At 40.5% G+C, this 288,358-nt stretch overlaps 2 protein-coding genes across 13 annotated transcripts in view; both read left to right on the top strand.

Moving 5' to 3' along the window:
• Nucleotides 1-44,086, top strand: part of ATP9B (ATPase phospholipid transporting 9B (putative)) — a 290,806-nt gene extending 246,720 nt beyond the window's left edge. For 5 of the 8 annotated variants that reach the window (XM_038389752.2, XM_043508236.1, XM_043508237.1 and 2 more), the window contains 15 exons: nt 363-611; nt 12,659-12,820; nt 16,052-16,144; nt 23,886-23,969; nt 24,596-24,766; nt 26,587-26,685; nt 29,423-29,512; nt 30,024-30,168; nt 30,491-30,555; nt 31,393-31,548; nt 31,742-31,806; nt 33,437-33,545; nt 36,326-36,383; nt 37,051-37,254; nt 42,260-44,086. In XM_038389752.2, the coding sequence (XP_038245680.1) occupies nt 363-611; nt 12,659-12,820; nt 16,052-16,144; nt 23,886-23,969; nt 24,596-24,766; nt 26,587-26,685; nt 29,423-29,512; nt 30,024-30,168; nt 30,491-30,555; nt 31,393-31,548; nt 31,742-31,806; nt 33,437-33,545; nt 36,326-36,383; nt 37,051-37,254; nt 42,260-42,396 (1,887 nt within the window). In that variant the 3' untranslated portion in view covers nt 42,397-44,086. Of the gene's footprint in view, nt 1-362; nt 612-12,658; nt 12,821-16,051; nt 16,145-23,885; nt 23,970-24,595; nt 24,767-26,586; nt 26,686-29,422; nt 29,513-30,023; nt 30,169-30,490; nt 30,556-31,392; nt 31,549-31,741; nt 31,807-33,436; nt 33,546-36,325; nt 36,384-37,050; nt 37,255-41,066; nt 42,227-42,259 lie in introns of those variants that run through there. The other 3 variants (XM_043508239.1, XM_043508240.1, XM_043508242.1) reach the window with 2 other exon arrangements.
• A 39,404-nt stretch (nt 44,087-83,490) lies between these two features.
• Nucleotides 83,491-232,130, top strand: NFATC1 (nuclear factor of activated T cells 1). 5 transcript variants are annotated; one of them, XM_038393335.2, is made up of 10 exons: nt 83,491-84,070; nt 98,087-99,188; nt 112,197-112,356; nt 143,344-143,546; nt 146,925-147,097; nt 149,554-149,694; nt 167,881-167,936; nt 169,633-169,765; nt 193,871-194,250; nt 229,667-232,130. In XM_038393335.2, the coding sequence occupies exons 1-10, from the start codon at nt 83,929-83,931 to the stop codon at nt 229,667-229,669; spliced, it is 2,493 nt and encodes an 830-aa protein (XP_038249263.1). In that variant the 5' UTR covers nt 83,491-83,928; the 3' UTR covers nt 229,670-232,130. The 5 variants fall into 5 exon arrangements, with proteins under 5 accessions (XP_038249263.1, XP_038249261.1, XP_038249262.1 ...); XM_038393333.2 differs by having other exon boundaries at nt 83,540-84,070; nt 193,871-194,557; XM_038393334.2 differs by lacking the exon at nt 83,491-84,070 and adding an exon at nt 89,484-90,213 and having other exon boundaries at nt 193,871-194,557.
• The last annotated feature ends 56,228 nt before the right edge of the window (nt 232,131-288,358 follow it).

A 288,358-nucleotide genomic window follows, 5' to 3' on the forward strand; every position in this document is an offset into this window, starting at 1 on the left:
CTAATGCATGTAGACTCAAACTAAAATGCATAAAAAGTAAGAGATTGATAGGTCTGGAAAGAGACAGGCATAGTAGGTTGATGTGTCTGCATATGCACATTGCTCTGCCAGTATAGATCAGCATTGAGGTGCAACACCACTTGCATATTCCTGGGTTTCTTCAAAGCCAAAAGCTGCCAACTATTGGAATGGTGGTTTGATCACAAGCATAGAACTCACAAGTAGATTGAAACCAGTTTCTTCACACAGTTGTTTTCAAGAGGTGACTTTTCAGGTGTATATTGATATTCATCTAGTTTCTTTCTTTTGTTGGATTTATTCATTATTCATTGCCTTGGATGTTTGTTTTTTATGTTTTAAAGATGCATTCCCAATCTAGTGGAAATAGTACCAGCTCGACACCTTCCAGAAAAGTGCAGTCTTCAGCACCCAAGGTCCGCAAGACTGTCAGCAGTCGGATACATGAAGCAGTGAAAGCTATTGCTTTGTGTCATAATGTGACTCCAGTGTATGAATCCCATGCTGGAGTGACTGGAGAAACAGAATATGCAGAAGTGGATCAGAACTTCAGTGATGAAAATCGAACTTACCAGGCTTCTAGTCCTGATGAGGTTAGTATGCCATGTTTAAAATGTTTTAGTTTGTAAGTAACATTGAGTTTCTAAAAAAAAGTTATATAACAAAAGAACAGAACTTCGAGTGAATTCATATTGGGGGGAGGAGTTCTTCACGAAAAAAGTTGATTATTACAAACACATGGAGGAAAGAAATTAATATGCTGATTTGATGGAGGAAAGGTCTGATATTTTGTATTTCGAGGTGGTCTGAACTATTTGACTGAATCAAGTTGTGGAATCAATTTTGTGGGTTTGATATGAAAGTACTGCACTTGTAAAATCAATAGTTGGGTATGTAAATTGGTTTTCAGGACCTTGCTCCAGAATATATTCATGCAACAGACATTCTAAAGCAGTTCTCAAACTTTTGTACTGGTGACCCCTTTCACATACTAAGCCTTTGAGTGCGTCCCCCCCTTATAAATAAAATACTTTTTTATATATTTAATATCATTATAAATGCTGGAGGCAAAGAGGGGTTTAGGGTGAAGGCTGACAGCTCGCAACTCCCCATGTAATAATCTCACGACCACCTGAGGGGTCCCAACCCCCAGTTTGAGAACCCCTGTTCTAAGGGATACAAATCTAGACTCTCAGTGACAAAAACACAGATTCCCCCTTACAAACATGGGTGGAGCAGTGGGTGACACTACTCATTTGGTGCACAAATGGCTTTAAAAAAAACATCTATGCATAGAGGCCATTTAGTTCAAGCAACAGTAGAGAACTTGAAAGCCTTGGATTTAGCCAAAGTTTTACAATGTTCAGCACAAATTAAAGCTCAAATTCAGGAAGGGACATAAGCACATGCTTAACTTCAAGCATGTGATAAAGTTCCATTTAAATCAATTAAGTCTTAAGCACAAGTCCCATTGATGTCAATGATACTCTGCATTTGATCAAAGTTAAATACATGCTTAAGTGCTGCGCTGAATAGGGATGTGTTTTTGAATCGGGCCTAAACATATTATCCATGTTAGCTGATAAAATTCTTCAAGGGAGTATATATTCATGGGCTCGGTGACACAAGGCTCAGAATTCAAAATTCCATAGAAATAAAGTGACCTATAGAATGACAGTTAGAAATATATTAGTTGTACCCTTTCTGAGGAAGAAAAATACAAAGTAACATATTTCTGATCCTAATTTGGATCTCCATAAGCAAATGTGAGGAATCAAATATGATTTGTATGTTTATAGAAGTGTTAATAGTGCCTAGAGGCTGGGATAGATATTTTACTGTGCTTGCTTTAAGTGTTACATATAAAATGTTCATCATATAAAATACCATCAAGTGTTCATCATATAAAATACCAGCACTATCCTAGTTGCTCAAGCCACATTTTTTCAGTGTAAAAACAAACTTCAAATAGTATTTCTAGGAAACTTGGTCCCCGTTATATTTGCTGTCAAGTGTTTCATATAGAGCCAACTAGCAAGGCTTATGGGTATTTCATATGCTATAATCACTGTCCATAGGTTCAGTAAACTGAACCCATATGGATAACTGGCTAAGGCATTCATCCCTTTCCTTAAGATTAAAATCAAGGTAGGATTTCAGACATCATGCTTTGGGTATATAATCAATATTCCCAATATCAATGATCCACAATCAGTTGTAGGCATTTCTATGGGTTTACGTAATGTATGTGATCTCGATAAATAGAGATAAGCAGAAATGTGTTTATGCATACCAGTCATGTTTGGAATTTATTATAAACATATAATCTGTGTTACCATATTTGAACATTGATTGCTGGATCAGATCCTGGGCTACAAAATACCTCAATACACTGAGGCAGAAAGATACTGTAAAACATAATAAAAATGGATTTTTTTAGATAAGAAAATAACTAAATATAAAGAGCAGATGACTAAGGATGTAATGTTCCTTTGACCCTGGAAACAAAGAATGACCTAAATCAGAGGAACAGAAACCTAGGTAGTAACCCTTTGCAAATTGTGCCCATGTGGAAGTTGTGGTGTGGAGCCTGAAAAACCTGCTGTAGAAGAGCACAGCTCCACTTTCGTCTAGTGGATGGGGGCAAGTGTAAGAATTTGAGGATAACATGAAAGTGCTTGACTTCTGAAGACAGGTAAAAATTTGACCTAGCAGAGAGGAAGAGCAGTTTGGTGGGTGCTGAAAAGACAAATGGTAGATGGAGGATCAAAAGGAAATCAGGAGCTTATCAGCTTGATGCTGGGCTCGGAGGGTAGAAGAAGCAGGCCCTGTGTTATTGATATGGTGCAGAGGAGCAGCAGGGAATGTAATCACAGGAAAGTGTTGATGCTGGGCCAGGTGGCTTAGGAACAGGACTGGAAGCTGATGGAGGAGCAGGAAGAGAGATTTTCCAGTTGAGAGAGAACTGGATCAAAATAACTGGCTGGTTGAGTGTGAGCGAGTTGCTTCACATGGGAATGAGACTTCACATTTTGAAGGGGATAGGAAGAAGGAAGTAGTGGAAGGCAATGTGAGGCTGGAAGGGGGCATGGTGTAGGCTGGTTTTAAGGGAGAGGAGGCAGTTGTACATCTTAGGAGGGCCATGTAGTCAATCACCCAAACTTGAGAATTCAAACTACAAACTAATGAAGCAAAATCACTCACCGACCGTCTTTTGAAGATACAGCCCTAAGTGTTTTTTTAATCTTTTTAAATTAATTTGCCTGTCTTTGAAACTAGTAAAATTAGTACATCAAACACATATCTTTTAATTTAATAGGATATTGCTATTGGGTAAAATATCAATATGAAGTCACAAAAACATTTAAATAATGTAAACATTGCAACATGACCAAAAAGAATAAAATGCTGAAAGTGAAAGACTGGGAGGTCTTTATCATAATTTTTTAAAGAGCTCTATTGATGCAATGTTTGCAAATCACTGGAGCCTAAGGAAAATAATGTGAATGGTTCATTATTTAGCTTATTGAACTTTCCTGCAGTTAGGTTGACAGATGATGCCAGTGTTTCCCAATCACCAAAGTACCATTTTAAAAGCATTTTTTATTGAATAAAGTGCTCTGAATATTGCACCCTGGAGCTTTATTTAGGGAAATGGTTCGATTGATGTTTTCTGTTTAACCTCAACATTGACCTATCACAACATATTTTGTTAATAAACAACATTATCATTTAATAGACTTAACCAGCTTTATACGTTGTACTTCCTCATTATTACAAGTCTGCTCTCTTAGATTTTGCTTATGGATCTGGAGTGATTGTATTCTGTTGAAGAGATTTGTTATTTTATTGGTGGCCTTCTGTCTTATATAATCTAGTGTTTGTCATTTTTGTAAGAGACATTACATGAAAAATTATAGACAGTTTAACTGTAAACTTTTCTTCCACGTGGGAAAACACAGGAAACATTTAAATAGTCTAATGAAAACAAATTACAGCGTTAATGAGTTGACATGACGAATTCATTTGAAATTCTTCATAATCCCATTTATATATGGTATCATGACAGAAATGAACATTTAGGAGTAGATACATTCACCATAAAATATGTAATCATTGTGTTAGAGTAGCCTGAGATAAGTAACTGATTTTGTATTCTTAATGTGAACCCTACTTATATGAGGCTCATTGTTTCTTACGATAAGTGATCAATATTTCATTTTCCCTGAAAGTGGAAAGTTTCATTTGTCTGTCACTTCTGTCCTCTATAGCTACAGCATAACAAACAATGTGTACACACCGGGAAAGCCATTGACAAAATCTAAAACAACTCTTGCTCAACTGTCATAAGTGTATGTCCACATCACTTGTGGAAAGCCAGTGCTAATCTAATGTAATGAACAATCATAAAAGGATATAAACTAAGTAGGTAGAGCAATAAAGTACAAAGGTCACGGACCCAAGTAATTCAGAGGCATGCTACGAACAGGAGCCTTTCAAGACCTTTGGCCTCCTTTGGTCAAGAAAGATTGATATGTCCTGATTTTTAAGGACTGCTTACCCTCATCTACTAGCTATTTATTGGTTATGCTTTTTCCTGCATTGTTATACTCCCAAACATTTAATTCCAACATTTGGAATATTTAAATGTTACATTAAGGTATGGTCAGTCATCTCATTCAAATGTTAATGTGCAAGAGACCACAGAGTTGTTAATATTATTTACAAGGATACAAAGCTGATTATTTGAAAAGGAAAATGATATGCCCATAGTGAAGCAGCTTTTGTGTTTACAAAAGTAAAGCTGTAAAATATGACATGTTGTATTGTTTAATTCATTTTAGAGTGTGTGCTTATTGAAGCAAAACTAATTGTGTTGTTTTGTCAATGTATTTGTGAAGAGCAAATTATTCAGTAGCATAAAACCATCACTTCTCTGACCTTCGAGACCCACAAAGAATAACTACTCCATGCCCTATCTTGAATATTGACTGGCATTTTCCCAGATGATCGGATTGTCGTTTTAAGTTAATAATTTGATTATATTTAACCATGAATGTTCCTAATTAAAAATCATAAAATACAAATGTCAATCACTAAATCATCATGTGTAAAACAAAGGAATGTGGTCACTGAGTATTTTTCACTGCTAATTGGAATCATTTGAACTGTTGCTGAACAGGTGGGGAGAATTCCCCCAAATCTTTACAGAAAATAACTTGAACGCTTGGAAACACTCAGTAGGAGAGCAACAGTGGAAAAAATTCTCCCCCCATCTCCATATATTCTCAAAGAATAGTCTTAATTTTAAAATGGCATGTACATACCCTGTGTATCTTTTGTATATCAGGTTGATTTTGTGTAGATTGAAAGTAACTCTATTGGCTGCAGTGAAGTTATTCGCAATTTATACTGATTAAACTGAAAGTGGAGTTTGGTTCATGGGCTATAAAGTACACTGAGCAAATATTTTCTGAAAGATTTAAAGTAGTTACATGCCTCTGTCCGAAGAGGTATTTGAACGTGGTTTCATAAAAAACATAGTATTGTTTTCTCTTTGCCAAGATGAGGCAACAGTTTAAATCTGGGATATATTGTACACTTTATACAATATTGGATATGTTTGATTCAGATCACCATCCAAAAGTTTACATGCATAGGTCAACTTTATCTCAGTTTACCCAAGCTATCTAACTATGTTATAGAAAGCCATCTAGATATAATCCGTTGCAAAACCCAAAGCAGTGGGCTGTATCCTTGTATCCAACCATATGTTTCACTGTGCAGAGCCAAAAGGGAGTGGGGAGAAGAAGGGAGGCAACCAAGAGGGGAGATAGCTACATGCCATCTTTATGCCCTCAGTCCTGGGATTGCTTCATCTGATTCAGTGCTTAAAGCAAGTAATAGCAACCTTAGGGTATCTCTTTGAGTACGTATACACTTAGAGCTGGGGGTATGATTCCCAGCTCAAGGCAACATACCTGTGCTAGCGCTAAAAATAAAGTATAGCTTCTGTGATTGGAGCTGTGAGAGGGTCTAGCTGCCCTGAATACATCCTAGGGTCTCCGATGGATGTGTACTCGGGACAGCTAGTCCCTCATGCTGCTGTGGCTATGCTTACTTTTAGCACAGTAGCTAGATTACAGCTAATGTGAGTATGTCTCCTCAAACTGGAAATTACATCCCTAGTTCAAAATGTAGATATACCCTACCTTGCACCAAGCTGTAACAGCCTCTGTGGGCCATTCTAGCAATTGGAGAACTCCAAAACACAGCAGTGCTCCAGATATTCCCCTTCCTTGGTTATGTCCCCTATGCCAAGTGTGGGGGTGGGAGGGTTGTCTAGAACTGGATACATCAGGGGGGATCTCCAGGTAACCAGAAATGAGAACTGGCTGAAAAAAAGTCAGTATAACAATTTTCTGTTGGATAATGCTATTTTCTCAAAATCAAAACATTTCACAGGAATGTGTCAATTTGAATAAAATTTCCAGCAGAAAATTTTTGAAATTTGAATCAAAATGGAATATTTCATTTAGACTTTCTTTTTTGTTCTGACTTTTGATTTATTTCTTTAACTTTTAATTTATTTTAGTATTTTATTGTATATGTATTTTATAGTTTAATGTTTTGACATTATCAAAACCAAAAATTTGGATAGTTATTTTGATATTTCCAAAATGAAATATTTAGCCATTTCCATTCTGCAGTAAATTTCAAAATACTGACTTTTTCTCCCAGTTCAGGACTAAAGGAAAATTCAAAATGTCAGATTTTCCCGCAAAATGGAAACTTGGATTTCTGACCGACTGTACCGAAATATTGCATTTCCAGCTACTCTACATTGCTGGAGTGGTACAAAGGATTCATAGGGGTTGGCAGTGTGACAGCTTCCTTTAAAAAAAAAAAACTGCATAAGCACAAGTTAAATATCGCATCATGAATAAAACCTAATGACTTAAAAATGTTGAGAGGAATAGTTAAGAACAAATCCTATGCAACCCCCAGAACTAATAAGCAAATGCATTATTCTTATCAGGTTATAAAGGAACGCCCTGTGTCCCCAGTCTCAGCAGGTATGGGATGTTTGGCTAGGCAGCTGAGGATCAGACAACTCCTGAGCTCGTGAGAGGGGAAGGGAAAGACAGGCTCAGTTACTCTGAAGCCTTCCTCCTACCTCTTCTTCCCAGAATTCATATGAAGATTGTGCCTCTGTGAAGATGAGACAGGAAAAGAGATGAGGCTTCTCTGACTCTTCCTCCCACCCAAATGGCTAGGCTTTGCACTTAAAAATCCATTGTTGGGTCTGTGTTTCATTCTCCTGCATATCTTGAACAATGCATATTTCATCAAAAACATCAACCTTAACTCTGACTAATAACATTATTGACTTGAAGCTTGGGAGTTTTTTTAAAGTATCTTTCTTAACTGGTTAAATACGAAATATTATCAGTTAATATCTGTATTAATTGACATGCATAATTTTGCAGTAAATAATTTGTTACTGCTGTTTCCTAAGAATAAAGTTACAGATGAAGTTTAGTGGGGAAAACAGAGAAAATTAGTGATTAATAATAAAATTATGTAGGTTGAGTTTTTCAGGCTGATCAGTGTGACAACTGTGTACACATATACACATTATTTCTTTTTCAAAAGGCTATTTATATTTTGAGATTGATGAAAGAATAGTATTTATTTTAGGATAGAGTTAAGATAGCTGTGTTATAAAATATGCATTTTATTACTTGATTAGAATAATGTTTGGTTGTATATGCAATGTAAGATTTATGATGTCCTTAACCATTCATTTTCTTATCTTTAAAAAATACTAGGGTTTTGTGACAGATGAGATAGGTAACTACATTGTTCTCATTTAGCAACCTTATCTATTTTTATGGAGTTTTTTAGAAACTTCCAGTTTAGTTTTACATCTTTCATTTTGTGCTTTTGTTAGGCAAATGATACAATATTTAAGTAGACAGGATGGCTAGGTTGCCAAATTATTAAATGAAAGGAGTGTGCAGTGTTGTGCAAGCTACTAATGGAGCTACTTGTGGAGCCCTGCCTCATTTTGTATGTACCTCACAAGATATACACATTCACTAAGTCAACCACACAGTTATACATAGTACAGTCTGCCTTGATTCCTCATGTTGGTAAAACTACTAAACGTCCTACTAAATTAAATGCCAACTTGAAGTGCAGGTTTCTTTGTAATGCAGTTAATGCCTAACCTGTTAGCCCATTGTGCTTGCTAACCAAGTCGTTGTACATTGCATTGCACACAGTGTAGTGCTTTTTTCTTACGAAAAAATCTCAAAGCAGTTAAAACACTACAAAAGGAGGTAAGCATAATTAGTCTGGTTTTGCTGTTCAAGCTAAGTACAACTGTTATAAGAGTAACAGTTATAAGGGTCACTATATCCTAGATATGGGTCTACCTCCTCAGAGATTAGGTTGCAGGCAACTTTTTTTGTAAGCTTTGGCATGCCTGTTCCTTAGTTATCCCATTTCAAAATGCCAAGGAAAGTATTTGGTTTTGCCTTAAAAGCACTTGGTAAAATCACTTTTATTGCTTGTCCTTAAGGCTGGGAAGCCACTTGATGCTGCTTTAGATACTATTTCGCTACTGATGGAGACGGACAGTATCCACAGCCAGAGAGACTATTTTAGATGGAACGGTAACCACGGGTAGCAAATTAACACATCTGAATTCACATGACTGTTATGACTACATAGATTAGTGGAACAGCTTAATTTTGAAATGAATACATAAAGAAAAAAGTAATACCTGTTTCTGATGCTCATTCCCAATTGTCATGAAGGGATAGGGAAAGAGACATTCTGCTACCTTGGTGGCAACAGCAGTCACCAGCAGCTCCTCTCAATCGTGTTCCATTGGTGAAGCTTCATTCACTTCGTGCTCTCAGGCTTTCCCTGGTATTTATACCCTAAAATGCATCATGCTTCAGAAACTACAGAGCAAGTGAATTTTATTGTTAGTGTTTCAGAAGAGTGATGCAGACCAAAGGGAATAGAATTACAGTAGTAAACTTCAGAAGAGTGGCAACTGAGTCCAACTGCCCCAAAGAAAGGGGATACTTTGGTAAGGCCTTTCCTCTTGCCCCTCCACTGGTATTCACCACATAAGTAGTATTTGCACAAATACCCAGTTTGGTTTTTCGTGCCAATTCTACTATTAATACTTCTTTATATATCTCCCCTTCCTCTCCCCCACATTGCAGCTGGTCATTATATTTTTAGCACTGAAATGTCTATTAACCAAAGGTATTCTGCATTCAAAAATATATATATTAAACTAATGTTCAGTTGAAAAAGTAAAACCAAGTATATCATTCAAATCTAATTTTCATAAAAGTCAAAGTGTATGAAATAAGGAATGTAACTTAAATATTGTTTGTTTTTATTTTTAGTCACTTTTAATGTGTTCTTATTACTATGACAGAAAATATGGGAACCCTGTGGTACCTAAAATAAGAACTCCAAATTCTCATAGTAGTTAGCCAAAATATAGTACGTATATTTGCTAAATACACTATGTATATACATCTGTAACATATGCTAACACCCGAATTTTTAAAAATAGGAGCCTAAAGTTAGGATACTAATTTAGTGGCCTGATTTTTAAAAGTTATGAAAACCAATCAGCTTCTATTGACATCAAAAGGAAATGCAAATGTTCAGCATGTTTGAAAATCAGACCACTTATTTAAGTGCAGAAACATTAATTTAGGAGTCCAAGATTAGACTCCTATTTTTAAAAATCTTAGCATAAGCGAATAAAGTGTCTGTTTTATATTTAAAAAGTAGAGAGTTTGTGTCCTTTTAAGGTTGAACTATTAACATTTATATGCATTTTTAACTTGAGAGAGTGTATATTTATTCTTACCACTTTTTCTAAAGAAACAAATTATCTGATCCAAAACATTTGATGTGCCAAACCGCAAATTGACACTAAATAGAAAAGAGCAGTTCAGCTGTATAATGATATAAGTATAAAATCAAGCATATTAAAGAAGTTAAAATCTTCAAATGGTAAAGTTAAACACAACACAACTAAGACTAACTCTAATTAAAATAATTTGTAGCCTGCGGTGTGTGGTTTTTGTTTTCGGTTTTTTTAGTGACTACGCTGCCCACACTGTCCTATTTAGTAAAATTTCTTTCCCTGTATAAGCATTCTTCTCTGCTTTGAATCCCTTTTTGCAGCTAATCCAGATTTTTGCTGGTCATTTTGTACAGCAATCCTTAACTCTTCAGAAAGAGCTTGACACTTTTTCCCCAAGGACCCCCAAGCTGCCTATGACTGAAACCCAAATACAGAGTTGGAGCAAACAGGAAGATAAGAAGAGTGAAGTTAAGCCATCCTTTGATGGAAATTGGTCCTTTAGTACCAAGTTCAGGCATGAAGAAATCTTGCAGAGGACTGTTTTCGCATGCACAGAACAATATTTGGGGAATCAATTTAGGAATGTTAAAGAACTCTGGGTATGTGAAGCTAGGACTTAACAATATCATTCTCGATACTGTCAGAGTCCTGTTGGTCAAACACATGTTTTAACTGCCTGGTACCAATGTAAAGTTAATATGATTGTGTTAAACTGAAGCCTTTCAACCACACAGTTGACTCTTGTGCCTTATTATCCAGCTAGATTACAGTACCACTAGTGATCAATTCTAAACAAACTTCATAGAGTTGTAGCCCAGGTATAATCTAAAATGACTGTGTTACCAACTGCTAACTCAAATGGTCTGTGAAGCCAAGCATGAACTAAATAATAAACAGATGTGAGTCACCAAATATAGAACACTTAAGTCCTAGCTGCAAAGGGACACAAATGAGATGATAGGGTATTAGCAGAAAGATGCAATTTACAGGTCAGAATGTAATAGTAACCTTTCACTGTGAAAATTGAAAATTAACCTAGGGAGTATTGGATCATTTGCAGCTTATGTGGTAGTTTTATTGTAGAAGAAAATCTTTAATAGACTTTCACTGTGATTTTGGAACTAAAAATGTTGTTTTTAAAATGTTCTTATTCTCCTCCAGTAACTATCTCTTTTCCTTATTTTCATTTATTGGTGCTACAGTGAATTTACAGGCACTGACAATATCCTGTATTAGTTTGTTAGACAGAGCACTCAGGCCACCTCCTTCTAATTTAACTTCCCATAAGGGGCTACATAAAGTGATCTACTCACCTTGGGGCAGATTCTCAGCTGACATCAATTGTCATGACTCCACTGAAGTCAATGGAGCCATGACAATTGACGCCAGCTGAAGATTTCAGAACTGCTTTATGCCAGTTTAGGTTTAACTTTTGGGAACGAAATTGACTCCAATGCAGAGGCCCTGTACAAAGACCCACTTATGTAGGCCCTCAGCACAATAGTCAGTTTCATTCTTAAAAACTTAGGGCTAGATTTTTAAAGGTAATTAGACACCTAATTCAGCCCTTGGTGAGGTTTGATAAATGTGGAGGGGGCAGAGGAGTAGAATTTTGGAGGATAAATCTTTTCGCATATATTACCCAATAAAAGACTATGGAATGATTTTGTATATCAAAGAGTGATAAAGCAGGTTTCCTAACTTAACCATTTTTTGCTAAATAATTCCAATGGTCAGTATAACGCTATTGAAAAATAGAATACCACAGTATTTAAAGAACATTGTGCACAAAACAGAAGATAAGTAGCATGCTACTAAGTTTAGCAACTTTTCAAAAATGCTGCTTCATTAGAGGAAAAATATGAAGTTCTCCATCATTATTTTGCAGTTCCCTAGGGTGTGTATTTAAGATGCAATGGAATTAATTTTAGTCAGTGTTTATTAAATTTGTACAATGCAGTAGTCCCCCCATCACCACCCTAAGGAAAATAGACTACTTCTCTAAGCACTTTTGGTTGATCTAGATTTGTAAAGGGTTGTTTCATATGTGGTTTACTAGGCAGAAACCCTGATATAGTACATTTTATAAGAAAAGTAATCAATTTGTACGTTTAAGTGACTACAGTATGCTGAAAAACATTAAGTAACACAAGCTTTTTGTTTGTTTAAAAATTGTAATAAGTAAACATCTATGAAACTACAAAGTTACAAAAAATGCTTAACACTGAATTACTCCCATTACTTTGTATTCATTGGGTTTTTATTAATGTTTTTATGAACATTGTAGAAAACAGATTTATTATTGTATTATGTTTTGCATACACCCTTTGATATGTCCTCTGTTAACTCTAAATGAACACATTCCTTTAGAAACAACAATCCATTTTAGTACTAGAACCGTTACAGGAAAATATTTCTGCACAGTACACTCTAATGATGATACAACCTCTCTTCAGTAAATAATTTTCTGTGCATGAGAAGTAAACTCAAATAAATCTGTTTATGTGCTTTATAGTGAATTTATAAAAATACATGTACCCATATTGTTATATTTTCATCTTATACAAAAATATTTCCATGCCTAAATTCTCTTCCACTGTACATGAGGTTTGTTTTTCTTAGTGGCTTAGGAAGAGTCTTGACCTTTAACCTGAAGTCAGTTGTTTGGCTTTAGTGTAGTTTACACAAGGGTATAATTGACCTTTAACACTTTGACGTGCTTTTCTTTAGGTAGCTCTGGTACAATGGACAGAGAGTGTTGGTCTTACTCTGGTTAACAGAGATCTCACTTCAATGCAACTGAAGACTCCAGGAGGACAGATTCTGACATATTATATTCTGCAAGTTTTCCCCTTCACATCTGAGAGCAAACGCATGGGAATCATAGTCCGGGTAAATGTTTTGAATATTCTTTAAATTGTTTGTTTTTACTAAGAGCTTTTTTTTTTTTACAGTGTACCTGTTTACTCAATATAACATTTCAAAGTATGGATAGTTTACATATTTTTCAAACGTTTCAAATATAAAACTTGGAAGGTTTGTAAATAGCACTCATTTATCAACAAAATATTCAACAAGATACTTTAGAAAATTAAGACAGTCTCTGCTGCAAGATGCTCCATTTAGGTGGAACTCTCCAACAATATGGGGCCACATTGACTTCAATACTTCATGTATAGAACAGCTTTCACAATCACAACCTAAAACTCCAGTTTTAATTTCCCCATTGTACCTATTATAGTTCTGTTAAAGTTCCAAGACTTAAGAGTAATATTCAAGTACCAAATGTACTTTAATATACAGGGGCAAGTTAGTGACTGACAGTGGCTGAGACACAAGGGCGCAGATCCACAAAGGATCTTAGGTGCCTAAGGGTATGTCTACAGTGCAATTAAAAACCCAGGGCTGGCCTATGCCAGCTGACTCAGTCTCCCAGGGTTCAGGCTGCGGGGTTCTTTAATTGCAATGTAGATTTACGGACTCAGGTGGAGCCCAAGCTCTGGGACCCTCCCATCTCACAGGGTCCCGGAGCCCGGGCTCTATTCCAAGTCCAGAAGTCTACACAGCAGTTAAACAGGCCCCTAAGCTTGAGCCCCACAAGCCCGAGTCAGCTGGCATAGGCCAGCCATGTGCCTAACTGCAGTTTAAACATTCCCTAAGTCCGAGGTTTATACATACATGTCCCAGTTTTAGTCTTCACTGTGATCCTCATAACTCCTAACTCTGTAGGTACCTAAGTTTCAGGGTAAAAAATCTCTAAGCACCTAAGGTTTTTACATCTGGGCATGCACACTGCTGCCCCACTCTAGACATTTATCTCTTTCCTACTCCCCAGAGTGGTCCACAAACCAGGGGAACATGGGCATTCACCCGCCTGTCTCATGTACAGGGTCCAATCAGGTAGGCTTGCTCAGAGGCCACCTACTAGAGTAGGTCTTACTCAAAATCTGGCTGGTGGTAGTGGTGGTGCCTACCTTATAACTTATAGCCCAGTGATTAGAGCAATTGCCTGGGATATGGAAGACTCAGTTTCAGTTCCTCCTCTGCCTGAGGGGGGAGAAGTGATGTGAATAGGGATTTCCTATTCTTCAGGAGAATGGTCTAACAAGTGAGCTATGGAATATTCTGATGTAGGACTCCTTCGGTCTCTCCTGTTGAAGCTGTTCCATTTTCAGGTGTTGTGGATTGTAGTATTGTTCCTGTGATTTTTATAGGCACCTAAAAGGTAGGCATTGCAGCACTCAGCATTGCAATACCTACGTCCCTTTGTGGATCCAGGCCAAAGTGCTAAAAATAGAGATTCCTAAGGGAAATGTTGAAACAACCTCAACCACAGCAACCAAAAATACTCCATAATAATACAAGGAAGAATAAATTGAATTAGGATTGTTTTTATAAGATGTAGATGGAAATACTTTGCTACAAAAGGACTGACCTCAAAAGCTGACAATTCTGTTGTCTATTTTTGATTTTTTAGAACCTGGTTGTAAAATAAAATATACTTTACAAAAAGTTTAGCAATATTTTGTGGTCATAAAGTTTAATTGGTAATTATATTACCAGTCACTTTTGGGGAAGTGCATCTGCGCAAAAATATCTTTAGACTTTATTAAGAAAGTGATTTGTAAATTGTGGAATAATGATTTGAGAGATATTATGTGACTTTGTATTACTGTATCATTGTATCAAATTTTTTTCATTAAAATACAATGCAACTTCTTTAAGAAGTGTACAATATCTCCAACCTTCCTCTTTCTATTGTCTAACTGGATTGTAAGCACTTCTGGGTGGGAATATTGTCCTCTTTCCATTTTCAAATCACCTAGCCTACATTTTATACTATACAAATAATAATGTATAATTAGGGCTTCTGGTTTTTCTTTTCTTTAGGGCTTCATTTATTTTTAGCTGTTTTGGAGTTTTATTTAGGTGTCCAAAATTCAGGGCTTTTTCATAGTATGAAAAAGTGATGAGAAATGTATGTTTCATACATTACTCGTTATGGTAGTATACTCTGAGTATCTCTTTATAATGTTCCCTGGTGCACTTTAACATAGTACTGTTTCAAACAGCACAACGTTTAAGCACACAAGGGAACCTTTAGTGCACACTAGCATGGGCCACATAGGCCAGTTAATGTGCAACATGTTTGTGTGTTTTATAAATCACACCCCTGTTACTGGGGTCCATGTTATTGCTCCATGCAGATAGGCCTTTAGATACAAATAACCATTTCCAGTGTTTTTCCAGTGTTTATTGGATAAACACCCATTTTATTTTTCATTTTATTTTTTAATTGGGAGTGTTTTGTCAGTGTTATCAGCTAAAACCTAAAATCACCAGCCCTACGTATGATCTTAATGTGAAGACTTATGTATCTGAAGGAAAGGTGTCAGCTTTAATACAGAAATGTATTTGTGCTGTATATCATAAAAGAGGCAGAACCTTCCAGTAGTTAGAACAGAGTCTAGGAGTTAAGAAATCCAGGCTTTATTTTCAACTCTGTAACTGATGCACTTTGTGATTTTGAGCAAATCATTTAGGCCCACTATTCAAAAGTGACCCCCTGTAATTTTGCCTCCATTTTTAGGGCAACCAAATTTTAGCTATTTAAGGACTAATTTCCAAAAATGCTGAGCACCTGTATCTTGTATTGACTTCATTTGGAACTGTAAGTGTTCAGCACCTCTGTAAATCAGACCTTAGATATGTAAAGTTGGGCTCTCAAAAACTGAGACCCCCAAAATTATAGATCATTTTTTGAAAATTTGGGACATTACCTCTCTTCCACAGTTTCTCTCAATGTATACAATGTGGTGCAGTCGGTTTACCCTATCAGTTTGTGGATTGTAGTTGTGAATATGCCCCAATAGGCTCAGATGTGCACATTTTTATGGATAAAGTTAATTAAATTGGGTAATAAACTTGCTGACCTTTTTGTAAAGTGCTTTGAGAACTTGTATGAAAGGTGCTATGTATATGTTTAAGGGGGATGGTCACTGCTATTGCTATTTCAAATTTATTTACCGTATCAGAGTATAAGAAGATAGTTTTGTCGTTATGGTCATTTTGATTAAACAATGTGGACAAAATATTTCTTCTGCTGTTTTTCTAAAATTGCAGGATGAATCTACTGGGGAAGTCACCTTTTATATGAAAGGGGCAGATGTCGCAATGTCCACCATTGTACAGTACAATGACTGGTTAGAAGAAGAGGTAAAAAATATCATGAAAATTGAGTAGAACGAAGCAGAAAATTAAGTAGAAGGGACTGAGTACTTTATTTTGTCATGGGAAAATATTTTGTAGTTGAAATTTGCAAAGAACAGAAGGAGAAACCACAATATTTACCACAGATGTTATTGGAATAGGTTCAGAAATGGAAATCTTGAATCAAAGCAGTAATGGATTGTGAAATGCAATTAATTGTATCATAAATAGGTTTTAAGGAATTGCAATTTTTTCCAAATTTTGTATAAACCAGAAAGGAAAGCAGAGGTAACAGTTTTACTGAACAAGGTAGCAACCTAAGACTAGGGATATATTTGTTATGTTGAATGTCCCTTCCAAAACAAATGTACACATAAAACCCAAATACTTTTGAGAAGTATTCTATATATAGCACCTATTAGTCACTTTACTGTTACAATTGTCTGGGAATCCTGAAATCCTGGGAATCCTGAAATATCTTGTATTGTATCTTGGATGTAGCCAAAATTAAATAAATTTGCTTAACCAAGTGTGTATAAACATAATTTTGTAGTAATATAAGCTCCATATATATATTTATTTGCACAGATTACGTTTCAAAACTGCTTAAATATTTTCCACTGTGTTGCTATACTAGGCACCAGTAATCATCCTAATCTGACCCTGCATACAGATGATATGGTAATACAATGATCACACCATGTATGTTCATAATGGTATTGGCAATATGAATCAATATCTGCTTCAGGGCGGTTTGATTTAATCAGGGACATGAATAAAGTAAACTCCCTCAAGACCTAGCAAAATGTCATAAAAATTACTTTTGGCGATAATGATACACAATTAATTGTAAAATACTTGTTTAATTTATTTAACATTATGAGGTCAAATCAATAAGTGTTTTGCACCAGACAGGCAGCATCAGGCTAGTTTTTCATTAAGATAGTTGTTTTATGCTTTTTTTTTTAAGACTACTTTTAGGGTGTAGTCTTTTGATCAGCAAGAAATGCATTTGCTACAAAGAAGTTATATTTCCTTGACAGTCATTGCTTGGCTCAATTGTATATGCTTTAACCATCTAAAAGATTAGTATAACCAATTCTAAAACTTCAATCAAAAGGAAGTCTCCTTATTTAAAAAATTACCGTAGGAATTCAAGTGACCTAACTAATAATAGCATACTGTGTTATCATATAGGAGACCCAAAGTGAAGGTTTTTTTCTGATTCAGTCTCTAGCTATTCCAGATAAATAACTACGGGAAGAAATTCATGACTATTAAAGATGGGGGGAAACTATAAGTCTATTTACTGTAGTACATCTTGCTAGAGCAAGATTGTGCTTTAGAATATATTCTTTAGTACTTTGTTCTATCCAACTTCACGTCTCTCTGCAGTCACAGGCACCGACTTTCCAAAGTGCCGGGAGGTGCTCGACCCCCAGCTCTGCTCCAGGCCCTGCCCCCACTCCACCCCTTCCCCCAAGACCTTACCCCCGCCCCACCTCTTCCTGCCCCTGCACCACTCCCACCCTCCCTCTTCCTGCCCAGTTCTGCCCCCTTTCCTGAGTGTGTCTCATCCTCGCTTCTCCCCCGCATCCTCCTGCACACCGTGAAACAGCTGATTGGGGAGGGTGGGGGAAGTGCTGATCCGCGGGGCCCACCAGTGGGCAGGAGGTGCTGTGGGGGAGAGCAGATGGGAGGCTGCCAGTGGGTGTTCAGCACCCACCATTTTTTCCCCATGGGTGTTCCAGCCCCAGAGCACCCAGGGAATAGGTGCCTATGTCTGCAGTACTCTTGAAGCATTCAGCTCTTCATATGGCTCAGTAGCAGCAGGTGATCCTTTTGCTAAGTAAGGATCATGCATTGATGGTTCTGATCAGCACCGGCCTTAGGGAAATGGCACCCTGGGCGAACTTGTATTTCTTCTTCCCTGCCCCCACCATCCCGGCTCCCTGAGCTTCCTTCCGCCCATCACCTCTGGGCCCCGCTACCTTCCCCAGTGTTTAATTTGTATTGAAAGAGATGCCAGAGCTCAGCCCTGGCACAAATTAAGCACTGACAGGGCAGCCTGATACTGGCAGGTGCTGGCCAAGCGCCCAGCTCTGAAGGCAACTCCCTCACCAGCAGCAGCGCAGAAGGAAGGGTGGCATGGTATATGGTGTACTGCCACCCTTACTTCTGCGCTGCTGCTATGGCTTGTGGTGCCCGGTGCTCGGTATGTGGCTCAAGGCGGCTTCGTGCTGTCACACGGGGCTGCATCTTGCCAGATCCCACAGCCCTCTGGCCACTCCTAGTTCACTAGGGCACTATTTCAGATTTTGCGGGGGTGGGAGGAAACTTTAACTGGGATTCCAGGGACTACTTAGACACTGAAAACTCTAGGGTTTTTTGCAGATGATAACAGGAATAAGCTGACAGGAGCGCTGTATCTAATGGTTATATAAAGAAAGAAAAAATATATATATTAATGCCAATTAAAGCCACGTTTAAATTTGATATGTAAATTTAGAACAATCAGGAAATAATACAGCAGGATATTCCCAATCCCAAACCTTGAGGTATCAGTTCTGGAGCTTTAACACAGATACCAGAAACACACATTTGATACTTTGTACACTAACTTCATTAGAGATAAATAAAATCTGCTTACTTTCTCTAACAGACACACTCTGTGTTACTGTCATTATCTACTGTGTTTTAATCAATTGTCTTTCACTCCACTAAAACATACTTAATTTTAACATACGTGATTAAGATTTTTTTCTCGTATTAGGAAAGGGAATTTATTTTGGCATTTATATTTACCAATCACAATCATGTACATAGAAAAGGAGTACTTGTGGCACCTTAGAGACTAACAAATTTATTAGAGCATAAGCTTTCGTGAGTAGCTCACGAAAGCTTATGCTCTAATAAATTTGTTAGTCTCTAAGGTGCCACAAGTACTCCTTTTCTTTTTGCGAATACAGACTAACACGGCTACTACTCTGAAACCAATCATGTACATGACTCACTAACATTTGACTCCATCATTGCTATTGGTATCTTAGTTGGAACTGCATTTATTTTCATGCAAATTTTAAGTTATTTTACAGATACAACCAAAAATACAATTTGAAAATAAGCGACCGTCATCTGCCCGGTGTCTAAAGTTATATGTTAGCTAATGTTTTTTAAACTGGCACTGCTAAGGTTAGTACATGGGAAAGTTACGTTCTAGAAGGATAGTATTATTCGATTGCACCGCTTTAAATAATGACGGACAAAGCACAATACGATAATAAAAGTAATGATGATAATTACTCCAGCCAGGACAGGTTAGGCATTTTAGAATTCACTACTCAAAGAATTAAATGTTAGCATAAGAGAGAAATAAAATTATGAAATGCACAGACCAGTCAAAAAACTAAAATAACAGCACTTTGAAAGAATAAAATTACAGAGAAATATGTGCATTGCAGGATTACCAAGAAGAAACAACAACAATAATAATAATAATAATTAATAATACAAATGTGTGTTGGGGGGTGAGTGTGTAAGAGACACTGTGCATGTGTGCGAGAGAGAGAGAGACTGTGTGCTTTCACCCCGTTCTCCTGGCCATATCAAAGGCCAGTCCTGGTTCCAATGAATCCCATCTAGTACTTTACACCTGCAATTTGGTGACTGACCCTAAACCCTCAGGAGTGGAATTAAGAGAAGATAGAAGAAAGTTGTTAGCTGGGCTGAGGGGAAAAAAGCATATACATTTTCAGCTCCTAGTTACATTTTGGGGTAAAGCTATAAATCAATGAAAATTCCATCTTAACCATAATTTTATCTTCCCCTAGATTCTCTCTGCATGTGTAATATGATCTTTTACCAATGCATGGAGTAAGGAAAATTCATTTAAGTTTCTATCACTTATAACTGTGGTAGGATTATTAGCTCCAGAGAAATCCAGATCTGTTCTTGTGTAAAGTAAGGGGAAACACCTCTGTGGTGCTGAGCAAAGTTTTGAGCTAATATTTTTTTAACTTGAATTTTGATTTTATCATTTGAAAATCTGTGCTGCAATCTCTGTCTAGCTGAGGAGCAATTTCATTTTTTTTTCTTTACCCTGCCCCAACCAGAGTCATCTGCAAGAGGGTAGTCCATCATCGAAGTATTTCCACCATGAGGACAGGCAGAGGGAATGCCCCATGAGCTTATGTTCTGTATTTTTGGCCTCCCATTTGTCTCTTAACAGCTAGATGGGTCAGACCCTTATCTAAGAAGATTTTCATACAGGCTCTCTTAACCCGGGAATTGCATATATATTGTGTTTGCAGTCATTGTTTTCTTTGCCTGAAAGATTAGAGGCACATGATAGCCCTACATCACAAAAGTGAGGCTACTGGAATTCTCCTAGTTGTGGGTCCATGTGACTTTGGACAACCAGATTCAGGACACTGTCCCCTATAGTCAGTCTCCTTGGAGCCATTGCAGGATTGTCCCAGGGAAATGGGCTTTAAGGTGGAAGTACATATTTTATTGCTTTGTCCAGTCTATAATAGAAATGCTAAATGATGCAGATTCCATCACATACCTTGAGAGATTATTCCATAGCCCAAGACTAGCCAGGGTGTGTGTGAACAGGTGTCTCGATGGTCCTCAAGCATCTCTAGCTGTTATGTTATGAAGAAAACCTTGTAAAAGTATCCCAAGTGTTATGGATGACAATTGGTAGTCTTAGTTTGCAGAGGATCTGAAACAAAAGCTCTGAGTTGTAAATTGCCCCATGCATTCCAATAGGTATTAACGCAAATGCAAATCATGATACTTTAAAATGTCAGCATTGTTAACTGTTTCATTGACCATCAAAGCATGTAAGAAAATAGGAAATATATTAAAGATCTACACAATCTACTCCATTTTAGGTAAGCCTTTAACAACACATGAGAGTTGAAGGAGGCATGATTTGTTTCAGTTTTCTGAAGGGGGACTTAACTATCAAAAGAATGGGAAAAACTAGCCTAAAATACCATGCTGCCAAATAGATTTTCCTTATATTCAGACTACATTTAAAAAAAATTAATCCTATTACTTCTAGTTATATCCCTTCATACTGCATAAAATAATCTCTCCCTACTTGGTATTCGCATGCTTCACAACTGTTATTGACACCCACCTCCTACCCTTTAATATTGATCTATCCAAGTATACATTTTTAGCCCTTTACATTAGCCTATTTTGCAGTCATGCAATTGCAAACCTATTTAATTTGCTGTCCATTTTTACTCCTTAGTCTCTTTCTGAATTACTATTTCCCATGTTACTCATTACCACTGAATATCTGCATTGTGGATGATTTTTCTCTATATGTCCATTAGCTTATATTTTTCACAGATTATCACATTTTATTAAGTTCTGCTGTTTCTAAGATTTCTGGGTATGTTTATATTATTTCAGAGTTTTTTCTGTTTTACAACTCCTCTGTTTATTATCTGTTTGCTGTTTATTCCTTAATAAATCATGAATATAAATGTGAAATAGTACTTATTCTAACACAGATTTATGCACAACTCACTAGGCACCTTCCTCCAATTCAGTACTTTACCACTTAGATCACAGCCTCCTAGCCAGTTTTCAGTGTATACTATAGCATTTTTATCAAAGCTGATTTGAATTATCTTTTCAACTAAGATTTCATGAGCCATAGTATCAGATGCTATTCTCAATGTGTGGTTCTCCACAAGGATCCAAATTACTTATTTATCTTAGCTTGGCTAAAGAAAAAGTATGTTTTGAGATAAAGGTTTTATCAGACTGGGTTAAAACCACTATGCTGTATGCACAAAAGAAACCAGTCTTTCTATGAAGCCTGGGCAGCTACAGAGCTTGTTGTGGTGCTACAGAGATTACCCTACCTGTAATTCTGTACTCAGCCTTGTGGCTTTCTGCATGGTGGCACAGAAGACAGTCTGAACTTTAGCTCTCTCTTAGCATGTAGATGGATGCCTTATGTGCAGTAAAGGGAAGATTAGTGATTTCTTTATCTTTATTTATGACACCAGATTCAGTCTTCTAAAGGCAGTAGCTTCATTCAAACCTTGGCTCTTCCACCTCCCAATAAATCTTAACTCTTGTCCTGAGTACCTTTCCTTGCTCATTGCACTTTCTGTGGTTAGTTCATTTTTTAGTTGATTTTAAAGTTTGTACTGCTTAAGAAGTTTCTCAGACTGGATTGCTTAGCCAAAACGTATTCTCTCACAGGATGTTGATATCACACATTTAATTGAATTTTCCTTTCTCCATATGCTAGTTGGACATCATTTTACTTAGTGTCCAGACTAATCTAGGAGGGACTAGAAAACCAAATTAGCTGTTTTGGAGATCATAGAAATGTAGGGCTGGAGGGGACCTCAAAAGGTCATCAATTCCAGCCTCTCACACTGAGTCAGGGTCAAGTATACCTGACAGTTTGTCTAGTCTTTTCTTGAAAACATCCAGTGACTGGGATTCCACAACTTCCATTGGTAATCTGTTCCAGTACTTATATATAGTGAGAATTGTTTTCCTATTATCTAATCTAAATCTTCTTTGCTTCATATTAAACCAATTGCTCCTTGTCCTACCATTGATGGACATGTAAAACAGTTGATCAACTTCCTCTTTATAATAGCCCTTAATATATTTGAAGATTATCATCAAGCTCCTCCTCCATCTTCTCTTCTCAAGATTAAACATACCCAATTTTTACCTTTCCTCATGGAGCAAATTTTCTAAACTTTTTATCATTTTTTTGCTTTCTCTGGACTTTCTCCAACTTGTCTACATCTTACTTACAGTGTGGTGCAAAAAAACTGAAAAATAGTACTCCAACTGAGGTCTCACCAATGGCAGATAGAGTGAAATAAGTACCTCCTGTTAATATACCCCAGAATTATATTAACTTTTTTTGCAACTGCGTCACATTGTTGATTCAGTTTGTGATCCACTACAATCCCCCGATCCTTTTCAGCAGTACTACTGCCTCACCAGTTATTCCCTAATTTTGTATTTGTGCTTTTGCTTTTTCCTTCCTAAGTATAGTATTTTGCGCTTGCCTTTATTGAATTTCATTTTGTTAATTTCAGATCACTTCTCCAATTAATCAAGGTGCTTTTTGAATTCTAATCCTGTCCTCCAAAGTTCTTGTAACCCCTTCCAGCTTGGTGTCATCCACAAATTTTATAACCATACTCTCCACTCCATTATCAAAGCCATTAATGAAAATTATGAATAGTATCTCACCATGACAAAATCCCTCTGTCTAACTCTTAGATATACCTTCCCAGTTTGACAGCGAATCACTGATAACTATTCTTTGAGTATGATTTTTCAAGCAGAAATTATAGTAAATTCATCTAGACCACGTTTCCCTAACTAATTAATGAGAGTGCCATGTTGGACTGTGTCAGAAGGCTTACTAAAATCAAGATATATTATGCCTTCTGTTTCCCCTGATCCCCTAGGCCAGTAACCTAACTAGGAGGTTAGTTTGGCATGATTTTTTTTTCTTGACAAATCTATGTTGGCTATTACTTATCATCTTGTTATCCTCTAGGAGTTTACAAACTGATTGTTTAATAATTTGTTCCAGTATATTTCCAAGTATTAAAGTGATGGTGGTTAGTCTGTAATTCCTGTCGGTAAAGATAGGTACCACATGCCCTATTGTTGATCTGTAATACAGAACAGCCTGCTATTTTACCTACATTATTCTTTTGTGCTTTTGTCTATCCAGTGTGGCAACATGGCACGAGAAGGATTGCGCACTCTGGTGGTTGCCAAGAAATCATTAACAGAAGAGCAGTACCAAGATTTTGAGGTATGAAAATAGAGAGGAATCCGTATTCCGGGCATAGCTCTTGTGATCAAATAATTCAAAGTACTTTATAAGGAATACTACTATTTGTATTCTATTAAGATGACGTGATCAAATTTTGATTTAAAATACCGGTAATAACTGATGTGTTTAAACAGAAGTATTGTGATATTCTATCAGTTTTTGACATTCCTTAGCAACTATTCCAAAATCTTTCACAGGATACTGTTTAGTTTTGTTTATTATACTATTGGATTATTGCTATACAGCATCAGAGGTCCTCATTTAAATTAATTTTAGACTTTCAGTATAGCACAAAAATCTGAAAAACAAGGACAATCACTACTTAGGTGTCATGAGGTCTGCTTTTTATAACATCTTCTCATGATTCACTCTAAGGATCATGCAAGGAAACTTGCACTGATATACTGACATAAAATGTGTTGATTAAACAGTGGATTTTACTTTTCATAATTGCTAGTTCTTGGATTTAAGATATTTAGATAAATTTAAATATGTTACATCATGAGTCATTGTCAACAAATACTGACAAACTGAAGATTTATTTTCTCTTTACGAGTCATAGCAAGCTCTCTCTAAAATACGGGGTTTTGTGTTTGTGCGCGCAGAATCGATATAACCAAGCAAAGTTAAGCATACATGATAGAGCCCTCAAGGTGGCTGCTGTTGTGGAGAGTTTGGAGAGAGAAATGGAATTGCTTTGCCTCACTGGAGTAGAGGATCAACTACAAGCTGATGTTAGACCAACTCTGGAGATGCTAAGAAATGCTGGAATAAAGGTATTAAATGCATACGACCAAAAGGCAGTTAACATGGTATTCTAATTGTGTATTTTTTCAAAACTGATTTATTTAGTTTTGTATTTATTTATTTAGATTTATACAGAATGAAAAAGGACACCTACCTAAGGCTCTAGGTTTCCCTGATTTAAATTACAAAAACAAATATCAATGAACAGCAAGCAGAACACACAAACTCCCTTTCCCTCCACAAATTTGATTCCCCTTAAGCATCCACCTCTTCAGCAGCCTGTGCAAAGAGAGGAATTTATCTAATATTATTTTGTCATTGATGCTTAACAATTTTTACCATGAAACTGTCCTGTGTGGAATGTGTACTAAAAGAGTTAGTGACGTTACTTAGGTGTTCACATCATAAAACCACTGAATTGGCACTAATTTGTATTCATATGAAGTCTCAGCAAAAAGGCAAAGGACAAATCTTCATACATAACTTCTTTAATTGTCATAATACATAACTTCATACATAACTTCTATAATTGCAATTATCCTATCTGGAATTCCATATGATTTTTGTGCTTTCCATAATGCTTCCCTCCAAACTAAATCAAATGCCTTTGTGAAGTCAATGACCACAGCAAACATCTTTAATCCACATTCTCATTTTTTTCCATCATATGTTGGAATGTGGTCTGAAGGAAGAGCAGCACCTCCTGGAGGCAGGCCAGACTTATAGACACCGTATGACCAGATAGCTTGGAGCAGTAGTAGGACAGGGCCTAAGGTGTGGGCAGGGCTCCTTGTCACCACACAAATCCAACATGTCCTAGTAGGGGGCATCTCTTCCTCTCTATCCCCATGAGGGGACCACAGGCCACAGTAGTCCCTCCTTCACACCAGAGACTTCTTTCCTTCCCTTAGGTGCCAGAAATAAAACAATGGACAGTCTTTACTCTCTGCTGATAGTTTGCTTCAGTCTCCTCCCTCCTTTCTGCATCACAGTCTCTCTGACTCACTCGCCATGCCAACTTTTCCTCTTTTGTGTCTCCCATCTCTCCTTTCCCCTCAATGATTAAGGGGATGGTTTATATTTTAAGAATAACTGACAGTGGCTAAGTAGAGGAGCAGTGGGGATAGGTTGTCTACATAAACAAAAGAAAACCAACAAAATATGTGCCAATCCTAAATCTGTCCATTTTACTTGTCCTTTCCCGAACTTTTTAACTTTGGCCTTTAAAATTGTAAGCTCTTTGGGTCAGGAACTGTGTCTTCCCATATAACTGTATAGTGCCCAGACCAAGAGGACCAGAACAGCTTACATCTGGAGGAGAGGGAGCAGTCTTCCTGCACAGGAATTGTGGATGACAGACATAAGGCTACCTTCCAAGCCCCCTTGCAAGCACCAATAGAAGGGGGAGGGCAGGAAGGGTGTGTTGAGGGCAGGGCCACAGTATGCTGTGTGCTAGAGATTCTGATTGATGCTCTAGCCCATAGGGCAGCCCCAAGACACTGCTGTAACTTAGGTCATAGGAGCCTCTCCAGTTCTTGGAACAGCCCAGGATTGGGAGGATGCAAAAATAGTTTAAATTCTCCATAACCCACCCACCTCCTTTTCCTCCTGAACTGCAAAATCTGTGCTATGCCTAAAAGGGACAGCATGTAATCTCACCCTTTGTGTGCAATTATAGTAAAAATAAGCCTATTCATTTCTTTGGTTTAAAGATATGTAGCCAATGCATCCTTCCTGGTTATCAACTTCAGCAGAGTAGTAAGAGAAGATTTGAAGAAGATACAAATATCATTCAGCTTTTGAGAACAGGTCTTAATGTTCAACTGAATTAACTCAAATTCTTTTGCAGATATGGATGTTAACAGGAGATAAACTGGAGACAGCTACTTGTATTGCAAAAAGTTCCCACTTAGTATCTAGAACTCAAGATATTCATGTTTTCAGACCTGTAAGTATAGTTCCAGATAATATTTTAAGATTGGCCTCATCAAATAAGAGTTAGAGTAAAATAAATATTGCTTAATAAGTGGGCAGCTGTTAATCATTAATTTGATATTCATGGTAATAGGATTAATTATAAGGAGTTGATGTGCTGTTATTGTGGATGTCATATTACAATTCCATATAAATTGTACTTCAAGTTGGTGACTCTTTAAAGACTAAAGATTATAAAGCATTACGTATGAACTTATTGATATTTCTTCCAGATATTTCATAAAGGACTTGTCCTAATGCACCAGTTTAACACTAGTATAACTCCTTTGACTTCCACTGAGTTACTCCTGAATTACACTGATATGAGTGAGAGTCCAAGTCCACATTACTTCTGCAGAACAAGGGTCCTGATCAAAAGCAGAAAACCAGAATTGTTAATCTCTTAGTCTTCAATTAAAATACTTGTATTTTCTCATTTCTCTCTTTAAGAAAATTAATAGAAATGCAAACTGAATATTTGTATTTGTATACATTTTGTTATATTTTAATAACATCAACTATATTGAATTCAAACAAAAATAAAGATTCCCTAGGCCTTGATTGATGATGTGTGATCAGACATAAAGTCTGTTTGTTCTAAATGAACCACTTGCACCTACAGAAATAATTATTTCAATATAATTTACATGTAAATTTAGTTTCTTCTGAAGCATCAGAATGGCAAATTAGGCCCTGCAGACTCCTATTTGCAATTCAATTATTAATGCTTCTGATAAAACTTCAGATCAATTTTTGTTGACCTTTCCATGTTATAACACTACAAATTAAGTCTTTCTGAACAAAATCTATTTAGTTTGAGTTAGATTTTTATTTTCATTACCTAGATTAGTAATAAGAGATCAATTTGGAACTGTTAATTTAGAATACACAAAGTTTTAAATTAGTTAGAAAATGAATTTATATAGAATTCTATCTTGTCTATGCCTGCATTTTGCAACCAATTTTTTAAAAAAAAATGTTTTAGCATGTTATAGTACTTAAATCTGACTGACAATTGAAATAAATATTAAATTGAACATGATCAATTTGGGGGAACCTGAAAAATCAGAAAAATATGGTATGTCCATGGCTTATTTTATAATATTATATGTGCAGTAAAGAAATAATTACTAGAAGTCACTGTACTAGATTGATAGTCATTGTTAAAATGTCTTCTCTGATATTCCAAATATTAATTAACAAAGAGTTTGCCACTTAGACTCTATTAAAAAATAGTTAGATTTCTTTAGGTTTGTGAATGCTCCTTTTAATTTATTCTTAAGGCTTTTTTAGATGTTATTTGTGTCTATGGTAAAACAAATGGATATGTCGCAGACATAAAAACTTTCTTTCTCTTTGTTAGCTGACCGGTGGCACTATAAAGAGAGTGTGTCATGCTGAGTAGTGAGTTCTGAGTGAAGATGCCTCTCAATTCCTGTGATGCTAGACACAGTAGTGGAGTCCAACCCCTGGTGGTAGACAGAATAGCAGCTTGTTTCTCCTCCCTCTTCAACGTCCCCCAACACACACTTAGTTTAGAAGGGAAGGAGAGAAAATTCCATATTTGTTATTTTTGGAGCATTTTGTTGTTCCCCACAGATCTTTGTGTGCACTTAATCCAGCATAAGGAGTTGTATGCTAACAGGAGCCAGACCTGGAGTTCCTACTGTTGGAGAGAGACAGGTTCAAGACATGCAGCAGCTTCTGATTCTGTCTGCAGTAGGCCAAGAACAATGTTATCCCAAATCAGTTTAATTTTGTTCAAGCTCCCCCATTTTAAATTTGATTTGGACAGCCAGTTTTGACAGGGCCCAAATCACATGTGAAAGCATTTTAGAAATTTTGTTCTAGACTAACAACTGTATCTTGTCTAGGATAGTTCAGAAAAGTCTACTTGAAAGTCAACATTTTGTATTTAAAATAATATTAGTACACTTTAACCTGGTTATATTGTAAATTTTGCAAGTTCTATGTTTTAATTTGGTCCTTACAAAATTATATTGTGTACACTTTGAACCTATATTGCATTTCACAAATTTGATTCCATCCTATGATACGTTATGTGAATAAAACTACTGTATAATGATATTCTCTGACCCCCAGCAGGTTCGTTATGATTTGTGTGTGTTATATGACTCCATGGTACTTATTCATACCCAAGCTAGTCTTCATATTTCCTGCTTAGGAAAACATTTTCAGCTGCAAGTTCCAAAAAGGATTAATACAAGTAGTTGTATTCCTGTGCCTCTTGAACTATTTAGGGTTTTGCTTTTCCTCATCTAAACGAATGGAACCACTAATGTGGCCACATCACATTGTTCCAGATACATCTTATTCATTATTAAGCAATGTCATTTTTCTGAGTTAGAGGGTTTATCTAGAGTTACCAAACTTGAATGACTCAATCCCACATAAAGTTCTTACGAGATTTTATATGCATGGTTTTGCAGCCTGATCCACTTTGATGAGGCACTGAATGCGCTGCCTGCACAGATTTGCCTCCTGTTTGAAGATTGCTTTCACATCTCAGTTCTTTCATGCAAGATGGGAAAGACACATGCAGAGCTACTTCCTGGGTGTTACACACGCTGGGGTACAACACTTTGAATAACTAGTGCTTTCTGGTTTTGGTTTCTCTGGTTTCTGGTATTTCAGTTCAAACTTGTTTAACAATTAAATCTTCTAATTTTGAGTGTGTATTTTTATTGAAGGTAAGCAGTCGAGGAGAAGCTCACTTAGAACTTAATGCTTTTAGAAGGAAGCACGACTGTGCCTTGGTGATATCTGGGGACTCTCTAGAGGTAAGACCTGGGCTTCTATCAAAAGTAATTTAGTTGCACTATTCTCTATGAAAAGGAAAGGGTTGTACATATCCTCATTTATTTAAAAAATGGTTTTGAAAATTCCCCCTGTACTTTAAAGCATCTCACGGTTGCCAGTGCAATTTTGCTTCAGCCATAAATCAAGAACAACTTTACTAGACAACCAAATAGTATTAGTTCTTTGACAGTTGCTTAAGACAGATTTAGATTAATGAAAGGTGTATGCAATATGATTTGGTACTGTGAATATTTGAAATTTTGTCTCTTCTATTAGGACCAATGAAACAGCTGTAAGTGTTAGTTTGCAGTAAAACAGTCCAGAAAATGCGGGTAAAATTGTTTTGTTGATGTCACTCAAGCAAAACTCTACGGCAGAAGGAGGGATTTCCTTTTCCATCAAGTGTTTTCTATTCGTGAAATGAGCCTGTACTATGCCTCTCATGATTAAGAAGAGAACGTCAAATAGGATAAAATATGTTCCTTTCCATAGGTTTGTCTGAAGTACTATGAACATGAATTTGTAGAGCTGGCATGCCAGTGCCCTGCTGTAGTTTGTTGCCGATGTTCACCCACCCAGAAAGCTCATATTGTGAAACTGTTACAACACCACACTGGAAAACGCACTTGTGCAATAGGTGAGTGCCAGAGCTAGTTTCATTCATAGTAACAAGAATTTGATAAATTTGGAGAGTAGGTGGCAACAGTGAACCAAAATGGTTACAGGTCAACATTTCAAGGCATTAAACTTCCAAATATTACAACTTCTCTACAGTAAAAGATCTATTGAGAGAAGGTTTTTTAAAATGTATAAGCAAAAATATCTTTATCATTGAAGTTATATTTGTTTTAACCAATACATGAATTCCAAGAATTTAATGATACATACTACATAACTAAAAAGTGACATAAAGAGAGGGGGAAAGTATGAATAACTGCATAGTGCAATGGTATTTCCAGGTGACGGAGGAAATGATGTCAGCATGATCCAAGCAGCAGACTGTGGAATTGGAATCGAAGGCAAGGTAACCTTATCTAATTTCATGTAAATTATCCTACATGTAATTTCAACAATATTGTACTAGAAGATTTCTTTTTAAATTGTAATTAATTATGCAGCAGCCCTATAATGAAGACATTGGTAAATTCACACTTTTCGATACAATGTAAATAGTGTTTAAGTTTTTTTTAAAAAAGTCATAAAATCTGTGTGTTAATATTTTCTCAGCTTTAGTCTATTTTCTTACCTTGTGTATAGAAACAATCAAGAAAAACACAATCCCTGTAGGTTATTTTGTATAAAATACATACGTTGCACTGAAAGAGACAGGCTTGGGTGATTGTACTTATTTGTAGCAGTCGTCACAGACTGTTCAATATATTCAATATACAGCAGTTTGCATTTTACATTAAATACAATGCTGATAAAACTCTGTTATTAAGGGTCTGATTCTGTCACAGATTCAGTGACTTTCTGGGACCTCCACAACTTCCGCAGTGGCAGAGCTGGCACAGCTGTCAGCACCAGAGCAGCAGCCCCAGGGCTGAAACAGCCGGAGGTGGGAGAGTTAGGTCAGCCCTTGCTGCAGGAGCAGCAGCCAGTCCCAGGTCCACCAGAGTAGCAGACAATGGCTAGCCCCATAACCTGTCCTTGACTTCTACTAAAAATACCCATTCAGATTCTTAATCTTATCTCTTATGAAGCAGGAGTGAATTTTGCAGTTACAAATTGGTTGCTTATTAAAATTTTGAAATCTGAAGATTTTGTTTATTATTAATCTCTTAAGACACTGTGCTTTCCAAGATCCTTTTCTGCATAAAATGTAACATTTTTTAAATGTTGTATTTTGTTTTTGCTTTAGGAGGGAAAACAAGCTTCCCTGGCAGCTGACTTTTCTATCACACAATTTAAACACATAGGCAGGCTGCTGATGGTTCATGGTCGAAATAGTTACAAAAGATCAGCAGCACTTGGTCAATTTGTCATGCACCGGGGCCTTATTATTTCAACTATGCAGGTATTTAAACTTTTATGTTTCTATAATGCCCACAAAATGTCATTACCCTTAAAAATATTTATTGTGAAAGTTTTAAAATTAATCATTTAATTTGATTTATTGTAGTGCACTGCACTGCATGCAGAGGGATAGTTTAAAAAAAAAAGGTAATTGGCTATTACATAGTTTTAAAATATGTGTTCTTTTTTTCAAGGCTGTATTTTCTTCAGTCTTCTATTTTGCTTCTATCCCTTTGTACCAGGGATTCCTAATGGTAGGGTAAGTTGAAATCAATAGTTACAATACCAGGTAACATTTATTTCCGAATAATATTTTTTGAAGAAAATATTGGTTTCTGACCCATTCCTCGTGTATTTGTGGTTGATGAACTAACAGGTGCTGGTATGAGCAAAACAGCATCCATGTAGCAGAGGATCACAAAGCAACCCAACCTCCTTTACCACTCCTCAGTGCTGAACCTCTCAAAAGCAGCTCAAGATACCAAACTCCCATTGGCATGGCCTTGTAGAAATAAAGCTAATCCTCTAAGGAAAAAAAATCCCAAATACTGAGGTGTATTGGTAAAAGGCAAAAAGTTAAGCTGATGTACATTTCAGCATCAAAGCCCGTGGTCCAAATGCCTGCATTATGGCAACTGCAAAAACAGTGAGCTGCACATAACAGAGCATATCCAGCTTAGTGAAGCAGTTCGATTTTAACTGAACATAACACATTTTATTCATGAGTATGGACCTTTATCCATTATCAGTTCCCAGTTCCACCACTTTTCCATCCTGAAATGTCTTTCCTTTCTGAGGCTGGAATGTATGTACTCTATTCTGCTTCACATGTTGGAAATAGCCATAGTTGCAAGTATAGGTGGGGTGAAAACACTGTGCCTTGTTAACAGCCCAGCATGATTGTCTTACAATATTTTTTACTTATGGAGCATCTGAAGACTTCAAAACTCTTCATGGGTATTAAGGAATTTTGGCCCTGGCTTTGAATCTGCATAACAATCAAGAAGAATGAGAATATAGTTTCGGATGGAAGAGATCATGTGCTCAAGTCACAGCTCAGAGTCAAGCATGACTGGATCCTGTGCAGTTGTAAGGCAGGACTCCTCAAAGTGTTCCTGAAACAAGTCCTTTTAAGTCACATATGACATTATGATGATGCCTGTATATTTAATTACTAATCTAGGTGTTTTTCAAACGGAGTGCTCTCATAAATTAGAAAACTCTTTCTCCATTTGTCTGTTGACATCAGTGGCACTTAGAGGCCCCAATCAAGTCAGGGTCCTAGGCACTGCATAGACATATAGTAAAAGTCCTCAAAATATTTACAAATAGTCTAGAAAACCATATTTTAAAAAAAAATCATTTGTGATCCTAAGGTCCACTCATCCTAAAACAGCATGTGTTTATCAAAAATCCAGCCTACTGGTTGGGCAGTTGAGATCCTCATGGACATGACAACACTTGTTTCCAAATTCTATATTTCCATATTTGTTCGTTGCATTACAAAGATGCTAAGAATAATAGATGCAACAGTGGATTTGTTGTCTTGTCTTTCTCCTTTTAAAGACCTGGTTTCAAAAGTAGATTATTGACTTTGGTGACAGGAAATAAGTTATTTGGTTGGTTTATCTAAATTTTTGTTAATGTAGCCATGTTCTACAATTTTGCACAATTGGCAGCTCTCCGAAGAAGCCCAGGACCATGTAAATTAGTATTGTTAAACTTACATGGGTAAGTTGCCCAGAGCTGACCACTACAATATTCACTCAACCAGATTTACTCAAACTTGAAAAATCACAGTAAAAGGATTATTTGATGTTAATAGATTGCTTATAAAGAGTACAACTGAATGATTTTTACATACAGACTATTTATATGCTTTTTCTAAGGTATGCAACCATATACACTATGTTTCCAGTCTTCTCTTTAGTGTTGGATCAGGATGTGAAGCCAGAAATGGCATTGCTATATCCAGAACTTTATAAGGACCTCACCAAGGTATGAATATACAAAGTGTTCAGATATACATTATATTCATTTTGACTCTAGTATGCCCAAAAATAATTTCAGGTTATTATACTCACTCTGTGGAGATGTTCCAGGTAAGACAAACTCATAACTAGGTCATATGATTTCCAGGTGTTCTTTTTTGTTGTTGTTATTAATTAGGTGAAATAACATAATAAATATAATTTATGGGTGGTTTTCTAAGTTTAAAATTGTTTTAATTTTAGAAATACAATTTTAAGGAGAAGTTAGGCTTTTTTTGATAATTTAAGGTAGAACTGGATAATCTCTTTTGCTACAGCAAACAGTATGACAGCCAGGTATTTTTAAAGATCTATAGTGATCTGTTCTTTCAGTATTATCTCCATTAACTTATTCTTTATTCATAACCCAACTTCTGTTTGTGTATAGTTTTCATACCCTGCTTCATTTAGTGTGCAGTTGTGCATCATAATTATTCGCAACTGTTCTGGTAAACAAGACCCATTCCAAATATCTCAGGCACAAAAGAGCTCTTAAAACTAAATGACTTTTAATAACACTTATCAAATGTACTGAACTAGCTATACTCTCAGTGGTTTCATCTGGTGAGAAGCCTTACTGCTTTGTTACACAAAACTTTAATATAATATTTAAAAAGGGTAAACCTGGTTGCTGAAATAAGATCCTGCTAAGCCTGCTATTTGAGCTGTTGTACAGGCCATCCGTGTTTAATAATAGTTTCAGGACTTCTCTTCCTTAGGCCAAAGGAGATCATCATGGCAACTCCCAAAGAATCATAATCTCCTTGCAGATTAAACACAACCCGGATCAATCTCTAGCTAGGTCCTTAAGATGTTGTGACTGGATAGTCAGTTTGTCCATCACTGGCAATCTTACTGTGCCTCCAAAGCTTTTGGCAACCACCAAAATTTATGGTGGTGATGGCTGGCCACCTAGTGGCATTCATTGGCACAAACATTTGGATGTGTATTTCGTGTTGGCTATGAAATCATTTGGATAATAGTGTTCAGTGCATTCTTGCACATACTCTGATTGTTTTGTCTGTTTGCCTCATTTGGTATGAGTATCCAAGGCAACTTACCAGGATAAGGAGTATACTTTTTACTATCTGTCCTAAGCTGTATCAGGCCAGAGTAACGTTTTTAGTCTCAGTCTAGATCAGGGGTCAGCAACCTGTGGCACGCGAGCCAGTTTTTACTTACACAAGGCCGCTGGCCCCACTCAGCCCACTGCCTGCCTGAGTGAACGGAACCCCAGGCCGGTAGTGGGCTGAGTGGGGCCGGCGGCCGGAACCCCAGACCGGCTGCAGGCTGAGCCGCTCAGCCAGCTGCTGGTCTGGGGTTCCGGCCGCCGGCCCCTTGCCAGCCGGGGTTCCAGCCGCCGGTCCTGCTCAGCCTGTTGCTGGCCTGGGATACCAGCCACCAGCCCCGCTCACCTTGCTGCTGGTCTGGGGTTCCAGGGTCCTGGCCACTGGCCCTGCTCAGCCCGCTGCCAGTCTGGGGTTCCGTTGAGGGGCCCCTGTAAATGTAAAATTTATTACTGGCATGTGAAACCTTAAATTAGTGAAGACTTGGCATGCCACTTCTCAAAGGTTGCTGACCCCTGGTCTAGATCAACAGAATGGGTTAATCCATCACTGTCTTTGGCCAGGCTGTTTTGAAATCCATTTCTTTGCTGAGTGCAGATTCACATCTGTGCTGGTTTGATCAGCTCTTTCATGGGCAGAAACAGATGTTTTCTTATGCCTGCTTATATTTTCATTGCTCGCACTTTCTTCAAAGCCCTAATGAATTTCATAAATCCATTCATAGGATGCATGAAACACATGCATATATACATGCAAACAAAATTATGTGTTCTTTGATTTATACATGTGTAAGCCAATTAATTTTGATTGGGACCATGATTTGTTTACTGCCACAGGAAGACAAAAATTATTGGGTAAGGAAATAATCTACAGAAACTTTTAAAGTAGTAAGCCCTCAGTGTTTTAATGAGTAAAAATGGGCACTGTATCTTAGCAAATGGCTATCTGACATTTAAAGGAATATACAATGTTGTAGCCCTGTCAGCGCCAGAATGTTAGAGACAAAGTGCGTGAGGTAATATCTTTAATTGATTGGACCAGCTTCTGTTGGTGGGAGAGACAAGCTCTCGAGCAACATAGAGCTCTACTTCAGGACTGGGAAAGGTTCTCAGACCTGAAGAAGAGAAGTCTGTGTTGCTGGAAAGCTTGTCTCTCCCACCAACAGAAGTTGGTCCATTAAAAGATATTACCTCACCCATATTGTCTGTTTAAAGGGAGGGTTAGCGTATACTAGACTAGATTAACTATGGTCTTGTTTGGTATCTCTGAGATTTAGGATTGCAGTTCCCCCATGTATATATCAGAATTGACAGATATAAATCCTCCCAAAAAATTTAAAAGCAAACCAAGTAACAATTTTAGTATAACTATAGCCTTTCTAAAAGAACCAATAACAGTTAAATGTAAAATGCAGGTTTGCTATTTATATTCTACAATAGTTTCCCCAGTTTTGGCCAAAATTATGAGTTTTCAACACAAATTTGAAACTAATCCTGGAAATACATATCCAACAAAAACTTTGCGGCCCATGTCACATGTAAAATTTTCTCTGCGTAGTTGTAAAATTAACATTTGCCTTTGAAAGAGTAACTCTGATGAACATCTAGCTACTCTGAAAATCTACAAATCAAGTAGATTTTTCTACTGTACTTAACTAACCTGTCTTACTTGTTTCCTCTAGGGAAGATCTTTGTCATTTAAAACCTTCCTCATCTGGGTTTTAATCAGTATTTACCAAGGTAGGAGAGATCCCTAATTTTATTAGACTAAAGATTTTTTTGTCTACTATTAACAATGTTTTTTCAGCTCCAGGTTAAATTCCCAAAGCTTAAAATTTCATCCACAGTTATATATATTGCTTTCTGTTTATCTCATAAATCGATATTCTAGCAGTGTGCCAGACCTATTCAGGATGCAGTGTGGATTGGTATTTTTATTGATGTATGTTGCCTAAAAACTGACCTGTTTTTAATTAAATGCTAATCCAAAAAAATTTTAACAAGTGCTTATCATATTGCATACACTCCACAGTAGTTTTCTTTCGTTGAATGACAGAAGTACTGTTTAAGAAATCTGAATTATGTAATCAGTTAAGAGTAATTAACCTCATTTGTCTACTGCTACAAATAAATGAGAGATTGTTGAAAATGTAATGAATGGTTGGTCAGATGCATTACACTGAAATGTGTTTAATGTTCTAATAGTCATATTTTAATTTTTGACCATATTTTTTTATTTTGTTTTACACACAGAATGTAAAATAAAAGTTAGTGTTGTTCTTATATAAGAAATTAACAGAGAAAGTTTTCACGATAACTGATACATTTTCAACATGCATTTGTAAAGATGAATGACCCAAAATACAGTTACAGATTGACTATGTAACATGTTGTGTTCCTTTTCTAGGTGGCATTCTGATGTATGGAGCCCTTCTCCTTTTTGAATCTGAGTTTGTACATGTTGTTGCAATTTCTTTTACTGCCCTAATCTTGACTGAACTCTTGATGGTTGCACTGACCATACGAACGTGGCACTGGTTAATGGTGGTGGCTGAATTCTTCAGTCTTGGCTGCTATGTGGCCTCTCTTGCATTTCTCAATGAATATTTTGGTGAGTAGCAGTAGAAAATCTTTGCCTGCAAAAGTATACTTTTTAACATGCAGTTCTTTGTAATCTTTTTCCCTTTTTAGCTGCATGTTACTCATGTAAGTATGAGTAATATTATACTTTGTGAAACAGCTTCAGGCAGTAGAATATGACTTTAACTTGTATGTAAAGACATTTTTCATGATGAACTCTAAAATGCTTTATCATTTGTTTCTCTTTAGGATTTGTAACAGATTTTCATATAGTTTATGTGAAAAATTTTTATTCAAGACGCATAAGCTTTTTTCACTGTGCTTCGTTTCAGTGACAAATTCAAACTGCTTTTCATCTTGAATCAGCTTTGAGTAGTTATTAGTCATACAGTGCTGAAATTAGGTGTAATATAATGAAAAAACATTCTAAAGAACCAGTTTTCAAAACGTTCAGGGTAGATCTACACTGCAACAAAAGACCCCTAGCTTGCTTAAGTCAGCTGACTCGGACTCATGGGGCTTAGGCTGCAGGGCTATAAAATTACAGAGTAGAGGTTTGGGTTTGGACTAGAGCCCAGACCCAAATGTCTACACTGCAATTTTATAGCCCCACAGCCTGAGCCAGCTGATCTAAGCTCTAAGGCTTGATCCCATGGGTTTTTTATTGCAGTATGGTCATACCCTAAGTGCAGGTCTACACTTAAAAAGCTGCAGTGGCGCAGCTGCACCACTGTAGCACTTTAGTGAAGATGCTACTACGCTGATGAGAGAGCTTCTCCCATTGGCATAGTTAATCGGTGAATACTATGTCAAGGGGAGAAGCCCTCCTGTTGACATAGTGCTGTTTATACTGGGGGTGAGGTCAGTATAACTACATCGCTTGGGGGTAGGTGGATTTTTCACTCCCCAGAGCGACATAGTTATACCGATGTATGTTTGTAGTGTAGACCAGGCCTCTTAATTTCAATCTGTTGTAATGGGCATTGCTGTTGCCTAGATTACAGCAACACTTAATATGCTAGGCACTTTCCAAACCTGAGAGTCCCTCCCCTAAAGCCTTTGTAATCAAATAGCCACTAATGACTAAGACAATATAAATTATATCATTTGAGACCTAAACCAGATATGAAGGTCAGACTAGTATAATAAGGAGGCATTTTGTCCATGTGTGTGGCAGGTTATCAGGTTCTAGGACTTTGCCTAGAGCTGAAGGTTTATTCTGTTGGTTCCTGGAAGAAGCCAGTCCAAATGAGTCTCATTAGATCCAATCCAAGAGCATAAAAGGGTTTGTGTATCACTAGATTAGAAGGAATTAGTGTGAAACAGGAGACTTTGTAGGAAAATCCTTAATTGCCCATTTCAGAGGAAACTCACACTAAGATTTATTTTTCTTAAATTCAATTAAAATATGCCATACCTTGTCTCATGGTCCTTTGTCCATCTAGTACTCCTCAGGGAATTTTGTGCCAAAAAACAATTTCTGCGCACAATATTTTAAAATTCTGCATATGGGCCAGTCCAGATGCATGGGGGTTTGGCAGATGGGGAGCAGCTCCCTGTACCCCAGTGCCCCATCCTCCATGGCTGAGGAGCGATGGGAGTTGGAAGCTTGGTGGATGCAGAGCTTCCGGCACCCGAAGAAGGTTTCTGAGGGTGTATCTTCCCCGGACCCAGCCACTCCTTGCAAGGGGAAGAGCAAGTCCCTTCCTGCCCAGCCCAGCCAGAACTAGCAGGTGAGCCTAGGGTAGGAGCCAGAAGCTGTGGCATCCCCAGCCCCTGCCACCTCCTCTCTGCAGTATTTACATCTCCCCCAGCTGCTCCAGGCACCCGAAATGACATGCCTGCACTGCCTGGAAGGGGCGCGTGACTATTCTAGCGGCTTCTCTTTGGTTTCTTGTCAGAAAGTCATTTTTCTGCGGGGAAGCAAAGAAATCTGCGAGGACAGGAATTCAAAGAGTAATCTAGGAAAATGCCCAGTAGAATCCTCCTGCTATATAAGGCATGCTTTGATGTGAAAATGCATACTCATTTTTGAAGTACCGTTTTCTAAAATACAACTGTGTGTCGGGTGTGCTCAGTTTACAGGACAAAGGGGGCTAAAGGGTGGGAAAAATTGAATTGCAAATCCTGCAGACCTCGCCTAGGATCTGAGAGTCAGTCTTTTCCTTCTTACTGTGATTTAAAACAAAAAAGATTTTGCAGGTCAAATTATTCACTCGGTTACACCTGTATAATTTGGTTAGCCTTCAGTGTGATTTCACAGGTGTAATCGACAGGAATTTTGAATAGAATCTGACTCCTCCTCTCTTAACTACATTGGCTCTGAAGTTCTAACAGAAGTAAATATCACTAAAAGCTTCCTTCCTCATGCAAGTCAGTCGATATCTGTCTATCCTAAGGTTTTCTGTAGCTAAAAGTGAGTACTCATAGGAAACAGATCTATTTAGTAAGAAGCTGCCAGTTTTTACACTTTCACTTTTCAAAGTAAAATCTTGCTTTAAATATTAACTAGTTGATTCTGGGTCTTATAGAACTATGTTCTTTCTTTCTGTCTCTCAAATCCCCACACATTATCCTCTAGATATTGTGCAAATATTGTAGCAATGATACTTTCTACCAATATCCTTTGAAAAAGCTCCACCTCCTGCTATTGGGTACTCCTGTTACTTCCTAGATGTCAGAAGAGGTGCATTTTAATTATGCCACCATGAACCTATTGAGTTTGACATGTCTACTATGCATCCTTCTGGATCTTGCTGGGCTTTCACTTTGTGGACAGAGACTTTAAATGAGAGGTAGGTGAGTTGGCAACTGAAGATCCACAGAAGGACTGCACGTGGCAAGGGGCCAGTGAGAATAGACACACATTTGGAACTTTTGGTCAAATGGCCATAACTTTATTCAGCACCAAGAAAGCATTTATTTCTGTCGCAGTTCAGGGAAACTGCACCTGTATTCCCCTTCTATGATCCCTTGAGGGCACCCACTCTAGCCTCTTGTCTCTTCAGCCATCACCTCTCTTGGCTATAGACCCATGTGTCTTTCTCTCCTGTCCAGGATTTTTCCAGACTGCGCAATTCCCTGCATATAGTCAGTCAGAAAATGAAGTTTTTGGATAACACATTCAGATAAGCCATGTCCCACTCTATTTTTATATGAATAAGAACTTTTAACTAAATTAATAAAGGGTTTTTTAATATATTTCTTTTGAATGAGCATGTTTAATTCCTAAAAGTAATAAAAATCACAAATTTGACGACATATGAACATTGGAAAGATAAAAGCTAAAAATATTTTACTCTATCCTGCTGTTCTAACTTAGGCAAGTTACTCATTGCTGATGAGAGTAGAATTGGGCTTATTATGCACATCTCTGCAACATACAGTATACAGACTTGTAGGGTATTTAGGCAGACTTGACACTAAATCCTGTATATTTTGCGAGGGGCATAGTTTGACTAATAATAGTTAGACTTATCAGAGCATTAACATTTCTCATGCTGCATCTTTCTGAAGTGAATTTGAACTCAGTTTTAAACTTGTAAACTTCATTTGACTGTTGATGTAATAACTTATACTTTTGAGTCTCTTCAAGTGATATAACTTGGAGGGAACTGTCTGGCTACTTGTGTTTTTAAATAATTTTAAAATACACTAAACTTTTCAAAATTCCGTATTGTTTCAGCTGTATCACATAGTGTGATATTATTCAAATTATTCTGATTAACACCACTTATATCTTCCCGATTTCTCTTACCTATTTAATTTTGTATAGCTCATCTTTTCTAATTTCCTTGTTTTTCGATAAATCTATCCCTTTCTTATTTCCTTTCTATGTAACAGGTATAGGCAGAGTGTCTTTTGGAGCTTTCTTAGGTAGGTAGAGTTACAATTTCCTCAAAGATAAAAAATACAATAGAGAAACAAAGCCAAACTCACTTTAAAAAGACATTGCTGTTTCTAGTGTTCATGGATAAATAAACTATGACTTATTTTATAAGCCCATTATAAATTATATGCAAGTTAACTATCTGTTTTCCAAGATACGTGGCTTTGTGGCCTTTGCATGTGATTAGAATATAATCTGAATTTTACAAATATGACTAGGATTTCTCTAGCAGTTTCAAAATGTCCCAGAAGACTAGAAGTGAGATGTCTAGCATTGCTGAATGAATAGGACTAAAGTAAACCCTATCTCTTCCAATAATTGAGGCACAAGGGTAGGGGACCAAAGTAATTTTATTCTCCTGACTTGATCTTCATTTCTACAACCATCATCTCTGCTGATGACACACAGAAAATATGCCTCAGCTTGCTGCTATTTATACAAATGCTGTGTTTTCTCCTGTGAATATTCTTTCTGTTTTTTTGGCTAATTTTCACGTCTTTAGTGTAAGGAATGTTGGGTCTAACTGTCTAGTTCATAGAACATGAATTGAAAAAATGGAGGGGGGGTTCAAAATATGTTTTAATATTAAAATTTCTGTGTGAATTTGGATTATATCTTGGGGAGGACATTGTAAGAAGAAGAGAAACCACACGAACATGAAAAAATTATCCTAACCCTTAAATGGATTAGTTTGATTTTTTTCCTAATGTGAATTTGTTCTAAACCCAAGCAAAACTGATGGAAATGTAAAGTAGGAATCAATAGCAAAACTTTTCTGTACCAGAGAAGCAGGACATGCAAGAGTCTACCACTTTGTACATTGCAGGTATTTTGATTCTTAGTTGAGAGCCTCACCCTCACTCCAGCCACTTTATTCTGAGTAAAAGTACTGGAGAGGCATAAAGGGGCTCTAAAACCCCTGTATATGGCCCAAATTGATTAGATAGCAATAACAAATAATAATGATAAAGGGGAACACTTAGAACTTACAATTGTATTCCTGATTTAGTCAGTGTTAATTATAGAACCGTCTTGGATAATAGCATATGAAAACAATTTATAACTATTTAATGTCTTTTTACCATGGAAGTCCAAGAATCTACAATACCACCTCTTATAACTTATTTTCTCTTTTTTATTTTTACAGATGTTGCCTTTATCATGACTGTGACCTTCCTGTGGAAAGTGTCAGCTATCACCGTTGTAAGCTGTCTTCCACTTTACATTCTCAAGTACTTGAAGCGTAAATTTTCTCCTCCAAGTTACTCCAAGCTTACCTCGTAAAAGCGACTGTATTCCTACAGTTTTTTCACCCGTGCCACTCTGAGAATTTATTTAAGGTCACAAACTGTGCTTCAAATGACAATATATTTGGGTTGGGCTAAAAAAAGAAAAACAAAAAAAAAGGAATAATCAGAGCACAAAAAGGAGCAGGGAACATGTGAGAGGTAACAGAGAGAACTACACTTTATTGATAATATCATCAAAAGTAAAATAAACTTGATTTTCTTCATATTGATTTTTTTTTACTTTTTTTCAATTGCTACAAGTAGAAAATAAACTGAATTTACCTTTGAATTGACAATGCTTCTGAATGATTTGATCGCTACTCTAAAGGATTTTTTTCCAACTGCACTGTTCTCCTGCAAGTTGAACTGAAAACTTATTTAATAGTAAATAATTTCCTAAAAGATTCAAATTATTTCCTTGTTGCTCCTCTATAGGAGTATTCATTCCCACTTACATACAGTATAAAAAACCTAGATAATGTAAATGCCATTGTCCGTATTTGCTGCTATATATTACTCATCCTCAAACATTGATAATATGCACTATTTGAATGATGTACGGATGTCTGCATAGCACAGTATTACTTTAGGAGCTGTGGTCCTCTTTTCTTGTATTCTCCATTCCTAGCATCAGTAAATATTAACAGATATGTGAATTCTGTTACATTGACAGCTGTTCTTTAAATGCACATGGAAGCTAAGTTGCACAAAATCTGTAAAAAATTTCTGTATATAATTCCATTGCACCTACTGATTTGTACAGAACATCAGACATTGCTGTTCAGTAAATATGTTTTAAAAGTTCCTATCCAGTTTGTATATATAAAATTCCAAATACATTGTGTCAAGGTACATTTCTATATATCAAAAGTCCAGTAAACATTGCATTAGCTAATATGTTTAAATTGCCTTGTACTCTGTTTACGTAAGTTACTCAGGTAAAAAGAAAGAAGATTAACAATTTAATGTTACAGTAGGAAAATCCATCATCTTCCAGCAGGCATCTTTTATTTTTTTTATGAACCAGATTGTTGGATACAAAGCTTGTAAAAAACAGAGACGCAGATCCTCAACTGCTGTAAATTAAAATAGTCCCATCAACTTCAGCAGAGCTGTGGCACTTTACATCAGCTGAGGGTCTGCCCCAGAAAGTGATATTCTCTAAGACGATACAGTCTGAGGGGTCTAAATTTTATGTACTGTATTGGGATACTGCATATGTTATTTTTATTTCCCGTTGTGCATAAGTTTGCCTTTTCAAGAAATATGTGTAACAGATTATTTGGCATAGTTTTTCATCCACTGAAGGAAAAATCATAGTTAATCCATGCTTCTCTGTTAATGAGATTTATTTGTACATTTTTTAAAATACCTTATATTGATCTCATTTTATCATAGATGTTTTATGTTTGACTATATGTCTTTCCAACATAAATCCTTTAGTGTCTGATAATATGCCCCTTAAGTCATAATTATTATATTGTATGAGTGAAACTTTTGAGATGATGAATAACCTAACCATTTCCAGAAAATGAGACTGTTGCAGAGCTATTTGGACTGCACTTCACTCTATTTGGTTTATTTTTTGAGAGTGGTGTTTTTTTTTTTCATAACAGCTATTTGCTTTTTATTTTTTAAATTTGCATTCTTTATTATAAAAGCAATAAAGCCTGATTTCTACCAAATATTATTGATATATGTATTAAACTTTGTAGCAGTGTTTCTTTTAAGTTCATAAGCATTAGAGTCATCAAAATAGTTTGCTGTGCCCTTATGAAAAATCATTTCTGTATATCTCCACAAGATGTCACTGTTTTTGTACTAGCAGAAACATTTTCTCATTTTATGTTGAGATTGCCAAACTATTCTGTTAGTTTAGTTTAAATGGTCATATTTAAGTTAGTTAAATATGGCCTTATTTTGTTGCTGATTTGCTTTAATTTCACCTTTCCTCCAGTAAAGCATCAGATTATTTTGGACCATTGGGTGCATATAAACAATTTGAATTAATCAACAAATTATTAGCAAAAAGTAGTCTGCCATATACAATCATTGTTAAACTATAATGATGACTTTTATTGTGAGCAGTCACATAAAGGAAAATTGAATAGATAAGCAAAAGCTTATACATGGTTGGTCATCTTGTTTCTCTCTGTTATATATAATATCTGCACGCACACCTTTGATGTGGGGTAGAAAACTAAATAAAATCCTAAATCTAACTGGTTACATGCAAGGAATAGTATTACCTTAATGTAACTATGTATGAGAGCTAAATTATATACATGTGCATTTAAATGTATTGTGTATATATTCAAAAACTTGAATGTTAAAACTGTGAGGTTAGTATGATAGTAGCTATAGAGAGAGATCATACATGCAGACAAAGCATTTCTTATAGATAAGTTTACTAGACCAAATGCAGACAAACTGAAATGCATTATATGGAAGGTGAAAGCTTTGATCATTTCACAGTGTTCTCTGAAAGGCTGTCCAACACAAGGAATTCATTAGGTACAAAATTGTTTCACTCCAGAGTAAGGGTTTACAAATGCTATTTATTTTTTAAATCATGCACTGGTTACAGGAGAAAACACTAACCATCAAACACTTAAGGCACAGCCTAATTTCCTTTCCAGTGTGGTGGATATTTTCATGCATATCAAATTGCCCTCTCTAAGTCAGAACTTCGTTACCCTAACTTAACCTCAGTTTCCTTGGGGCTGTTCTACTCTGAGGTCCACATCAAAAGAAGAAAAGGTATCTCTGGACTACACTATTTCTCAGGCATAGTCTGGATGGAGCAAAGGCTCAATAAATTCCTTGAATAAATAGTTTCAAAAGGCACTTGACCCTAATGGCTACCTGGAACTTTTCAAATTCAGGCCTGCTTTCCTCAAGGACCTGTTGGAGCAATAGAAGTAGAAGATAATTAAAGGGAATTTTTTGCTCATTTATGTTACTCAGGCACACTCTATTAACAGTGGTATACAGGTAGCAATATTGCACAAAGCTCAGAAAACACCATGTTACAATGCTTAAAATAAAGTGTTAGTATACTATGGAATTAGTATGTGATTGAATAAAATATTTCCTGAGAATCTGATTCAGCTCTCAGTTTACATCAATATACATTAGGAACAAATTAATTGACTACACCAGTGTATGTAAGAGCAGAGCTGGGCCCTGAATCTGTAAATTTATCCTTCTAGGCACATTAGAGGGACCATCAGTGTAAAGTAAATGCTTATTTTTCCTTCATTAGCTTCTACATCAAATATGATAAAGGTGTAAGTTTGAAAGTAATTAGTGATACACTGTTGAACATACATTTAAGAAATCAGGAGGTGGGGTAAGAGACACAGCTGGGCAAGACGTGACCAGGATGGAGCCAGTAACAAAAATCATGCTCTCCTATTTGCCCAGTAATTATGAGAAATCTTGTAAACCAAACCTGGCTGAGTCTGCTCCACATTTGGATGGGAGAGCTCAAAGAAAAGCATAGGTACTGCAGAAAGTGTTTCAAAATCATTTTCCTTCAAAATCATTGTTCTTTTTCAAGTGATTGTCTACATGGACTGCACTCCTGATGTGTGAAATCTGATTTTTTTTTTTTTTAGTTGTCATGTCCATGGGAGCCATGCCTCCGCCTCTGTGCACCCTCACCCAAAGCATAAAGCGTGGAGTGGGCCCAGTCATCCCTCAGTTTCTTCTTACCACCATTGGCAGCAAGACTGAGCCCCTGCAGTATCTGTTTACTCTGTGTACTATGCAATTGTCTTTAGCCTTGGATATTGAACAATTTTCTAGATCTTAAATAATTTTGACTTGAATTCCACAAGATCCATCCAGCAGCAGTGTCTGCACATCACCTCTCCATCCAGGACTGTACTGTATTCTCCCATCCTACAATGGTAAGATCCCTGAAGAGCCTCATGCATCTATTTCCCTCAATTTGGGAGCCCAGCCCTCTTGGGACCTCAATATAGTGCTAAGAAGGTTGCTGGGTACCCTGCTTGAGTCGGTAGAAACCTGTACTCTACACTACCTTTCAATGAAATCTCTCTTTCTGGTATCTTGTTACCACAGCTTGAAAGATAGGGGAGATTCAGCTCATAACAGGTCTGCCATATACATTGTATCATAAGGACAGGGTCACTCTTAGACCTTATGCCAAGTTTCTGCCCAAGATTGCCATATAAATCAATGCATTCACCTCCTTGGTTCTCTTCCCAAGTCTCACTAAACCCTGGGGAAATCTAGACTTCATACACTTGCTGTTGTAAGGGAGCCGTCTTTTGCTTCAAACCAAATCATTCTGGAACACACCCAGATTATTTGTGGCCTTTGCTAGTGGAGTTAATGGGGCAATCTATAGTCTCTCAGGTTACCTAAGAGTTTTTTTCCAGCTGAATAAGAATGTGGTGCAAGTTAGCCAGGTAAGATCAACCTAGCCATATTGGAGTTCATTCCAGCCTCTGCTGCCTCTTTGAGGAATGTCTCTGTATCCAAAATGTGTAGAGCAGCTCTGTGGAGTTCAATCCATGCATGTACAAAGCACTGTTCCTTCCTAAAAACATCCTTATTGGATGTCAGTTTTGGTAGGGCTGTTCTGTAGTCATTATTTAATAAGGACTCCTACTACTCACCTCCAAGCAATTAGACAACTGCTTGTTGGTCCCCAAGAGCAGGGTGAATAAAAATCAATGCTTTTTTTAAAAAAAATCCAAAAAAATCAGATTTTTATTTAAATTGGATTTTTTTGATAAAATGCTTTTGGAGGAAAAAACCTATCTAAAGATAGTTTTAATTAAGATTATTTAATTATAGCTCAAAGATATCTCATCATGGAATAGGGATTATAAATTCTAAATTTATAGTATGAGACAATATATTCATGTAATGTTTAAGAAAACTTTTGTAAATGAGTTCCAATAGCTCATGGATTAGGGACCCAAATTTATGAGGTTCCAGGGGCTTCTATATAAATTATTTAGGTTAATCTTTCTATCCACCCAATGGGACTCAGTGCTCAGTCTAGAAGATACCATCAGAGATACTTAGTTTTCCAGTTCTCAAACTGTGAATTTGTCTCTCCAGAGGTAACATGCTTGTTAACAGCAAAAATAGATAAATAAATAATATAGAGAGATGAGAAATAACAGACCTCAACCCTATTATCCCTCTGCAAATTTGTATACACAGAGTCAATATCTTACTTCTCTCTAAAACTGCAAAGTTTCAAAAAGTTCAATGAATAGAAGATTGTTGGGGGTGGAATGGATCTGGACAAGGAGAAGAAGTCTGGAGATAAATATGAGAGGGGAGGGACAGGCAGTAGAAACAAAAGTGAAACTGTTTGAGCAGCATATTCCAGAAGTCTTCATTGATTTGAGATCTGCCATACCATTCGCTCACTAGAAGGGAAAACTTATGATGGTGGCAGGCTGTAAAAGAGACCCATTTTGGGAATAAGAACCTGTCAGGGTTCCCTACACACTCTGAACTCTGGGTTGCAGATGTGGGGACCCATATGAAAGCCCCCCTATGCTTATTTCTACCAGTTTAGGTTAAAAACTTCCCCAAGGAACAAATCCTTTGTCCTTGGACGGTATGCTGCCACCACCAAGTGATTTAGACAAAGAATCAGGGAAAGAATCACTTGGAGTTCCTATTCCCCCAAAATATCCCCCCAAGCCCTTAAATCCCCTTTCCTGGGGAGGCTTGACAATCATTTCCTAACCAATTGGTTACAAAGTGAGCACAGATCAGCCCACGTGGGTCTTAGGACACTGAAAAATCAATCAGGTTCTTAGAAGAAGAATTTTATTAAAAAAAAAGGGTAAAAGAATCACCTCTGTAAAATCAGGATGGAAGATAACTTTACAGGGTAACAAAAGATTCAAAAACACAGCAGAACTCCCTCTAGGCTTAGTTTCAAAGTTACAAAATACAGGAATAAACCTCCCTCTAGCAAAGGGAAAATTCACAAGCTAAAACAAAAGATAATCTAAAATGCCTTGCCTTCCTTACTTACTCTTTTTGCAATATTGAGATTCATTTTAGGATGGTTTATAGGTGGAGGAGTTTTCTGACCTGATGCTTCTCTGCTTCCCAAGAGAACACACAAACAAAGTCTTTCCCCCCCCACCAGATTTGAAAGTATCTTCTTTCCCCATTGGTCCTTTTGCTCAGGTGCCCAACCAGGTTACTTGAGCTTCTTAACCCCTTACAGGTAAGGAGGAATTCAAGGCTACCCTTAGCTGTATGGTTATGACAGAACCATTCAAGAAATATATGTTTGCTGATGTTTTAAAGAAAGTCTTACCAGTGAACTGGGGGGACATCACTGAAGCACTTGGATTCAGAGACTGTTGAAGTGATAACCTCACTTTTAACAGCAGTAGTTTCTTCTGCCAGTGTAGAAAGAATATTTTCTTCCTTTGGACTAATTTATTTCAAATTGAGAAATTGTTTGGGACCTGAAAAAGCAGGAAAGCTTGTTTTTCTTTTCCAGATTATGAACAAACAGGAAAATGAAGGTGAAGACAACTGAGTTAGCTGCAGAAGCCAATATTTTAAGTTTCTCATGTTGACCTGGCTGACCCAGTCGATTTAATTTTTGATGTTTTTTTTAATATTTCATGTAACTATTTTAGTTAAAAACAATTTTAACAGAAACAAACCTGATTTTAAAAACCTTGAATGTTTAACTAAATTCAAAAATTCATATGCTTGTTTTGTTATAATATTATATGTTTGCTGTTGAAGAAAAAAATCCAGAATACATAACGTTGTTTTAGTTAAATAAAACAATTTAAATGTCTGTATGCTGATGTTCTCCTCCTAATACAGCAGGGCAAGAAAATCTTCCAAATATCAGTGATTAACCTGTTGAATTGGAGATAGTTCACCTCCCAGTGACTTCATAAATATCTGCTTCAATTACCTTTGGTAAATGAAATAACCAAACAATCATTTATTTTCTGATATAGCTGTGAAACTCATCAGAAAAGTTTTCAAAATTAATCACTTTAAAAATGTATTATGTGTACCTTCTAAAAATGAAACCTACATCTATTGCTGAGATGTGAAGAATATGTATTAAGATTATAACAATCAACAAGAATGCGCTTTTATGTAGAAATCCATGATTAAATTAAGTCATTCTGACTAGTGATTGAAATCATGATTTAAATCAAATTCACCCTGCCCAAGAGTGGAATCTGCAAGGACAACACATCTTGAAGAACCACAATTACTGTAGGACAAGTAACCCTTCTTTTTGTGTTGTTGATACAGAAGTCATCCCTGTACATAGAAGGCCTGATTCTCCTCCCATACACACCAATTTTAATAATAATGGTGTAACTTTAGTGGAGTTTCTCCTTATTTACACTGGTGCAAGGAGGAGGAGAATCAGGATCACAGGGTATATGAACAGGTTTCAGAGTAGCAGCCGTGTTAGTCTGTATTCGCAAAAAGAAAAGGAGTACTTGTGGCACCTTAGAGACTAACAAATTTATTAGAGCATAAGCTTTCGTGAGCTACAGCTCACTTCATCGGATGTGGAATGATGTTGTATCTAGGCTGGTAGTATAACTCACTTGAAAGTTAAAGATAATCCAAAAAGCCCTTCAATTTCCCCCCTTCCTCAAGAAAGAAAATCAGTACGAATGAACACAGACAGCCCATGTTGAACATTATATGTAAACAAACAGAAGGCACAGTATCTTTAACATGGTGTTAAATAGCATAGGAGTTTCTTTTGTAAACAGAACACTCAAAATGAAATACTTCCCAATAAATATTAACTACCCAACAGATGCTCTCAGCAGGGTCCACAGCTGTTATTGTGAGTGGGAATTAGCTCAGCCCATTGCTAATGAAATTTTCCTTAAATAGGGAATCACACTCAAATACCTATTTGCCACTCCATCGACCAAAAACATAGTTTCAATCAAAATATTCTACACAAGGCAAAATGAACTGATACCTTCAATGAATAAGGAAGGAAAGCTCTGCAATGATGCACAGTCTCCGCTTCTACATAGTCTTCCAATCTTGACAAAGCCGAAATAAAATTGCAGCTATGCATTCCCCTAATTCAGATTCCACTTCCTCCTTCTCCCTCCCTGCATCCCTCCTGCTGTGCCAGGACACAATCTGTGGCTCTAAACTGCTGCATTTTTCTAGGGGGGGCTGGTGCTTGGGAATATGAGTGCTTTAGGCACTACTCCAATACAACTAATGGAAATGTCACCACACCAAAAAGAGGTGGTGGTTCTTTTAAATTGCTGAGCATGACAAATATTTGTGCCCTTTTGTTCTTCCTGTATTAAGCAGCTACTGTATTTATTATCACTGTTGCACCTGAAAGAAACACTAGGGGAGGCTCTGGTCATGATGTTTCAGTCAATTTAAGCCAACAATTTAAGAGGCATTGTAAATTGTGTGCAGAACCATTTTCCATTGTTTCTCTGTAGCACACACTTGAGTTTCACCATTGTCTTATTGCATTGTGTTTCTAAGCATCGGCTTGCTCTTGCCTGGATGACAGGCAAATCACAGGCAATTGCATCACAAGTCTGTTGCAAATTATTAATTTTTTCCTATAATTTGGGTTGGGAATTTGTGATATTCCCTGACTGGGCTTTCCAACATGAGGCGGAAGGGGAATGCATGTGGGACATAGCAATGGTAGTCGCCTATTTCCTATTTGGAGGGAAAACCTGGAGGTTATTTGACCGCACTGTTACAGATGCCCATCCCTGAAAGATTGCGCTACCTATCTCAGGTCAGCAGGGAAAGCTGAGATACTGCCTTTACATACAGTCACCCACAGCAGTTGCTACTCTGTGTCCTTGTCAACTGCCTCCAGCCCATCTCATTCCCCACTTTGATAAGGTCTCCCAGGTGTGTGACACTATGAGGGATGCATATATGAGAGGTGGGAGATAGTGGGGGCACAGCATTAATATTTGGCGTTTTTCTTAAAGTTTCAGCTCCTAGAGTCGTGATTACAAGAGAACAACTTTCATTTTTTAAAAAGTAAGTTTCTAGCCCTTATGATGCAGAGAAAAGCTTAAAAAGGCTTATAGGGTCAAAACTTGAGATAAGCTGCAATTAGTCCCCACATTTATCTTTTAAAATCCTGTGATTTGGGGAGCCTGCCTCATGCTTTTTGAATGGCTAAGGATGGCAATGTGGGGGAGGTGCTGAAAGGCTTTGGGAGCTGGAAAGGGCCTGGCGAGCTGAATGGCAGAGCTAAATGACAGGAAGAGCTGGGGGCTTAAATGTCTGAGGGAATGGTTGATTCTGAGTAGTTTCGGGAGCTGAATGGTTTGGCTGAACTGAATAGCTGAGTTTCTGAATGTACTGTGGGGCAGATATGAGCTGGAGGCTATTAGGGGAGTTGGTGTGCTCTGGGAGTGCTGTTTCAGTATTGTTTTTCAAGAGAAAAGACTGTGAGAAGTGGGGGTGGGGGAGAGAGAGACTGACCCCAAGAAGCGGGAACAGAGCCAAAGACGAGGAGACTCACTGGTAAGGGAAAGAAGGGGGAGAAAGAGAGAGAGTTTGTAAGCTCTTTTTGGCAGGGACCATCTTTTTGTTCTGTGTTACATAGATACATAGATACTAAGGTCAGAAGGGACCATTCTGATCATCTAGTCTGACCTCCTGCACAATGCAAGCCAGAGAATCTCACCCACTCACTCCTGCAAAACACCTAGCATAATGGGGCCCTGGTCCATGACTGGGACTCCCTATTCACTATGATAATGCAAATAATCATAATACAGATACATGGCTGGGGGAAGGACGACACTGGGGTTTAAGGCGGGAAGAAAGATACAGCAGATATGAGTAAGGAAGAGAGAAAAAGAAGCCAAGGGATGAGGAATTGGCCCCAACAAAGGAGAAATGAGAGCATAACTAGAGAAAATAAAAAGAAAAGGAGTACTTGTGGCACCTTAGAGACTAACAAATTTATTTGAGCATAAGCTTTCGTGAGCTACAGCTTCAAGATGAAGTGAGCTGTAGCTCACGAAAGCTTATGCTCAAATAAATTTGTTAATCTCTAAGGTGCCACAAGTACTCCTTTTCTTTTTGCGAATACAGACTAACACGGCTGCTAGAGAAAATAAGACAGGGATGCCTAAGGAGAGAAGGAAGACCCCAGGATAGAGGTGCCATGAGAGAGAGGAGGATAGAAAGGCAAAGAATGAAGGGGATGGGGAGGGGAAAGAGCCCCAGGCAGAAGGGATGGTCAGTGATGGTTGGAAATGGATGAGAGAAATAAGAAAGATCAGGGACAGGATGGAGGGAGAACAGGAAATTTCATCAGAGGCAACAGACAAGCGGAGATAAATTGGGGTTCTCAAACTGGGGGTTGGGACCCCTCAGGGGGTCACGAGGTTATTACATGGGGGGACGTAAGCTGTCAACCTCCACCCCAAACCACGCTTTGCCTCCATCATTTATAATGGTGTTAAATATATAAAAAAGTGTTTTTAATCTATACGGGGGGTCACACTCAGAGGCATGCTATGTGAAAGGGGTCATCAGTACAAAAGTTTGAGAACCACTGAGATGAAAGGAAAGAAAGGTGGGTGAAAAGAGCAGACAAAAACCAAGATAAATAGTAAATAAGAGATTTGATTTATTGTTTCATAGAGAGTTGAGCACCCCAAACATTTACTAACATTGCACCCAGACATCATATGCTTCTGAATAACACCTAGAGCTTGTCTTCACTGCAGTGTTAGCTTGAGATATAACTCAACTCCCATCAATGCACAAATATCTCTAGCTCAAGTTAAGTGGTGCTGTAAGCTCAAACGAGCTGGCCTGTCCGTGCATGTCTACTCAGCAGCGGGGGAGGGTGGTAGAGCCTCTCACTTTAGGTAGACAGACAGATGCTAGCTCTGCTCAAGCTAACACACTAACAATAGCAGCGTGGACGTTGTGGCAAAGGCTGTGGCACAGGTTAGCCACCTGAGTACAAGGCCACTGGAAACTCTGGGTCCATACTGCTAATTTTAGTGCACTAGCGCCAAGGGAGCTAGCATGTGTCTACCCAGGCCAGGAGGCGTGTTCCAGCTGCAGTATAGATACTTCTCCAGGAGTGTGGGTTAAAGCTTATCAAGCTAGCAATGCAGCGGGGACTCAGCTACTCTGCGCTGCTGTTACAGACACTGCTTGTGCGGCTTGAGTGCTGTTTTGCAGTGTGGCCACTCTCACGTGAGCTACACTAACTCAAGAGGAGATAACTCCAGGTAACAGTGCAGTGAAACCCCAATTAGACGCCTACGGAGTTGTCTCCCCTGGATGCTGGGGATGGAGACAGACGGGAGGTGGACAGGGAGCCCAGGGTTCCCTGTGTGCTGATTTTGGCCTCTTGAATATTTTTCTCCATAGAGTTTCTATGTTCACTTGATGGGAGAGGCGCAAGGATATATCTGGGGTGGAGCTGAAAACTGCCATAGCTGCCAAATTTCGTGCAGCTCAATGTATGATATTGAGGCAAAGTAATTGATTTGCATATTTACATGTATTTTGAGCACTGCCATAAGCATAGGTTTTGAAAATGCTGTGTGGATTTAGTATTGAAGAAAGGCATTGGATGGAGACAACATTTCCCTGACAGGGCTTCTCCCAAGCAGTGAGAGCAAGTATGGGGAGAAGAGCTGGGGGCATGAGCTCATGGGAAGCCAGAGGAAGTGTTGGGGAAGTTAGCAGGGGACCTGAAGGGAGCCTACAGAGAGGCTTTAGCCCCTATTAGTTAATAAGACTTAGGTATTAAAGCCTGTTACCCCTGTTCTGTTCCCCCATTAATGCTAGGTTGGCCACTCACGCATTCCTGGGATACCTGACATTCCTGTACTTCCGGGAATGGCCTGGGCTGCCCCCAATGACATGACTCTGACCCTGCCGGCATGACTTTGCATGTGAGGTCACACAGCACACGACAGCACCGGTTTTAAGGGTGCCCCAACAGCATGACCTCTCACGCACTGCAAGATCATGCCAGCAGGGACAAGGCAGGGCGCTCTTAAAACCAGCATCCCCCATCTGACACCAGACAGAGCCATGGCTAGATTTGTCTCAGTACCAGGACAAAAACAGGACGGTCTGGTTCAAAACCAGACAAATGACCTTCCTAACTAGTGTCGGCTTCCCACAGCCGCTCCCCGCTCTTGTCCCCATCTGTCCCAGGAGTAGCCTCTCACCTTTTCCCCACAATTTCCTATTTTGCCCCTCCTCTCCCAGCAGTTGCTCAACAGATCCCTTTTCTTTTCTATAACTCCTGCTTCTCCCACTCCACTCCCCACAGCTGCTTGTTCCCTACCTCCCTGTCCTCCCACTAGTCCCTCACCTCACCTGCTGGGGCACTGACCCTGCCGCGGCAGCCACTCGTTCTCTCTGCTGGGTCCCACGTGGTTGGGAGGAGCAGGGAGTGGGGAGGTAGGGAGGCTACCCAGGTGCCTGCTCAGTATGTGTCACAGTGTCTGGTGGAGGAAGCCTGAATCCTCCTGCTTGCCTGGAGCCCAGCTGACTGCATGGGTTTAGCCGAAGCTGTGGCATATGAGTCCTGCATGAGTGAGTGTCATGCGAGATGCGTGACACTTTCAGGTCTGGAATAGTGCACCAGAACCTAAGCTACCACCTGCAGGTTCTCGTCCTCCTCCTCCAAAATTCCAGCTCAGGACTGGACCAGAAGAGGACTGACTTTTTTTTGGCATAAACCTTTTACTTTGAAATGTTTTAAAGACTTCTACAATACAGGGAATGGTTTTTAAAAATATGCTGACAGAAGACACACCACATCTTAATAGTAGATCCCCATGTGGGCATGGCTGGTTACAGCCCTGCTAGGCTCCTTTGTATAAGTTTTTTGTATGACGATTGGATGCAGGGCCTGACATGAATTGGGGATTTGTATGTGGATCAGAACTTCCCATTCATCTGTAAGGAAGGGAAGAGTATTGGGCATTATAGGAATGGGCTCCAAAGTGCAGGTATATGGATCCAAGGGTCCAGTTTGGGCCTGGCCCATCTATATTAAAGATCTGCCAGTCACCAAGTGAAATGGTTAAGCCTATCCCATGTAAAATAAATGCATCTGGAAATAATAATTGAAAATCATTTCGTCACTTACTGAGCTGCCAGGACTTTAGTTTAACGCCCTGTTCCTTCTGCTGCTAATACCTTATGTGTGTTTGTGATGCCACCAACTCTAACGAAAGGGACATAAAACCTAGAACTGAGATCTTGGCAAGGAAGAAGACATTTTTTAAAAATACACTCACTTAAAAAGTAGATTGAATTTGTAATTTTAAGGCTATACATATTCTCTTAAAGTTAGAGAAACTGAAATAATGAAAAAGCTCACCAACATTTAAAATAAGTGTTTCAAACACTTAGACACAAAAACAACTTTGAAGTGTGCATATGTAAATAGGCTTATTTTTTTCAGCCAGCTCTAGTAACAAGCCTTTCCCCCCTGAAGTGATGAGCCCTATGCAAGCAGAGACTACCTCTATTGTAATCCAAGATCACTGACAGGGTACACACTGACCTAACCATAAAGCATCAATGTCAAACAGAAACCCTGCAAATTCTCCCCTGTGGTAGAATGTTGTTCCATGTGTGTTTCCATGGTAGTAATTGTACAAATTTGTCCTAAATGCTTGTTATGTGCAGTGAACACCAGACATGGATGCAAGTAAGCCCTAGTTGAAGAACTTCTATTGCTAAACTAATAATGAAGTCCTATATAAACTAGGTTGGGATGCTGGAATGGAAGAAGGGCAGAGAAAAATAAGCTATCCATGTTTGGGCAGAAGCAGATTTCTTTTGTCAGAGAGTGGAAGAAGAGCCAAACAGCTACTCACACAACCACACCACTAGCTTACCATCTGTCCAAAAGCAATTACTTGAAAATGGCAGGTGAGTTGAACAGAAAGAGGTTATACCTCAGCTGTAATGCAGAGCCAGCCATAGTCACTGATTGGTACTCTGTGAGTCTCTTTTCTTGACACAGAAGTAACTCATTCTGACACTGAAGACAGATGAACAAAATGAGTAGTGGAGTTCACTGGCCGGGAATAGAAGGAAGGTTTCTTAAAGGAAAGTCTGTCATGCTGGCAGCTACCTCAGGATATGGGAGATGTGCTGTGAAATATTGCAGACGCAGTTCCAGGAAGACTCTGGCCGTCCAGAGGAAACATGTGAAGGATGAAAGAGTGGTGCACAAAACAAGTGCTGTTGAATCTATTTAGTTCTAAAAACAAAACTAACACAATATCAAAGTGCAGAGAAAAACACAAATCTTGTATCAGAGTAGCAGCCGTGTTAGTCTGTATTTGCAAAAAGAAAAGGAGTACTTGTGGCACCTTAGAGACTAACAAATGTATTTGAGCATAAGCTTTCTTGAGCTACAGCTCACTTCATTGGATGCATTCAGTGGAAAAATACAGTGGGGAGATTTATATACACACACAGAGAACATGAAACAATGGGTTTTATCATACACACTGTAAGGAGAGTGATCACTTAAGATGAGCCATCACCAGCAGGAGGGGCAGGGAAGGAGGAAAACCTTTCATGGTGACAAGCAAGGTAGGCTATTTCAAGCAGTTAACAAGAATGTCTGAGGAACAGTGGGGGGTGGGGTGGGGGGGAGAAATACCATGGGGAAATAGTTTTACTTTGTGTAATGACTCATCCACTCTATTCAAGCCTAAGTTAATTGTATCCAGTTTGCAAATTAATTCCAATTCAGCAGTCTCTTGCTGGAGTCTGTTTTTGAAGTTTTTTTGTTGAAGGATAGCCACCCTCAGGTCTGTAATCGTGTGACCGGAGAGATTGAAGTGTTCTCCAACTGGTTTTTGAATGTTATAATTCTTGATGTCTGATTTGTGTCCATTTATTCTTTTACGTAGAGACTGTCCAGTTTGACCAATGTACATGGCAGAGGGGCATTGCTGGCACATGATGGAATATATCACATTGGTAGATGCGCAGGTGAACAAGCCTCTGATAGTGTGGCTGATGTGATTAGGCTCAATGATGGTGTCCCCTGAATAGATATGTGGACAGAGTTGGCAACGGGCTTTGTTGCAAGGATAAGTTCCTGGGTTAGTGGTTCTGTTGTGTGGTGTGTGGTTGCTGGTGAGTATTTGCTTCAGGTTGGGGGGCTGTCTGTAAGCAAGGACTGGCTTGTCTCCCAAGATCTGTGAGAGTGATGGGTCGTCCTTCAGGATAGGTTGTAGATTCTTGATGATGCGTTGGAGAGGTTTTAGTTGGGGGCTGAAGGTGATAAGAATGAAGGTGTAAGAATTCTTAAAACTACAATACCCACCTGCTGAAGTGAAGAAACAGATTGACAGAGCCAGAAGAGTACCCAGAAGTCACCTACTACAGGACAGGCCCAACAAAGAAAATAACAGAACGCCACTAGCCATCACCTGGATTCTTCACCGAGGAGACCAACTGTCAGTGTGTTCCCTCTTAAGAAAGGAGGGTCACAGCCAGGCTGGTTGGAAAATGCTGCAAAGCCTTGGGGTGAGCTAAACTTCATTAGACAGGAACATATCACTAATTAAAATGATTTTATTTTACATGTAACTTTTATATATATATATATATATATATATATATATATATATATATATATATATATATATATATATATATATAATACCTGGTACTTCTTGAATCTCCCTGTTAAATTAACTTATACTTGTTTTCACTATAAACCTATCTAAGTGCTGCATGTTAAGTGGAGCTGTGATCTAAGATGTAACTGGTAAGCTGAGGGTACTCTTTCTTTGGGACACAGCGGTTCTGTGAGTGCTGAGATAGTCCAGTGGACTGGGGCTGGACATTCCAGGAGGGAGCTCGGAGGGTTTGGGGAGTTGGAACATAGCTATTGCTAAACTGGAAAGGGACAGCAGAGTTTGTGTAGGCTAAGAGGGGAGAGCTTGTGTTACCTGTGGCTGGTGGAGTCAGGGAGCTAACATCCTGCAGGCACAGACAAGGTTTCCTCACACTAAAGGCAGGTGGAAGTGAGGTGCTTATCAGCCCTGGGTTCCCCCAGGAAGTGTCACAGGCCCTGCCTTCTTCCTGGGTTACTTCCTACCCTGATGACCCATCAGCTACCCAGGCTACTTCCCTGTCATGCATATTTATCAGAAAGATCTGACCGACCCCTTCCCCCCAGCCCACAGATTTCTAGGAGAAGGAGAAAGACAGAGTCTACCTCTCGCACTCTCACCTGCTTAAAAAGGGTCCACACCACGTTCTTTGTCAGCAATAGCACTGTCCATAATTGGACATATGGGAGCTATTACTTTATGCAGAAGGTATTGTCCTCAAACAAGTGAATAGACATGTGGGATGATTATAGCAGACCCCTTGGGGGATTTCCACCAGTGTGGTGTCCATCATGCCCCAGGCCTTTGGGGAGATCTGCTGTAGACCCCCCCAGCTGCCACAGCCTCCCCCTTAGCATCTTCCAGTTGTTCCTGTGTCTGGGGCTATGTTCTGAGTAGCTCTGTCCTGTGAGTAATCTGGACGCCCGTTAGTGCTTTGAAATTATAGCATGCTGATCTCATAGCTGTTGACTCAAGCACCGTCACGTCTGCGGGTGGCTCAGGGTCGGTGACTATCACAACGCCATGGCTGGTTTTAAACAGAAGAAGGAACAGCAAGTAATTCCATAAGAGGTATAATCATCTGGCAAGTGTGTGATGAGGGTGACTGAGTAAAAGCTGGTGGCCTGAGCGGCTCTTGGCTCCTGTTTTTGCAAGCTGAACACAACACACACTCTGCTGCTTTAGTTTAGGCAGAAATTTTGGAGAGAAACGCTAGATCAGATGCACTCTCACAATTATGTGGATAAAGTAAACACAGGCAAGGCAAAGAACTTCCTGCAGCCCTCTCCTGTTATCCACCCTTGTCTTTTTGCATTTCGGACACCTCCTCTCACTGCTGCTTTGGCTACTTGAGAGCCCTTCCTCCTTTTCTACTTCAGCAGTTCTCCAAGTCCCAGGAGATGTGAGAGCTTTTCAGCATCCAAAATAGAGAACATTGGAGAGTCCCAGGCAGTTCAGAGAGAAAAAAGGCAACTTTTAAAGACTGAGCCAATACTCGAAAATGTTCGGCCTTTCTTGTGCGCAGGGCAATTAGAGTGGGGAGACAGTAATAGCTTTCATGATTGGTTATCTGCTCCAAACCTGTTAACTTGATTATTGGTTAAGTTTTTCAGAGGTGACCAGTGATTTTGGGTGCCGTCAGTTTTGGGTGCCCATCTTGGAGACATGGGGGCAGACTTTCAGAAAATGCTATGCCACCCACCCTCTAAACGATCAGGCTTTTCCAGGTGTCGCAAGTTGGGCATCCCAAACCTTGGCCATCATTATGTATGGACTGTGGTAGTATCAAGAGGTATCAAACAAGATTCGGGCCCCACTGTTCTGGATGCTCTACAAACACATAGTGACAGTTGCTGCTCTGAAGAGTTTCATGTAAATTGGGACAAGATGCAACAAGTGAGTGCAATGAACAGAAGGAGGCAAACAAAAGAGAGGACAAAAATAACAAAAACAATGTTTGTTGTAGGTGTCACAGTGGAGGCCTGGGCTTGAGAAGGGACATGAGGAAGAAGAGGGCATGTTGTAGCTTTACAAATTAATTCTGAAAGAGAGTAATTCAGAGTGTGGCCTTAGGCATTATCTGAGGAATTCAAAGGCACAGCAGGGAGACAATAATGGGAGAAGATGCTAAATAGAGGGACAAGGGAGAAGGAGGTAGCGTGGAGGGTCACATGGGAGGGGACAAATAAGGGTAAGGACATCCTCCCCTTGAAGGTGAAGACAAGAGGATTGAATATGATGGTGTTAAACTGGATTCACCAAAGGGAATGAGGTAGTCAGAACAACAGCCAAGGAAGATGATCCTAGAAACTGCATTTTGAATGAATTGGAGGAAGGAAATTGTGCCTACATTTGACTTACAAGGAAACAAACTGTTATCTTTAAAATTGTAAACCTGTTAATTTTAAACCTGAAGTCTCCTTTTGTGCTTTGTTTGACATTTATCTTCACAGTATTATTCAAAGGGTTTTGCTCATTTAATCAGTAATTTCTTTGCCTGGCTCTGTTTGTTAGGCTGGCTGGTTTCTCCGGGCTTTGGGCCCAGGGCTGCTTTAACTTTTTGACTGAATCTTATACAGTTTCTTGAAACTTAGTCAATAACATTAGCATAATACACAGAGTTGTCACCACTTTTTTTTCTTAACTAATTGACTACTGCCAGCCTCCTGCACACACGTGATTTCAGCAGAACCACAGTGTCAGTGGGAAGTACAGCCTTTGTGCATGGCGGAGATGGATTGGGAAGGGGAAACTAAAGCTTCCAGGTATACATCATAGGCATATACATTTTTGTGGTGAATGGTGTTTTTATTTTGAACTCAGGGGTAATCAATAAGGGGTAATCCTTCAAATTTAATTCGTACACTATAGGAAATATCATAGGTGCATTATAAAATGCAGGAGAGGAAATACCTTAACTGTATTATAAAATTGCATCTTAGTGTGGAGGGCCCTGCATGACACTTATTCCCTTTGTTATGTGGATGGATGCTCAACACCAGCTCCAAGCATCTGGCTCTGCAAAGGTCATGAGTGCAAGCCAGGGGAGTATTTGTATAGGGGCGTGTATTTAAGGGCCCTGCTAGAAAGTGGCTGCACTGAATCTACATGGCCTACCTGTGGTTTGGGGAGTCAGTTCCATTCCCCCAAGCCACACAGAGCCTGGTTACTCAAACTTTGTCCTGCCTTTTTTGCATTGCATGAGCTGTATGAAAATATGTTTTTAATCCTAGGCATGGAAAATATGGTTGTGCTGCTTGAGTTGATTAATATGGAATTTAATTGGTTCTAATTAGGCCAAGGTAGCGAAGACACCAAAGTTAATTAAATTAACTGGTTTCATGTTTTACAGTACGCAAAACAAATTTCACATCTCCTGCCAAAATGCTGCCGTAAGCTAGTACCAGACTCAAATCACACACTGTTGTTACTCCTGCAGCATCCAGTGTCATGCCTTTCTCTTCCGTAGGCTTACAGTGGCCAGTTTGCTTCTTTATGGTGTTTCCTGGCATTTGGGAATGGGAAGAAAGAGTAAATTCAAGACACAGACAGATACTGATTTGTACTTGAAGAATTTTGAATCATATGTGCTGCAGGCATTAGAAAGTACATTCTGGGGACATTCTGCTTTGAGAGAGGTTTTGATTTTTAGCAGACCATGCAAATGATACAGAGAGCACAGCTACAAAGAGAAAATGCCCTAGCATGACATGCTGAATGAAGAAGCTCACCAGTATAACACTGCTGGAGAGCGAAGGCCTTTAAAGATCCACAACGCAAACCTGTGTGTTGCAAACGGTACATTGGTCCCTTTGCTGTAATTACTTTTAATCTAATCCCAAGAAACTCTCTAAATGCAATGCACATACACTCTAATATAACATTGGAGATCTCCAGAAAAGGGTAGCAATTCCGTTTGAATTATAGGTACCTGTGGGAAGGTCTTCTTTTATTATTTTTATATTATTATATATTATTTGTGTACTTGGGTCTGAGTGAAGATCACTAAATATATTTTACTTTAGCCTTGGCCTGCTGTGTACCTTACTTATAGCTGTGTCTTCTTACTAATATTGTTTGAAGTGTTGTTATAGCCATGTTGGTCCCAGGATGTGAGAGAGACAAAGTGGGTGAGGTAATATAAGAAGCTGGTCCAATAAAAGATATTACCTCACCTACCTTATCTCTCTTCTTTAAAATGACACTTAATAACAATTCAAAGAGCAGTTTCCTTGCTAAGAATGCAATCCTAGTGTAGTCCAGAAGGGGACGATACAAACTAAGAAATGGACTAGAAATAACACCAACGGAAGTAATGCTAGCAAGCAACAGCTTGTGCCACACACTCTCAAAGAAAAATTTGTTAGTCTCTAAGGTGCCACAAGTACTCCTTTTCTTTTTGCGAATACAGACTAACACGGCTGCTACTCTGAAAAAAAAATCTTGTTTCAAGATACTAGAGAACTATTTTATGAAATCATATTTCAGTCACTTTGTAGATAACCGTTCTCTTGATAACTCTCTCTTCCATCTGTATTTTACTGGGGTTTGCTCAAACAGAAATCATTGTTCCAAAAAGGACAATTAAAAATGTAATTATCAAACAATATCTTCTTTGTACTGGAATAAAACTCAGACATAGTCTACACTTTGCAATCTATTTTAAAATATCCCAGGAGATAGGTAATGGGAGATAAAGGTTATTTTGTCAATGGTTTGGCACCAGCCCGGGTAGACAGTGACCCAAAGTCTTTGGCTGTTCAGAGCCTATGTATGAAATGAATTTGTGTCCTCAGTCTAGCTTTTAATGGAAGAATGTCCTCACCATGAAACCCTTGCTGCCAAGCCCATGGGCAGAGCAGCCAATGTTCCAGTGGGCTTGGAGTAGGGTGACCAGACAGCAAATGTGAAAAATCAGGACAAGGGGTAGAGGGTAATAGGAGCCTATATAAGAAAAAGACCCAAAAATCGGGACTGTCCCTATAAAATCAGGACATCTGGTCACCTTAGCTTGGAGACTGGTAGACCCCCAGGGTCAGGACTGAGGTGTATTGAGGGGGCAGTGTCAGCAGCTAGTTTTAACTTTCCCCCATTCACAAAACAGTAATAAGCAGTCAAGAAATATGCTACAATATGGGTTGAATCTTTGTGTGTGGTTTATATTGGCTGCAGTCTACGCTTCACAATCAAATGAAGACTTTCTAGTGGTGATGGAAGAGTAATCTGTCTCATTTCAACATGACTCTGCATCTCCTTTTGCCAGTTATTGATCATAAGAGTCAGTAACTAATTGTTTTGTCAGACTTAGCACCTTGGGTGGGCCTGTGTGTCAATTTTCTGCCAGGCCCACAACCATAAAGGATTTCCGGTCTTCAGATCAGCTCTCTAATGCATCCCAAAATCACCAGGAAGATTTTGGCAAGGGTGAGTCAGATGATCCTTTAGCACACATCCCAAACTTAATGGGAACTTCACAATTCTCTCTCTCCCTGCTTATCCTCTCTTCTTTCTTATCACTTCGCCTAAAATTAGGGATGCCAACCTTAATCCTATGCTTGGCTGCTTCACCAACATCTGTCTTTATCTGTCTGTCCTCATGACACTTGGAACTACCTCCCCAAACTGAACTGTGAAGCCACTACACTGTCCTCCCTCAAATCTCCCCTCAAAACTCATTTTGAATGATGCCAACATGAGATTAGCCAAGCCAACTTGTAACTGCTAAATCGAGGGCCAGTTGGGGGTAGCTGATATTGCTAGAAAATGTACGTTGATATGTATGCTTTGTCCCTCCTCGTGCACCCCCCTTTCATTTGTACTTTGTCTTGAGTTCTGAATTCAGGGCAGAGGCTGTGGCTGTGGCTTGCCATAGGTTTGGATGGTACCTAGTATACTGCACTCTACAAATGATAATGTGTATGTAGTATGTAAAGATGTGTGTGTGCATTTACTGGGTTTTGTCCACCTCCTCCTGCAGGAGAAGCGGAGCCCAGTGACTTGTGTTCTGCAGGAGTCTACACATAGCTGCCAGCATTTAGAAAAGATTTGCATGGGACAGGTGTCCACATGCTCTGGAGTTCTGGCTTGGTCCCCAGTCACTGAAGGTGCCTTCTGATGAATGTTAGGGTTTATACATAGCATTTTGCAATCATTAACTATGTAACTGTTGCAGCCTCTCTGTGGGTGGGAAAGTGTGGGTATCCCCAGTTTGCAGATGTGGGAACTTGAGGCACAGGAAGATTAAGGACAATATTTCCAAGCTTGGGTATATCAAGTTAGGCATGTTAATAAATGCAGACTGATTTTTCAGAGGTGCAGCCAATAGAAGGGGCAGGGGGTCAGCACCCCGATTTCAGTGCCTAACCCTATGTACCAACCTTAAAAATGTTTGACTTATGTGACATGACAAAGGCCACAGAGGGAGGTAGCATTAGAGGCAGAATTTGTCTCTTGGTCTCATTCCTTTGTCAATGTTGCCTTTCATATTCCTGAGCAGCCTTTCTGTTTGTGTGGCAGAGCTCACACCGGCTGGTAAAGGAAAAGAGCTGGTCAGTAGAGCATTTGCTGTGGCCCTCAGACCATAAACGATAGGCTGGATGGCACTGTCCGCCACTTAACTAGGATCATCCTAAAAATGTAGCTGTAGATTTCATAGACCCCAGAACCCAGCTCTGGTTGGCAGCCAGGAGTCTGAGAGTAACCTCTGATCTTCAGAGAAAATCTGGAACAAGCTTTCATTCCTAGTGATTGGTTTGTATTTACAAGGCTGCCTTCCCCCGGAAAGGGGCTATGCACTTTTTCCCCCCTATTTAAATAAAGGCTAAGATTCTCCTTTACACTTCTAGTTTCCTCGAAATCAGGGAGGCCTGTACCTTGGGCTTTGTGGGCCTATAAAGGCAACCGCTAGACACTGTGTGGGAGATTGCTCTGCCTTTGTTGTACCTGTTCTGTGGCTAACCAGAAGGTTTAATTGCCCAGGGCTGTGCTTTTATGTGTATGTTTGTTTTGCCTTTTTATCAATACACACCAATACTTGCAGAGAGCGTCTTGCCCATACAGTATATTTGGAAAGGCTTGTGCCTTTGTACAGAAGCTTACAACTCACATTAGTTTATCTTTGTTTTGAAAAAAAAAAAAAAAACACTAAATTGGCTGGGAGGGATGGGGAGAAGAACAACGCCTTTGGGCAGAGGAGAGGAACTTGCATATTTGTACATTCTAGGGGACAGCTCAGACACATGTTTCAGGGCTGTTTATTTGGCATTAGGTTAAAAAGAAAAATTATGTGTGAGAGAGAGAGTGCAAAGCAGCGGTCAGATGCTGGGGAAAACTGAGCATCATGCTGTCTCAATACGTGCTAGCCTGTCACTACAACGCAATTCATGATGGAAACATCACAACACAATATCCAGGAGTTCCCCACGGGTACCTTCTGATGCTCTGCAAAGTCATTTGATGAGGGAAATGGCTCTTTGGCTGTGCAAAACTGAGAAGTCTGTGTCCAGAACACTGGGGATCCTCACTCTAGGCTGGGTGAGCTGATCCTGCAAAACATCTGTGAGCATTGTGGAAAAACTTCTGCTTCACACACAACACTCAGCAAAACCCCACATTCAGCACCTGAGCTAGCTCTGTGTTAGTGCCTAATAACATTTAAGAATGTTCCCTGTTCTAACTGCGTGTGGATTCTGATTTTCAGACACAGTATCGCATGTGATCCAAGAGAGGACAGGTCATTGTGAGATCTTCCAGTTCTGCATGCTCCATTTGGAGATCATTTTAATTGCCTATGCTTCTACTTGGTATTCTCTTTACAGGCACCCATCAAAAATGGACTAAGCTAGATTTCAGCCATACAGGCTGCTAATGGAGAGACTTGACTCCCTGACATTTTTATTTTCTTTATTCTTGCTCCATAAAAATGCCACAAACCCTGAATTCTGTTAGTCAGTAATATAACAAACGCTTCTCGCCTCACTGTTCTTTCTATTGTATCGCAGACAAGCTATTGCAAACCAACACCACATTTAGGGCCTCAGCTCGCTCCCACTCCAGATGATGGCTGTTTTGCCATTAACTTTGAGGGCAGCAGGACTGAGAGCCTTCTCCCCCCCAACAAGTATTCCCTACAGAGAAACAGCCCTTTTCCCATTGACAATTTGAGTGAAAAGGAGGGGGAGATAATGGTTTAGATGTGTGGAAGTGAAATGGTAGATTATATGATGGGGTTGCCTGTGTTTGTGTTAGCAGAGGACTGGACTTGATGACCCAAGAGGTCCCTTCCAGTTCTGTGTTCCCATTAGGCTGAAAGTTACCAATGGATCCAACTCCCTAAGGAGTCCCCGTCCATAGAGGGAACCTTGTGCTGTAGTGGATCCTATGAAACAACAACTCATGGAGAGCATTTCTGTGAAAAGAGGAGATCCCCTTTGCCCCAGTTATCCCCCAGAACTGCCCTTAGGGGCCTTGGACAGTCAATATGAACTGCAGCAGCCCTGAGGCTGCTCTACTTTATACCAGAGACTGGATAAATAGCCAGCCAGACCCGGATCAAATGCCATAGGAGAGGCTGTAAAACACTTTGAGCTGTATCAAGTACAATTGGCACAGCGTAGGATCAGGGCACCTCAGTATAGTAATTTCTATCACTAGTAGATTAACACATTTTTGGGGATCCACTGAGTTAAGTCTGCCTGAGCATTTCCAAAAATCTCTGCTTTCAGTGTCTCATAACTTGCTGTAATTTTCATCCATAAGACTGAAATGTTCTGGGCCTGAGGCAATTTTTTTTGGGGGGAGGGACTGGATGTCTGAGCAGTTCAGTAATTTTTAAGAACAAGGAAAATGGGGAGAAAATATGCTTTTCCCCACTAGAGAATTATCAGTCATTTTTACCAAATTTGAAATGTAATTTATAATTGAAATTAAATGTTATCCATGTGCCTCGCCATATTTCAGTAGCTACCCACCTCCCCACCCCCTGCCCCCAAGTAGATCTCGTCGGATAAATCTGACTACATGTCAATTTTTTCCTCTATGCTTCATTTCTCCATCTCTAACATGGGAATAACAGTATTTCCTTCCTCGCCCATTCTCACCCACTTCCCTTGTCGGTCTTGTCTATTTATCCTGTCCTTTCTGCAGGGCAGCAGGAACTATCTCTTACTACATGTCTGTGCAGCTCCTAGCACAATGGGCCCTGAGCTCAGCTGAGGCTAGGTTCTACAGTCATCCAGCTAATTAATCAGCATAAGTTTCCCGACAGTGGCCAAAGGAAAGACAGGAAGTGTAAAATGGTGGCCTTGCATCAGTGTCAGTGCTAGGCCATTGTGGGCCCTAAGCAGGAATACCCCCCTCCAACACATAACAATTAACAGAGGGCCCCTTGAGCTGCTTGGGGCCCTAAGCAATTGCTTAATCTGCTTATGCCTAGCGCCGGCTCTGCCTTGCTTTTACTGGAGTTTAACAGAGTTTCTGATTATATATCACCAGCAAGGTTAATAAAGAGTATCCAAGTTAAGGTAGCAGCGTTGGGTATAAAAAAACATGAGCAGAGACGAGAGAGGTACAGTAAGTAGAACCATACACATGGAAAGAGCGAGCAAGTGGGATCTCTCAGGGCTCAATGCCGAGACTTGTTCTCTTTAAAACTTACATAAATGAGCCTGAGGTTGGATCGGGTTGCTGGGTGTCCAGACACAGATGACATCATGATAGGAAGGAGGCTGTTGATAAGTTTCAGGAATGCACCAGACTACAGGAGGATTTGGAGACACTGGGGAAATGGGCTAATACAATGGAATTCAATATTACACAATGGAAGGTTCTGCAGTTAGGGAGAACCGACAGCACATTTAAATACAAGCTTAACAAAACAGAGCTGACGTGAACTAATGAAGAAAGCGAGCTGGGGTAGTGGTGAGTGATGGTAGGAAGGTGCAGGGGGCAAGTGATAACAGCTGCAAGAAAAGCGAATAAAAATGTGTGAAAAGAGGAACAAATTCTGCAGCAATGGAGGTAATGGCTCCACTGCTTCTGGCCCTTCTCATATGGAATCCTGGTGCTCCCAGTACCAAACTCAGAGTTGAAAACAGGACGGTCACAGGTTGGAAAAATTGCACAGGCGGGTAATGAGTCCAGTTTAAGGACAACCGGGTCTGTCTCCTGAGAAGGGGCTTGGAGGTTGTAACATGCTCAGCACTGAAAGGAAGTAGCTAAACAGCAATCTGCCTAAAGGAGACGGAGAAGGCTATGTGGCTAACTGCTTCACTGTACAGGGTCAAAAAGCATAAGAGCACAGATTAAAGAAAGTAGGTGTCAGAAACAGGATTTTGCAAACAGAACGCTAGATTCAGCCAGTCTCATTGCATTGAATAGCACCTTTCTCCATCAATAGTCCTCAAATTCAATGGGACTACCTGTGCAGTAAGGAGGGCAGCAGGGCTGGCCCTACGTGCTTTGCAGACCAGGGCATAAAATGTTTGCAGGTGCCCGTGTTCCCCTTGTCTCCTCTGCCAATCACCCCAGCAGGCAAGCAAAAAAAACAAACTAGCCAATCACTGATACCAGACTGGACCTAAGGCCTTCCTGACCATAGCCCTGGCTGGGATGATTTAACTGGGACTTGGTCCTGCTTTGAGCAGGGGGTTGGACTAGATGACCTTCTGGGGTCCCTTCCAACCCTGATATTCTATGATTCTATGATTCTATGATTCCACCTTCCTGGTGGGGGCCCCAACCACTGGACTACAGAAACATAGTCTTTCTCTTTCTCTGGCCTAATGACTCTTTAATTATTTAACCACAGTGGAATGTCTTCATTAGGAGAGACTGAGGGAATCCCACATCAGACTCCCCCACAGCTCAGTGGTTAGCGCCTCCTCCTGACATGCAGGAGACCTCTCTTCAGATATTTTCTCCCCCTCAGGCAAAGAGGGGGGACTTGAAACTGGGTCTCCCACCTCCCAGGCAATTCCTCTGACCACTGAGCTAAAAGTAATCAATTGGGTGGTGCCACCTCCTCCTGCTGGATTTTGAATGGGACCCAATCCAACAGGAAAGTGAACTCCAGTCTTCCCCTGGTCGTGAATCAGTCTGGGGCTTAGACAGGAGTCAGGCATCTGGGTGCCTAGAATAAGACATTGCATTGTGTCTGTGTGCATTGCAGATTCAGAAACACAGACACTAGGGAAGTTTTACCCTGAAACCTTAGGCACCGAGTGAGTTTAGGCACCCATAGGGGTTAGGCAGGAGTTTTGTGGATTTTAGTGGAGCCTAAAATTGGGATTTAGGCCCTAAACCCCCCACTTAGGCCCCTAAGTACCTTTGTGGATCTGATCCAGAGTGACTAGCATGTAGAATGCCCTTGTCAAAAGAAATATCAGAGCAAAAGAAACTAGGGTTAGATGAGTTGAAATCAGAATTTAGAAGGCTAAAATCCACTATCGGGAATTCACAAAAGAAATTAAGAGTGAGAGATTCCATGAAGGAGATGTGGATCCTGTTTGCACCTGTGACTGACTTGATGTGTGACCTTGAACAAATAATTAACCTTCCTGTGCCTTGTTTTCTCCATTGTGAGGTAGAGATGGTAAAATGGAACCATCCTTGGAAAGAGCTTTGAGATCTCCAGATAAAAAAATTATGGAAGTACTAAGTATTGTTGTGTAGGGAATTATGGTATTTCCAGAGTTTGATTCTCAGCCCTTCTGAACATTCACAGCTCCCATAGTCTTAAGCTGGAGTTGTAGGACCCCAACACCTCTGAACAGTATCCTAATGCAAAAGCTAGTCCAGTGTGACTTCTGTTGTTCATTCTCTTAGAAATGTCTCAACAAATCAAATCCCTGTAGCTTGAAATTTCTCACGTTTTGACTCAGCCCAGAGGTGGGTTGTTCTGGAAAGTTGTGGCAAAATCAGATGAGACATTTTTGAATTTTGCCCCTGTAGAAAAATGTACATGTCTGGATTTTAAGAATTGTCACTTTTTTTCATAGCTTTAAAATGACATGCCTTAATAAGTGTGAACTTGCCATACAGTAAGTTCTTGATGAAGACAAATACCTGTGACCTGAGAATGTTTTGTTTAGAAAGGAGAAAGTTAGTATTTAAATACCTTGAATTCCTTAATTTATTAAGGTTCATCTGCTCTGATGGTTCCTGCAGATGGTTCTCCTTACTGTTAGAAGGGTGCTGCACATTTTGTACAATCCATATACAACTAATGATTAACTTTATGGATGTGAGTTGTTCCATTAAGCAATCAGAACCTTATCTATCTATTTTAGGAACTTGCATTGCCCTTGTTACCATATTATCTCAGTGCCTCACAACTGTCAATGTGTTATCCTCACAACACCCCTCTGAAGTAAGGAAATGCTATTATACCCATTTTGAAGATGGGAAACTGAGGCACAGAGAGACAGATTAGCCCAGGGTCACACAGGAAGTGAGCGATGAGGCAAGAATTGAACCCATGTCTCCCAAGCTGGCATCTTCACCACCACATCACCCTTCTCTCTCTAATGTGGCCTACAATAAGTAGGGGGCTTTGTTCAAACAAAGTCGTCTTTCATATAGTGTTATCTGCTGGTTATAATATCACATGATCAAATACTGTACTCCCTTGACCACTTACCCTTGAGCACAGATCAACATCCTTTTTTGTTCTGGCATATCTATAAGTGTATGCTGTGATACATAAATTACAGGAGACAGAGTAAGTTGCAACTGAAGGAGTTGCGAGTGGTTGCTTGAAAACAGATAGTCTGCCAGTCTGAATTACTGGTGCTTTCTTGACGGGGGAAGTGGGAGCAGCTAATGCAGCCAGCAGTGTCTGTGGCCCCTAAGGATTTGGTCATCTGGCATAGAAACATGACCAAGACTCCAGTCCCCCTAACCCTGCTGCCCGTTCATTGGCAGCATGGCCTGGAAGAACCCAGAGGGCTGCTTTTGGGACCAGCACTAAAAAACACTTCAGGGCAGAGTGTCCTCTCAATCCCAGTCATGAATCATCCTGCTGTACACATACAAAATGGCCCAAGGACCCTCCACTCAATTCATCTCCTTCTCCCACAGTCCAAAATGCTCCTCAAACTCATAAGGGCCCTCAGAAGATTGCACCTGGTGAGTACGGGGATGAATTTTCACTTGAAAATACCTGATGTGCTAGATTTCTTGCTTCTCAGTGATGACTGACCCTCATGATTTCCCCCTACTCTTGACATGTTTGTCATCTATCTTGCTGTCCCCTACACCTAGAACAGCTCCCACGCCCCATCTCGCGCTCTCTCATCCTCCATATACCACCTTAATATCCACATCTTATTCTAGAAATCCTTCCCACCTTCTCCCCCTCCCCTGTAATCCTACCACAGCTTGACTGTTCTGAAGTCTAGCTCAGTGTCTTGCCTTGTCTTGCCCATCTTAGACGGCTGGGATGGGGAAAATATCTTGCTACGTTTTTAAAGAATTGTGTAAATGTATAGATTCATAGATTCATAGATACTAAGGTCAGAAGGGACCATTCTGATCATCTAGTCTGACCTCCTGCACAGCGCAGGCCACAGAATCTCACCCACCCACTCCTATGAAAAACCTCACCCATGTCTGAGCTATTGAAGTCCTTAAATCATGGTTCAAATACTTCAAGGAGCAGAGAAGCCTCCCTCAAGTCAACCATGCCCCATACTACAGAGGAAGGCGAAAAACCTCCAGGGCCTCTCCAATCTGCCCTGGAGGAAAATTCCTTCCCGACCCCAAATATGGCAATCAGCTAAACCCTGAGCATATGGGCAAGATTCACCAGCCAGATACCCAGGAAAGAATTTTCTATAGTAACTCAGATCCCATCCATCTAATAGTATAGCACCAGGCAAATGATTTAATAATACTGCATATACATTTTGATAAGATTTTATTTCAAACAATGCATATAGTTGTTTTTTCCTGGTGGCCTAGTAGGAATGGTCTTTATTTGACAGTGCACAGGAGAAAGAGTATTAGGAAACGTGGGTTTCATTCCTTCTCCCATTATCTTGTGCTTCAGTGAATACACCTAATAAAACCACTCCCCTGCACTTATGCCATCATAGGCTATCAAAATGTCTGACTTCATAAACTGAGCAACAGTGGCCATGGATTGGACGTTATGTCTCTGGAAACCTTGCAAAGAGAATAAAGGTTGTGGAACATGTCTGTCTTGGCTTACCAAACTGCAGTGACAATTTCAACTCCTATGGAACCTTCTCCTGCAGTTTGTGTTGCAATTGCTTCCCCTCAACAACCACCTCCCCTGATCATTTTAAGGAGGGCCAGGTTTGATGTTTGTCTCTAGAGTTGGGAAGACAGGACTATCTGGGCAACTGGCAGGGTGATGGGTTGGATTTACTTGCCAATTTTCTCTATTTTTGTTTTTTCAAACCAAATTTACTTTGGTTTTAATTCACTTGAAATAAAAATGTTGTTAATCAGAGGACCGGAAGGGACTTCAAGAGGTCATCTAGTCCAGGCCCCTGCAATCATGGCAGGATTAAGGATTATCCGACACTATACCTGACAGGTGTTTGTCTAACCTGCTGTTAAAAATCTCCAATGATGAATATTCTACAACCTCCCTAGGCAATTTATTCCAGTGAGTAACCACCCAGACAGTTAGGAAGTTTTTCTTAATGTTCAACCTAAACCACCCTTGCTGCACTTTAAGCCCATTGTTTCTTTTCCTATCCTCAGATGTTAAGGAGAACAATTTTTCTCCCTCCACCTTGTAACAATCTTTTATGTATTTGAAAACTGTTCTCATGTTCTCCCTCAGTCTTCTCTTATCTTCTCCAGATTAAATAAACCCATTTTTCTTCAATCTACCCTCATGTTTTTTAGACCTATGATCGTTTTTGTTGCTCTTCTCTGAACTTTCTTCAATTTGTCTACATCTTTCCTGAAATGTGCCACCCAGAACTGGACACAATAGTCCAGTTGAGGCCTAATCAGCGCAGAGTAGAGCAGAATAATTACTTCTCATGTCTTGCTTACAACACTCCTGCTAATACATCCCAGAATGATGTTTGCTTTTTTTTCAACAGTGTTACACTGTCAAGTGATAATGTTGCACTCAAAATTCCCCCCCACCAATTTTTTGTAGGGCTGATGCAGTTAAGGCACATCATTTTCATTGCCAACAGTACACAAGAAAGTGATGCAGCCAGCATCACTTCCAATGACATTTGACTGCCCTGACCAGATGGATCAGGTACCCATTTAGCAGCTGGGTGAACTGGAAGTGGCCTTTCAGTATGAGATTAAGTGAAACTCGAACCCATTAGTTCAAAATTGCCAAGCGCCTTAAGCACTCAGCCTCTGCACCTCTGGAGGCTGGGAGTTTGTTAGAGCTGAGAAGTCTATCCTATCACATTTTGTCTTCCTTGCATTCAATGCTAGCAGAAAGTTCTGAATCATAGCCTGACTCATAAAACTGAATCATGGGACTCTGGAAAAACTGGCTTGCACAGAGTAAAAATGAAGGTGCAATTCACATGCCTCAGAGGTGAAGTAGGTGTAAGTCTCACAGTGGGTAAGAACGACCATGTACTATAGGTCTCAGCCTCTCATGGGCATCAGAAATCTCCTCTCCTCCTCCACAGGGATCTTTTCTGATGCCAGTTTGGAGCTCTACATTAAAATGTACCATGTCTTCACTTAATTAAACAACTTAAGCTACGGCAAAAATATTCATACCATTCACTTCACTAGAAAATGGAGAAATCAGTTACAAATGGAACTATCCTGGCACTAGTAGTACCTAGTGTTACAAACTCTTCTTATTTTTGCTTTGTCATATGAACTATTAAGAAAAAGTTACCGATGATAATAATAATAATTAATTATTAATAAAAATTAATACTTCCCTTTTATTTAGACTTTTTCAACCATAGATCTCCGAGCACTCTGCAAAGGAGGGTTAAGTATCAAGATTTTACATTGTACAATTGTTTTATTTTACAGATGCGGAAACTGAGTCACGGAGCAGTGGCGATCTCTTGAAATAAGCGAAGGCCCAAGGCACACAGCAGGTCAGTGGTGGAGCTAGAAATTTAACCTAGATTTCCTTACTTCCTGTCCAGTGCCCTATCCACCAGAACTAGACTGCCTCCCTAGTTGTAGTTAATCAAAATGTCATAAGAAAGAAAACTATGGCTTTTTTTTTTTTACTAATGATCTGCTGATTACATTAAGCTTGTTATGTCTGTAGCCCTGATCCCTGGAGTAAACAAAACAGAAAACCCTATTGCATGAGTTCTCAATCTGGGCGTTATGAACTGGTGTCAGGGATATGCAACCTCCCTGTTCTTCCTATATTGTTAATGAGAGGGGACCCTAGCTAAATCTTAGCTGGATGGGAGGCAGCTACTGGAGTGGGAGTCCAGGGTGAAAAAGGGAGTGCTAATATGGAAAAGTCTGAGAACCACTGCCTTACTCAGAACATGAGTGTGATCTGCAGTGGGAAAGATAGCACATTATATTGTCAGAACACTAGACCAAAGAGAAATTTCTTCTAGAAACAGAAATAAATACCCCCTTAGCATCCTCACATCTCTAGGATTCTGTAAAAAAGTGACCATATTATATGATTATGAAATTATTTCTGTGAACTACCATCGTTGTCTAATGCACTCTCCCTTTTCCTGGATATGGACTTGGTGTGGTTGTCTGATGTCTATCTTTATTTAAAAAGTCAGTGTCTGAATGAGTGACTATAACTCCAGAAGGGTTTAAGGTTTTTTGCCTGCAGTGCCTGGCTTTGTTCCTAAACAGTAATTTTGAAAAAGCCCACTAAATCAAAAGCCAGGTAAATCAACAGAGCACTCTGAGTCGTAATGAGACCAGTAATAAGGTAAATTACAACATTATTCAAGCACACAAAATTCCTCCTCTGGCACTTGTCCTGGTAAGTGTAATGCACCTTAAAAGTGGTCAGCTGTTTTCTGGCAGCCTCTGAAAGAGGCTGTGTCTGGGGGGATGGCAGGCTGCACTGGGCCTGTCGGTTTTCACAGTTTCCTTACTTTTGTGACATCGCAAGGCCAGTATGTAGTTAGCAGGTTGTTTGAAACATGCATTGATGTGTTTCTTAAATGATGTTGTATCCGCTACAAAAGTCAGCTGCAAACTCTCTCAATGTCCGGCAAATCCTGTTACAATTTTCAAAGCAGGGGATAAGAAAGACTTAATCAGGGGCTTGAGTAAGGAGTTTTGAGACTTGTACATTTTTGTTACAATGTATGAAATTCTGAACAGACGCTCATGACTCAGAAGCTGTCAAATTTCCAAAGGTGGAAGCAAAGACCCAAATAGGGTGGCCACCTAAAATGTAATAGGCCAAGAAACCTCAAGTAAAATGTAATAATTCATGTCTATAGCATAAGTAACATTTCCTGATCTGTACCTTTGGTTACATGGTTTAGCATATCCCAAGTAAATACATGTGAGACAGAATGAGGCAGATAAACTTGAATCTAATACTAAGAATGCTTAGCTCTTATATAGCATTTGAACCAATAGATTTTTAGAACATTTTACAAAGGAAGGTAAGTATCAATATTCCCATTTTACACATGGGGAAACTGAGGTGAAATGACTTGTCCCAGGTCACACAGTAGGCCAGTGACTGAGCCAGGAATAGAACACAATTCAGTTTATGAGCCAGTGGACTATGCTTCTAAAATAAGGTCTCTCATGAAGAGATGCAATTGAAAGAGTAAAACCTTCTAAGCTTGCCTGAGAAGTACTGTAATTATTTTGTACTTGAGGGACCAGACATCTCAACCTGCCAAGACCTCAATCAGGAACACAGTCTTGGCCGGGGGGAAGGAGGGAGATACCCATGCGTGCACACACACAAAAATAAGAGTAAAAAGGCTTAAAATAATGTGAGACAAATTTCTTTAGTATGAACACTATTTCTCTGTAACCTCAGTTTCATGATGTAGCTGTTCCTACATAAATACGTGGCAGTAATAAAAATGGGATATCTTTAAATTTGCACAAGGATTGAGAACAAAGGTCGAGTTTATTCCCTTACTTGCAAAGATGCCCAGAAAGGGGAAAGCCAGTCAAAAGCTCTGCAAATTTAAACTTGTGGAGTGTCTGACTCATTCTTCCTTCAGTGGGAGAATCATAGAATCACGGAAACATAGGACTGCAATGGACCTTGAGAGGTCATCTAGTCCAGTCCCCTGCACTCATGGTAGGTCTAAGTATTATCTAGACCAGCGGTTCTCAAACAATGGGTAAGGACCCCAAAGTGGGTCACGACCCCATTTAAATGGGGCTGGTGTTAAACTTGTTGGGGCCCAGGGACTTCCTGCGATGCCGGGACTCAGGCTCCGGCTTCAGCCCTGGGTGGTGGGGCTCAAGTTACAGGCTCCCTGCCCAAGGCTAAAGCCTTTGGGCTTTGGTTTTGGGCCCCCCATCCAAGCTCAGGCAGACTCAGGCTTCAGTCCCCCCACCTAGGGGGCCATGTAGTAATTTTTCTTGTCAGAAGAGGGTCACAGTGCAATGAAGTTTGAGAATAGCTGACCTAGATCATCTCTGACAGGTGTTTGTTTAACCTGCTTTTAAAAATCTCCAATGATGGAGATTCCGCAACCTCCCCAGGCAATTTATTCCAGTGCTTAACCACCCTGGCAGTTAGGAAATTTTTCCTAATGTCCAACCTAAACTGCCCTTTCTGCAATTTGCTTCTTGTCCTATCCTCAGAGGTTAAGAAGAACAATTTTTCTCCCTCCACCTTGTAACAACCTTTTCTTTACTTGAAAACTGTTATCATGCCCCCTTTCAGTCTTTTCTTCACTAAACAAACCCAGTTTTTTCAATCTTCCCTCATAGGTCATGTTTTCTAGACTTTAATCATTTTTGTTGCTCTTCTGTGGACTTTCTCCAATTTGTCCACATCTTTCCTGAAATGTAGCACCCAGAACTGGACACAGGACTCCAGTTGAGGCCTAATCAGTGTAGAGTAGAGCAAAAGAATTACTTCTTATGCCTGTGTCTTGCTTACAACACCCTTGCTGTTACTTCCCAGAATTATGCTTGCTTTTTTTGCAACAGTATTACACTATTGACTCAGATTTAGCTTATGATCAACTATGACCCCACAGATCCCTTTCTGCAATACTCCTTCCTAAGCAGTCATTTCCCATTTTGTACATGTGCAACTGATTGCTCTTTCTAAGTGAAGTACTTTGCATTTGTCCTTATTGAATTTCATCCTATTTTCTTCAGACCATTTCACTAGTTTGACCAGATCATTTTGAATTTTAATCCTATCCTCCAAAGCCCACTTGCAACCCCTCCCAGCTTGCCATTGTCCACAAACTTTATAAGTCTACTCGCTGTGTCATTATCTAAATCACTGTTGAAGATACTGAACAGAACTGGATCCAGAACTGATCCCTGTTGGACCCCACTTGATATGCCCTTCAACTTGACTGTGAACCGTGAATGCATCCGATGAAGTGAGCTGTAGCTCACGAAAGCTTATGCTCAAATAAATTTGTTAGTCTCTAAGGTGCCACAAGTACTCCTTTTCTTTTTGTGAATACAGACTAACATGGCTGCTACTCTGAAACATCTCTGGGAATGATTTTCCAACCAGTTATGCAGCCACTTTATAGTAGCTCCATCTAGATTGTATTTGCCTAGTTTGTTTATGAGACGGTCATACGAGACAGTATAAAAAACCTTACTAAAGTCAAGATATACCATATCTACTGGTTTCCCCCATCCACAAGGCTTGTTACCTTGTAAAAGATGCTATTAGATTGGTTTGACATGATTTGTTCTTGACCAATCCATACTGACTGTTATGTATAATCTTATTATCTTCTAGGTGTTTGCAAATTGATTGCTTAATTATTTGCTCCATTATCTTTCTGGGTACTGAAGTTAAGTTGACTGGTCTGTAATTTCCCTGGTTGTCCTTATTTCCCTTTTTTATAGATTGGCACTATACATGCTCCTTTCCAGGCCTCTGGAATCTCTCCCATCTTCCATGGTTTTTTCAAAGATAATCACTAATAGCTCAGATACCTCCTCAGTCAGCTCCTTGAGTATTCTAGGACAGTGGTTCTCAAACTTTTGTACTGGTGATTCCTTTCACATAGCAAGCCTCTGTGTGCAACCCCCCTTAAAAAAACCTTTTTTATATATTTAACACCATTATAAATCCTGGAGGCAAAGTGGGGTTTGGGGGGGGGGGGGGAGGCTGACAGTTCATGAACCCCCATTTAATAAACTTGTGACCCCCTGAGGGGTCCCAACCCCCAGTTTGAGAACCCCTGTTCTAGGATGTATTTCATCAGGCCCTGGTGACTTGAAGACATCTAACTTGTCTAAATAATTTTTAACTTATTCTTTCCTTATTTTAGCCCTTAATCCTACCTCATTTTCACTGTCATTCACTGGCATGTTAGACGTCCAATCACTATTAATCTTTTTGGTGAAAACTGAAGCAAAAAAGTGATTTAAAACTTCTGCCATTTCTATATTTTCTGTTATTGTTTTTGCCCCCTCGTTGAGTAATGGGCTTACCCTGTCCTTGGTTTTCTTCTTGCTTCTAATGTGTTTGTAGAGTGTTTTCTTGTTACCCTTTATGAGTCTAGCTAGTTTAATCTCGTTTTCTGTCTTGAGCTTTTTAATTTTGTCCCTACATACTTGTGTTATTTGCTTTTATCTAGCCTTTGTAATTTTACCTACTTTCTACTTTTTGTAGGACTCTCTTTTGAGTTTCAGATCATTGAAGATCTTCTGGTTAAGCCAAGGTGGTCTCTTGCCATACTTGCTATCTTTCCTATGCAGGGTTAGCGCTATTCTGAAGGGAATAAGATTGTGGCATCTAACCTGTGCAAAGCAAAAGGATCTGTAGGGAAAGCCAGCATCAGACCTATGGCTCTCAGAGCATCCATGCAAAGTGGAAACTCCTCTGTTAAACTCACTGCTATGCCTTTGCTCTGCAATCCTTCTAATGCGGCTTGCTGAGCAGAAATTAATGTTGATCCCACCAAACAGCACTAAATTCCATGACCTATACTGACAGAAAGTCTGAGGGGTTTGTAGAGGGCCATGCCACAGTGTGGTTGTTACAGTTCCGCCATCTTCTCTACCATGACATAGCCCCAAACCTGATCAGGCCCAATCGTGTTGTCTTCACAGAAAATGGCTTACGGGAGCTCAAGAGTTGGGGAATGGTGCCACTGTGGCTCTGTTCCCCCTTTCCACATGTATCAACCATCACCCTCAGGTTGACCACAGGCAGCTAACATGTTTTAAAACACTAGTATCTTTATCTAAGTGCTAAGCAGTGTTCTTTATCATAGGTTAATGAACAAACCTTGTGTTCCCAATGTAGACAGGGCCTTCGTTTGTTCCTCTCCCTGTTCCTCATTCCTGGGTCCTGTGGCTGGAATGGTGCTTAGTGACAGAGATCATACAAATACCTACATAGAGTGGGGCCCAAAGGCTAATCAGGGGAGTTTTCAGCCGATAAACAGAGAAAGGGCCACTTCCCAGACTCCAGGAAGCTCACTGCTCTGAAGGGAGAGAGGTAGAGAGGCAAAGACTGACTAAAAAGCACCAAACAAAGGAGCATTACTTGCTCTTGTGTGTGAGGAGTCCCCTGGTAGGCATTCATTTCTCTGCTTGGTCTTCAGTACCCACTAGAGCAGGGAGTGCTGGTGCCAGGTCTATAGTTTAACCACAAGTGATTAGGATTCAGGCAGGAATTACTAGGTAAGGTTCTCAGGCCTGTGTTATGCAGGAGTCAAACTAGGTGATTGAACTGGTCTCTTCCATTAAACTGGACTGAAGGGAAGGAAGGGGGAGATGAATAAAACTGAGAGTGAAGGGTAAGGACATCCAGCTCTCTACAGAACTCTGCAAGTCTTTCTCAAGTCTTTGGCTGCAACTTGAGGAAGCACAGAACTCTTGAGTCAAAGCTAAAATAGGAGACATCCCACACTGGAACTCACTCTCTCCATGAAAGTCCTACAGAAGATCTAAGCGTTGCAAGGCAAGAAAGAGCATCCCACTCCTCTGGATGACCCAAGTTCAACAGAATTGCTCTGAACATTCCCTAGCTGGCCCATTCTCTGTGGAAAGAGCTGTAGGGTTGGGTATTGGAAACACCAAATTAATTAAAACCAATTGTATCCATAGCAATTAGGTGTAGGATTGAGCTATTTGATTTGGGAAAATTAAAAGAAAACCAACAGCAACAAAAGCCCAACCCACCCAACCCAGGCGACTGGGCCAGCTGCAGGAGTTGGGCGGGCCGGTGTGTTTCAGAAACAGTGCAGAAGAGAGGATTTGGCATCTGGAAGTGGCTTTAGAAATAGGGCGGGTGCATTTGCTACGACAATCCACTGAAACAACAGCAGTCTAAAAATAGGGTTGTTTTCTGTACTAAGCTCTTTGTTAGTCATCACCCACTCCTAAAATAAAACCCGTGTAACAGTCGCTCCTGGTAGCGGCCGTAAACAAACTTCAGGAGGAGGGAGGAAAAGGGAAGACGAGCAGCGGCGGCGGCAGTAGGGGGTGGAGCAGGAGCGTTTCGTTCTTGGGGCAGCAGCCGCAGCGGCAGCCCGAGCTAGAGGCCGGCTGGGCCCGGGTCGCGGGCAGGAGCGTGCGGAGCTGGGGCCAGCTGAGAGCGGCGCTCCGGGCGCTCCGGGCGCTGGAGCAGGCGGCCACGGTTAGCGGGCTGCGGAGGTGGCTGCTGCTGCCGCCGCCTTCGAAAACTCCTTGGGGCTTGGAGCAAAGCCACGGTGGTCCAGGCAACGGCATTAAACAGGAGGAAACAGACTGGGGATTCCGTCATTTCAGTGGCGAAGGGAGGAAAGGAAAGCACTGAAAGCAGACGGGGAAAGAGAGGCAAAGAACGAGAGAGCCGCCTTCGCCCTCCACCCTTCACGGAGCTGCCCCCAAAGCACAGCGTTAGGGGCCGGGCACCAGCAGCCTAACCTTAGGGCTCTGTTGGGGGGGCGTGGGGAGGGGGGAGCCGCTGGAGGTTTGCTGGGACTCCCTCTGGATGTGTGCGCGTTACATGGCAGGGACTACTGCCGGGAGCAACGCGTGTGGGTGCGTGTGTGCGTGTGTGTGTGTGTGTGTTCAGCAGAGTGACTGCTCACTCGCTGGGCGTCTGGATTTTCTCTGCATTCCTGGGAAAGGGTCTCCCTGCTCCTCTCACCGCCCAGCAAGCAGCTCCCCAAAATCGATATGCCATTAAAATGTACCGCGGACACGTTAAGAGGTCAGAAAAGGAGCACTTTGGTTGACCTTAACGCCTCCCCAAGCCTCTTTCCAGAGCGCACAGGGCTGGCGCTTCCCATCTGGAAAGGTAGCTCCAAAAACTCCTTTGCCAAAGAGAGGGAGAGAGAGAGAGAGAGAGAGAGAGACTACAACAATAGCTGCGATTTCTCATCCGCACTCGTCTTGTTGCTCATCTGTCCCGCTGCTCCCCCCCCCCCCGAAGAAAACACCCCTTATGGGCCGAGCCCAAGTCCTGGTATCTGACACTGAAAAGCACAAAGTCCCACAGAAAGAAAACAAGCTCAAAATCAAAGGGTGTTCCGAAGTGAAGATGGCTGGAGTGAAAACACTGTGGCCCCGAGCAGATTATGTAGGATTACCCCTTCACTTGAAGGGTCAGTGTCCCCTGCTGTTGTAATTGTTGCATCAATAAGCACTGATGTGGTTTCGTAGTATTTTTTTTTCTGCAACTAATGAGAGGTGACCGACTAGGGAGAAAATCTGCCAAAACTCCCAACTTTCCAAAAAGAAATTGGCTACTATTCAGGACCGATTCCATCCCTCGCCCACGCATTAAGTTACCATAGTGAAAAAATATAAAAACCTAGATAGATTAGACAGGATTCTATTTGGACTCTTAAATAATTTTTTCACTTTTCTGAGGGCATCTGTAATATGTGGGAAAGTGATACTTGAGAATACAAGAAATAACTGTATTCCAACCCTCCCTGCCGACACGTATACATATAAGTATATCTAAATCGTATAACACACACTTCCTATCTGGAAGCCTCTTACGTAACAACAGATAACTAAAACAATTAGATCTTTGCTTTCTCATAATTAGTAATTTGGTTCTATTTCTTGTAGGAATAAGTTACTGAAGTTCGCTAGAGTAAGCAAACATTGAGTTCACTTGAATTTCATGTTTATAGAAGACAAAATCCCTTTTAGATTGTTGAAAAAAAGTTTTTGAAAAGTCTGCCTTGAAAGACATGTCTTCGTCTTTGTATCTGAATGGACAGTTTCTCATTTGGGCGGGGGGGGGACATTTTTCTCAGGGCTCATTGTTTGAGGTGGAACATTTTCAATAATGACTTAGTGCAACAATTTGTCTCAAAGAATCTTCTATGGCCTCCTGTTCCCCAGAAGCAGATAGGATTTCGTTTATATTGGGTTTATTTTAAACCACATCTGGGTGTCATGCACCAGATTTATGATTTTTTTTTCATACACCAGATATTTTAACCGCCCTAACTCTCCATTTGCTGCTGTCCAACTCCAACAAGAAAGTATGGCCCCTTTTGCCAGCTGGGAGGGCAGAGGGAGAGGGTAGGAGCTGAAAGGGAAAATGGATTGAATTAAGAGACGATTTAACTAATATTCCGCCCTCCCCCCCGCCGCCCCAGGCTCGCACTCTTTTAAAACCTGTCGCTCCCAGTTGCTGCAAGCTTCGACACTGTCCTGTTTGAACTGAGGACAGGTCCTGTGCGATGCTATTTGCGGGCTGCGGGTGGACCCCTGGGCCGGTCTCTGTCGCCCTGCTCCCTCAGCGATGTAACGAGGCTGCGTTGCTCTGATAGTTACAGAATAATAAATAAATAAACTAATAATAAATCTGTGTGGCTGAAATCAACTCCGTCGAGTCTGTAAGTAATTTAGCAGAATGGGATTTTCCTTTCTCTTGCCTGCCAGTGGATGCTCTTTTCCAAATTTCCACAGCCAGGGAAGCCTGCGATTTTTTACATAATGATTTCAGCATGCAGGGCTTTTTCTCCCCCCCCCCTTCCCTCCTTTTATTTCATGAACTAAATGTGCTGCTTACTCATTTGAAACAGACACTGACAAACTTTCAGAAATCGAATGAGTTGGGGGGAGGGGGGTGCCAGTTTCTCTCTCTCTCTCTCTCTGTATGCTCCCATTCAACTAGGTCTTTGTGCAGGAGCTGCATCTTCAGCAGAATCAGAGGCAGGAGGGCGAGGGGGCTCCGCTTGGACTTTTCTCCCTGGCACTGAAGCTTGAAGCCTCCTGCTGGCTCCCCGCTCGTGCAGCTGAGAGGAGCTGGCAGGCCCCGTGACATCACGGGACGCTGGGCGGGGAGAGGGGCTGGGACGGGAAGGCCGGGGGGGGGGGGCCGGCGGGGGGGGGTGTTTTCCAGCTTTAAAAAGGCAGCCGTCTCCTCGCAGCCCTGCGTCAGAGAGAGACTTACAGATTCTTCATGCTCACTGATCAAAATACACCCCCCCGCATAAGACCCCGGGAGGGAGGGAGAGAGACGAACTTCCCGGGGGGCTCCCTCGCAGGGCTGGCCGCAGCGCGAGTGCCTGGGCTCTGCCCGCTCGCTCGCCCTCTCCTCTCAGTGACAGTGCCCCGGGGGCAGCTGCTGCCATCTAACGTTTCCAGTTAGGCTTCCACTGGGCGGGAGGGGAGGCGGGGGGGGGGGCGACACACACCGCAGCCCGGTTCCCAAGCTAGCCAGAGAGCGCGGGAAGCGGGGCGAAAGAAGCGAGAGGCAGAGAGAGGGGTTCCCCCCCCGCTCCCCACCCCACCGTCAGCCCCTCCTGGCCGAGTGGATGCCAAGCCCTGGCCTTCCCACTTCCAAGCACTTTCTAGCCGGACCTCCGGATCCAGCTGGAGGGAGAGAAGCTTTGGTGGCTTTGCAGCGCTCTTCCTGCCCCTTCGGCAGCAGCGGCAGCATGAAATCAGCAGAGGAAGGTAAAGAGCCGGGGTTTTCAGAAGGGTTTGTGCATGCCCCGTTGTTTGCTCCTGCTTGGGATTTGCATTTTGGGGAGGAGGGTGGAAGAGGGTGGCCGGGCCCGGGCCCGGGGCAGCTCGTGTCGCGGAGGAAGAGGACCGGCCGCCGCTGGCGCTGGCTGCAGTGATTGGGAAGCGGTGTCCCCCTGGTGTTTCCCCAAGGCAGCCTTGAGGTTTGAATGCGACTTTTTGCCAATAGGTGTCTCCTTTTCCTCTTGCGCTGCATGAACTTGGCCTTGGCTTCTGGATCCTTGAGCGGCAGGCAGCACAATAAAATACAATGGAGTGCTTTGCTGGCGGACCTGTCAGACTCACATGCAGCGTCTGTTTAGATTTAAACCGAACAGAGCCGGTTTATTTATTTGTTCTGTAGTTTGATGAATGCAGGCTGGGGGGGGGGGGGGGACTAGTTCTCTCGTCAGCCCAAGGCATCCCAGGATCCTGTGGAGTTAAAGTATGGCTGAGTGTGTGCTGCGCGTTAATGCTTCACGGAGTCATAGTGCGCAGAGCGAAGTTAGCTTGTTGGATCATTTTTAACCACTAAATTCTGACATGCAAATAGCACATTTGAAAGGCGCGTTTTATGATGAGGTGCTCTATGGTTTTCTGCTAGAATACGCCCTATAACTAAAACCGTGTGTAAAAATTTCGAAAAATTAGAACCCCTGTAAAAACAAAAAGGCTCAGCGCTAGTCTGAAACCTAATAATGATGATCCCTCCTCCAGGGTATCAAAACAAATAAACAAAAGCTCCAAAGTTTCTACTACTTTATTCTTTCATGTGCACCAGGGGGAACATTTTCTCACACCTATTGGACCCTAATTCAAAACATGCGATTATATTATACATCATGCTATTTATGACAACTCGTTTCCTTTTTTTGAATGCTGTTTAGGTGCCCATAGTCCTAAAGTGTTCTAAATTGGAAAATACACTAGCCACGTTAACTGGAAAAGATCTTGGGTGCAGGTCTTTTGAAACATTTTACTGTTAGCCCATATTTAGGGTTGCAAATAAGGTAACCTCGGACCACTAGTTGTTGTTTTTTTAACCAAGGGCCTGATCCAGTGACTTAAATGGGAGTTCTAGTCCCAGGACATTTTCTCCCCTAAGGCATCGGGAACCCGTGGCACTCTCTACAATAATAAAACTATTGTTTTACAAAATAGTATTACAATCAAAGCCCTTTGGTGGAATCACCATTCTTTTTGTTATGAATGGCAGACTGTAGCACAGATAAGTCACTTTCATCTCTTGGCAGGTGTCATGTACTTTTCAGCTTTCTGTTTTGGAATCAGTATAGTCACCGTGTTCAGTATAGACTCAAGCTTCAAGCTTCAAAATGTGGGAGGGCGTTTGATATACCGCTCTTCAGTGTAATTAAAGCCAAACATCTTAAAAGGACAAGGCGATTAAAAAGTTGATAGTGAAAGTAATCAATAGTGTTTATTCCAGCAGCTCTGAAGTATGCTGCTTATTTTCTGAGTTTGCACAGACATGCTAGACTACTTTTCAGTGTCTACCTTTTCTGCACAGCTGGTTTCACTAGATTTCAATTGAAAGAATCCTTCCCGTATAATAACTACAAATGCTGCTGAATTATTGGGCTCTGATACTGAAATCGTTCAGACGCCTCTTTAGATGAAAGTTACGTATTGCAATATTAGTAAGTAACTGTACGTGTTTGTAGAGATTTCGTGACTTTTGCCTTCTTGAACTTTCAAATGCTGCATGCAGAGGACTTCCAAAATGTTTAACTTCAAAGACAGTTAATGTTCCAACTTCAAAAAATAATCCAGAAGACAAACAAGCAAAAACATATGGGGGGAGACTAAAAAAAGAGAGATTCCTCTTTATTTCTAAGATTTCCTGCATAATTAAATAACTTTTCTGATTCCTGTGCTAAAATGTCACAAGCTATCTGCAATAATTCACTTTACTGTTGATATATTTTTCAAGGTGCTAAGAAATTAGGCCAAAAGAAAGAATGATCTAATGCAGTAAATACATAGGGGGACTCTACAAGTCAAGATTGACTCTGCAAATTAAGGTTTACCACTGCCAAGTGGCAACAATCAAATATATTATTTTAAATTTTAACTGTGAAGAAACTTTCGCATCACTCGGGGGGCGGGGGGGAGGAAGTTACTGTATAAAGCCTTATGGATCAGTATAATGATGCTTTGGAATCTACCAAAGTACGGAGTGCTGCGCGTTAAAACGAATCAAACATTACTGTTATTTAAAGCTGAAACTGTCTTTCAGACTGTGGTGAACACAACTGGGGCGAGAGCCTCAGCTAGTATTAATTGTTATCGCTCCATTGAAGTCAATGGAGTTATGACAATTTGCACCAGCTGAGGATCTGCTTCAAAGACTTGTGGGGGGAGGGTCGATGTAACCTTGCAACCATTCAGAGAGTTTTTCTTTATAGAAATAGAACAGGTTTTCCCTTAAGTAGTGAGGGTCTCCCCAGGTTAATGGCATTGTTTTAATCCAGGTTGTTAACAGACTGGACACATTGCTCAATCTTAACGCATTCCATCACTTCAGTTCTGTATTCCTATACAGTTCTTCAGAGGTGATGTGCCAATCTCAACATTTCACCAGCGACACTAATATTTGTTGGACTGGCAAATCAAACTCTCTGTGAATAGTTCCGAACCATCGATCAACATCGAAGGTACCAGGGTGTAGAAACAAAAATGAAAACGATTCAATAATAAATGTAGCAGATATTTTGTAATGAGTCTCCCTTCTTCCTCCCCGTCCTCGTGTATCATTGGCAGGGACTCAGATGGAGAACAAATATGTCCTGCTAATCACAAATAGTTTGTTATTACTATTTCAGATGTTAAGGGAAGGCGAACCGGTCTGAAGTGATGGAAAACTAATCATTTGTAGGAATGATGTTGACTTTATAGATTGTCTTCCCTTGGATCAGCAGTAATAACCTAATGAGTGGCTATGAACACTTTTGGGGTTTTGTTGGTTTTTTGGGTCAGGAAGTGCACTTCTAGTTTACCTGCGCTTTTAGCTATAATTCAGAACCCAAAGGCTACAAAATGCAAACATTTGCTTGAGAACTATTTGTAAAACAGGACAAACCAAAGCGAAGTGTAGCTGGGTAAAAAGAAAATGAAACTTGCAATATGTAGGCTCAAGGAGAAGTTCTGCATAGGTTACTGGTTTGAGCGAAAAGTAGCAACGCCTAGAAAACCAACGGCCACAAAGCCCAGCCTTTTCAACTCGAGCTGCCTAAAGTTAAGCACCAAATCCACTTTTAGGTAGCAAAACGTGGCCTGATTTTCAGTCGTGCTGAGCAGTCCCACTGAAGTCAATAGCAGCCGTGGCTCTTCGGCCTCTTGAAAATCAGACCGCGGTCTGAGATGCCTGAATATGGTGCTGGCTGTAGAGGACAAAGAAAGAGAGTACATTTATTACCAGTGAAGAATGCATTTATTCTCCACCATTTTCTTCTGCCTCCTCAAAACCTTTAAACCAGCCACCTTAGTGATCCTGCTGTTCCAGAGGGTTGTTTCAAGTTGATGCCAATGCCTTGTACATTCTCTGGTGATTCAGCCCTGCAGCTTAGAACAAACAGTTGGGAGCAAAGAAATAATGGAAACCCTGCAAAAGCAAAGAAAGTTGGTACACAAGCATTACACAATATATTAGCAGTCTGTCCTGCCAATCGACTGCACCGATATGCTGCTATTCACAGCCACAACAGCCCGCTTCGCTCCAAAACCAATCCCCACTCAGCCTATCCCAATTCTGGAGCTGTACTTGAAGACGGGGGAAATTTCAGTTGTTAGCAACACTATCTGTAATCATCATACAATAAGTCAGAGACAACCGCAAGTTCAACGTCAGTTTAGTAAATTGCCTAAGGGCAGATGTTGGCCAGCATTGTGTAGATCATAAGAGACCATTTGTAAGTTCAGCACAACACTTTGTGACGGAAAGAAAAAAACAGAATGAATTCTGATGCAAAAATAATAATAAATAATAATAGTATTTTCTTGGCACTTTGTAATGGAGTTTTCAGCCATTAGCCAGGAAAATGGTATTCCCTGAGTTAAGGGAATGCCGTTTCCATAACTGCTTTAAAAAATATTCCTTTGAAATCCAGCCTTAAAAATTCTGGGAGCTCAACAGTTTCATCTCAGTCCTGGCTCCTGGGGTGGTGAGGTCATTTGCAAGTTGTAGTCTTTAAAACTGGCTCGAATAATCCGAAATAAATATAGTCCCAAATAGAGAAGACAACATTCTTGTAAAGTGTAACTTTTAAAACAAAACAGGGCAAAATACAGCAGACACCATTCAAAGAGCACTGCAACTTTTCTTGTCAGCTTTAAAGGGAGAGAAATAATGACGTTTATGTGAACCGCTAATTCTGGGGGTAGGGTGGGATGGGGTGTGTGGGGTGGGGGGAAGCATTGTGCTTCTCTTTTAGGTTTTCATTAAACAATTTGCCAATTCCCCTCAGTATGAACTTGAAGACTTGACCCAGGGAATTTCGCCTTTCCTCCACCGTACAGGTTTCAGAGCAGCAGCCGTGTTAGTCTGTATTCGCAAAAAGAAAAGGAGGACTTGTGGCACCTTAGAGACTAACAAATTTATTAGAGCATAAGCTTTCGTGAGCTACAGCTCACTTCATCGGATGCCACCCTACGTGTACAATACAATCGATAATATTAAAAGTCCCGTTGTAATGTGTTTTTATGGCAGCTGGCACTAGCGGGTGCTGCAACTAAATGCAAAATATTACGGTTAGCCCCCCCCCCCCAACAACAACAAAAACCCCAACAAAAACAAAACAAACAAAAAAAACACCTAGAGGCACTTCGGTGACCAGAACACAATCGTTAGCACGTAGCACAGCTTTGCACTGCAACCTGAAGTCCCCAGCCCACACAGACGGGCAAGCTGAACTCCTCCTCATCACGAGGGCCCATTATTAAGGTTTGTCAGTTAGCCAAAGAAGAGAGAACTCAACCCCCCCACCCCCGTTTTGTAATCAGTGCGGTCCGGGAAACTTCAAACCGGTGGCAATTCAAATGTGCCTGCCAATGTGGTGGAGTGGAACAGAAGCCCCTTCATTTCCCAGGTTGACTGGTGGCTACTCCACGGCGGTTCCCCCATCCCGCAGTACAGCTTGCAGCAGGGGCGTGTGAGCCTCTGCGGTCTTTTCGCTTTGCTCGTGCTTCATTGAATCCCGGATGATTATTTTGTTTTAAGGAAGTTGAGGGACGTTGCAGAAGCGGGGCATGGGGCGGGGGCGAGAGAGAGAGAGAGAGAGAGAGAGAGAGAGAGGATCCTGACTGTATTAGTCACCGCGAGCGGCGGAGCAAAGCACTGGGTGCTGTCAGAAGCGCGCAGACACGTGTCCGGAGGAGGGGGAGAGGAGGGAGCGGGGCTTTCAGTTTTACGGCTCCCGTTAGCAAAAAAAAAAAAAAAAAAAGAAAGGGGGGGGGACAGAAAAGAGACATCTGCCCGGGCAGCAAAACTGCCCCCGGCAATCGGGCGTCTAGCGAGGAGCAGCGCCCAGCTTGACCCTCTCCGACTCATCAGCCCACCTGCCTCAGCCGCCTCTCGGGGGGGGGGGACACACAGGGCGTCCTCCCTCACTCGCGCCCAGGGGTTATTTTAAAACAAGGAACTAGCGAGAGGCAGGCAGAGCAACTCGCTTGTTTAGATAAACCCGGAAACATCAACAACGAGAGAAGGAGGATCAGAGGCACAGACAGAGAGCGGGGGGGTGGGGGGGTCACATTACAGCCCAGCAGCCGCCGGCTGCCTGTACCTGCAGCGAGCCGCTCCGGCTGATTGAATTACACAGAAATTACGGAGCCTGCTTCTCCCACGCCTCACCCCGGCGGCCGCTCAGCCGCAGCCCCTCGGCTCTCGCCCGTCCCCCGGCGTCCCAGCCCGAGACACAGCGGGCAGAGCCCGAGGAAAGTTGCTCCTGCTCTCCCAGCTGGTGGGGCTGGCGCCGCGGCCGCCTCCTGAGACATGACGGGCCTGGAGGAAGAGCAAGAGTTTGATTTTGATTTCCTCTTCCAGTTTAACCAGGGCGAGGATTGCAGCGGTGGCAAAGGTTGGTGCGGACTAGGCGGCGGCGGGCTCGGGGCTTCCCGGCTTGCAGAGCTCTGGCGGCGGGCGGCGTGGCGCTGAGATGCTCTGTGGGGGCACGTCGGCGCGATCCCAAGGCGGGGCTGCCCCCTGGGAAGGAATAGGAAAAGCAGTGGCGTGTTGGGGAGCCAGGCGGAGGCGGAAGGGGCTTTGCAGGGTTCTCGCTCTTTGTCCTCAGAACAGGACTGCTCCTAACAGGAGCTGGAGGCACCCCAGTGTTGCTTTTGCCAGATCCTGCTGCCCCCTGGATCCTGAGCGGGGAGGGGGGGGGGAGATACAGGCTATAATGTTTGCAGGAAGGGACCCCTTTTGCATTTCTTGGTTTGGGAGCTGAGGTGGGGATGGGGAAAACATTCGACTTTTGAGGGGTACTCACTCCAGAAAGAAACATCTTATTTCTTGAGTGTGCTATTGAACTATTGAACAATCCTCTGTACAAACACAGAAGGTGGTTGTCTATAGGAGTTTGCCGTCCAAATGAGAGGGAAGCCTGTAATACAAGATGAGCAAGCATCTTAGAGAGGTGATTAAGAAGAAGCAGAAAGCATACAGGGAGTGGAAGATGGGAGGGATCAGCAAGGAAAGCTACCTAATTGAGGTCAGAAGATGTAGGGATAAAGTGAGAGAGGCTAAAAGTCGAGTAGAGTTGGACCTTGCAAAGGGAATTAAAACCAATAGTAAAAGGTTCTATAGCCATATAAATAAGAAGAAAACTAAGAAGGAAGAAGTAGGGCCGCTTAACACTGAGGATGGAGCGGAGGTTAAAGATAATCTAGGCATGGCCCAATATCTAAACAAATACTTTGCCTCAGTCTTTAATAAGGCTAAAGAGGATCTTGGGGATAATGGTAGCATGACAAATGGGAAGGAGGATATAGAGGTAGATATTACCATATCAGAGGTAGAAGCGAAACTGAAACAGCTTAATGGGACTAAATCGGGGGGCCCAGATAATCTTCATCCAAGAATATTAAAGGAATTGGCACCTGAAATTGCAAGCCCATTAGCAAGAATTTTTAATGAATCTGTAAACTCAGGAGTAGTACCGAATGATTGGAGAATTGCTAATATAGTTCCTATTTTTAAGAAAGGAAAAAAAAGTGATCCAGGTAACTACAGGCCAGTTAGTTTGACATCTGTAGTATGCAAGGTCCTGGAAAAAATTTTGAAGGAGAAAATAGTTAAGGACATTCAGGTCAATGGTAAATGGGACAAAATACAACATGGTTTTACAAAAGGTAGATCGTGCCAAACCAACCTAATCTCCTTTTTTGAAAAGGTAACAGATTTTTTAGATAAAGGAAATGCAGTGGATCTAATTTACCTAGATTTCAGTAAGGCATTTGATACCGTGCCACATGGGGAATTATTAGTTAAATTGGAGAAGATGGGGATCAATATGAACATCAGAAGGTGGATAAGGAATTGGTTAAAGGGGAGACTGCAAAGGGGGTCCTACTGAAAGGCGAACTGTCAGGTTGGAGGGAGGTTACCAGTGGAGTTCCTCAGGGATCGGTTTTGGGACCAATCTTATTTAATCTTTTTGTTACTGACCTTGGCACAAAAAGTGGGAGTGTGCTAATAAAGTTTGCAGATGATACAAAGCTGGGAGGTATTGCCAATTCGGAGAAGGATCGGGATATTATACAGGAGGATCTGGATGACCTTGTAAACTGGAGTAATAGTAATAGGATGAAATTTAATAGTGAGAAGTGTAAGGTTATGCATTTAGGGATTAATAACAAGAATTTTAGTTATAAGTTGGGGACGCATCAATTAGAAGTAACAGAAGAGGAGAAGGACCTTGGAGTCTTGGTTGATCATAGGATGACTATGAGCTGCCAATGTGATATGGCTGTGAAAAAAGCTAATGCGGTTTTGGGATGCATCAGGAGAGGCATTTCCAGTAGGGATAAGGAGGTTTTAGTACCGTTATACAAGGCACTGGTGAGACCTCACCTAGAATACTGTGTGCAGTTCTGGTCTCCCATGTTTAAAAATGATGAATTCAAACTGGAGCAGGTACAGAGAAGGGCTACTAGGATGATCCGAGGAATGGAAAACTTGTCTTATGAAAGGAGACTTAAGGAGCTGGGCTTGTTTAGCCTAACTAAAAGAAGGTTGAGGGGAGATATGATTGCTCTCTATAAATATATCAGAGGGATAAATATAGGAGAGGGAGAGGAATTATTTAAGCTCAGCACCAATGTGGACACAAGAACAAATGGGTATAAACTGGCCACCAGGAAGTTTAGACTTGAAATCAGACAAAGGTTTTTAACCATCAGAGGAGTGAAGTTTTGGAATAACCTTCCAAGGGAAGCAGTGGGGGCAAAAGATCTATCTGGTTTTAAGATTCTACTCGATAAGTTTATGGAGGAGATGGTATGATGGGATAATGGGATTTTGGTAAGTAATTGATCTTTAAATATTCAGGGTAAATAGGCCAAATCCCCTGAGATGGGATATTAGATGGATGGGATCTGATTTACTATAGAAAACTCTTTCCTGGGTATCTGGCTGGTGAATCTTGCCCATGTGCTCAGGGTTTGGCTGATTGCCATGTTTGGGGTCGGGAGGGAGTTTTCCTCCAGGGCAGATTGGAGAGGCCCTGGAGGTTTTTTTTGCCTTCCTCTGTAGCATGGGGCATGGTTGACTGGAGGGAGGCTTCTCTGCTCCTTGAAGTTTTGAACCATGATTTGAGGACTTCAATAGCTCAGACGTGGGTGAGGTTTTTCATAGGAGTGGGTGGGTGAGATTCTGTGGCCTGCGCTGTGCAGGAGGTCGGACTAGATGATCAGAGTGATCCCTTCTGACCTTAGTATCTATGAATCTATGAATCTATTAGGATCCACGTCTGAATTTTAAATATCATAGCGTTTGGGGATGTTTGCATCTGGGGTTTTGGTTCCGACCTGTTAAAAAGAAGAGCCAGTGGTGAAATCCAGAGCTGAGTTTGGATTTCAAACCTTTTCCTCCAACTCAGGGGCCAGGTGTGTTTGATCTTTAGTTGGTATTGCCTTAGAAGGTACGCTTCAGACACCATGAGACACAGTGTGAGAGTCCAATGGCATTTTTTTCATCCTTGGGGTGAAACCCATTGTTTGGCACTGAAATTGGCATGTGGAGAGAAGAGTGTTGTTACTGCATCCCAAGGAGATGTCACCTGCCACTTTTTCAGTGCTGGAGTTGCTCCCAGTCATACACAACTGGACCCTATAATGCAATCTTGGAGACACCCGTCCTCCACCTCCCTGAGCATCACTAGAGCTATGTTCCAAAATTTTGACTTTCAGTCAAAGCAACACTCCAAGTATAGTGTTGCAGCTCTTCAATGTGCTGTGTTTGTATTCCCTATATAGTGACCATCTATTGCCCTCTTCTCTGGCATGTGCATGGTGTCTAAATGCATTAATTAATAGCATCACAATGTCTTGCAAATCTGGATGCCGGAAGTTAGGTACCTCAGGCTGAGATTTTCCCAGGGAGTCAGGTGCCCAAATCCCATTGAATTCCCGTAGGCATCTTGAAAATATGGACTTCAGCCACTAAATAGAAAAACAGTTGTGATTTTCAAAAATCATCTTTCTTAGATGCCTGGCCAGTATCTCTTGCTCTCATGCTCAGGGTCTAACTGATCACCAAATTTGCAGTTGGGAAGGAATTTTCTCCCAAATCAGAATGGCATGGACTGGGGCAGGGGAAAGCTCCTTTCTCTTTGTGGATTAAATTCAGACTGTGTGCTAGTGACTGTACAAACATAGAGGGCTACTGTCTATAGGAGCTTACCATCAAAATGAGAGAGGGAATGGATCATTTGCAAGGGCTTGTCAGGGCATATCCAACCTAATCAATTCCCTGTCAGTGCAGGAAACTCAGGCATTGATGACTCTCCTGTTTTGTGCCTGTGGATTCCTGAGGACTAAAATGCTTTAGTCTAACTAAAGTCACTGGGCTTAATGTAGGAGTACTAGAGTGAAATTTGATGGCCTGTGCTATGCAAAATGAGCAAATGGTCCCTTCTGGCCTTAAACTCTGTCAAGTCTGTTAAAAGGTGTTTGAACAACCTTAGCTCCCCCTTGAAGTCCATGTGATGTGCTAGTGTTTGTCACCCTTAAAACAAAAACAAAACCAAAAAAACAAACAAACCTCTGTGTGCGCTCAACACTTTTCCAAAGGCAAACAGCACTTTACAAGATCAGGCCCTAAGGCTGTAGAAGGATTGAAACTTTCATGTTATAATTTAATTGGGGGAGGAGAGAAGGATAGTTCCAAGTCACCAGAAAGTGAAAAGTCGTGTGTTTAGGAGTTGTTATAAAACAAGGGGTTCAGTTCCAATCTTTGTTATACTAGTGTGTGCTAACACAATGCAAGGCCCAATATTGTGCAGTGCCACAATTTCCATGTAAATCAGTGGGAGTTGAGGGTTCTCTTCATGTTATCACATTGGGTGTAGACTGTTGAGCTTATTTCCAAAATGGCACCATCAAAGCTGGCGCTATTCATCATGTGAATTCACTCCACATGTCAAAGTCCAGACAAATTTTTTTTTGAAAGTGCACTATGCATGCTCAGTAGCCATTCAGAAACATAATGCCTCGATTTTCTTTGTTGTTTCAAATTTTTCTTTTCAAAATACCTAAGTTGTTTGTGACTATTAGAACTTTCTGCACCAAGCTTCACCTCCCAGGGAATTCTGATGGCCAGATTTCTATAAATCAGGTTTATTATGGAATCCAAGACAAGTCATTAATTATAGTGGCATGAAGTCACCTATTGTGATCATAATAATTAATATGTCTTACTAAAATGCCACCATTTTGCTACTTTACCTTAACAAAATGGTGACAATTAAATCCTTAAAAAAATCTGCTTGGATTCTACATGATTGACATGTGACAATTAACTTGTGGTGCTTAAAAGGTATGTTTCTCAAAAGTCTCCTTGTAGATGCATTTCACCAAGACTTACTAGCTAGGTGATGGTATTATTATATATACCCTTTTTGTTGCATTATGGGAGGAGTCTTTTAACTAATTGATGAGTATGTTTTCTGACCATAGAAAAAATTATTCCATGGATATCATTTATTTATTAATAATATAGTACTGCCTAGGGGCCACAATTAAGATCAAGGCCTCATTTTGCTAGGTGCTGTACAAATGCAGAGTCAGAGATGGTCCCTTCCAAAAGAACTTACACTCTAAATAGATAAGACAGATAAAGATGGGAGGGGAAACAGAGGCACAGAATGGCAAAGTGATTTGCCCAAGGTTGCAGAGCAGGTCAGTGGCAGAGCTGGGACTAGAACATAGGTGTCCTGAGTCTCAGTCCATTGCCTGCCAGCACTGGACCATGCTGCCTTTCATTAGATCCAAATTTATTTACAAATCACTCCCTGTCATTCAGATTATGGGTTGGTGTAGTATGAAATAACCTATTCTTAGGCATGAACTAAGGATTTTTTAAATAATGCAAGTTAACTAGATTTATTGATAATACTGAGGAAATATTTGAGCCTTATCAGTTGAATGCTGCTATGAAGAAAGAAGAGGATGACAAAACTACATACCCTTGTGAATGGTGACACTGGCCTTTTTTTTTTTTTAATAGCATGTTTCTTAAAATATCTCCTCCCTCCACAGTGTTTGGTTAAAGTGTCAAACTAGAATATATTCTGAATAGTCCTGTTTCATCTGTAACATGTTCTAGGGTAATGTAATGAACCTCTCTTGATAAATAGCCAGTTTCCTAAGGCTAAGTAGAAAGTGATTCAAATAGGTGTTGAACACATTAATGGTGCCTGACAGGATATAAATCAGTATAAACATCTGAGTTACTATCAAATAGCTAAAATTTATGTATTTTATATAAATATAGTCTTTCTTTGAATCATTGACATTAAGAAATCTGTACACTGTGTAATTGGATAATGGCATCAAATTGAGTAGGGTTGATAAAAAAAAAGGAACAGAGTAAGCTCCTGCAGTGGTGCAACAAGCTCAGAAGCTCATTTGCATATTCAGTGCTATTGAGGATTGGGTCCTGTTGGGAATAACAGCTGTGGAAATTAGCAAAGCTTTTCCGGATTTCAGCATGCAAGGTAAGGCATGATCACTGCCTGGGGTGTTTGTCTCTGGAGAGAGAAGGAAACAAATACTGTGTGTGAAAGAACTCCTATTGTAGGGAAGCCTTACTTCTTTATTACTATCATTCAGGAATGAAGAAGGTATCTCTTTCATAACAAAATCCTTAAAAGGCTGGTGAACATTAGAGCTAGTTATAGTTTTAATTCAGGGAATTAAACTGAAAGCAAAGGATCATCTGAACTCAAAATGCAGGGGCTATTTTAGGAAGTCTTTGTTTTCTTTTCCCAATATGGGGCCAGATATGTGTAAGGGTACTGCAGGAGGGGTGATCCAGAGCTGTCTCAACTCCAAAAGGAGCTCGGAAAGACACTGGCAAGTTGTGCCCACAGCATCGCCTTTTAATAGAGTGGAGAATGCATTGTCTTTGGTGGCCAGCTAGCTCTGCTGTCTTGTGTGAAGGGGAAGGCTAAGGCTGGAGCCCCACAAGGGCACTAGCATGGAGCAGTATGGCAGGTATCCCTGGTTCCTACACAGAGATATTGTGGGTGAGAGAGAGGCTGTGTGCAACCTTACCTCATTTCTTCCCTCCAAGTCCCAATCCAAAGTGCACCATGTGAGAGCAAGTACAATGTAGCCCTTTATAGTCCAATAGACAGAGGTCCCTGATTTTTAGACATTTAGGCATTGCGGCGCTCAGCATTACAACAATTAATTAATTTAGGAGTCTAAATGTCATTTGCAAAAGGGATTTAAGCATTTGGGATAGCCTAATCAATGGGGTCTTGCTAGTAAATCTCTAAATTCCTCTTGTAAATTACATTTAGCTCCTAAATCAGTAGGTGTTATAACACTGAGTGCTGCAATGCCTAAATACCTTTAAAAATTGGGACCTAAGGCACATGAAGTTCATGTGACTCACTAATGGTCCTTCAGTAAGCCAAATGGAACTGATTCAAATTGAATTGTTTGGTGATCTCTGACTCCTAGATTTCTGCACCAACTGTGTAACTGTGCCAGCATTTAATAATGTGTGTTGTAATGAATGTTATAAAATTGATAAAATACAGGTAAGGAGAAAGAATGCAGTCAGTGCTTAAACAATAAGAGGATTATTGGATATATTTATTAATGGAATTCCAGTGTATTTCATCACCATGTCAATCCTTTACCTGGTCTTTGCTGGCTTGTCCCAGAAACCAGAGTAAGCCAATAGACTTGTTATGTTCCAAAATCCCATTGTTAACTGGAACGAGTTGGAAACGTACCATAGTGGAACTTCCAGTTGTATGTGATTTCAGTGCAATGTATTTGATCATGTTGTTCATATTATATTCTCTCCACCCTGTTTTTTTTTTTAACTATTATTTTTCTCTTTGGCGACCATGGCTCACTTACATGAAGTGCAAGTTTCTATCTGCAGTACCACTGCAGTCTTTCAGCTCTGTGGTTTGAAGGCAGAATTCTGCTTTTAAGGTTTGTATCTAAGACTGTTCAGAAGAGTGCCTTGGAGATACAGAAACTCAGTTTCCTCAGAGATGATTTGCCTTGTTGTGCCACCAAAATACCAACATTTTCAAAAGTACCAGCCTCCAGTATTTGAACTACGTTGCATGTCTGTGTTATAGATTGCTCAGGAATGCTAGTGTTTTCATGTGATAATAGCATCATGCTCCACTGAAGACTTAGTAGGTTAGTATATATGTGCAACACACCTCATGTCATTCATTTTTTTTTTATTATTTTTTTCAGAACACTATAATTATGCATCTTCAAATATAAATGCCGGTTTGCCTCTAAATGTGGCACATTCCTCATTGTCAACTCCATGTCATGGCCTTCAGACATCCAATCCTGTCATTTCAATTGTCCCATCAACAAATCATCCTTCTGGATATGGAGGACACATTGATAGTGGGGCCTCTGGATATTATCTGTCTCCAAATGTCAGACCTAATGGAGCTCCAGCATTAGAAAGCCCCAGAATTGAGATAACTTCTTATCCGGGACTGCATCATAATAACAACCAGTTTTTTCATGATGCTGAGGTTGAGGAAGCCATCCCAAATGCTAAGCGATCACCTTCTACTGCCACTTTGAATTTACCAAACATTGAGGCTTACAGAGACCCATCTTGCTTGAGTCCAGCAAGTAGCTTGTCTTCCAGAAGTTGCAATTCTGAAGCCTCTTCCTATGAATCCAATTATTCTTATCCTTATACTTCACCCCAGACATCTCCATGGCAGTCCCCATGTGTGTCTCCTAAGACCACTGACACTGAGGAAGGATATCAACGCAGTATGGTAGCTTGTACTTTACTTAATTCACCAAGACATTCTCCATCTACATCTCCCAGAACAAGCATTACAGATGAAAACTGGCTAAGTGCTCGCAACTCAAGACCATCTTCTCCCTGTAACAAAAGAAAATACAGCCTGAATGGTAGACAGACCTCTTACTCACCACACCACTCTCCGACACCTTCTCCTCAGAGTTCTCCTCGGGTTAGTGTAACTGATGATACGTGGCTTGGAAACACTAACCAGTATACCAGTTCTGCTATAGTTGCAGCTATCAATGCCCTTACCACTGACAGCACAATAGACATGAATGATGGGATTCCTATTAAATCTAGGAAGACTGCAATAGATCATACCCCATCCATGATTCTCAAGACTGAACCAAGTGGTGAGGATCATGGGACCATATCACCAACTGCTGATTTATCACCAGAAGAGTTTTCCGGGTTTCAGCACATCAGGAAAGGAAACTTCTGTGATCAGTACCTTTCTGTGCCACAGCATCCATACCAATGGGCCAAACCAAAGTCTCTGTGTCCTACATCATACATGAGGTAAGGTTTCCTGAATCTATGAAGAAATTCTAATAACATTTTTATATGTACTTTTTCTCCTTTTCCTGTTCAACTGTCCTTTTCCAAATACAGTTCCTCCCACACTTCCACCTGTAAATATTTAACTGCTCTATTTTGCCATTTCATAATACTATATCTTTGGTGTATGGAATGACCCATACTGTCTGTTCTGTCAGTCAGTAGGACAATATGGTGCTGCTACGCCATTGGATTTACTTAATTAGTTCAACATTTCATTTTTTTCCCCTCATAAAATAATGGTATGTCCCACAGGTGTGCCTGCTAATGGGGCTCTTCCAGGGCATAAAAACACAACATTACTTGGTTATTTTACGCAGGACAATACCCTTATACACTATGCTCCCTTCATCTGAAGGCTACATATGCCTTCCTTTGCGTGGAAGAACAAAGCTTTTTTCTGACAAGCTTTGTTCTTTCAATTATTTTAAAAAAAGCTCATTGGAAGTAGTAACACATAATCAATCCTATCCCATTTATTTATCACACAGTAACACTGTATTGTCAGCAAAGGAAAAGTCAAATAATAATCAGAATTTTCAAACAGTTCAAATACTAGTCTAAGACCTCTAATTCTGATCATAAAAGTCAGTGAATTTGCTGGCACAACAAGCTATGTATTCTGATGAAAGTTAAACTGTGTTTTTAAAAGCAAAGAGAAAAGGTGGATATGTAGGGAAAACCCCTATCCCCACCACCCTCTTCTCTCCCCACTTCACAGTTTGTTTAATGCGGCATCTTCTTATCAGTGGCTATCTTCAAAAGCCAGCTAAACCAATTGCAGCACCTTATATCACAACAAACAGTACTGTGCCCCTTCAACCTCAAAGCCAGTCCTCCTCCTCCTCCTTTGTAGGTAGAATGATCTCAAGCATCAAGCATCTTTAGCAGCTCGATCCTGTACGGTGCTGATCAATTGCTGGGAGAGGCTAAGCACTCTCAGTTCCAATGAAGTTGCTACGTAGTGAATGCTCAGTACCTTCCAGGATTGGGCCCTTTGTTTGTATAGCACCCGAGAAATCCCTTAGGGCCTTCTTACATATTTAAAAAGGCTTTTGTGTTCTCCCTCCAAAGATATAAACTAGTCTAAATTCATTGAAAGAGGCAGGCTTCTTTTTGTTCAAAATTTCAAGGGAAATAATATGACAAGTTGACAAAAAAAAATCTTTCAGTTACAGAGAGCCTCTCTTCACGTTTTATTATATACAACCAGAATGCACACAACATTCCTATGTGCTAATACAAACAAAAAAGGTGAAATGTACAAAACTGAGCATCCATATGCTGTGTATTTAACATTTTTTCCACTGTTTTGGTCTTGTGTAAAATATGTTTCCTGGTTTGCAATATGTTTCCATGTGATCTCATTAACTTGTGCTCTGGGGCAGCTGGAAGCTACCGTAGAAATGAGATTTTAAGTTATTTCACCAATCAAATACACTGACCAAGCTTCCTTCCACAAAAAATGCCTCTCATTTTATGTATATGAAACAGTGCTGGGCAATTGAACACAGACGTCAACAGGATCACAGACTACGCAATAGAAATTGTTGTTATTTTAAATCTTTCCAAAAAGAAGAATTTGTCACAACAGGTCTGGATATTTTTCCTGTTATTTTACACATCTGTTCTATTTCAAATGCTGGGATTGTAGGGTTAGGTTCCAACAAACAACACAGATTCCAAAATCTACTCTGTCATAAGGATTTTTAGATAACCATATTTAATTACCTCCTGGATCTCTTCCTGAATATGTATTATAATTTTAATGAAAAGAGAGAAATCCAGTGATTTTTCCAAATCACTTTCTTTACTTTTCTTAACCCCTAAAGTATTGGTTTTCTTCAATCAGACCATCTGCCAGTACTAAGGGCCACATCCCTCTAGATTTATCTACAGAGGTCCTTAGACAATAAAGGAAACTATTTTTTTGAATTGTTGCTAAAATTGGTGACATTTTTCCACTTATTGTAATTAAAACTACAAGTTTGGGTGGGGGGGGGGAAGAGGGGAAGGGAGTAGAGAGAGAAAGAAGGAATAGATAATTCTATAAAATAAATAGATAATAAATAGAGAATAATTCCTACCTCAACTGAGGCTTGCCTGATTCTGTAGTCCTTGTGTACCCAACACTTCTATTAATTTCAGTATTGGTTCAAAGCATGCATAAGGATTGCAGGATTGGGCCAATTTAGACTCTGATCCTGATTCTGAGTTTAATGGCAAAACTCCCATTGACTTCAATGGGAGCAGGAGTGGTTGGATGCTTAGACCCCAATCCTACACTGGGGTCTGTTAGCATGAACCCTTATACTCACACAGAGACCTGCTAAAGCCCCTGGAACTCTGCATGTGTGTTGTGGATCCCAATGCAGAATTGTATGTATCTGCATACAGTCCCATTCAAGGCATGTGGCATTAGAAGTTGTTGATGAGTTGAGTCTGCCCACATGGCTCTTTCTGCAGGATCAGGACCTTGGCCTTTAATCTTGTATGCTGAGCTGTAGGATGTAGAACATGTTTATAAGGGAAACAGATATTTAAAAGATACAAGTTCATTGATATAAGCTGAGTGATAGCAATGCGAACAATTTTGCTTGCAGCAAAATGGAATATTTGCTATCTAAAGTACTCCATTTATGTAGGAAAATATTCTAAAGGTAAATTATTATATGGAGGATAAAGAAGAAAGGAGGGAAGATAGAATATTATGAAGATCACTTCTTAGTTTTTATTCCAGGATCTTTGTTATTAGGATGGCTAGTGCTTATCTCACTTTTATTACATTCATGATTTATCTGTTGACTCCATAAGACAAAGCAAGTATAAAAATGTGACTCAGGCATCCTCTTGAATTGTACCTGTCTCAACAATCTATAAAACGGATCATCTTCCATTTGTAATTCCTCTTCAAGAGTAAATGCAGTATATAATAAAAAGGAAACACCTTATCAGCCATTTATTTTGGAAACAGATATTTTTCTGTATTTATCAAGCAATCTCTATATAAAGTTACATCTCTCTATATGTACCTTACATACTTTCTTAAAATGTTTTTGGGTTAATGTGCAATAAGGATGATAAGTTCAAAATCAAACTAGAAATACTAAATTTTATTTCACTTTTAATCTTAGGCATAGTTAAAGACAATATTGTGACCAAACAGTGTTTAGGATTTTTTTTACAAAGGTTTAGAAAATAGGCTTTAAAATAATTATTTGCATGTCCAAAAATTCTCTTTATAGTATCAAAAGTATAGTATCAACCGGCATCTCACTTCACAAAAATTCCAGATTTCTGAAAACGTTATGTGGGATGTGTGTTTCTGTATGTTGAAATTATAGATCTGTATGTCTATATAACATTTGAAATTTCCTAGAGTCTTGTCCATTGAAAAGCAACAGCTTATTTTATTACATGAATCCAAAAAGTGTGATGGCCTGATGGCCCGTAACATTCGTGTTTGCATTTATTATAGGGCAGTATAGTATTGCTAGGTTCACTGGTCATGCATGGTATGTATGAGGTGTACCACATGAAAAGGAGCTTCCAGGAACTGAATGTCAGTTTCAGGTGGGCTCATAAAAGCTCCCTACTATGTTTTCTTGTATGGCTTGTTTTTTCTAAAAGTTGAAAGCTAACTTTTTAGCTGCAGTCTCAATTTTTCAGCCTTAAAAATATACATACAAGTACTTGTGCCCACAGAAATGCACGTTCATATATTTTTACACATGGAAGCTGTAGTTTACAAACACAAACTGGGTGGCTGGCCCTCTACCTGAGAGGCAAACACACATTTGGTCTTTGTGCATAGTACATTTTGTTATGGAATTGGTGTTAGATTCTTCAACCTCCAGTTTTGCAAACCCCCAAGTGTTCAAAAATCACAAATCAGCGCCCTCCAACCCCACCAAATTTTACAGTAATCTATTTGGGATTCTTTTTCTTTACCTTCCCCTTTTCTCCTTCTTGCAGTCAGGCAGAACTGAAGCTGCTATGCTTAGGGGAGTGCATGGGCTGCTCCATCAGAAAGTATTGCAACTCAAGGGGTCACAGAGTTGGGGAGGCCATGGCTCCATCCCATAAAGATGAGCCAGCAGAGCTGTCCCATGGGGGTTAGTAAGTAACACTCAACAATGGGGTGTAGCAGTGGACACACCGTCTCTGTGTGCCTGAAGTATCTCCAGCTATGCATCCTACTCCCTATAGCAAAGCATTTGGTATCAGTTCTCCTATACCCACATGTTATATCTATTGTTTAGGTAAAGTTGATTGCTACAGTATCCTGTGGGGCTGAGGTACTGAGCTTGTTAGATTGTTGTAGTAGGGTGCTGAGGGCTACCCTGGGGCAGTGGCTTAGTTAAACTGAACTCTTCTCTCCCATTGTTTTGGAATGTGTCCAAGCTCCCTTGTGAGATCTTTATTCATGGCCTTTGTTTTGGTGTGTTTTTTTTTATGGCTAGTTTTAGCATAGAATAATATTAAATTCAGAGCAGTGTTTTTATGAAATATTTCTTTGCTGTGTCCATGCTCTTATCTGAAAAATCAATAAGAATAATTTTTTGCCTATGCCAGTACATTTTGAAGTATAGATGATAGGATGCTCAAATTCATAAGGATTGCCCCTGAGCATCGTCATAATAATTTACATTTATATACCACCTTTCATCATGAAGAATCCCAGAGTACTTTATGAACTAGAAACAAGTATGTCACTTGCTTCACATACCAAGGAAATGCAGCCACCTCTGTAGTGGAACATAGCATCTGTTTTAACAGTCCTCGGCTGCATTGCTCAACTGTGTAGGACAGGAAGTGAGAAAAATTATGCAAATAAACCTGCAGGGGGAATATACAGTAAATATATTTCTCATATTGCAAGCGTTTCAGGACTGTGACTGTGTCTTCACATGTGCTTTTACAGAGATTAATCCTATGAAACTTCCGTCTTCATTATTATCTCTGAGCTCTATTCTAATATAAATATTATTAATAACAATTATAATAGGTAGGCCAAGTATAACTAGTTACCACATTGGAATCTAGCTAGGGCATTGGTACTAACTTCCCTATTCTTGCAAAAAAGTATCATGAGACCTTTAATAATCACCAGCAATCAGGACCTTCCTTTTAAACTATAGGTAAGGCTGAACTGCTGTTTTAAGGCTAAATATTGTTGTTCTGAGGGTAAAGATGAGATGTAAATTGGTCATTTAAAAAAAAAAAGAATTATCATGAAACTAAAGCTTACCATAGAAACTAGCATTAAGAAAGAAAAAACTTTCTCTTGGCATGATATCAGAGATCTTTCCTAAACATTATTATCAAGTTGCAATGGGGGAGGTTTAGATTGGATATTAGGAAAAACTTTTTCACTAAGAGGGTGGTGAAACACTGGAATGCGTTACCTAGGGAGGTGGTAGAATCTCCTTCCTTAGAGGTTTTTAAGGTCAGGCTCGACAAAGCCCTGGCTGGGATGATTTAACTGGGACTTGGTCCTGCTTTGAGCAGGGGGTTGGACTAGATGACCTTCTGGGGTCCCTTCCAACCCTGATATTCTATGATTCTATGATTCTATGATTCTAACTGCTCACAGCCCAGAATGTGGGAATGCTAAGGTGCCTTTTTATTCATTTTTATAAGCCACCTTCCTTTCCCCGCTCTCACATCCATTCTTGCCCTAAACATTGGAAAGGTGCAACTGAGAATTAGGCCAGCTGGTTTAGGGCCTGAGCTCTCAAACACTTATGCATTTGAATAAATCTACTCATTCAATTAGTCCTACTGAGTTCAGGTCCAGCCATGTCCCCTATGCCAGGGGCTGGCAGCAGGGCCAGTGCAGAGCCTTCACACCAGTTCTTCAGTGGTTAGGAAGACATTTTGCACTGGGGATATTCTCAGGGGTTGTTTCCACCCACTTTAGTGCCTCATTACACTACCAGAGTGATAGGAAGGACTTAAGAGGACCTGATTCTCAGTCATCCTGTCTTTGTACTTAGGCATTGGAACACACATAAGGCTTGATTCTCCAATAAACCATTTTTACACTGTTGTAACACCATTAACTTCAATGGATTATTCTTGATTTACAGTGATATACAGGAAGTGAGTTCAGAATTAGGCCTAATGCAAGATCAGTCACAGTGCTGAGATCCTTAAATATGACAGGGTCAGTTAAAGGGTAAAATCTGCAAAAGTTTATGAGCATAAGCTCCTTTTTGAAAAGTGATGTAGGCATTTAGAAACCTGCATCCCATTGACTTTCAGTAAGACTTAGGCTTCTAAATGCCTGTCACTTTTGAAAATGCAGCTTAGGCCCAGAAATCACTTAGGGACCTGTGAAAATTTTACCCAAGATCTTTTTTATTTCAACTGACATGATAACATACTGCTTAATATATTCTTTGTCCGCTAATCTACATTTTTTTTATTAAAGACAGAGGTCAGTCAGACTGGCTAATCTGTGATTGATTTAATCACATGCTTTATCTGGATAGGTGAACTAAACCACTATTCATCAATCTTGTAGCCTGACTTATGTCCCACTGAGTTAAGGTGATCCAGTTTTTTTTAAATTTAACTGATTTGAAAGAAGCAGGCCTGCTTATGGCTTTTAGAAGGATCATAGCTGGATTTATCATGTCACAGGAGAAAACTTTTATTCTTGAGAATGAGAATCTGGTGTGAACAAGACCATGGAGCTACACCAATTTACACCAGCTGAGGATCTGTCCTGGTGTTTTTTTTTCTACTACAATGGGGGCTTCACCAGCTTGTATAGTTGACTCTCCCAAATTGATAGGGATCTTTTCAGCACTCAGATTAATTTTTTAACACTAAAATATTTGCTCCATGATTTTTTTCCTTTAACCATATTATGCTGCAGGAAATTAAGTGCATGATGAAGATAACCTAAAATAGGAAATAGCTCTGACAGCCACAGTCCATGAAACTGTTAAAATCATCACTCTGCTTCCTTTATCAGGAAAACTATCATTAATTGTCAATTTATTATCGGTCAGGATTCATAGTGGAATTTTGATGATAGGAAGCTAACAGCAAACCAGATTTTTATGACCAGTGTTATATTGGAATCAGTAACTTTCCTTTTTAGTTTAATGCTATTACAATTGTAGGTGCTAATTTAAAGAGTTTAAACAAAGAAAAAAATCAGAGGAGATCAGGTTATTTTCCAGTCAGTTTCATATCTTTTATTATTTTTATTATTCTTTTTGCACTTGAGGACTCTAAGATTTGTTCTGGTAGTTGGATTAGTGCTTTTTTTATTTAGTGGTAAAATGTCTTAATCCAATAGAGGCCATGTCCTCAGAAAAAGAGAGAAAAGATCCGTCAAATATGAACATACCTAAAACCAGAAACATCTGTTTAAATATGTGTGCTGATCATCAGCAGGAGATATGCAGGTGTTTTGCTCTGGTCTTTGTTTATTGTTGCAGTCAAATAGAGTTTCTCCAGAAAGTTTTCCAGGAATCTTTCAGGCAGAAGTATATCCAGAATGCAATATGTATACAATGGTGGTCTTAAACACTTGCCAACTGCCTTTCACTAATTAAGGGCCAGGTTCTGCTTGTGTGAATGCACAGTGCTGGGGGAGGGCATAAGAGACCCTATCATCCTTCCCCATTTTGTTGCCTGCATAAGAACCAGACAGAATTGCAGTCCCTGTGCTTGGGTGAACTGCACTGCTCTTAATGCTTCAGGGGTACACAGCACCCCTAAGGGTGGTAAGCAGGCCCTGGTCCTGCTGCTGTCTTGCATCATTTGAGGTGCTGGCTAGCCATGTTGGGAGTAGTAAGCCAGTATCCCATAAAGAGGTGTAGTAGCAGCGTGTTCCCCTTCCACACTGAGGAGTTCCAGTAGGCACTCTACAACTCCGCCACCTAGTGCTCTGCCAGGGCAGGGTAGCTCCAACCCAACCCTTACTGTGGGCTGTGCCTGAAGGTACGGTGGAGCCCAAAGGACTTCATCTTGCCCTGTTGTGTTCATTGGCTTCGGTGGTGCAGGATCCAACCATAATCATTAGCAGAGAAATAACTTCAGTACCTATAGTTTTCAAGATACATCCTATAGTAAGAAAAGAAGTACAAGAGAATCTTCGATACCTAGATAACTATGTTTGTGCAGTACCTAGCACCGTTGACCCCTTGCCTGTGACTGGGACTTCTAGGTGCTATTGCAATATAAATAATTTAACAATAAATTTATCTTAAGGAAAACTGGAAAATTAAGGGCAACTATAATACTGTAGGTATGTAGTATGTGTATATATAATATAAATTATTCAAAAAAAGATGTTTAAAGAACATTATTAAGGTTGCAAAGTCAAGCATGCAAGTTAGGATATGCCAGATTTAAGGTTTCCTGTGCAAATATTGAAAAAACAGAAATGTCCACAATGTGGCATCATATTGGCATCATCAGGAAGGTTGGACCTTTTAGTTACACTACACTGATCTCTGCCACTTGGGCTAACCGAGTAACTGATTTTAGTAGATTATCATCCTCTATGTGGACCAGCACTAGTGGGAGATGAGACACACACTTTGCCAGATAATTTCACAGATATTTGCTGACAGCAGGGGACTCTTGAGACTCTGGAATCTTGGGTTTCATTTCAGACTCTGGAGGGGTGTGTGCCCCCGTGTGTGTAGGCGTGGTTTGACCTGAGTAATTAGACATGGGTGAGGCCTCCTTTCTTGGGAGACAGGATTATGGAGGTAAATGGATCAGCACAGACTCTTCTGCCCATTTCTCACAACTTCGTCCCCTTCTGCCTTAAATCTGTCTGAGTCCTGTTTCTCTCTCCCCCCCACGGCCCTTCCCCGGCTCCTTATCCCAATTCCCATTTTCTTTGCCTAATCCCAGTCTCCATTCCTCAGGCTTCTCCTCTAAATCCCAGTCTCCTTGCCCAGCCAGTCCTTATCTCCCCTCCAGGGATCTCAGTCTGACCCCGATCAGTATCCTCCCTGGGTCCTTCTCCCAAGCTTCTCCCACCCATGCCAGTTCCAGTCTCGCCACTCCTTGTCCCAATCTACTCCTTTCCCTCCCCCAACTCTGTCTCTTGTCTGCTTTGCATTTGATTCAGGCAGCTTCCTCTTCCCTGTGCTGGAACTTGGGCAGCTTGGAGGGTCATTGAGAGGACAGAAGAGACAGGCTCCCTGCTCTCAGTCCCTCCTCTCTTGAGTCTGTAGCCACCTTTGACCCTGTAGACCAGTGCTGGAGCATGTTTAGCCACTCTGTGAGGATGGTGCATGCACAGTCCAGACGCAGGTGGGAGCTATGCGGGTATGGAGTATGCTCAGTTTCTCTGTGGGGATGACGTATGCATTCTGTTCAGCACTGGGAGTGTGAGGGAATGTCTATACAACAAAGAAAAACCTGAAGCTGGCCCATGCCAGCTGACATGGGCTTGCAGGGTTTAGGTTGCAGGGCTGTTTCATTGCTGTGTAGACATCTGGGCTTGGGCTGGAGCCTGGGCTCTAGGAACCTGTAGGGTGGGAAGGTCTATAAGACTATAACAGGGTTCAAAAAAGAACTAGATAAATTCATGGAGGATGGGTCCATCGATGACTATTAGCCAGGATGGGCAGGGATGGTGTCCCTAGCCTCTGTTTGCCAGAAGCTGGGAATGGGCAACTTGATGATTACCTGTTCTGTTCATTCTCTCTGGGGCACCTGGCATTGGCCACTGTTGGAAGACAGGATACTGGGCTAGATGCACGCAGGATGGCAGTTCTTATGTTGAGCATGCCCAGTGACAATGGAATCTTTGGAGATTTTAGCTATTAAACTAATAAGTCTCTTCTGAAGTGTGATTTTTTTTTTGGAAGTCTATAACTTGGCCGTTCCTGCTACAAAGCATGGTGATGTTAGAGCTGTTCAAAGTAAAGGTCACCAAAAATGTGTAACATGCAAACCAGCATTTTTTCCCATAGCTTAATTCTCAGAAATGGCTGAATCATTTTGATGATGACATTTTCTAAAAAACTCAGTCTGAGGAGACACCCAGCCTGGAAAATTTCAGCCTAAATGGTTAACATTTGGCAAAGTTAAAACCAACTGAAAATAAGGTGTTATAATGGGAAGTGTTGGGCAATACGGTGCTAGCAGCCCTGCCTATAATTACATACATGTGCTCCCAGTTACAAATTAAATGTGCTGGTAAAAAGGTACTGAATAAAAATTAAAAAACAATTAGATTTTGTGGCATATCTAGACTAAAGGTCCAATCCTGGAAAGACTTGTGACTGGGCTTACCTTTATGTGTTGAGTCAATGGCACTATTCACAGTGGCTAAAGTAAGCAAATGTATATCTGTAAAGTGTCAGGGCCTAAATAACAGACAAGGCGAGGAAGATATTGGGCTTCTGACTGTCAAGGGGTTTTAGTGGTGAGACAAACGATAAGTGTCTTGACTGGTTTGTGGAGTCACCAGAACTCTGAGATGTAATTTTCTGCCTCAGATTGGAAAGGTGCTTGCTTGTACACTACGTACATCCAACAGGGAACCTCTCTTGTGCCTCCTTTAAGACAACTCATTTCTATGAAAGCAGGTAATTTGAAAAGAAGGAAAATGCATTGCATGCCTCCAGCATAAAGTCCTTACAGTTTTAATTCCTTAAGCTATTATATTGGAAAGATTTTTTTTTAAAAAATATTTTGCTCTCATCTTTGAGGATGCCATGGAGCTGTGTTCATGTCAAAGGCCTCCAGCTGACTAAGCAAGCAGCAGAGCCTTACAGGGTTGTTTAGGACAGTGGTTCTCAAAGCCGGTCCGCCACTTGTTTGGGGGAAAGCCCCTGGTATGCCAGACCGGTTTGTTTACCTGCCGCGTCCACAGGTTCGGCCGATCGCGGCTCCCACTGGCCACGGTTCACCGCTCCAGGCCAATGGGGTCTGTGGGAAAGGCAACCAGTATGTCCCTTGGCCTGCGCCGCTTCCCGCAGCCCCCATTGGCCTGGAGAAGCGACCGTGGCCAGTGGGAGCTGCGATCGGCCGAACCTGCGGACGCGGCAGGTAAACAAACCGGTCCGGCATGCCAGGGGCTTTCCCTGAACAAGCGGTGGACTGGCTTTGAGAACCACTGGTAGGGGATGCTCATAGTTAACTGGTGTAATGTCATTCCTGTGTATTTCATCTCATTTATAACTTTGCTTTGAGTATCTTAGTGTTCCATACACTCCATCTGTGTTATAATATTTTAAATTACTGGTACACATCTGATCATTCACCACTGGCTTGTCTCTGCTGTATGACAATCTCAACATGTCTTTTTGTATAATAAGCCAACCGTAGACAGAGCATCCGATGAAGTGAGCTGTAGCTCACGAAAGCTTATGCTCTAATAAATTTGTTAGTCTCTAAGGTGCCACAAGTACTCCTTTTCTTTTTGCGTAGACAGAGCGTATCTCTGGTGGCTCATCTAACACAAGTATCAGAACTTCGAACTGTCCCATTCACAGCACTGGTTCACTCTCCTCAAGTCCTGGCTGTAGCTTAAGAACAGCTATACTGGGTCAGACCAAGGTCCATTTAATTCAGTATCCTGTCTTCCGACAATGGCATTGTAGTGGTCAGAGCAGGGGACTGGCTAATTCCAAATGAAACTCCTTCATACAGAGACCGGGGGGTGAGGTAATATCTTTAATTGGATGAACTTCTGTTGGTGAGAGAGACAAGAGTTGTGTGTAAGCTCAAAAGCTTCTTTAGGTCATTCCTTCTTATATGAACTTGGGCAAGTTAGCCTCTCTTTATCTTGGCTTTCGCGTCTCTACAATGGGGGTAAGTGTTTCTGTAAATCAAATTGAGATTCTCATCTAGGGCTTGATCCTACTCCTGTTCAAGTTAATGGAAAAACTTCTGCTGACTTGTATGGTGCATGATCAAGCCCAGATATGGTAAGGCACTATATAATTGCAATATATATAATATATAACTGTCTATTTTAAATTTGTTGTACTATTTGAATAGTTGAAGGTATGTTTGAAGGTCATTCTATTAAGAGACTTTACCAATTCCAGCGTTTTGAAAGATTATACAGTTAACCTAAAACTTATTATTTCTATCAGAAGGCTGTGGCTTGCTTTAATTTTAAGACCAATAAAGTTACAGCAAGTCTGAGCCTATCAAATACAGTTATAACCAATGGCTTTATTTTCTGACATAAACAGTACACTGCTTTCAGTAATGCTCTCTCCTGACATTATTTTAGTGTTGTTCTCTGAAAGTGCCTCTGTAAAACCTGCAGCTTCTTATTATTGTATTCAATCATGTCTGATTGTTTAGTGACAATAATATGTCTTTATTATTTTTACTTCTGTTACAATTGCAGAGTCAGTATAGAACTGGGAGACTGAGTTGGATTCTATTCTGGCTTGTATATCATCATCAATGTAATTCTTAATTAAGTTCTGCTTGAAAATCTACATTGTTGATGAAATATCAGCCAGAAAGAACCCTGCTTAATTTTGGGAATCCAACACAAGTTTTCAGGCTTAGAAGTTGCGGGGGGGAATATTTTTTCTTGTAAACAAAGCAGAGTTGATCTAGTCAGTGAGATACATTAAATGTAAAACTTCCATAATGCCAGGTTAATAGTCATTTTCAGACTAGAACCACTCTTTAAATTCCTTCGTATCCACCTTTGTCCTTTGAATCAACAATCAATACATTAAAGTGTTTTAAAACCATGCTTAGAAAATTTTCCATTTTGTTTACAAATCTGATAGCATCTGGCCCATCAGTTATGCTTTACTCATAAATCTTCATAAAATAACCATTGCCTTTTAAATTACTTATGTCATGACAACCATACTGATGAAATTTTAAATGTAAGATGGTGAAGAATGAACTGCTAAACATGGTCTCTAAAGTAATAGAACCAGATTCTTGTGGTCTGTGATAGTCTACTTGATGTTAATATTTAATACACTTTCTCTTCCATTATAGCCCATCCCTGCCTGCCCTTGATTGGCAGTTGCCATCTCACTCAGGACCTTACGAACTTCGGATTGAAGAGCAGCCCAAATCCCATCACAGAGCTCATTATGAGACGGAGGGGAGTCGAGGGGCTGTGAAGGCATCTGCTGGGGGACATCCTGTTGTGCAGGTATTGATATTTGTAATGGCAAGGATGTTTGTTTATCCTGGCATACTGGGGCTAGCACCCCCTTCCTTTGCCAAAATAAAAAGTGTCAGGAGATCTTTAATGATGACAAGCAGCATCATACATACTTTTAACTCCATAGACTGGCTGTAGAAAAACAAGGCCTCTGTATATGATTGTTTTCTTCTTTTCCTTCCTATTGTTGCATCATATTGAATAAGAAGATACAAATAAATGTTTATCTTATATCTGCACACTAATTCCCATCTTAACAAATATTTGGTTAGAATTTAAATATAGTGGACCTGTTTCTGCTGCCAGATTACACCTATGCAATTCAAATTGAATTCAGCTGGGTAAATTCCTCAGGTTATTATTGTTATTGGGTTCAGCTGTAGCTGTGAATGCTTATTGGAGGGCAGAATTGGATCCAGTATCATGGAAATAGCAATGAAGTAGAAAATGAAGAACTATTTTAGTTTATGTATCCTGGTTAGATCCTTATCCAAAATTCCAATCACCATGGCATATATCTGAGCTCCTAATCTAATATCCTGGGTTCTACTAAACTTTTTAGTTTCTATATCTTCAGTATTTAAATAAATAGTGTCATAAACTGAATCCTCTTTATTTTACTACTGTGAGTAATCTCATTCATTTTAATGGGACTTATCTCAGTAACAAGATGAGCAAGATTAAGCCCTCATAATATTTTGCTGATTTGCACTGAGAACTAATGGAACCTGCAGGGTTCATAGACATTTTTTAAATTATGGTGCATTTTGCTACACAGAATGACAATGAGCAGGGTTTCTTCTAGTAAGAAATGTTTAAAGGATTAGATAAGTGGATCTCCTTCCTTCCCTCCCCCTGCTCTGCCCCCAAACACATTTTAAAGTATAGTAGATTCTCAGAATTATGAACAACCTCTGTTCCCGAGGTGTTCATAACTCTGAAGCGTTCGTAACTATGAACAAAATGTTATGGTTGTTCTTTCAAATTTTACAACTGAACATTGACTTAATACAGCTTTGAAACTTTACTATGTAGAAGAAAAATGCTGCTTTTAACCATCTTAATTTAAATGAAACAAGCACAGAAACAGTTTATTAACCTTGTCAAATCTTTTTTTTTAAAACTTTCCCTTTTTTTTTTAGTAGTTTACGTTTAACACAGTACTGTACTGTATTTGCCCTCCCCCCCCTCCCCCCGTCTGCTGCTGTCTGATTGCATACTTCCAGTTCTAGTGTGTGGTGGTTCGATCAGTTCATAACTCTGGTAGTTCTATTGTATCAGGGCAGTTCTGTTTGTGTTTTTAATTCTACCTGTAATGAATTCTGCTTATAAAGGCTCACATCTTATTCCCCTTACTCTCACGATAAAGTGTCCCACTGAAGTCTGCTAATGGGTTTGGATCAATACTGAAAATGATTGCCTTGAAGCTACAAAGTTTGTTCTGGGAGTAACATCCTTCCAAAATACCAGCTGTATTGCTGGATAGATTCAGATCATGTAAAGTCTGTGCATACAAAGTCAGTATGTGTTTATCTGCTTCAGAATCTGTGATCTATCACATTATTTGAAGGAATTATGCAAGCTCGAAATGATACTCAGTAAGGAATGCTATATATATTTAGTGAGACAGCTAAGGAGAGAGTGAGCGAGAGTCTGCAGAGTCATAGTTTGTTGTTTCTTTCTGCCAAAAGTCACTGGTGACATGGGATTATGGGAGAGACCTGCTGAAAGACAAAGAATTTTAGCTGAACATTTGTGAATGGTCTTAAAGTGAGATTTGTGGCAGCACACTTGATGACAATGAATACCTACTCTATTAGCTGCTTGATGCAGGGAAATGTAGATGGGAAGCATCAATTCACAGTGGCCAACTTGACATTTAAAAATTTCCAACTCGCATAGTGGAAACACTGAATACACTGCCAACATTTAATTGGGCTACATGTGTCCAGGCACTTCCCCTATAATCTCTTGCTCCAGTATGCAGGGAATGAAGTATGCTGCCTCTGAATAGAGAGGACGGCAGGAAGGAAGGAAGGAAGGAAGGAAGGGGAAAACGAAGGAGGCAGACAAGTGGCAAAGAAAGAAAGAGGAAAGAATTTATCAAGGAGTAAGTACCCAACTTGATCTGTTGGTTTGATAAAGATGAATCTATTTTTCAATCCTTCCGTTAGCATAGGGAGATTAAGTGCTATGCCCCTTTCACCGCAACCCCACATTTCCAAAGGGGACTGTGGCAGAGTGCAGGCAGTTAACAGGCGAGCCTGCACTCTGATCACTCTGTCACCCATTAGTTCCTCCAGGTAAAGCTGATTGGGGTAATTTAAAGATAATTAGCTGGTGAGCTAACAAGCCAATTAGCTCATCAGCTCAAAACTGATAGAGAGACACAGGAAGGCCGTGCTGGGGAGAGAAAGGAACAGAGCTAGTTGAGCACAATCTCACAGAAGCCTTGGGGAAGGGAGACCTCTGCTCCTCTCAGATCCTGAGGTGAGGTCTGGAAGCATAGGGAATGTTGTAAATAGGCTGTTGCACAGGATTGCAAGAGTATTGGTGGAGGAAACTCAAATAACTGGCACAGTGGAGACACAGGCACTAGAAGGCAGGAGTAGATTGCCCCAGCCACATGGACAGAGAAAAGTTTCCCCAGATTAGCCCTCTCTTCATCTATCCCAATTTTTGCAGTGTCATCCACTCAGGAATATGGTGAGCCTTAGCTTACCTGGCTTGGACCAGACTTGTTTCTTTGTTTGGATTTTTTAAAAGGAAACTATATAAAAGGAGAGAGAATTTAGAACACCTGAGCCTGAGAAGGGAGAGCATTGATTTCTTCAGTAAGGCCCTCTGAGGAAGGGGATTGTCTGATGAGCTGGAGACAGACCGGAGCTGCAAAGTTCAGATCTGAATCCATGCTTTTCCGGAGTGCAGGGGTGTTTTGATGTGGGGTTTGGTGCAGGTTTTTCACTCTGATACAGTTTAGTGTTTTTGATTGTGTTATGTTACTAAAATCCGTTATGAAATTCCGCTAACCTCCACTGCTTCCCCTGTATGCTCTGCTTACTATTTTCATGTTCTGGTAGCTGCATTTATCTGTTGCTGTAACTTTTGGAGGGTTCATTTTAAACTTTTAAAAAAAATATTTCCTTCCCTTTCCTTCAGCAACAGAGAGGAGAAAATGCACTAGAAAAGACCCAAAGATGCTTCCCCCACACTTTGGAGACATTTGCAGGGTGCGTTAGGCCACAGAGGAAGAAGAGCCAGGGAGCAATCGCTGTGTGTGGCATAGTTCTCAAATATAGGAGGTTAAACTCTGTGGCTAATTGCCCTGGAGGTTACTCTTCTCTAGCCTGCCAGTGTTTAGCTCTTTTCCAGTCCGCATTAGCTCCCTCCCCCCCCAAGTATTCACTCCTCCTGGAGGAGAGGAAACTGCTCAGCTGCAGTTGGGAGCCAATGGCTCTTGAGGGAAACATGCTCACTGTCAGGAGAGAGTGTGGAAGGAGGGCAGGCTCCCCTCATAGAGGTGATGGGATCTGCAGGGTGTGAGCCTAATTTTCCCATGGAACCTTTGGCTCCTTGAGACAGGTGAAATTCATCAATGTTGCAGACAGCTGCACCATTTAAGCCTTACATAAGGGCTACATGATGGGAATACAGGCAAAGCTGCTGCACAATAGGTGCTTACCCCACTCCCACTGCATGCCGTGGACGTGGTCACCACCATTTTTATTATCAAGCAAGAGCTATGTTTACATTGGTCAACTTTCCCCCAACACCAAATCAAGTGGTATAGAAGGGCTGTAGCTGCTATTCCGTGCCACAGGGTTTAGTCCTGGGATTTGACTCCAAGACTGGAGGGTGCTGTTTGCCTCCTTGCATCATCTACATAGAGCCTGATTATTAGGAATTCCTGCAGGTAGGATAGATTTCCCCCACGTTGATGGCTGCACCTTCCTCTATGCATTTACTTATGATGATTTTTTTTTTTGCATTTAAAATTGCATAGAGCAATGCTCACCTACCGGCGTTCCTAATGCAGTGTTCCACTTCTGCATATTTGCGCTCTACCTGCTTGGGTGTGGAGCTGCAACAGCAGCCCAGAGCTATCATCAGTCTTGATTTCTAAATGTTGCGAGAGCAGAATGAGCTGACACACCCAGCAAGCTAATAATGCTTCAGAACTGGCAAATCAAAGGTGCTGGTTAGTCAGTGGTGATAAGGTAATGGTTGGCAAGGGTTTTTATACTTTGGCTCATAGAATTATGCTACTAGTCATAATTGTCTTCAGTGTTTAATAGGTGGTATTCTCCCCTCTGAGTCAGTACTGAATCAATGCCCCAGCCAGTGATGGGGACATATGGTGCTGCTGGAGATGCCGTATTTCAGATGAGGTTGAAAACTGAGAACCTGACCACTTAAGAAGCAAAATCCAGGCCCTGAACACTCAGGATTGTTAATGATAATGTTGCACTTTTTGCAAGAGTTAAGGTATTAACCCTGGAATTTCCAGAGAAGTAATTTATGATGGGCATTATAGAAAACCCTAAGACAAATTCATTAGATAGTTCTGGCCAAATTCCAGCTGGGGTGAATTGACTTCAATGGAGTTACACCAACAATGAATCTGACATATTCGGTGAGTCTAAAATCTTCTCCCAGTTAGAGATATTTCTCATTCTTCATTCTAAACATGATTATCTAGTGTTGTATAAAATGGCTGCTGCATTCTACCTGGAGGTGGCTGCATTTCATCTGCAGGTCAGTAATCTCCTGGATATTGTTTGTGTAGCACTTTGAAGGGAGGAAAGCTATTTGTAAGGATATAGTCATGGGGAGGAAAGGCCCTAGATTATAAATGTAAGGTATTTGTAAGGTATATAGTTATTCTAATTAATAACTCCTCTTTAGTGAAAGAAAAGTATTTTGGCTGCTTCTGATGGCATTTTTACAACCAGGGTGTGATATATCTATGAGAGATAAAATCCAAATACTCAAGAATGTTTAATTAAAGCATTTAGCTACTCCCATAATGGACTGGAGTGAGCAGTAAAAAAAAAAAAAAATTCTAACAAAATGGAATAGGTTAAGAACTGCTTTCAAAATATTATTTATTACCTGAATGCTTATATGTAAAGAATGTAAGGCATTTTCTGCAATATCAGCAGCAATTTGAGGTAGGTGTATGGCCAGGGAAGAAAAGTAGTTTTAGTTCGTTTTTTAAGATAGGGAAACTTAGTGTTAGAATTCGTATATCACTTGAAAACACATTAATATTGGAAACATGTTTTTCTTTATTCCACTCCTCATGCAACCCCACTGAAATTGCTGTGGTTACACAGGGTGTGTGTCAAGGCAGAATTTGACTTAATCTTGTGAGTAGCTGAGTGCCCTCAACTCCCTCATTTTATAGCCATAAAAGGTCCTAGCCTACTATTTTATGCCACGAACCAAAATGATTTCCGTTCAAATAGACTTTCCACACACAAGCTGGATAGTATTGCTTCATGGTGGACATTATAGGTGTTAAATGGTCCCTTTTACATCTAATCTATGCCCTTTGGGCCAGGTTTCCAAAGGTATTTAGGCCCTAGTGGGACTTACAAAGGTGCCTATGCAGGCAAGGCTCCTAACTCCCATAGAAATCCATTGGTGCTTAAGCACTTTTGGAAATCTCGCTAGGCATCTATCTGCATATTTTGGCACCTAAATACTTTTGAAAATATAGCCATGTGACCTTCTTTAACTGGTTGCTGTCCATTTTAACACTTGTAGAGTGTTAGCCTTCTTCATCCAAAATATTCAAGGACTATATAACCAATTAATTAAATGGCTCGAAGACTTCAGGGACCAATTCTGACTGCAGGGCTGTCTAACTGCCTTCAGGTCCCAAGAATTCTTATGATCTTTGTCTCACGCTTAGCCAGTAGCTAACATCATATTGTTTTAACTTTATGTGGCAGTGCCTGCCCGACCAGTCACAAATGTATTTGGATCAGGCTTTTACACCTCAATTTTTTTGTGTGTATTTTTCACACAACTGTATTTCAAATGCTTTACAGCATTAGGGAATAGAGGTGCAAAGTTAAATCAACAATATCAGAGGGAGAGAGAAATGAAGAAGTATAAGCCAAGGCAAAAAAGAGACATTTTCAGATGATATTTGAAAAGAAATGAAGAGTTAATGAGCTGTCGAGTTTCACAAACGTTGTTCCAGAAAAAGGAGCTGCAGACAAAGCTCTCACATCAAGGTTCTGATTGTGCTTAACTTTAAGCATGTGAGCAGTCTAATTTAAATCAAAGTTAAGTGTGTTCTTAGATACTTTTCTGGATCGGAGCCCAACCTTGATGTGCTTGTTTGAAGATACAGAAAGGACTCATTACTGGATGAGTCAAAGGAATTAGAGAGGTCCATGGGAGTAAGTCCATCGTGGGTCTAACTCATGACCATCTGACACTTGGTGAAGCGGAGTGGATATGCAAATATCAACGTTAAATTGTTTTTCCCCCTTCCTCTCAAACAAGAGAAAAGGCCATTTTTTCATTAGCAGTGATTCCCTTTATCCAATTTTATTGGGAAATGATGAACTACCTCTATGTGCCTCTTTAAACTTCTACTTAAAAGCAAGGACTACCCTTTCATCCAGATAGAAATATAATCCTTTCTTATGGTAAGAATGTAAAGACGTCGGCAAGCACCTGTTAGCCAGGTTGCAATTAATAGCACAAAGCCATACAACAAACCAGACAGGGAGCCTAGATTTTATAGCCCCATTTTAGACAGCCAGTACTGTTCAAGAATAAATCTAAGCTGAATGGCTTTCACACTTCTTGCATCTGCATAGTTAAAGCTCTCCTCAAACTAGCAGACAGATAATCAAAACTGAAAAGTAGAATGATCTGGCAGATGTTTTATGGCTGCTTATTGCTTCCATAAATCTAACAAATGGGGAAGAACTTGTTGAAAGCTTTTCACCATTAGATAGGGTTATTTTTTGGCTGGGGAGGGAAGGTTGTGGCAAGAGGGCTCTTGTTGGTTACTTCACATAAAATTGCTCCCACAAGATTATTACATAAGCATAGCTACATCAGTAGCTGTTATCCTCCCTGGAAGGGCATCTCCAGAGGAAAGTAATTTATCTGTGTCCGTGTGTCAGCTGGTCATGATTTTCTGACAGTGTGAAGTGTTACTTTATCCCCACCTTAAGAATAGGGTTTTGGGGACAGACCTCAGTAGTTTGGAACAACAGCCCATTTCAGGTGAGAACCACAATTGCCAGTTGCATGTGGTGAGGCACTCAACTTCTCTTAAAAATGTCTTTTGCCTATGCTCAAACTGACACACTGCAGCACATACTTGTACTGCTAAAGAGGCATTATTGGTAGCAAAGATAATCAATCGACCATTCTGACTGGAGGGATTTAACAAACCTCTTGTCTATGATTTAAATTTTATTTTCACTAGGAAAGGATAATACAACAGGACGATGGTGTTGGCTGTGGAGGGTGTTTAATAGCCACTGTTTTGGCTGACACCAGGGATTGAACCACCAGAGCTATCAGCCTGAGTCACTACAGCTTCTGCTAAAGAGCCAAGCTCTGTTTCTGTGTATTCTCCTGTCTGTCTATGTTCATCTGTTGTGTGGTGCTAGGGCCATCTTTTTGTTCTGTGTTAGTACAGTGTTCTGTTTTAGTACAGCACCTAGGACAACCAAGTCCTGATCCATGATTGGGACTTTTATGTACTACAGTAATACAAATAATTATTAATAATAATCCTCTCTGGATTAGGCATAGGACATGTAACACATTCTGACCAGTGGGTTACATTTGGTTTTTGCATATGTTAGGAATGAGCCTGTTTTGGAACAACCGTTATCAAATACACTAGAGGACCTCTCAAAGTAAACTGAAAAGTATTTATTTTAGGGAGGAGGGAAGAAGTCTATCAAACAGATATAGAATGTCCTCCATTATTTCACCTTCACTGTCTCTAGAAATTATACTGTTCACTGGTTAATGGGGATATCTGCTCTCAATTTCCCTCATTCTCAACCCTTCCCTGTTTTCCTTTTTGGCTGGTTTTTAAGATGAGGGATTCAACAGGGAATATCACAGAATTCTTCATGATCTGTGGATGATCTTCTAGTTGTCCTTTGGTGATGATAGATGTGATGTGGACGCTGTCAACACTGCTTTCACACTACTTACGTACATTTTAGTGGATATTTTCCACCATGGTTGGATGTGGAAGGGAAATGGGGAAGGAATCTATGTCTACCAATTTTCAGAACCTGGTCTGTCTGCTTCTGTTTGATCAATTTTGGTGCATGCTGTATACAGCCTAACTGTCTAAAAACAGTGCAGAGGAAATCTTTATAAAACAAAGAAAAGCAGAGCAAAAAGATAATCACTCTTTTTCTCCTGCCGAATACTTAGTTGTGGAGGCATCTTTTCAGTTGTGGGTTTTGTGTGCAGAGTGAATGGGTTTTTTTGAGCACCATGTGATAGGATGAGCTATCATTATTTTACAGTATAATTCAAAATATCTCTGCTCCGACTGATGCTCATAGGGTACCATTAAGTAGCAGCTTTCTGCACCTGCCCTTTCCTTACCTTTCAGCCATCTGCTCATCATTGTAGGACACTTCTTGACTTACAGCCTGTGTCTATGGACAGATATTCTTCTGTTGCCTGTATGATGTTGTGCTCTTTGCTCGCAAGCATTGAGTTCACAGCAAAGCTTATTTTAAATAGGGAAAAATCTCTGTGTCCACCCCACAACACCGAAGAAAGGGTAGTTCTGGTTGACCAAGTTGTGTCTGGGTTGCTGGGATGGCAGAAAATGAGACATACAAAAAATAAAGTCTGACTGAAATGGACCAACTGACTATTTACTGCTCCATGCTAGGGAAATGGCTACCTGAGTTGCAGTAGATTAGCAAGGTGTTTGTAATGCTTCTGGTCAGACTGTACCGCAGATACTCTTACAGAGTTCATTGCCCCTAATCCAGTTTTATAAATTCAGTCTTGGCTGAGAGCTGTCACACAGCCCATGAGCATGGTATTTTTTTCTCCCTCTCTTTTTAAAACCATATTAAAAAGAAATAGTTCATCTTAAATTAAACAAGAGAGAGATCGGGAGAGATGACAATGAGTCAGGTCTTTGAGGATTTATTTGCACTCATAGGACTCCAAAAACAGCTATAATTTAAAAATAAAAATTGACAAGCAGTTAATTGCATGGCCTAATAGATTTCTGTCCTTTTGAGAAAATTATTCAGATGTCTGAGATATTAATGTTGAAAAGTGGTCCCTGCATGTACACAGTATTTACTCTGTACCATTATCAATACATCTATGCTATTAGGCACCCTACAGTTGGAAATGCCTGGTTAGAAATGTTTATGATCAGACTTTCAAATTTAGAAGGCTCCGTTCTGCAAGCTTCACACAGCTTGAATACACTTACTGTTAGTCAGCCTGAGTAAGCATTGGAGAATTGACCTCAAATGTTTGTGGCCAGATTCTACAAAAGAAACAAACCCTAATTCTACACCATGGGACTGAATGCTGGGAGATCCTAGGGAAATCCAATCTGGGCAGCTTTTTCTGCCTTTAATTTCCTAGCACAGATCCCTAGAATGAGTCTTTACTAATCCAGTTCTTAATGCACCTGTTATCCTCTAGTGAGAGGAAAAAAACAAATTAGAAGTATCTGAGCACTCAGTAATATGCAGTATATAAATGCCTCAATATATAGATACTGGACACACCAGGATGTCTCTCTAAATAACAAATAAATGCTTTGAACCAGATAGTGCGTGACTTCTGGACAGGGAAGGGTAGGGCACAAGGAATCTTACTCCCCCATTTTTGCAGTCAGAGTGAAAGGAATCCCTTCGAGTACTGCACCAGCATACTGTCCAGGTAGCCATGGGAGCTTATGGTCCTGAGTGGCAGAAAAGAGGTAAGGGGCATTTGCATGGAAGTACCTGTGGATCTCCTTGGATCAGTGTTGATCTCTGGAAATCTTCTGGTCAAGGGAGTGGGACTCCAGACTTCTGCATTCCATTTCCCTTGACAGAAGAATTCCTAGGATGCTCTGTATGTTGAAATTTAGGCTTGGTCTATGCTACCAATTTATATTGGTATAACTACATGACTCTGGGGTGTGGAAAATCCACACCCCTGAGCAATGTAGTTATACCAACCTAACCCCTGGTATAGACAGGCTATGCTGATGGGAGGGCTTCTCCTGTTGACATAGCTATCACCCTTTGGGGAAGAGGAGTACCTACCCTGACAGGAGAAGTTCTCCCATATGCGTAGGTAGCATCTTCACTAAGTGCTCCAATGGCACAGCTGCCCCGCTGAAGCTCTGTAAGTGTAGACAAACCTTTCTGTAGTTTCCTATGCAGATTATTCCCACATAGAGAACAGAGCCCTTCAGCCTCAGTGCAGCAAAGCACCTAAGTATGGCTTACCTTTAAATACAAAGGTAGCCTCACTGAAGTCAAAAGGTCTAGTCACATACTTAAAGTTAAGCATATGCTTAAGTGCTTACTGGATCTGGGCTTTAGTTATTTTAGTGTTTTAGGTAGTGAATTGGACTTCTGTCTCAGTGGAGGATTGGGCTCAATGACATTAAAATGGAGGTACAATTTTAGTCCTGTTTAACAGATGAGTGAGCCAAGGCTTTGTGAATGCAGGCCAACTATTTGACTTATTTGCTTGCAATATTAATTTCAATTTAGAAATCATGCACCAAAGTTACAAATGAATAAATCTGTTCCAGACTTGGCAGGTTATTGCATGTTGACCGGCACCCATAAGCTGAAATGAAACCATTAAAATTAAAAAGCTTGACCAAAAGCCAGATGCTTCTTTATGAACCATACTAACCTACCTGCAAAATACCAGCTAACCTGCATGAGGCAAGTGATTAATTTTTTACAAGTCTGCTTCGGTAACTAGACATCTGTCCTCTATTCTTAAAATAATATCTCAGGGCAAATGATTTTTTCCTCCTCCTTACTACCAATTACATAAAACATAATTTTTATGGGTTATAAAGTGTGTAATACAGTGTGTATTGTAAAGAAATACATAATAGGACCCAATTTCTATCTCACACCAGTTTTATACCTATGTAACTTCGTTGGAGTTATTCCTGATTTATAACTTTTTTTATTTTTGAGACTTTATAAGAATAGAATCAAACCCCATAGGTATATTGTAATCTGTACATATAGTAATACAATGTCTATGTATGTGATTATAACATATATTTTCCTTTTGTAATCAGTCTTTGTTCCAACTAACAAAAAATGGAATAGGTGGAAAATATAGTGTCATGTTACTCAAACACTCTCTGTAGGTTGCAGCTTTCACTCTGAGCATGGGTTTGTCATTTCTCTTCTCTTCTCTTCTCATGCTTCACGAGATCTTCTTTGTTATGAGCCATGAAAGAGAGAAAATCTACTACAACATCTGTTATATAAATAAACATTAGTAAAACATGTTGCATACTGTCCATGCAATGAAATCAAATAAACCTACTCCACCATGCATGTGTTTTTAAAAAATAATTCAGCAAGAATTGCATATTTTCACTGTAACAATTAGAATGGGATAGTGATCAATTTACTTGTGTGTAGTTAAAAAATGCAGGTTGCAGAGAGATCTGTAATATGATTTTTAGTTTAGGTTTAATGGTTTAAAAACACCTATTTTTAATGTTTCATTATCCAATCAAATAGGGAACTTCTGCTTTTTGTTTCCACACAGACAGTATGTACATTAGGGTTTAAAAGTCCAAGGTGTACATTTCAAATGGAAATCCATTCAAAGCAATAATCAGCTATTAAAGATACAACGTCATTAAGTTCCTAAGAATTCTATAACATTACAGTGCAAAATGTTGAGGAACATTTTATTGACCTCTGCTCTTTGTGGCATTGATTAGCGTTCTTGCCAAACCCTGGTCCCACTGACATCAGTTACCAAATTCCAATTGTCTTCAATAGAACAAGAACTTGGCCCTTTAATGCTTGCATCCCATACATGCAGAAATGTTGATTGATCCATCATCATTCTAGCAAAAGAGAAAAATCTTAACATAGACAAGCTTAACAATGTGACCTTTTCATTACTGTTCATTAGACCACTTTAGGCATGTGCTTATGTCACAATCAGATTAAGCTAAAGTTAAGCACTTAAGAGTGCTCTGCTGAATGGGGCTGCTTTGCTGAATTGGATCCTTGAGTTACTGATCATCTCTGTGCCTCAGTTTCCTCCTCTGCACAGTGTGGATAATGATACTTCACTCACCTCAGACAGGGGTTTGTAAAGTACTTTATGATCCTTGGATGGAAGGTGCTATTAAAATGCAAATTATTACTTATTACTGCAAGGCTTCCTGGTATGAACTGAGCTTTACATTTTAAAAATGTTTAAATTTATTTTTATATTTAGGTACCATCTGAAATGGTAGTGTGTTTTTTCTGACTAGCATGCATTTGTTTTATATTTCCCACTGATCTGTTACAAGTCATCCAAATGAATATTGGCATTACAAAGGAGCTTTGGACTGGAATCACACACTGGAATACAACGATGTCCCTATAACCTCTGATGCACCAAAATGCTATGCTGTCATCCTGAGTCTCAGGTGTGTTGTTTCTGGGAATGTCATGGGCTTTCGGCTGAGCAGCATTTCTCTGCTGCAGTGGTGGATTTTTAAAGCTCTCACACCCTTACGCAAGCACAGATCTTGAACTGCACACTTGCAAGCTAGACATATGCCAAAATACATATTGCCTAAAAATTTTGTTTTGGGGAACAGTACTTTTGCGGAAAAAACATGATCAGTAAGATTGTTCCAAAATGGCAGTCTTAATTCAAGACCACAGTTTATTCCTTCTTCTTCCACAGCTTGAAAATACCCATTTTGTTTTCTGTTACTGTTTGATCTCCTCAGAGGCTGCTTATGATACTGATATTTGATACTGGCCAACGTATTTAGAAATACAATCCTGCATCTCTTTAATTGCTCAGATTGTTCATTTCATAGTGCTTCTTTGGTCTGTTCTTCAATGGATGCAAAAATCTCTCAGCAAATAAAGGAAACTGGATTTTCTGAGTGGCACACACAATCTTTCATGTTCGCTCTAGTATACCAAGGAGCACATTAATGGCTGCTACTTTCTGCAGGCTGACTCAAAATGGTTTGAAAAGGGGGCAGAGGTAGTGGAATCTCTATTTTATCTTCATCCTTGATCTCTCTGCTGCTTTTGGCAATGTCAATCAAGGCTTCCCATTTGAGATCTCATTCACTTTGGGCTTCCATAATATGGTTCCCTCCCAATTCTCCTACTGTCTCTCCAATATTTCTTTTGTTGGGTCTTCCTCTCCCACTGTCTGTGGGGATACCACTAGCCTCTGCCTTTGGCCTTCTCATTTCCTTATTCTATTTTCTCTTTAAGGGTAATGTTATCCTCATGCAGTTTTAAACACCTCCCCCATAGTGATGACTCTCACATATATCTCTCCACACCCAGCTTGTCTCCAACAATCCAGTCCCACATCTTGACCTGTTTCTCTCTCATCTCTTCCTTGATATCCTGCCACAAAGATAAGCCTAATGTGGCCCAAAACAAACTCCTTATCTTCCCTTTCCACTATTCCTTCCTCTACTACCATTGAAACACCACCATGCTCTCCATCACTTAAGTCTGTAAATGTGGGCCATTTTTTAACTTTTCCCTATCCCCATCCCCATATCTAAGCCATGTCCAAATTTTGCTGCCACTTTTTCTTCAATACTTCTAAAATCCATCATCCTTTTATCCCTGGAGTGAGAGCTCTCATCCAAGCTCTCAAATCTTGTTTTGTTTTGTTTTGTTTTTTTTAATAACTTCCTCCTCTCTGGCCCCCATGACACCCACTTTGCCTCCCACCCTCGTCCATATAGAACATTGCTTCTAAAATGGTCTGTTTGACCTGTCATTTTGATCTGCTCCCCTTACCCCCTTTGAATCCCACTAATAGATTCTCCTTCTCCACACTCCATTTAAGAGTCATGTTATCACTTTCAAAGACATCTAACTCTGGATAATTAGAAAGTGGCACCCTTGTCTCTTTCTGCATCATGGTCTATTCAACCAATGATGCTAGCCTCATCCACCCATTTATTGGCTTCTCACACCTCCCATTTATTCTTTCAGACTACCTTTTCTGCATTCAGTTCCCTCCCAGAACTAATCCCCAAGGCCTCTGCCCTTTCTTCATTCAAATCCCTCTGAAGAGTCCTCATGCCCTCAGGAAAACTTGCTGATAAAGTCAACCTTGAGGAGTAGGTTTGGGATCATTTACATTTCTATGTCTGTATTTATTGAACATAACAATCATATATGCTTCCCTATATATACCCCTTCCATCCACCCTATGTGCGTTTGTGAGGAGATGGTGACTTCTTTTCTGTTTGGGAAGTGCCTAGCATATCGCGGGAGCAACTGTAAATAAACAGTGGGTTACAGCACATCTCGCATTTTAATTCTGGAAAGCTGTTCAAAACCTGATTAGGGTAACTAATGGAAAGTGAGTTTGGAACTTTCATCCCATTCTCACATATCCATTTGATAAAACCATTCACTTGAAGAAGATCCTCAATGCTGGCACAAAAGAGGCCCAGGACCTGGATGATTGCTGCAGGTCAGGATTGAGCAGTATGCATGAGGCAGGACTATGTGGAAAAGTTTGCACTGCTCTTGCCCATACTGTGTCTGGCTCAAGTTAATGATGTCAGTGCTTAGGAAAACTAAGGAGTTATTGGGGCAGGGACCATCTTTCTGTTCTGTTGATACAGCACCTAGCACAACAGGGCCTTGATCTCCTCTGTGCTACAGTAATATAAATAATACCATTTATATTAATTTTCAAACATTTATTTGGGAGCAGAGGGAAGAAGCCTGCAAATTCATACTCTAGATGAGAAAAATATTTCATCAAAGTTAGCACTATTTTGAGTATGTTGTTTTTAGGATGACCATGGAAATAATTCCAATATATTTCCCAGCTCTGAGACGCCACTTCTACCCCAGTGTGGTTTAAACCATGCATGCTGCATTAAAAGAGCTGTGGGACTGTAGCTTCACTGTTTCTAGCATGTTTTGTTTTGGTTTTGGTCTTTTTGTGGTAGAAAGTAGTTGTTTCACAGCATGTTTTTAATTGGAAATGTTCATTTAAGTATTTCAGAGCAGTGCAGTGAAGTGTTCTTCAAAAGAAAGATAATTTAATTTTCTCTGTTCTGGAAGCTCTTCATCCCTGTCTGTGTGAAACTTCTTTATTTACCATGCCTCATTAGGCTTTGCACATAGCTCTGATTAAACAAACCCAGTGTTTCAGTGAGTAGTTAAACAGCTGCTGTGATCAACCTAGAGGTAGCTGCATCTCAGTGTTGAATTAAGTGATCCCTTAATATATGTAGTTTGTAAAGTAACCTGGGATCCTTTAGGAAGAAAGATATACTCTGAAAGGGTGTGATATTATTTTGGAGCCTCTGAGTTCAGATATTTACATTATTTTAAAGTACACAACATACACAAAACATGTACATCTTAGAATCTAGATGAGTTGCACACACAGCATAAGCTACCCACAACCAATGGATGTGGATAAGCTACCCACAATCAATTGCATGTTCCCCATTTACACTAGCAAATAATTTGGCCCACAAATGTAATTTTTTTACTGGCAATTTCTGTCACAGAAACATGCAAAATTGTATTTGACCGTTTTACTAACTTAATCATCAGAGTTTGGCTGAAACTCCAGGGCAACAGTGACTGCTAAATAATATTTCAGTAGAACCTCAGAGTTATGAACACCAGAGTTGCAAACTGACTAGGCGACCGCACACCACATTTGGAACCGGAAGTACACAATCCGGCAGCAGCAGAGATGGGGGGAGGGGGTTAAAAAAACAAATACTGTACCCTGTTAAATGTAAACTACTAAAAAAAAAAAGAGAAAGTTTAAAAAAGATTAGAGAAGGTAAGGACACTGTTTCTGTGCTTGTTTCATTTAAATTAAGATGGTTAAAAGCAGCATTTTTCCTTCTGCATAGTAAAGTTTCAAAACTGTATTAAGTCAAGGTTCGGTTGTAAATTTCTGAAAGAAAAAAACACGTTTTGTTCAGAATTACGAACAACCTCCATACCTGAGGTGTTCGTAACTCTGAAGTTCTACTGTAGTCTTCTTGACAATATTTAGAATAATTGTTTGAAAATAAGTGCAATATGTTGAAAGCTTTGTCCAGGAATCTTCATCATCTGAGGAATATTTCTTGGAGATGACTTAGCTGTGGGGAGCCTTAATGTTTTATTCAATCACTGGTTGTCCATTCACATTTTGTTAATAAGAGAATCCGCTCTATTGCATATATATTGCTATCCTGTTTTAATACAATTCACAGGCCAACACAACACATACTTTATATTAAGAGATAAATGTCATAGACTTCTTTTTTTGGTGAATCAGGTAATACCAATGGATGGGCTCTCCATTTCTCAATCCATGGAAATTCAAGACACAGAATACAACCTATTTGAATTTCTCACAGCCTAATCAGACTTTTGATGTTAAAATCATGGAATCCCAGCTATAATATATACCTGCTGTAGTCTTATTGCCGAATTCTCTATTAGCAGCTTACACTGCGAGGCGTATTCTTACAGAAGAAACTACAAAATGATTGAAATCATAAAGTCGATGAATAGAAGTTATTTGTGTTCTGTGGCAGGAGAATAGGGCCACAAATGTGGATTGATCAATCAATACACCTATATTTTGTGCAAGCTGCGACCACAGTCATAGATAAGTGCCTTAACACGCCAAAGGTGTGTGTATATTGCCTGATGAATACACACTCAAATTACTCTTCTTGGATTGTGCCAGTGTAAATGAAAGCAGAATTTGGCCCTTTGTCTTTAAGAACATGTGGAGCCAAGATAGTATCCTACTGGCTAAAGAAGTGAGGGGTCTTAATAGTATAAGTTAGTCCTTCAGAAGTCAATTATTATTTATATGTTAGAATTAAAGTCCAAATCCAGATGAGATAGTAGTATTCCTAAAATAATATTGGCATCTTCCATGGGAGGGTCTCAAAATGCTTTTATGTTTGTTAATTAACACAACACCCCATATGGCAGTGAAGTATTATAACCCATTTTACAGGAATCTGAGGCACAGATTGGTTAAATGTAGAGCACGTTTGAAATCTGAAAACCTTTTGAAAAAACTTCAACCAGGTCTAGTTAAGTAACTTATCCAAGGCATAACATGTCTATGGCAGAGCTAGGAACGGAAACCAGATCACCCAGTTTCCAGCCCCAGTCCCTTAATCTCACAATCATCTTCTCTCAACAATATTTTGCACTTCTGTTTGGGGTTTTTTGGTCAAAATACCCCCCTTTTGAATTCATTTCTACAGCCAGGGACAAGAAGCAGATAACTGCTGCAAGTATCGGAAGGCAGCAGAATTTTTGTGAATCACAAAATGAGTAAGAAGGCTGAATTCAGACTTTCATTCTCATACTTCTATCCTCCTCCACCTCCAAAAAAAAAAAAAATAGAAGCAATCAGAGTTAGACTTATGGCCTGTCTGATTATGATAAGTCCTACTGGGGACATACAACTTTCTAGAACACTAGTGTCTCTGCTTCTTTCATTGAGTTTTCAGGCCTTACTCTGTGCTGCAGCTTTCTATGCAGAATGCTAATAGACTAAGATGTCTCAAATACAAATATTTTATTGTCTTTGAAAAGGGATCTTGGCAAATCAGTTAATATGAAACCAGAAATTAAATGTTAAAAATATATTAATTTTCATGGCAACAGAACAGTAAACCCAATATGAATATTCTGAATGTGCTTCTGTATTGCACAATATTTATAGCGCTCCAAATATTTACAGAGATAAAGCCTGTGAACATAGTGCCTAATTTTCTGTCTTCAAATGATGTAGTAGTTTAAATAGGCTTCATTTGGGGGGAAAATTGATAATGGGGGGGGAAATATATTTATTTTCTATACACAACCGTTTTCTAACCATCAGTGGTCTAAGAGTAGTAGCCGTGTTAGTCTGTATTCGCAAAAAGAAAAGGAGTACTTGTGGCACCTTAGAGACTAACAAATTTATTAGAGCATAAGCTTTCGTGAGCTACAGCTCACTTCATCGGATGCATTTAGTGGTCTAATATCTTATTGTTCTCTATAATCATCATAACTAGTCTGCATAGAACAATGCTGTGCCAAGTACCTCTGCATCTTTGTTCACCCCGTGTGTAATAAAACCACACCTAATGCCTTAATCCTGTAATGTGTCCCATGGGCAGACGGTTGCATTCACACGAAAGAGGTTGTAGGGTCAGAGCTTGAAATGTGATCAGTGGACTAATATTGGTTGTGTCCAAGCAGTGAGTGGTAGCTCGTGTTGGGGCAGTCTGTGATAGATGCGCTGAAATCCTGGCCACCTTAAAGTCAATTTCAATGGCAACGCTGTTCTGCTTAACACTGGGGTTTAGACCTATCCTCAAAATCAGGGGACTGTAAAAATGGCTTAAAGTTACCTGCTGAGATGTGTGCATCTTAGGTGGGAGGGTATCAGAGTCTGGGCCCCAGCCTGAGCAGGAACCTCTATGCTGCTATTTTTAGCCCTGTGGTGCAAGTCTTAGTTATTTGACCTGGGCTCTGAGACTCACTGCTATAGCTTTTTCTGCAGTGTAGATGTACCCCTAGGCTCATCTGGGTCAGTTTGTGCACTGTGCATTTGTGTCAGATATGTACATTCTTAATATAAAAACTGCACACGTAGCACCAGAGGTGGATTAAGATTTATTGAGGCCCTGGGCACAAGGAACATGTGGGCCCTCCACAACCTGGGTCCTCAGGGGTGCCAGAACTGGGAGGTCAGGGGGACCGTGTCCACCCACTTTTTAACATGGGTGTAGTAGCCTTGGGCAGGTGTGGAGCAGTAGTGGCATGGATGTAGTTTGGGGAACCTGGGGGCATTGCCCCCCCCCAAAACTGAAAGCTTTCAGGCAAGAGGTGGCAGGAGGGGCGTGATTGCTGCCTTGGGCACAAAGCCCAGGCAGCAGCGGGGCCAGCCTCTCATTGGCAGCAGGAGGAAGCTGGTGCGGGTAGCCTGGCAGCAGCGGGACCCTGCAGGGGCAGCCTGGCAGCAGGAGCCGGGGCAGCCACTGAGCGAGCCTGGTGGAGTTTGGCGGTCGCTGAGACCAGGCCAGGAGCAGTGAGAGCTGGGCCGGAGGAGGCCCTGCCTGGCTCCTCGCTGCCTGTGACCTTCTCAGGGCCCCTGCCGCCTCCCAGCTGGGGCAGGGCCTCTGCTCCCTGCAGAGCGTGTCTGCAGGTGCCAGGGAGGGGGGCAGGAGGCCAGACCAGAGCTGGGAGGAACAAGACCACAGTTGTGGGGCTCATGGCCCCCCACTTCCACCCAGGTTCCGGTGTTCCTGTGGGGTCCCCCAAATTGGCCAGGACCCTATGGCACAGGCCCAGTGTGTTAATCCACCACTGTGTGACATGACTAACAGCATGTTTGCAACTATAAGTGTGCATGTGGTATCTGCCTATACAAATATCATAAATCACTACTGCACTGCTCAGCTACAGTCTTTTAGTAGTCACAAATATAACTTGCAAAAAGAAAAGGAGGACTTGTGGCACCTCAGAGACTAACAAATTTATTTGAGCATAAGCTTTCGTGAGCTACAGCTCATTTCATCGGATGCATTGGATGCTGTAGCTCACAAAGCTTATGCTCAGATAAATTTGTTAGTCTCTAAGGTGCCACAAGTCCTCCTTTTCTTTTTGCGAATACAGACTAACACGGCTGCTACTCTGAAATATAACTTGCTAATTAGAAGGTGCATATAAGTGCAGAAAAGCAACAGTGTGAGTGGATGATCACAGTCAAACGATTTATAGTTGAGTTTCCAGGTAGGAAGGTGTAATGGCAGATAAAATGGAAAGGGAAGAATCTCTCTGTATGGGAATTTTTTTGGCCAGGACACCTAAATGTGGGGCTTGAGCCAAATCTTTTTTACACCAATGTAACTCTGTTGACTTCAGTGGAGTAACTTCTGATTTATACTGATAAAAATCAAGCTCATGGTATTTAAGTTGGAGACAGTTTTTTTTTGTTTTTTTTCTCCTGAAACTTTCACAGTCCTTCCCTACATTGTACCAATGAGTTTATTTAACTATAATTTGGAAGTCTCTCATGCTTCAGTTTCTAACTGCTATGGATCCTGCCAGATAAAAACACAGACAGCCTGCTGGGATATAAAAGCCACCAAAGGTCACATATGGTATATGTGCAGCAGGACAAGCTATCCAGGGGAAAAGTCATCATGGTGCATAGGGGCCAGCTGCAACCTACCAAGGAATCATGGAGCTGCTCATGAGAAGAGTTAATTTAAATGAGCTACCTGGTTCTAGTGCACCCCAGTTCCGTCTCAGGGGGGCCTGGTTCTTTGCTTTCTACACCCCTGATGAGGAAGGCTGTGCAGCTTTGGAAAACTACTACAACTGTAGGACTGGAGTAACCCCCCTTGCTGGGTTGGGGTGGGACGAGGTGTGATGGGGAGGGAAGGAGAGAAACCAGTCAGATTGCTGATGCATCTAGAGACAGGGGAGGACTTCTCCTCAGTCTCACTGTGGAAAATCTCTCCCCTTCTTCCCTGATTCCTTTTGTTGTCAGATCACTAGGATAGTAACCTTAAGTACTGTCTCTGGGGGCAAAGTGCTCAAAATGGCCACCCCTTTACATCTGTAAACTATCAAATGAAGACTCTCCCTGAATTAGGGCATCATTCCCTGGAGGCTAATAACTTTGGAAAGAGTGCAAGCTGGGGTGGTTGCATTGTACAGCTGCTTCTGTGGGGGGAAGTCCCTCCTAGAAACAGGGAGCAGCTTCGGTGGCTGTTTAGCCAGGAGATTCATGGATGTGCTGCAAGCCAGCAGCCACGAAGGCTGTTTTCCTCTGGATGGAGACCTAAACGCCTAGTGAGCCAGTCATTGAGTGCACAGCATCTCTATTACATTACAAATAATAATTCCTCATAGCATATTTGCAGCTGGAAGTTTTATATGGATCTTTATTCATCATGATGTGAACAGCTGCTCTTTTGCTACACTGTCTAAGCAAAGTCCAAATGGCAGCACAGGAAAGTGGCACATAAAACACACTCCAGCTGTTTTCCGTTCACTCTCCTCCTCCTTCTGCTCCCTTCCCCTGGCACCCTTCACCCTTAGCCCATGCTTGTTTCTCTGGGGATGGGAGCCAGCTTATTTTTATTTGTGGACCAACTCTAATATTTGGACTCGTGAATAATACATCTGGATTTTAAAACAAAATTCAAATGAACCCAGAAAAAATTGGTTTAGTATTTCAAAAAATTCTTGCAAACAGAACAAAACCTCTAGGTATTTTTATTACATTTTGACTTGAGGGTGGGTGAAGAGATAATGTTTGTATTATGACACAAAAGGATGACATGAAATCATTCTTAGTTAAATATGCAAGCAAGTAGTTAAGTAAAAACCAGCCTAAGTTGTCATGTTCAGAGGACAACTTCAGATCTGCAAGAGCAGATTTTATTTTACTCTCAAATCTTCCTGCTTTGCTCTTTTAAGCTAGACACTCCTCTTCTTTTGGCTTGCACATTCATTAAAGAATGCATTGTATAACAGAATTGATATTTGTCCAAGGGTTAGCACCTCTACTTTTTCCAAAAGAGCCATGGCCTTGTCAATGATGACAAATGGTCAAGAACTTTGTTTTATGTTGAATTTAATGTTGCAATACTAGAAAGAAGCAGAGTCTGGCTCCCAAGAATCATCAACACCGTATCCTACAGGAATTAGGTGTTCTGTGAGTTCTTCCCTTGAAGTGCCAACCCTCATTTAACTTTACTTAAGTGATGAGCTATCCCAGCACAAGGCAGATGGCTCTGGGCAAAGGGAAGTAAAAGGAATATATGACATCTTAATGGTATAGCACTAATTTAAACACCATACACATGTAGAAGTACAGTAATGTTAAAGGTTGAAGGATGCAGCTGCAAAAGGACAGAAATTCAATGAGAATCTTCAGGGATTGCACTCAAGCCTCCAACCTGGGATCCTACTGAATTCTATGGAGCTGTCACTCAGTGGGCAGGTAGCAGATCTCCTGGAGTGCTTTTTTGACATTTGGAATTGGCAAAATAATGGCATGAGTTTCTTTCAGCTGGACACTTCGCTACACTTATCCATGCTCTTGCCACCTTGGGTTTGGATTACTCTACATGAGCCTACACTTAAAGACCATTTGCTAGTGCAGACTGCAGCTACCCGCCTATTCAGTGATATTTCCCAGAGGGATCACACGACACCTGAGCTTCTCATCTGCACTGGTTACTAGTTGATTTTTCAGGTGAATTTTAAGATATGGTTTTTGATCTATGGAGTCTAAAATATATTTGGTTCTATCTTACAGACCATCTCTCTTGACCAATGTACCAGTACTTGTGATTAGCAGCAGAGGTATCATTTTCTAAGGGGCCAGGGGGTCAGTGCAAGCCTCTCCCCACCCCATGCCCCCCGATGTTGGTTTATCCTCCCAACTTTTCATAGGTCTATATGCTCCATTATGTCTTCTATCCCCCGCCCCCCACCAGCAATAGTTTGTGGGATATAACATATACTAAACCAGTTGGTTTATATACTAACCAATATACAGTGTTCTGCATGTTGACACAACTTTGCCCTCCCCACTACCCCGAATTATTTCTGAAATGATGCCTCTGATTAGCAGATGTAATTAAGGTAACAGGCCCATGGTTTAAATAGGAGAAGGCTAGTGGCTTGGCGGCTGGAATTCCCTCCTCCTTTCCATCCCCTACTGATGCTGCAGAGCCCTCGGGGCACCCTTTAAGGCTCATCTGTTCCCCCAGCTTTCCCTGGGAGTGGAGCAAGGTTATGCAGTGGCTGGATGAAGAAAAGCTTATGTTGATAGGTATGGTGGTTGTTTAATAGTGCTTTTTGAGGCAGTCCTAGTAACTGGCTTTCTATGCAGAGGGAAATATTGTGCAGTCTAGAGCTCTGAAGAGGCACGCTTGAGACATTGAAATAGTTTTTCACATATGGGGAAACTGAAGCATGGCTCTGCAGTGACATACCCAAGGTCACAAAGGACATCTGTGGTAGAGACAAGAAAAGATTCCCGTGTCTTCTGACCCCTGTGTCTGTTCCTGTTTATCACATGACAGTCATTGCCCACAAGAGCAAAACCCCCTCTTCCCAATTAAAGACCTAAAGGGATCAGGCTCTATATTACTCTTAGGTGTGAACTACATTTAATTTGTTTTCGTAAAATTCAGACTGATGATCCTATATTGATTTGACGCTAAGTGTTCAGTACTAAAATTGCATATGCAGCTAGTTTACTGTGTAAACAGATTGATCCTAAAATTCTCTTTTATATTGAAGAATTTGAAATGTTTGTGTCAAGCGGAATATTAAGGAACTTTTAAAAACCTGGCTATTTGTTGGTTTTTAATCATTTGTCATGTGCAGATACTTTAAAGAGGTCCTACTGGCTGAATAGGGTTGCAGTACATCAATACTGTACATAGCTCACAGTTCTGAGACTTAAATACATATGCAGCATTTACTTTATAGATCTTAGGTAAACAAGGGAATTAAAATCTTTTTGTGAACATCTGGCTGCAAACAAGCTTACCTAGAATATCTTTTCCCCCATATACTTGGTGGCCAAAAAACCCTTCCTAAATCAAGGTATTTTTATTGATTATCTTCCTTAAGAGCCAGATTATGACACCCAAATAGCACTTTACTCCTAGCAAGGTACTGTTCGTGAAGCTAATAAACGCATGTATTAAGAAGTTTCTATGTAGAATAGAGCAGTCACCATTGCCTTTAGTTATTCTTTCAGTCAAGTATATACATTTTCTAATTCATTCTGACAGACTCTTCTTCTCTCGTGTCTTTTGAGAATGGGATTATTCTTTCAGATAGCTTTAGGAAGTCTATTTGTTAGAACAGGTTTTCTAAGTATTTTGACATACTTTAACACGCCAAAGGCATAAAGAGATTGGAAGGAAACACGCAAAGTATTTGAACTGCCTTTCTCAAAATAAACATTACAGTTTATAATAGAAATTTACTTCCCAATCTTGAAAATAGCCGCTTTTGCTGGAATTATGTATGACATACTTGGATAGGATAATGTCCACAAATCACTGCATTCTACAAAATATAACCGTCTATGGTAAGATTTTCAAGGGGATTGCTAAATGTTCACATTAAAATAAGCTGTTGGCAAATCCTACTTGTAATTTTCAAATACCATCATACTCCTCCCAACTCTGTAGTTTTGCTAATTTAATTTTACAAATAAGAGATGGACCCAAGGTGCAGAGTTTGGATCCTGATCTGAACTTCCCAAAGATCCAGTTTGCTCATTTTTTGAGGCTTGACTTGGTCCCATCTTCTCCATCGCAAACACTACCTTTTGATTAAAAGTTTACTCTCTAAGTAAATCTTGCGGGTAGAGGGGGGTTGTTTAGTATTGTTTTGTGGTGGTGGTTTCCCTGTGCTTCTCTGGCTGTTACAGCAATATCTATTTGCTCTTAGAACACTTCAGGGACTGGATGTGCCAGTATTAACAATTTAATTCTGCATGCAGCACGTACTATTGGAGAAAAGTTGGTTTTGGGGGTTTTTTTTTGTTTGTTTGGGTTTTTTGACGCTGTCAAGATGAATAGCAGTTTATAAGTGAAAATCAAGATATCTCAGTGGGAGAAGGTGTTGTGAAAGAAGTGACTTCAGGGTTTAGGAATTCCATAGAAACCTTACTTTAGGCAACATTAGCATGATTATCAGAGCAAAGAAATTTGCCAGCCAGTGTATCCTGTTTCTCACTGTTGCACAAAATTACATATGGTGACATGGGGCTTAATTCTGATCACAATCACATTAGTGTAAATTAGGAGTGACTTCACTGATTTCAGTGCAGTTAGATTAGTGTAAAACTAGGGTACATGAGATCAGAACAAAGTTCAGAATCTCTATTACCACGTGAAATCAAATATCAATTGATGCTATTTGATATAATATCTCTCAAAATTGAGAAGCTCAGATTAGTCAGTGATAAGTCAATATGACAATAGAAGATAGATGACCTATTTTCACTCCAAAACCAAAATGAAGATCTTTATCTGTGCGCTTAAGCTTTGTCTGCATCTTTTAGTCTATATTAAAACATGGTCTTGGAGAACATACTGCTCTGAATCTTCAAATTTACTCAGCAAGGGGGAAAAAAATCCCCCACCAAAACTACTTTGGGTCTGATTCTCATTTGCAGTAAAGTCTGTTTACAGTGCTCCAGCAGGGGCCTTAGTATAAATTAAAATCAGGCCCTTTAAGTACAGACATACTCATGCCAGATAAAATGTGATCTATAAGAGAGCAACATTTTTATTATGAATAATGTAGCTGAGAGCAACCTTGTTGCCAATGTTCAGCCACTGGGATATTAAGAGAGGAGCTTCTGCTTTGGGACTGTGTTACAGAGGGGAAAAGATAAAAATAGGGTGTCTGACGCATGCATCCCATGCTGCAAGCCAGGATACAGAAATCTTTATAACCAAATACAGTATTCCAGAACATGCATGGAAAATATGCACGTGTGTGAGAGTATAAAATTTTTTCCTAACCAATAGGAATGCTCATTCCCCTTTCCCCTCCCCCCACCCCCCACATTGCCTTCCTCTTTTACAGGCAACTTGTACATATTTCTTTTACCTGCTTACAATTGTAAAAGTCCAGTGACTCTATTCCAGCTGTGCCCACCCTCCGGTCCTTGTCACACTGCTCAATGTGACAACGTTTAAATATTTAGAGAGTGCGGCAGGATATTCTTTCTTGTGACTAGTTCAGAGAGAGCAAAAGCTAGTCCATTCTCTAGACATCTGCTAGCTGCCAAAAATTCATCAAAAGCCCAAGTCTGTCTGTCACAGCTATTGATAGTGGTTGCCTGATCTAAAATTAGGCATGCACCATACGTGTCCTTTTTAAATGTTAATCATTGCATTACATTTTGTTGCTTCTGTTGGCATAGGGGATTATGTGACATAATGCAAAAGTAAATAATATGATGCAATGGATAAAACTTAACGGGGAACACTTATTTGAGATCAGGTGCCTCCTACTGCGTGGCTAGATCCTGCAGCACTTACCCAAACAAAACTTCCATTGCAGTAGATAACATGAAGTCAATGGAAACTTTGTCAGAGTAAGGACTGCAGGGTCAGCTCTGTACTGATTAGTTTAGTGAGCAACGTATCAGAATTATTTATTTATATTGTTTCACTGAGTAGGCAGTTAAGCATCTAATGCTTTGTTGGGGCTTGAATATCCATGTTCATTGAGTACCATAAATAATATCTTTTTCAGATTGAGAATTAAATAGATAACAGGGAATAGGTCTTCAAAGCCAGCCAAGTAGTTCATTGCTAATTGAGGTTGTTAGGCAAAGAGCTGCAGTCTTGCCCAGGCATATAGAAATCATGAGCTGAGCTTCCCCAAAATCAGGATTGGCTTAAAATTCACGAGTCTTAAAAAGTAAATAAATTTGGGAACTTTTTATTTGGTTTTTGGTTTTTGAACCTTTCAGGGTCACATTTTCCTACAAGCAGAAAGGTTATAAACTCGGTTTTCTTTTTGAAATGAAAGATGAGATTCTCACATATTAACTTGACCCTATGAACTGGGGCTGTAAGAAAAACACCAAATATCCTGAGGTGAGAGTCATGATAAAATTGTGAGAGTTGGCAATACTAGTCAGCTTTGATTTAAAACCAAACAGTCTTTTATAATAGCAGAGCCTGATCTGAGTCTACCATTTCTTCTTCAGTCCTTTTGTCCTGATTCAGCAAAACATATAGGGCCTTAAGTGCATGCTTAGTGTACTACTTTTGCTGAGTCAGGGCTTTGACAGTTCTTCACTCAGTCTATTTTAACTAAAAACTCTCACTCCTTAATATATCTCCTTGTATGTTTATTTTAATTTTTCATTGTCCGTAAAGAGTGAGTGGAGTTAGAAAAGAGAATCTTTAAAGGTAGCATTGTGGAGTTATATATTTAATCTCTTTCAGTGACTTCCAAATCAAATTTGTTCAGATTACAAGTAAAAATATGTATCTTGCCAACCCTGTATATTCCATCTGGCACCTAAAGATCCAGCTGTATTCTTTCTGCCTCTTACATCATCATCAGTTCTGCCTCTTACATCAGTGCTAAAGTTCTATGATTGGAAATGTTGAGGCATGAGGCAAAATAGATTTCAGGTCACTATGCAATAGCTGTATTGAGTCTACTGTGGTAACAGTAGTAAACAGCTATGACTCTAAGGCAAGCAGGGGCGGATCCACATTGAGGTGCCGGTTCCACAGGGTCACAGCTTGTACTATAATTGCCCTTTAACTTCTTCAGACTGGATATTGAGACATTAGGAATTAAAGGTGAAACATCCCATTTTCATATACAGTATAAATATATATACTTACAACAAATACTTTTTGTCTCTATAGGGAGAGTCAAGGGTTTTGTGTGCGATACTATTTTATGCATTAAAATTGGACTGTGTATAATATTAAAGAAGACTTTAGTAACTATATGCAAGATTAACAGCAAGAGTCAGATTCCTAAAATAGGTTTCAGAGTAGCAGCCGTGTTAGTCTGTATTCGCAAAAAGAAAAGGAGTACTTGTGGCACCTTAGAGACTAACAAATTTATTAGAGCATAAGCTTTCGTGAGCTACAGCTCACTTCCGCATCCGATGAATTTTCTTTTCTTATTCCTAAAATAGAAAAAAAAACCCAAAGCTATTCTTTTTAAACCTAAAAAGACCATGAGGATAATAACGTTTTCTGAAGACCCTGCTAGTTTGATGGGCAAGTTACCACAAGTGATTTAGAAACATGGTAAATGTAGAATCAAACTAACAAGAAGAGGCTTAGAATTGCTACAGTACTGCGATATATAACATTTTTGCAGTTGTGCTTAAGATGGTGGCATAAACCCCTGCTGGAAAAGTATATCCTTTGTTAAAACTTTCCTCTGAGAGAGAGAACTTCTTACACTCATTCAGGTAGCAAATTAGAAAGCCCCTGCTCATGTTAGTTTCTGATTCAAAAGAAAATAAGACTTTTCCCTGTTGCTTGTGGCTGTTGAAGTGGTTAATTGAACTAAGGGATACAGACCATGGCACCTGTTTGAAGTGAACACTCAGACTTAGGTCTCCTTTTATCTTATAATAGTACTAGCGTTGGCTTAGTGCCATGTACTGGGGGGTTCAGAAGAGTTAATGAAAATCATAATGCATTCAACCTCCCCCATAATAAGCCATGCTTGCTTGCATTCAAAAAAATGGGTCGTAGGCCACCTGTTGCTCCATGTAAGGGCATAAGAGGGGCCAATCTAGCTAGTCTTTTAAAAGAGAGAGAGAGAGAGAGAAGATGCTTATTGAAAAATCAGACTTTTTAACTAATTATACTTCATTTAGATTTATATTTGGTAATGTTAGTATACTAAAAAAAAAGTAGAATGCTTTTAAAACATTTCCCGCTCAAACTGCAGGGAAAGCCATTTATGTGGTGTCCTAGCAATTCAGATTGGATAAAATACTACAGCAGTGTAGCTGAATTGCTCTTTTTTTTTCTCCCTCCATATATATTCTTTAGATAGGAAAATAGAAATCGCCAGACCAGATAAAACCATTTGGCCCAGTAAGTCTAGTCTGACCACTACAGAAGGCAGGATGGGATGTCTGAGACTTCAGAGGAAGGTGAACAAATGCACAGTGCACCTGGCCAATGCTGCATATGGGAGCAAATTTCCTGACTAATGCTGTGATTATCTAAGAACCTGCAATATGAGATATGATTAACATTATTATAATATGCGTATGTACTGTGGGGAGGGGTTAGTGTTTGTGTTTGTGCTCTACAGGATTTTGCAATTCCTCAGGAAGGACTTGATTGGGCCAAAATAGCTTGAGATCTTGTCTTTTAGCAGCATTTCAGTTCCTGTATGGTAGAAATACCAAAAGAAGACCAGACCTCATGTTGTTCTTTTGACCCCTCACAGTTGGCTTCCTGAGCTATTAATTAAAGAAAAAGTAATCAAAACACTAGTATCTATTATACTAGACTTTGGGTTTAGCCACATATTACTGTTTTCAGCTGTATTTGGGTTTTGTTGCATCTGCACACGCAGCAACTAAAAATATTGTTCATAAAATGACTACTTATGGTACCTGGGCAACTCTGTGTTAACTGTTATTAGCAGCCACTAAGCTTATACTATATTGAAAAGCTAGAAGATTATGCACCACCATGTACGTATGGCAAAAAGCACATCCAGTGCTCTCCCAGGTCCCTGCTGTATCATCCGGGACCTAAGGATGGATCTTAGCAGCCCAAGAATTCAAAACCAATTTTTGTTGTTAATATTTTTGTATGTCTGATCTGATGATGATGATAGGAAATAGGCTAGTTGTGAAGCATCTTGTTTTAGAGACAAAGACATAAATGGGAGGAAACTATAGAGCCCTTTGTGTCTGACTAGTGCACACTTTGCAAGCAGCAATGTGCTCTGTTTGCCATGGCATTAGTGATGAGAGCCATCGGCAGTTCTCCTGGCCCTGTGTCTGCCAGCTGCTAGTCAGACACTACGACACTACAGCAGATTTAACCAATTAGGAGAGTTCCTCCCACACTCCGCACACACCCATCTGCTGGCTGGATTTGTTTGATTTGAGTGTGCTGTTTGTTATTGCAGCTAAAACTATGATCTGAGACCCTCCTAATCTGAAGGTGACAGATCAACCAGGTGAGCCAAACCAGCAGAGGTTGAGCTAAAATTGTCTCAGCGTGAGGTCACTATTTGCTGGACGATATCTACAGTATGCTCACTTTTTTGATTAAGTTTTAGTTGGGGCTTTGTTTAAATCTAAAAATGTGTGTCAGTATCATAAGAGGGGTTGCTATTAGTGTTATCGAACTATTGGACTAAGTATCCGAACAGTAAGCCAGCATGATCATTTATGGTCAGCTCCTTGTGTCCTACTCCATTAGGTCAATTTCAGATCTCTTCTACACCCATGCCATCAGTTCAGCAACACCACTGCCTGAGTCACTGTAGGTTGACACCAGTGTAAATGAGACCAGACTCTAATCCATTGGGCCTGATTCTGCTCTCACACCAGCATACATCAGCATAAATAACTCTGATGTCAGTAGGGTTACTGTGGGGTAATTGAGGCGCATTGACTTCAATGAGATTTGTGTGCAATTATCTAAGAATTTGACACTTAGGTGAACAAATAATGTCATGCATATACTATATCCCCAGTCTACTCCAGGCAGCATTTACCAGCATTTTCAATTAGTGAAAAAAGAAAAAACACTAACCACAACCTTCTAGTGATGGTGGGGGAATTCAGGGAGTTCAGGGATGAATTGTGATAATCCCTTCCAGTTTCATGGCCATTAGTTCTTCTGCCCTTAGTATTGCTGCTAGGGAACATTGACTCCATTGTTTTTCATAGAACACTGCTATAGAGAAGTAATATGAAGTTTTTTGAATGCATGCAGCAGGACTGTTTAAAGGCTAACTCCAACTAAAGTGCCTCAGGTAATTGAGAATAATGAGACGTTTTCTGAGTGCACCTTTTTTATTGTACCAATATTATGTTACAGAAAAAAAGGGGGCTTAACACTTAGCACCTGTCACAAGTTTTCTCCTTGAATTAGACTCTCTTGCTTATAAAAATTTAATTGATTCCCAGCAGTTTATGTGGATGGTGCTTAGTAGGAGTTTTCTGTTCTCTTGCCAGCTACACGGTTACATAGAAAGTGAGCCGCTCACGCTACAGCTGTTCATTGGGACTGCAGACGACCGCCTGCTGAGACCTCATGCCTTCTACCAGGTTCATCGAATCACAGGGAAGACTGTTTCCACCACCAGCCATGAAACAATACTTTCCAACACCAAAGTCTTGGAAATTCCACTTCTACCAGAAAACAAGATGAGAGCAATGTAAGACCCATGCACTGTACCTGACTGCTTAGCAGTTTCTTCCCAGTCTACCCACTTGATTTTTTTTGTTGTTGTTGAGTGTATCCTGATGCTTTTTTTTTCCCCTGCTGAATTTTATAAATAATCCAGCTTCCTAGCAAGTTTCCAAAGATTTGTTGGGACAAATTGCCCCTAATCAGTTTAATGCCTGGAAAAACTTTGCAAATATTAATGACAACTGGTTAGTTTCATTCTAGAGTTTCAGTCAATGTCCTTATTTGCCGTTTAAAATGAGTATCTCAGTTACAGAGCTGTAAATATCTTCTACCTCAGCTCCTGCATTTAGGTTCTACACATGACACCTATTTACTACTGTATGCAGTACTACAAGGAACAGGGCTCGTTAAAAATTATCTTTGGGTTGCGGGAAATCTCATAACGAATATTTCCAAATAATTTAGCCTTTGTTAAGATAAATAGAACGTCTTTTATTTATTATATAAAGAATCATTATTCTTTTCCAGTGAAATTTGTTTAGGTCAAGACAAAACAAAATGTGACAGTAGAAGCAAAACAATTAGAACAAAAAGTAGCAAAGATACATTTATTTCTCAGTTTGAGCAAGGTATAATTATTCTTACAATCTCTAAGGATGAAATTCACTCCTATGCAGAGGGGCCTATGCACCTTTTAATTCCCAGATTAGGTCTTAAGTGATATATGTGTAGGTCCTCTTCACACAGGTGATTTTCATCCTAGGATAATACTGGTAGAGTGAAATTCATCCCAGTTCACAGGGCTTGTATGAGGGTCTCCAAATCCATTAAGCTCTAGATAAAGGTCACAAGTGATACAGAGAAACTTGTATGGGTCCTCTGTACTGGGGTGAATTTCACCTAGATGCATATGTATATGGGGTGAAATCCTGGCCCCACTGAAGTCACTGGCAAAACTCCCATTGACTTTAATAGGGCCATGATGTCACCCATAATGTTATATGTTTGTATATGTATTTACATATATACTTTTTCAAAAACAAAAAATCAACATGCAAACAACAGTAGCAGCAACAACATGTATCAGAGGTCTTAATTAACTCCATTAAATCTCAAAAGATGCAAATTAAGGCTAAAACTCCGTGTTTAATTCATTTTACAAAAGCTACAGTGGCACTTGCAGCGGGGCTAATGGGAACCAGAATGATTGCTGAAGGCTCAAGATCTTGGGACCTCTAGACTTTCATTATGCTCTATAGTAGAATAACCCTACAACACTTTTGGCCAAATTATCTGCAGGTGTTAATTGACACAGATCCATTCAAGCTATAGGAGCTGCACATCTTTATACCAGCAGAGTATTTCTTTGGCCCTCTATTTGATTTTTTGACAAGAAAGTAATATATTAATTTTTTCTGTCACCATAATCATTATGTTAAAGGTGGCTGAAAAGATGTTATGCCAGAGCTGGTCAATTTTCCTGTCAAATTTGCAGGGCTGAAAATAAACAAAACCAGGCGAATAATTGATTTTTTGGTTTGGTGGCTGAATTGAAAAAAACAAACAAAAAAAGTTTCGTTTTAGTTTAAGGTTTAGGTTTTAGTTTTTTAATTAAATCTAGCTAAATTTAGAAATGAAACATTTCATTTCCACATTTTTTTAAACAAAACATTTTGGCTTTTTCAAAATGCCCTCCAGCCCCCCATTTTTTTGGCCAAATTTATTTGCTCAGTTCAACCCAAATTGATGAATAGTTTTGATCGACCCCAAAGTGCAATTTTCAGCAGATAAACTATTCATCCAAAAAATGTCACCCAACTCCAGTAATAAAGTCCCATCAAGCATCACACACAATGTTTTGACATTTATAGGACTTTATATCTCTATGGCTTAGGCCTCACACTCCCTTCGTGAAACCTTAACAATGGGGTTAAAGATGAAGTGCAAGTCTTTCTTACAATTATGTGCATTTAGGCCCCAGTGCAGCAAAGCACTTAAGCACAGGAGAAATCCCATCCGCATTCACTAAAGCAGTCAAGCACATGCTTAACTTTAAGCGTACGAGTATTCGCTTTTGGCTTCAAATGGGACTGCTAGATGCTTAAAGTTATGTGTGAGTTTAAGTTGTCACTGTATCGGGGTCTTAAATTAGAACCTTAATTAATGGTGTGTTAAATTCCTTTGTTTTTAAATAGGAGCTAAAAAAGATAACATACACAGCACTAGAAGTGCAGTATCTACTCCTTTGTATTGTAGATCATTGTACTAAATAGATCATTGTACTAAATTTTGACATTGACACGGATACGCCATAGCTCTTATGGCCTCTTCTGTCAATGCATATTGTTAATCCATTCATTGGCAACACTGAATCTCTGATCTTGTCAGCAAGGGCCTATATTACTGTTACATCCACACTCTTAAAAAGCATGAAGACCAAAACTGGGGGATTGCCTTCCACAATTCATGTTTCCAATGTGTGTGTTTGATGAATAATCTTTCAGTTTGCTTCAGAATAGAATTCTAGATGTCTTGGGGGTAGCATGACCATATTTCCCAAAAGGGAAAATGAAATACCATGTGGGGCTGACCCGAGCCCTGCTCCTCTCCCCCTCTGTGCGTGGTGCTGGCCCATTCCCTGCCCACCCTCCCCCCCTGCACACGGGGTAGGCCTGAGCCCTGCTGCCTCCCTCACGCACAGGGCTCTTGTCCAAGTCCAGCCTGCTCTCCAAAGGGGGCTGGCATTGCCCCTTACCTGAGCCCTGCCTGTCTCTCCACATGGCTGGCGTAACTGCTCGCCCGAACCCTGCCTCCTTGCCATGTGGCATCCACCTAAGCCCTGTTACACGCGCACACACACACACACACACACCTCCACATGGCTGGCGTCAACACTCACGCCCTACCCCACATGTTCCTCTGTGCCCTCTAGGGGTGTGTGCCCCATTTTTTTGGCGAAAGTGGACATTTGTCTCGTTTGCTCTTGCCAACTTATCAGTTGGCAAGAGCAAACAGGACAGATGCCCACTTTAGCCAAAAAAGTCAGGATGGCAAGGACAGGGCTTAAAAAAGGGACTGTCCCAGCCAAAACAGGATATATGATCACACTACTTGGGAGGGAGGGGAGAAGTGAAACTGTTTGAATGATTTTACATGTGTACTGGTTATTTTATCCAAGGGCAAAATAAAATTAAACTGTGCATATCCAATGCAATAAAACACATGCTAGAAATCCATATCTAAAAGGAATTATCATGCATACAGTGTAATAATGTCCAAAATCTTAGTGTTTCTGCTGTTGTAAATAAATAAAAGCATGGGAGGGAAGGTAGAAATATTTTATTTGTGACTTTCTGGACCTGCAGAGAGTTAGTTGAAATGTCCTGTGTTGTCTTTTGGACAGCATTGACTGCGCTGGAATATTAAAACTTAGAAATTCAGATATTGAACTACGAAAAGGAGAAACAGACATTGGAAGGAAGAATACACGAGTGCGGCTGGTCTTCCGAGTTCACATCCCACAACCCAACGGGAGAACTCTGTCTCTGCAAGTAGCGTCCAACCCTATTGAGTGTTGTAAGTAGCAATAGCCTTCTTGTTCTTGCCAGGTATTGTACAACCAATTGCCTGACATACAGCCTGTCCTTGTCAGTATGTTAAATGTTGTTTCATCGCATCTGTCCATTGTCTGAAACGTGCTGTACATCTCAAAAATGTATTTTACATTGCATGAAAAGTATTACCCGTTTCCTTGGCAAAACAATATCTGGTCCCTTGTGCATTCACTCCTACAGGAGGTTCCTTTGCAATACATGAAGAGCCACGTTAAGCTGGTGTTTGAACTTGAACTGACTTGGGCAAGTTCCTTTATGCTGAGAGGCCCTTTCACAGGGATAACTGCTATTAAGAGTTTTGGAGAGCTCCAGTCCAGCCTCATTTTTCCCCCACCAAAAAATCCCTTTGACAAGGAGCTAGTGAGATATTTAAAATTGCCCGTATTAGTGTTGGTTTACTGCAGTTTCAGGAAATTCCTAGAAACTGACCTTCAGTATTGGGGTCTTTTTAATAGAACAAACATCACTTTATAAACCTGTCAGATTTGGACATAGACTTCTCTTCACCCGACCCCGAGACTCCCATTTCATTCTTGCTCCATGAGCCTAGTAAATACAGAAAAGGCCCTTTGCTTCATTTAACTTTACAGTTTTTGTCTAGCTGGGAAATATCAACTTTCAGTCCAACTCCTGTTGCTTTCAGTGCTGGATGAAACTCCACAAGCTTTTGGAGGTTCTTTTTGACTCAGATTAGCAGCCACAAATTCAGATTCTAATTAACTGAACCCTTTTTTAGAGGATCCTTTACCTATCTCTCTTACTTCCCTTTGTTCCCCTGGAAGTAGCAACACAACTGAGAACAGTTTGACAGTCTGCCTTCCCAAATTGCCGTAGGCATAGGATCTCATCCACGGCACTCTTGAGCGGGAGGGAGGCTCTGAGCCTTCCATCATCCCCCACCCATAGCATCAAGTTTTTTTGGTGGGTTCAGAACCTGCCGCTGCTCTTTGTGCCATTCACAGGAGAGGTGCTCCAGACTACACAACATATGGGCGAAGCCCTGTGTAATGTAAAATTTGGGGTTTCTTGGAAGCACAGTGCTCTTTTGGTGTGTCAAGAGAAGAAGCATCAGAGAAGAGCAGACCCAGATTCCACCACCAGAAACTGATGTGTATCTATCAGGTCTTGAAACTAGAAACCCTTTTGCCTACAATTTAAAACCTTTCCTTCCCAAGTCAATCTCATTTAAAGAAACAAATGTATTTTTTCTAAGAAAAGTTAAGCCTGTGCCATGTATGAAGAGTAGCAGAACCTCCCTAATACTAAGAGCTAGAATGGCAAAGGTGGTGTCCTAAATACTATATATCTATATATAATATATATTTATTACATTTTTTCCCTCCTTCCCCATTTCAGGATTGTTAAAGGCTAAATTTTGCTAAGGGTCAAATTCTAGCCTGAAATGCACCTACAAGCATAGCCTGATCCTACCTCCCAATTAAATCTATGAGAGTAGGATCAGACTGTAATGCCTAATATGCCAAATTCAATTATCTAGTAAAAATGAGGCTGGCTATATCTGTGTGCCATGTAAGTCAGGGGTTGCAGTGTAAAATACTATGGACTGAGCGGAAGTGCAGTGTATTATCTCCAAACAAAGCAAATATTCTTGCAATATGACAAGTGCAAAAAAAAGTGGACCGTATGTTATTTCAAGTGCAGAAATCTGAAATAATCACGTGTCAAATACTCCATAATCCCTTGGTGCATATGAGACCAGGAGGACCCAGTAATATGGATAAAGTACTCACATCATTCTCGGAAGCACAGGTGTGCAGGCTGAATTCCTCATTTGAGAATGATAAAATATGTGCCATGAGGATATAGGTTACTGTTTGCATGGTCCATGTGCAATTTGGTACTCGGAGCTTAATGGAACCATGCTCTCCAGCCAGGGTCTGTAACTGCTGGGTTACTGAGGTCATGAGTACAGTGTGGCATTTTGCTGAATTGCAAACCCTGCATTAAGTAACGTATGCCTATTTTGGACCCAGAGGCTCTTGCTGTCATTTGTGCCATATAAATGTTTGGCAAAGGTATGATAGAATATGGCTTTATGTTATGGGAAATTCCTTTTAAAATAAATAAAACAAACATACCGTTTTAAGTAACACAGAACAAATTGGCTTTTTTAGCTGAACAGAATGTTCTTTGTATAGTTCTTTTGAATCCATAGTACCTTATTATAATAAAAGTATTGTTTACAATTAAAGCACTGAAAACCAACTGTACACTGAGTTTCCTATAGACCTCCTGAACTTTCTTGAGTTTCTGTATCAAGCTCAGTTTGTCTAATAAAAGTAAAAGTTGGGTCACTTATTTAAGTAATATTTACTGATTTTGTGTGTGTGTGTCTGTGGTTGTTTTTTTCTTTTCTTTTCTTTTCTTTTCTTTTCTTTTCTTTTTAAAACTCTCCAGCTCAAAGATCTGCCCAGGAACTGCCTTTGGTGGAGAAGCAAAGTACTGACAGCTTTCCTGTGATTGGAGGGAAAAAAATTATACTCTCTGGCCATAACTTTCTACAAGACTCCAAAGTCATCTTTGTGGAGAAAGCGCCAGGTATTTTTTTTTTAAATAGACAGTCTGCATCCTTTTCTTGTTTTGAAACCCAACGGAAATTTGATTACTGAATGGTGGTAATGTAAACACTGTCGTCCCATTTTCTTCCACATGTTTTCCACATCACAGGGGTGGAGCTGTGTAGGTGATCTCAGCACTGTGTCATGTTATGGTTGTATATCATGCAGTTATAGCTGAAGATATGTTTCATTGCAGGCATACAACTGTGACACTGAAAGTGAGAGTTTGGAGTTTATTTTTGTAGCAAACCACAATTGTACCTGGCAGGTTTTTTTAGTTATTCTAGTCAAAGGCATTCTAAGAATTTAATCACATTTTAGTGCGAAAAGCTGCAAGATACTGCTGCTTCTTAAAAATTTTTATAATTAGTGGGGAGATCACATTGACAGCACCTTGGTGCGGTAGGTTTGGTGGGGAAGAGGATGTGGTTTTTTTTTCCTTTTGTGGTGAATTTTTTTTATTGATAATAGAGACCTTTAATCCTCTGTGTTGGGTTGTGTAGAAAATGTAAGCCTTGAGGGCTTTGATCATTTATTATGTGTTCGTTTAAGAGGATTAACATTGTCAAAAGCCTGTCCAGTGGAGGCTCATTCATTTCAAAGTAACAATTTTATTTTGCCATTCAGAACCAAGGTTCTCTCCCACACTCTTTCAGTCATCAAATTTATCGTTACTGCAACCGATATGCTAGCATCTGAGTGTCCCAACTCACCCTCAAATCAGTGAGCGTTGAGGGCACTCAGTACCTTATGGGATTAGGCCCTTTTTGAAGTTTCAGGTTAAAGCATCTGTAGGGATGTGGTTCATGTAATGATAATGCAAAATATGGTATTTTATTTCTGATGAGATGATGGTTAGAGTGGAGCTGTGAGTAAAAGGCAGGCTCTGAAAGGAGATAATTAAGGAGAAAGAGTATTCTTGTTTTGGAAAGGGTTTCCCTGGTGCTGGCGCAAACCATACATTCCACAGCTGCCTGCCGCAGCCCCCTGAACTGTAAGCTGTTTTCTGAGCTCCTCAAGCACTTAACATCTCTCAGCCATTCAAGTGCAGGCTTTGACATTCTGTCTGTTTAACCCTCACCATTCATTAAGTTCCAGTAAGACTACACTTCCCTGCTGTGTGACTATTGTCGATGGTATGTCTGGGGGAGGCATGTGTTTGTGCTGAGTCAGGGAACCTCCTTAACAAATCTCGTTAATAAATCAAAGCAGATGTAAATTTATTTCAGAGTAGTCCCTTCAGAACTTGATCCACTCAAAGAAACCCAAAGAGCCAGTCTGATATTTACCAATTGGATTCTGATTTGGCATAATTTAGGTAATCAAAACTATACCTAGGAATATCTCCATTAACGTGAATGGCTCAGATTCTCTGTTGCTGCAAATTGGCTCCATTGACTTCAAAGGGCAACTTTTGACTTCAGTGGAACTACATTGATTTCACACCTGCTGAGGATCTGGCCAGATGTGCCTGAGCAGTAATGCAAATATCTGTCTATTTTTTAGAAAGTGAAAGAATTACAACTTAAAAATATAAGTTCCAGAATCTGAGTGAATTGAGAAGAAAAGATTATGTTTCGTTTCTGTTTAGTCCTCCATGTATGAAAATGGGTTAGGATGACATTTCAAAAATGAAAATCTAGATTGGACTCAATACAGGAAGGAAACTGCCTCACAGGTTGCCCTCTTTGATGCATGTTTTTTTCTGCTTTACTTTTTCACTGCATTGGAAAAATTTTGAAAGGTCATCCTTAAAGGGTTCCTCTGAATATGAAGCTATCCAGTCATCAGCAGGTAACATTGCCTGGGTATATAAAGCTATCCCATTTTGCAATATGACATGCCAAAACCAAAATTTGCCTTCAGTTACAGGGATACAAATAAAGGCCCAATCCTGCAGTTCTTACTCAACAAAAATCCTGTTGCAGTCAAGGGGAGTTTTGAAGGCTCCTGGAATTCAAAATCAGATCCAAAATACAGTAGAACCTCAGAGTTACAAACACGTCTGGAAAGGAGGTTGTTTGTAACTCTGAACAAAATGTTATAGTTGTTCTTTCAAAAGTTTACAACTGAACATTGACTTAGTACAGCTTTGAAATTTTACTGTGCAGAAGAAAAATGCTGCTTTTAACCATCTTAATTTAAATGTAACAAGCACATAAGCAGTTTCCTTACCTTCTCAAACCATTTTTTAAAATATCAGGGGGTAGCCGTAAGTCTGTTAGTCTGTATCCACAAAAACAACAAGGAGAGAAGTAGGGTTTTTACCCACGAAAGCTTATGCTCAAATAAATCTGTTAGTCTTTAAGGTGCCATCAGACTCCTTGTTGCTTTTCTTAAAACTTTCCCTTTATTTTTTTAGTAGTTTACATTTAACACAGTACCATACTGTATTTGTTTTGTTTTTTGCCATTACTGCTGCCTGATTGTATACTTCTGGTTCCAAATGAGGTATGTGGTTGACTGGTCTGTTTGTAGCTCTGGTGTTTGTAACTTTGAGGTAAATGTAATTTTTTAGGATTTAAAAAAAATGTAATAAGAAATGAAACAATGAACAGGTGAGCATAGTAGAACGTGTTTTATATAAATAATGTCTATGTGGATGTGTATGCTGAAGTGGAAGTAAATAATAGAGTTCTTCCACCTCACATAGAAGAACCCACAGGAAGAGTCCTGAGGCACATGGGATTGTGGGCAGGGGGAGATCCATATGCTATGGGTTCCCTCTGCATGTGGATAACATCAGAAGAATCCTTCCCTGCCCCAAAATGTCTAATGAATCAGGAGCTACTTTGCTATCTATGATAAGTATTCCATCTGTTTATACTAGAAAGTCTAGTCTGGGGTATAACTGAGGCTTAAATCATAGTCCAATTTAAGTAATCTGGGTAGGTTTACTGTACTCGTATGATGAAAATCTTGTTTGGTACATTCAAATGGTTCAGCCTCGCAAGGTGCTGAGCAGCACCTTGAATACTGATAAAAGTTAATGGGAGTCAGAGGCACTCAGCACTTGGTAGGACTGAACCCAAGTCTCTACAAGCCCTAATGCAGGCCTTCCTAGTGACACAACCTCCTTGAGATCCAAGATCCCATAAGAGGTAGCAAGAAGAGCGTCTGCCTTCCACTGTAAAATGATTAATTCCTTAAACAAAATCATGGCTACATTCAGAAAGTGAAGCTAAATAAGTTGTCTACTTAACTTATTTCCTAGGCTCGGCTCCTCATTTGCTGCATCACCTAATGTAACATGACGTTTAAAACAACTGAGCATGATGCACCTTTGTCTCAGTGACAGGCTTTTCCTAATTGTTCTTCAGCAAAATCACTACATTTTGTTTCAAATTGAAATCAAACAATAATTTCAATTACCGGTTATTCTCCTGATGGGATCATCTAGCAATTATACTTTTAAATAAAAGCAGGGCAGGAAATGGAGCACCAGTGCAGTCAGACTCTTTCTCTACCCTTCCCCTGCCCTCCCGCCACTTAGAACGTTAAATTACTAATCTTTATGAAGATTACTAGCTATATTACTCACTTTTTTGTTGTTGTTTGTTTTTAAATCTAAATGTTGATCACATTTCTACTGGGTAGAAGTTAACTATAGGATTTCAGCCATTACAAATGTAATAGACCTTGTGAAAAATTACAATCATAAAAAAAAAGAATGTAGCAGTTATATATAATTTTACATTATACTACGTGGGTTCCATTCAGTAGTCCCTACTCCGGCAAAATCCCTAGACTAGGGTGTAGATGTAATGTGATTAAGATCATGATATTCTGCATGTTTAATTGGTTAATGCAGGATGGGACTTCTGTCTGAATAATTTCTTTATGTCTGCTCAGTGCATTGTAGTCCACTGAATGTTTTCCCATGCATGAGTTCTGAGTTTTCTGTCTTTAAGGGCTAACCCTCAGCTGTCGTAATCTCCTGAGGAATGGCATTATCCTGGCCTCTTTGCGTGGGGAGTCTGTCTATCTTAACAATGACTCATACAAAAGGGAATCCCTGAAGAATGATCAAGTCGGTTCTTGAACTGGGGAGGCAGCAGAGTCGTGTTTTCAGTTAACCCCTGAATTACTATTTTTCAGCAAAGAAGTGTTTGAAACAATGTGAAATACTAACACAGCCTGTGAGATGCTGCATCTCTTGTGGGGAAGAAAGTGGTTAATTGAGGGGATTAGTTGTATTTAAAAGGGCTTGTTTAAAAGTAGAATTTCTTTGTAATACAGCACAGCATCAAGGCAGAAGGGCAGCTCTTACAAGATAAATGCAGCGTCTTTTCAGAAGCATACTGTAATATGCTCAGACCTTTTATACTACCACAAAAAAGTTCAAGTACTGAAATAAGTCCTTATTTCAAAGGATTTTGGTCAATCCTTTCTTGCTTGCACATCAGACCATATTTTCCGGTGATGAAAGTCAATATAAAATGTGCATCCAAGAAACTCAGCCACAGTAGTAGTTAAAATATGAATGCCAGCTATGCTTAAGAGGTTTGACCTTTTAAATTCAGTATTTCCTTACATCAGTGGGTCCCACAATGACTTTGTTCATTACGCATTACTCTTATGTATGTTCTGCGTTTTCAATTTACCTCTCCATTTAAAGTTTGTGGTTTTCTCCTCCTTCTGGAAACGGAAAAAACCCAGATTTTCAAAAATGACAAGTGATTCTGGGTTTCTCAGTTTTTGCTGCTGGACATTAGACACAGTATAGAAGCCTGTGGTTATTTATTTATTTTATTATCATCTTCAGAAGTTAGATGCTCAACAATTTTTCCTGGACACTTGCAGCACATGAGCACAAAACGCTTTAATATTTGTATACAGGCATTTACACATGAAGAAAAGGCATTGCATTTAATTTACATAATTTGATTCAATTAGAAACATATTTGCTTTCCAAGAAAGTACACTGGGCTTAGAAATGACAAAATATTTTCTTTCTGACGCAATGACTTCAAAAAACATAGGTTCTGTTCTAATGTTATAAGGGATGATGCTGAGTAATTTGTTTTTCAAAACTAGTTTTTAAGTAGCAGCGTTAATTTGCAAGCCGTTGAAGGCAAAGAGAAACAGAGAGTCCTATACCAAACCAGAAATCACCATATTGGAGACCATGCTGCTGATTACCTTACAGCAATATTATTATGGATGGTGACCCACAAAACTGAGTATATAATTATTGTGACAGTAAAATAACAGCTTCTCTTCAGAATAGCTTGCAAAATGTTTCATAGGGTAACCAGCCAGGAACAGAACCAAGATCCACAGCGCCAAAGGACAGCAAAAACTAACAGATTAGGTTCAAGGGACTGAAATGCTCATTACTGGCAGACTTTTTCAGATTCTCCAGACTTTTCAGCTGTGATTACAAGTGTGTGCTGTATCTTTTTTAGTAAGGCAGAATTCCACTAATGCATTTGAATCTCCATATACACTCATTTGGCTCTATGCTTAATGACCAGATCAGGAGATAAAAGAATTAAAAAGCTGAAAGGTTGGAGTTCAATGACCAAGATCATTACAGAACTGTTTTTTTGAATAAATTCAATCCAAAATTCTGGTTTTTTACCTTTAATTTATAGAGATGTCTCTTTATGGATAAGGATATACATTTGTACTTTCCATGACAAATGTAAGTGCTCAAGCATTTCTCATACTTCTGTCATGTATATTAGTAAATTTCACAAGATTGCTGTTTCACAAGTATTGCTGTTTCTCTGGATGACTTCAGTGGTTTTGAACATGCTATTAATTACTCAAACATCAAATGAGCAGTGATTACTAGCATCTACATATTCTGAGACACAGCTACAAAGCTGACTGTCCTTAGATATTATGCAAAAGTCAATGAAGCTTAAGTCTCCAAAGAACGTCATCGTTTTTTCTGTTTCTGGAATGATCTCAAACAGAACAGGATTTTCTCAGATTTAGTCATTATTAGAAGTTATTAAACAAACCTTTTTGTAAATATCATTTATTCTGTCACTTGGTATTTCAAACATTTGTTGTCTTGCTTATCTGTGATTATTTCTTTTCCTTAATAGGGCAGGCATAGCTCTTAAAATCTATATAGTTAGATGCCATGGTAAGGGGTAGAGCCAAGCAAGTAGCTGGTTTAAAAAAATGTATTTGGTTTGGTGGCTGAATTGAATAATATGGGGGGAAATTCTGGTTTTTTCCAACTGAAATGGATTTTTTTTTCTTGATGGAACAACATTTTGTTTGGGTCAAGTGAAATGCTTGGAATGTTGATTTGAAATGGCATTTTCTACACAAAATGTTTGATTTTCAAATGAAATATCAAAAGAGTTCATTTCAAAATGTCAAAACAAAACATTTAGACATTTCAATTTTTTCCTCAAAATTGTTTGCCAAATTTGATCTAAATTCACTAGTAGTTTTGATGCCCCCCAAAATGCAGTTATTGGTAAATTTACTATTCACCCAAAAATTTTTGCTCAGCCCTAGTAATGGGTACTATAGAAAAGACTTCAGATAGTTAAAGGAAATCAGGTTTTTGATGCATATGCTTAGAGAAAGCACATTTTAAATTTGCTTTCAGCAAGTATTTCACTAGGCAAGCTTAAATTCACCTATTATAAACTTTTGTGCTAGTAAAACCTGATCTAGTGAAGGTTCACAGACAGCAAACATTTGCATCCGATGAAGTGAGCTGTAGCCCACGAAAGCTTATGTTCTAATAAATATGTTAGTCTCTAAGGTGCCACAAGTACTCCTTTTCTTTTTGCGAATACAGACTAGCACGGCTGCTACTCTGAAACCAGACAGCAAACAGAAAAGGGAAGGGACTACAGCCAACACGCATTCATTTAGAAATGTGAAGAAACATTTTGCAGATTGTTTTGCAATTTTCATGATCTCTAGCAAAGAATAGAACCAATGTGCCGTTGCTGCAAGGTAAAACTTCTGTCTGAAAGCATAGAAACCTGTTGGGAAATCTCAGCTTTGCCTGCTGAACATTGCCCAAGCAAAAGCTTTTCCATACAGCGGGTATTCAAATGCGGGGCTGTCGCACGAGGTCATTTAGTTTGCCAAACATCTGATAACTGATATGTTCCTGAAGCACCTTTGCATGTAATGGACAGTCCTGAATCCCGGACAGTCCCGGAATCATGTGGGCTTTTCATTTTTCTCTGATGCACTGGAAAGCTCACGGTTTGAATCTGTTTTGGTGAGATGTGACGTGGAGACTGGTGACCAGAGTTTTGGCAGAGCGCCATTCAGTAAAAGATCTTACATTCTCAGAGATCTTTCCATTGCTCCTTCTATTGCTAGTCGCAGTCACAGTTTGGGGGGCAGCTAGCCAAAAAAAAAAAGGGGTAATGTTATACACTGGTAATCAAACTGTAGCTCATAGAATAAATAAGCAAGTGGCATAATGCGCTTATAGATGAGCAAATGCTACATAATTTTATCTTTGTCCACCAGTTTATCAGAGGTCAGCTTAGTACTAAGAGTTTTATTCACTGGCTCATGTGCAGTGGGAGAGACTAGAAACTTGAGAGGCATACAGTTGGGAGCACAGCGCTCATGTGAAGGTCACTTGTACCTTGTTCCTAGATATCTGTTGCTAGCCAAGGAGGTTTCTGGCCATTGACCAGAAACAGATATCCTTGGGCTGATAGTTTCATCAAATAATGGGGTCATTAGATGGCCGAATCTTTTCATGCCTATGCAGAAGCTATGACATAGCTTGTAGGAAATGTCAGCATGTTTCAGATTTCCCTGGCTTTTTAGCCTAAGGAATGGTAAAGATAGAATGAGACAGCATCTGTACACGTGAGATGGTATCATCACCAAGGTGCCTCTGTCACGGTTAAGAGTAGTATTTATTAAATGCCTTTGGTCAAGTACAAGCATCTACTGTGGACTAAGGACAGGTATTTTTTTTTAAGGGAGGCAAAAGATACGCAGGTAAGTGTGCCTACAGTTGCATGATACTGCAGTTGCACATGAAAATGGAAATTTAGTGAGCTACCTAGCCATTTGAGGGATAAAGCATCTGTTTTGTGCATGCAATGGTGTTACTTGTGTGCAGACCTCAGACTTCAGCTCTGTACAATCTGATCCTTAAATACTATATTAGTGTATATAGTGCATCACTCTAATGTTATCAATGATATTTTATGCACACCTCATCCACAGAGATAGGTAAAGGTCCAGTGAGCTAAAGAACTGTAGGTTCCAATAGTAAAGCTCAGAGTGCGGTTCTGTAGAAATGCCTCTTAGAAAATGTGTGTATTTTCAATCACATTTTCAATTAGGTTTAACCAGAATGTAATGGCAAATTCAGATGTGCAGAAGTGGACTGAACTGAATAGGGGTAGGTTCTCTGGCGGTTGGCTGGGCTGAGTTGCCAACATTCCTTCAAATAAGACAGTAACCCGGAGGCCATGAGTCCAGTTGCCAGACAGGTGTTTGAGCATTCTTGTGAATTTTAGGTTACATCTGTGTGGATTTGACAAGAGGGATCCTTCTTCTTCCCTCCTTTCCCCCACTCCCTGCTACTCTGCAAATGAACCTGATTGGCTGTGCGCGAGTGCCATCCAAACACACAGATTTAACTTTGACCCTTGGGGGTTTGGAGCTAATGAACAGACGAGAGGTGGGATGGGACATCAGCCTAGGAAAGATAACATAACTGAAAAAGGACTATAAACTTGCACCTTTCTACACTGTTTTGTGCTCTGCTTTTGCAGTTGTAACTCCTATTAGTAGGTTAATTTCTTGTAGGTGTCATGGTAGAAGCAGAGAGAGACTTGAAGGAGGAGAGGACAGTGGGTCAGTTCAAGGTGGGCATTCCATGTGTAAAGAACAGCATGGAAGAGAGTATAAAGATAGTTAAGGGAGAAATAGAGAGATAAGGGGCTCTGTCGAGGCTTGCATCATTTGCAGAGGGGAGTGCCGCAGAGGATGACATAAGAGACAAGGGCAGATTAAGTAGGGAGGGAGTATCAAAGGCATTAAACTTGAGCTGGATGTTTTTGGAATAGAGGGAGCCAGTGGAGGGAGTCAAAAGGATTGGGGAGTGGCAAACTGAGATTGACATGCAAGGAAGATGTACGTATTATTTTGACTAGATCCAAGAGTGATGTGGGTGTCAGAGAGGCCAGAGAGGAGGTTGCAACAGTCATGATGGGAGAGGATGCGAGCCTGGATGAGAGATGGCCAGATTTGGGCCCAACTTGGCTGCGCCAGGAAAGAAAGAAGGAGAAGTCGGTGATGACTCCTGGGTTACAGGCCCAAGTGCATGGGGATCAGACGGTGGAGCTGTCAGTGATGACAGAGGGCGTGAGAGGAAAGGAGTGGTTCTTGGAAGGGAAGATCTGGAGTTCAGTTTTGGTGGTGATAAGTTTGTTGACTGGAAGATATGTATTGGAGAAGTTTGAGAGACAGGATGAGATGCAGGATTAAGCTGAGGGAGTTGGCTCAGGATTGTATGGGAGAGAGTATAATTTGAAGATGGAGGCGTTACATGGACAGACCTACTCGCAGAATTTGGTCTTAAGAACCATTCATTACTACTGTTGATAAGGTGTGGAAAGGAAACTACTCAGCTTGAATTTCGTGTTCCAGAAGGAGTTTTCAGGGCTGACAATTAAGAGAAGGAAAAAACTATGATTTTACTTGTAAATAGAGTATATTTGATTTAGAATCATTGAGAGGCAACAGATGTAGAACTCCAAATTCTGTTTCTACAGTCACTTTTTAGCAAAGAAACTTATTTAAATGATCAGTCTCAAAATATAGTTAATTTCAAAGGTCTAGTTGAACCAAAAATAATGCAAAATTTGCTAGAAACCATGTAATAAAGTTAGATAAGAAGATGCATCTTATAGACACTGCAAAGTGCTTTGTATTCAGAGGTAAACATGATGCTATTGCTTTGGGGATCTCTCGGTTTGAGAAACTTTGAGAAACTCCCAATCTAAGAAAATGTAATGGGGTCTGACTTTCAGATGGTGGGTGTCTACAGACACTGTGATACATAGAAGAAGCAGGCTTTTATCTGATTTTTATTACGTGGCTTCTCGACAACATTTTGTTGTTGTTGTTCAATTAAGCTTTTTTTTATTTAAACAGAACTTTGAAAGAAAAAATAACTAGCCTTTACATCAGAGATTGTGTGTGCATTTGAATACAAAACTCGGCTCAAATCTGCAAAAAAATACATAAGAGTAGGAACACAAAACTCAGCCTTACATTGCAAAAGTGTGTATACAAATACACCCAAAATCCCATCATCATCATCATAAAAATAAATATATTCCAGCTATAGGTGAACCTGTAATGATGGGTTTGAATTTGGCATCCAAAAGTGCAGATACTTACCAGAAGACCTTCTCATTCTTTGTCTCCCCACAGCCATCCTCCCCCACTAGGCCTTGACTTTTCTGAGAAAAGGCAACAGGTTGGTGGGAGTTTCAGACAGAAAGGGGAAATGGAGCACATGAAAGGGTTCTTTCTTGTCCTGGGGAGCAAAATGGCTGGAAATATAAGAGACAACGGGAGGGGTTTCTCTGGCAGGGAAGAGGGAAAAACTGGAAGGAGGGAGCATGTAGCTGAGTGTCCTTTTGACAGAGGGAGTGGGAAGAGACAATGGTGAAAACAATATAACCAGAGGAGAAAATCAGAATAATGGCTGAGAGAAGCACTGGCAGATAAGGGTGTCAGAACAGAGACTGAACCCACAGCAGGAAGAGGAGGGGAGGGAGAGACTGAGGTGAGCATAGGCAGGAGATGCTGCCAGCATGGGGAGAGGAGATGACTGCATTCAGAGGATGGAGCTGCTCTGAAGTTGGCTCTAGTCAAACCCTACACCCTTTTGTTTACATAGATGGCAGGGAGAGGGAGGGATTTGCCAAACTTCCTACTCAGTCCCTATTAGTGGAGATCTAAGAAACCACTAAACTAAAAGAAGCCGTGTTTTGTTGAGGAAGTTGAAAGAAGGGCCCTTATTGTATATACAACAGGCATTCTTCTGTGTTGCTCTAAACAATGTTTCCTCCTTTACACTCTTCCAGAGACAGACAGCTACTTAGCCAGTGCTGTTAATATTTCTATTTTGTATTTGCTAGTGCATACCCTATCATAAAGTGCATACCCATATCTTTACAAATGTAAACTGATACACAGTCTGTACAGACTGATCAACTTCATCCACAAGTTACTGAGCCCAGCATTATTTGGTTAGCTATAGGGAAGAATAATTCCCTTCACTGGAGGAATCACTGGGTTAGGTTTTGTGGCCTGTGTCATGCATCAGGTCAGACTAGATGATCATAATGTTCCCTTCTGGCCTTAGAAGTTATGAATTTCTGAGCCTTGAAATGCAGCCACCTCCAGTGTGAGATAAAGCAACTGTTTAGCGGTGTGTAAGACAATAAGTGGGGAGTATTTGTTCAGTACTGACTTGGAGAGAAGAGTCATCTCTGAATCATCAGCATTACCTCCTACAGTTACTAGGTTTTAGGGCTGTCAAGCGATTAAAAAGAATAATTTCGATTAATCACATTGTTAAATAATAGAATACCATTTATTTAAATATTTTGTATATTTTCTACATTTTCAAATATATTGATTTCAATTACAACACAGAATACAAAATGTACAATGCTCACTTTATATTTATTTTTATTACAAATATTTGCACTGTAAAAAAACAAAATTCAATTAACCTAATACAAGTACTATAGTGCAATCTATTTATTATGAAAGTTGAACTTACAAATGTAGAATTATGTACAAAGAAAACTGCATTCAAAAACAAAACAATATAAAATTTTAGATCCTGCAAGTCCACTCAGTCCTATCTCTTGTTCAGCCAATCGCTCAGACAAACAAGTTTGTTTACATTTGCTGGAGATAATGCTGCTCACTTCTTGTTTACAATTTCACCTGAAAGTGAGAACAGGTGTTCTCATGGCACTGTTGTAGCCGGCATCGCAAGATATATACGTGCCAGATGCACTAAAGTTTCATATGTTCCTTAGTGCTTCAACTGCCATTCCAGGGGACATGCGTCTGTGCTGATGACAGGTTCTGCTTGATAACAATTGAAAGCAATGCAGACCAATGCATGTTCATTGTCATCATCTGAGTCAGATGCCACCAGCAGAAGGTTGATTTTCTTTTTTGGTGGTTCGGGTTCTGTAGTTTCTACATCGGAGTGTTGCTCTTTTAAGACTTTATAAAAGCGTGCTCCAAAGTTTGTCCCTCTCAGATTTTGGAAGGCACTTCAGATTCTTAAATCTTAGGTTGAGTGCTGTAGCTATCTTTAGAAATCTCACATTGGTATCTTCTTTGCATTTTGTCAAATTTGCATTAAAAGTGTTCTTAAAATGAACAACATGCGCTGGGTCATCATCCAAAACTGCTATAACATGAAATATATGGCAGAATGCAGGTAAAACAGAGCAGGGGACATAGAATTCTCCTCCAAGGAGTTCAGTCATAAATTTAATTAACGCATTATTTTTTTTAACAAGCGTCATCAGCATGAAAGCATGTCCTCCGGAATGGTGGCCAAAGCATGAAGGGGCATACGAATGTTTAGCATATCTGGCATGTAAATACCTTGCAAAGCTGGCTACAAAAGTGCCATGCGAATGCCTGTTCTCACTTTCTAGTGACATTATAAATATGAAGAGGGCAGCATTATCTCCTGTAAATGTAAACAAACTTGTTTGTCCTAGCAATTGGCTGAACAAGAAGTAGGACTGAGTGAACTTGTAGGCTCTGAAGTTTTACACTGTTTTGTTTTTGAGAGCAGTTATGTAACAAAAAAAATCTACGTTTGTAAGTTGCACTTTCATGACAAAGAGTACAGTACTTGTATGAGGTGAATTGAAAAATACTATTTCTTTATCATTTTTAATATTTGTAATAAAAATAATATACACTTTGATTTCAATAATACAGAATACAATATATATGAAAATGTAGAAAAACATCCAAAATATTTAATAAATTTCAGTTGGTATTCTATTGTTTAACAGTGTGATTAAAACTGCCATTAATCGCGCTTAATTTTTTTTAGTTAATCTCGTGGGTTAACTGTGATTAATCGACAGCCCTACTAGGTTTCCTTTGGAGGTTTCTTGTGCAAGTACACCCTTGACTCAGCTTGCTTACCTTGTGAGAACTGATGGTATCTCAACACAAGGCTGGTTGATTGCAGGTCTGAATGAGAAGACTCCAACTTAATATCCACTCTCTCCTCTAGCATAGAAACCTACCCTTCCCTCAGGATATAATTGCAGATCAATCATCTCCATGTCAAGCGATAACATGAACACGCTTCACCAGGAATGAATGATTAGAAGATAAATCTAAAACTAGTGACTCCTGTTATGCGGAAGGATTTGGATGGCAGTGAAATACACATTAACTTGAATAAGTGTAGGGTAGGCTATGTCTTTAGGGCACCAAAAATCAGAACATATGGTCATGCCATATTCTGCTCAAACAGTGTCTCAGTTTGGACCTCAGTATTACACAGTTTGCTGTGGATCTCCTATATTATAAGGTGAACTGAGCTGTTCAGGAAATCAGTGTTGACAGCAAACTCACAACAATTAATCAAACAATGGGCTCCTTTAGGAGAAAGTAGCTCCATACCTTTGGTTGAAAAATATATCTGTGTAAAAACTACAGGCCCAATTCACATTGCACCAAGCTCGGCTTAACTACAGATTGGAAGGAGGCAAAGTATAGGCAATGAAATCCTACATAATATCTGTTCTTTTCTATGTCTTTGAGTGACTGCAGGTTATTGGGGAAGCTGGAATATTTTTAACCTATTCAAGTAAAGCAAGACAATGTAAGTGTCTAGAAAGTCTCCAGTTATGTCCATCTCATGGAGGAAAGGCTAGAGTGATCACCAGATATGGATATCATATGCTTTCTGGTTTCTAGTTCTTTTTTGTTTTGATAATGCATATTCTTTTATTTTGCTGTTCCTCCTCTTAATTTTTGTGTGCCTATAAAACCTTCATGTTAATGTAATCTTCCAGCTAAACTGCTGGTTTGACTCTTGTGATCTCTTAAACCTCTAGCTATTTAACAGCAATTTTCTGGTGTATAGAAAGTAAACACAGTCCTAGAGACATATAAAGATAATTTCTGATATACACCAATAAGGATTAGAAGACAGCAGAACAATTCTTTGGAAAGACTTTATAGCTCTTTGACTCTAAGTTACAGCTGTATGAAGAAAAATATTGAAGCCTAACAAACCACAACGATATATGTAAGTAACTGATACTGTGAGGTTTACTCAACTTCTTTTAGTGCTTCTGCTGTGTTAAAACAGGCCTACAATGCCTTTTTATGTGGAAATCTTCTAGTTGGGTGTGGTGGGGAAGCCGTTTCTGTGACTCATGCTGCAGGGAATTCCCTAATGATTTAGAATATTTTTACTTTTGGACATCTGCACAGTTTCCTTTAATTCTGCAGTAAGCAGTTGATAGGAGTGAACTACAAAGAACCATTCACTGTTGAGCCATTTCATTTTAAATGGGTGTTTATATATTGAAAAGTTCAAAAAAACCCATACTAATGAAGTAGATGTACCGTGTTTTCATCACTAGTAACTCCAGGGGCTTACCACAGACTGAAAAAAAACCCGATAAAGCAGAGCTGGATGAAGCACGCTCAGAACAGAAAATGCTATCAATAACAGCACATCACAGTTATCAGTCTTTCAATGTCAGACTTCCCAACAAATCCCTGTGTTTTTGGTTGACAATTACACTGATCGCCAGCTGTAAATGATGACAAACAGCACTAAATATTGCCCTTCCAGACTTTAAGATCCATCCTGAGTAGAAAGAGCCAAACAGTTTCCTGCTCGCATAGAACTTTTGTTATTTGTGTAGCTGGTTCCTCACACTGGGCCCTGATCCAAAGCTTATTGAAGACCCCCAGAGTGGGGCCAAGATTTAATCTCCAGTAACTTCAGTGGGCTTTGCTCTGTGTTCTCTGTGGAGTGCCTCCCTTCTCCGTACAAAAAAATTAAAACCCTGAGGCATTCTCTTGATCCAAAAGAGAAGCAAAATGTGAAATTTGGAGAGAGACTTCCTATACGTCTGTCCCTTCAATATACCGTAACAAAATGTTATCAAACACTCTGACTGAAACGAGGCATTTGATTTCGAGAGGGGATTTTAAAAATACTTTGTAAATGTAAATAAATAAATAAAATAAGTTGCTTGGAAAAGACTCTCTCTCTCTCTTTCATAACAACTGCCCATTTGGGTACAGTAATTCCAGAGAGTAAACTTTAACGGGAATGCCTGAAATGTGTCTGCTTCAGCTTTGTGTTATGTCTGTAATTTGAATTATTTGCATTTTGGAAAGGTATAAATTGCTCTGGTGTACTTTTGTTGGACCTTGGCCAAGAAGGGAGTTGCCTTGGGCTCCAAGTCAGCCAAGCTGATGCAGATGTGGCAGACTTACAATGGAAACTTTTGTGGTTTATTGGTCCTCACTCCTCAGGCACATTCTGACAAGAGACGGTATCCTGCATACTTGGTAGGATATTGGGCATATGTGGCACTGGAAGAAAAACACTTTTCCCTGAGATAGGCAAATGTTTCAAGCCCCCACAAATTGTTCCATTCCCATCTTTTTTTTTCTTCTTCTTTTCTTTTCTTTTTTTAAATTTCAGCTGAACTGTGTAAACCTGCAAAACATGTTTACTGTGAGAAGTTGACGTAGTGGTCTAAGGTTTCCCTCCTGGAGTTGATCCCAGTCCGTGGGCGTTGAGATTTCCTTCTCGGTTCACCAGACGTAACATGAAGAATTGTCTACTTTTTGTCTCTGCTTCATAACAACTTCTCCTCCTTATGTTTTGGTTAAATGAAATGTCACTAACTCTTAATGAGTCATCTGTTTCCCCGCCCCCTTAAACAGCAAAGGTCTGGACATTCTCAAGAGAATTTCTTATTGGACCAAAAGCTAGTGCTCTTATTAGCTTCTAGATAATAGCCAAAGAATAAACACAGCTCGGGATTATTTTATATATAACAGTTTAGATTATATCATCTAAAATGTTTCTGAAAAAACTCACTCTTTGTCATCATAAAAATTTAAAAAGCACATAATGGAAGCATTGGATGAGGTAATTGAAAGATTAGCTGTAGAAGGAGCCATTTTGAATTTTACAAAAATATTGGCAAGAAATAAAAACAGAATCCTGAGTCAAGTCATTCATCTTGCAAGGTGGAAATAAAACATAACGAAAAAACCTGAAGTTTGGTAATCCATTTACAGAAGCAAATTTAACACATGCTAACTACTAGACTGCACTTCTTTAGGTAAGAACACTACTAAAGCAGAGGTTCCTAAGCAGACTGTTACTCTGAATAGTTTGTAGTGCTGTCAAAATTCTGATACTTTCAGAATCATGTTAATTTCAACTTCACTTTAACTTTTTTTTTCCCACGGAGAAAAGATGGGTTCCAGTTTGAGGGATTGTGGTCAGGTTTTTTTATTGTCAATTTAGAAAAAGCATCTGGTAGATTAATTCTGAAGTTATACCCAGTACTCCTGCGAGGTCTGTTTAATCCTGGCAGTCCTAAAAGACACTGCTAGAAAGATTTGAGTGCTGGTATAGCTAATTCTTCTCTTCTGTCTCCCTACTATTGCAATACCCTACTGCAGAGATTCTTCTTGTTTATTTTTATTTGGTGGCATGATTTAAAATGGAGGAAGAAACTAAGGCATATATGCTGATTATTTCTGATAGAAATTAGTTGTGCTCAAAAGTGTGTGGCATTCACACTGTGTGTCTCTTTATGTTAAAAAGAAATGGTTTTAGACTTAAAAACAATCACCCAAAGCCAGTTGCACTACAGCATTCCTTTCACAGTGGGAGTGCTGTACACAAAAATATTATTTACAGACATTTGTAATAAATCAGACAGTTTTAAAGGTGTCACCTCCATCCTTGGCACGAAAGAGAAGAGAGAAGAAAAAGTGCATTCACTGGTACCTTCCAGAGAGGCTGTTTTTTAAAACATGTGAACAGCTGTGTGGTGAAGTTCAAAATAACTAATATTTGCATTTGCATGTCCCAATGCTGCAATAAATATACAAGAGTTGACATCAAGTTTAATTTTCCCATTCACTTCAATGACATCTCATGTGCATCAAACCACAAGTGTCCCTGCAGCTGAACTCAGACAGTGATCTGTTTGTGGCCATTTGTACATATTTTTCCTTTTCTAGGCTCAGTAAATGGAAACCTTACATTTTGTATTATTTTTCTCATTTCCCTGTTGTTGAGTTTTGAAGCCCTGAAAAAAAAATCTCCTCATTGGCCACTTGTTCCTGTATCAATGAATTTTTTTAAAACAAATATTTCCCAAAAGAAATCACCAGAAAACCTAAAACGCATGGTTTAAAATTAATCTCATGTGGACACATTGAACTAATAGAACAGGACTGGCCAAAGCACAGCCTGCAAGCCAGATGCAGCCCCGAAATTCAACAATGTGGCCCACAGACATACTAGGAGCAGATCTTTCACTGGTGTACATCGATCTTTAATGTGGAGGTGTCACGCACAGAAACTACATTTCCCAGCAATGTTGCTTCTTTATCTAAGCAGCAGAAACTTAAACAGCTTGTATCAGGCTGCTCATATCAAAATAGAATATTGCATGCTGGGACCTATTGAAAATGAGGACAGCTACAATTTGATACCCTTCATTACACTGCTCCTTTTTAATCCTAACTCTTGGCTCTTATAGTATTTATCATTCATACATTTCAAAATACTTTACAAAGGGAGGTAAGCATCAATATTCCCATTTTATATATGGGAAAACTGAGCGGTGAAGTGAGTTACTCATATTGGTGGCAAATTGTTTTTAATCCCAATCTCTTTACTCCCATCCTGCTCCCTCCCTTTTAAACAAACTAAATGGGACCCCATGCTCCAGGCAAGTTACTTATGTGCCTTCTTGGTTGGGCAAAGTTTGGGCAACCCATCAACAGAACTATTTTCCTTCTTCCTTCACCCCAACAGAACTTTTAAAACTTGTCAACAGCTGTAGGCTCAGGCTGAAGGGGAGAAAACAAAGCACAGAACTAGATTTATTTTCCTCCTTCTTTTGTCTTTTAGATGGTCACCATGTGTGGGAAATGGAAGCCAAAACTGACAAAGAAATGTGCAAACCAGTAAGTATGCCTTAAATATTTTAACATCGCAATTAAAAATATGTTTCATTTCTCTAGCACTCTTCTTCCAGAGTGGTTTTCCAAGACTCTTTCCCAACCCTGACACAGACAAAGTACTAAGGCCTTCCCTCTTGGAATCCTTTCTTTTAATGGGAGTGGGGGCAAAAGGCCTTCAATGAAATCTATTCCGAAAATAAATGCATTTGGAATGTGTATTTTCAATATTTGGATGGGGCCAGCCTGTATCTTTTTTTCTTTTTGCTGGCTCAATTCCACTTTGAGCTCAGGCTCAGCAAAGAAAGAAATGCATTTCTGGGTTCTGCTTTTGCCAAAAAACAAAAAAACCCACCCGACACAACACTTTCTCTGTCTTCCTTGTGCCTTCTCCAGAAAGATTTGGAGTCTCCTTAGGAGACCAGTTTCACAGTTTGAGAAGCGTATATCTTTACAGACTTGATCACTGAAACTATCACTGAAATGCAGCTATTTATAGGTGGGAAGCACGGCCTCTATTCCAGTCCAGCAATCCTACACAACAGTTTATTAGGAGAAGTGAAGAATAATTTATCCAATGGAAACTACTGGGGAAATGTGAGCAAACTGTTTAAAGACCTGAATGCTAAACCAACCAGGATACTAATCACTATCAATCACTCTTACTCATTCAAAAAAGTGCTAGGGGTCGTTTGGTGATCAAAAATAGAGCCACAGACTTACTTTTGGGTCTAAAAGCTGATGCTGTCAGCAGCTAAGTCTGTTCTTAGCACCCTGTTGGAACATTGTTCCACTAATAATTCAGGGAAGAGAGCCATCTAAGAGATCACCAGCATTGCTTCCTGTAGCAGTTTGTGTCCTTTTGAGATTTCCCACCCATGCATTGACCAGGTCTAATCTTCCTGGGGTGAGAAGAGCTGACAAGATCACCCCACAAACTGACATGGATGGAGAAATATGTTAGATAAAAAATATTTCATTGTGGAACATGGAAATACACTTCTACCTTGATATAACGCTGTTCTCGGGAGCCAAAAAAATCTTACCGCGTTATAGGTGAGACAGTGTTATGTTGAACTTGCTTTGATCCACCAGAGTGCACAGCCTCGCCCCACCCCCCGGAGTGCTGCTTTACTGCATTATATCTGAATTCGTGTTCTATAGGGTCATGTTATATCAGGGTAGAGGTGTAATATTAAAAAGGAAAATCTTTTTGTGATACCAAGAGTAAGCTCTAATCACACCATTTAAAGCTTCTTTTCTTTCTATAGTACCTGTACTGGGCATCAGAGCAGCTCAAACATTATTAACAAATGTCACCCAGTGATGCCCGACCCAATCTCATAATTCATTCTGGAAACTATTCCTCTTAAAGTATAAATCCCTAGCAAGTAACATCTACAAACATGATACATGTGGTACAGCTTTGATTATCCTGCCTTCACACTTCTGACCCCAATAATCAAACTCATTGCTGAAGAAACCCAAATCTAGGCCAAGCTGCAGGGAGCATTAGCCAGAAAGGACCCAGAAAACCTGCTGCAGGCACAACCTTCAGTTCCACCAAGGCTTGCTCACGAGTTGGTATGCAGTTACGATATTTCTCTTTGGGAACTCAGCAGAGACATGTTGATGTGCTCATATTATTGTGCAGAGCTAATGCCTTAGATATGTACTGACTTTCTAACGTTTGTTTCTGTAGAATTCATTGGTGGTGGAGATACCACCTTTCCGCAATCAGAGAATTACCAGTCCTGTTCAGGTCAATTTCTATGTCTGCAATGGAAAGCGAAAGAGAAGCCAGTACCAGCTATTCACCTATCTTCCTGCTAATGGTAACAATATATTTCTAACCTCAGGTAGTGGAAACTAGAGATATGAATATTTGCTAAAAAGACACAGAAAAAAGATAGAATGTAACTGATAATAATTCTGTAGCTCACTCGAGCAATTTAGGGCTGTAATTATTGCTATAAAATAAAAAATGTGAGCTGCCCCACTGGGCTGTCTCTTAATTTGCTGTCTGAGGAAGACACCTTCCAAATAAAGTGTTTCCTTTTCAGTGGTAGAGACTTCTGAACTCTCTCTTGTTAGAACAAAATCACAACAAGCCTTATTCATTGTCTGCGAAGCCTGTGGCCTCAGGTGGACCCTGGAATGTGCCTGTGTTTATACATGCTCAATACATATAAGAGCTCCTCATGTGGTACATGAGGAGAAAGAAGGTCCTCTGTGCCCATGGGCAGCAGAAAGACTCTTTTAAAAAATGAGATTGCTGAGCTGTCTCTCAGGCTTCCTCGAGAATCCCAACTTCCCAACCCCAGAGAGCATATCATTCTAACAATGCTTCTGAACTCGCCCCACAAATTGTGCTGTGCTCTGAGGTGGAGCTGGTGGGGATTTGTCCTGCCACCCATCCTTCACCTGCCTGCCTGTTTGGGGTTGGAAATTGAGTCTCAAAGTGAGGTGAGAATCCCTCCCAGTGTTACTTATAGGCCACTGTGAGTGCTGAACACACAAGCTCCTTGAATGTGGAGTTCAGAGGCCAGTTCTAGCCTAGCCTAAGATTGGGTTAGGGAGTAGTTAATGCTATTTGCAGGACAGGTGCCTGGCCTCAGGTCAGAGATAAAGTGAAGTCCACAGCATCCTTTTGCTGTCTGTCAGGTTGGTGGGCCAGAGGGACCTGTCAGTGACTCTGTAGAACAGGCCATACAATGGAGTAAGAGGGAGCAGGCATTGCTAACTCACTATTGAGCAGCTTGGCTCAAGAAGCATTTTTCTTTCTCTTGAGAAAAACAAGGCCCATTGCACTCATCTTTCCAAGCTGGCTCTTGCAAAGTCTGCATGGAAGAGGGGATTGAGTGTACCACTTAGGAACTATTCCAGGATCTCCTGTGAGAGAAATCAGATTGTGTGGCTACTTTCATGAAGTGCCTTCTGTTCCCCTACTTTCTTACCATTCAAATCAAAGGTTGATTTCCAGTTGAATCCTACTCTGGAGCACTGTTGAAAAGCATAATGGGAAGGGAAATCGGAAGGTTTTCTAAAATCCTTTATGTATATGAAAGGTTTGGGGCATGGGGATTTTCACAACAAGTGTGGTAATCTGTGCTGTTTTGGAACCTCATATTGCCAAATGCTATGAAGTGATGGTAACCTACCAATACTAGGTGCATTCAAGAGAGAGGTGTGTGCAGTATACATCATAAAGGTAAATTTACTCCTGTTTCTTTACATTTAGTTATAACTTTAAAATGGATCCATTTCAGAGAGCACTTTTTTGGTGAGATATGAAGGTTTATTTAAAGTGAAAATGACCTAGTTGTCGAGGGAAATGGGTTGACAAGGAAAACATGCTTAAATTCACACTTTTCACAGGTTTCCAATGTGAAAATAGCCATTTTGTAGGAATTTTACACAAAGTAAAACGTGAGTTGCATGATATGACTTGGAAAAAACATTCTAGGTGTAACTCCATCAAATACAAATGTTGAATTTCACACAGCTCTAGTTTGATGCCGATCCTGACTTTTATCATGACTTTAATTCAAAATAAAGCATCATAAAGTAACAGGGAATTTGACAACAAAAGATTACTCCTTAAATGTCATAGAAGGACTCTACTGAGATGGTTGCCCCAGTTTTGTTGAATTAGCCTAATTATGCAAATCTTCTCTGCAGTGTGTATGTCTATGTATAGTTAAAGATTGTGTAACTCTTCTAGATGACAAACAGAAGAGTTATCATTCTCCTGTATGATACCTTCAGCAGCAAGCATCTGTTGTGATGGCCAGAGATAGTGCTTACCTAGCCATATACCTTCCATAGATATTTAAATCTCAAATCTGTTGCTGACTGCTATTTGCACAACAACACCATCTTTCAAACAATACTCCTTTTCTTTTTCATCTATCTGACCCTGATTCTCCATTACCCTGCATCTCATGCCATCATTTACATGAGTGCAAAGTGGGTGTAAAACACTACCATTTGGATTTGGTAGCACTTTACAATCTCTTTGCTCAAGTATAAATAACTTCCCAAGAAACAGGCAATGGAGAATGATCTCCTACTTTATTTTGTTGAGCCCTTATGACAATGTCATTTTTTTGAAAAACTCTGGGCCTGATTCACTACTCCAATACTGGTTTTATGCCCATGTAACTCCAAGGACTTCAGACCATTGCAGCCTTGATTGACAGGTGTAGAACCAGTACAAGATAGTAAAAATTCTGACCTGGGAGACACTTTTTGTATATAATATATAAATAATTTTAAGAAACATGCTGATTTGTTTACAAACTCCCTTATGCGTACAGAAGTAGTAAGAATAAATATATTTTTGTAATCACCTGTAATTATTCAAAGAGTATATTTTTGTATTGGTGATGCTTGGAGTTGTTTGCATCATGCCCTTTACTGGCAGGGATGCGACATCTTGACTATTGTCATATGTATATATATGCAAAAATTAGGCTAAATTTAGCACTAAACTCAGTTATCCAATATGCTATATTTAATGCAGGGTTTTTTTAATTTGCACTGGTTTATCTAATTAAATTCACAAGCTTCTTGTAGTTTGCAAAGATATTAAAGAAAACCAAAGTTACACTCATCAAGAAAAAAATAATTAAGCCAGCAATTACTATGTTACCTAGGTAAAAAGATTTTAAAAAAATCAGCAACATATTTGTCCAGTGAACACCTTCTAACTTGTTCAGACAAAATCGCACAAAGAATACAGACTATAGGTTTTTAACAAGCAAATGTCAAAGTAATCATCAAGTATTAGATGTGGTTTTACACAAATCAGGTAATATATCATGTGTTCTTCCTGTTTTTAGCCTTGAAATGTTAGCATATTGACTGATTAGAAAGCCTTCCATGGATTTACTTTTTTCTGTGCCTTAAGGATCCTTTAGAAATTACATGATACGTGTTACACTTTACATCTCAGCTAAACATTCCCAGAGCAAGGTATAGCACGGTACCAGCAAGGTACTAGCCTTGTGCTGGTACTTTTTGTGAGGTTAGAGGGAAGGAACTGATACACACATGCCACAGGGTCACTTCCCAGCTGCTACCATAGTCTTAGAGCCAAAGTATTCCCTACAGTCCTGTTTCTCCCCATTTTACAGAGGCAAACAGCCAATGGATCCATGTAGTGATGGATTCACTCAGTCACAAGCCCTATGAATGGCCCCATATAGCACGCAGAGAGTACAACTTTGTGGCATGCAGAGAGTGCAGACCACTCTGTACTGCAGAACTCTCTGTTTTCCCTGCAGTCAAGGACTTCCTAGGCTGTAGAGAGATGGCAGAATTTTCCCCTCTCTATATAAATCGAAACAATTTGTAGGAAAGGAGCGTACTTGAAGGATCATGAGTTTGTACAGCATAAAACTTATCCCATAATGGGAAAACTTTTGTACATAAAATAGAGGCTTTACAAGGTGGGGAGGAGAAGTGGAGCTGTGTTTTTGAAAAGAGGTGAGTCAGTATGAAAACTCTGGCTCAGACAGACTCAAACCGTGAGGGATTCAAAATCCAGTTCTGGTTCTGAATTTTGTCTCTTGGGTCTACCTCTGCTGAAAGTAACTAATCCCAGATCTCACTTTCCTATTATCATATGTAAATTGATAATAGATAAAAGCTGTTGATCTTTGGCTATTGGCATTTTTTGTAAATGTTGCTGCAGTAATTAACAGTAAATAACCTGTGAGTTATTCAGGCCTGGGTTACTGTATATCAGCTTTACCCTGAAGCCTGCAGGCTTTAAACTTTTGAGATTATACACTGGACATATCTGTCACACAGAATATAAGCAAGTTCCTTAACCTTTTGATGTAGGTGAGTCCGCACAGCTCATTTTTCATGGCCACATACCATTAAAATATCCCAGCTCTCCCCGCTGTTAAATGGTGTAAACTGTTAATCTCTGCAAAGCAAGATGAGATTACCCTTCAATAGTCCACCCTTTAAAGGCAGTCTTCATAGTAGCCCTTTTTTAGATATTTGCTCCAGAGGCTTTATTAGTATAGAGTGTAATGTTACTTGTGAAAAAGCATTAGCCAACTCTGCATTTGTATTGTATTTTCATCTAGAAACACTATTATTATGTGTGCTAAATATTTTTTATTTTGTGTAAGATTGAATATGTTTTTGTTTATATGAGTTTGTTACATGATTAGCATAATCATTTATGTTAATAGGAATATTAGTGGGCATAATCAGTAAGGTTTGGGGAATTATCTAATTTGAAGGAGGGTATAGGAGAAGGAAAGCACTTAAAAATGCATGCTGCAGTTAAAAATCCATTTGAGATTCCATACAGCATGTGTATGCTACTCTTAAAAAGGTCTAGGTAAAACTAGGGTCCAAATTTTTAAAGGCCCTAAATACCTTTGAAAATCTAGCCCTAGTTCTCTGTCTCAGATGCAGATGTTTAAAGTTGTCCTGTTGCGTGGAATTCTGGAGAAAGTTGAGAAGATTTTAAGAAATTAACTATTAGAATTAGATATCTACTTATTCAAATTTCTTTTGAACAGGTAGATTAAAAATCAAGGAGACCTTTTTAGGATTTTGTCCCTCACAAACAGGGGTTTAGTGCCATCTAAGGTATCTGTGGTGTCTGCACAGTGCTGATGTCACATACTGCTTTAGTTCATTCTCTTCCATTACATTTTGCCACATAAATGTTATTTAACGAAGCAGGGAAAACAATCAATGAGTTTATTTGTCCAGGAAAAGGTGGTTATGATAGGGGAATGCTAGGACTTTCAAACTGCCTCTGTACATTAGATCTGAAAATAGAGGCCAAATTCTGCTCTCAGGGCATGACTACGTTGCCCCACAGTTCAGACTATGAGGGTGCAAAGAGCAGTGCACACCAAAAAGCAGAGCTGGAACACCTCCCCTGTGGATGCTGCAGGCGTGAACTAAAAGGTTCCTAGTTTGCAGTAATGTACAGTAACTCCTCACTTAACGTTGTAGTTATGTTCCTGAAAAAAGTGACTTTAAGCAAAACGATGTTAAGTGAATCCAATCTCCCCATAAGAATAAATGTAAATGGGGAGGGGGGTTAGGTTCCAGGGAAATTTTTATTTTTGCCAGACAAAAGACTGGCGCGCACACACACACGCGCGCGCGCGCACACACTATAAGTTTTAAACAAACAATTTAATACTGTACACAGCAATGATGATTGTGAAGCTTGGTTGAGGTGGTGAAGTCGGAAGGTATGATATTTCCCAGGGAATGCCTTAGTGTTAAATGATGAACTAGCAATTGGCTGAGCCCTCAAGGGGTTAACTCGTTGTTAAAGTAGCCTCACACTGTACAAGGCAGCAGGAATGGAGGGAGGAGAGAAGCATGGCAGACAGAGACACACTGTGTGTGTGTGTGTGTGTGTGTGTGTGTGTGTGTGTGTGTGTGTGTGTGTGTGTGTGTGTGTGAGAGAGAGAGATGCGCATTTTCCCTTTAAGTATGCTGATCCACTCTGAAGTACACTGCCTTGTTAAGTTAATCAGCAAGCTGAGACCACAGCTGCTGCCAGGAAGCTCCCTCCATCCTGAGCCCTGTTGTGTGTCCCCTTGCTCTATGGAGATGGGGTAAGTGGGGGGCAGGAGCAGGAGGGAGGGGGACACCCTGACATCAGCCTCCTTTCTCTCCCCCCCCCCCCCAGCAAGCAGGAGGCTCTGGGAGCAGCTCCAAGGCAGAGGGGCAGGAGCAGCACATGGCAGTGGGGGGAGGGACAGCTGAACTGCCGGCAATTGTTGGCCTGCTGGGTGGCTGCTGCACAGGGAATTTATGGGAGCGGGGAGCTGATAGGGGGCTGCCGGTCCACCCTGGTTCCAGCTCCCCACCAGCTAGCTCCAACGGGCTGCTCTTCCTGCAAGCAGTGAGCAAAGCCAGCAGTTGCCAAAGACGTTAGAAGGGAGCACTGCACAACTTTAAACAAGCCTGTTCCCTCATTGATCAGCAACGTAACAACGAAACAACGTTAACTGGGACGACTTTAAGTGAGGAGTTACAGTAGTCCTCCTTCAAATAGGACTACATTAATGCAAAATAGGAACCTTTTAGTTCACGCCCACAGTGTCCACACAAGGGAGTTAAAGTGCAGTACTTTGGTAGCACTGCTATTCACACCCCAGAAGTCCAAGCTGTGGGGCAGTGTAGACATGCCCTCAGATACACTGGTGTAAACTTGTGTAAAGTAAATGTTGTCTTCAGTGAAATTATACCAGTGCAGCTGAGATCACTGGTTGATCTTAAAGCACTAAAAGATGTTTTAAGGTGTGTTAAATATAATAAAGAAAACTGGATCAATCAAATGAGAAGCTACCATTTTGAAAGTCTAATCACATAGTCTGAGACACAGGAAATACCACTCTTGATCACATTAAAGAAAGGGAAGAGAATTTTTTTCACACTATTTTAAGCTATAAATAGCAAAGATTTTGTGTATTCAGTGTAACTTTTCCCATTTAAAAAACATTGTTTGCTTTTTTAGGAAAATTTTTGTGTTCCATGGGCAAAGTTAATAGGAAGTTGAAAAAGTTGGTGTACCTGTTACACTGACACCAAAAATATTATTTTGTACATTGTTGTTGGTAAAATATTTCCTGTTCTCTGTTTCACTCATGCTTTTAACTCTAATGAATTATTTTAAAATAATAAATTACTTTATAAATGTTATCCCTACCACTTTTATTATTTAGATAAATGCTGGTGATAAGCTGTGTGATCTTCATTTAAAAGCTTAACATATTGGATACATTTGGGGACATTTGTTTCACCATATGTGGGCCAAGTTTCAAAAGAGCTCAGCTTCTATTTCAGCACCTAAATAATCACCTAGTATGCTGAGCTCTTTTGAAAATCTGGCCACTTATTTAGGGGCCTAAATAAGAGCTACGTTCTTTTGAAAATCTAACTCTAGCTTTGAGTGCTACACTCTTCTGAAAACCTGGTACTTAGTTACTAGATATATCTGATTCATGTTTCATAGCTTTGCAGTCTGAAAGTGATGAAAGTTCTCAGTGTGTTTATGAAAATGGTGATCAGTGCCCACTGCACGCTTTTTTCAGCATCCTACTCAGCTTCCTGCCTTAGCTCTAAAATTATCTCCTGACTATGCTGCAGAGGAGCACGATCAGCAGTTTTCTAGTGATTACATTTCGCAGTCACACCTCCATTTCATCTCACCTCTTCCGCCAGCCGCTCACTTTCTAAATTAACACGCTACGTTAGTCATATTAGCTGAAAACAATAAAATGAAGATATAAAGCAGTAAGCTTTAATGTGACATAGAAAGTAGCTTTTACTGATGGCCACTTGACACATTTCAACTTGGAACTTCTGGTGAACTTTCATATCCGAGGCTGGCAAAATTTGCATCCTTGCTATGTCTGCAAACTGATCATCAGATTAGGTGGGGAACCTGGGCCTAATCCTATTGAGGGGTTGTAAAAAGGTCATAAAATGCATCAGGTCAGGTAACATAAGGTTAGAAAGAGGAGCGCTTCTTCAATGAATTTCAAGATAAGACAGGTGAAAGTGGTGTGTGTGTGTGTGTGTGTGTGTGTGTGTGATATCGACAGGCTAGGAGGACTGTAGACCCTGGCTTGCAGAGGCCATTCGGAAAGCTGCTGACTGACACAGCCAGCGCTCAGGACAGACGGGCAGCTAAACCCAGATAAACCAAAGCAGAAAGAGAAAGTAACCCTCACAGCTGCTTATGCTACCACACAATTCAGCCCCATAGAAAGTCACTTTTAGTTAGTTCAGGGCCAACTCAGAAAACCAAAGAAACAACAGTTTAAATGTGCCTGCAGGCGGATGTAAATTATATTTATATCCACTATAAATCAACTTTTTGCTGCCAAAGCTGTGCAAAGGGGGCCTGGCGTAACTGTGAATTAGGCTCAAACTCTCAAATATATTAAAAAGGATATTGCCAGCATTGACAAGCATTCTCCCCCATCTTCTTTTTATAGGCAGAAAGATTCCTGAAGGGTGTGTCGTAAAGTCTGCACTAATCAGGGCAGAATAACAAGGAAGGTGGAATGGCTTGGAGGGAATTTTTTCTTTACTTTTTTTTTTTTTTAAAGATGAAAATCTGAATTATGGTTGCTCATTTCTACACAATGTGCTGTTACAATTTATTTCATTTTGGCTGCTATGTGGCTGAATGTTACTTTTGACATTTAACAGTGCAACAAAAAGCAGGCAAGGCTTTGTCAGACTCCTGTTTCCACTTAAACAATGGATAAATTCATCATAATTGGGCCATCAACTCTTTTGTTACATTCCAGCAGCAGAGTGTGTTCTAGAGCAGCAGGAGAAGTGGAATCCAACTTTTGAGCCTTTTTTCTCCAATATTATGCGGTTGGATTCCTCCCCACTGTCTGCCCCTCCAATCTATATTTAGCTCTAGTGCAAGGGCTTCCATACTTCATGCAAATGAGAATCCCATTAGCCACTGGCCAGGAGTCAAATAGCCACACCTCATTTGCAGATTGCGCTCACCCTGGCTTTTAATAAAGAGATTTGGACTTTGGACCCCACTGATCTCAGTATGCAGTGCTCCATCTTGATCTGAATGGCCTCCCGTAAAGATCACTAAACTGGGTGGAGTGGTAGATACGCTGGAGAGTAGGGATAGGATACAGAGGGCCCTAGACAAATTAGAGGATTAGGCCAAAAGAAATCTGATGAGGTTCAACAAGGACAAGTGCAGAGTCCTGCACTTAGGATGGAAGAATCCCATGCACCGCTACAGACTAGGGACCAAATGTCTAGGCAGCAGTTCTGCAGAAAAGGACCTAGGGGTTACAGTGGACGAGAAGCTGGATATGAGTCAACAGTGTGTCATTGTTGCCAAGAAGGCCAATGGCATTTTGGGATGTATAAGTAGGGGCATTGCCAGCAGATTGAGGGATGTGATTGTTCCCCTCTATTCGACATTGGGGAGGCCTCATCTGGAGTATTGTGTCCAGTTTTGGGCCCCACACTACAAGAAGGATGTGGAAAAATTGGAAAACGTCCAGCAGAGGACAACAAAAATGATTAGGGGACTGGAACACATGACTTATGAGGAGAGACTGAGGGAACTGGGATTGTTTAGTCTGCAGAAGAGAAGAATGAGGGGGATTTGATAGCTGCTTTCAACTACCTGAAAGGGGGTTCCAAAGAGGATGGATCTAGACTGTTCTCAGTGGTAGCGGATGACAGAATGAGGAGTAATGGTCTCAAGTTGCAGTGGGGGAGGTTTAGGTTGGATATTAGGAAAAACTTTTTCACTAGGATGGGGGTGAAGCACTGGAATGGGTTACCTAGGGAGGCGGTGGAATCTCCTTCCTTAGAGGTTTTTAAGATCAGGCTTGACAAAGCCCTGGCTGGGATGATTTAGTTGGGGATTGGTCCTGCTTTGAGCAGGGGGTTGGCTAGATGGCCTCCTGAGGTCCCTTCCAACCCTGATATTCTATGATCACAGAGGAACATAACCTCTCTGTTGAGGTTAAGGATGCTCACTTCCTACACTGAACTCCAGAGTTACAGTTGACCTGTAAACTCCATCTTGGTGCTACTGGTCACATGTAAAAGGTAATTCTAAGAATGTAGGGTTATATTCGGGCACCTTAACTCTCACTGAGCAGTATCTCACTTAGCAAATAGTCCGATTGACTTCAAGGTACTGTTCAGCCTGAGTCAGGATGGCAGAATCTGGCCTGTGGTCTTTATCACTGAAGCTTCCTGAGCTGTCCGCTAAACTTTAGCATTTCAAGGGCTATCATCTGCCTCCCTTACATCTTGAGTATTCACATTGGTGTCACCTGTGTAAGTGTTATCAGGGTTGGACCATTAGGCTCTTCCAATTGGTTTAAAAGCCAAAAAGTAAAACTTCCATAAAGGAGATGAGGTTTCAAATTGTAAGGGTGAAATAACATAACAATTTGGTTTTGTTCTCCTGGAGTGGCTAATCAGCATAATTAATCTAGCCCTGTGGTTGATGCTAAAGGGAATGCTGTTCTGGTGATTGCATCAGATAAACTATACACAAGAAAATATACTTTGTAGGCTGTGGAGAAGGACTCTCTAAGTCTCTGAAGGAGAAGGCTGAGTAAGAGCTAAAATGGCTCAGAACAGCCAAGATCAAAACATGCTGTAAAGAGAGATGAAAAATGATATCCTGGGGTAAAGCCACATTAGCCTGCTTGCTCCTGATGGTAGAATAGGAGTAAAAGTATTTTGGTATATTAGAAAGTAGCCATTGATTGGCCAAAGAAACCTTCATTAGAGCAATTTACAGCACACTTTGTGTGTTAGTCTGTCTAGAGCCACCAGACTCTGGCAAGAGAGAGGAAGAAAACCCAAATAAGAGAGGGGCTTATAGAAATCCCAGGGCATATAAATATTTATAGCATAGAAAGTGAATCTTGTGAACTAGTTAACAATAATTCCTGTGTTTACATGATGAAAAATGTGCATGTTTGATTGTGATTCTAATCTCAATATACAACTTCAATCAATAAATATTTCTTTAAACCGATAACCCTCTGGAAGATTATATCCCACACTGGCTGTACAATTCTGCTTATATACAATAGGCTGCAAAAATTATGGCTACTCCCATATTAATGCCTTTTTGGGCACTTTGCCCACAATTTACATTTTAATATTCACAATTCCCTGGAGGGCAAGCAGACAGAGAGAGGGGATGCAAGCGTAATGTTAAGGAGTACTTGTGGCACCTTAGAGACTAACAAATTTATTAGAGCATAAGCTTTCGTGAGCTACAGCTCACTCACGAAAGCTTATGCTCTAATAAATTTGTTAGTCTCTAAGGTGCCACAAGTACTCCTTTTCTTTTTGTGAATACAGACTAACACGGCTGCTACTCTGAAGCGTAATGTTAAATCTGATGTAATATTTTACTATAGTGCAGAACGAGGGTGCCTGAATCCCACATCTGTATATTTATTAGGGCTGTCAATTAATTATAGTTAACACAAGCGATTAACTCAAAACAAATTAACTCAATTCTGAAAATTAATCACGATTAATCACAGTTTTAATCGCACTGTTAAACAATAATAGAATGCCAACTTAAATTTATTGTAAATATTTTTTGGATTTTTTCTACATTTTCAAATATATTGATTTCAGTTACAGCACAGAATACAAAGTGTACAGTGCTCACTTTATATTATTTTTATTACAAATATTTGCACTGTAAAAAAGATAAACAAAAGAAATAGTATTTTTCAACTCACCTTATACAAGTACTACACCTTATACAATTCACCTTATACAAGTAGAATTCAATCTCTTTATTGTGAAAATGCAATTTACAAATGTAAATTTTTTTTGTTACATAACTGTACTCAAAAACAAAACAATATAAAACTTTAGAGCCTTCAAGTTCATTCAATCCTATTTCTTGTTCAGCAAATCGCTAAAACAAACAAATTTGTTTACATTTACAGAGATAATGCTGCCCCCTTCTTATTTACAATGTCACCTGAAAGTGAGAACAGGCCAGGTATTCGTATGGCACTTTTGTTGCCGGTTTGCAAGGTATTTACGTGACAAATATTCTAAACCAGCGGTGGGCAACCTGTGGCCCATGGGCCACATGCTGCCCATTAGGGTAATCTGATTGAGGGCTGCAAGACATTTTGCTGACATTGACCATCCGCAGGCATGGCCCCCCAAGCTCCCAGTGGCTGCAGTTCGCTGTTCACGGCCAATGGGAGCTGCGGGAAGTGGCAGGCCTCTGGCATCTGGCCACTGCTTCCCGCAGCTCCTATTGGTCAGGAATGGTGAACTGCGGCCACTGGAAGTTGCGGAGGGCCATGCCTGCAGACGGTCAATGTCAGCAAAATGTCTCGTGGCCCACAATCAGATTACCCTGATGGGCCGCATGCGGGCCTCAGGTTGTCCACCACTATGCTAAACATTTGTAAGCTCCTTCATGCTTCGGCCACCATTCCAGAGGACATGCTTCTATGCTGATGACATTAAATTTTTAACTGAACTCCTTGGGGGGAGAATTGTATGTCTCCTGCTCTGTGGTTTTACCCACATTCTGCCATATATTTTGTGTTATGGCAGTCTCAGATGACGACCCACACATGTTGTTTGATTTAAGAACACTTTCATTGCAGATTTTACAAAACGCAAAGAAGGTATCAATATGATATTTCTAAATATAGCTACAGCACTCAACCCAAGGTTTAAGAATCTGAAGTCCCTTTCCAAAATTTGGACAAGGTGTGGATCATGCTTTCAGAAGTCTTAAAAGAGCAACATTCCAATGCAGAAACTACAGAATCTGAGCAACCAAAAAAGAAAATCAACCTTCTGCTGGTGGCATCTGACTCGGATGATGAAAATGAATGTGTGTTAGTCCATGCTGCTTTGGATCATTATCAATCATAATTTGTCATCAGCATGGAAGCATGTCCTCTGGAATGGTGGTTGAAGCATGAAGGGGCATACAAATGTTTAGCATATCTGACATGTAAATACCTTGCAATGCCAGCTACAACAGTGCCATGCAAACTCAATTCGCTAAACAAGAAGTAGGACTGAGTGGACTTGTAGTCTCTAAAATTTTACATTGTTTTACTTTTGAGTGCAGTTATGTAAAAAAATTCTACATTTGCAAGTTGCATTTTCACAATAAAGATACTTGTATGAGGTGAATTAAAAATACTATTTCTTTTAACTTTTTACAGTGCAAATATTTGTAATAAAAAATAATAATATAAAGTGAGCCCTGTATACTTCGTATTCTGTTGTAATTGAAATCAATATATTTGAAAATGTAGAAAACATCTAAAACTTTTAAATAAATGGTATTCTATTATTGTTTAACAGTGTGACTAAAACTGTGCTTATTTTTTTAATCTCGTGATTAATCACAATTCATTTTTAATCGTTTATAGCCCTAGTATTTATATGTATTGACAAACTGACATGTCATGAAAACCAGACACTTTTACCAGTATTACATTTATGTGCATAGTGAAACTTCCAACTTTAGTCATAGTGCATGCAACTAAATATTATGCAGTATAAACACCAATGAAGTTGGCATATACGCTGTGAAACTGGAGAGCAGACCTTCACATCAGTAGGAATACCCTAAGAGAAAGACATTGGTGTTGCTTTTCTTTTCTAGGTAGGCTAAATATTCTTTCCTCCATGCAGCAAAAAGGAACATTTGCTATACAAGATGATCACAAGATCTCTTGATGACACAAGTCTAATTTTAGGTCTGAAATGGATTTATTCCAACTAACCAGACATCTAGTTCCAACTCAGAACTTTCAAACAATATCCCGAGTGCTCAAGCCACATTATTTTGGATTGCAACTGGGTCACACAGACAAAGGCAAAGTATTTGGAGACCATAAAGATCTGACAACAGTAAAGTTTTGTTTTAAAAAAATAGAAAGTTCTAACTTGTTTCGTATGTTTTTTAAAATCATATTTTGACTTGATTTACTCTTGTCAAAGTTGTATGATTTATTTTCTATCATAAGACATTAATCATGTCTCTTAGAACTCTCTTTTCCCCTCTGTATTTAAAGAAATGTAATATATACTCTCTCTTCATTATTAACAAGCACACAAATCAGATGCCCCTGGGCTATCCCTCCAGTTTAACAGAGTGCACATGTCTGTACAACATGTAGTATCTTGTCTTCATTTGAATATGTGTTGAACAACCTAATAGTTTAACAGCAGCTGAAAAGCATTTAGTAATTGAATTACCTGAAAGTACTTTAGACTCAGATAATGGTACTGTCTGAGAATATACGCAAAATGAGATTATAGACATGATCTAGGTACAGGATTTTAGTCTATTTGGATACTATGCCTATACATACACACACATCAGAGCCCTTAAAAACAGACACATTGAAATGTACAGGACAATCATGCTCACTAATTGGAGAATTGCTTTGAAATTAACAAGATGAAATCCAGTAAAGACAAGTGCAAAGTATAGCACTTTGAGGAGGGAAAATCAAGTGCATAACTACAAAATGGGGAATAACTGGCTAGGTCATAGTATTGCTGAAAAGGATCTGAGGGTTATCATGGATCACAAACTGAATCTGAATCAACAATGTGATGCAGCTGTGAAAAAGGCTAATATCATTCTGGGGTTTATTAACAGAAATGTCACATGTACAATACAAGAGGTAGTTGTCCCACTCTACTCGGCACCAGTGAGGCCTTAGTTAGAGTATTGTGTCCGGTTCTAGGTGTTACACTTTAAGAAAGATGTGGACAAATTGGAGAAAGCCCGAAGGAGAGCAACAAAAAGGATAAAAGGTTTAAAAAAAAAATCCTCAATATGTTTAGTTTTGAGAAAAGATTTATGGGAGGACCCGATAACAGTCTTTAACTATGTTAAGGGTTATTATAAAGAGGACTGTGATCAATTATTCTCCATGTCTACTGAAGGTAGGACAAGAAGTAATGGGCTTAATCTGCAGTAAGAGAGATTTAGGTTAGATATGAGGAAAAACCTTCTAATTATAAGGATAGTTAAGCACTGGAATAGGTTTCCAAGGGAGGTTGTGGAATCTCTGTCACTGGAAGTTTTTAAGAACAAGTTGGACAGACATGTTGTCAGGGATGGTTTAGGTTTACTTGATCCTGCCTCCGCGCAGGGAGCTGACTTTGATGACCTTTTGAGATCCCTTCCAGCCCTATGTTTCTGTATTTCTTGCACCGCTACTTGTGAGTAGGGAAAGCAACCAATCAGCTTTAAAGCTGATTTCTTTCCCTAAATGGGGGCTGCAATCAAATGAACCTCGTAAATGAGCAATTTCTCATTCACACTGGTGGAAGCAAGACAGATCTCTTCAGTTTCCTCTATTAGTGGCCATCACAATAATACCTGAGATTAGAATTGGGCCCCAGGGCTGTGTACTGTTTCAGACAGTTGAATCCCATCACTCCATAGAAGACCCAGTGGGCCAGATCCTAGTATGTGTTTAGTCTGCTTAATATTGTTTTTGTGGTGTAAAGCTGGCATTCCATAAAGCTGGCTCTATTCCGCCATCATAGAGGTGTTCCAGTAGCTCCTACCCCAACTATGCCTCTGACATAGAGGGTACAGCAGGGGAGGGGAGGGGAGGGCCTTGTTTGAGTGCTCTGATGATCCCTGAATACCTGAGAGTAATTTATGCCAGAGCCTGGTTTATTCAGGGGTGAATAAACATGGTTTAAAACTAGGTTTATTTCATATTCCCTCCCCCTTCCCTCTCCCTCCTCTAGTCTTTCGCCAAGCTCAGCTCGGCCATCCCAGGGACTCTGGGTCAAAATGATTGAAGTTACTCAAGACATACTTTGTAAGCCCAATAAATAATAAAGCATTGTCTTTCCCACCCTACCACTACCACCACCATAGCCATCTAGGCCTGGTGTTTACAAATAGGTGAGGACAAATGCAGTAGGGGAAAATGGACGTAGTGCATGGGCCACATTATCACATGAGTGCTGTGCCCCAATGGTGACTCATCTGTTTTTTATTTTGTTGGTTTTTAAAACCTAGCCTTAGTCCTTCAGAAAATGTATCTTTTTCAAAATGAAAAAAATAAAAATAGATTAAATGACCTATGGGTTTTTTCAAAGTTTGCTTCCTTTTCCCCCTCCCTTCCCTCAATTCCTAGAATGCTTCTGAATTTTCATTCCTCTTTCATTAGTGAATATCTGTTGGCTGAGAGAAGAATTGTTAATGGTATGTCTTTAGGTTCTCCTTTGTTAACAACATTATGCTAGTTGTCAGCTAAGCAGAGGCAAAAAAGAAGCCACAGTTTACATAATCCCTACAATTATTAAAAGAGCACTGGTTGGTTTACTATGTATTGGTGCTGCTGTGCACATAAACGACTTAAAGGTTCTAGAGTGCTCAGGTGCCTTTCATTTCTGTGGCACTGGTTCAGTTCTGCCCCAAGATGTTACAATCTGATAGTTGTTTGGTGACCATTAGGAATGAATTGGTTAATACAGTTCCTAGTGGAAAATGTCCACATCACGCACCATCTCAAAACGCACCTTTGTTGAGAATCTCAGCAGAGAGTCCAAGAACTGAATGGGCCTGTAGACTGAGCTACTGTCCCTCCATGAGAGGGTTGAGACACCCTGACACAGTATTGTGAGGAAGTTTGCATTCTCTCTGCAGCTGTTATATAGTAAAGCAGGAGACTTCAATCTTTAGGGAGAACAATTTGTCACTTCTCACCAGCACTAACTTTTGCTTAAAAATCAAAACTTGGGGTGAAATCCTGTGTGTCTTGTAGTAACAAAAATATGCTTAAAAGGTAAGTAAAAGTGGGTCCAAATTGACCATTTCTAAATTAGTGAGAATTAAGAGACTTCTAGACCAGTAGCAGATGAGATGACAAGTGTGGTATCTTCTGGAGGGATGTCTGGTTCTCTGTCACAGGGTTGTTCTGTTTGGATCAAGACTACTTGATGAGAGAGCTTTTCAAAGGCACATATAGCATTTAGCTGCCCATCTCAGTCACAGACGTTAAGAGGGCAGCATCATGATTATCTAGTCTGACCTCCTGCATATTGCAGGCCACAGAACCTCACCTACCCACTACTGTAATATGTCCATAACCTCTGGTGAGCTACTGAAGTCATCAATTCTTGATATAAAGACCTCAAGTTACATAGAATCCACTTACTTATCCACATACATCCATTTACTCTAGTTCAACTAGCAAACATCCCAGGCCCCATGCTGCAGAAAAAGACAAAAACAAAAAACAAAAAAACCCAACCCCAATATCTCTTCCAATTTGACCTGCAGGAGAATTTTGTCCTAAAACTCTTTTATGCTCCTTTGAAAACACCAGCCTAAATTATCACTAGTGGTGAGACATTTATTCCCAAAGTTCAAGAATTTTCTGTGTGTAAGTGATGAAAAAATTATGTAGCTATTTTTAATACAGTATCCAAAATTTGTAAATAGGTTCCAGACGAATACATCATATTCTGCACCTTGAACGGTGGATATTTTGTTTGATATGCTCTATCAAACCAAGGGCAAAATAAATATATTATAGGGCAATAAATGTCTGGATTGTTAATACATGTGTGGAAATGTGACTTGATTAGGTCACAGTTAATAAGGATAAACATCTGTATAATTGAAATGATTATATTTTCTCTGTTCATTTGTGTTAATAATGACAAAAAATAAAAGGGTTTTTAAAAAAACCATCTGGATTGCTAAAGGGTAAAAGCAAACAGACTTGTTAGAATTGTCTATATATGTATGTACATATATGTACATTTTAAAAGCTTTTAGGAACCCTCTCGTAAATGTGCATGTTATATTATTTTTCTTCAAGGATTGATATATTAACTTTTTACCTTCTAAGAAAAACCTTTCAGTTAAATCCAGGCTTGCAACACTAACTGAAATATTTCTCCCACATTCAAACCCATACAGAGGGCCATTGTCTTAAGCCTAGTGACTTGATATGATGTCATAAATGCTTGTCTTTCTGAGCAAGAATTGGAGGTAGCTTTGATTTATTATAGCCAGTGCTGCTGCCAACACATGGTTCTCAGACCTTCACATTAAATGAAATGACATAATGACACAAGTCCAGCAGCCTAAGGTGATATCATCAAGCCATTTAAAAACAATTAGCACAGTTACTATGTTTATCAGATTAATTTAGAACTTTGAACATTTTCATATTTTAATATTTCAAATTATGGACCATCCAAGTTCATAAGAAGACTAATCTAGTGCATTATATAAAAGAAAGTATTTTAAAATAATTAACAATGATAAATCAAATATATTTATCATTCCTTTGCACAGTAAGAACCTGATCTTTGCAAAGGTTTGGGATTACTCAAGTGAGTAAAATTACTCCCATGCACAAGTCTTTGCAGGATCAGGCATTATGTTTGTTATTTTCTCTTTTATAAACTGTGATCTCATTGTGGTAATTTGTTATTAGTATGTCTCAGAGTGGAGCAAATTCAGTTTTTAATTTTTCATTGTAATGAGCTGAGAGTCTGCAGTGCAGAGTGTTATCTCACCACCACAAAACAGTCCTAAAACAGCATGCTTATTGACATGTGAGACTGCTGTATTAAATTAAAAAATAGTCCCGTCCATGCTAATAGTGCTAATAGATTCTGAACAGCTGCAGGGCTTTTTGTTGTTTGTCATTTTAACACTGTTTTGTAGCTAGAATCGCAGTGTCTCTTTCAGCTTGGTGTCGTTTAAAGAAGACATTTGAGCTGACAGCCAATTTTAAATATTTGACCTGATAGTTTAAAGTAGATTAGGTTAATACTGTTTTCTGTTAAATATTAACTCCAGAGCTATTAATCATATTCTTGGTATCACATGGCTTCTCCCCACACATAATATGGGGAATCTTATGTCACATGAAGCAAAACAATCTAAGTGTCATAGGAGTCCCAAAACTGAATGACAGAGGCCCAGCAATTAGCTTCATGGAAAATTATGTCTTCTGAAGGGTGCATTTGAGACTTAGTACCAGGTATCTGGCCTCAGGTTTCTAAAGGTTTGAAGTTAGCATGAACATAAGACATAAGGTAAATGGTGTTAGATACATCATGCTTTACCACTACTCTCCTGTTGGCTGTTGACCTGCCACAGCCATGGCAAAGAAATGCACTGGCTTGGTGCCTAAGCTAGAAGAAGAGGTCTTCATAATGCAATATTTATGGGGCCAGGCTGCTAGTGTAAACTAGTGTGGCTCCATTGGGTATGTCTAGACTCTATGCTGCAGCTGGAAGGTGTGATTGCCAGCATGGGTAGACAGACTTGTGCTAGTGTGCTAAAAATAGCAGTGTGAACGTAGCGGCACAGGTGGTGGCTTGCGCGAGCTGCCTGAGTTCCATCCCAGGGGGTCGGCAGGGTTGAACTCAGGTGGCGAGCCTGGGTTTCCACCAGGGCTACAATGTCCACACTGCTATTTTTAGTGTGCCAGCTTAAAGTGAGCTAGTGCCATGCTGGAATCACATCTCCCAGCTGCAGTGTAGACATATCCAAAGACATCTTTGGAGCTATGCTGTTCGCTTGACCCAAATAAAGGTCATGAAAGGACAGTAGGGATGGGGATATCCATTAGCCGGTATATGAAGCCCTTCTTAGCCTTATAATGTGACAAAGCAAATACTTGTAACTTGTTTGTGGTCTAAAGAAATGCTCTGGTTTCCAGGATAATAAACTGATTCCACAAACAGAGCATCCTGTAATAAAACTTGAGACAGGCCAGAGAGAAGAAAAAATGCCCTTAATTAATTTTTGATAATGTGCATAAAACATATGAGACCTCATCGCCCCCGTGTCATCATTTGCAAAATTAATGCAAAACACCATCCGTCTGACCAATAGCCTTTTTATACCAGCTTTGCACAGGTGCAAATCACTAACAAACTGGCCATGTAGTGGAGAATCAGAGCCACAGTTTCTTCTAAACTCTATTTGAAAAGTATCAGCTGCTGCATGTTACCAGCTTTTGCTATTCCACTTGACAGAGTTACATATGTTGGACAGAAGCAGATACTGGATGGAATGTCACAAATACACTGCAGTATTTCTTAGTGTAGCAATCAGTGGCATATCTGTCCTCTACAAGTCAAGTAATATAGCCATCCATTCCTATAAAGAGACTAAGGCCTGATAAGAAAACTAACTGTAATAGTTTTCATCAGCTCCTTTCTGCAGACACACTCATCTTTACAAATGTGATTCTAGCTCTTCTGGGTAATTCCTTGAAAACAAAGATCCCACAGGGCCTAATTCTCTTGTCTTGTACCTGGTGAAGATATTTATACTTCCGTAGAAGTGGAGGAAATGCTACTGTCGTTATTTGGTAGAATTTTTTACTCTCATTTTACACACATGTAAAAGACTGTAAAAGGTGCAAGACAGTGGAGAATCAGGCCCACATTCTTTAGCAATTTCAGCATTAATGCTTTTTTTCCCTCTCCCAGTACAATACCTATATTAGTAATGAGATTAGCAGATAAACAGTATTTAACACAGAGGACCTTTTTATTACACTGGAAAAACACTTTGGGGGATTTAATAGATAAGATTTAGCTGAACTAGTTCAGAAACCTCCAACTACATGTCCAAGTAGCCACTATTTACCTGGAGACCTCATAAATTAAGAGGTGCACAAAAGTTGGTGTAATTGACTTCAGTAAATCTGTGTAAATTGCTGTAGCTTGCATGCTGATGGAGGTGGAGGAGGTGGGATTGTAGCAAGAAAAAAAACAAACGGGATATAAGATTAAGCAGGACCCAGACTTTGTCTTTTCACCTTCTTACATCATCCCATTGGTTACTTTTCTGGCTACAAACTCACTCTTGTGCCACACTACATCCTGAAGATTACACCTACACATCATTGCGGGGCCTGATCCACCTCTGTATTACAGTTGTATACCAGTGTGACTCCACTGAACACAAGGTTAGCATGTCTCTTGGCTCATTCAGAACTGCCTTACATCAGTTGTCTGACAGTGCAGTAAATGGAGTTACACCAATGTAAAGCTGGAGTAAACCAGTGGTGAATCAGGCCCACACTGAGGGCTGAATCCTTTCCCCCGTTCGGCTACTGAGACAGTGCAAAGCAGCTGGAAAGCCAGAAAATGGCAGCCAAGGATTCCCCCAATGCAAGGGTATCCTCAAGTTGTGCAAAGCTGGGATAGTCTGCCTCCCACACTCACTTCTGCATAGGAGGCATTTTGGGGGCCAAACCTTCAATTGCCACAGCTACAGGCTGTTCTAAATTATTCTGGGGGCCTTTTCAGCCCCATGCTGGCCCAGGATCAGAAGAGTGGAAAGCCACCCTCCTCAGATGTAGCAGCGATAAGTTTGGTGCACCTGAGGACTGAAGCCACACTTATCAACACATAACTTTCCCCGCCATTCACTTTGCTACTGAATATGACCTTCACTGAGTTGCCCCTTTATAAATGTGCTGAAGACAGAAACAAGAAAATATACTATTGCTAAGTGAGGAAACAAAGGTGTGCACTGCAAAGGGTGTGAAAAAGAATAGCCTGAGGTAATAGAACAGTGGTGGGCCACTGGCATGCGGACCATCAGGGTAATCTGATTGCAGGCCGCAAGACATTTTGCTGACATTGACTCTCCGCAGGCACGGTCCCCCGCAGCTCCCAGTGGCCGTTGTTTGTCTTTCCCTGCCAATGGGATCTGCAGGAAGCGGCAGTCAGCACGTCCCTGCGGCCTGCCACTTCCCACAGCTCCCATTGGCCGGGAGCGGCGAACTGCGGCCACTGAGAGCTGTGGGATGGCCGTGCTTGCAGATGGTCAATGCCAGCAAAATGTCTCACAGGCCACAATCAGATTACCCTGATGGGGTGCATGCGGCCCATGGGCTGCAGGTTGCCCACCACTGTCATAAAATCAGTATTCCTCAATGCTTCGCCCACCAGCCCCATGTGCCACCATTCAACAGTGCCACCATAAGATTCATAGGATGTGTCTAGACCGCAAGGTGGGAAGGTCCCAGAGGCTGGGCTGCAGGCCGAGTCAGAATGTCTACACCGCAGTTAAGCAGCCTATCAGCCTGAGCCTCGTGAGCCCGGGTCATCTGGCATGGGCCAGCTGCAGGTGTAACATAGACATACGCATAGACTCATAGTTTTAAATGAATGAGATACTGCAAGGGTTATTGAGCACTGAATTGTCAGTGGATTATTTTGGAATTACTTAGCACAGGTGTTTCTATAACTGTGATATATTGGGAAAATTCAGTATTCAGCGATCCTTGTATTTCCAGCTGTGCCAGGCTTTGTGCTAGTGCAGTGAACCTAATGTAAAACACATGAGGATCTTGTGAAAGGTATTTTCTTACAGTCTCTATGCTTCTCTGTTTATTGAGGTATGTTTCTTTGGTCCTGTGTTTTCATAAAGGGCATAATCTGGGTTTTATAAAGCTGTCCTTGAACCTGGAATCTCCTTCCCTACAACCAGTACATTCTGAACCATGCTAACTAGCATGCAGCATGTGAGCAGGTGAAAATAGGAGAAGGAGGAATCTGATGACAGTCCATTATCCATAACACATGCATCTTGAATGGCACTTGTGCATCTGTTATGTATTTAAGCATGTTTTTACTAGTAGCCCAAGAAATCTTGAAGCAAGTGTTGCAAGCATCTGTGTGTAAAGCAATATAGAAGGAGCAAAGTTAACGAGGGACTAGAGGTTGTAAAACAAGGGTAGCAAAGTGCATTCACCAGAAGTAAAAATTGAGAGCATTAAAAGAAGTTAAGTATAGCTAATATACGCACGCATATTAAATGGACTAACAGCTCTTTTAAAGGTTCAAAATCCTCAAACACACGCATATACTTGAAACTGAATTGTTAGGTCACAGTACCCAGAGATATTTCATTGGTATCTACTCTACCCTAGCAGAATAGTTATTTTTATACCCTAACAGATATCCCGTGATATTGTCATAAATTGCTAGCAGTGCCTAAGAACTATGAAAGTCTCTGCAGGCTTTTATTAGGGCAAAAAGATAAACCCTCACATGAATCCAAAATCTCTGCTCTCTGTATTTAAGTTTGGTCTGCCTAGAATAAATATGTTTATTCAAACTCCTTGAAGTCATTTAGGCCCAGATTATTAAAGGTATTTAGGCATTACTGTGCTCAGCATTGCAATGCCTAACTGATTTAGAAGCTCAAATCTCATTTTCAAAAGGGATTAAGACACTTAGGAGCAAAAAGCCCATTGATAGTCAATAGGATTTAGGCTCTAAGTGCCTAACTCCCTTCTGCAAATGACATTTAGACTCCTAAATCAGTTATGTGTTGCAGTGCTGAATGCTTAAATACCTTTAAAAATCTGGGCCAGAGAGGCCTGTCTGGCCCTTCTAATTTATAGTTCACCTGATCTAGGAAGTGAGAGTCTTTTCCCTGTCAACTGCATGTGCTGCTGGATATCCAGGAAAGGCAAAGTCCTCTCTCCCTCTGAATTGCCTTTATTAGAGAGAGGCTCAAGATTTTTTTTCATGGTCAAAGGTCTGCTGAAGTAGCAAATTCCATACCAGTCACCCTTCATGTTTCAGAGCGGGGCATTCTCTCTATGACTGACAGGTACAGCCTCTTCAGCACACCTTTGGGGCAGGAGATGGAGGAAACAATTTGTCCATAATAGGAGCAGGTTTCTTCTTGCTATGCAGAGTCCGGACTAACATTCTCCCAGAGTTGGCATTGGTAGTTTGGATCCAGCTCGCTCCAACTTGTTGAATATTTCACACCCATTGGCTGGGTAGTAGGAAGCAGAGATTAAACACAGTTATGTAAGAGAAAAAATAAATGAGATTCCTGGTCTTTCCAAAAAAAAAAAAGAGCCTTATAATCAAAAACCCCTTGTCCATAACAATATTGTAATTTATCTTTGCAATTTTATTTCTGTTGAACTCTGAAAGCCCCATCTCTACCTTATTATTCTGGAGTTTACCAAATGTGCAGACATTTATCAAATGGGCCATCAGTAGCAGTAGAAATGCAGTAGTACATCCAAGTTAAAATTTTTGCTTTGATTACTACAAATCCATGGAGCCCTTGGGTCCAAGGCTTCTACTGCAGCACAGCTATTTGCAAATAGATTTTTATAGCACATTAGTGCTGAAGGAGAGTCCAAAGAAAATAGTCCTTTTCAATATTAAAACCAGCTGTGACTTTCTTGTGCTGATGACTCATTCATTTTTTTAATAGGGTGGGAGAACTAAGCAAAAGACACAGAGAGTCTTATTCAAGACGTTGTTTGTTTTGCAAAGGGTATCCTAGCCACAAGCCAACTTGATCATACCAATATGCAACTCATGTTTATTTAAAACCTTTTTTCTCTTAACAGTTCCAATTATAAAAACAGAACCCAGTGATGACTATGAGCCTGCTCAAACCTGTGGACCAATGAACCAAGGATTAAACCCTCTCTCTAAACCATACTACAGCCAGCAGATCATGATGCCTCCTGATCCTGGTTCGTGCCTTGTGGCTGGCTTCACTTCCTGTCAGCAGAGAAACACTGTGATGTCATCTTCCCCCAACTCAAGCCCCAAGCTGCATGATCTTTCATCTTCTGCTTACAAGTGCATCACCAACCCAGGCCACAGTCACCTAGGACTTCAGCAGCCCACTGGAGGTGTCCCCACCATACAGGAAGTGCCAAGGTCTATAGTTGTGCACCCAAGTTCTCCAGAGCAATCATCTCTCATCATGCTGCAGCCGCAGGTGAGTCAACATCTGAGCAGTAGCTGTTCCCTTGGTTACCAACAAACACTCTATCCCAACAGTCCCTCTTCTCCAGTTCCATCTGTTACCCAAGAGCCAACCTATTTGCAGTCCTGCAGTCCAACTCACTCATCCATAATGGGTCAACAGCAGCACCAACTGCCGAAGGTTCAAAGAAATGAGTCTCCAACAAACCAACCACTGTCATTGCCAGAGTTGCATGAGGACAGTAATCATAATTTGGCCCCTATTCCTGTAATGATCAAGCGAGAACCTGAGGAATTGGACCAGTTGTACCTGGATGATGGTAAGTTTTCCACAGCTGTAGAGGTTTGCATTCAACCATATTGCTATATCAGTGAGTTCTTTTAACCCCCTTCAGAATTCTGATGGAAGAAAGTGCAAATTAACAGCTTTGTGGAATGGTGCAGAATTTTGCTCTGATGTTTTCTGTCTGAGAAAGAGTTCTTTAATTTTGTTTGCAATAACGAAACTGTATTTTTAAGCATTAAATGCTGTTAGTCACTGTAGAGCTAGCTGCATGACCAATAGCTACATTGCAATAATCTTAACCATATGGTCTTGGTTTCTGCCTATGCCAGTGACCTGTGAAATGGCAGTGAAAACATATTTAACATTGTCCTGTTCATAATGCAATGAAACTTCAGAAACACAAATCTGCTAACTGGAACTAAATGATAAACTGCTCTATTTCAGTTGAGAAAACTCAAATTAAAAACTGAGGCATGTCCTTCAGCTGATGGCTTTTCAGTCTGGTGGCATCTGCAGTTAAGGCTTTTTTCTTTAGTTCCTACTATGGATTTGTAGCCGATGTTTTTTTAGTTTGTAAGATTTTATATATATATATATATATACCCACGTATATATATATACACATACCACTCAAATGTTAAAATGCTGTGATGAACTTGTCAAACTTTGGTTTCCAAAGATTTATTAATGGAACATAATAAAGAGGGTAATCTGGAATTTGATTATATGACCTCCCTGAACTGTGATTTAGCACTTACCACTAAGTATCCCAGTAGTCTTCTGAACCTTCACCTTAATGCAATATGTGATCTCCCTTTCAAAAGCAATATATTTGTATATAATACACTATGCTGTTTTGAAAATGAATGTCTGTGAAATGTCTGTATTGAAACTACAGTAATTGGTACCAAGGAGCTTCTGAATATGATTGTCTTTCAGGGAGAAATTATAACAAAAGACAATTAATTTGACTTTTTTAATATAATTTTGGGGACAGTTATTCATTTGATTTCAAACTGCATGATACTTGCTGAATTAGGATAAAAAAATTAGTATTTTTGAGTTTGAATAACAGCATTTTGCTTTTCAGTTCTGGGAAAACATCTTTCCTTAATAGAGATCCTAATCAGTTACATGGCAGACAAATTGAAGAATTTTTCCTAATTAGGAGCACAGTTCATTAAAGTTTTACATGGCTGTTACACAACTTCACTGCATTTCTTTCTATGCTGAGTACAGGCTAGTCTTCATATAGACATTGTCCATTTTTTCCACATGCATACTGCTATGAGAAACAAGATTAAAGCTGATGCAACCCCCAAAATGAAATAAACAAAAAGTAAAAAGCCCCAATCAAATGAAAGATTGATAGAAAACAAAGATTACCCAGGGTGGGACTGATCACAAGATTAACATCTAAGATCTATATGTAATAATCTTGGAGATTCAATCCATATCAGTAGCCATCATGTAACTATGCCTCCAGAAAAGCAGCACATTACCCCTCCACAAATTATACCCATCATCCCCTCCCTTCCTTTTTTGTTTAATGCAATTTATTTATTTTACAACTAATAAAAAAATTAAAAAGATCATTTTGGAAGAGAGAAGTATAGGAATATCAGAACTCTTTCATTCTGGGCCACACTGATAGGCTGGGCAATTGGTGCAGTCCCACTGGGAGAAACACCCCCTCAGCATTCAGAAGGGTTCTCTGCTGCTCCCCATTGGAGGGCCATGGTTGGAGCTCAGGAATGTTGGACGCAGGGGTGCACAGATCCACTAGCCAGAACCACCCCCCTTCCACTTCCCTCTTCCCCCCCCCCCCCCGTGAAGAGGAGCACAGCAATCTCAGAACCTGCTACAGCTCCTAGCTTGCAGTAGATGTCACAGGGCTACTCTGTTGATGCTCTGTGTTCTGGAAAGGAGAATTTCATTTCCCCACCCCAAGCTCATTTTCTCTGACATAGCATAAATGACTTTGGCACAGTAATTACTTTGCAATCACCGATCATTGTAGCCAGATAATGAAATCCATACTTCAGTATGTATCATACTATTTAAAGCCATTCTGTGACCAGCCACAGAATTAGAGACCGAGAAACAATCCCTGCTTTTATTAATAGTAAAAGAAAATACATGAATCTATTGTTACCTTACTTCCACAAACTAAGAATCACTCTCTAAAAGCAGTGGTAGCATAATATATATATATACACTTATTTAAGGGACAGAGGAAATTCTCCCAGTTGCATCAACATCTGATTCCCAGAAATGTACCTGAGAAACTGACAAACTTTTCTCACAACTATAATGTTATATCTCCTTTCCCACCTCATCTCGTTCTTTCCAACTGATTTACACTGTTTACTTCCCTTCCTGTCAGTGGCAATTTTATTGCTACTTATTGTTTCTATCATGTTCTATGTGCTAGTGCCAATAATAATGTTTTTTTACGTATCGATTACATTTGAAAAAAACCAAATTCACATTTCACCATTGCCGCCTCACACACTATCAGTCCCCACTACAGTTAATCAGAAGTTAAAGTAGTAGTAGAAGTCTGTCCTTTTAGGAGTGCCCCATCTTCCCCAACTGTCTCATTGCTTGCAAGTGTAGCGAATAATTTTTATAAGATTGTTTTAGTAAAGAGCCACCTTCTCAGACCAAAAGACCGATTGTAGAAGGATGGAATTTTGACCTACAGGCATAGTTCAGAAGAGCAGCTTGGTTACTGCAACATCTCTTGGTTTCCCAGTTATATATTACTCACTGAGGGCCAGATTATGATACCTTTGCTCACAGTGAATAGTGCATTATGGTCATGAATTGTTTCACTGAAGTAATTGGAGCCAATTGTAGGTACTAATTGTAGGTACTCTCCACTGGAAGTAAAGAGATCACAAAGTGGGTCTGATTAACTAGGAAAAAGACCCTTTTGTTTGTTTTTGTTTGTCTGCAATTAAAATCAAATCATCGCCATTATTTCCCATTAGTATTTTATCCATCTTCAAGTGGTTTTTTTTGTTGGAGAATTATGTAGACTATATGTATTTTGTAATAATATTTTGAATGTGGAAAAGCAGAACTCCAGTCAAACCAAGGAATAAGGAGACAATTTCATCTTTTTTAATAGATTAAAATCACCTTGTATTTATAATTTAAACATTGATTCAATCATGTCTCCTTCAAACTGTTATAGCTAATTAAACTTTGTTTCTACATCTTTGTGTGAATAAACAGTACAAAAGCCGTAAAAATAAGTTAATTTTAATGCACAGCATTCCTTCCCTCCTACCCAAAATACACCACCCAACTCCCCCTCTCCCTAAAAGTAATTTAATAAAATATAAGAAATCAAAACCAAAGGCTCTACTCTGTAAAAGAAGAAGTGCCAGTGATTCCATGAAGCCCAATAGCAACTTTTATGGCTATTGATTTTACATGGAAGGTGCTCAGATACCATGGTGATGGGTGGCAGTATAAAACCCTAAAATAGATAGACAGCATGCTAATGTGACCACAGGACAAATTAAAAATCCAACCCTGGTTACACAAAGTGACATTTGATTCAGAGTCTCACAAACTTGCCTTTTTTTTTCTCCTGGTTTGATTTATATGTCCCTAATTCTAATACATTTTAAGTAATCTTGGACCTGGAATAAACAGAATTTTTTCAGGTTCAGCCTGTGGGATCAAAGCAATATTCATTCATTTGGTCTGGAGTAATTCCAGACTTAGGCCATCTACATCACAGAGATCCTTGCAGAAAAGCAGTCAGTTTGCATATAAATATATGCACTGTAAATGATGTTTCAGTGTTGGTGTAATGATACTCAGCTAACATGGTATAAAGAAAAAACCCACTGAGGCTTCTATTTTGGCAAGTAAGTGTTGGTCTTGGCAATTTCATTTTGAACAAAAACCAACAGTTGCCACTTGGGCTACTGATTCGATTGGTAGCCTTTTTCAGTACATGAATATCTGTCTCAAAAACATTTATAAAACCTTTGAAACTCCCCTTGAAAAGAATACGAGCTATATGTGACTGTATTACTAATATTGACGTGTCTGGCTCAGTTTGCACTCCTGTGTCACATGATGCTGAGATTTAATCCCAAACAAGACTTTGACTGACTCCCAGTGCTGACACTGCAGGAGTAAGGGCTGAGATACTGTTCAAGGTGTTGTCCTTCAGATGAAAGAGTTAAAATGAGCTTTTATCTCTGTCTCATGGTGGTCATCCATGAAATTCCATATTTCTTTGCAAAAAGAATAGAAGATGCCCTCCATTCCATGACCAACACTCCTTACTCAGTGTGTGTGAGAGATATTGCTGATTGCCTAATGGCTGCTCCCTTAGCAGTATTGAACTCGGGGTCTGATCCAAAACCCAATGAAGTCAATGGGTATCTTTGATATGAAAGGTGCCTTATTAAAAAGAAAGAGGTATGTCCCAAGGAGAGGCTCCTGTACTGGGGAAAGGAGAAGATTTCATGAATTGCACAAGGATCTAACCTGGGTAATAGGAGCTATAGAAAACCCTATGAGACAGACCGACAGCTAAACACAAATTCTATTCTGTTAAGTGTTTTAAGAATCATTGATTTATCACCAATGGATCTTCAATACAAAGCCAGACAGAAGATTGTTCACAGGGCTCAAGATAACTGCTACATGAAGGAGAACTGGGCCCAGGAACAGTTAGCTGTCATTGGCATGCCAGGCCACTGGAGTACAAATGAGCTGTACAGAGCAGAATTATCACTAACTAGCCAAAGAGTCAGCTGCTTTGGGGAAATTAAGAACTGACCTGACCTTTTGCCCATCCCTGGAACCAAACATTATTTCATGTACTGAGATGTGAATGCTCCGTTAATGTTTATTTTACATTTTTGTATGCTTCTCCTTCCTGGTCTGAGTCATGACTTGTGCCAAAATATCACAAGAAAGTCCATTCTGATAGTATTTTCAGTTCAGTTTTGTTGACCAAGATGGCTCAGAGAAGTTTCCAAACTTCTGGTTGCTTTACTCATATGTTAGAAATAACCCTTTGTGGCCATAAGCAGCTAAGTAGAACTTAGTCTGTGGACTGGACAGGCTCTTGGTTAAACTCAGAATAGGTGAGGCCAAAGGTGGCTTAAAGTCATCTTCCCTGCCCCCACTTCCCATTCCTGTGCCTAGTGTAGGTTGGGTGGGACAAAGAATTGAGCCCAAATCTTCATATTGCGAGGTGTTTTAATGCCAAGAAACATCATTAGGGTTATGATTGGCACCCCAGCTTGCTGATACATTTTTTGAGCTGCAGCAGAATTATTTCCTGCCATTAAAAACATCAAAGGAATGGCTTAGCATTCATTGGTAATGATATCTCTGCAAGCAAGGGGGAAACACATTGGTACCTACAGGAAAGGGATTTCATTGTGATCTGTCTTCTCCACACATTTTGACAGTTATAATATATTCTTGCTCCCAGTTTTCATTTTAATTAGTACCGAGACAATAACAAATACATTTTAATAAAACAACATTTATGTTTTGAATAAAGGTTGTGCTTGAGCTACAAAGTTCAAGTTTGAAACTTGCCCAAAGCCCACGAGTGTTTGGACTCAGACTTTTGAGGTAAAATTCTGGCCTCACTGGTTTTTAAATTTGTTTCCTAGCACTTTTCCGTTGGGTCTGATTCCCAGGTGCTATGGATTTTAAGAACTCTCTTCTGCTGCTTTGAAAGTTAATTCCTCCCTTCCCCTGTTTTTTTTTTAAATAAAGGGTTGGCTTCTGCTCTTTATGCTATTGGATGTATATGTTTAACTCCCTGCATAGTGACGAGAATATATACATCATAAACAAAGAGGTGTCTGAATTTTTCAGTATGTGGCTGTCAGCAGTTACTGAAAACACATCATCAGCTTCTTTTTAAAACAAGTAGGCTTTTGCCCCCATAATTATCTCAGTACAGCTGAGTTTTATCGTTCTTTGACCATGAATGCGCTCTTTTCAACTTCTTTTTTTTAATCTAAAAAGGTAAATTGGGACCATTAAACTCCCAATAATAAGTAAAAGTGGCAAAACCACGGGTAAAGTGTTAGTGAAAGCTGCAGACTCCCCAGCCATTTCATTTTAAACATCGCTCTTTTAAAAATAACTTTTGAAGTAAAAGTTTAACTCGTGGATGTAATGTGAGCTATTGCTAATGTCATTCCCATGAATTGCTTATATTGTCGCACTGTTAGATGTCTGACAAGTCCATATATCTCCAATACAGTATATATGAAATTCGGTTGCCTCTAAACCATATGTTCATTTTTTATATCCCCGTATATTTCTGACGTGCACGTGATTTGGTGATATAGTTTATTTGAACAGGAACTGTAGCAGACGGAATTATTCTTTTGCTGAAATGTATCCTTTTTCATACATTTCAGTTTTGTGACTAAAGTGATTGGCTCTCAAGGCATTAAGTTTAGTCTGGTGCTGCCACAATTATGCCTTTGAAAACTTCTGAGTTCACTCTCTGATTTCCAGTAGTCCAGATGTCATTAGAACAACATGCAGGTAGTCTACAAAGTCCAGTAATACTGTCTACACTTCAGTCTGGATATGAGCTTTCCCTCCCTCCCTGTTGGCCTGGTCTAGCAGCTCTGGGAGAAAACAAAAAGCTTTCCTCATGGAAAGTTTTACTAAACCTGGCCCCATGCCTGAGTCGAGATCCTTCTCATTTCTAATGATAGTTGAAAGTGTACATGCTAGTGTGGTAAAACATGCTGTGTCGTTAACATTTAGGATGTAGGTTATATCTGATGGATAGGAGAAATAATATAAAAGACTCAAATAATTCATTAGGGTCAGACCTTTAATGGACATAAATGTCTGAGTTTGAGTGCTAGACCATTAAACTAAACCACACATGGTCAGGATAGCAAGCTTGCCTCTTCACTCTTCATAGCTGTCTTTGTGAATAGAATCTCCCTGGAGCCTCACAAAAAGAGAACCTCCAAAACTGTAAACGATAAGAACAGGTGTCACTTCCTGATTCTGATCAGTCCAGTGCATGCAACCTATTGGTGCTAACCTTTTAGATGCTGTGTGTTGTGAAATCTAATGGTGAACTTTGTTTTTCTTCTTTGAACATTAACACAAGGTCTTTAAGAGTCCCATTCTTCAAGGTGTTGAGATCTCTCCTGTGATTGGTTGAGTGCCCACAACTCCCATTCACATCCAGGGCTGCTGAATGAGGGTATTTTGCGGGGGCAAGGGTGAGCAAGCATCCAAAAAGAGGAAGGTCTCAGTTGGCAGTAACTTGCAGTAGGGATATCCTATGGTATTTTTAGTGTTCAGGAAACAATATTTGCATTGTGTGTGCCTTTGCATTAAACATTTCAGGCCATTAAGTACACACTGAGGCTGTGTCATACTACATCTCTTCAAACTAAATACCAATTTCACTCTGCAGCCCTGGTACTCCCTGTGCAATTCAATGAAAAAAAAAATCATGTCTCACTTCTATATCTTATTCATTTTCTTACTTCCATAGTAATGGATATTGGCATTGGTGTTTCAAACAGGAAGGGTTTTTTAAAGTTTTCTTAGGTGAGCTGGGGAGAAGGACTTGCTGCGTTTCAGCTTCAGTAACATTTACGTCTGCTTATAAGCCTGGCCTGGTGCCAAAGAAAATTTGTGGTTGCAGAAGCAAAGACTTTCCTGAGAAAGCTTTGTTCGGATGCTAGCGCTCATTTTTGGAATATGATATTTGTTTAAAAGATTTCTGAAGAGTGTCACCATTGAGCTGTGCAATGTTAGCTGGTCAGGAGTTATTATCATGTGAGCCACTTAAAGTCCCAGTACTCTAGTGCCCTGTCCCGTCTTGACAAAAGGTATCTGGAGAAGTTGTTTCAGAAAGAACCCTTTTCTCCATTGACTTGAGTATAAAAGAAGTAACACATAGATCCCTGCTATATCTAGTAGGAGTTAGATTTAACAAATACACAGCCCAATCCTGCCAAACCTAGGCATATAAGGAAGTTTACACCTGTAAATAGTCTAATTGACTTCAAGAACAGTGAACTTTGCTACCTGTTAGCAAGCCATAATGTTATTAGATTACTAAAAAGCAAAAGATCTACTCCTATTCCTGCTTAAGTCAACATTCCCTTTGGCTTCATAGGGAGTAGACCAGGCCCAAAGCTAGCAGTTAAAATGCATAATAGCCACATTCATTGAAATCTAGTTGTTGATAGACAGTCAAAGACTGGAGTCTCTTTTGGGAAAATTGTATGCAGCATAGTTGATTGTTTCATCTACATCTGCTTGACAACTGTGCTTTTTCACTCAGAGCTTTGGTACAGTAATAGACACTGTATGCTTACTTTCTTTGCAAGGCTTTACGGAAGCTTGAGCATCAGTTGTCGGCAGTGAGCTACTTGATAGAGTAACTCCCGTTCTTTCCTATCTCAGAGTTTTCTGAGGGATTCTAATTGTGTTGCCACCAAAGGGGAAGCTGTTTTCCCTGAGCTACCCCTGTGCTAAGAGGAGGTTTAACACAAAGAATCACCCCCTAGGCCCTCCTTGTCCTCCATATCTGGGAAAGGCTGCCCAGTTTTAACATTGTAAATATCAGCAAATAAGCCATGTAATGGGAAAGCATGTGCCTATATCTCTTTGACAAAATTAGCTGCTTTCAATTGCAAACTAAAGAGCCTGCCCCGGGGCTTTGCTGGGGTGACAAAGACAGACTTTGAGGTTGAAAAGGCCTTTTAGTGTGGTGTGGGTTGGTTGATTTTTTTTTAACTTACCATAGCACAAAAAAGAGTATTAGGTGAAGTGAGATGGTGCTGAAAGAATATACAAACACTTGAGTTTTATAGTCCTGGAGCACCATATTTGTAGTTCCAATATTTGGACTACCTTGCAAAATATGCTGCAGGCTACAAGAAGGTCATAATCAGTGGATCCAATAACAGCCCCCAAGCAAAATAGGAGGAAATGGGCCACAGAGTTCCCCCACACAACCTCTTTTTTTCATCCCTCTGCAGCAGAACCATGGTTGTTCCACAGAATTTTGGCCTTAACATAACCAGATAGGAATGGCAGAGGCAGGATTTCAGTCTCTGTTCTTACTCAGCCAAACCTCTCCTGTTCTGTTGGCTTCAGTGGAAGCTTGGACTAAAGATTTGTAGGGTTTGGACAGTGGACTAAATTCTGTCCCCTTGTTAGCCCTTTGAGGTCTGTGACGTTGAACCTGAATGATAGTGGAATGTGATCCACTTTGACCAGTTGAGAGCAGAAATTCATGGATACCAAATAAATAACACCTACTAGAGACTGTATAAAACAGAGAGGGAGGAAATGCTGCTGCTGCTTGCTTTTGTTGTTGTTACCTCTGAGGCTTGCAAAAATATGAAAAAAGATTTATTAGAAACAAAACTAAAATGATTACAAGTCATATTTATATACTATTCAGAACCTTTCCCTGACTGATTTGAATGTCTATGTGGTGGTGTGTGTCATTCCCATTCATGACTGAGCTCGCTTTCTCCACATCTATTGAAATTCTCCACATCTATTGGAAATATGAGGGCAGGTGGATACCCTGTACTATGGACTTTCTGCTGTCCTTAAACTATTCCCAAACTGAATTACAGGACTGAGTTCTGAAACTGGCTCCACACTGTTCAGATGCAGTTTTTTCTATTACTGAATATTTTCCAGACATTTGAGTATTCACTAATCAACTATTTTCTTGGAAAATACAAGCCAACTGTAAAGATTATTTCTTCACTATTTTTGATTTGCTGTTTTCAATCTTAAATGAGAATAAATTTGAGTTCTACAGCATTCCAAGATTTAAACCTAGACTAATTACTTGAAGACTTTTACCTGTGTGCATCTGGATTATCCGTTAATGACCACTCCAGACTGAATCACTTTATAATAGTGAACCACTGTATGAGCATTACTAGTAGGTGAAATGTGTTTGTCTGACCTAAAATGAAGGTGTGTTACACTTTAATGTCAAAATAGGCTTCAAGGGGAACTGTTATTACTCATGATAACTCATTTATACTACTTGTTGGTTTTGTTTATTTTATATTTAGATAGACAGACAGACCTTTCCCCACTCCATTAAATGTTCTGTGGCACAAGATTCTGATCTCACACTAGTGTAAATCAGGAGTAGGTCTGTGGAAGTCAGTTGAGTGATACCAGTGTAAAACTGGAGTTCAGAACTAGGCCAGATGTCTCCTCTTTGGCACGAGAGTCACCCAGAATGCTCAGAATCATGGTGAAATATCTGGAGTGTTTTTCAGTAGCGTAAATAGTTTGGGCAGAGGGGTTCATACACAGGGGTGAATTTGGTTTTTGTGATAAAGACTGATAGCCCTGGCTGTAGCCAGGTATGTTTCTCTCGAGCACTGTGCCTGGTTCTCTTTGAAAGGGAGCTTCTGGAGGCAGATCCAAAGTCACAGCTTCAATCCCAGCCTCTTTATGTCTATTTAAACTAGAATAAGCGATGGGATTATTACTTTGTTGCACATGAATGTCAGTAAAATTGACTAGAAAACTTAGGAGAAAAGGGAGAGAAGAAAAACTGATTTCAAGACAGAAAGTCTTAGACTTCAGCAAGAATGTACGCTCCTAAATGATCATACACAAGCCAGCAATGGCTGCTCTGGAAGACTTTCCAGGAACTCAGCAGCTGTTTCCAGCAATCCATGCTAGATGTGTGGAGCCCAGACCAGTATTACTGCAACCTGTTCAAATTTTAGATTCAAAACTAGAAACACTGGGTGAGATTCTCCGTTGGCATGAATCAGTGAAGCTCTATTGATGTCCATGGAACTGTGCTGATTTAGGCCAGGTGAAGATCTGGCCCATCCTCTGCTAGAATGACAGAGACTGTGGAGAGAAGCTCCTTGCAGAGATGTTAAAGCCTCTCTCTGCCAGCAGAGAATTTTAAGTGTTGCAGAAATGTTTACAATATTTTGATGATAAAACTGAAGACTTGGGAAAAGGCTTACAGTGTTGAAACCTAAGTCTAAGGTTTTGCAGAGGAAGCTGAAGAAAAAGACTGGGAACCAGAACATCATTTTTTATAAATCAATGTAGCAAATGGAGATATGCTGATGGGAAGGTATTTCCTCTATTGTTTTGGCAGTCAGGTTGGTTACACATTGAGTGATAGGCCAGATTTTCATCCTTTGTTCAGCATACCTCAATTGAAACATGCATCTGAGTAGTCCCATTGAGTCAATCAAGATTATAAATGTTTGTAAGATCAGATATGCGTGGAGGGACCCTTGTATTCAAGGGGAGCCTGACTTAAGTGGGGCGCCACGCTGGGACAAGGGTCTGTCTGCATGGCTCAAACTGCAGTATCCGGCCCTATATTTGGTGACGGATATGAGATGGTGTGTATGTGTGTTTATATATATTTACTCGATTTGGAAAAAAAATCACTATTTCATCTACAGTACAAATATTTTTGCCATAATGCTATAAAATGTAGATACACATTGTAAAGTTTAAAATTAGAATATATGGCTCGTTTGGTGGTGAAATTATGTGTTGGTATTATTTGAGGGGAAGTGAAAGAGAATATTAATAAGAGGAAGGGGAAATAAAACATCTCCATTAAAAAAGATGAACAAGGAAGAATGAGATGTGGGAGGAGTAGAGTAGGATAAATGTGTGTGTGGCGGCGGAAATGGATATACATCTGAGACTGCACGAATGAATAACAATAGCCCGGGATTTAATTGCTATGGAAAATATTATCTAAAGATGATAATTTCAGTGTGGGGGGAAATGACAGGGAGTACATTGAACATAAAAGGATTAAATTAAACCAATGGGAATAAAAAAGCCACATTAAATTAGTTTTATAGAGAATTGTTGGGTTTAGAGTGTGTGTGGTGTTGGTGGTCTGTGATATACAGGAGGTCAGACTGGATGATTTAATGGTCCCTTCTGCCCTTAAACTTTATGGCACTATGACTGATTGTCACTGACTTGGGGTGAGTCCAGGATGGACTCACATCATCCCTGCTCTGGTCCCGTGTAAGTCACAGAGGAAAAATTAATACAGTCAGGAGCAGCAATGGCCAGAGTGGAGTCCCTGGTAGCATGAGTCTGTGGAGCAGCACTGACGGCGAGCAAAGGCCAGAGCCACAACAGGGGTACAGAGCCTCTGTACAGATGATTCTGGCTTCTTGAAGATATTTGGGGATCCATGGGGTTTGGGTGAGTTTTCTATGGGGAAAAGAAGATCAAACCTCCTCCTCTGATCCTGGCAGGATAATTTGGTGTTATCTCTGTATGAATATCCTTTTGAGATACCCATGTATAAAGTTCCCTCCCACAGCTTTTCAGTAGGAGGGTACAGTGTGGCCCAAATAACTCCAGAATCTGATAAAATGGTGGAAAATTACTCTTTGAGCAAACAAATACTAATAGAGCACAGTCACACCTCACTTGCTGACAAGCACTCAAATCAGCTTTAAGGGGTCACATACGGTAGGAGAATATTCACACAAAAAGCAAAGAGAAAAACAGAAAAAGTAGATTTTTTATTAATTAGATGGTTCACCAGTTAGAAAACATGTAAAAAAATATTAGCAATGCTTATTACATGAAGGAATTCTAGATGAGAGTAAAAACAATTAACTTCTGGAAAGGCAGAGAAAGCTTTAAAATGTACTAACACCAGAGCCTATGGCTGGAAGAATGAAACAAGAAATCTCCTTACTTAGCAGCTTTAAAAAGATGAAATTCAAAATGCAGTTAGGGCCTGATCCAAACCATATTGAAATCTTTCCATTGACTTTGATTGGCTCTGAATTAGGGCCTTAATGTGCCAAATCCGGGAAATAACAATAATAGTCATAAACAAATTAATAGGAGTTTTGCAACATGTTATATATATGATTTTCATCTGAATCCCAAGAATTAATTACAGAGCGATATTTAAATAAGATAGATTTACCCTCTTCACCATTGGCAGAGAAAAAAATTAGAACTTGAAAAAAAGTATAACATCTGTTGAAGTTTTCAAAGCTATATTTAATATTAACTCAGGGAAAGCACCTGGACCAAATGGTTTGCACCAGAAATTCATAAGTGCTTCCAGACCAAAGCACTGGTACTTACGAAAGCATTCATCTACATAACTGAAAAAGAAAGCTCTTCTCAACAGTTCAGTTTAACTACTACTGGTACCTCTGTCTTTCTTAAACGAAGCAGAGAACAATGAGATGTGAACAATCTCCTTGAACTATTACTGTAAAATATTCCTGCAAATTGAAGCTTTAAGGCTTGGGAAAGTGTTAAATAAGGCCTTCTTCTGCAAGCTGCTGTGTGCAAGTGAAGCCCTGTATCCATATGAAACAGCTTGCTGAATCAGGGCCTAACCTTGTATATTCCGATCACACAGGTTTTGTAACAATGACGAATTTATTGGAATAATGAAAATTACTAAGGACTCAAACAAGAAGAAAGAATCTAAATGCTGAGAAGGCCTTTGATAAGGTGGAGTGGGACTGCCTTCTAACAACACTAAAAACTTGATTTATTTTTTATTTCTTAAATGGTTTAAATCAATATTTAACAAACCTATGGCTAGAATTAGAAACATAAACATATCATCCTGCTTTTGTTAGAAAGAGGGTTCAGACAAGGCAACCCACTTCCTCTCCTGTTACTTGTGACCTTCTTGAGAGCCTTTTGATCAGCTAATTTGAGATCATCCAACAATGTCTGGCATATTGGTGGTTGAATATAAAACAATGTTTTTACTGTGGTTAAATTTGGCTTTGAGCAAGGGCCAATGCAAGTCCTAAGTCCTCACTTAAGCTCTATTTAAAGGCAGGACTTAAGTGATTCATAGGGCTTGTGAGGACCTCTGAATAGGGCTGAATTTCACTCCATATTGTGGATGATACTCTACTTTACAGCACAATCCCTACTATGCCCTACATACTTTCATTAACTGAAATTTTAAAGGTTTCAGAGTAGCAGCCGTGTTAGTCTGTATTCGCAAAAAGAAAAGGAGTACTTGTGGCACCTTAGAGACTAACAAATTTATTAGAGCATCCGATGAAGTGAGCTGTAGCTCACGAAAGCTTATGCTCTAATAAATTTGTTAGTCTCTAAGGTGCCACAAGTACTCCTTTTCTTTTTTTGAAATTTTAAACTCAGCAAGTTATCAGGATACAGAATTAAAACAGGAAAAAGCAAAATGATAAACTTAAATTGAGAGGGCAACACCACTGAAGGAAAAACATAAATTCTTAAAATTATTTTAAGAACTCTTCTTCAAGATAGCTATGTATGAATATTTTTTCAAGTTCTAATTTTTTTTTCTTTGCCAATGGTGGGGAGAGTAAATCTATCTTATTCTAAATATCCTTCCCTCTCACATACAGTGATGGGAATCAGAAGTAACTCCCCTGAAGTCAGTGAAATTACAGTGTTTCATAACTTGTGTAAAAAGAGAAGAGAACCAGTCCTACTTGCTTTTATTCCAATACATGATGTCATATACATATTAAAATATTTCAAATAACATGCAATGGTAACAGAAACAGTGTATTTAGTCTCACCTGGCATATTTGCTTGTATTCATTATGGGCCTCTCCAAAGCCCACTGGAGTCATATTATGTTAATATATAAAGGTTAACAGCATATACAATAATCTGAAATATGATCTGTGCACAAAGGGGATGATGTATAGATACTTTGGGGGCTATCACTTTAAATGTCCTAACTTTCTGTGCCTTCAAAAAATGTTTTTTTAATTTGTTTTAATTTCCATAACACGCATGCAGTACTTTTACAGAGTCAAGGGGGGTTCTAACTGGGAATAGTTCACATATTTTCAATGGAAGATATACAGGCCTGATTCTGATCTTCTTTACACCAATGGAAATCAGAAGGGTTTCCACTGAAGTAAGTGGAGTTACCATACATGTATTTTACACCAGTGCTTGTGAAATCAGAATTATACCCACAGCCTATAGAATGTTACCAGGTCCAGTGGTCATGTTTGCATTAGCACAGCTTAGTATGGGCATTAGAAGTATATAAGACTAATTCATTCCTTTCTCAAGTCTCTTGAATTTCTGTATTCATTTTCATGGCCTACAATATGGCAACCATAACACTACCTTAATGTTTTTTTCCCATTGATTGTGGGATTATTTGAGATCGTTCAGTGCTCTATAATGTTTTTCTTGCAAGCAGAGATCCTTATGCTGTATATGTACAAAAACTGCATTGCACCTATCTACAGCCATGACAAAGAAAGAACATTAAAGCCTCTAGTTCAAAACATTCATCCTTGCTAATCTGGCCTGCAGAGACATTAGCTAATCAAGGCTTGATACTCAGTACAATAGGACAAGTGCAGTAAAACTACCTCTGTTATCCTAGTGAGTGCTAAGAGTTATCATTCCCATGGACAAATTACAGGATTTGTTTTGTTCTGACAGCAAGGCCCACTGCATACAGGACTATCAATTGTAACAATGAATCTGATGTAGTGTGTGTGTTATCAACTCCCTAATAACTGTCTCTCTCTCTCTCCTTTTTTTTTCCCTTTCCCACCCCATTTGTGTGAATTTGTCCCCTGGAACTCTTCTCTATCAGGCCCCTGCAGCTGCTGTTATTTTAGATATGGCAGGAAGTAGGTACCGGAAAACAGCAAGAGCTCACAGCACTCAGAAAAATCTAGAAATTCCTCTGCTTTACCCAAGGCTCTGGCTCCAATCAAAGCCAGTTTAAAAAAAAAGAAAGAAGGCGCAAGCAGACAACTGTGTCTGGGCTGCGTATGTCAGAACTGAGGTTTTAGCCATCACCTTCTGCAGGGTACTCCAGAGTTATTTGATACGGCTGTGTAAATCACAGAGTACTTGGCTCGGAGAAAAGTTCCACTTCAGTTACACTGCAGAGGTGGAACTGACACGTGTGCAGTCAGTGCAAGCAGAGACTTCTGCTTGCATAGTCTTTATCCAGCTGAGAAAACCCCCTTTTGAGTCCCCAGGGACTAGTGCTTCTAAAAGCTCATCCATTTTTATGCTATCCCCTCTCATGTCCCGTGTACACATAAAGAGGATCAGTTTACAGATTCGGCCAGTGTGTTTCTCTAAATGCATTTAACATCACTTAGAAAAATACATGGGCCAAGGGGACTGACAGAAAATACATGGCAAAGAGTCGCTAAAGCAGAAAACTTACATCACGATTGTTATTGTTATTTGAAAGTTTGGATGGAATACTACTGAATCTGTTCACTGCAGAAATTTGTAGCCATTTTGAATACATTCATTTTTGAATCAGGCTACCTCTAAAAACTGACTGAAAAAAAAAAAGGAATGTAAAAAAGAAACAGATGCTGATGGGTAACCCCCCTCCAAAATCTTGCAATTCAGTAAGGGATCTAGTAAAAAAAAATTAACCACCCCGTAGGCCTCCAAAAGATGTCACCTTTAAAACTGGTTTTTTTAATAAAGAAATCTTGATATTTGACACAGCAGATAAGGAGGAAGACGTCCGCCCACAGACATCTTACACCATTAGCAATCTAGTTAACATCTGTAAATGTTTTAGGGAGAGAAATTACATTTTAAAACGTTTCATTTTTAATTGCAGTCTCCAGATGAGATTTGTTAGAGCAGGGAAGTGTATCCCGTAGCGACTGATGTCAATAGTGAGCAGTCCCTAAAGCCAGCCAGGACTGGGAAAGCCATGCTGTTTGCTGCTCTTGGCACAGCTCCCTGCTTTCACAATGTCAAATTTAGACCCGCCTTTATATGCACTTTCAATTTTTTTTCCACAGTAGCTGTTGCCAGCAAGCTGTAAACTACCGTATATCACTCAGATTTAAGAATCTCAACTTTAAAACAAATTAAACTCTTGTTGACATTGTAATAAAAATCAGAATCGAACTGAACAGCTCAGTAAAAGTGCACTTCAATTATTTTATGGATTTAAGATTGTTTTCTAGGATTCCCAGACTCCCAATACAGCAAAGTTATTTCCTCTTGGCAGATCACTGGAAAAAAAAATTGTTCAAGGGATAAAATTATGTGGCAGACACTAGGTTGAAGCCTAGAGGGAGGAAGTGGTGTCTCCCCAGCACCTGTAAATATTTGCTCTGTGTCTTGACCAGAAGAGCCTCTCATCCATAGTCTGAAAAAAATTCAAGGTATTTATTTCATGAGTAACAAAAAAAAAAAAGGCTAAAAATGTTCATCTGGCGAAACTTGGCTCTTAACTATGTGTCTACGTGGTTTTTGAAAGAAAACAGCAAGATGAGTCTGACCCACCCTTTAGAATTCTATCCAAGTGCAGGTAAATGCATGTAGTGCATTAACTTCCTATCACTAGTGTCTACTCATCTTTCATCTCTATACTTAGCAATAATGTTTGATGTTCTCTTTATATTTTTTTTCTATTCTGTAAACTGGAAACAATGGAGGTTTCCACTGGATTAAATGCCAGGTTTCCATTCTTTATAACATTTCCTCTCAAAACAATTTGGAATGAAAGTATTTCAGATATGTGAATAGACAGAAGCTACTGTCGATAATAATTTGTTAAATTAAATACTGTTTTACAAAAGGTGTGGTGTACTGGGGATGCTGTAGCATGGAGCAAACACAAATCAGCCTATACAACCTTGATCAAAGCCTTTTTTGCAATCAACCTTTTTTTATTACACCAAAAAGCACCTTCTTACTTTTCTAGGGCCCAAACCTGAAATATTCTGAGTTCCCAGTTACTTCTATGGGAGTTGAGGGTGCTCAGCACCTAATATGATCCTGTTTCCCCTTCCTGTCACAATGTTATTTCTGAAGTTAGGGCCAAACCTTAGACACTTGGGGTCTAAGGCTATGTACCTAAGTCTATATTTAGGCACCTTAACTAAGTGTTCTAGTTTTCAGAGGTGCTGAGCATGTGGAGCTCCCATTGGAGAGTTGGCAGCATTCAGCACATTTCAGGAGCAGGCCCCAAGTTTGTCATTATGGAGATTCTCCATGTCTGCTGTATTAGAAACTGGAGGTGGTTATCCCTTCCGGTTAAACCTCTGATTCCATCACCCCAAGTGACTTAGCATTCTGATAGAGGCAGCCAGTTTTACTCATTAAAAAGAACAGGAATACTTGTGGCACCTTAGAGATTTTAGAGATAACAAATTTATTTGTGCATAAGCTTTCGTGGGCTACAGCCCACTTCATCGGATGCATAGAATGGAATATATAGTAAGAAGATATATATATACATACAGAGAACGTGAAAACGTGGAGTAAGAGGCTAATTAATTAAGATGAGCTATTATCAGCAGGAGAAAAAAACTTTTGTAGTGATAATCAAGATGGCCCATTTAGACAGTTGATAAGAAGGTGTGAGGATACTTAACATGGGGAAATAGATTCAATATGTGTAATGACCCAGCCACTCCCAATCTCTATTCAAACCCACAGGGGGCATTGCTGGCACATGATGGCATATATCACATTGATAGATGTGCAGGTGAACGAGCCCCTGATGGCATGGCTAATGTGATTAGGTCCCATGATGGTGTCACTTGAATAAATATGTGGACAGAGTTGTCATTGGGCTTTGTTTCAAGGATAGGTTCCTGGGTTAGTGTTTTTGTTGTGTGGTGTGTGGTTGCTGGAGAGTATTTGCTTCAGGTTGGGGGGCTGTCTGTAAGCGAGGACTGGTCTGTCTCCCAAGATCTGCAAGAGTGAGGGATCATTTCTCAGGATAGGTTGCAGATGATGCGCTGGAGAGATTTTAGTTGGGGGCAGAAGGTAGCAACTAGTTGCTTTCTGTTATTTTCTTTGTTGGGACTGTCCTGTAGTAGATGACTTCTGGGTACTCTTCTGGCTCTGTCAATCTGTTTTTTCACTTCAACAGGTGGGTATTGTAGTTTTAAGAATGTTTGATAGAGATCTTGTAGGTGTTTGTCACTGTCTGAGGGATTGGAGCAAATGCAGTTGTATCTTAGAGCTTGGCTGTAGACAATGGATTGTGTGGTGTGTCCTGGATGGAAGCTAGAGGCATGTAAGTATAGCGGTCAGTAGGTTTCCGATATAGGGTGGTGTTTATGTGACCATCGCTTATTAGCACAGTAGTGTCCAGGAAATGGACCACTTGTGTGTATTGGTCTAGGCTGAGGTTGATGGTGGAATGGAAATTGTTGAAATCATGGTGGAATTCCTCAAGGGCTTGTTTTCCATGTGTCCAGATGATGAAGATGTCATCAATGTAGCGCAAGTAGAGTAGGGATATTAGGGGATGAGAGCTAAGGAAGCGTTCTTCTAAGTCAGCCATAAAAAATGTTGGCATATTGTGGGGCCATGCGGGTACCCATAGCAGTGCTGCTGACTTGAAGGTATATATTGTCCCCAAATGTGAAATAGTTGTGGGTGAGGACAAAGTCACAAAGGTCAGCCACCAGGTTTGCCATGACATTATCAGGTATACTGTTCCTGATAGCTTGTAGTCATTTTACTCATTGTATAAATAGATTTTTAAAAAGAGAAGGCTACTCATATATTTTTAAGCTCTTTCACACAATTTTATTGCCTAAATTATTTCTCAGTCAATCAAAGTGCATGCTGAATTCCCAGTAAGTTTTTGTGTACTGCAGAATCATAATCCTTGCCAGGGCAATCCCATTGTAACTTTTCAGATCCCAACATGGTGAGATTTTTGAGTATTTCCAAGTGCTTAAGAAATAGCAGGACAGATCGCTGTGGCTGATTGTAAATGATTGTTTAGAAAGTACAGTGCAAGTGTTTTGAATTATGTTCCAGTTCTTTAAGTGCGCTTGAAAAATGAACATTCTATATCTCTCTTGTTCAAGTGCCTTTTTCCTAACTCTTTAAAGGTGGAAGTCGTGTAGCAGGTTTGTCAGTGATTAGATCCTGTGGCCGAATAAATCTCTCCTGTGAACATCAGTGCACTCAGCAGAATTCTGTATGTAATGCTTCAAGCTAGCAAGGTGGGGTGGTTGATTCTTCAGTTCTAACCAGTCAATGGGTCTTACTGAGTTTCTGCAGCCAGATCCGGTGTTTACCATATGCCAATATCCCTACACGACCTTCTCAGTCCACTCTAAGGGCCATTCCTTGGGTCCAGACAAGCTATGCTTGGCAACAGGATCTGAGAGCTGGGAGGAGGGGCCAAAGCAAAGGTGTTTTATCACCATCCCGATTTCCTAATCCTGAGCCCTATTTGGCCTCCAGAGAAAATGTGAGCCACTTCAGAGCTGTTCTAATTTGTGCCTGGCTGCCAAGGGGGCAGTTCTGGCAGCCAAGGATAATAGGCATGCAGCAACACTCTGGTCCCACACATCTATCCTGGCTATGCCAGCAGTGAAATCCTTAGCTGGTGGCTTTAAAACCATGAGTGCGACACAAAGGGACCTGGGCAGTCTGAGGATCTGGTCTCTAAGTTCTGGTTCTGTTCTCCCTTATACTGGTATAAATCCAGAATAACTCCATTCGGGTCAAAATTTGGGCCAAATCCTCTGGGCCAAATTGACTACAATGAGTTATATTAATAGAGATTTTTACCCAGTTTAGTTACCTAGACGTAAAACTGCTGTGAGAGCAGAATTAGGCCCCTGAATTCTGCTCGTGCAAGGAGTACTAACAGATAGAACATGTATGTCTCTTAGAATTCCATGGGTTTTTAGTAATTGACCCTTTTGTGGTTAAAACAAAATCCCATGGAATTAAGTATAGTTTATGTTATGGTAAAGGCCACGTCATCTTGCTACAGACACTTCGCCACAAACATCTGGTTTCTGTGACAACCTCACACCACATTTGTCACATGACTCTTTGTCTGTGCCATTCCCGCCAGTACATATTGCCAATTTTAACTTCTTGCTCTGTTTTTAACGCTAGATAGGAATGACATACTCATGACCAAATGACTGTGACCAAATATTGTGTGAGGTTTTGTCAGCTTTTCCCCAACATGCTGAAAAATGAGTTGCTTCTGCTTCTCTGACACACCATCAGCTCAACAATCTTATTAGCCTTTTTCCACAGGACGGCCCATGACTACATACCAAATCATCAATGGCTGTCCTCTCATCTTCAGTCAGAAGAAATTATGTGCTGAATGTTGACAAACAGAATCAAGCCTCACCATGTATTTCTGGTCACAATGACAACCTCACTCAAAATGTGCACATGACATTTTGTGTGCAGGCATTGGGTACTTGCCAGCATAAACACATCAATGGTTTGGAGGACACATCAGCACCCAGCCTTGCACTCCATAAAGCACCCTGAAATCACAGAATCATCGAAGTGTAGGGTTGGAAGGTACCTTAAGAGGTCATCTAGTCTAGCCCCCTATGCTGAGGAAAAATTAAGTATACCTCCTAGACCATTCCTGAGAAGTGTTTGTCTAACCTGTTCTTAAAAACCTCCAATGACAGAGAGCTTTCTTTCTGTATAACTTTGGTAACTGTTGTAAAAGCATCTAAAACTAAACTGAATTTGGGGCATACCTCTTAACCTGCCAGGACCCAAAAGTAGAACAAATGCATGACAGAGTCCCAAGATGAGAGATACCAAAAATCCCTATTAATTCAAGAAGACCAAAACACTGTTGGATTCATTTCTTCTCTTTTTAAATCCTCATTTTCATAATTCTTTATTACTGATGTAAGTAACTTTCAAGAACAAAAGTGAGGGGATGCCAAATTTGTGTGGAACAAAGGTGATTTTGCAACTAAAACAAGTAAAGAAGCTCCTTAGAATGACATATAGTGGAGTGACATGACTTGGGATGAAAAGAGGAAGCCTACCAGGGTTCCATGACACTATATCTTATAAAGTCTCTGGGAGACTTATGATTAAGGCTACGATTTAGTCACGGCAGTCACGGATTCCATGACTTTATCCGAGCTCCGTGACTTCTTCCACTTCAACTGTCAGCCGCTGAAGCCAGGGCTGGAGGCGGGACTGTGCACCCCAGCCCTGCTGCAACTGGATGGCTGGAACCACCAGGACCCTGCAGCCCCTACCCTCTGGTTTGTGGTGGGGCTGGGGAGGCTGCAACTGCGCCCCTGACTCGCAGCTGTGGCCAGCTCAGGAGCATGGGCTGTGTGCCCGCAATGGCTGTGCCCCCTGCTGTACCCCAGCCCCATAGCTTCTGCTGGGGACTGCAGCTGTGGCCATGCACCCCAGCCCCTTGGCTTCTGCGGGGGGCTGCAGCAGGGGCCATGCGTCCCCCCTTGCAGTGTCCCAGGACCTTGTGCTGCCCACCGGCTACAGGTGGAGCTTGGCAGGGCCACGCACCCCTGTCCCGCAGCTGAGGCCAGCTCCAGAGCGGGGGCTGTGCACCCTCCCACTGTGCTCCATTCCCACGGCTTCTGCCGTGGGCTGCAGCTGGGGCCATGTGTCCCTGCCCAGCGGCTGCAGTGGGTGCTGTGTCCCTGCCTCATGGCTTCTCAGAGCCCTCCCTCCCACCCATGCTGCCGCCCGGACTTGGCTGGGCTGCAGCTGGTCTGTGCACCCCTGTCCCACAGCTATGGCCAGCTCTGGAGCCAGCACTGTGCCCCCCACCATTGCAGGGGTCTCAGCCTGTCAGTCACTGCCCCACCATGGAACTCCATTCCTCCCACTACTTAGCCCTGCCCCCCAGTTATTTTTAGTAAAGTCACAGACAGGTCATGGGGTCCGTGAATTTTTGTTTATTGCCCGTGACCTGTCCGTGACTTTTACTAAAAATAACTGTGACAAAATCTTAGCCTTACTCATGATCTCCTTGCTGAACTCCTTCAGTGCAGTTGCTGCAGTATCAAGCCTTTGATTTTTGACTTCTACAAATATCCTAACCATAGTGGGGTGCTGTACTTTGGACCTTCAACAGAGCGTCTTTTCAGGACACCTTTTCAGCCAGGAGCACCTAATTACAACCTTGCCTGAGCAACTACCCATTTGTACATAGAAATGTCAAGAGTGTGTGTGTGTGTGTGCGTGTGCGTGTAAATTTGTCAACCTTAAAAATATCTAGGTTTAGGCTTTATGTAATCTACTGCATGCATTGGGACAAATGTGGGCCTGGTGTGAACATGTCAACTCCAATAAAGTCACTAGTGTTGCACCTGCTCAGACAAGGTTTGAATATGTCCTGTTATCTGGAGAAGCCATTTCTAGTTTTGAGCCCAATCTTGTGCTCACTGAAGTCGCTCCAAATTTTGCCATTGATTCAGTAGAAGCAGAAATGGGTCTTTTACTTGTTCCCGGATGTGAAAGGAAAAGGATACTTGATAAAAACTCACCTGTGACTCACCTTCTTTCGCACTACATTTTATGTATATACATTTTGTTTTATTCGGTATGCCCCAGCTGCACCTGAGCTAGTCTTTTAAAAACACTAATGAAAGGCTGCTATTGAAGAGTGTTCCTGATGATCACCAGGGGCCACCCTATTATTACATTAAGTCAATTAGAGACCATACATGTATGTCCTGTTGATTTGATTTGGAACTAACTAAAGCTCCAGTAATGTGCAATTACAAGAAACTTAATGACCCCTTTATATCAAATGCAACCTCCATGGCACCTAATATACTTTGATGAATTGCTCATTATGTGCAATGTTAGAAAAGCGTCTATAAAGATTAATAATTGTATACTCAATAGAGAAATTCAATCTTGTTTTGGCTCTTTTTAAACTCTGAAATCAATGGACCCTGTTTTGTTCCCCCCTTCCCTTGGGTACCCCCAGTATATGTGTGTGTGTGCGAGAGAGAGATGATATTTTGTAAGGCTAAGCCACTACTTTGATTATAATAGGAATTCCTCATCAGCCCTTCCTAACACATTCTAAAAAAATTTTGTTCTTTTTCTGTATATACTAGTCTCCAGGTGTGCTCAGCCTTTTCTAGCATTGAGGTATGTTTCTGGATACATGATATGGATGAGTATTAAAGTATCCTACCCGATATGTCCGTAGTGGCAACACAGAGATGCCAGAGGAACTCAGTTAGTCCAACCTGGCTGGGCCTCCTAAAGCTGAGCTTTAAGTATGCAAAGTCTGAAGCAAAATCTCTGAATATTTCCATTTGCCCCATATTTTTTCTCAGGATAATCTGGTATTGTTGCCATATGAAACCACTTGCGGCTGATCAACTCCATCCAAAATAACTCTTACCTAGGAAGGGGAGAGAATAGTAGATATGCAGGGTGAAATTACCCAGTTGCAGAAGGGCAACACAAGAACTGTGCAGTACTTAAGCTCTATTTTAAGAACTTAACTGGAACATGCTGGCCCTCTGCATGGGGATGAATTTCACTTCTAAGGAGACATAAAATAAAACAAGAAAGGAAAAATAGTGCTATGCTTTGAACTTTCTTTCTCTAAAGGGTTCTTCACCATCTCCCTCTATCATCCCCCACCTTTAGTCAAGCATAAGTAGCAAGTCATATTCTGTAGCTAGATTAACGGTGGCCCACATACATTAGATCTGGGCAATCTCCAGAACACTGGAGTTTTATTTTTCAGATTGCCAGCTGCAGACATACATATGTATGTGCATGTAGGGGGTAGGAGGTAGTACCCTCGGAGCTGTAATAAAAGCCAGAGACAGTAGTTCCCTGATACTAAACTTCAGCAACATGCTTGGAACCTTGGTACTTGAGCTAGACCCTTCTTCCTCCCCACCACCTATGAAAATTATCAGTTTCATTACCCATTCCAGCAATGGAGTTGAAAATTGTTTTGACTGCGAGCAGGCAAGCAGGCAGACACAGAGGACTGCATGATTTTCAGTGCCACCTCATATAGCTACTTCACGGTCTTTCTTTGTTGCCTCTGCAGCAGCTTGAAGGCTTTGACTAGTTTGTTGTAGAGGAGGCAGGGGCTGAGGGTAGTTATTGTCCTTCACTCCTATGTAATTACCTGGTTCTCCGGAATGGCAGTCAGTACCCCTGTGATCATAGACAAAGCAGCCACAGGCTAACCATTACTAACATTTTCTCGTAACTAGTTTATGTGAGGATCCATATGAAGCTACAGAGCATATGGAAGTAGAGCATTTCTGTGGCCAGTTGTCTTTGTGATTGTCACACTTTCATCACTATATGGCACTGGAGGATATAGTTGTGAGTTAAGACTGTGAGATTTCACTGAGATAGGGTACAAAGTGTGCAAATGCGCCCACGCAGAAAGCCGATGCAAAACTAAAATGAGTCAGGATCTTATCAGTTGCTTATTATGTAGTTTAGTTGGTTGTTGAGATAATGCTGGTACTGGTGACTTGCAACATAGTCAAATAAAATGTGTACACTTTATAACCTGCTGCAATTTTGTGCTGTTTAGCTCATGGTCCAGGAGTTAGATACCTCACATGCGGTCAGATTAAAATTCTGAGAAAATAGCAAAAATTATATGATCAAAACTTTTCAAATGTGGACATCTTTAAAGATAGGTGTCTAAATATTTAAATAAAAATGACCTGATTTTCAAAGATGCTTGTCTCCATGAGAGCTGCTAAGCTCCTCTGAACATCAGGTGACTTTTATTTATGGTTATTTTTTGTTTGTAAAATGCTTTGAGATCCTTGGATGGAAGGCCAATTATTTCAAATGTTGCTAGCTCACGATTTTATCATGAGTCTTGTGATATTTGGTGTTTTTCTTAAAGCTCCACCTACTGAAATCAGGAGATGGCATGGAAATCTCAACTTTCATTAAAAAAAAACATTCTAACTGTCATGCTTGGGGAGAGAAGGTTGAAAACATGAAGCTTGTGAAGCCTAAATGCTCAGAAACCAGGAGCCCCACAATGTATTATTTTGAAAATCTCATAATTTTTAAGACAGTGTTATGATATTTTGGGAATTTAAGTCATGATTCTTGAATCCTCAGGTGCTGTTTTTCTGTCCTAGGAAATAAAATGGAAGATAACCCTGACTGTCAGTTAGAACCGGTCTGAGTCATTTCTTTCCAAATGTTACAGGGGGAAGCTGCATCTTCTGTAGCAAAGAAGGCTGTATGCTTCCATACTCCCGCCTAGGGGTGAAGACACACTCTCTCTTCCATCCCACCCAATTTCTATCACCACTGATCTTGAACCTCAGCAACATTGTGACATTCTCATGAGTCTTTTGTGGCATGGAAATTCCATATAAAACTTGCAACTGTGCCTATTTTGTTTCTCTTACATGTGCTCTTAGGAATGTAAACACATGATTTCGGTTAAAATGTGGTTTATTTGTCCCCTTACCGCTTTTTGTGTGTTGACTGTGGCTTGCATCATGTTGGTCCAAATCCTGTGGCCTTTACTCAGGCAAAATCCCTGCTGAACTCAGGGGGAGTTTTGCCTGAGTGAAGGCTGCCAATTATATCCTGTCAAGTTTAAACTTTTGCTTTAAGGAAAATAGTGTCTGATCACTCTTGTCCTTAGAATATGGAGGAAAAGGTTAAGGGCCAGATCCTAAGTTGGTGTAAATCATTGTCTGTTTCCAGCAGCTGAGGATCTGGCCCTAAAAAGATAGAAAAAAGACTCAAAATGCTCCCAGGCATCATCTGTGGTGGATGAAGAACATAAAACTAGCACATCTCGCATGATGTGATATGGTGAGGCTGGGAACTGGGACTCATTTAGAATGGGCACCCAGTCAAAAGTCCCAGTCAAGTTACTGCCACACAATGTTGTCACTACACTTCAGTGAGGAACTTTTCCTTGTTTAACTCTCCACAGTGCTTCCACTGTGGAAGTTTTCGCATTATTTGGCGTTATCGGGCTAAATAAGAAAACAGGTACTGCAGGTAGGAAAATTATTCCATGTTAATGCCTGACTGTTACATCTAACAATACTATTCATCCATGCCAAACCTACATTCATATTGAGGATCATGTTTTATTAAAACCTGCTACTTGTTGTCACTCACTTGCTCCACTGTCCTATTCATGCTTTCCAAAAATAGCATGCCCCGTGGTGATGGCTTATTATGATTAACAGATAAAAATAAGTTTAAGGTTTAAATGCATCCAGGACACCTGAGGTAATACAAGATCTGACTTCTGTATGGAACGTGTGAAGTTATATTTTCCATTGCTTCACAAGACTGGGGTTTGGGGGTGTTTTTGTATGTTTTGTTTTAAATTCAGTAAGTTTTAAAGTGATCTGTGGTTTCATGTTGCAGAATTGCACCTCAGGAATTAATATCACCATGTTTTGATTATTATTTTTTTCTATTCATAGCATAGTTCCTGCTTTTAAAATACAACTTCTATCAAGACCATTTTTTTCCACTCATGGTTATATAATATTGATATATATATCGAGAGAGAGAGAGATAGTGATGACATTTATCCATAAGAGAGAATTGCTGTTTATTAAAGGGAAGGGGAGGAAGGCTCTCTGGCAACAAAAGTAGGATTCTACTGTTTCAAAAGAGTGCACAATAGGAGCTGTATCTATTTACTAACTGTCTATGTGTTTATATTTAGCCATTTCTCTTTTTAAAAAAAAATCAACGGGGGAGGCATTTTCCTTTTGGTGTTTCTATTTCCTACTTGTTAATTTGTGACTTCAGACTCCTCATTGATGACGTTAATGTACGGCTTTTGGGTTACATAGCTGTAACATCGGAAATAAGGACACATGATAGTACAGGAACCCTAAGGATCTAGATTTGAAGACTGCAGTGGAAAAATCAAAGGACAGACATTGTAGGCAACAAAAGCAAATACTATAATATGTTACTTTACTAAAAAGAAACAGTATTAGTGCCAACCTCATTGTCTACTGTTCTGTTTCTTTGGATATAGCGATTATTTTTATTATTCTTTTGCCAAGTGCAGACAGTGTGCTCAGTATTGTACAAACCGAGAAGAAAATGCTGTCCCTTCTCCACAAAGCTTGCAACCTATGATCTGCTAAAGTCAGTGGGAATTTAGGACACTTATCCCACTGAAAGATTAGGTACTAAACTCGGTACACAGCAGAATCAATACATAATTTCATACATCCATAACACAAACAGAATGAATTGTTTGAGAATACAGTTGGTGCCTCTTTTTTTGGCATAATATATGTTCAAGTTTAGGTGGCTTATTTTGTTCAGGTCCAGTCAAAGAATTTATAGGAGCTTTGGAATCTACTATTGTTCTGTTCCATCTTCAAGGTGAAGATCCATACTGTTCATAGTTAAGCAAAATGCACACAGTATAACACTGCATATACAGACAACATAACAGTTGTTAACAAAAGCCTGATCTGAATCTGATATGATAGATTCCTTTGAACATGCTGTATAACCATTCTTAACAATGGGACAAAAAACTGGATCAGAAGAGGCTTCACAGCATTTAACTGTTGCTATCTTCATTTGCATAAAAATGCACAAAGTGTTAGTGACTCACAATATGTGTGATTAACTGAAGACCTTTTGATGCCACTTTGTTTTAAACATATCAGACTTCTTTAAAAAGAAACAGAGTACAATAAAATCCTCCTGATCAATATAGGCCCTCACGCATTTCCTCTGTAAACCTCCATCAGACTTCCTCTTGTAATTATTTTGCAGCCTTACAGTGACTTATGTAGAGAGCTACCAATGTGGGGAGGAAGGGAGATGGGTGGGGGGGAAGGGTGCAGATGGCAGTGCATGGAACAGGTGACATACAGTGTGCACATCTATACGGCTGCAAGCCTTTCTACCTTAATAACTTGGAAGCACACATCTGTTCTGTATTTTAATACAGAAAGATATTGATAATGGCAGGCCTTGTCTCCTTTTGTAAAATTAAGAAACACTAACACCTTTACATTTGTAATCTCAAAGTGCAATAATTTATTTATGTAGCATAAGTAGTACCAAGGATGGGGGCGGGTTTACTGAAGGTAGTTCTTTCCTGGAGCAAAAAGACATCAGTAGTGGTTTGGGTTTTCTATAGGTAAAGTGTGTAATCGGAAAAGAATGTAACTATAACCCACAGCTCATTCGGCATTCTGATGATACAAAACTCTCAGGCCCCGATCCAAAGACTGCTGGAGTCAGTGGAAAGTCATTTATTTCAGTGGGCTTTGGATCAAGCCCGTAGTGCTGTCTGACGAATTTGCCAGCTTCAACCAATCAGAAACTTGAAACATAATCAGGGAAGGAATTGGGGATTGGTCCTGCTTTGAACAGGGGGTTGGACTAGATGATCTCCTGAGGTCCCTTCCAACCCTGATATTCTATGATTGGAAGGTGAACAAAGTGACTCTTCCAGGAAAGTTGTGTTAATGTCAAATTCTCTCTTCCCTACATCCTAGTCAAGTATTTAGGTTTATTGCAATATATTTTAAAAAAATCAGTGCTACCTATCTTACATCATTACCCAAGTGTTAACTCCAGCTTCTTACCTGCTGTAGGCTACATCTCCCAGCCCAAGTGAGGGGGCCACAGAAGGGCCTGAATGTAGCAGGACCAGTACAATTCTGTTGCAGAGGCAAGAGCAAAAGCAAAAGTAAAGAGGCCTCTCAAAGGGCATCAACACCCTTAGTAGTGTAGAGCACAGCTCCATGGTGGCCTCAGCTGTGGTTGTACTCAGGCACTGTGCAGGGAGAAGGACGTAGGCACTTGCACCTACAGCTAAGCAAAGTAGCTCTGTGGTAGCAGAAACATTCCTGGTTAGGCGCCTTGAACATTTTATGAAACAGAAGCGGGGAAGTGTAGGTAGGGGGCTATTATTTGTAATAAAGTTCATACATACGAGGATACATTCTCAAAGGGGCCTTGTCTTGGCTTCTAAATCTATGGAGGCAACTTTCTACATCTAAGTTTTGGGCATCTGTGGCTCTAAAGTCAGTTGATGTTTTGGGGTCTCTTTGGAAACATTTGGCCCTTGATACACAGTATAATGGTGTAAAGCCATAGGGGAGCTGATCCAGCATTCTTTGTGCAGCAAAGACCTTACCACAGACCTGTTTCACATTGACATTACTCCCATTTTACACCTATGTAACTCCTTTGATTTGAGAGGAAGGACACCGCACAGTGGTGTATCAGACTTCATATTGAGTGTGCAAGGAAAGCAGAACTTGACCTAGGAAGAAAAAATATTTTATTAAACCAAAGGGCAATATTGTTACCTCTATTCAAAGCAGTAGTCAAATATAAGGAAAGCAGAAGTTTGCAGAAAACTTTTACTTTTATTTATGTTTGATGCGAATCCACGCTGTAGACCAAAAATGTAAAAAATATTTAAGTTCCTATAAAGTTCCTATCCATATAAGGAATCCATGTTTCTTTAACTATATCCGGTTGCCTTGTTTAAAAAGCAGGAACTTTACATGTTGCATCTGTGAGATACTGATTTTGCTATTTAGTAAAACAAAAGTTTCCATTTTAAGGACATTTTAAAGCAAAGTTAAATATAAGAAGAAAAACTCCTTATTAAACTAAATTGTGGTGTAACAGCTCACCACATCCTGCTGCAGTGGAATCTGATGTTTAGCAAAGGAAAGGTTTCTCTTTCAGGCTTCTGACAGGTACTTGTCAGTGGTCACATGTTACCTGCATTTCTCAGCACTATTATTTTTTTGACTTGATGTCAGTGGAAAAGCTGAACATGAAGATGGAAAATATCTGTTCAGAGAGGGCATTGTGGGGAACTGTAGGTGTTAGCTACCAAAGCAACAATGCCTACCTCTCTTTTTCGTCCCTCCCCCCCAAAAAAAAAAACACCAGAAAAACAAACTAAAAAAATCTGATGACAAATGAGCTGTAAATCATCATACTCAGCTCTTTGAACAGGAAGGAATCTGTTGTTCTACAGGAACTATTGTTCTAGACTAGGCATGGAAAGTTAGAGTGTTTAGTTCTATTCCAGATCTGCCACTGAGGCCAACTCTGCCTACATAGTTATGACGGTCAAGGGCATGAACAGGTGTGATCCTTGACTGACAAAGCTCTGTTGGCACAAGTCCCTTGTGCTGTTACAGTCATACCAACAAAATTGCACTTTATCAGTATAGCTTGTTTCACTCATGGGGCAGTTTTACTGTACTGGTACAAAGCAACAAACGAGGAACATTTGCCCAGTATAGTAAACCTGTATATCTATACCAGCAAAGCTTCCCTATTGTAGACATAGCCTGAATTACTGTACGTCTTCTGGTAAGTCAGGACTTATCTACATGGAGCAGCAATGCGCACAAGATGGGTGTGATTTCTAAAGCACACCAACATGTTGTGCACTAATTGGCCCACATAGACCCTACTGGCACAAACTAAAATGCCCGAGTGTGCATTAATATAAATGGGACTACATTAATGTGCACTAGTGAACTTTTAGTTCATGTTAGCAGGGCCTATATGGGCCAGCTAGTGCATAGCATGGTGCACGTTAGAAATCATACCCCTCTAGTGTACATTGCTCTACTTTGGAGACAAGCCCTTAGTTAATTCTGCATTCCTCGGTTTCCCCACGTGTAAAATGAGTATAATAATACATACCACATCAGAGTTCTATGATTGTTATTTTAATTGCTGTGTGTAAAGCCATTAGTTAACATGGATTATGTGAGTGCAAAATACTGCTACTCCTGGGATATTTTGACAAGTGAGTAGTCATGTGCCCTGTGTTGTTTGAACCCAAAGACCAATGAAATGAAATGAAATGAAACTCAAACATAAGCCAAAATATTCCTTGTGCTACTTACTCCATATACACCATACAACCTCCTTTCAGTAACAGATTTGCAGTCTGAAGCTTGCCCATACATGAGAGCAATAGGTGACTCCACTGAACACGATGAATTTTTTGCTTGACCAGAGGCAAACTAAGAGGGAGCAGGAGCCGTTCCATTATGGTCTGCGTAGCAGGAGGGCATTTTGCTTGCTGTGTGGAGCATGGTTGTAGCCATATTGTACTGACAGAAGAGCAGCATTCTTAATAAAGGTGCTAGCTGCATGGGATCGAGAAAGTGCACAGTTTCATTAGTCAGTCGAAGCAGACATCACGTAAAAGAGCACTTACTTTGGTCCTAGACCGCACATACATGCTGAATGATTTCTGCTGCTCTCACCCACTGAGGGCATTCCCTCCCAGGCTCAGGTGCATTAGTGGGCCGAGCAAGGAAAGCCCGCTCTAGCATACTTCTGTTGTAACTTCCCCTTTTATCTTTTCAGACAGCTGTTATTTTCCACTTGTATCTGTATTGCTAGACTTACAACCTTCAATACTTATCGCTGGGCAATAAGATAGAAATTCTTTGCATCAAGCCACCTTTGTTCCTCAGTGTAAACCTCATTCCAATACACGCTTCACGGATCATTCTTTTAATTATGGCAGGGTAAAAAAAAATGAAACAAAGTAAAGAATCACACAGAAAAGACTTGAAGACCTACTCTGAATCTCTGTAGGTTAAATATATGAGAGTTGATCCTGACAGCTATTATTATGGTTCCCTTATGTCATCTCAGTCCCCTGTTTTGGACATCTTGTGGCTTTCCAGTGACAATGGACTACATGTAGGCAAGGTTCAGCTATCTCTTGAGCATCTGTTGCATGATGGAGTGGCTGTCATTTAACAGATTGTGTTGTTATACAAGCAACTGCACGTGGCTGTTGCACCTAAAAAACAGTGGAAGTCCACCTATAGTGAGAAGCCTATATATATATGGTGAGCATGAACCTCAAACCCTCATCCCACTGACTCCTGGTGATTTCAAGAGCTCCCAGATTTGGCCCTGATACTATTGGGTTTCAATGGTTTGAGCTGGACAAAATGTTGATGCATGGCAGTTGTGATCTAGTGGCCTAAGCATGGACTGGGGGTTCTGGGGCTGGATTCCATTCCCAAACGCTAGGGACCTGCTGTCTGACTCTGAGGGAAAATAGTGATGGGTAACGTTTTTCAGAAGCATTCAAGGACTGGGGATCCAACGTCCTATATTCAAAGTGACTTAAGGCACTTAGGAGCCTAAGTCTCACTGTAAGTCAATAGCGCAAAAAGCCAAAGTCCTTTTTCGAAATACAGCTTAGCTCCTAATTCAGTGAGGTGCTTTTGAATTTTTTCCCCCTGTTTGCCTTAGACAGTTTTTGCTGCTTTTTGACCTTTCCTTGACATCTATGTCAGGTATTCCAAGTTAACGTAAATCACACTTTCCTTGAATAGGACTACAGAACATGTCATGCTCTGGCCTGAGAGTCAGGAGACCTATGTTCTATTGGTATTCCCACTGACTTATGACTTGGCTCACTGCCTCAGTTTCCCCATGTGTGAAATGTTGATAATAATAACTATCTAACTCTTTTCCAGAGCTGTTGTGAAGATAAATTCATATTTCTAAAGCACTATATATAAGGCTAAGTGGTAGTATGAATAATACCTGATTATTATTCAGTGTGAAAGAAACTTGTACCAATATGAAGCAAGGTGTAACTCTATATCTGGCCATCAGGTAGTTTGCACTTGTTGCCACACTTTACATGCCATATGATTTCTGTGTGTAGCCAGTGTTGCCAGAGATGCTTATCTCAAGGAAAATCTTTCCCACAGCATAAGTGTTTGCGTTCAAGGAGAGGTGCAGTTCAGAAGCTGTCCTGAGCCTTGTAACCTGTACTCTGTGGCATTATACCTTAATAGGCTATGTGCAATGTACCCTCCTTGTCACAGGGAAGGGGGTAATGACCTTAAATGGTTTCCACTGGTTACTAATATGAAAGATAAACTCCATGGCACCATCAAAGAAGTTTTGGTGTCTTACATGTCATTTCCATACCTGCTCTTACAGTTTTTTTTAAATGAATAGATAATCACTGATACACTGCTAGTCCATGGCTGAAGAAGGACCTGCTTATAAATTGGTATTCTATCAATCCACTGACCACCTTCTGGGACTGATTCATGTACCGTTGGTATAAAATGTGCAATAGGTCTGAAGAAAAACCTGTCCAACAACTAATTGTTTCAGGGAAGTTTATTTTAGCCAGGCCTGGCTCTAGCCAACAAATACATGGAGTTACTGGATGGCAGCGAACTGCAGCCCATGAGCAAAGGGAAACTTGGGCTTTTCCATGGTCATCCATGACGTGGGCATGTGTTTCCCCCTCCTAGTAATGTAGGAAACTCAGCAGCGATGACAGTCTCATGATGGCATTTTGTCTATCTTCATGTAAATCAGATGGTGGCAGTGGCTGCAGGGAGGTGGGGTGGAAATAGAAGGGATGTTGTGCAGTTCACTGTAGATGGCCTTTGCCAGGTTCAGTCATTTCCTGTCCGTCTGCCAAAAATCACAAGCTGATAAATGGACATAGGTTGAGTGTGGGAAACTATATGGGTTGATGATCTTTGGGGGGGGAGGAGAATGAAAGAAGAGTCACGAGTAAAGAAAACAATGCTTTTATCAGTGGAGATGCAGTCTGACTGGCTGATGCTGAGATAACTGCATCTTGCTTATTCTTTTTCTTCAACTTCTGGCCAGGGTTGAACTTGCTCCTGCCCATTTCTCAGTCTTTATTCCTAAGAGAAAGGTCACACATTCATGGCTGTTGATCAACATGAAAGGAGAGTATTTTATTCATTTTACAGCTACTTGTAGGGACAAACATATGCACACACATTTTTATCATTATGATTATTATTTATTAATGATACCCTCACAGTGCAAGAGTCCACATGCATAGTCCAGTTTTGCAGAGGCATTGCAGCTTCAAGTGCTCAGTTCAGCACCGGGGCAGATTGCGCACGCCCACTTTTGTGGAAAGAGGGCTAACAAGCAGTCCTATGGGCTAGATATGGAGTCGATAACGTATTCTAAGACTTTCCAGGGTTTGTTACTTTGAGCTTCCGAGCTTGTTCTAAGCAAATGACATCTTTTTACTTGTAACTAATTAAAATGTTAAATATGTTTAATGCAATAGAAGACCCAAGTGCTGCTGTTTTGTGACTATTTTGCATGTTAATAACCATGGTTAATCCTGCTCTTTTGCACATAGGTCAGCCTCTATCAGTTACTTACTAATGTTACACTTAGTGTTCAAAACTATAGCGAAACCATGAAGAAACTGATGTAAGCTTCGTTTAAATATTTTACAGCAGAAGAATAGTAATTGTACAGTAGTTTCATTCTAATCATTCTTTTTTTTTATTGTGTTCTTTCTTTACAGTAAATAAATTATCAGGAATGACCTCTCCAGCACAATGTCCATTCAGAGCTTGCAATACTGGACTAATTCAAATCCATACACTTTTAGCTCAGCTGGTATATCAGCTACACACAGAGCTGTCATAACTGAATAACTGAAGACATTACTGGTACACTCTCTGATCTTCCGCCTTACTGAACGTTAGGAACTGAAGATTTACCTCTTGCCTACAAAGAAGTATCTCTTCAACCAATGAAATATTCTTCTTTAAAAGAAACTCATCTCAGAGGAGAAAAAAGGGGCGGGAATCAACTATAAAATGGCACAGTTTCATGGGATAAAACTGGAAATTCAACAAAAGCTGATTGCTTGTCCCAAGCACTGAGCCTTTTGGCACCACTGGAATTCAACCCTGGAAGTGCCTTACTTTACCAGATTGTGGCATCAGGACATTTTTAATAGGTTTGAATTTTCTATCATAAAAGTATTGTAGGTGCAGAAGCTATAATGCTTGCATTCTGGCAATTGATATTTTTAAAAATCATAAGACAGCCAGTGGGAAAGGGAATGACATCCCTACTCAAAGTCAAATACATTTATGAATTCCAGAATTTCTTCAGCTTTTCCTCTGCTGTAATGTAGAGCTGTTGCCTTATTCTCAGTGCATTTCAAAGCCTCCCAATTGTCATCTCAGCTTTTTTCTTTTTTTCTTCATGGCTGTACTTATTCTCTGCTAATGAATCATAGGATTGTAGTCATAGCATGTTAAGATTTTGATTTTAATCTGGTTCAGTCATAGCACAAGTAGTGAATAGCACAAAATAAAAGGTTGATGGACACAAAAATTGAAACTCTATCTATTACATGATAGAGTATGTGTATGCATGTACATACATTCTAGTATATGCATATATTATATATGACAAGTACTATAGGTGATTGCCTGGTGAGGGCACTGAATTCAGCAATAATTTCCATGTCATGCGAATGCATTTCAGATCCCAATGTTTCAGCTACTTTTTTTGATGGTTGTTACACTAAGACAGGTATGCATTTCTTTCCTCATGCAGTTAAGCAAGCACTTTAGCAGTCAAGAAGGATGCATACAAAATACATAATTATTTAACAAATGGCAAAAATATGAATAAAGAAATTGTAAATACATTATGAAAGAGTGTAACATATTTGTTCAATTATAAGATATTATTCCACGGAAGCCCTTATAATTCTCTGCTACATGTACGAAAAATAATATTACCAAAAAACAAATGTTTAATATACACATGCTGACACTATGTTTCAGATTAGCTAATGTTTATGGCGCACCAGATAGGCTTGTAGTGTAGTCTTTAACATTGTATTTGTACAATCAATGCTTATATGATAAACTAGCAATGACTTCTTATTCATATACCAAACAAAAAAAAAGAGCATGTTTAATTTAAAAATGTTAACGTAATATTGTGCCCTTAGGACTCAGTGACCCCTACTGAAATATGCCTGAACAACACCTCTGTGTTGAGGTCGTAACTAATTACCACAATGTTATAAAAATTGAACAGATTTCACAAAAAGGAAATTCCTCCTACACATTTTTTAAATATATTATTCTGTACAATTATGTCTTACTTTCTTTTTTTTTTAAATATTGAAAGCCTATATGTCACATTGCACATTACTGTGAAGACATGAGCAATATAATATGGCTCTATGTACATATTACACTGTTCTGGTCCTAATCATAGTCTGTAATTCCCAATCTGTTAATCACAGTTATTTACCCTGTTTTTAGCATTGTAGAACTGCTATGAAACATTCTTGTAGACTGCCATATAAAAAATAAAACCAGTTTGACAGATGTCCAGCTTAACTTGTAGTTAGAAAATAGATCCAATAAAGCAAGTCTGGAAGCTAGTGTTAGAGTGGTTCATTTATGTTACCTTGAAAAAATCCTCCTTTCTCATATAAAATAAGCCTTTTACATTATATACATATATACATAATATCACAAGCTCTTCTATTTGAAGCTATTTGCATCCTGCTGATGCCTAGTAATATACTCATTTTATTAGAGAAGACGTGAATGTCTTTCTGCCAACAGAATCACACTTTTTTTCCCTTCTTTTAAAAGACATTACTGCAGAGAAATAAAAATTGATATATGGTATAATTCTCAGATGCTATTCACCTGTACTTCAGAAATGTGAAATAAAGTATGACGTGGAGGAACCTATTACAGAAATATCCTTGGTGAGCTTTGAAACCCTCCCTCCCCACCCACATACTCTCTGCATTTCTGCAATAACTTTAGCAAGATAACAGCTGTATGTTTTGAATATGTTGCACCCTCCTTGTCCCCAATTTTTATTTTTCTTCTTAAGCTATTTTGAAAAAATAAATAATCTGTTACTTTTAAGCTTGGATAATGGAAGATTATGCATCTCTTGTATATGTATCATAAAATAAAACATGCAAGCAGAATCTTCCCTTATGAGTATGATACCTTGTGTTGTACGTGTGTTGTGGTTGTTAATTTTTTTTTTTAAAAACTTTTTCACCGGGTTTATTTTTGTTTGTTTGTTTGGGAGGGGTTTTTTGTTTGAAAAACAACGGTTCTGAACTGAGCAATTATTTCCCGGGGAAAAACAGTTGTAAAAACTTACAAGTGCCCTTTGCATGTATATTTAAAACACAACACAAGCCACTTTCTTTTCTTCGTGGATAGATTCTCACCTTCAAAATCCCTGACAGATCAATTTTGAAAATGAATCAAACAGTACAATATTAGCCTTTGCAATCAAATATTGCATCGTCATTGTATTAATTGCACCACATTCTGTCTGTAACCCCCGGGAAACCTTTCTGACGTCTAATTAGCTGCAGAGGGCAGGATTTGGCCCCTGCTGTTTTTAATTCACCACTATGAATGAGGTCTTTATGTTGGATTGAGGATGTACTTGCATACACATGAAGAGACAATTCACTTCACCCAAGGCTGTGGGCAGTCTATCTTGCAAGAGCAAGGATATAGAAGCTTTGTAGCATGGTACCTCGCCTCAGAGAATGTTTTGTTTCTTCTGAAAAAACTAGGAGGATGTGAACATAATCAAAGTTTGGCTGAACTCTCTGAGTTTCTGGGTCATCTCATCAGATGCTGCAGTGTGTGTAACACTGTAACTATGTAACACTGACTGATCCAAATCATAGGAAACAAACTGATCCAAGTTTATTTGGGTTTTAATTAGGAAATATACATAATGAACTACCATTCCACAGTCACCATGACCTTGATTCAGTAAAGCATCTATACCAGGAAAGCTTTTAAGCATCGTGCTTAAGTGTTCCCACTGAAAAGGGGTGGACCTATGCATGTGTTTAAACGCTTTCCGAATCACAGTCTGTCTTTGCTTTGCATTTTGTCTTTAAGTTTAGTCTGAGACATTCCCTAGAGATGATATTCAGCCTGCTCCTGTTCCTATTGAAGTCAATATCAAAATCCTCATTTGACTGCCATAAGTGCATGATCAGATCAATGGCCAAATGTCTATACTGCACACCCACTAGTGGTGGCATGCAGGATATGTCATGCCACAGAGAAAAGCTGACTGCATCCACATTGTGGTGTGTAGCTACACATATCAGTGAAGGCTCTGGCGGGGAGGCAGTGGGAAAGGTTCTGGCAGTGGGGAGCACTGGACAATCTCTGCCTGTTTCTCCATCTGTAAAATGGAAATTATAATACTTTCCTCACAGAGTGATGTGAGGATTCTTGTTGTGAAGTTCTCTGAACATGGACAAAGAAAGTAGCCTATTACAAATTCTTTGCTACCACCCTATGATTGTGGCCATATTTTATACAAAATAAAAATGTCTGCTCCACACACTGAATTCATTTGAGCAACATGTTTGGGTCATGATGCTACCTGACTTCGTATAAGCTTCCCTTTCTTTCCATTGCCACGAATCCCCAAGTCATAAAACAGCAGACCCAGCCATGCCAAGTACATCAACCACATCTTGACCATAATTCTTTAAGAAAAAATTGTCTTTAACAAATTCCTAGCTGACTACATTCATTCATAACGAAAGCATAAAGTGAATCCCCACACTTGCATCTGGTACTGTTTGACTAAATAGTCTTCCTGGAACTGCGCCTTCCAGATTTCCCTCTAGAGCTGAAAATGGCAAATTTTAAGGAGTTAAATTCCTTGGATAGCTCTGCATTGCCATGAAGCTAAACTTTCCTCTACATGTGTGTAATTTACTGTGTTCATCATTCTCATTTTACTGAATTGGTCTCAATAAAAAAAAAACAAAAAAACACTATAGTGAAGTATACAGTTGAGGAAAGAGAAGACCAGGGCAACAGCATAAATCTTGCTCAGGCAATCTTTAAATGGGTGTTTTTATAATTTTTAAAACATGCTGATTTTTCAACATCATATGCAGATAACTCATTAGGCTGCTCATCAAAAGAAAGCATTCCCAGTTTTTCTAACTCATGAACATTTCTCCAACAAACAGATTGACCATTTGACGTTTTTTTATTTGCCTGCATTTTTTCTGCTTTTTCAGTGACCAAGTATTATTCTTTTCTAAATCATTTGATCCAGTTTCACAAAAAAAAAAGCGGGGGGTTGATTCTGCTCTTTTCAGGTAGCCAAATTATATGTTCAGAGCAGATCAATTAGATTCGCATATGGTTGGATTAAATTATCAAGCCATTCCTGACTCCAAAACCAACTTTTTTCTTCTTCTTTTTTTTTTTTTTTTTTTTTTTTGGCTAAGACTATATTTTTGGATTGTGCAAACTTGAGGAGATTTAACAGCTGGAAAGGGCTGAGCATCCAACATTTAAACCCACTGGTAATATTCCTGCTGCTTATGGTATGTCATGTGCACCTTGGCTTTTACTATTTAAGCCAAAAAGCTGCTTATCCTGGTGCTCATTTAGCCACCTAAACTATAGGGAATTAGGAGTTTACTGTCTTAATGTGCTGCTAATTCAGTTTAGTCATTTTAGGGGATGACAATGTAAAAAAAAGGGGGGGGAGAATATGAGGGTGGGGTTTCCAAATACTCTCATGGCATCCGTTCTGCCCTCCCAAAAAGTAGGAACCCTTTCAGTCTCACATGCTGCTCATGGGCCCCGTTTGTTGCCCCCGTGTCATTGAACAATAGACAGATTCTGGGGAGACCATAACATATAATGTTACACAACATATTTGCAACAGACATCAAATATCTCATTACCAGATTTACACCTACTGGGGCAGAGTCTCCAGTCTGGACTTTGTGTACCTGGTGCAGCTTGGGTATAAGGTTTGAAGGATGCTTTATTTCACCTTTGCTCACCCTAGTTCCTAGGGTCACTGGGTACTAGGACAGTGCCCTGGAAAAATTATGTTAGCTACCCACAGCCCCCCACCAGAGACAGTTCCAGAAGCTGGAAATTGGCGGGGTGCAAGATGGATGCCCCTGTCTTATCCCCTTTCCCTGGTTCACTTCATCTCTGTTAAAAGCCAGGAGAGAGATGGTATAGGACTCCCAGGGCAGCCTTACACCACCAGAGATTTCCATTATGAAGAGGGAATCCTTCTACTGCTCTTTAAGTCAAAATGGGGCCAAATAATAGGTTCCTAGTATCACATTCAGAGCTGGGGTATCTGGGATGCAATTCTGTCTTGGTATTAGAGGGAAGTGGGTTGTATCTGCCTGGTGTGGGAATGTAGTGAGATTAGTTACCCATTATAGTTCAGTATCCGTGTTTTTGTGTACAAAAGGCACATGAACTAAACATCTTGTGAGGTTATTTTTTTACACATATAAAGGACTTTGAAAGAACAGACTGTACATTTTAAAATTGTCTGGTGCACAGCCCTGAGAATATTTACAAAAAGGATGCTATTTGAACACACAGCTGTATTTTGTTCCCAGTATTTCAACAGAGATGGGCCTCACCTGTAGGGTGGACTTTCAAATCAAGATCTGAGTTCACCCAAGGTTCTGGGCATATTAGGTTCTGAAATTCTATCAATTCCTGTATATGTGTAATGTTCATCCCCATATGTCATTAAGAAAGTATATGTTAGACCTGGTCTGGAATTTCCTATCTTTTTTCAATAGAAAATGTAATTTCTGCAAGTTTGAATTTTGTCAATTTTCTACCAGCAAAATCTAAATGAAATATTTCATTTTGGCTCAGGTGGACCAAAATCTAAACATTTCACATTTTCTAACCAAACTGAATTCTCTATAGGCTGAGCTCTCCAGCTGAACTACATCTCACATAATGCAATATGGTCTCCTTTCCTACTGTGGTGCATCATGGGAGTCATGTGACCATAGCCTTTACTCCACCCATCTATTGGATGCTTTCCTGGAAACTCTTTGTCAGCCTTCTGTATTTTTACTGCTTATCTGGCCCCCCCCCCCAAAGATTTCTGTCTGGGCGGGGGCAATCTGATGTACTGTTTTCAGCCTGGTGGGATACTTTGTTTTATTGTAAGCTTCTTTTATGTTTTGCCCTATTAAATAGATTGGCTTTAGCCAGATAATTACAATATACCTTGGGGAATACTGAATGAGTTTCAGTTATGCCTTTAGCTTCCTGCTGTGCAAATCAACGTTAACTTCGTCCTCATAACAGCACACAAGGGAAATAGGTAGGGAATCCAGAAATGGCCTAATGTTCCATCAAGTGCTCAAATACCATGATGACACACAGTGTATAAGATTAGGCAAATAGCTACCACTCCTCACAGATGTTTTCTGGCATATCCCTTAGACTATTCACAGCAAATCAAGAAAATACTTATTTTTCAAATACTAGTGGCTCTGGGAAGAGCAGCCAGTCAGACTTTAAAAATACTGAAACAAACTTAATGGACTACGGCCCTCTCCTAGATGAATCGGAACTGCTCCACTTTGTGTCATTGGTGCCTACTAACAGCTACCAGTGCTTAGCCCATGGGTGTATGCTTTTGGAGCAGGAGGCTTTGAATTCCATCCTAACAACTGCTGTGGCCACATAGTAACAATCATGACTGTACTTGATGACCAGGCAGTTCTTTATAGTACACCATACCTTAGCTCACATTGTTTGACTTAAGTCAGAGAGAGAGGAGAGCAGCCAAAGGCAAGACAAAAGTTGTTAGAGTGGCGCAGTGCCTGTTCAACAAACTTGTGCCCATGGATACTTTTTCTAGGTGGACACACCTGACTATAATGAATGCAGAGGGACCAGGGTTACTGCAGCCAAGGTGACTCTGCAGGTGCTTTGGCATTAGGAAACTCATCAAGGACCAGGCCAGTGAAATGCTCTGTGGGCCTGATTTTCAGAAGGGCTGAGCATCCAGAACTGCAATTGAAATCAATGGCAGTTAAAACATTGAAACCCCTGCTGTGACTATAAAGCAATTGTACTTCTATGCCCTTTTAGGTGGCTCTGTCACTCGCTATGAATTGCAACAAATCTGTACCCATCCAGCAATGGCACAGTAGTTGTTATCGTGAACACACAGCCACGTAGACCTTCCTAATGACAGAGGAGATAGACAGACAGACTAGCATGGACACCCTCCCAGGTGATCACAGTGGTTCCTTCTGGACTTAGAATCAATTAATGTGACCATTCAGAAAGAGAAACACAAACACGTGCTTAAAAATGTCTTCCACATCTCTTAAAATGTACAATTCTTTCTATCAACATGTTTTAACCATAAATAGTCAAATGAGCCTGATCCCATAGCCACAGAAGTTAATAGCAAAATTCCCCTTGACCTCAATGGGTGCAGGATGGGGCCCTGATAGGACATCTAAGGCAGAGGTTCTCAAACTGGGGGCCATGAGCCCTCGGGGGTCACTAGATGGTTATATGAGGGTCACAAGCTGCCAGCTCCATGGGGCTGACAGCCCTGAGCCCCCATTAAATTAAATTAACCCCCCCATTTTTAATTTATAATAGGGTGTCACACTCAGAGGCTTGTTGTGTGAAAGGGGTCACCAATACAAAAAGTTTGAAAACCACTGATCTAAGGATTGAGAAGTGAGCCTTCATTTCATGAAAAATAAGGGATGCAATACAAATCTCTTATTTCAATTGGATTAAGCATTTTCCTGTGATAAATGCTCAATGGCTCTGTGAAGGCTACTATTATGCAGTTCCTCATTAAATAGGGTGTACTGGGGTCAGCTGTGTTTGCAGACAGGAAGAGGAAGTTTGAGCACAGAAAAAAAGCAAGCAGGGCAGAGTGAGAGGAGGTGAAAAGTTGCCTGGCTGCTAATTGGTGGCTTAGTCTAGCAAAACACGAAGAAAGCGTAAGCAAGGGAGTAAAGAAGAGTTTTAGTTTTATAAAGTCCTCTGCACTACGCCCAAGCAAAGACAGGAGCTGTGAGTGAACAAAGCCAAAGTTAAAAGAAAGAACTCATGGTATAAAGCTAGTTATTTCCTGCCACAGCCTGGTGAGTGGGAAATGCCTGTCTGGAATTGCATGAAAGAACATACCAAACCTACTCCTTAGCAATAGAGGTTGTTGGCATACAATAACTAGGAACCCTAGAAACATCAACAGTCCGACAATCTAAATGAACCTTCACTCAGTCCATGGAACTCAGTGGCATGAGTTGTGCCCTGTCCTGAACTAACATCTGAAAGACCTGTGTTTCATTGCAGAGCACAGTCAACTCCCTTTGCTTAGCAGTGTTGCAGAGCCAATGCATCTGTCTCCTATCAGGGAGGAAGTGTCTTATGTTGCTCAGTATTGAGCCTACACTGAGCTACTTAAGGAGCTATACTGATGGATTCTGAAGAATCCTTTCCAAGAATCCTTCTTGGTCAGAAGTGTTGTGATCACAACTCTTTGACACTGATGTTGCAAGTGTACTCTGAAAGTGATCAGGTAAAAATTATACCTTTTTACACAACTGTGATAATACTCCCAGTGTGTATTTACTGCTGTTATATCTGCTAGCTTCACCAAAGTCTATATTGTTTTTACACCTGGTAGCATGGCAGAAACAACACTGCTAAAAGGGAATGAAGTGGATTCTGTTTCAGTTTATGTGTGAACAGACTTATTTGGTATGTTCCAATCTGGCTTTCGCAGGTGCTATCAAAGGCAGAATTTGGTTTGCAGATCCTTTATCACTGATGATGATGATGATGAAGGGGAAGGAAAAAACTCAGCTTGATATCCATATTCCAAAGAGCGTTTGCAGGAGTAGATGTAATACTTTTTTTTAAACTTTTAAATTGGCCACTGGTGATCTGTAAATCACTGAGAGACAATAAACATAAAACCCCCATGCTGCTATTTCTATGGCTAACTTTTTTGTAGCTGTAGTGTTCTTTAAAGATGAAAGCATTTTATTTCTTCTTTTTTTGCTTGTGGACACAGTGAGGTACTTTATGTTTGCAGACAGTTTCATGTGAAGTTAATCAGATGACTCCATTTAACATCAGTGCATGTCATGCAACTGACAGCCTGAGTAGCTCTTTGAAACTATAGGTTGAGGTGGATATTTCTGGTTTGTTGTTTTCTGTATAGAATTCACTAGCATTATTTTAACTAGTCAAATGCAAGTGTATACACAAGACGAGAAGACTGCAGTTCTTAGTCTAGAATATTAGTCAGATATTTCATATGTTAACATTCATAATGGACATGTCTTTGTCTTCTTTAAATAAACTATCTAGGAATTCTGAATTTACAGTTAAGATTTCTTCAGTAATAATAGCTAAAAGGAAAGGAATTGGGGAATTTTATGAATGTCTGTTAAACTGCAGGATGATTGCCTTTAAAATAAAGATAACTTCTTGCTCATTTCCTCCTAATTTTAAATCCAGTTGCTGTATAGAACAAATTAGGGAGTGTGTGTATGTATATGTAAATACTGCTGCCCTCTCCTGGGTGGAATCAGGACTGTTCAGCTACATGGCTTTATACAATTAAGAGCAAACAAAGCATCTTCTTTACTCAAGTATATAAGAATGGTGTTTTTGAAGGAAGTTCTGAGTTCAGGCCTTTCTTACTCCAAGAAGTTCAGTGTGGCCATATTGGACAGCATGCATCTTAACGTAGCAGCCGCTATAAATTGTTGGTTCTGTCTTACAGCTTGCCATTGAGATTAGGGCAACAATGTGGGACGTAAGTTACCTATAGCTTAGGCTCATGGTGTAGTCACCACTTTAAAAAATGGTGTATTAAACCACAAATGAACTGAACCAATTATACTAATATTGTTCATGTAAACAAAAAAAAATAACATTGCAAAAGCCCCCCGCCGTGCACTGACACCCATGAACAGCATCATCTTGAGCTGACTGGCATACTTTAACAGCTGGGTTTTCCTTTGTACAATAAAAGGGTAACATGATAAATAGATATGATGTTGTTACTGCTTATGGGCTTGGCAATGGTATCGAATGTGCACATTCATGGACAGTCACCCAGTGGAATGGGGAGACTTACATTTAGGCTCTGTGACTACTAGATGCCACTGCTACTGATAGCAGGATTTTTCACCAGTAAACAATCAAACACAAAAGATGTTATGCAAAATCCTCCCATAGTAGCCATGGTGAAGATTAATGAGAAAGCATGTGTTGCTCTCAGCACAGGCATTGTGATATAAAACCACATGCCCAAATAAAAACTTTGAATGCCCTGAAATAAAAAATAAGGGAACTGCGCTAAGGAACACAGGGGCTTACTCAAAACAAGGGCAAGTTCAGACATCTCGCTCTTCCATTAACTGCAGTAGACATGTCAAATCAGCCAGAAAATCTGTTTCATTTTAGTAGGTCATTAGAACTCCCATACACTGAGATGTAAAATAAATCACAATATCTAGGTAGTACAATGAAAGGCACATTCACTGTAGCTAGATGATTAGATATAGTAATAAACTTTCACCTACATATCCCCAACCCAAAATAGACATAATGTATATGTACCAAAGTTAAAGTTCAGAAATGGAGCTTGTTCCCAGCAATAATTATGGAAATTAAGTATTTTTAAAATGCATATAACATATTTCAGGGATACATTAACATAATGCATGAAATATATAATATTTGTAGTAAATATAATGCTTTGCATGACACTTGAAGTTTGTAAACTAGTGCTCATGAGCAGGGATGGCACATCGGCTATTGCTGCTCCCTAGTGGCCTGGTGAATGACCTAAAACCTTAACATTTCCCCTTCCTCTTCTCCACACCCAGCATCATGAGATGTAGGAATAATAAACATGCCCTATGCTGTCGTCTGACACACTGAAACAGATTACAATACAATCCTGCAGGATATAAATCTCACTGATGCTGTTGGGTGATAGAAAATGCAGAGAGGCCATTTCTTTCGGTGCAAACTCCTTATCAGTGTAATGTATCTGAATGGTTTGGATTGAAAGAAAAGACAATGAGTCAGCCTGACCTCAGATTTCATAGGTTTTGCACAAAAACTCATTATTTGGTAGTCTCTCTGGTGGTTGTCGAGGGGAATATCAGAAATGACAGGGCATTTTTTAAAAGAGCAGAGGACAACCCCAGGGTTCTGATTGATGTCTGTCTTCCTGTGGAATAGACCCTTCTAATGTCTTGCTTGTGTGTGAGACTTACCGTTGAGGGCCTGAGAGCTGCTACATTTTCCTACAGAATCAAGGAATTCCCAGTATCTGAAACAGTACTTTGTAAAGCACTCTAGGTTATCTTGAGTATCAAAGGACAGCTATAATTCTATAGATTTATAGAATCCCAATTCTAGTTTCTTCTTCTGTGTTTTTAAGTATACTTCAAAGAGCTGAATGCATGCATAAGCCTCTCATTTGTTTTACCAGATCCCAATTGCTATTTCCAAAACAGCACTACTGTGTTTGAGCATTTTAGAGAACATACTAATGAAAACTCTGGGAGTCCCATTTTGCCTCCAGATTTGTATACCTCATTCTGTCGTGGCTATGGATTGCCTCAGGCCTTTGGGTGCAAAGAGCCCCAGACATCCAGGTGCTTAGCACCAAACAGCAAGTAATTCCAATAACCCAGTTACTGACTGGCCACCCACTCTTTCAGAGGCCTGGGATCTCCTTCTCCCTGTTCATCTTCTCTGTTTCTTCCCTGTCTGTGGTCTGGCATTAGGATGCAGGCTGGCAAGGCACCAAGCCAGCTTTCCTCCCTGTTTTGCTTTTTATGCTCCTGGCTGGCTTGCATATGCTAGCAGCCTTTGCACGCACTACCAGATGGGGAGTTGTTATGACTATGTAGAGTTTAGTGGGTGGGGCCACCACAGGCAGGGAGGGAGCTGGATGAAGTCCTGCCCACCCTTCTCTGTATAAAGCCCCAAATAAACCTAGTGTTGACCCTGACCATAGAAAGTAGCTTTCTAAAGTGGACCAGGATTAATGAAGTTCACAACGTGCTTGTTTCTTTGTCAGGACTCTGAATGCTTTTCCAGCTCATTGCTGTTTCACAGAATAGGAGTCTTGCTGTCAGAGGGCTAAACCCACTTGTTTGTGCACTGAAATCTTTGCTATCAGTTCCTTGCAAGTGGATGATTTTATTAGAATTGGTTTTATACTAGATTGAACACTTTCCCTTGAGAAAAAACAACATTTCTTATGCTATCTGTTCTTTGAACAATCTTTTGAGGCAATTCAGGTGATATTAACATATAGTAACTACTACCTAGCAAATGAAATTAGAACTGGAAGAAGCCCCATCATCACATATTCCTCTCCATGCTGGGATGAGGTATCAGTCTCTGCTATGAACAATTTCAGTACCAATTAGAGCTGGGTATGTTTTCCAAATTTTGAATTTTTTTGATTAAATTTGTCATCACAATTTCAAATATTGATGTAAAACCAGTATGGTATTTTCACAAAACTCTATTTCAACTAGCTGCTGAGCTTGTCATTTTTCTTGTTGTCGACATTTTGACAGGAAAAAGGTTCTCATTTTTCCAAATAGCTCTATTGCTAATATTATCAATTATTTTGTTATTCCTACAGTGCCACAAATTTGTGCGGTTAAAAGGGAACAGGCCTGATTTTTCTATTTCAAACCTATGTGACTTCACTGCTTTCAAAGGAGTAACTCATAGAATTATGCCAGAGTTAGATCAGCATCTGGCCCAGTGTCCCTGCCTTGAAGAGCTTATATCCAAGTGAAAATGACATGACATGGTAAAACATGTTCATATAATAGAATCAGAGAATATCAGGTTTGGAAGGAACCTCAGGAGGTAATCTAGTCCAACCCCCTGCTCAGCCTAATCCCCAATTTTTGCCCCGATCCCTAAATGGCCTCCTCAAGGATTGAACTCATACCCCTGTGTTTAGTAGACCAATGCTGAAACCACTGAGCTATCCCTCCCTCTATTGAGAGATATAGTGGAAAGGGAGGGCAAAGATTACAGTAATAAGAGATCACTGCAGTAGCTGGATTCACCCTGGCTGGAACAGGGAGGCAAAAATTTTCTGTTTGTTCTGGCCTTTTCTGAGACCCCAAGTGGAAGGTAGGTTGTATCCCAGCTGACTTTGCACACAATGGACTTTTAGTTACGAGAGGCTCTGTGCGCTGGTTTCTACCAACTGAACTCAGCATCAATAGTGTGTAAATCTAGCCCTTAGGAGGCCTTGGATGCAGCCCAGACCTCAGCCTGTCAAGAACACGGTGAGGAGGGGAGAAAACGCCATATGAAACACAATAATAATGTTTTTAAAGTTTTGAGATGGTATTGAATTTATTTAGCACAAATAATATTTAGTATTTCACAGGTTCCTAGGCCGATAGGTGCAGTTACCTAGATACCAATAGATGTTACCCTGTCAGTAGCTAAACTCCTGTAGACAGGGGATTGCATCTCCTACCATAAATCTTGATCATTCATTTCTTCTGTTCATTCACGGAAGGTTGTGAATGCTAAACTCCATGTTTGGACACACAAGATCTACTCTAGAGAGTTCTGCTGCCCTAGGCAAACCTGCAAATATCCTTCTCTGCTATAGACATAGTCACCCATCAGTTACTGAGTTGTTTTGCTGTCTCTAATATTTTTACTACGCTAGGCGACCATCTGTTTAGTTCTGCCTACATGGACTAGATTTGATCTACTGGCAGTATTTCAATCCTGAATCATGAATCCCCTTGAGTCTTTAACTCTCTGAAAGCCGTGTCCCATCTTGGATGATGCAACAGCTGCAACTATTTCAATTACCAGTGAAATGAGTTGGCACAGTTTAAAAAAAAAAAAAGACACCAGTGAATTCCTGCCAGGGAAAATGTTCCCATTAATCCTTGAAGGGCCTTAGTGTTTGGTCCAGAGCCCTATAACTTCCAATCGCGGCTAACAGGTGTGCTGAGAATTACAGCCATACTTTCACTCCAATGCATGGATGCAAAAGCAATAGACAGGAGTCATTCTTTGAGGAATGGGAAGAGGAGTGATCTGATATTACCCACTTCTGTATTCTTCAGACATGGGGACCATTTTGGCAATTTGTAAGAGAGCCCTTCAGCTCAGGTTATCCTGGGACATTCTCTTCCAAAATGATTTCTAGTCTTAAATTCTACAGCATGTGTTACACCCAGCTGGGATGCTTTACAAGAGTACAGAATGATACAATTGGAATGATTCCCCTGAAGATAGCTTTACTCCCATATAAAATAATGAATAACCCAGCCAAGACAAAGGAAGAAAAAGAATATAAAGAAATAAATCCAAAAACATGTGGTTGGTGTTTTTCACTTGCATTGGTTTTTGTTTTTTAATTTAGGAAAAGATTTTTCCTTAACTTTTATATGTATATTTTCTTCATGAGACACCAGTGCCGCTTCCCACAGCCCCCATTGGCCTGGCATGGCAAAGTCGAGACTTGAGTGAAGATCACTAATAGTGATTCTCCAACCTCACCTCCCACATCACACTAGGTTTTCTTTGCAAGTCTTCTCCCACTACAGCCTGATCCAAAGCCAATTGAGTCTCTACACTCAAAGTTTATGCCTGAAGCATTTGTGTGTGTTTCAGAGTGTAGGCTTTCCTGCTGTTGGGGCTATTGGTATACCATGGTGCCGCCTGTATATGCTTTTCACTGTGTTTCTGAATGGCAAAGAGAACTGTCCTGAAACTTAGAACAGGAGATGCTGCCATACAGGGGAAGGTGTGTTTCAGAGCAATGTTTGGGTTTCAAATGAGGAAAACGGAAAAACTAGTATTTACTGTTTGGGTGCATACACTGTGTATTGCCAAATCACTGCCTCTGAAGTTTTGGTTTAACCCTCCCTCACTATTGAGTGAGTATTGTCCATAAACATTACTGCAAGTCTGAGAAGTGCCTTCAGCTTTCCTGGTGGTCTCTGTCCTTACTCAATCTCCCTATGCCCTTAAGCACAGTGGGGCTAAGTCTGCCCTCTATTATGTCTGTGAAATTGTGCATGGGTATAATTGAAGGCAGAATTTGGCCTAGTGCAGGGATCGGCAACCTTTGGCATGCAGCCTGCCAGAGAAATCCACTGGTGGGCCAGGACGGTTTGTTCACCTGCAGCATCTGCAGGTTCAGCCAATCACAGCTCCCACTTGCCGCAATTCACCGTGCCAGGCCAATGGGGGCTGCGGGAAGCAGCACGGGCCGAGGGATGTGCTGGCCACCGCTTCCCGCAGCCCCCATTGGCCTGGCATGGCAAAGTAGAGACTTGAGTGAAGATCACTACTAGTGATTCTCCTACCTCACCTCCCACATCAAAGTAGGTTTTCTTTGCAAGTGTCCTGTCCCACTACAGCCTGATCCAAAGCCAATTGAGTCTCTACACTCTAATCCAAGTAATTTAATGACTCCCATTAACCTCAATTGGCTTTGGATTCAACACTTACTGTAATATGTGAGATCTGCCAGAAAATAGCGAAAAACGATTCAACTGCTGGCATCTCTCTTCCTAAATATGTCTTCAATGTGCATTATAATTCCAGACAGCTTCTATTATAGGGTCAGCAGGTAGCGACCCTTTTATTTAGATTGACTACTACCTTTCATTATAAAAGATTCTAGCAACCTGTTTATTATTTTTTTTAGAATCTCTAATACCTCCCACAGTTTGAAGCAGGCATTTGTACTCTGGCAAGAAGAAAGCCCTTGGGCTAGAGAAATGCCTTTTCTTTTCTTTTCTTTTCTTTTCTTTTCTTTTCTTTTCTTTTTCAGATTGATGAAATTCCATTCAAGTTTGGCAGTTGAAAAATCACCTTTTCCTTTCTCTATTTGGTATTCCTCAGGAAAACATTGGGAGCACTGACATTCTTTCACACATACACAATTGAACTGTGCCAGTGCCACCACCAGAGCAGCAGCATACACTTCACTGGGAAAGTATGGGGCTTCCAGAGCAATCATAGCAGCAGGGAGGTTTTTTGGGGGAGGAAGCTGGGTTCATCACTCTGACTTCTTCCTGGACCTGGAACATGGGGCAGTATCTCCCCCAACTTCTAAAGTGTATAGCCGTAGAGAAAGAAGGCATTGGGATGGGCTCCTCTAACTAATTCCCTGACCCAACACATTACCCCAACAGCTCATTTCCCCCCCACACACTTCTGGGGGCACAACATGATGTAGGAGCCCCCAACTTCTCAGGAGGGGTAAAGAGAGAGGTGGGTTGAGATCTCTTTAAACACCACCAAGGACATGACCCTAGCAACCCAAAATCCTCCGTCCATTTCCACCTCTGCCACCCTTCTCCCTGGGATAACAGCCATCCCCTGCTATCAGGTAGTATGGTTAGTCCTCAAGTGGTAGCAGTGTGTGCTGCTGTACTTAAGGTTCAATGTTCAGGCTGTGGTGATGATGATGGTGGACCTTCCACAGAGGCTGACAGAGGGACAGCTGCCTTGGGAAGAGGAGTGGCCAAGAGCCTGGAGTGATCAGTGGAGCGCCTTGTGCAAAAGTAGCTGGGGCAGGACCCCAGCACCACAACTTGCCAGAGGTACCTGGTAAAGCCCTGGGGAAGGGCCGGAAAAGTGTTGGGGAGCCTGGATACAAGGGTGAAGGGCTAAATTTTGTTTGTTAATAGTAATTAATAATAATCTCAGGAAAGGAGGCCTTATGGTTAAATTCAACATTGTATTTGAGTGTATTGAGTTAGGCCCTGAAGAAGAAGGGAACATAGGAATTGCCTTACTGGATCAGACCCATGGTCCATCTAGTCCAGTATCCTGCTGCCAAGAAAGGCTAGCACCAGATGCTTCAGAGGAAGGTGTGCAAAATCCTGAAGTAGACTGGTGTGGTATAATCTCATCCTAATAGTTAGAAATGGGTTTATGCTCTGAAGCATGTGGTAGCATATCCCTTCCTACATTTCCTAGCATTAACTACTATAACTTTAGTCTTGAAACCCCAAGCACAGCAATGCACGCGTTCAGAGTGGGTACAGTGGCACTCCTATGGATCCCTTATGTGTCATGCAATCTTCCATATGGCAGACTGACTCCTCCTCCCCAACCTATTTGGGAGTCTCAGGAGATGATAACAAGCAGCAATCTGTGAACTCAGGCTGTGCATTTGTGCTTGAGTCCCCATGCAGTAGGTGCAAAGAGGCATGAGGAAGTCTCTTTAGCTTTTCTCTTCCCACCCCCTACCAAGCACCAGAGCAAGGATCAGGTTCAATCTGACGGAATGAATTCTTGAGCCAGAGTTTCCATGATAGGTGACTTTGTAATCCACAAATGGAAGATTTGCTGACTAGCTGTAAGAAAAAAGAAAAAAAAAAGGCTTGGTCCCTTCACCTCAGTTTTAATGTTTAAACTAGAGAGGAGCCTATACTGCAGGGCTTAGATATGGAGCCACACTTACCTAAAGTTTGAGGGGGTTGGATCTGGGGTTTTGGTTTGGCCTATGTTACAGACCGGACTCAGTTCTTACATTTGGATCAGGATTCAAATCTGCATTTCAACAAAGGAAAGTGGGTGTTGAGCACTGTCTCCTGTTTAAATAGAAAGGAGACTGGTACTATTTTCTTCTTCACCTATGTACTGGTAGTATTAAATAGCAGGACAAGTTTGGAGTGCTGTTAATAGACCCTCCATACAACAGCCCCTGCAGTAAAAACCCTCTACGCAAGCATCAGCAATTCTTGAAGACAGAATATTAGCATGAATACCTGAAGACACTTTAGATTGCAGGCCTGGGATAAGTTGTCAGATATGAGTAAATTGGAATCAAATATGTCTAGAAGTCAGACTACCTAAAGATGGAATAATCAAAACCATCGAAGCCTGGTGCATAATGGTATGAGACAAGTGGTTCGGCAAATATTGTTCTAATATCATCTTAACCGCAAGGGCTGCTCAGATGTGTTTCTCAAAGCAGTTGAAGTTAGCAAAGAGTACTTGTCATTAATCTTTTATAATGGCTTTTGGGAGCCACAGTTCATTTAAACATTTTACATTTTTATTACTTATGTATGTGGGGCAGCAATTAAAGCTGTCGTGGTCACATAATGAAGACTAATGAAAGCAAGAGTAGGGCAGGATTTCATTTTCTGTCAATCTGAATATCCATCTCCTTCCACAACAATAATTTTTTTTTTTGCTTGAAAGACAGCTCCCTTGAAGCATCAAATGAAACACCCTCACAATTGTACAAGCTGAACTATGAAGAGTGAGTGGCCCTTTTTTTGCTAGGAAAAGAATACCACTTGGTGATCACACAAGCACCCTAAAAGCCTCTGTCTTTCTCAATGTGAGCAATGCCCGAGTGGTATGATAACAGCATCTTGATGGTATGTTTTCTTGGCCACTGTGAAGGAAGAGTTTTGGAGGAAAGACAGGGATTACTCATCCCACAATTAGTCATCCTGCAATGCAATTTTATACTTGAGAGTTCTGATCTGTATTTCAGAAATGCTATTCTGTTACCAAGTGCCCAATTTTCATGTGTTTTTGCTTTCTCACATTATAATTAAGAAAGGCTAGGAGAAGCAAAAAAGTTGACTGTTGCAGTTTTGGGGGCCCTGAAAAATGGGTCAAAGGGAACAAATACCATATCCACTCATGTGTGTCAGTACATTTATTATACTTAATTAGCCTCAGTACCAGTTTCACATTTCATCTTTTCCTCTACTTCATCACTGTACATCAGTTTCCCCTTCTGTCTGTTGGAGACTCATGAATATGGGCTTGTTTATGGAGGGATTTATTCTGGAATAGCTGTTCCTGATTAGCTGCATGTGTGGACATTCTTATTCAGGAATAAGAGCATTCACATCTCTACTGTAAATCAGGCAGACCTGAAGAACTGTGTGGATCTCAAAAGCATCTCTCTCTGTCACCAACAGAAGTTGATCCAATAAAAGATATTACCTCACCCACCTTGTCTCTTTAATCAGGAATAGGCAATCTGCTTTAAAAATCACACCCTATCTTACTCTTGATTAATTTTCATGTCGACAATACACAAATCTAATACGCAAACCTTGCAAAGTGCCTGTATGTGTTACTGCTTCTCCTTGGAAGGCACTAAGACCCTCTCTTCTGTTGGCTGTCTTTTCTGAAGTGTTTTGTCATAGTGTGTATATATGAAGAATTAATTGTATTGAGCTGGTTTAGCACTCTAGTGCCAATGCACACTGCTACGGGGGATGGTCTAAGTTTAGGAGTGTCTTCCCTCAGCATGTCTTGCAAGTATACCATAAGCCAGTTAGGGTTTGGTAAACTGAACAAAGCAGTGCTTCCTGTCATTTAATAATGGACTCATCCCACACCTCTGGTAAACACTGGATCCTTATGGAATTGTTTTCTGCTCTCTGTGTCAGAGCAGAGCTCTCTCTGATGCATGGGCCATACAGGCAGGAGATCCTGAAGGGTTCTCCCATCTCCAAAGTGATACTGATCTGTAGTCTAATAACAAAATACAGGAGTACCTGAACATCCTAATAGTCTGAAATTTTGTATTAACATCCCTTCATTGGAGCTGTTCTGAGTCGAGAAAGTGGTACAGATGTAGTAAGTATTAATCATAAATATCAAGAGACAGAGTTTAATGAGACAAAGCCTTCAGCCCTTACTCAGGCAAAACTCCAGCTGAGTAAGGGCTGATTAAGGGCTTTAATATTTTGTCCCAAATATTTCAGCTGGTACGACTTGACATTCTTCATTGGTCTGTATATGGCAACTCCATAATTGCTTTAGCCATTTGACTTTTGCTTTTAGTATTTTTAGGTCAAGCCCAAGGCATGTGTCATATGAATGCTGCTGCATAAAGCACCGCCCTGTCTGGCCTCCTTCCCAACATGCACTTTTTTAACCTCCCCAGTCTGTGGCCCACCAATATCCCCTCCTTAAAGGGTGAATTTGGGAACCATCCTTCTCTGTCCTCCCATCTCTTCTCCCCTCCATGACAGAACCCTCCTAATATTGTACTCCTCATTGATGCTGAGTTGCCAAGTTGTCCTCTTCTAAATCTATTTCATGAGCACAGAAATCTGCCTGAAAATTAGCATAAGATCATTTATAGCTTTACCTACCCTGACATAAATAAAGTTAACATCTTCCTGTTAGAGATACTTTGTGTCTCTAACACACCAAAACAACAAATGAATCTAAGAAATGAAATCTGGCAAATGAAATTTAGAGCAAATCATGGGTCAAATTGACTTACACTATCTCATCTGTTTTCACATTGTTTTATGTCATTTGGAAAAACAGCAGCTGTGTCTGTGCAGTAACTACTGCACTTCTCCAAAGGGTGTTTTCCCACACATACAGCCAAATTAAGCCAAATATAGCTTGGAGTATGAAGGTGAAACTCCCATGAAAATTTCTGGGCCAAATTTTGCGATGGTGTAAGTTGATTTGAAATCTGATGTAAGTAGCAAAGCAGTGTAAACTGCACAAGGTGTCGAAAATGAGTGTAACCTACATGCTGGTGAATGTGGGGAACACATTTGTATCAGGAAAGCAGCTAAACTAAAGCTATCACCCCACTGCTCTAACTCACACTACATCATTCCTAGCACTCCCTAGGATCAATTTGGCCTCCTGATCAAGCAGATGACAAGCACTGTGTTCCCTTGCCACAGAATACCAAATCAGTGTAAGTTATGCAGGTCACCGTTAAAATGTCAACTTCTAAGTATAGGAAATAATTTCTGTCTCTCAGCTGTCACTGTGCAGCAGCTGTAGGTACATGGTACTTTCAACTGCAACCACTGTTCTGCACATGTGTTTAGAGCCAAATTGGTGCAAATTACCTTGCTCTTCTGCTTTTACAACCATTTTCTGGCTCTGTTAGAGTCCTGTTTGTATCTTTGGTGAAAATGGCCCATTATCTAAGGCCTTGTGGATATTCTTATTTAAAGTGGTTTAAAAGGCAATTTACTAAACTGGAGCAAAACCCCCACTATGGGCAATCTGAATTGGATTTAAACCATACACTTTCACTTAGCAAGGAATCTAGTACTGGTGAAAGGTGCACTGGAAGCTAAGTTCTACATAGCCACAGAACAACTGCATCTCAGGCAGTGGCACTGGCAAGATTCTCATGGTATATCCTTCATCAGCAGAGGTGGTGTTTTGGGGGGGGGGGCGGTGTTTTGGTTTTTTATTCTTCACTAGTCTAGGCTCTGATCTGGCAAGAGCTCTGCAGACTTACCCTGCGTCTATGCAGAGCCCAAATGAAGACAATGGGGCTCTGGGCAGGTGCTGTGATCAGCCCACATGGAGCTCATCATCAGAACAGTGCACAAGCCAGTAAGGTAATACAGATATAGGGTCACACTTTGCTCTCCATGACAAGAGTATAATTCAGAGTAATACCTCTGAAGTTAATGCAGTTATCTGGTACTTACACCAGTGTAATTGCAGGTATGTCTACGCTGCAGCTGAGAGCAAGCTTCCTAGCCTGGGTAGACAGACTTGTGTAGCAGAGCTCCTGCTAGCACGCTAAAAATAGCGGTGTGGATGCTGCAGCACCAGTGGATGTTGGAGGCCACCCAAGCTTAGACCTACCCTACCGTGGCAGACTGAGTTTGGGCAGCTAGCCCGAGTCTCTGCCGGTGCTGCTACATCCACACAGCTATTCTTAGTGTGCCATTGCAAGCCCCATTAGCACACATCTGTCTACCCAGGCTGGGAAGCCTCGCTCCCAACTGCCTTGTAGATGTATCTTGAGAGCAGGAATCTACCCAAAAGATTTTTTTTTAAATATATGACTATCTCAAGGTTGTTCCTTTAACCTACTCTGCTCAATTCCCAGTCTGTTTATAGAAATGTAAATGATGGTGTTTCATTTCACTTTGCTGCTGTTGTATGTCTCTAGTGCCAAGGCCTGAGGGCTCAGGCTTTGGTTTTCTCTTTCTGAGCTCAGATTTTCTTTCCCATATTATTCAGCATGGTATATACAGCATGCCTGTGCTCCTAAATCTGTATACATCTGCAGCTCCATCCAGCTTTTGTGCTCCAGCTGTAAAGGAGCCAGGAAAAAGGGGCACCATCCTTGGGTGAGCTGCAGTCCGTTCACAAAAGGACAGAGAAAAGTAAGGAGGGCGCTGTTGGTGAAATCCAAAATTGCACTTCTGCCTTTCTCCCAGGGCTCAGTGAGACCAGCAGGACAAACAAGCAACCTCCCCCGCGCCTTAGACTCGTTACTAAAGGAAAGAAAGGAGAGCACTAAAAGCCCCAGGTATTTTATTAGCTGAAGCCTTATGAATCTTCTTCTGGTGCCGGCAACACCTCCAGTTGGCAAGCGCACTTGGGAAGCTGCAGTCACTGACGCATAAGTTCTCTGTGGCATATGAGATTCACCAAGATGAGATGTGTTCCCATCATGCCTCTCAAGGTACTTCAGGCAGCTAATTGTGGCACATTTGGCCCTTCAGAATGAGAGAATGAAATTGCCAAATAAAGACATCAAGTGAAAAGCAGTGGCCTATCGGTAACATCAAACAATGTGGACATCATTTCATAGCTTAAGTATGGGGTTCGTCTAACGCTTAGTTTTATTTTTTCATAATCTCTCTATAGCTGCAAAGAATGTCTGTGTGAAAAGGGACATTTGAGAGCAGAATAATAGGACACTACCGTCTAGTAAGGAGCAATTAATTTAAGCTAAGGCTTCAGTTGTGCCATTTAGGTACAGCTCTGTGTTGGGTTGGTGTGATTCCAGCCTTGCTCTGGGAGAGACCAGGAGGTCTTCTGCTTTAGGGAAATCAAAATTCTTCCTAAGTGAGGAAAAGCAGTGTACTCTCCACTACACCCCTTCTTGGGGAGCAACTGACTACCCCCTGTGGCCCACCAGCGCAGGCAGCTGATGTGTAGGGGTGGAGATATGGACCTACGTTCTTCTCCCCACCCTTTTGGGGAGCCACATGCTTTGAACCCAGGGAATACAATTCTGCCCAGTCTTTATGTGAACAATGAAAGCAAAAGGGGGGAGTCTCATTGTGTCCTTTGCCACCCTTGTGATCTACTTAAGGGCCAGCCAGAGTCTTGCCCTAAGATCTTATACTGCACTCATCACCATGCTGTCTGAAGAGGACTCATTCCTTATTATTACCTGTCAAGACATGCTAAAATTCTCAAGGCCCATGGAGCTCTTTTAAAATGGAAAGATTAAAAAAAATATTTAGCATTTACACAAGGATTTACATCTTCCGACATTAGTAATTATCCCTTATACTACCCATTGAGGTAGGCACAGAGAGGCTAAATTATTTGCCCAAGACCCCAACAAATCAATGGCAAAGCAGGATGAGCGTTCAGGAGTGTCTGAGTTTTGCCCTATGCTCACTAGATGTCACAACCACCTTAATGTGATCGAATTCCAGCAGATAAAACTGAGCATGGTACTTGTTTTTCTCAGTGAATCAAATGCCTCATAAAGGGTAATAGAAACCAGGCATGTGGATCTGATGCTTTGTCCTTTTTGCAAAGAGTTACACTACGTGGCTTAGTGCTATATAAAGCAGAATGTTTGGCAGCAGTATATCCAGAATTCAAAGTCTGAATCCATCTATGAACAGAGCCTGGATGTCTGACCTGAAAACACAATCCCTCCTGAACTGAGTGTGACAGAAACCCTCCTGTCATAGTAAGTCAGCCCCTCTTGACTGAGAAGACTGAGGGCATAACTCACCATTACCTTGCACCATGTGCAGTCATTTGACATTTGCTTTGCACTAGTATAAATAACTGCACGCAAGCTGCAGGGCAATAGAGATTGGAATCCTCAGTCTGCATTGATGTTATGTCAGCAGTCTCTGGAGGCTGGAGTTTTCGCAGGATGGAATAGGTAACCCCACAATGAAGCAGCCCTCAGGGTGTCTCGACCATGTCTGGCATTGGATATGCCTGGCATGGCCTACCTTATGCAGTAGCCATCCAAAAAATATGGGCAAAAGGAGTCACCACACTTCTGTCCTACCAGGAAACAAGATATCACTGTAGATATTTTAAACTTGTCTGAAAGTGGTAGGAAATGCTCCAAAAAAAGAAATAGAAAAATAAACTCCAGACCACGCTTATATCACTGATACAGTGTCAAGAGCTGTAATTCAGGCAACACACAAAAAGAGGAGAGTGAGCAGTCCTAGCCCTTAGAGCAGCATTTATTTCTCATTTGTATTCCTCATGCTTCCCCCCTCCGTCCCTTATTCGCAGGCGCTCAAGGCAAATTGGCCTGTGATCCAGAATACGCAGTGCACAATAACCCAAGGGGCAACAACATTCTCAAATCTCTGTTGGTGCTGCTTTTCCCATTCTGTGTTTATGGAGAAACTGTTCTGCAAAGCAATCTCCTCCCCATTCTGCCACCCCTCCCAGCCCCCCCAACCACCTGCCCCATGCCAGGCTGCTGGGATGACTGCTGAAAGAGATTCAGTAACTTGCTGCAATCACATATACATTTCCAGACTTAACTGAAAGGGGCTGGAAATGAGCCATAGCCTCCCAAGTGGAGCAGAATCCACAACTGGCTCCTTAGCCAGTTGAGTCACCCCACTAGCTAATTTTTTGTTTAAATAAAATTTAGCTAAATCAGGCAATTTGAACTGCCCTCCCAGGCCTACTTGGCAGCCTCTCAGGAAGCCTGATCTATGCCAGTCTGCTGGGGGGTTTTTTCTCTCTCTCTCCCTCTCAGCAAGAGCTACTGCAGCAGAAAGAAGGCAAAACACACACAAGGAGAGCTCTGGTGTTAGATATATCACATAAATCTTTGAACCCCCAAATTGGCTTTTTATCAATTATTAGCCAGCTGCTAAATGGAGTTCATAGTGTTTCTTTTCCATGTAGATAGTCTGATTAATTTTGTGTGTGTGTGTGTGTGTGAGTGAGAGAGAGAGAGAATGCCCATATGGTTCAAATCCTACAAGAAACAAAGTCCTCCCTCTATAGACTTTTAATGCTTTATATACTACATCATTCCTTTTTTTGTGTGTGTGTCTAGCTGTCTTGAGTGATGGTAACTTATTTCAAACGAAAGACTTGGACGGAGGAACCTGGGAGTGGCTGCCAGCTGTTCTGTTCCAAAATAAAATCAGGTTTCAGAGTAGCACCTCTCACCTAGAAATGGTTATGGTCTCCCCAGGTTAGTCACAACTGGATACACCCACACCCATCCCTCCTTCAGAGCAGTGGCTACTTTTAATAGTGTGCTCACTACTTTATTTTTCAGTTTAAAATTCTGAAGATTAAAAGAAAGACCCTCCCTGAAGGATATGGAGATCTGTAGCAAGTACACACTTGGGAGCTGACTTTCCTGTCACTTTGGGTATGTTAGGAGTTCTTACTCCTCCTTACACTCTTCTGAGCTTAGCTGAAGATGGTGTCCGGGAGAGGAGAATTAGGCCCTTGGGCTATGTCTGTGCTATAGCTGGGGGCATGCCTCCCAGTCTGAGTAGACAGAAGTACACTAGCTCGGCTGAGCTGGCACACCAAAAATAGCCGTGTGACAGTGAGGCGCTGGGGGATACTCAGGCTAGCCGCCCCAGCTTGGACCTAGGGGGCTGGATGGGCTTGGACTCAGATTGTTAGCACCTGCTTGCTAGTTTTGGCGCACTAGCTTGGCTTGAGCTAGTGTGGGTCTGTCTACTCGGGCTGGGAGGTGTGCTCCCAGCTGCAATGCAGACATACTGGCAGGATAAAATCATAGCCAGTGTGACTCACTGAAGTCAGCTGAGTAAACTGAGATGCACTACAGGTGAATTTGTTTGCTGGGATGGGTGTGTGTGAGAGAGAGATGGTCAGTGAAGAATTGCAGCTTTTTCCTCTAATTTGCTCAGAGAAATAGACAATATGCCTTCATCCTGATGTGGAATACAGCAAACCTGTGTGTGGAGATGAAAACCTGATCTAATGTAAACTAGTGTCTCTGTAGTCAGCTGGAGTAGTGTGGAAAGGATGTTTTTAGCCATTGCCTCAGCAGATGTCCAGCCTAGCTAGGAGACTGAGGTTTATAGAAACTAACAAATGACAATCTGCTTTTCCTACATTGTCCCTACTGTGCTTCCCTGACCTCCAAACTTTCAACAACCAGGCAGCAAGGAAGGCTCCATTAAAACAATCTTAATTTCTTCGTACAAATGTCTCTTAAGGAGCACTGGACCCTACTGTTCTATGGCGTAGCAGCACAGCATTTGCCTTATCCTGCAAAAGTCTCAGTATATTCCTCTGAACTTAAGTGCAATAGTTGGTTTCAAAGTTCTAGAGCTTGATGGTTCTAATCATGGACTGTACGGTTGACTCAGGGTATGTCTCCACTGCACACTAAGACTGGGCTGTGAGTCAAATTTGAGCCCCAGTTCCCTTTCTGCCCACACACACATCAGTTTGACTCATTCAGGACCCAAATCCTAGGACCCTCTTAGGAGGGTGGGTCAGAGCCCAAGTCCCACTCTGAATCAGTTCCAAGCACTGTCATTCTGCAGTGTGGATGCAGATCCAAGTCAGAAGGTATGAGTAGGGCAATATGGAAATGTTAGCACGGCCGTGAGAACCAGGTCCAGCAATTATAAACCCAGGCATACAGTGCAGTGTGAACACTCCACTCCAGCACTAGCTTGGAAACACCAACTCCTCGAACCTGGGTCCCACTTATCCAAGCTGAGTGTGCAGTGTGGACAGATCCACAGAGTCTCTTCTGCAGAAGTCCAGGAATTGCAACTGGTTGGATAGTGTTTTAATGGCTTCTTGGATGGAGAAGTTCCCAAATAGTGCCATTGGGATGTCTTTGCAGAGGGCATATGGTTCTGCTATGTGGCATGGTAAGTGTCCCCAAAGTGGACCATATCATTCTGTCATGTGGCATGCCATTTCGAATCATGGCTGAGCTGCAGTGGTTTTATCCTACTTGTTGAATGACTTGTGGTGGTTCTCATCTTCTGGGTGATGGTATTAACCCCACTCTCAACCATCTGGGGCCACTGGTTATAGAACTAGTTGCTAGTAGAAAATAGGTGGAAGGCATGACTGGTTGAGGTGGTCATGATAGATGTCTGGTGAAGATATTGGTCCACTGTCCTTTGTCAGAAGGAAGACGTGTCTGAGCCTGTGAGGTTCTGCAGTCAGTTCAGCAGCATTTTAATTATTTTTCCCAGCATGAACACCCCGGGACAGCACAGTGGTGTTGTAGCATGCCCTTAAGTTCTGTAGTGGAGGGATATCTTCTGTAATGCCAAACACAAAGTCCTTGGTAGTATAGATGTGCACTGTAACATGGCTGTTACAGTTACAACACTGTAACAATCTTTTGTTTGTGGACAAATGAAGATGGTCAAAGTGCAGTTCATGCACAGTCCACAAGATAAATCTTAAAGTCTGTGGCTGTGAATTGTGACCCATTGTTGGTGGTAAGGCTATGTTGGGCTGTCCAGTGGCTAAACAGCTCACCAAGTGTGTACATAATTTCCAAGTTTCTTACAGAATACCAAGAATGACGATATTATCCTGTGCCACAGACTTGGAACAAAGAAATGGATACAGAAATATCAGAGGCAAACTGGTCTAGCAAGCTCTTGTCTTACTATTAATGAAACTTCTGTTTGCAATAGGATCACACAAATGCAGTATTACAAGTGGGCTATGTTATTCCTCCACAACTGCAAGCACAGCAGGGGTTAAAGAACACCTGTGGGTTCAGCTAACCCCACCCCATTATACCTGCAGCCAATGCCAGGCCTAGAGGGGGGAGAAAAGAAGAGAGCCTGGCTCAGTCGGGGCTGACTGGAGAAGAGACAGGAGCTCTCTGTATGCCTGCCTGAAGGCACAGACCTGCAACCTGTGTGCCAATGCAGCCACTGGAAGCAAGTAAATCTTCCCCAGCCAAGGGGAACCTACAGAGAGGGGCCACGCCTCAAACTAAAAGGACTTGCATGGGGAGCAGGCCAGGAAAACAGCCCCTGAACCCCCCCTCATGGCTGGGAGAAAGATAAATTTCCCTTGTTTAGGGGTTGAGCAACACAGGACCCTGGGCCAGGACCTGAGGGAGAAGGAGAGGTCAGGTTCCCCTATAGCCCCCCAACCAACGATCTAGCCACTAGGTTGCCTGGCCACTGAGGGCCCTATCACAAATGGTGGAGAACACGGGTATCGCCCTAGTCCCTGCTGAAGGGAATTTAAAAAAAGGTGTGGGGGGTGGAAGGAGGCGGGGAGAGAGAGAGAAAGTCCTGAGGACCAACCCTTGAATGGAGATGGAACAGCTGCTGAAATAAATCACCGAGCAAAACACCCACCATCAACAGCAACAGCAACAACTCCTGCAGCAGATGGCCATGCAGCAGCTAATTCATGAACTGGCAGCCCAGCAGCAACTGGTCCAAGAGGTGGTGTCTCTTTTGCGACCCACTGCTTGAGCAGAGCTACCTAACCTCGGCTTGCCAAAATGGGGCCTATCGATGATCCTGAGGCCTTCTTACAGACCTTTGAGTGGGTGGCCACCATAGCCTGGTGACCCTGAGACCAGTGGGCTGCAGTGCTGGCCCTGTACTCAACCAGGGTAGAATAGACCACATACCGTGCCTTAGACCCTACTAATGCCCAGGACAATGCCCAACTTAAGGCAGTGATCCTCGACGCCCTGGACAGATCGGAGGATACCTTCCGGCAACGCTTCTGGGGGGAGCGGTACCTGCTGGGAGCCCGACCCCCGCCCTGTTCACCCAGAAGCTGCACAACTCTTGCTGGAGATGACTCAAACCAGAAGCAAGGTTGTAGGTTGCTGAGTGGGCCCTACTAGAGTGGTTTGTCCAGATCCTGCCCTCTGGGGGAAGAGAGTGAGTTTGCGACATCACCCTGACACCATGACGGATGCCATCCAACTCATGGAGAACTACCTAGCTGGCAAGACCCCCATGATGAGGCCCCCTTTGGAGTCGGCTGGAACCAAGAGCCCTGTGCCCCTAAAGGAGGGAACTACCCATGGACCCCAGGATCATGAGAAACATCACCCTCCTTCCTCCCTACCAGAGCTTCGGAGGGCTCGAGGATCCAGGGGTGCCAGGGCCAAAGGTCCAAAGTTGTTTACCCGTACTCCAGCTTGGGAGACCACTGGTCCACTGGAGGCCCTGCCCAGGCCAATACTTGGCCCAGAACTTGGGGAGGCTCGTCGTGACCAGACTGCCTGGGTACCCCAGCAGGAAACCCCATATGCCACCCAAGATCAGGACCGGTGTTTCAGATGTGGCCATTCTGGACACTGGTCCAGAGACTGACTGTATGTGGAATGTAGCTTTGGGAAGATCTGGACTCTGTGAGCATGAGCACGCCTAGGTACCCAGCAAAACTGACCATCCTGTTGCAGGCAAATGGGAGAGAAGTGATGGGACTAGTTGATTCAGGGTGTGCCGAGACCCTGGTATGAAGGACAGTGGTGCCTAATCCTGGCCCAACCCAGCGCACCATTATGTTACAGTGTGTGTATGGGGACATGAGGCCTTACCCCCACATGGAAGTGACTATAACAGTGGGGAGACGCGAGGAGCCCCTGATGGACTGGCCTTGACCCTGGCCTACTCAGTTATTTTAGGCAGGGATTGGCACTATTTTGAGGAATTGTTAGCCAAACTGGTGGGACCCCTGTCCGGTGGCCAAGGGCCCCTACCTCCAGCCCCCGACCGGCCTGAAGATGCGACCCTTGCAGGGGTGAGGGAGCTTGCTGACCTTGGTGAAGGGATTTCCCAGTCCACAGAGTCAACCCAGGCCAACCAGGCCCCCTCCCAGCCAGGAGGGGAACCCCCACACCATTACCTGAATCGGAAATCCTGACTTGCCTTCTGATTTTGTGGAGGAGCAACAGGCTGACAACACCCTCAGTCAGGCATATGCCCAGGTGGTGGCAGTGAACAGAGACTGTAAAACCCCACCAAACGGGACAGGTCCCATGCTTTGCAATTCAAGTGGACCGTCTGTACCACGTAGAGAGAGACCAACCAACCAAAGAGGTCCACATCAGCTCTTGGTGCCCTGACTGTACCGGAGGGAAGTTACATGACTCGCCCATGCTATACCTGCGGCTGGGCACCTTGGAAGGGAAAAGACGCTAGTCCAGCTTTTAGCCTGGTTCTTTTAGCCAGGGGTCTACCAAGATGTGGCAGACTTCTGAGCCTCATGCCCAGACTGCCAGCTCACCGCACCTCAGCCAGAGGAGAAAGCCCCATTGATCCTCCTTCCACTTGTAAGTGTACCCTTTGAACAAATTGGAGTCGACATAGTTGGCCAGCTGGAGAAGAGTGCTGCTGGATACGGGTTCATTCTTGTTGTAGTGGACTATGTGACCCCGGTACTCTGAAGGAATGCCACTGTACTCCATGAATGCCAAAGGGGTGGCTATGAAAATTATGAACATCTTTGTCCAAGTCAGGGTGCCCCAGGAAATCCTGATAGATCAAGGGACAAACTTTATGTCCCAGATGATCAAGCAGCTCTGCCAGTTACTCAAAGTCAAGACCTTAAGAACATATGTATACCACCCCCAAACAGATGGCCTGGTAGAGTGCTTTAACCAAATCCTAAAAACAGTGCTCTGAAGGTTTGTCCTGATGGATGTCCAGCATTGGGACCAGCTACTCCCGCCTCTCTTGCTCACAGTCCAGGAAGTACCTCTATCTTTCACTGGCTTCTCACCGTTTTGAGCTTTTATAGGGGAGGCAACCCTAGGGGATTTTAGACCTTGTGCAAGAAATGTGGGAAAAACAACCATCCCGAGCCAACAACTTGATTCAGTATGTTTTAAACCTGAGGGAGGGGCTTGAGGCCCTAGACTTGTTTGCCAGGGAGAACCTCCTACATGCCCAGGATACCCAAGAGGCCTACAATAAACAGGCGCATCTCCGGGAGTTTCAGCACAGTGACCAGGGGCTGCTATTGTTGCCCAGTTTAGAGTCAAAGCTCCTGGCTCACTGGCAAGGACTGTACAAGGTGATCTGGCATGTGGGCCAGGTGAACTATGAAATCAAGTAACCAGATAAATGTAAGGTATGACAAATCTACCACATGAACCTGTTCAAAATGTGGAAAGCCCAGGAAGGCTTACTAATAGCGTCCTACCCACCAGAGCCTGAACTAGGCCCACAGGCCATGGAGGCCTCAACTCCAGGGGTTGTCAAGACTGGGGACAATCTTACCCCAGAGCAGAGAGGGCAGGCGCAAAAACTAATCACTGCCTTCTCTTCCATTTTCTTGACCTGACCAGGGCAGACTCACCTGATAACTCATCATATTCAGACAGACCTGAGCATTAAGGTCAGGGAGAAACCCCGGGCCCTCCCCCAGAAGCTTAGAGAGACCATGAAAGAGGAACTCCACTCGATGTTAGCATTGGGGGTGACTGACGAGTCATTTAGCAACTGGAAAAGCCCCGTGGTACTGGTCCCTAAGCCCAGTGGAAGCACCTGCTTTTGCATCAACTTCCACAAGGTCAATGCAGTATCCAGGTTTGATGCCTACCCGATGCCATGGGTGGATGAACTGCTTGACCATGTCTGGGAAAGGCAGAATACATCACCACTTTAGACTTAATGGAGGGCTATTGGCTGATTCCCCCTCACACCCAAGTCCAGGGAAAAAACTGCTTTCTCTACTTCCTTCGGGTTTTTCCAGTTCCAGACCATGCCCTTCAGTTTGCATGGAGCCCTGGCCACATTTCAGGAGCTGATGGACTGAATTCTCCATCCCCATACCAGATATGTAGCCACGTACCTAGATGACGTGGTGATTTATAGTTGCTACTGGCAACACTATTTAAAATATGTGACCAAGGTCCTGCAGTCCCTCAAGGAGGCTAGCCTGAGGGCAAACCTCACCAAATGCCACCTTGGGAAGAATGAGACCATGTACCTCAGGTACACATTGGGAAAGGGGATAATCCGACCCTTGATTAGCAAAGTCCAGGCCCTCCAGCGTGCCCCATGCCGTCCTCAAAGAAGCATGTACGTCGAGTCCTGGGACTATCCAGATATTACCACTGCTTGATCCAAGGTTCTCTTCCTTTGCGGCCCCCCTTTCCAATCTCCTCAAGAGCGAGGGTTCTAAAAGGATCCAGTGGACCAGAGCGTTTCAAACTCTGAAGGCCTGGCTCTCGCAGGAAGCCATCTTGTACAGCCCTGACTTCTCCAAGGAGTTTTTGTTACAAATGGACACCTCAAACGTGGGCCTAGGAGCAGTTCTATTGCAGGTGATAGGGAGCGACGAACACCCATCCTGTATATTAGCAGGAAGCTGTTCCCGCGAGAGAAGACCTATGCTGTAATCAAGAAAGAAGCCCTGGTGGTAAAGTGGGCAATGGACTCGCTCTGTTATTATTTTCTGGGCACGAAGCTGTAGCTCACGAAAGCTTATGCTCAAATAAATTTGTTAGTCTCTAAGGTGCCACAAGTACTCCTTTTCTTTTTGCAAATACAGACTAACACGGCTGCTACTCTGAAACTTCATCCTAGTTACCGACCACACAACTCTACACTGGCTCCATGCCATGAAGGACACACATCCCCAAATCATGAGAAGGTACCTTTCCCTCCAGCCCTTCTTCTTCCACATCCAGCATTGTGCCAGGAGATCCCATCTGAATGCAGACTTCTTTTCATGGGATGGTAGAGAGCAGTTGGTTGGGGGCAGACCCCAAATGGGATGGGGGGGTGAGAATGTGTGAAGGAGCAGAGAGACAGCAGCCAGGCACAGCAGGAGTTGCTGAACTCACAGGTGTTCTTTTAGCCCCGCCCCATTATACCTGCAGCCAATGCCAGGCCTGAAGGGGGGAGAAAAGAATGGGAGCCTAGCTCAGTTAAGGGCTGACTGGCGAAGAGGCAAGAGCTCTCTGTATGTCTGCCTGAAGGCACAGACCAACAACCGGCCTGCCAATGCAGCCACTGGACGCAAGTAAATCTTCCCCGCCCAAGGGGAATCTACAGAGAAGTCCCAACTGCAGGACAATTGGACTAGTGGGGCCATGCCCCAAACTAAAAGGATCTGCATGGAGAGCAGGTCAGGAAAACAGGCCCTGAACACCCTCTTCACAGCTGGGAGAAAGATCCATCTCCCCTGTTTAGGGGTTGAGCAACAAGGACCCTAGGCCATTACCTGAGGGAGAAGGAGGGGTCAGGTCTCCTACCTTCCCCCTAACCAATGATCTAATCACTAAGGGCCCTATCACAACATCATATATAATTTTGGGGTCTATATTCAAAATTCATCTATACAAATGGCAGGTACCTTAATCACTTTCACTACAGCCATATGTATGTTGGGGATCAGCAAAGATAACATGGGTGTAAAATGTGTTAACTACACATTTAAAGGACAGCAGGAAAGCTTATCATAAATTTGTGACTATCTAATATAAAACCCAGGTGTGACACTCAGAAACCTGAACTCATTATCTTAAGCTTGTTGAACTTGCTTACTGTATAAAAGGACAATACAACAAAAGTTACTCAGCATGGTGCATTTACTCAGACTGCCTCAGTTTTGAGAACTTGATTAGATCAATCTTTATTCCACAGAAACTGGTTTGCCCAGCATCCAATTATATACATGGATGGTGAATATAAAAAAGCTCCAAGCTGGGACAAGCTCTCTGGATATATTATAGACTAAATGTTCAATCTTCTACTAGATATGAAAGCATAACGTGGAACCTTTGTATGTAGTGGATTAACTGTTCAATAGCTATTAACCTTTCCTATTTTCATGAAAATTCCATGCACATTTCATAGACTTTAAATGTATAAAATTACATTTTATTTTTATTTTTTTCCCTGACATATTTTAGTTGGTTTGTATAGTGGTGGTGGTAATAAGTATTACATGAAATAATACCAGGGATATAACAACCTTGGTAGTGACAGCAGTTGTGGATAGCACTTCAGGCTATTTAAAGAATAAAGACCAAAGTGAAGTCAGAAGTCAGTGGTCCGTGAGAGAGGTAAGCTGTGGGTCTTGGAAGGATGTCTGACATAACTGTCTGCATCCAGAGAGAAGCTATCAGGATCCCTGGCTTAGCAAGGGAAGTTCATTATCTATAAACATCTGCCCTTTAATGATGGAGTCAGAGAGAGGATGAGCCAGTGGTTATGGCACTAGCCTGGGACTTGGAAGACTCAAATTTCCATTGGCCATTATCTTTGAAAACTCATGGCGATTGGGGGAAGTCCCGGACGACTGGAAAAAGGCTAATGTAGTGCCCATCTTTAAAAAAGGGAAGAAGGAGGATCCTGGGAACTACGGGTGAGTTAGCCCCACTTCAGTCCCTGGAAAAATCATGGAGCAGGTTCTCAAGGAATCAATTCTGAAGCACTTAGAAAGTGATCAGGAACAGTCAGCATGGATTCACCAAGGGCAAGTCATGCCTTACTAATCTAATTGCCTTCTACAACGAGATAACTGGCTCTGTGGATGAGGGAAAAGCAGTGGACGTGTTGTTCCTTGACTTTAGCAAAACTTTTGACACTGTCTCCCACAGTATTCTTGCCAGCAAGTTAAAGAAGTATGGGCTGAATGAATGGACTATAAGGTGGATAGAAAGTTGGCTAGATTGTCGGGCTCAATGGGTAGTGATCAATGGCTCCATGTCTAGTTGGCAGCCGGTATCAAGTGGAGTGCCCCAAGGGTCGGTCCTTGGGCCGGTTTTGTTCAATATCTTCATAAATGATCTGGAGGATGGTGTGGATTGCACCCTCAGCAAGTTTGCAGATGATACTAAACTGGGAGGAGAGGTAGATATGCTGGAGGATAGGGATAGGATACAGAGGGACCTAGACAAATTAGAGATTGGGCCAAAAGAAATCTGATGAGGTTCAACAAGGACAAGTGCTGCACTTAGGACGGAAGAATCCCATGCACCGCTACAGACTAGGGACCGAATGGCTCGGCAGCAATTCTGCAGAAAAGGACCTAGGGGTTACAGTGGACAAGAAGCTGCATATGAGTCAACAGTGTGCCCTTGTTGCCAAGAAGGCCAATGGCATTTTGGGATGTATAAGTAGGGGCATTGCCAGCAGATCGAGGGACATGATCATTCCCCTCTATTCGACATTGGTGAGGCCTCATCTGGAGTACTGTGTCCAGTTTTGGGGCCCACACTACAAGAAGGATGTGGAAAAATTGGAAAGAGTCCAGCAGAGGGCAACAAAAATGACTTATGAGGAGAGGCTGAGGGAACTGAGATTGTTTAGTCTGCAGAAGAGAGAAGAATAAGGGGGGATTTGATAGCTGCTTTCAACTACCTGAAAGGGGGTTCCAAAGAGGATGGATCTAGACTGTTCTCAGTGGTAGCAGATGACAGAACAAGGAGTAATGGTCTCAAGTTGCAGTGGGGGAGATTTAGGTTGGATATTAGGAAAAACTTTTTCACTAGGAGGGTGGTGAAACACTGGAATGCATTACCTAGGGAGGTGGTGGAATCTCCTTCCTTAGAAGTTTTTAAGAGTCAGGCTTGACAAAGCCCTGGCTGGGATGATTTAGTTGGGGATTGGTTCTGCTTTGAGCAGGGGGTTGGACTAGATGACCTCCTGAAGTCCCTTCCAACCCTGATATTCTATGAAATTCAATTCCTTGTGTTGCCACTGACTTCCTGTGTGACCTTGGGCAAGTCACTTAGTTTCTCTGTGCCTCAGGGTGTATTAAAAAAAACCCCTAACAAATAAAAAATAATAGAAAGAGGAATAGCACTTCCCTGCCTCTCCAGGGCTTCATGTGGTTGAATACATTAAAGAACATTAGGTCCTCTGACACTATGGAATGGGACCTGTATAAGTACCTAACATAGATATCTAAGTAGTTAGGTAGCAGTATGACATGTCAAGAGATATAGTTAGTCACCATGTTGTTGTTCACTGGTATAAACTCTACCTGAAAATTAAAATGTCCATAGCTGCTAAATGGACATCTAGGGTGGATAACCAGTAAGGTAGCACCCACGGATGTCACAGTGAAGGTGAAAGGGAGTGCACAGGCAGGGATAGGCCTATGTTATCAGCTGAACCATGGGGGTATCTCACTGGAAGCTGACTAATAATAACAACACTGTGGTAAGTGCCCTTGTTGAAGAGGGAATTCTTTGCCCTGGTATCCAGCAGTTATTGAATCTGCCTTCCAGTGAGTAAAAGATGCTGTTGTACCTTCACCTACATTGCTTGCTGTGAGTTTTCAGGGTGCAGCAGAGACCCTGTTAATGGCAATGGGAAACCAGCCCTCTCCTGCAGGATTACAGTGTTCTGAAAAGCCTTCATGAAGTGGGTAGCAACAGCCCCTTTTGGCTTCAGAAGCACTTAGCCAAGTGATTGGGGATGGCCACAAGAATTAATACAGAGGTCACAAGCTGGGCAATCTACTGTATTTCACCATGGCCATTTTAATTGCAGTTTGAACAGAATGGCGCTGAGCTAATTATAGGTATTTATGTATTTATGGAATTACTGATCTGAGTGATAAGACTAATATAGGAGACCACACTGGTTGGGAGGGGTGGCAGCAAATTAAACTGGCCTCATTATAGTGGGGTAGAAGTTGTTAAGAGCTGATGTAAAGATAAGGCAGAGGAAGCCATGTGTAGTGCACACCACCACATTTTTTGGTCCTACAAAGACCAGGAACTATGCTATAAATTCTTGATTGCCTTCTACTGGCACCTTATCTAATAATTATCTATTTACACATATACAGAGAACTCCTAACTGAAACCATCAGCCTGGGAATCTAGGCTGCTTGCTCGATTGTGACAATATTTGCTTTCAGAAGGAGATTTCCCTTCAGTTGTGAACACTGGAGGTGCAAGATCTTCCTCGTGCATTTTCCCAAAAGTACACAATAGAACAGATTTCTTTAGAGCTATGATGTAATGTTGAATGTATTTTCACAAGGTCTCTATATGCTTACCAAAGAACCAGCCTTGCACTAGCTTATTGTGATATCTGAGAAAATGGGCTAGTGAACCTGAAGTTTTTGAGGTACCAAATCATGCAGCATGTGGCTATGGTTACCAGCATGTAGGACAGCGTACACATATGTGTGAGACAGAAGTGTGTGTGTCTGAGAGAGAGAGACTTCACCATTGAAATGCAGTGATTGTGAGAAAAGCCACAAGTTAACTCTGAAAGAAAAGGAAATAAAAACCTCTCCAAAAATTGCAAACCTTATAAAGTGATTTTACAAGATTTTTTTTTTCTTGGCAGCAGCAGATTTCCGTGTGTGTGGAAGGTCTCTCTTCCAAATTCTGCAGATGTCAGTCTGTTTGGGGAAGATTCCCAGGGGAGAGGGCAAAAGGCAACTTTTTTTTTTAAATACCCAAAAAGTGAGTATGTGTGTATAGTGTGCATCTGAGATTTCTAGGATTGATTGTCCTTTTCAGTTGCATATTACACCAAATAGAGGAGTATTTCATGGAAGCAGTAACCACAATGCAGTCTGTACTCTAAGCACAAACAGGGCTTTTTTCACTTTATATCTAGCTATCTGCATTCAATTCTGAAGCCACTTTGCAACTTTAACACAAAGCTGAGACAAATTTAAAAAAAAAAAAGTTTGCTTCTTTTGAGTGTGAAAGTTGTGGATATGTTGAGTACTAATTTCATTTTTATCATTACAGCTACAACAATATAGAACCAAACTATAGCTGCCTTGGCAGCCACACCTTCTGGGCTGGGTGTTGTAGCCACTGTGGTTGTATGGCTCCCATTGACTTCATGGTGAGCTGCATATTCCTGGTGCAGCAGCACCAGGTTCTATATAGGATTCCTCACTGGGGTTTAATTTGCTGTGTATGAGCTGTATCTCAGTTAGAGCTGCTCCTATTTTTTTTATTTGAATTTTTGATTAATTTTTGTGGGGTGGGTATCCTGCAAAATTGTAACAGTTTTCTCATTTTTTCAAACCGCTCTAAAGCTAGTTGGAATTTTTTTATTTTCAAAAAATTTCTTTGAAATTTTGAAAAATTTAAGAAAAGTAAAACAACAAAAAACTTATAAAAACAATGTAGTGTTTTATCAACCAACTCTGCTCTGAGTGAAGTTTTTGCTTACCCCACTGCCGGAGGCTTGCAATCCAATTACAAAGATCCGTCTCAAAAAGAGACAAAAGCAATGAAAGAGTCTGTAAGTGAACTATCCCAGCTACTCCTGCGAGCCCTGCTTTCAGAGGCTCTGTGGGTGCTTTTGGCTCATCAATCAAATCTGAGTTGGAAGTGTTCCCACTACCTCTTTCGCTGCTGTTCCTCTGGCCAGTGTCTCCAGCATGCTCAACATCTTAAAAAACACCTCCTAAATAACAGCACAACATTAGCGCTGGGAGAGATCATGACTGAGATGGTTATTGAAAAAAGGGGCCTCAAATCTTTTGAAAATTCAGGTTTGGAGCCCAATTCTCCTCTCACTTGGACCAGTATAAATCAGGAATAACTCCCCAGAGATCAATAGGGTTACAGCAGAATGACACTGAGTCAGATCAGAATCAGGCCCATTAGGAATTTCAAGGGCAATAATAAGTTCTTATGGAACCTGTGTTTCTTTGGGGCTGTACTAAAAGGCTGCTGGGAGAGATGATGCGAGGGAGGAAATTGGAAGTTACTGGTGATGGATGAACTGGGAGTTCCAGGCACCATGCTCCCTACGTTTTAAGTTTGTTTCACCTTTCCTACTACAGCAGATATTAATTTTTATAAGAAGGAGTTGGTCTTTAGAGTGGTTATTTTTTGGGAGGAAGAGTTAGTTTGGATTTTAATTGCGTGGCTAAATCACCTAGTCAGCTTTGAAAATCTTAACCTGTGTATGCATGTACTTGTTTTCATCTCATAAATTGATTTAGATTATATATAAGAAGTGCAGCAAACTATGTGAAAAGAAGAGAGGCTTACTTGCTGATTGACTATGTTTATATTTCTCTTCCATTTGTGTTTTTTTGATGTTGATATTGTTCAGCAGCTGCAGGGAACTGAGAATCAAGAGAAATAGGGGCAACAACAACAACAAAAAAGTAGCAGAATCTTAAGATTTGCAAGTGTTCCATGGTGTGGTACTACCTTAATGGAAGAAGGCACTCAGATGCCATGGGGGTGGTAAACCTTGCTCATTAGATTCCTGGCTGGAAACAATGACCACAATTTGAAAGTGTGACATCAAGAACTTGAGGGAGAACAAGGCTGCTGAGGCTTTCCACTTTAAAGAACATTCAGGAGAATGAAAGCTTACTCCACCTCATTTCTTCCTTCACACATTTGTATTAGCTACCTGCAAAATTCTTTCAAAAATGGGCTCAGCAATCACCTAAACTCAGCACAATTGCTACCTAATCTATCTCTGCTCATCACCTTGGTATGCAAGTGCAACCATATTAGACCCCATTAACTTTAATCTCCAGGGTCCTCCTACTTGACCCTTTTAAGAAGCAAGACAATAATACAGTGAGCAGTGTATTACTGAAGAAGTTATTTAGCCGATGTTCATATTAACCAAATAATTCATTTTATTTTGGTTCATTCAAAATTAGAGATGGGCCAGATCCTCAAAGATAAATTCTCACATTCAGGGTGTTTGGATTCAGAGTTTTGTTTTATTTTCCTGTCCATCTCTGTGCAAAATTAAAGACTATAGATGAGATGTTAAAAGGAGAGACTTTAGGTGCTGAGAGGGAATTGGGTGTTCAGCGTAAGGCATTCCAACTGAAGAATGAGGCCCAAAGAGATTTCTTCAGGCAGAGCTGGGATACTGTTGTATAAGAGATGAAGAAAGGCATGTCCATCCACAAGGGACAGTGAATCATACAGAGAAAATGTCAAATAGGTAGGCCATTCTGTGAGAATCTGACAATTGCCAAGAATGGGAATCAATATAGTGGCAAAGAAAACAGGCAAAAATTGGAAAGAGTATAACCGTGTAGGGTAGGCATATATGGGGACAGACAACCAGCAAAGAGGAAGGAAGAAGCTAAAATTAAGCAAAGAATGAAGAGACAGGAAATAATAGTAAGCAGTGAAAGAGGTAAAGTGTGACTTAGAGGGAAATAAGAGAAAAGAATTTCAAAGCTTAATCTAAAATTATACAGCGGTTACTTAGGGGAAATTTCTCTGGTGTCTGATGCCAGTGCAAGAGGCATAACAAAGAAATTAGCAGAAGTGTTGTTGAAGTAAACGTGAACAGAGGCAGTTCTGAACCCCTGACAACATGGGCAAATGAGGGATTTTTGAACCCTGTGTTATCGTGAGCAAGTCACTTCACTTCTTTATGCCTTCATTTCCTTAACTGTAAAATATGGATAGTATTTTATGAAGCAATTTGAGCTCTATTATTTTATTTTGATGTCTTGGGCCTAGGTCTCTTACTTACAAGACTGTAATTCAGGAATAATTTCACTGAAGCCAGTGGAGTTGGTTCACAGGAATAAAACAGCAGAGAATTGGGTGCCTTGACTTTAACCAAAGAACTACAGGACAATGAAAAATCAGCTGGGACTAAATAAACCCTTTAAACCAGATCAGAGATGAGAGTCGGAAGGGTACAAAAAGAAAGTCTGACAAGTCAGTAAATGAGAGAATGAAGCCTCTGCAAAAGGGTAGAATTGTTTATAGCAGCACAAAATTACACTTAATAAAGCAATATGTTATAGGCAGCCTCACTGAAGAAACAGCAAAATCAACATGAAACTCTTGCTTTAGTATACAGTGGTTCATGCAAACATTTTCTATATTTTGGCTGCATACACTCTCTTTCGTGTTCCCTGACATTTGCTTTGAGTTCCAGATCCGAGCAAATTGCATGTTGGCCCGGTTATCCTTGCAGTTCCTGAGCCTCACTGAACCTTTTAGTGGGCATGAGCTGAGTTTTGTAACTGAAACCAAGTATCACATAGTTTCAGGTTTTTGCTGTGACCATTTTGGACGGCTCTGAAATAACATGTTGGGGAGATTCCAGAAATCAGAGTCTGAGTAACTACTCATCCATAAAGAGGAACATACTTTGTGAGACTAAGCAAGGTGGTGTGAAAATGATCCAGAGCAGCTTTTTTGTTTAAAATATAAAATAAGGAACTGGAGAGGGAAAAATTGATGTTGCTGTGCATAGCACTGGTGCCATGGTTTGAGCTGTAGTGCCCAAGTCAGCTCCCGGTTGCACTGGGGAAATAAATGGGAGTCACATCCATCTAAAACTGTTGCAAGTGAAATACGAACGAGGCTTATATGCCTTTCACATGTCTGAGCCTTCTGGTGATTATGATGTTCTGACAGTGTGCTCAGCACTGTACAGACATAAGTCCCAGTCTGTGCACTGACTGCAGACCTCTCTAGATTCTTTCACCTGGAGTGAGATGGAACTCAGAGCCTGATGGGAGGAGGTGGGGTATGAGGGCTTTAAGCCATCTTTGCATCTTCTCATCCTGAGCTGCTCTGGGGGATAAGTTAGACAATACTGGGGGCTATCCAAATTCCAGCAGCCTCCCTAAGCTATGCTATGGGCCACAGTGATGCCCAGAATCGCTCCAGCGTTATTGCTGTGGACCTCTCCCAACACACCAATCCTTCCCCCATCCCCAACCTGGCATGCACCTTATGTTACAGCTTCCTATGGGATTTCAGAAGGCAGGCAGGCTTCCTTATGGCTCTCTCTGCAATATCAATGCCAGTAGGAGTTAAGGCTTCTAGAGCAGGTCTGAGGATTTCACTCCTGATTTTTTTTTCAAAAAAATTGATTTCTTATGGTCATTGCTTCCTCATATTTTGCCATGCAACAAGAGTTCTCTTCACTTGACAAACACAGTGAGGGTTCGGGGGGGGGGAGGGTGTTAAGCTATGTTTTATTAAGTTTTGCATACAAGTAAATTATTGGACTCTTTAAAGAGCCACTTATTTTGAACATTAAAGGGAAAACAAAATCAGCTTATCTTTTTCTGCTGGTCCCAGGGAAACTTCATGGCAAAATGTTTGACACGTGGAGTTTATTTCTATTTGGAGAGATTTTTTTTCAAAATAATATATTCATTAACAGGTTTTAAGGATTAGCTGTTTTTAACACCCAGTTTTCTCAGCAGGCAGGCTTGTCCAGCTCTTGATTACCTCTGTACAGAACCTAGTGCAACAGAACCCCAGCCGTGTCTGAGATCTCTGTGTGCTGCTGTATTACAAACAATAAATCATAAATGATCATAAAAAGTAGCTATTGCATAGAAAAAAATGCCATTTACCATCTTAATTAAATCAATTAATTTATAGATTGTTTATAAAGATCAAAATTGATTAAACTCTATTCTAACATGAGCAAGTAAGTCAAAGTTCCATTTCTTTTTTATCTTTTCAAACCAAAGCCGTGATGGAATTACCCAAGTGCAAAATCTGTCCGTTGTTAAACTTCCATTTTCTTAGTTTAAACATTTGAGTTAAAGCATCAGCCCCTTAACTCTGCATCAGTACAAATGGCAATAATATAAGTAAGTTTTTGGACAAAGCATCCATTAAAGAGATATTAGTGTCATTATGAAGTGACGATAAACATCCTGAGTTTATATACACTAAAAGGCCAGATATTAAATAGATTTCCTTGCTTGCAAGTTGACTTGTAAAACATAAAGATTCTGTTGTTGGTTTGGTAGTGTAATGCCTGTAGGACGTAGATGAGGATGACTTAGATTTGAGAGGTGGATTTTCACATATTTAAAGGAAAGTGGCTTATGTTTGATATTTCAAAGAGAGTGGGGGTATTCTGTGATTGTCATCTTCAGTAATTTCAGTGTAACCCTCAGGTCTGTTCCTTTTCATGATACTGTCATGCATGCATGTATGTATATGTACTATTGCCCTCTATTGGAGAGAATTGGAACCATTTCAACCAAGTTATATAGGCCCTATATTACTAACACCTAAAAAACAAACCAAAAAAAGATTCTCCTTTAACTCAAAGTACAGAACCATGTGATTTGGAGAAAGGGGACTTAGACTTTACCCCCACAGTTGTGAAGTTCTGAATGGCCTGAGTGTGCAGAACAGTCACAGCCATTAAACTCTGCATTTAATAGAAAGAGGGACTAGTTTTCTTCTGCGACCCTGTGCATGTGTGCACTTTGAAGTTCACTTCCCCCTTGCTGCCTTCAGTTAGCTGTCACTCAGGCAAGGGGTGCACACAGGACCAGAGATGCTGTACATTCAGGCAGCTCTGAGGAATTTCAGAGGGCACAGTTCCAGCCCCTGTTTTGGTTATTAATCTGTTTTGTATTAACAGTTATGTCTTCAAAAAGAATTCTGGGTTCCAGTCAATCTGGAGCTCGCTTTTATTTCTGTGATGCAGTTAGGGTTGGCTGACTGAACAAGATTGAACCCATCACTTTACAATGGAATGACAGTCCAAAGCAGCATTAATTCAATTTAGTAATATGGGTGTGTTGGGTCTTTTGTCCTCCACAAAGTCTGAGACATAAGAGCTGTCTGTGAATGTGGAAAATGCATTATCCAAGCAGCGAAAGACTGTTATCTGCCACGTAAATAACTGAACCCAGAATATGAACCTGGTTTGGTTTGCTGTGTATATGAAGATGAATGAGGCCTCAATCACATTAAGCCCCCACCATATAAACACACACACACACACACACATGCACACCCCTCCCCCAAAGAGCTGGTAATCAAAATTAACACATGCAACATGTTGGTGTGATAAGCAAGTGGAGGGATTGGAAGAGGAAGGACAAGGTTAACAGTGACGGGAAACTAAGGTTATATAGACTGGCTACCTACATCATTTGTTAATGGTGTCAGTAGTTCCTGCTGGCCACCTGCCTAGTCATTATGTTAAAAGGCTAACACGTGAAAACCCTCTCTGTACATAAGTTTGGGTACCATTTATGCTTTCTGCAGTAATACATACGGAGGAATTTACCCTGATTGTATTCTTTGTTTTTTTGTTGTTATAACGAAAATAAATCAAAACAGAGTGGCCTCAAAGACACAGATTTGTTAGCCCTCATGGTACTTGGTAAAGTTTGGAGTTATCCAAACCCACAAGTTTAAAATTTTCTGACTCCCTTGTATATATTTTCCAAAGGAATATTGCAACATGACTATTCACTGATTGGACTGTTCTGTGAACAACTATCAGGGAAAAGATAGAGTGGCGGTGAGTGTTCTAACTGGATAAAAGACCATTGGTGATAGATTGCAATCCAGCATCATACACCTCTATAGGCAAGCATTAGAGAATGCTCAGGGTCAGCCTTAAGTGTTGCAGGGGAGAGATGGTGATGAAATAGATTGGAATCAGTATGGTTTCCCTGCTGCTTTCACTCATAGAGAGTTACTATATGTATGCCACAATCATCTCAGTGAAATCTAACCATATCCCTGGCATAATTTTGCTTAAAGTTAGGGGGAACAACTATCTCTCCCCTCACTCCACACACACACATTCCCCCAAACTGTCAGCTCTCATGCGGGGGGGTAAGAGAGAAGGTTTCAGAAGAAACACCACCTCCAAAAGCATTCCGTTTCTCTTTCCCCTGTGGAGCAACATGCAATTGAGCAAAGCTGCTTCTGCATAGTTTTGCAGTATTGATGCTAGATTGAGTCTGTACTCCGATTTAAACTAAAATTCACCACTGCACTTACTGTGGCCATGAGACTCCTGGAAAATGCCTTCAGGGCAACGGGCCATCCCATCCGTACTCTGTCTCCCACACCAACTTCAGGCTGAAGTTAATTGACACTAGTGTGTCAGCTTTGCCAGCTCTGGGTACTGAACCAAGGACTTCTAGAGCTAATGGCATGAATCTCTAAAGCTGAAGAGCCAGCTGTAACTTCCTTTGTGGTTCAGGCAAAGAGGGGTACACAGAATGCATCCTGACCAGTGAGTTACAATGGCAAAATGCTGTCAGGGAGTTTCTACGGAGAAGTCCACAAAAGCGCTATTTCTAATGTGAGGTGTTTGAGCAAATCTTGCACCACAAACTTTTAGATATTTTCTTTAAATTAAGCCAAATTCACAGTACTCCTTCCCTTTGAGTTTCTATACCACTGAGATTTATAACATGCTAAAGCCAAATCTGAGCATGCCTTCTGGACCACATAATCCCAATGACCCCAGAAAATCATATCCTATATTTTGCTGATGGATCACACAACTCAGGTGCTTGGTGAGTACTATTTTGGTTTGGTTTATTTTTATTATAGGTGTTGCTGCTGGCTCTGCCTGTAGATAGTGTTTCCTAAGACCCTGCTCTCTGTAGCTCATACCTTTTGTCAAACTTCACCAGGTCAGGCTGATTATTATTTTGTTTTGTGATAGCACCTAGAGACCCCACTACTGGGGCCCCATGCACCTTGTACAAACACACAGTAAGTGACAAGTTCCACCTCTGAAGAGCTTACAAACTAAATAGACAAGACAGACAAAGGCTGGGAGGAGAAACAGAGGCAGAGGTGAAGTGATCTGCCTAAGGTCACACAGCATGTTGGTAGTAGGGTTGGGAATAGAATCCAGATCTCCTGGCTCCTTGTCCAGTGCCTTATCCACTAGACCATACTCATATAAATAGAACATAATGTTCATTTGATAACCACCAAAAAAGTGAGACACCTCTAAAATCTCAAATTAAAAGTACAGTTATCTTTCAAAGGCACAATATTTTTGATTAGGTCTGGTGCACTATTTTTTAAAATGCACTCTTTTAATTTCCTTCTTCTAACTGGCATGAATTCATATCTGAGCATTCTGAAGATCTTCCTCCCATTTCTTTGAACTAAGGGGTGAATTTTTAAAGAGGGAAACAGATCTTGTACATAAAAACAAAACAAGTAGCTCAAAAGATGAAAGGTCAGCCCCTTAGAGCCTTTCACAGGGTCCTCTCCTCCCTCTGTGCATCAGAGCACACATCCTCCTTGGAAGTGTTTCTGTTAGCATGTTAATGAGCACGTTTCCCATGGGAAGCTCTCTCTTTCCTGGCTGAATATAGTATGGACAATTAAATTTCACAGAAAATATATATAAAATCCAATATGCCTCTATAACAAATGCAATTCATATGCATTGGCCAGATATTAACAGTCATTAATACTTAGCAGAGTTATATTTTACACATTGAAAGTGCTGTACAAATATTAACGAGGTTCCCTTTCTTTTCCTCCATGTTCTTGCTCTTCCATTTCATTTCCCTCCTGCAATATATTTCTTCCTTTTGTCTCTCTTTCTCACTATCTAGGAACTTACATATGCCCCACTCCAATCAGTGTACTATCTGAGAGCCTTCTCCACAATTTCCCTTTCCTAACCATGTCACTGCCGCTGGGACCAACAATATTTGTTCTAGCTGAGTGTCTCATCCACTGTTCACTTTTAGCCTGACCCCAAACTAAGCTCCAATTTTTTTTACTTTGTCTCTGGAACAAAGTAAAAAAATTAGCTTTTGTTCCTACTTTGGAAAAAATATTTGTGTAAAATCTCTTCACCTTTATGGGCTTTGAATATTATTTTTTAAATACAGGGGCCCTAATATTGGGTTTTGTCCTTTTTTTTTTTAAGCCATTTTTCTGATTTTCTGCATATAAGAACCTGAGCAGTCTGAATGGTACAGTATTTAAGAGCAGTGTCTCAATTTTCTGTGGTGAAACAATAATTGGAAACAGCTAATTTTGTACAAGGCAACTTCTAATACATAAATAAACAAACTTTTCCTGGCAGGAGGTGGGGGGAGCCCAGAGTAGAAAGAAGGTTGTGAATCAGGGTGTGATTAGCATGTGTTGGTGCTATTAACTCCACTGGAGTTAGTAGTTAATACGTTTAGTGGCAGGGATGCCAACTATGCGCCCCCCAGAAATAGACGGCTGCTCTAGGCCTTAACGTCACTGCCTTTTATTTTGTTTTCACCAGAGGCTTTCTCCAGTCTTCCTTTTACGGTTTTATGTAAACTCTGGGGTCCTACTGGATGAAAGTGCTCTCTGTTTTTCAGCAGAGCTGTGGTTTTTGGATTTTACAGCCCCAAAATTACTTCATGATGATCCAGAGCACACATCATAGCCCAGAAACCACACGGGAGTTGTGTTGGTAAAGGAAGCTGAGAGTTGCTGAAGTAGCCAGACTGAAATTTATAACTGTGACCTGGGCCTTGTCAGGCCTTTATGACACAGTGTAAAGTGAATTGCTGCTTAGTCACCAATTTGCTTGGCAAGATTGGTTGTATTAGGAAATACATAAAAGGTCAGACAGTAGGAGTTTGTCTAGACATCCTATTTTGGATTATAAGCTCTACATGTTTCTGTGGCAACCTCTGCAAAACACTCATATTTCAGGAATATTTTTAAAGAACCTTTTTTTTTCTGTAATAAGCTACAAAAGCTTTTGTGAGCAAAATTAGCTCCATTCTTTACTGCATTCAGCCTATGGCTATCAAACTAACCATTTTAGAAATGGAGGGGAGTTACCTTCACCAGTCTCTCTCCAGACTATTGGAGTTCCAGTAATGCCTAATTCATAATGAAAGGAGAGGTGATTCCCTAAGGGAGGAGTCTGTAACTTGGAGAAACATGTGGAATTACCATAGATGAAAGAGCCAAGAGATAGAAATGGCATGTTTTCTTTTGGCTTCTAGCTGAAGTTAATTTACAGTTCATCTGCTAGTGACTTGCATAGGCCCAATGATGGGGATGGGGGTGTAACAAATAAGCCATCAGGATCTCTACCTGTAAATAGAAAACCAAGTTTTGCGAGTAAAAGGGGAGGGGGAGTTGCCCCAAATTTTGCAAGTAACAACCGAGTCCACTAGAATTCCAGCTGGGTTTTTTTGTAAATCTAAAAAAATCTGGGGAATAAAGTATTTTGTAGCAAAAGAGGAAAAGCAACCTGCCAAGCAAAATGGGCTTGATGGGCTGATTTTTCTACTTCCATGACATTTTTATTATTATGATGATTACTCCCTTCCCTCCTTTCCCCTCCTCCAAATGAAAAATAGGAAAATATCCAAATTTAGGCCTTATGGATTTTTTTTACTCCATTTTTAAACTGAAAACATACATGTGTACTCCTGGAGTTTCAATGACATTAATTGGATTTGGCTGGGCTTTCCAGGTTGAATCACATACATGCCAATTTAAACTAAATAGAATGTAGCAAGAGGGCTTTTTATGAAAGTCAAGGGTAGATTTATATTGTCTACTTAACTAAAAATTAATAAATAAATAAATATTGTAGACAGCCCTTTTGACCAGGATTATTAAAGTAAGTGTATGTCTTAACATTGTGATTCCTATCATCTGTTACCTAGAAAATAGTATTTAATGTCCATTCTTGAAGGGCCTGATACTTATTAGGCTGAGGGTTTTTTTTCATATTTCATAATTATAATCTTCTGAATAAATAACACAGGCTAAGGGATTTCACATTGCCATCTGATGACATAGTCAGCACCTGGAGTCATGTGGTATTAATTCTGGGACTGCACAAGTTTTACAATAACATAATACTTAGTATTTATCTAGCACCCTACATCAATAGATCTCAAAGAACTTTCAAAAGTGGGCATCTTTAGCCCCATTTTACAGATGAGGAACAGATGGGGAGAGTGAGGCACAGAGAAGGACGTGGACAATGTTTAAAAGGCAATGAATACTTGCAGCTCCCTTTGGCTTTCATCAGAGCTTAGCACCTCCAAAAATCAAGTTGTAAGTAATTTAGCCAAAGTCACCCAGGGAATTATCAGCAGATCTGTGAATAGAACCCCTATCTTTTGACTCCCAACCTGATGCATTAGTCACCAGACCAACGTGCATTACTTAACAGCAGGATTTGAATGGTAGCTGCTGGAAGAGGGATGCCTAGAAAGTACTCTTTGTTAGGAGTACGTCATTCTCTAGAGATGTCTGGTTTATGCTCAATTTAATCCAGATTCCTTTCCTTTTTCCTGATGTTTATAAACCGTGAATGTTGTTTTTGTAATATTTGATACATAATTCCGCTGAGAAGGTGTATTATTAAGTTGATTTGTTAATTTACCTCCGAGACGCCATGCTGAGTTATGGTTTAGGGCTTAGGCTGACTGAAGGCACCCTCTTACTGTATTGATTCAGGATCCTTGAAGCAAGACCAGGAAATGCAGTGATGATGACATCCTATGAATTCGATACCAGGGGCTCCAGTGCCTCCCAGTCAAAGTGAGTCATCTTGTAGTTACAGCCATCACCAAGGTGACTACAGGGGAATTATATGTGTATTTGAAGGAGTGTTGTGATTTCTGCTGGGGGTATGTGACAAAGTGGGAATTTTCTGTAACATTTTTATGTCGCTCTCTGTATGCCTTAGTTTTTCCTATATTTTGCATGGAAACCCAGTAGGGGAAAAAGGACTCTCTGCTCTGAGGGCAAACTTAGGGTATATCTACGCTGAAGTGCTACAGCTGTGCTGCTGTAGCAGTTTAAGTGTAGACACTTAGGAATGGCAGGTTTCATAGGCCAGGGAAGGCTAAGCCTTCACTGCCCAAGGCTGTGGCCCCACCCTGAAGCTAGCAGGGACTCAGCTCCAGCTGCAGCCTCTGAAACTCAGCTAGCAGCCATTGATGGCTTGGGCCGGTGTTTGGGCCGGCCCAGGGGTCAGGCCAGCAGCTCGGGGACTGGGCCAGCTGGGCCATGCAAACATAGGGCTGGCTGGCACAGCTCAGGCCACAGGGGGTTCGGGGCTCCAGCTGTGGAGGGAAGGAGGGGCTCGGGGTGGGGCCTTGGGTGAAAGGGGCGAGGCCAGAGGGCTAGCCTCCCCGAAGGCGTGGTTCACCTGCTGCCCATGCACTTGCTACAGTGACAGGAGGGGTTCTCCCATTGCTGTCTTTAATGCACCTCTCTGAGAGACAATAGCTAGGATGACAGAAGAATTTCTTCCACCTAACACTGAGGATTAGGTCAGCGTAGGTACATCTCTCATGGGAGTGCATTTTTCACACTCTTGGGAGATGTAGCTACGCCGGTGTAAGTTTTCAGTGTAGGCCAGCCCTAAGAGACATAGGTATGAATGTTGCCTAGCTGTCTGAGCTTGAATGGCTGAGTGCCAACGCCATATCAATGGAGAATCTGAGAAGACAATGGCAAATCCAGTCACCAGGATATTGACACGTACCAACCAATGGCCTAGAGGGAGATGGAATTCCCCACCTCTCAGCAAGGAAGCTGAGCAAAATCATCCAGCTCAAGAGCAAAGGTCTGGGAAGGTGGGAGTGTGGGGGGTTAAGAGTCGGCTGCTGGAAGAAATTGGGGATCTCACTTGGGAACTGACCAAAGAGGTCAACCTGAGAGAAAGACAGGGCCTGAACTTGGAGTTCCCTGCAGCTTGGCTGCGGCTCTGGGCTAATCAGAATGGACTTGGATTATGCTTTATCCTTAGGTTCTCTATGCTAACCTAAAGACTTCCTATGCTGTTCTGCAGCTCACTAATAACCCTACTGTTTGGACAACACCATTTGAGGGGCACTGCAAATGCTTGGTGAGGTGCATTACTCTCTGAAGAGTGTACAAGTTTCTGTCAGGAGTCTATGTCAACTGAACTCTCTGACCAGAGCTCACAATATAAAGCAGGAGTGCTGTTGCCCTGGAGGTCTTAGGAAGCGGAGAAGCCGCATGGCCCACCCTGAAGGAAGAGTGAGTCTAGCACACTGAAGGTGTTCCTCCAAGAGATTTGTTCCAAAGCTGTGGGTGTAGCACCGATCCTGTGGATCTGTGACAGAGTGAGAATATCCACACTCGCATGTGTACACGCATGTATCAGCAATGTCCCCCCATCATTTAGCATTGTGATTCAGTGCTCCAAGAACAACTACAAACAAACACACTCTTCTTAGTCTGCTTGGTCGCCGAGATTTCCAATTGGAAGCATTTGATTCAAATTATTTCAAGATACTAAAATAGGGAATGATGGGAAAGCATCCAAATTGTATGTGAGCAGGCAAACACCTTCCTGTTTCCAAATTGTTTTAAGACAGGTTTGTTTGTTCATGCTTCACTTTGTATATTGCTTATAAATTGAAAGTTTTATTTTTGTTAAAAAATAATGTGCAATACAAAGACTGTAGAACCACATCAATTGTTCCTAACTTCCAGCACAAATCTGTTCTCTATTATTATGATTATTACTCATATAGTGCTATCTGGGCAAAGGTGCTCTGCAAAAGAATAGGTTTGCCAAACAAGTAACAGGTCCCTGCCCTAAGGAGCTTACAGTCTAAAGGCAATTTTGGTTTGATTTTCAAAGACATTGAATACCCACAGTTTACATTGATTTCAGTGGGAGCTGTGATTCTTGGTACCTTTGAAAATCAAGCCAAATATATATAATTACTTCTTCTAGTAGGATGTCTGGAAGTCATTTATAACTTTAATTAAAAAAAATCTTTAAAATTAGCTTTAATCTCCTTGAAAGACTCTCCACATTATTCCCATCTGCAATTTGAAGTGAACCTGAGAATGCCTCCAACTATTAAGGAAAATCTCATTTAACATAGCAATATCCACCTCCTGGGATGAGCAACACTTCTGGCTCTGAAGGTCAGTACAAATAGAAGTTTATCTACTGCTCAGGGAGGAAAAGAAGAGAGAGCACCAGAACTACACGTCACTGGAAACTTTTAAGTATATGGGGCTGCAGGCAGAATATTTTGGACTTGGAACAAGATGTAGAGTAATCGGTCAGACTCTGCAAGAAGGATCATATCCTTATCCCCATTTTACAGATGGGGAAACTGAGGCATGGAGCAGTGAAATGGCTTATCCAAGGCCACCTGGCAGACCTGTGGCAGAGTTAGGAATAAATCCAAGTTTCCTAAATCCTAGTCCAGTGTTCTAACCACTAGGTCACACTGCCTTCCTAAAGCTAAATTAAGGTGAAATTCAAACTAAAATGATGATGTATTCTAAAGAGTAACAATGGTCCAAACAAAATGAGAAATTAGGTTTATCTTACCACAACATGTCTTGAGAACTGGAGATTCTATCCTGTTCTGGCATCTGCAGTCAGATCTGCCATTTGACCCCACTATTTGCTCACACACAGAGAGACAACTGAGCCTTTCAGCAGCACACTCAGCCCTTCAGTCCATTCACCAGATTAGCATGGGACTTTGCTTCCATTTCACTCCAAAGCTTCCACCCAGTTTGCCTAAATGACTTCCCTTTCCCCTCTGGAAAACTGCTGGATGTGTATCCTGTGCTTTTCCCTGGTAACTGGCATACAGCCGGCGTAAGATTCTTTGGCACATAACCAGTTATCTTCACGTTGCACACATGCTTATATGTGTATATCATTATTAATAAATATATTATCTGGTAGCAGTTTTATATAAGATAAAAAAACAAATATACTTTGTTTCTCTTGCTTTTGTTCATGCTCTTTATCTTTCTTGACTAACTTTTTCTCTCCCTGTTGGGCTCCTTCCTTTTATTAGGTCTTTTTTCAATGTATTTTTCCCTCCAAATAATTATTCCCATTGCTGAATATTGCCCTGTATTCAATTCTCTTTCTTTCCCATTCCTTCTGTTTATTCCTTCTTTCTTTCTTGCTCTTTTCCTTCTAGTCATCATCCCCATCTCTCTCCCACGCTCCAGTCCACCTCTTCTCCTACCCAGTTTGTCCCAATCTCTGCAGTCAGAAGCAGAGAGTTCATCCCTTTGAGGTCAGGGAGTGTATGAGCCCCAGATAGTCGGGTCATAAGTGGCATCTGCATTTTACAGCTGCTCAGCAGCTCCTCATCCTCTTCATGCTCAGCCTGAGTAACTGGATGTTCACACCTGCTGTACAGCTGCTCAGCAGGAGTAAGGGGGAGAAGGAGGTGATGCAGCTGCTCAACAGCTGCAGAGTGCAGATGCTATTAAGGCCCATATCAGCATAACTGGGGTAGCCTGACCTTCCTTTAGCCCTTCCATGGGGCCTAAGAACAAAGAGCATGAGACCAGAGAACAGGTGGCTTGTTAAATGCTGCCTCGCCCCAAAAAATCAGGCCATTCCTCACCCTAAACCGGGTGAACAGCATGGCCAATAGGATCCCAGCCTCTTGCAACATTATTTAAGATAGTAATATCCCATCAAACATTAGGCACTGGTGCAACTAAACTTGGGTTAGCAACAGTGGAAATTCATTTAAATTCCCTAGTGTAGACACGGCTTTGGTAGTGGTTATATAACCAGAGATGGTCCAGCCAGGCCCATAAGATATTTTGAAGACTTTCATTCTGTATTAACAAGAGTAGTCTCACAGACCAAGCGAGCTCCTAGACAACACTCCCTCTTCACTCAACTCATTTACAACAACCTAAGTAAATAAATAAAGTTCTCAGGCAAAAAAGCGCTGTACGATTGGCTGCTCTTAAACCGTATAACTGATGCAGCAGTCATAGCAGAACATGCCTACTGTGTTCTGCGAATGATCACGAGTATTCCCTGCTATGGTGAATGCAAATATCTCAATCTGCGCTGGGCTTGTGTTCAGAGCCAAAACAAACCGAAGACTCCCAGCTCCCTACCATTGAGGCCCGGCTACACTTGCCTTATTTCTCTAAAATTTCCCATTACCACTAAAACCTGTGTATCTCCACCTGTGGTAGCAACACGGAGAAAGGTTATTGCACACAGGGTGCCAGGTCATTTTAAGAACCATCTTATGCAAATAAGTTCTTAGCAGGAATAGATGATGTGGTGTTGGAATTGCCTGGGGAGCTATCTACAGTAGCTCACCCATAATTGTTAGTGCCAGTGGAAAATTTGTAATAAAAAAGCCTTGTGTAAATACCCTGTGTAAGAAAGCCCAGGTCTTTTGACTGTTTCTGTCAAAGGAGCTGACCTGCCTATTGAGGTGTGGGTGGGAAGCATCCCTAATGGCTTATTGGGAGCTGGAAAACACCAGCTTCCTTGAAATGTCTGTGGCCAGGTGTAAATGTGTCTTGAGGTTTTATTGTGAACTGTTTTAAGAAAGAGTTGTGGGCAGGGGGGTTGGCGGGTGATTACTTAGAGGATAATTAAACAAAGTGTTGGTTAGTTTACATCAATTATATGCTTGGCTTCTTCTTTTTTTTCTCCCTCCTCCTGAATGTCAACTCTGCATTGAGCCACAGAAACCAATTTTTAATCTTTATGTCCTCATCAAAATATGGTGGTTTGTACAATTCTCTTCTTGACAAAATGCCAACAACACACTTGTAAAAAAACAGATGAGATTCTATTTGTAAGAGCTGGATATTAGTATGAGTTACCTTCTTGGTAAAACCTGGTGTAACAAGTACTATACTAAAACAGAAACTAGGGTCATGAGGCATGTCTCTCCAATGGTGACTGCACCGTTTGGGTAGTGATGTAAGGGCAAAAAAAATGCAATAATTCCTTAAAAATGCCTGCCCTGGATTCCTAATTTCTCTGGAATTGTTAAATAGAATATAAATTGCCATCTGATCCTGACAACTAATATACTTTTGGGGATGGTAAGTACAACCAGATTATTTTGCTACATCAAACTATTTTCCCCCAGTGCTTCTATTTGTAAAAAAAATTAAATCCTTTAATAAAAATTGCTTCCGTCTGCCTCCCCTGTCTTTGTTCTTTTACCTTCCTCTTTCCGACAGTGATGTGAGTAAGGCTTTACATCACGAGTTGCTCCTGACTGCCCAGAGTCACCACTAAACGGACCACTTAGACAGGCTTTCAAGGGGAAATTGTCTGCTCCCCTCACCTGATCAATGAGAGCAAACCTTTTTCTTTGAAGCTCTGCTCAAACCAGTGGTGTGTCCATGTGAATGTTGCATCCACAGATTTAATATCCCCTGCTTATTATGTTCTATTAAGATTAACATTCTCTGGTCCCTCATTGATATATGTCTGTACAGATAGGATAACTCCAGAACTGCACTAAGAAGGTTGCTTCTGTAGATAAAGATACTGTCATTGCTGTAGAAACATACTGTTATAGAATTTGTTTTTCATGAAGAGTTCTGTTAGTGGAATTATATAGTATACTCAAAGTACTCTAAATTTAGCTGTTCCAATTTAAGGAACCATGTCTCCTAGAATATGTCAGATCATCCTGTGACAGACTAACAATATCCTGGACAAACCTTATGGAATTAAGATAAACTTTATGAATTAGGTTTAATACCTTTGGAGTCATTGTATTAAAAATGCAATTGCATATGTGCTGTTGTGGAATTGTATGTACCTTCTCTAGTAGGAGGGGGATGGTAATGTACATACGCTGTTATCAGCCCTATAAAGCCACCCTCTTCCCCAGAGATGTATGCATATACTAGTTCAAATTGTATTCTTCAATGACCAACAAAAAAAGGATTTTGGGATAAATAGCCTGGTTTTAAACTAATTTGGGGCCTTCTTCTGGATCCAGCAAATGGAGAGTACCCCTGGTCATGGAGGCCCCAATCCTTAGAGAAGGGTTGGAAGGACTAGGCCTACTGACATCCATAAGACTGGGTGCTAGTTCTGAGCTGAGGCTGTTAGGAACTTGTGAACATAGAAGAAACCTCCTGGGTGGAGTTTTGCAGCCCTGCTCAGGCCAGTGCTCATGTTAGAGTTGGGGTGATCTCTGGTAAGCTTATTAGCATGCGTGTAAGTTCTTTTATTGCTTTTAATAATTTTTTGGTGTGGTATTTTTACCTTACAAAATAGGCATGCATAAAAAGAGCTGTGTGTTCTCTATAACCATGGGCAGTCACACTGTTAACCATCTCTGAAGAGAAAGCAAGCAAGCCTCCTTGGGCAGCCTGACTTTGCTGGGAATAACACAGTGAAGGCAGAGAACTGGGGTCTGGAAACACTCCGGTCAGAAGGGAGTGAGACATGGGTCTCCATTGCAATTGCTGGGGAGCTGAAAGCCAGGGAATGGGCCACTGAGGGGAAATCCAGGTGCAGTTGCCTTGGACTGTGACACTGTGATTTTTACCAATCAAAAATAGATTCCTCTTAGTTTCAGTATAATAAAATTGATTTTATATCTGAAACCTTTTAAATTCAGTTTTCTTGATTCTTAACAATTAATGAAAATTTATTGTCCATCTTATTGCAAACCTAATCCCTACTTATGCAAACATAAAGGGTAAAGCATTTTCAGTCATCTGCACATAAAAATAGTGGATTAGGATCCAGAAGATATGGATAATTGACAGCCACATTAAACAACAGACCCAGGACTGACCCTTGTGGAGCCCCACTAGAGATGACCTCCCAGTTTGACAGTGAACCATTGATAACTACTTTTTGAGTACAATCTTTCAACCAGTTTGCACACTCACCTTATACTAATTTCATGTAGACCACCTTTCCCTAATTTGCTTATGAAAATGTCATGTGAGACTGTGTTAAATCCTTACTAAAATCAATATATATCACGTCTACTGCTTCTCCCTATCCACTAGGCCAGTAACCCTGTCAAAGAAGGAAATTAGGCTGGTTTGGCCTGATTTCTCCTTGACAAGTCCATACTGGCTATTCCTTATCATCCTATTATCCTCCAAGTGCTTTCAGAATTTATTGTTTAATAATTTGTTCGAGTATCTTTCCAGGTATCAAAGTTAGGCTGACTGGTCAATAATTTCCTTGGTCCTCTTTGTTCCACCTTTTAAAGATAGGTACTATGTTTGCCTGTCTCTAGTCATCTGGGACCTCACTCAATGTCCATGAGTTCCCAAAGATAATTGATTATGTTCTACCTTTCATAATATCCTGAATCTATGTCAGGTTTGCAAATGGCTGCTGCGGCTAGCAGTTCAGATGGTCATTGCTCAATACAAGAAGTATAATACTTATGTAATAGTACAGAGGATATGTTGCTCTATGGTGCACCAAATCTGGCCCTTGTGTTTGTGAGAGGCAAAATGTTGCCATTCTCATATTGTTCATAAGAATGTTATGTAACTGCACAACAGCCAGTTGAGAAGAGTTAAGCCTTTTTTTTAATGACAGTAGTTTGAAGGGCACCATCAGCATAAAATTCACATTTCTGTCTGAATATTTTACTATTATTAGAACTAACACCTAAGATTACTGTAAATGAAAGAAATTAACTTTTTTTCCTCTGTTTTATTCAATGTATGTACTTTGTGCACTTTGATACCACTTTGTGTATACTCAGTTTCATGGTTCCCAGGTATAACCTGTAGTTAGTGATGACCCAGGTCTGCAAACACTCAAGCTCATGAGTCACTTAATTCAAGTGAGTAGTCATATTGAATTTGTGTCTGCAGGATCATGCCCTTAAACAATTTTGCATGTTGTTTAGGTTGGTCTTCCACACATCAACAGGTGAATTTTATTTTAAAGGAGGAAACCAAGATAATAAAATTACAAAAATTGGTGAGAGGGTAGGAGCCGAAGGGCAGGTGAGAGCACCTGAAATGGCCTTGACTAGTTTTTTTTTAAACTGACTAGATTTTAAAAAGAGGTTTTTCCTTTAAAAAACGTTAAGGGCCTGTCTACACTTGAAATGTTACAGCAGTGCACAGTTGCAGCTGTACTGCTGCAGTGCTTCAGGGAAGATGCTACCTACGCTGACAGGAGGGGTTCTCCCATTGGGATAGGTAATCCACCTCCCTGAGAGGCGATAGCTAGGGCAACAGAAAAATTCTTCCATCAACCTAGTGCTGTCTACACTGGGGGTTAGGTCAGCATGGCTATGTCTCTCAGGGATGTGGATTTTTCACACCCATGAGGCAACATATTAAGCTGACTTAATTTTCTAGTGGAAACCATGCCTAATTCTAGGTATTTGGGTTTTTTAAACTCATTTTCTATGAACATTGTTTCATGGCTTTATCTATGATTTTTTTTAAGTGGAGGAGCAGAAGTTAAAAAAAAACTGCTTAAGCTTGAAAAGAAGTAAAACCAAATATTATAGAGAGTTTTTGCCAGATGGCTACATTCAGTTATATTTTTCTTTAATAGGGTTGGCTTATTTTCTTGAAAAATAGAACATAATTCTACTGGAGTCATTACTCCAAAAGATTTCAAATCCATTTGAACAAGAAATTCACTGATCTATAATGGAGCTATGGTAGTGGCCATTGATTTATGGTGAATTGATTTTTGAAGCCTGACCCTTCCATTGTATTTCAGGAAGTGTTTTGGGAAGAACTCAGATAATTCAAAGATCATCTCAAAGAATGTGATCTGCTATTCATGGTTTCCCTTCTTAATTCTCAATATAGTCACATGTGATTTCATTAGCACGGCTAGAGATTCAATTATAATGACATTTATGGGGGTGGGGAGAGGGAAGGGGCACTGTTGCCTCATTCCTCTTCATAAATCAAAAGGAAA

This window comes from Dermochelys coriacea, chromosome 2, assembly GCF_009764565.3.
Source record: "Dermochelys coriacea isolate rDerCor1 chromosome 2, rDerCor1.pri.v4, whole genome shotgun sequence".
Classification (NCBI taxonomy): Eukaryota; Metazoa; Chordata; order Testudines; family Dermochelyidae; genus Dermochelys; species Dermochelys coriacea.

What these genes read in the sequence shown, in the direction of transcription:
- NFATC1 (XM_038393333.2), top strand. Translation starts at nt 83,929, where the DNA reads ATGCCAAGCCCTGGCCTTCCCACTTCCAAGCACTTTCTAGCCGGACCT. An exon ending in TGTCCTACATCATACATGAG is followed by an intron (nt 99,189 to 112,196) that starts GTAAGGTTTCCT and finishes CTTCCATTATAG; the next exon opens with CCCATCCCTGCCTGCCCTTG. An exon ending in GTCCAACCCTATTGAGTGTT is followed by an intron (nt 147,098 to 149,553) that starts GTAAGTAGCAAT and finishes AAAACTCTCCAG; the next exon opens with CTCAAAGATCTGCCCAGGAA.